Source organism: Apus apus, chromosome 12, assembly GCF_020740795.1.
Source record: "Apus apus isolate bApuApu2 chromosome 12, bApuApu2.pri.cur, whole genome shotgun sequence".
Lineage (NCBI taxonomy): Eukaryota > Metazoa > Chordata > Aves > Apodiformes > Apodidae > Apus > Apus apus.
In genome coordinates, this window is record NC_067293.1 from 17,745,489 (window position 1) to 18,013,152 (window position 267,664).

At 39.8% G+C, this 267,664-nt stretch overlaps 3 protein-coding genes and 1 long non-coding RNA gene across 5 annotated transcripts; all 4 read right to left on the reverse strand.

Moving 5' to 3' along the window:
- Positions 1-559: 559 nt before the first annotated feature.
- Positions 560-25,101, reverse strand: ZNF711 (zinc finger protein 711). 2 transcript variants are annotated; one of them, XM_051630410.1, is made up of 9 exons: positions 24,918-25,101; positions 18,390-18,494; positions 16,302-16,832; positions 9,678-9,836; positions 6,718-6,864; positions 5,990-6,127; positions 4,550-4,597; positions 3,952-3,987; positions 560-3,410 (listed from the first exon to the last, which is right to left on the reverse strand). In XM_051630410.1, the coding sequence occupies exons 2-9, from the start codon at positions 18,466-18,468 to the stop codon at positions 2,233-2,235; spliced, it is 2,316 nt and encodes a 771-aa protein (XP_051486370.1). In that variant the 5' UTR covers positions 18,469-18,494; positions 24,918-25,101; the 3' UTR covers positions 560-2,232. The 2 variants fall into 2 exon arrangements, with proteins under 2 accessions (XP_051486370.1, XP_051486369.1); XM_051630409.1 differs by having other exon boundaries at positions 3,844-3,987.
- A 2,388-nt stretch (positions 25,102-27,489) lies between these two features.
- LOC127389684 (uncharacterized) lies at positions 27,490-31,963 on the reverse strand. Its single transcript, XR_007890696.1, has 3 exons — positions 31,754-31,963; positions 29,754-29,892; positions 27,490-29,136 (listed from the first exon to the last, which is right to left on the reverse strand). It is a non-coding gene; the product is annotated as an uncharacterized LOC127389684 (long non-coding RNA).
- A 1,763-nt stretch (positions 31,964-33,726) lies between these two features.
- On the reverse strand, positions 33,727-51,000 carry APOOL (apolipoprotein O like). Its single transcript, XM_051630419.1, has 9 exons — positions 50,927-51,000; positions 47,247-47,351; positions 46,507-46,626; positions 44,936-44,990; positions 43,933-44,031; positions 42,751-42,842; positions 41,068-41,154; positions 39,248-39,404; positions 33,727-37,559 (listed from the first exon to the last, which is right to left on the reverse strand). Exons 1-9 carry the CDS (start codon positions 50,936-50,938, stop codon positions 37,462-37,464), a joined length of 825 nt encoding a protein of 274 aa, XP_051486379.1. The 5' UTR covers positions 50,939-51,000; the 3' UTR covers positions 33,727-37,461.
- A 7,798-nt stretch (positions 51,001-58,798) lies between these two features.
- On the reverse strand, positions 58,799-241,899 carry LOC127389682 (connector enhancer of kinase suppressor of ras 2-like). The gene is made up of 24 exons (XM_051630420.1): positions 241,826-241,899; positions 174,530-174,693; positions 153,630-153,832; positions 152,260-152,347; positions 145,137-145,178; positions 140,966-141,085; positions 132,964-133,023; positions 129,504-129,572; positions 119,775-119,921; positions 114,610-114,743; positions 113,842-114,047; positions 109,031-109,116; positions 107,743-107,997; positions 96,875-96,909; positions 90,283-90,331; positions 86,549-86,597; positions 85,194-85,369; positions 83,641-83,714; positions 76,520-76,591; positions 64,634-64,704; positions 63,808-63,911; positions 61,964-62,471; positions 61,304-61,503; positions 58,799-60,494 (listed from the first exon to the last, which is right to left on the reverse strand). Exons 1-24 carry the CDS (start codon positions 241,890-241,892, stop codon positions 60,279-60,281), a joined length of 3,195 nt encoding a protein of 1,064 aa, XP_051486380.1. The 5' UTR covers positions 241,893-241,899; the 3' UTR covers positions 58,799-60,278.
- Between the last annotated feature and the right edge of the window lie 25,765 nt (positions 241,900-267,664).

Genomic DNA, 267,664 nt, shown 5'->3' on the forward strand with positions numbered 1-267,664 from the left:
CATGAACAAAAACCAGATGAACAGGCTCATGTCTGTACAGCTTCTGTTCCTTAGTACAAACCCTAAGAGTTCACTGGCTAAAAGCCCACTGGAAATCCTCAGGGAAGAGTTCAGGGAATACCACACTCTCTTCTTAAGTTTTTAAACTATGATGTTGTAACTCAAGCACTCTAAAAGAGAGGAAAATTAAGAAATCAGTATTTTCAGTATTACATTTTGCAGACTGTTCTTATTACACAAGTAAAAAGATAAAACCTACCTGGCTTTTCCCAAAATATACGAGAAGTCTTACGTAATCTTTACTTAAAGGAAAAAAGGAGTCAGGATCAGACTTGAGAATTACTTCAGAAATCAGCACATTACCTGTAACTTTAAAGGGTTAGTCAAATCGAGCCCTGACAGTTCCCTCTCAACAGCCTGATCAATATGCCTCAAGCAACCTGTTTAGTTGAAATGTTACTGCATATTAATTACTAATGCCATTAAAAATATTAGGCAAATTTACACAGAAGGAGAACTTGCTAAAACCACCATAAATGAAAAGCAAACTCCAAAAAACTTGGAGTGCAAGAGATGCATTTTATTGTATGCCCGTTACGATGAGTAACACATTTAGAAATAATAATCCCACATAACAGTGACAATCTTATTTTACAGCGTGTACATCATTTTTTACAGCCACATATAACACGTATTTTTCTAAGAGATTTCCCAGATTGAACTTTCTGAAGTTTAGAAATATAAAAAAAATTTATTCTCAAGGAACTGATTCTCGTCTGGTGCAAAAAACAAAATATGAACATTATCTGAAACACAAAGCCACAATATAGCATGAAGTTACAAGTTATCATGTGAACAGCTGTGTGCAAACATGAAGCAACTAAAAAAGTAAAAAATACACATTATATGCATAACATTTATGAACAGGTTTTTCATTAAATAGCCCTAGACCAGCTTGTATATTAAGCGCCATTTGATTTGCAGCATGCTAACACAAAGCCTTGGTTAAAGGGATGCATATTTTAAATGTATACACTGTAAACTGAAGATCCACCTCCAAACTCTAGTGGCAGCATATTTTTTCTGGTTAAATACTGCATATATACTTTCTTACAGATTGAAAATGCACGTTTATAGTATGGTATAGGTTGGTTTGGTTTTTTAAATAATTGATTTAAAGGTGCAATTTTATGTCTATATTGAAAATTTTGTATCAGGAGGTAGGACAATCATTGTCATACCTGTTAAGAACACTGCCCTAAAGAACTTCTAAGTACTCTGAATGTTAATTAAAAAACCCATACGTTTTTCAACTCTTCTCTTTAGAGATTTTAAAGTAGTGAGGAGAAAAAAACCAATAGCGTTGTCACAACACTATGAGCTGCATCCATTTTATCCTTAAAAAAAAAATAAGTCAAATTCAAAGTTTATTTTGTTATATGTGCCATACTGAACAACATTCAACTGTAGTTTCAGATAAAAAAGGGAAATTATATACATACACATCTTTAGACCTAGCACCAGAACACCACCTTTGAGATCATAACATAATCCTGTATTTTAAACACCATATCCTGCAATAAAATAGGTTAGCAGCTTTGAAAATCATTAAAAAATTACCCATTGGACCTAAACTAATCAAGGAAACAGGTTTCCCAATGAAATGTTTTAAAAAAAACCCAACCAAACAAGTGACAATCCCCCCAAATTTGACCAGTTCTGGAATTTAATTTCCAGAGATGATTTTAAAATGTTATGATCAAGTGACTGACTCATACTCTCAAGACTGCACAAGAAGTTAGACTCCCCTGCCTTTGCAAACTAGTTGTAAATAATCTCACCATGTATCTGAACTGCTTTCATAGTGGAGACAAGTGCTGTTACTGACAAAATGGGTAACACGATCATCTTATTTTTTTTTGTCTTCCATAGCTTAACAATGTGTAATACTATCAATTTGAAGACATTCATCCATCTTATTGCAAATTTAAGACATTCATCCATCCTTCTGCATTCTATAGTGCTCTTTAGGTTCTGATAAGCAACAATCATAGGGCTATGAGATCCCCTGCCAACCCTAATACTTTTAAGACTTTTAATACAAAGAATGTAAAGTTATGATTTAATATCAAGCTTTGAAACCAGGAGAAACAGTTCATGAGATTTTTTTTTTTTTTTTTCCCCAATTAGCATCTCACAGTTTCTAAATCGCTTCCTTCTGGAGCTCACACATCAGATGATGGCCTCCTTGTGGTGCCTCATGATGTGCTGGTTTTTTTCCGAGGGCCTGCGGAATCCCTTTTTGCAATACTCACACCTGTGGGGATAGTCTTTTGTGTGGATGGATATCACGTGCCGTTTAAAGCCCGAGGCATCCGTAGTGCTATATTCACAATACTGGCATTGATAGACCTTCCTTCCACTGTGGGTCTTCATGTGCTTCTTCAGTTCATTTTGCTGCCTAAATCCTCTTTTACATCTTTTGCATTTAAAAGGCAGGTCCTTGGTGTGAACCGAGAGGATGTGCCCACTGAGTACAAAAGGATCTGAGGTTTTAAAGTCACAGTGTCTACACTGATGGATCTTTTTACCTTTATGGGTTTCACTATGCTTTTTGAGCTCCGAGGGCCGGTGGAAGCCTTTCTCACACACCTCACATTTGTGGGGAAAGTCCTTTGTGTGAACTGAAATGATGTGTCGCTTCAGGTCGCTCGAATTGGTGCTCTTGTGGTCACAGTGTGGACACTGATGAGTCTTATGCCCTTGAAATAATTCCATGTGCTGCTGCAGTTCCTTCTCCTCTGCGAAGGCCTGGGGACAGTGCTCACATTTAAAGGGCAGATCAGTCCCGTGTTTGGTTTTGATGTGAGTTTTCAGGTTGGACTGATCAGCACACCTGAAGACACAGTGCTGGCACTGGTATGGCTTCTCCCCAGTGTGGGTCCTCATATGCTTCTTCAGCTCCGACGGGTGCCGGAACCCCTTCCCGCACTCCACGCACACGTGAGGGAAGTTCTTGCTGTGAACTGCCAGCAGGTGCCTGTTGAGGAGACCCTGCTCTGCAGTTTCATAGTCACAATATTTGCACTTGTGCAGCTTGGGCTCCTTGTCCCTCAGGATTAGTTTATTGGAGCTCAACGGGCTGGCTTCTCTGTATCTTCTCGTGTACTCTGTAAACTCATGGGTTTTATCAACTTTGTTTATAAGTTTATGGCTCTCCAGGTGATTGTGGAAACTTACTTTTTTGTTCGTTGTGAAGTCACAGTCTGTGCACTGGTACTTCTTCTTGATCATATGATCTGGATGGTTCTTCATATGCCTTTTCAAGAATCCTCTGGATTTAAATTTTTTCCCACAAATATGACAAGGGTAAACTGTTAAGGGCTGTCCATCAGGACCTATTATAACAGCTGTTTTTAAACAAACAAAAACAAGTTATGAAGGAAACAAATTTACTGATGAAGTTTTAAATCAGCCAACTGCTGTTCAGATTCATGCACTTACACTTGCAGCAGAGAATGCTTCAGTAGTTTAAAAACAAGCAATCCACAGCACCTATACTTATATCATTTTGTTTAGAAACTGCTCAAACAGATCAAAATATCCAGGATTACTTTGCAAGAGCTTGCAAAGCTGCCATGATCTGCACCAGCCCTGGGTGAACTGCCTGAGCAGCACCAGTGACTACGTTGCCTATGCCCAGAATTGGAGGGGGGAAGGACACAGGAAATACGCAAAGCACCGTCTTGGCTTTTTCATTCTGCACCAGCTTAGAAAAACAAAAGGAATAGTAGAGGAGCAAGTGCCACTCCATGACAATAGGGATAACCATACAGTGTTTACCTGTTTGCCATTGCCTGGCCTCTCCTCTCCTCCTTTTCTTGGTTTTTTGTTTGAGCACTCTATTAGTGCTAACGCTATCACAAATCTGCAGGTACTGTGTTGCATTACCGTTTTTGTTTTCTAATCGTGTATCCAAGTTATTTCCTAGAAACAAAAATTAGACACCATAAAAAACCTTAAACAACCTCTTTCTTGGGGACTGATGATTGGAATTGCACAGCAGCATAACTACTCTTTCAAAAAAATACTGCCCACTTCTCTACAATGAACTTACATATAAAAGATGAGTGCCAACGTAAAGCACTATCTATCTTTGCTGCCAAGAGTCAGGACTAGAATTGCTTAATCACCGATTAATTTTCAAATATATTCCTTGATTTCTCATACTTCTCAAGACACTAATTTCTCACGAGTTATGCTGGTTGTTTCCTTTTATGTACCTTGGCTTTACTTCTTAACAACTGCATTTTCTTTTCTGACTACAAAACTACACTAAGAAACCTGGCAGACCCTCCCAGCTTCTCCACCCGCTCTGAAGGCCTAAAACACACCTAGAATATTGGTTTCATTTCTAAATAGTAGAGAAAGACTGTCAAGCCCTTCAAGTTATGCTTTATGGATAATGGTTTGCATTCACTGACACAGAAATGGACTTCATCTGACAGACAGCAAGTCAGTTTAATGCTGCACAGTTACAGGTCCTTACCTGCCGCTTGACCATCTTCGTATCTTCTGGGTAGTCGTCTTTCATCTCCTGCAGAAAATGGTATTTTAGTCATTAGAAATAAAAATTCTTTCTAGAGAGGATGGCTTTGAAAGTGTGATAATGAGAGAAAACTAATTTAGCTAATAAGTAACAGCTTCAATCGATCCAAAGGGAGACGTGCAGCTCACAATCAGTTCAGCATTCCGTAACTAGGAGCTTCAGGAAACCCCCAACACCTTTGTGCACAGTTAACATCCACTAAGGCTGTGTCTGCATGCTGACCCTGCTGCCTGCCCTTCCTGCTCCTCATGATTCACATGCTTGTTTCTGAAAACTTTTAACCTCACCTACAACCTCAGATACTAATCCAGAAATGAGGCTATCTGAAATCCACAAATTGTTCTTGAGATTCAAGCACTTTCTCTTTCTGGAGCAGAACTGGGCAGATCAGTCAACCTGTACCTTATCAGCTGCCCAGCACTCAGCTGCATGAGGCACTACAAAGTTCTGGGAGATGGAGAAGTAATATCTTAAGAGTAATACTTTAAGAGGATATTCCTCATTTATATTGAAAGTATTTACTGCTAGATGCCAAGGCTCTGTGGTTCTAAACCACTTTTATCAGGCCAACCACTGTGCTCAGAAATATTACACCAATGAATTTTACCTGTCTTACTTAATTATAGCATAAACCACGGATGACTTGATACCTCTTAATATACATGTGACATGTAAAAATCTGAGAAAAGGATATGAAATAGAAGAATATTCAGAATTCACAATATATCATGATGACACTTCTACTATTTGAAGCATGGCTGCAGAGAACAAACTACCTTTTTACTTCGTTTCTAACCTGAAGGACTAACAGGTTTAAAACAGGTATGTAAACTTAAATTATTAGGAACATGTTTGAACATTTCCTCCTACTATTCCCTATTTCAATTTACTTCCCCTTCTTCCTAGCTCATGCACCACACTGAAGCCTATTCTTGTTTTTCTAAGATCTTTAGCAGCCAACTTAAACTACCCTTAAGAGCCACCCATTCTGTGCCTCTGAGCTGGCAGGAGAAGCAGCATAAAAATTTTCCTACAGCTTCACACAACCCAACAAATAGCAATTCATTCATTATATGCAAGACAATTAACAACTGAAGTAATCTGTAACTGTCTGACAGGCCAGCTTTGGAAAAGAACCACCAACATAAACACAGAATTGATCTCTTGTTACTGAACTGCAAAAAGCCTAAGTGTGACAGGTCATGAGCGTTGTCAAAGGGATCATTTCATCAACTCCACTAACTGACAATCAGAAGGAGCTGTTTCCAAACCACTAGGCACAAGGGGAGAGGTCATCCCATTTGGACAGAGATGCTGGAAGCTAGACTGGGGAGAGAAGAATGGCAGGGACTGGGAGAGAATAAGCACACAGGTTCCTACCGTAAGCTGCAGCCCAAGCAACAGGGACAAACGTTTTATTCACGCCAGAGTCTTCAAGCTGTGTGTCTGGAAGTGATGTGGCTTCTTCTTCACCTACAATAACTTCCATATAAACTTCATCTGCTATTTCAGCACAACCTGGATTAAAGGAGAATAAATCTTTAATTTTATTCTGCTCATCCTTATTTTTTCTTCATTTAATCATTGCTCGGATTGACACCCGTTACAAACTACTTTGCTTCCTCTGGCATTTAGAACTACCCCTGCCCTTAGGTATCATTGTTTATTCAGACATTCCTTAAAGAGAGAAAACACATATAAATAAATACAAATCTAAAATACCAAAAGAAACTCAAACATATAAACTCGGAAACTTGTAACTAATGACATTCATTTGCCACATTGCCAGAAAGCTGATTAAACAAGGCAATTCACAGTAGAAATACAGAAAAATGAGAAAGGTGACTAACTTCATTAACTTCATCCATGGACATGTTAAATTTAATATAAATAATTAAATTATTGCATATAGTATGCACAAAGTGCATTTATCCACATCACTTTAAGATAATTATAGCCTGCTCTTTGTTTTTAGGGAAGATGAGCTTCGTTTTCTACTACTTCAGCCTGAAGAATCCTTCAGAAAAATTAAACAAGTCCTTGAGAATGACATTTATATTGTTGTACAAAACAGCATGAGAAACAAAAACGTTTCTTATTATGCTTACTAATATCTTCATCTTCCTGAGAAGAGTCCTTAACAGCCATGTAAACCATTTTTTCTCGCTGCATTCTACCAACACCTCCTTGTTCAATTACTCCAGCTACAGAATGTCCATTGTGGAAGTCACTCTCTGTGACAATTTCTGTCCCACCTTTAACAAAAAGAAGATAAACACATTAAGTACATGTTAAAAAGCCACTGTTAAGCTACATTTCAGATTCAGGGTTTTTTTTTCTTATTTACAAATCTACTTTATAAAACTCTGTTTTGACATCTTTATCTGTCATAAAATCATGCAAGTTTGATGCTCTGAGGCAGATAAGGAAAAAGTTCTCTCAGTGTCTCCTCATGAGGTCAAGCCAGAACAACCAGCACCCAAGAAGGACCAAGGGCCTTTTAAGCATGCTGGCTGGGATCTGGGTGTGACTGGCAACACACACCTGCACAGGCTCACCAAAACAATGACTGCAATTCTAATCTGCCCCAGAACACAGCCCTTAAATTCTCTTGAGATGTGAAGCTAATTCTTATCCCTGATCTTCTCCCCAGATCCTATTTACTCACTTTGTAAAAGACCCTAAAAGACCCCAGATCCTATTTACTCACCCTGTAGAAGACTCCCCCAGAAGACCTAATGTCTATGTCCCAGACTCATCACCAGGGACTGAGCAGTAACTTACACTGGGGTCACACTTCTCAAACCACAAGAGAGCAACTCTTGACTGCCAATTATTTCAACAAGCACGTTATTGAGAGAGGCTAGCAGGGATGTAAGGAGCAGCAGCAAATCTTTGGAGACAACAGAATCTGAAGAATGGCAACCAGAAAGAAGAAAATGAGAACAACTGCCCACATGGTCCTGCTCCAGGTGACTAAGAAGCTCTGGCCCACTGACTTACTTGAACAGAAGCAGAAGCTCCAGCCTGGAACTTGATACTTATGCTTGAGTCAGACAGGTGGCAGATAAATACTGATGCTTGGGTCTTCCATGCATCCCAGGGACTGAAGAATGAGTAAAGAAGCTGCAGACTATGGCAGAACAAGCCAACGCCTGGAATACCAAGAGTCCTTGTTTGCTACTATGACCAGGCCTGATGGAAAATGCTGAGGTAGGTGGTTGAGTCCAAGTCAAATACACTGACCCATCCTTCTCTGTGTTTTGTGAATGGCAGACTCTGGCAAACATCCTTGCTACCCAAGCCCATTTTTATATATTTTGCCAAAAGTGGCTTTGCCAGGACATTTATCCAAGTAAGTGAACTGCAATGGAAAGGGATGACACTTTAGAAGAGCCCTCCACCCTACCCCATGGACAGAAAGATCAAGAGACTTCTGCTAAGGGGTGAACTGGGATCTCAGCTGTCATCTCTCCTGTATTCCTTAATGCTGAGCAGCAAACACAGACACCATCAGCTCTTCCCCAGGGGCAGAGCTCACCAGTAATGAACTGGGTAATTTGCCAGGACTACCTCATGGCTACATCAGAATCACTGAGAGCAGCTCATAAGCACAGCCCTGCTGTACACTAGCTTTCAGCCACAGGCATGAGCAGTCTGTCCCTTGAGACTGACAACCTATCCCTGGAGGAAGAAACCACATTTCAAGGACAGGGCCTGGCAATTAATGTAGGAACTGGCAGATGAAGCAGATGTCACAATAGATACGGGATATTAAGAAGCTGCTTTCTCTAGATCCTTTCCTAAGCCCATGGTTTCAGAGAGCACATGGACTTCACCACCTCTTTCTCATACTTGAAAAGAATTAAGGATCAAATACTGAAAATCCCAGGGGCTTACAGAAATATTCACTAAGCTTCACCTGAATCAGATACTGCCTATTCCAAATAAGACAATGAAACATGTAAAGTTACTTCGGCAACCTTGTGAAGGACTTGATTATTTAATAGCCTCCAAAATCTACACTGTATCATCCTGCAAAAGATATCAAGAAACTCATAAGACAGTCTTAACTAATTCTGAACCTAGCCTGAGAGAGAAAAAACCAAAGACAACTGTTCTATTACTTAGAATTCTGATCATCCCTGGAACAATCCTCTCCTGCCATTAACTTGAGCTGAAGAGATGGCTTGTTTCTCAGAGAAGAAAAACAAAGGCATCACACAGACAAAAAATTCCTGAAGCAGCAGTTCATACTACTTGAAAAACAGTGCCAGGATTGTTACTAACAGGAGGACTTTGCTGATCTAATCCATAGTTTTGTCTCAGGGCTGAGACTTTCACAGCACAGCCAGGCCAGTGCTGCAGGTCTATTGGAGATGGAACCACCTTTTCCACTCCAGGAAGGAGTCAGGCTGATTTGCCCTGTGAATGGCTCTGGGACTCCTAGCCAAGGTACATTACAGTAAGGCAGAGTTTCAGTACCTAAACATAAAGGTTAAAGTGGAACAAGCCAGAGGTTTCAGCTCTGACAACTGTAAGGGGACTCTGCTTCTACAGCTTTGAAGAACAGAATGTGGGTTAGCAGCATGTTCACTTGCAGAGCACCTGGAAGTGCTGGATCTATCCTCTGCAAAAGAGAACTGCAGAGCAATGCTGAGTGTCTTGGGTAGGTGTGGAAATGGCTGTACACCTACAGCCCCAGGAATCTTCCCCTCTCTCTGTGTTAAGGCCACCAAAGACTGTTCTGGGACAGGCATCCACTCTAGAGGCTTTTCTGTGCTGACATGGAGCCTTGCAAGGTCAGAAAAAAGCAGCAGCTGAAAAAAAGCTGCAGACACCCAAATACTTCTACAATTGGGCTTTGGTTGCCTGAGAAGAAATATTGCTAATCAAAAAAGAAACTGAGACTAACAGACCCCTAACAGATACCCAGTATTTACTGCAGTGGGCAGCCTCCACAAATGTCTCACTCTATGAAATATTCCCATTGGTGGCTTATGTGAAATTAGAACAACAAACAAAAAGGCCTTGGATTGCTTAAGAATACACAGAATTTAAAAGGTACCTATTTCCACATCATCTTCAGCTTCAGCTTTAAATATGTACACTTTGATAACTTCTGAACCAAACCCATCATCTTTAGCAACATCATCAGTTGTCACCTCGGTACTGATTTTCAAGGGAGTGCTTCCTATGTGGTCCAGTTTTTCTCCAACATCATCCACTGTAAAGACAAGAGAATAATAATGAGGTTCAAACACATTTTTCAAAATTCAAAGTTATCAGTAGCATGATTCTTCTCCACTACTGTCCCCATGCATAGTAAAGTTCTGCATTCCTAAATGGCTTTTACAGAACAGTTCATCTCAAGATACAGAAGAGAGATTCCAAGAAGTTCAGGACTCTTTTTATGGCAACCCAGGAAACAAAGCAAGGAGGGAGCTCGTTGTCAAAGGGGAGTGTGGTGGATGGTAATGTCTGAAACTACTACACTTAGAAAGTAAAAATGCATCAACAAGTAAAACTAAACACCTATGCAAATATATTAAAACCTAACCCAAAATTGCCTGTTTTAATCAAAGAGGCACAAAAAGTTTCACTGCTCTAAGGTACTAGAGTCTGAAATGTAGTAGCTGATACTCTTATCAAGAGTGATGACTGTGTCCATTCCCAGGGGAAGAACTGTGCACCAAAGATTTGCCCACATCTTCACCATAAAAGAAATTATTATTTTAACCACTTTATCTCACGCAAACATACAAATTACCAAAGACTACTGTGTACTATACAGCTGATTAAAAGATACAGTGAGAATCTAAACAGTACTCTGTGAAACTAACTTCTCATTCTTCATGTCTATACCTTAGTGACTCTGGTTATTTGGGCTATCCATACAAAATGTTCATTTTATTTATACAACAAAAATCACACTCACACTATTAGAAGTGTAGGAGAAACATATTCTGCTAAGAAAGGTATTCACACAGATATCCATATATCCCAAATTGCCAATAGGGAGGCCACTGAACTAAGCACCCTTCTGGCACACGTGCTGCCATCATGCTGGTCCCAGTGGACAGAACCAGCTCCTGTGCAGATGGTCACCACAAAACTGCAGAACTGACCCACCAAAGCCCTCTAAGCAGATAACAATTCCACAAAACATAAACAAAGTATGAATTTAATGCATCCCAGGGAAGCTGTGGTTTACTGCAAACATAACAATCCAAATCTGTGCATACAAGACAAGCAAAACAAAACTTACAATTAACATTGAAGTGACTGTAGTGCTTCCTGACTGAGAATAGTCTGCTCAGTGCAGACCCTGGGGGCTCTGGGGAAAGGGGCTGACCTCGGGAAGGCTACAGTGCTTCCCAATCCCCCTGGCGGGGGGGGGGAGGGTGCAGTGCAGTGCTGAAACTCCTGCAAAGCCATCTCTGACTGGTCCAGACTCAAGACTGGTTCTGGGCTAACTGGAGCTGCTCTGAGTCTTAGTTCTCCAGGCAGCCAAGCAAAGGGGCTCAGAGACTGCTAGCAAAGGAGCAGGGGTGGGAATCCACCACAGCAATCCCAGACTAAGCTCTTCCCACTCACAGGAAGGATTCCACAGGATCATCCATCCAAGTCACACCAGCCTCACGCTAAGGAACCTTATTTCTATTCACAAATCTTGGATTGCAGAAGCAGAGTACAAGAGTTACAGAGAACAGAACTAGATATAATGAAGGTAAGTACAAGTATTTTAATTTTAGAACCTCTGGAAATTATAAATTGTCATGAAAATGAAACAGAAAACATGAAAAAGTGATATGGTTTAGCTGTTTTTTTTCAGTAAATAAGAGTTTAAGTGCATTGTTGAAAAAATATCAAACTTGGATCAGTAGAAAATAATTAAAATCTCCTTAGGAAAAGAGGCTTTGGTTTTTCATGAAAAACATTCTGAATCTCTATTAAAATGGGTGCCAGCAACATCAACATCCTAATCTGTTCAATTCTAACATGTCCTGCATGGTGTTCAGGTTACCTTGCAGGACCATGAAGAGAGGAAGAGCACGAACAGCACAGAGGAGGGAGCCACCACAGAGAACCTGGCATAGTCCTCTGGCACTGAACTTTGAATTTATTAAAGACCATTTTCTTCTCTGCATGGCTTTTAACATTCATAAAAGCTTCTTAACCAAATTCTTCAAAATTATGCACATACTTTTAATTTTAGTACAATGAACATTTCCACTGCATTTCTGAGTCTTTGAAGGACTGCAGGTAACAGTACAGCTATGCATACAACACTCCTGCCTTGGAGAGGACCTAACCCTAACCTAAGGAGAAGAAGGAATATTTAAAGGCTGGGTGGAAAAAAATCAACAATTTTAAGCTGCTACTGTCATTTTAGAATTGGTAGGTGCCAGTAAAGTTACTTTCAAATCTGCAACTCAACATCAGCTTTTCTAAACTCATGATAAACATAATGCATTATCAGCCTAACACAGAAAAGAAAGACATCTGCCTGGGAAGTTCTTTTAAAAAAGCAACTTCCTGCTGAGCAGTTCAGTAATCAATCCCAAATACACAGTAAGAAGTTTTCTTTATGGCAAATGTTTCAAATTATTTAACTGATATTGGGTCACAGCACACCACTATGCATCTGGTGAAATTAGAATAAACACACAATTTAAGATTAGTTGCTTGATCAGGACATCAATTTCAATGCAACAAAGACTGCATAAAGAAAAAAAAGAGAAGTTTTTCAAGTTTTTAAGAATTTTTCAGCCAAAACATAATGTAAAATACCTGAATACAGCATGTATGCTCACATGTTGTGTTTTATCATTTCAATGCTCCCAAATCTTTAGCATCCTTTAAAACATAGGGAGCCCTGTCCTAGAGGGGTGAAGTTAGGATGTTATTCTTAAAATTAGTGGTTAGTCCCACACCATCACCCATCCTGTGTTTTTTCATCAACCTTCAGTCTCTACTACTTAAGCTAAAGTAATGGGAACACAGCAGGAAGCCTGTGTATCATGGGCTTCTGGAATAAATTTTCTAAAAAAGCAACAGTGAAACGTAACAAAGTTTGGAAAATATAAACTAGACTGGGAAAATAATACTGATTTGGACTGTCATTTGGAAGATGTTGTTTTCAAATACCTCAACAACAAAAGACACTGAATCAGCAATTGCCATTGCTGGAACTGCTGTCTTACATGAAGTAAATTTCATGGTTTCAATCTGTCTTTTAAAAGCATCAGATAAGGGGAAAACAATCAACACAGCAGGAAACATCATCTTTGTCGAGTTCCAAGATATCAGGACTTTTTTTAAAAACAGAACATGAAAATATTCTATTGTCTAAATAAAATGACTTCAATCACAGACTGCTAAATCATCTGATGACATTTCCCAGTGACAGGTCTCAGGAACAGGAATGCTTGCTTTGTGTCAATGCAATATCAAAGTGTCTTCCAGATCTGACTCACCCACCAGAAGCACTATGTTTTATTACCTCCTCACTTAAACTGAAAAAACATAACAGAGAACCTTTATAAATATATGCTGGATCCTCCTGATTAAACACGGTTTAAAGGAAAAACTCAGCACACTTCCAACTTTGAACCTACCTTACTTTGCTGTTTTCAGGTGTGTGATGTCCAGATTCACCGTGGATTGCCAGCTCCCAGTTCATGTGATGCCTCAGCATGCACTATGCTGGTGATATCACACCCACCACAGGAGCCCAGAGGGATAACAGGAGGGCAGGATAAGTCCCGTGGTTTTTTACAATGATCCGTTATTTTTTCTAATGGCTGATATATTCCATAGGTTACAATAGAGGAGTATTAAAATGCTTAGCAAATGATGTCACACTGTACTGCAATACACTAAAAAGGAGGTGGTGGTGGAACAGTACCTTACCCCTACAGCCAGCTCCAGTGTTGCTCTGAGGTGGGTATGGGCTCACCAGCATAGTGCATGCAGGGCCAGCGCAGGGGGCAGGGGCTGGCAACCCGCTGTGCCTCTGAATATCGCAAACCTGAAAAACAAAAGAGGGGAAGCTTTCAGCTCCAGCTGGGCCAGCTCCTCCTGCTCACCTGGGAGGTACTGGGCAGCACTTGCCCATCTCGGGCTGAGATGGGCTGGGCTCACATCACACCCTTTGCAGTCATTCCGTATCCTCCTGAACACATCCCCTTTAAATGGGCACCGTGGGGATTTAAAACAAGGGAACAGGCATATCCATCCCCTGGGAGATGTTGTGAACATATCAGAAAAAGACTTTTCTCTCCTATAACCTTAAAAAGCTGAAATCATCTGCACTCAGCAGAGTGGTGATAACCTTCTCTAGTGAAACCTTCCAATTACAAAATCATCCACAGCTAATTTTCAGAACCATCCAGGCAAACCTGTTATTTTTCAAATAGTATTTCCACAAAAATACAATTACCAGTAGCATGTAAAATATCTACATGGGAATGCTGTCTTAAAATGGTGAAAAATCACCTTTCAACATATTTAAAATGTGACTCCAAACAAAAGAATAAGGTAACTTAAAATTCCAAGCTCAGCTCAGCTTCACACCCTAAAACATCATGGAAGCTCCTCAAATGTGTTCCACAGGACAGCTGGTGGCATTCCTTAAGGGAATTCCCTGTCCTTTCATGTCAAGTCCCCCCTTTCTAGATGCAACCTTTCACTAAAAGACAGCTAAGCCTTTTTAGAGTCTTCAAATCTATCATTTTAATGTGATTTAAGTTATTAAAAAGCTGAACAGCCCTACATACACACCCCAAAAGAGAGACTGTAAAATTGACATTCTGTAATATTTGCTGAATGTCTAATTTGACAATTTAAAAATAGGAGTGAATAAAAAGGGTTTTAAACTGCTTGATAAACTGGGGCATTTATCTGGTCTACACAATAGATTATCTTAATAAACATGAAAAATTCAAGGCTAATTTAAAGACATTACAAACAATTAACAACTCTGTAAGACTGACTCATTTTTGCTGAAAAAAAATCAATAGCAGACACTTTGTTGGGTCAAGCTGGCATAACCAGTACAATACAGCCTCAAAACTTGTCAGAGCCAAGAGATTGGTTTAATTATCTAAAAAGATTGCTTAAAGCAAAACCCCAGATTACTAATATAACTTCCAACTGTGCTGATTCAGGGATATCCTGATCATACATATATATAAACCTGACGTGCTGAAAACTGTGTCTCAAACTGGCTTTGAAGCATTGCCAAACCCACGGTAGGCTTGGGAGCACCTGACAAAACCATCAACCAGTGGGGTCATCAGGTAACTGCTCCTGAAAGGTCAAGATGCTCTGCTCTAAATGCAGAGATAATCATTATCCATCACACTTCTCCGCCTCAGAAGGAATTCCAAAGATAGCTTTACTTACAAGGGAGCAATTGGAAATACAGCAGCTACAGAATACAACCCATCCTAAGTACCCTGTCAGAAAGGAGGAATTTTTTCAGTGAAACAACTGACTGTAAAGATGGTGTTCCTTTACTTACAAACACAAAGATATGTTGCTGTTGTCATTCTAATTTGCTTTTAGACTGATGGTTTTTTGTTGATGGATTTTTTTTTTTCCAAAAAACCCTTTTTGACTTCTCTTAGTGACAAATGGCATTACAGTAATGATAGGATGATAAAAAATTCATTGCTGTCCATCCTATACTGAACAAAAAATAAATACCGAAAATGTATTCTGCATAAGGGACATAAATGCTATGAAACACTGAAACCTTTGTCATCAGTCATGTCCTCTTCTTGAAATTTAAAATAAATGCATCATGCTGTGAGCAGACTGACACTTTGACACACTTGGCATTGCTGGCTTTTTACCATATTGCTTCTGACTAAATAAAATCTGTTTTGACCTACACACATTTTAATAGCTAATGAGTAGACAAAAATCTAAAATGAACTGTCTTACATTTTATCAAATCTGTGTAACAACAACAAACTGGTACCTTGAGTATAATTCAACCACTGAAGAAACAGAACGTATCTAAGGGTCCTTTCATTAGCTCTCACTGAACAGCACCACACAGCCCCCTCAGAGCTGAATGCAGTGTGGAAACTGAAATGGGCAGCCCCTTCCCAGTGTCAGGGAGCCAATCCACTAGTGCACACAACCCCTTCATGTCAGTCCTCAACACCGTAACACACAACTAAATGCCTATAATTTTTAACACAGCTGAACAAACAATACTTTGTGGACATGTAAGAGAACACCTCATGAGTAAGGTATCTTCAAAACCTATTTCTTTGTTGGATTCTACTGATTAAACCCAACACTTTGTTTTTACACCAATCTACATAGCATGGTAATACACCCGTGTATTTTCTAAAAAAGTATTATACTCAAAATATGGGGAATGTTTAACTTTCCAATGTGTTTCCCTTCATTTTCAGGAATATCTGGTTTCAGAAAGACATACACAGTCATTCACTCAATAGCAAGAATGTAATTCTCTTTCTTGCTCTATTAGAGATAATGGATTTTTCACCATCAACACCCAGATCCAGACACAAAGAGTTAACAGGGCAATTGACTATATGTGAGAGTTCAGCACAGAACGCAGCAAGAGTCCAGCAACAGTAACTTCTCCCCACCAGACCACTCCTACTTCAGACAATCTCCTGTTTATATCTACCTTTGTTTAACTTACAAGATATCATTAAGTAGTCTTCAGATGTACTCTTGCCATCATCATCATCTTCTGTTTTTATAGTCACTGTGGAGCCAGGAACAGTACCAGCTGCTTGAATGACTGCTTCAGAATCTGAGTTTGTTACAAGAACTTCTTCTGAAACCATTGTAGGCGAGTTGGCTCCTGACACAGAGTCTTGGACCACATGCTCCAGCTGTCCCTCAGGACCCGTAACAAGGTCAGCCACAAAAACCTGGTCGGGAACTCTAACGGTCTCTGTTATCAGGTCAGAAGTCAAAACGTGATCAGTGGTATCTAAAGCTTCTTCAATAGCAACATCAGTTTCCAGGACAGAATCAGGAACAATCACACCTTCGGTGACAACATCCGTTTCAGTGATGATGTCAGGTCCTTGGACAACTTCAGCTGCTAAGCCATGATCAAGAGTTATTCCATCATCAGTGACAACATCAGAAACTAGGACAGCTTCGGGGACTGATACAACAATGTGGTCTCCATCAATATGAGCAGTGCCAGCCATTCCAGCCACTAGGGAACAATGATGAATGAGGAGAACAATGTTAGAATTGTTGCCTGAGCAATCGGTTAACCTAAGGAAAGGACTCATTGTATGGGTCAGTTAAACACAGACCTACCAACCTCTTGCTGTTCTCAAGACACATTTTGCATTCCACCCCACAAATACTATCCAAAAAGCCTGTATGCTTTAAATTAAGATAAACAAAACCTGCCACTTCCTCAAGACCTAATGCAGAATTTGCCCCAAATTTGGGTTTCACAACACAGAGATGTTAAGAAACACAGGCCAGTTTGCCACTTAATCTTTTTAAAAATCCCATTTATAGAATATTAATTACAGTAGCAATGTGAACCTTCACGGAATTCTTACATGATAACTGCAAATGTGGTAACACCACATTCATTGTGGTTACAATAAAAGAATTTTCATCCTCTAGACTACATGGGCCTTGATAAAAATAAATACTCAGTTATATGCAGTATTTATAGTGCAATTTCCAACAACTTGCATGTTACAGGGAATGGCTAGAAGCAGAAACCTGGTTTTCATCAGCAGACTTGACTGGCCAGTCATATTTGCAGACTACTTTTCCATACATTAAAAAATAATGTACTGGGAATTATTTTAACACACACAAAACCACAGTTTAAACTTAATGAAAAAAAAAAACAACCCCACACTTAAGAAAATGATTCTTACCAGAATGAATAAATAAATAATTTATTTATGCAGCATTGTACTGCAAATGCAATTATTTTGGTACACTCTGAGGGATATTAACTCATGTCAGAATGAAGACCATGGTCCTTCCCAATGCTTGGGAAAGTCATCTCCTCTCATATGGAGACCCACAAAGAAAAAAGTGGAGATTTCTTGCTGTCCTTTCTCTAAACTTTCAAAATTGCTGAGGTTACTTAGCACTGCCACCAAAAAAAACAATATTCATTAAAAAAATAAAATAAAAATCAATCTAGAAACAAGTGTCCTTGCACCAGTCTAGTCCCAGACTGATGTTCTTGACAGAAAACTTCTCAGCACATGTGAACATGCAGATTTGGTGAATCTGTAAATTGCTGTCTACACAGTAAATTACGTGTTGTCACACAAAGACATTATTTCTCACCACACTTGCTGGAATACCCTATAGGAAAACTGCAGACAGTAATCAAAGCAGGCACACAAAAGCTCAGATGCTGTCTGCATCCTGCCCTGGATGTTATTTAACAACCAGTCAATGAGATTGCAGGCAGAAGCCCATGAACCATAGAACTATTCCACTCCAGATGACATTTTCTGTCTCATCTACAGCACTCTGGCCCACAGACTTTGCTTGTTTTTTTAAGAATTACTTCCGTGCTTTGGAATAAATTACTGTTTCAAGGTCAGCAACCAAAGTATTCAAAGACATATTACATATCACCCAACATTTTTCATTTTCTCAAAAAAAGCATGCAAATAGCATTTAATTAGTTAATTCTACATCTTGATACCATGGATAAACACACAGCAATAACCTGAAAAACAGTCTTGATTTTATTCAGTATTTGAATAGTTAAAATGTTTACCGAAATCCTGCATAATCATAGTGTGAGGCATTTTGGATTCTTGTGTTTGCAAGCCAAGACTTCCACCACCTGGATCCATATTCAGCTAAGTTCATTCACAAATAACTGCAATAAAAGCAAAATTAGAATTTATGTTGAACAGCTTTATTGTGTTAAATAAAGTTTTTACTGGATTAACGTGTCACACTGAAAAATGCAAAAAAGTAGTTATCCAAAACTTCAAGAAAAAAGCATTCAGTATTTCATACCATTCACTCTATTCTTTTGGGTCTTGGTTCAGGTTTTGTTTTAAATCTAAAATCCTGAAAATGCTTCTGTCCAAAATTCTACAGTAATCAAAAGAATTACACAAGAGTATAACCAAACAAGTCAGTAATTTTTTGTCAGGACTTAAATTTTTTAACATTAGTCTTTGATTACTGCCTGGCCTAGAAAAATTCTGTTTGTACCCTGCAGAATTTAACTGGAAAGTTCCCAGTTACCTTCAGCATGCAGTACAGACTTCAATACTGTTTCTAGGAGCAGTAAGCACAAGAAATGCCTAAACCTTCCATTTCCCCACTGCACACTGAACATTAAAATAGATTTGCAATTTTATGAGACTGTCTCCACAGGGTAACAAGCTCACTGACCAACAGCAAAGACTTCTTCACCTGCAAAGCCAGTAGTACCAGGCCACAGGAACAGAACAATATAGCACATGCTAGTAAGCAACTGAACCTAGTTACAGGTAACTTGTTACCTAGAAGCAGAAACTTTGTCAAGAAGCAAATTAACTTTGCCTTAAAAATTGAGAGGACAAGGGGTAATGGAATAAAACTGGAGGAGGGGAGATTTAGGTTAGACATGAGGAGGAAATTCTTTAGTGTGAGGCTGGTGAGACACTGGCACAGGTTGCTGTAGCAGGGCGCTCCACCTCTCAATATGCCTGCCTCAGTTTCCCTCTATGATTCAGCTGCTTTCTGTCTCTCAGTTTTGCAGGCCCAGGCCTGGAGTGGAAAGATTCCCATGGGAAAGGAAAAGGTCTAGCAAGCTCTGAGCTGGTAACAACCCTGAAAGGAACAAAGAGAGGGCCAAGTTGTTCTTAAGACCAGCTGCCCTCTGGTGTTGAAGACCTCAGAGCCCAGCCCAGCCACAACTAGGCCCAAAACAGTGTAAGAACGAGCAGATAAACAAAAGAGCTTACTTGGTGAGAACTGGGCCTTCATGGGTTTTTCCACTATTTTCCTTTATTCTCCAGTGAGAGATTCTGGAGGTACAGCTAAATAGTTAAATGATGGCAGTCAATCAACTTTATTCTATAAAAGCCTGGTCCCATCTTTAACTGGGTGCCTCCCGTACACCTCCCCAGGAGGTTGCTGGACACTCCCCTCTGCAGCAAGGGTGAGAGATACTAACTCCTTTTTTGTCTTTCTTAGTAAACTTAACATTAAGTAATTTTCCATTGTTGAGTTTTAAGATTACAGGATCCTTTTAAAGTCAATAAATATAGTCTAGACCTAGTATAAAACTTGGTAATAAGTACATTTGCCAACATCTCCTTCGCTGGAGACATTCCAAACCCGCCTGGACACGTTCCTGTGTGATGTGCTCTGGGTGACCCTGCTCTGGCAGGGGGGCTGGACTGGATGATCTTTCAAGGTCCCTTCCAACCCCTAAGATTCTGTGATTTTAATGGTTTCCTTTATTGTTGATCTAACGACTAGTAGTACATTTTATTGTTAAGATGACTTTTGCATTCTAACCTTAGCTTCGGTTCCAGTCTCCCAATTTCCCCACAATTTGACTGCTTGTGCCTTCTACTTTAGAACAGTTAAGACCCTGGTTCTGTTTGCAATAGATCTTGTTCTGTGCATATACATCTCTTCTGTTATCTTGCCCTACTCAGGACAGTTGCCCAGGGAAGCTGTGGCTGCCCCATCCCTGGCAGTGTTGAAGGGCAGGTTGGATGGGGCTTGGAGCAACCTGGTCTAGTGGGAGGTGTCCCTGCCCATGCAGTGGGGCTGGAACTAGATGGGCTTTAAGGTCCCTTCCAACTCAGAAGTCAACAGAGCACACGTGCCATTACTAACTATGTGCCTTACAATAACATGTATTAATAACTATGCACAAAGAAGTCATCTTTGTTCCTTCCTTGTCTGTATATACTCTTTAACTAATTATCAAGGCTGGTGACTATAATGTATGGAGGTGAATCGAAGACAGTTGAGAACTGTATTGGGAGTACGAATTTTTCAGATTCTTTCACAATTTTGTATCTATTAGATATTCCAAAACAAATTTTAATGTGTAAATCTAATTGAACATTACATTTATCATAGGTGAGTTTTGAAAAAGCTGCACAGTGCACTACATTTATGAGAACATAAGTGACAAAGTTGATTTTCTCTTCCAGGGGCTGAGTGAACCCCTCTACATCATTAAAAAAGCCTGACAGAAAATTTAATCAGCCCTCAGTTAAATTTGCATGCATAGTGCAGAACTACCCATTGTGACAGGCAACAGCTAAGCATAAGAAAGGCCAACTTATTTCAGCATCTCCCTTGCCATGACATTACAGAAGAAACAACAGTGCTCAACAGACTTCTGTGCTGACACCTCTGTCCACCATTCCAGTGTTTGGATGACATTTTAATTGAAAACCGTCAGGTTCTTCTAGAAATCTTATCTTCCAACATTGTCCCTTCTGTGCTGCCTCATTTCTGCTGCCAGGGAAAAGCTGCTCCTATGCAGCTACTGCAACATCCCTCATAGAAAAGTGATGTTTTAAAGCTTCTGATGGAACAATCCCACCAGCTCTTTGTAAACTCCTGCCATTCTCCTTCACTGTCACATCTTTAGCTTGATTGTCTTTTCTTTTTGACAAATGGTCTCTACATCTTTAATACTAATTCTGGGGGCTGACAATGCCATAACATCCTTTTTGCAGAGCTACAAGAATTCCCCAGTGTGATTTCTTGATGGTGCCATAACAGAGCAAGTTAATTCCACAGTATTACAAAAACATAAGTCAAACGTTATCAATGGGGAAAGCAGTCAAGGATTTAACTAACCCAGCTCCACCCATTTCAATGTGGTTTTAGGTTTCAGCTCCAAAATCAGGTTGATTCACCACTGCAAGGATTACAAAGCAGCCCCAGGACCGTAATGCCAGGCTCTGTCCCAGCCATCTGAAACTCTTATGGCAGCTAACGAACACTTGCAATGACAAAGTGAGGTACAGCTCTAAACCATAAATGGCTAATTTAATACAGCAATTTCAGAATTAATGCAGTACTCCACAATTTCATGACCCCTGCCTTTACACTCAGATACTCCTTTTATCTTCAGATTATATAATTAGATGCCCAATACATTACATATTGTGTTATATATAAAGTTCAATACAAAGTATAATTATAATTTAAATTTCTGCAGGAAAAGCAAATGATCACAACAAGGAGTACTTTCCTAGAAGCTAAAAGGTCTATAAAAATCACCAGTTATGGATGGCACCTTCTGTGCATGTAGCACGAGTGCCTGAAACTTCCACCAAAACCACAGAAGGGTGACAACACACTAGCAGTGAACACTCAGAACCTGCACCTCAGCTGATGCAGCTGGTATCCAACCAGAAAGATACTCTTCTAAACCCTCAGTGCAAAGACCAAAGTTGCATTAACAATGCAATCACAGATTTATTTCTTTTGATATCTACTTCTGGGTCTTAAAAGGAATGCAGTGACATTAGGAAACCCCCCTTACTGCTCACATTGGAACAACTACCAACAGGTAAGGAACACAACTCTGGTACAACTAGCTGGTTTTGCCCTTAGATTTCTGCAGTGCGGATAATTTAGTTTCACACGCTACATATGCATGCAAATCTTATTACTGGAAACAGCAAAAAAATGTAGCACAGTTACTAGCTATGGTTCTTCACAGCTGCCTCCTGTCCCAGACACATCCCATCATAAAATAAATGGTCCAACCAGATGTTTTAAACACAGGCAGAAAGCCACAATTCTATACACTGTCATAATCCCAAACATAGCCTCTGGCCTTTAAATATTAAGATCTCAAGTTTTCCTCTGAATTCCCCTTCTCCTCTCTCTGTATTTCAAACAAAATCCTGTGAAAATGCTTAACTAGCATCAGCCAATAAAATAATATGACATTACAACATTCCACTACTATTTTAATTGATTTTTAAAAAATATTATAGCATGCTGTCTTGCACCAGGAAGGGGTACATTACCATCAAATACCAAAATGAAGACTTTCATTAAACCTAAACTGAGACTCCCAGGGCAGTGTCTCAAGGCTAAATTTTTAAAGCATGTATCTGACATTGTTTTGCTTTTGAAAGAAATATAGCTCTCTTTCTAACTAGCTTCAGGAGCAGGTTCATTTTAACCTCTTTCAGTTCTTTATGCCAAAGCTCTTCCTTGGACAGGGCTCAGCTGAGACTAGGCAGTGAATTTTAGAGTGGAAAAAAGGATATATATGACATTTGTGTACACAGGCAGGAAAACAACTACAAACTACTACTGTAAACTGTATTTTTAAAAAACAAAGATCTGGCAATTTAGAGCTACCTCAGAACACATACTTCTAACAGCAACACTCCATTGAAAAGATGACCAAGGCCCAGGCCCTTTTAAACACTGCTTTCATCATACACACTGATTAGACTTTCCATTAAAATGTCATAACATACCCAATAATATTTTAATTTTCTTTGAGAAACCTTTCATAAAACACCCTAAACTGAGAGATTTTCATCAAAGTATTTTAAGAAAGGGGAAAAAAAACAATGCATCAGCACTTCCCCCCTTTCTCAGGAAAAAAAGGGTGTCGTTCTTGCACCCAGAGGTACAATGAAGCTCCTAATCAACATACTGGCTTCCAGGCGTTGTTGCTGTAGTAAAAATAACATTAAGAATATTTACAGAAAATGCCAACTGCAAGATAGTAAGTCTACTTAAATAAAGAGTATGTATTTAGCACATTTCGTTACATCCTAAGCAGCGTGGTCCTGCAAACATGAAGCATCTCCCCAGTTCACACAAGCAATTACTCCCAGTATGTTCAAGTGACACATTTTCACACAAAGCACATTTGCACGGTCTGCCCTTCAGCACTCCTTTAAAACGCTTGACTTCTGCTAAATAATATTTAAGTTCTGTTTACACAGAATAAAAACACCGTACGTTCTCAGGAGTTGGAAATACTCGTCAGCTGCAGGTGACATTTTGCTCAGGCACGAAACAACGTAACACAATGGAGCCCTGAAAAACCCAAACCCGGTTATTTTCTGATTAGCTTATCGCTTCACGTTCAAATTCAGCAAGAATGCAGGAGAATTATCCTTCCCCTGAAGACAGTTCAGGGTTTAGGTTGGGTGGTTGTTTGGTTTGGTTTTGTTCGGGTTTTTTTTCCTCCTTTTTTTAAATTTTAAATGCAGCAACCAATAGAAACGCAACGAGAAACATCCTAGTTCCGCAGAAGGCGCTTCGCACCACCACGGGCAGCACACGCCAGCCCTTCGCAGAAGGGGACTGGGGATTAAAAACTAACATCTCCATTTTAAAGTCCTTTATTGTGGTCACCCGTCGAGCACCCACGCTCTAAACCAGTTTCGAACGACCAAGACCCGAAGCGGAGGACGCGATGCTGCCTCAACCGCCCGCGACGCGCGCGGCTCTTCAATAAATGAATTAATTAAGAGGGATTTACATCCACGCGTTACATCCGCGGCTGTAACCGCGCTCCCCGGCGTGACAACGGCAGGCGGAGACGGGCGACAGCCCCACGCCGGCCCGGCCGGGCTGCGGGCACCGCGGCGGGGCTGCGCGGCCGCGGAGGAGCGCGGAGGAGCGCGCGTGCCCGCGGGGCGGGAGCGCGGCGGGGCGGGCGAGCCGGGCGGCGGCACCGGGAGCCCCGTCGCCGGGGCTGGACCGACGCGTGCCGCCGAGAAGCGGCCCCGCCGTGCCGTGCCGTGCCGTGCCGGGGGAGGAGGGCGGGGAGACGGCGGCGGAGGGAGGAGCGGGCGCGGACGGACAAAGGAGCCCGCGCAGGACGCGGGGCGGCCGCCCGCAGCCAAGGGCGCGGTGGAAGGGGCCGCCGCAACCCCGCGGCTTCCCCGTCCGCCCGCCCCGGCCTCCTGCCCCGCCGCAGCCGGCTGTGCCGCGCCGGTGGCGGGACGGGGAGGGCGGGGATAACCCCTGTCCCGCCGCGGCCCGCGGAGCCGCAGCCTTCCCCGCCCCGCCGGCCGACATCTTGGTTTTCCGCCATTTTCTGGCCGCCCGAAAAAGGCCCTTCAGCCGCAGGAGCCGCCGCCGCCGCCCGCCCGCACCCCCCCGGCGCGGCAGCAGCCGGCAGCGGCCGCGCCTCACCGACCCGCCGCGGGGCGGCAGCGGCCGGAGCCCCCGGGGGGCCGCGGCGGCCCCGGCAGGCCCGGGGCGCGGCCTGCGGTGCGGCCTACCCCGCTCCATTGTCCCCCAGCCCCCCACCCCCCCGCCGGCCCGGTTATCCGCCCCGGCTCACCTGTGCGGGTCCCCGCGCCGCGGGCTGGGGCCCGGGGGGGCGGCTCGGGCCGCAGGTCTCCGCCGCCGCCGCCGCCGGGGCCGAGGCATTCGGGTCCGCCGGGGCCGGGCCCGCGCCAATCACAGGCTGGGCCGGGCCGGGCGGCGGGGCGCGAGCGCGCGCGGCCTGCTCCGCTCCCCTCCCCCCGCCGGCCCCGCGCGCCCGCCGCACGTCAGCGCGCGCGAGCCCGCGCAGCCGCCGCGAGAGGCCGCGGCCCGAGCGGGGGGGGGAACCGGGAACCGGGAGCGGGAACCGGGATCACCCCCTCACGGCACCTGAAACCGCCCCCCCCCGGGGGGGGGGAACCGAGATCGATTCCCGTTATTCCTCCGTAGTTGCCCCGATTCCCCCGGGAGCGGTGCCGGAGGGGCCCCAGCGGGACCCCTGTTCTGGCCTCCAGGACGGGGCGAGCCGCACAGAACCCCGACGGTGACCGTAAGGGGAGGAAAGTGCTGCTACAAACCACCCGCAACCTGCAGCATTTCACACACCTCTCACAAAAACCATCCACAAAGGCACCCAGCACCTGCGTTTGGGTACCCAGAGCCGGCCAGTCAATCTCCCTTTTGCACTACACAATCATAAACTGGGGATAAAACGCAGCGTTTTTCTTCTGAAATTCTTACAAGATTCTTAACTGCTGGACTTTCACATCCTTAGTGTGTAACTTGGGAGACCTCTCCTATGTTTGACCCCCTCTGCGACAGAACAGGGGGGTCAAGTTGTCCCGTAACACATCCCCTAGTAAATATGAAGAATATTCTAGCTGGTTCTTCCAGCTCTACCAAAGATCCAGCTCCTCATGTTCTAATGAGAAAATTATTTCACACATCAACACAACCAAGGAGTAGTACCTGAAAGAAGTCATCATAAAGCAGAATACTTGGGGAAATGGGTGAGAGGGAACCTCACAAGGTCTGAAAAGCAGAACTAGGGAGATTAATTATCCCTTTCTTCAACAAAAAAAATTCCATCTGGGCTGGATTCTGCCTTCTCAAGTACTATCAAGGGGAATCTCAAAAGCAAAGTGAGCATAAAATAGCAAGGAGCGACACAAAGGCTACTGCCAGCAGTGTGACACAACAGGCAACATCAGCCCCAACATGCACATTTGCAGAGCACAGCAGCAATTTACAAGGAAAATCAACCCAAAAAAATGGTCAAAAGCACAGAATGGAAAAAAAAAACACCAAACCCACCAAGACACCAGGATCACAGGAATCCAAACATCACAAAGCAGAGGATCACAAAGAATGCACAGAATGCACCAATTAACATATATATTTAAACTGTTCATACCTGACGGGGAAGTAACCACCACACCCTTCAGCTCAGAACACAGTTACAGAAGTTCTCTGCTCCCCAGGTGAGAGGCAAAGCACCAAAGCACAACGCTTTGCAGATGGCATCCTCAAAAAGGCATTCCTTAGTATTACTGGTGTTGGAAGGAGTGACTCCAGAGTTTTCCCAGCAGTTTCTTCCCAGCTCTCATTTACTGAGATTACCCTCAGCTGCCTGAGGTTAATCCTGATGACCCGACCATCAGTGGTTAAGTGTTTCAGGTGCAGTGCCTGCCCACACGGCTGACCTGCAACTCTGAGACTGAAGAGCCTGACAGCAAGAGTCTGATGAGGGAAGTTTCATTTTCTGTGAAAGTTTATTTCCATTTAAACAGCAGGAGTGCACACCTTCCAGATAGCTCTTCCCTTGCCAGCACCGTGTGTGTCTGACAGGATTGCCTCACCTCTTTCTGCTACCCCTTTTCAAAGCAATGGTGGGATACCTACTGAACACTCCCAAATCCTCTGATCACTTTCAGGTTGGTAATGGAGCTAGAGGCCAACAGCTCCAGAGTGTGTTAAATGATGGGACTACTGGAGGCTAAGAAGTGACAGAAAAAAAGGAATTAATTGACAACATTCACTCATACAATAAGATTTGACTTTCTGGGGCCAAAGTAGATTAGACTGATAGTCTAGGATCTAACCAGACGTGCCAACACCACTTCTGTATGTTTCTGAAGATAACAGGAGGAACCATTTTCACTTCTGATAGAAATGAAAAATAACTGGATGATAGAAGGATGCTTTTCCTGAACATGCCCATTACAAGAGCAGCAAGACAAATAAAAGCAATGGCATTCTCCCATGCTTCATCCTCTGGTGATGCTAGAACACGCTGCTTCTTCAAGCTGGCTGTGCAGATGTTGCTAGGATGAACATTCAGCTCCTTTGTGCTTTAATCAGCAACTAAATTCTTAACACTGGTAGATACCAGCATTGTTCTGGGCTGTCTTCAGTCAAGGAAGACATTGTGCTGCAGGTTTGCAAGCAGTCCCCATTCAGAACATCTTTGGATTCTTTTTAATGAATTTTGGTGCCTGTGATTTCAATGCAGAGACCATGAAAAACTGATTTAACAGTTGGCAAATCTGCCCTCAGTATGTGATAAGCCCAGACTTAAATGCCCAAGGGTTTCTTGCAGCTGTAGAGGCAACACCAGTGAAGCTTACCCTCTTGGGATATTTGTGACATTGGGGGAGAAACAAAAAAAGGCAATTGTGGCTGAAGATTAGAGAATGCCAGCTAGGATGGCAGCTAAGTTAGAGAGACAGGAAAACCTGCTAGCTTTGGAGCCACCCTTCCTTTATTCCCCAGCAGGAAGCTGTACCTATTCACAAAGTTTTTGCAAGGAACAGAAAGCAAAATGAAGGGAGATGAAAAGATTTCTGGCTTTGCTACTAATGTTCTTGGATAGGAAAGGCAACACAGTCTGGGCAGCAATGAAGTTGTGCAGAGCATGGGAATGCCAGAATGCAGTTAAGGTATGGAGCTGCTGCAAGGAAAGCACTCTGATTTACAGAAAATAAATGCCAATATTTTCACCTTTCTAAAAACCTTAAGATTCTGATCTTGTCTTATAGTGTTGCATATTACCTAGTAGTAAGGAAAAGAATAATTTAAGGTAAGTGTTAAAATAATGTGCTTAAGACTTTTTGGGAATGGGAAATATATCCAGGACTTCTAATTTGTTAGTTAGTGGCACAGTGGCCAATTTTCCATAGCTGCATTTATTTTCATCCTTTACAGAACAAGTTACAAAGAAGGCCACTGCATTTTTGAAGGCAAACCAGTTCAGCTGTTAGGGTCAATAAGACAACAAAGGAAGACAAAGTGAAAAGAAATAAGTGACAACAGAATGGACTCAAAAGGTGGCTACATGGGCAGTCCTTCAGTATTTGATAGACCTTGGCATAGTGGGAAGCCCAGTGCCTTGTTGCCTTTGTGCAGTGCTGCCAGGGTCAGGGAGACCAAGTGGCTCTGCCTGAGAACTGAGCCTTCCCTTTCACCTCATTCTGCACATAAGTGGTGTAACAAGAATGCAGATTCTTACTGCACAGTGCAAAACTGGATGCAATTTGTTGTTTTCTCTCTTTTGATTATTGGCTCTTTAAGGGGAAAAAACAAAGCAATGGCAGTTAAGGCACAACAGGCTCTACTTCTTGTGATGCCCTGAAGAATCTTCATCATTACAGCCAAGAGAAATTCATGGTCCTACCAGCAGCATTAGATTTGGAACCACAGCTCACCAGCATGAGGAGGGAGATCATGACAAAGTGCAGCAAACATCACAAATAACTGAGTGAGCCAAATGGACAATGAGAAGCAAGAACTACTTGGCAGAATCTGTCTTTGACAACCCTTGCTCAGAAATATGAAAAAATGCAGCCCCTTACCCCTCTTTTCCTTTGATACAGATTTAAACCATCCTGGGAAGCAAACAAGGAAGAATTTGTCATTTCCTTATGTGTTTCTTCTGAGGAAGGGAAGCTTTGTGTGATAGGAGCTTCTTGTCATTTAGGCACAGGACATATGGTTAATTACAACTCAAGCAACACTTGGAAGCAGCTCTGTAAACTGTAAAATCAGGTATTCACAAAAAGTTGTCATCAGTTACATAGCAAACAAATCAGATGCTAATACCATGTTTTGTTTCATAATCACCTTCTCTACCTTTTTTTTTTTTTTGCAATAACTTTTTGTGCTTTTTCATAGCTATGGCCATTTCCTGTGTGTCCCAGCCCACAAGGTCTTACTGATCTCTCAGCATTTGGATTGTCCATCAATCATGCAGCATTCCAAGACATTCCAGGTCCAGGAAGCACTGGTACTTAGTATTGCTGTAAAGAGATAAGAATTAAATTAGTAGCATGACACACAGTCCCCAGGATGCTGGCTATTAAAATAATTGGTATCTACTCAAACTACATTTATATATTTATTAGTATCTGAATATATGTGCTTTTAATGAATGTCTACTCAGCATCAGCTTTGGGAGACTAGTTTCAGGCAAATAACTGAATGTATTAAGATTTTGTGCACATATATGGAAGCAGGTTTTGAAATATCTAAAAACCTTTCAGCAAGGCCAGCTGGACAGCAGCAACAGCAGGACACTTTGTTGCTATTGAGGTGTTTGTAAAAAAAAACCTAACAAAAAACAGAAGGGAGTCTCTGTGGCCTAAACAGGAGGGCCAAAGAAGTCACAGGGCTATTGTGGAAGTCAAACCATGATGAAAACATTGCAAAATGTATCCAGTCTAGAATGGAAATGGCAGGTATGCAATATTCCTGAGGAAAACACTCCTCTAGTGAAACGGTGGGTTTAGGCTTCTTATTTGTTCACACCTTTACTGAGTGACATAACTACTACCAATATGAATTGTGGTAATTTGTTCCCAGTGCCAAGAAAGAAGAACATACAATATATATACATTGGTATGTCATTAATGCATACCTGACACTGTCTCTGCTCTGCATAACCTGCACAAGGCAAACTGTTGCTCCGAGAGCCAAACCTCTCCTACTGAGTTCCCTGCTTAGGAAAATGAGCTGTTGCTGCATCTGGTCTCCTTGAGGGCTGAGGAGGCATGGGACTGTGCAAAAGGAAAAAAAGAGGCTATAAAAAATATGCATGCTAATATACTGCAAATTACATGAAATGCTTAAGCTGAAGTCTAAAAATAATAAAGCTCACTACTGCATGGGTAGCACTGAGGCAGTAACAGTAAGACATCTGAATCTTCTAAGTTCATTTTACTGTCAAACCGCCACCCTTTAAACACAGATTAAAGTGAATTAAAAGAAGCAACATCTCTGAGCTTTTTTTTGTACACTGCTACACTAAACAGTGCCATATCTAATATCTGATTTTCTATATGACTGTGATTCTTTGAAAATGTTTTTAAATCCATGATAGGTATAACTTCAACATTGTCAATGTTCATCTTTTAAAAACTCAGACTTTCTTGATGAACCAGAATACCAGAAAGCTCCAGTCTGTCTCTGCAGTTGAACCCTGCTTAAGAGGAAAATGTTCTGCTGTTGTTTTGTTGCCTAATGGTAGATGAGCTCTCTGCAAAAGAGGGGTAGGAGCTGGGACATTGATGGTGCTAGTTAGGGGGATTCAAGTGGGGAAGCAGAACTAAGGAAACTGTATTTTTATACAGCAATGGAAAGGAATACTTTTGTAATTATTAGAGGAAAACCATACAAGCCTTTGGATAAATCAGTATTTTAGGATTTCACTTCAGAAACAAGAGAAATACATACTGCCTTTTTCCTTTTGGTGATACTTTAGGAAAACAGACTAAGTCTTGCTTGCAAGCTGGTAAATGTAATTTTGTGGGCTAGTTCATGTTTAGTAGCCATGTAAAAAATAGTCCCAGAATTCCTGAAGCTATGCTGTTGGAATTATGCAAGGTAGAGGAGAATTTTAAAAAAAAAAAAATTCAGAAAAATAACCTCTTTCTTTCAAAGACTCAAGCCACAAATCAGTAGAGAAATTCAGAATTAGTTAAAAATTAAACAGCACCATCTCCTGGTGAAGGAAGGCTGATGCCTCATTTTTTTCCCCCACTGCATTTCCAAGATCCATCATTTCCTGTTAAATATATTTGTAAGGTATTAGTATCAGAGTAGATTATTTTCTTTCTCTGCTTGGGTAGCCTACTGTGTCTTCTCAGACATTATACACTCTTTATAGATGTAAAATAATCACTTAAAGTCCCAAATGAGGAAACAATCCCCCACAAACACATTCCTGTTCAGATTTCTTTGTATTTTATTTCTGGTTGAGAAGAAATCCTGTAATCACAGGCATCTACTATCAAGCTGTGTTGGTTAACTGCTCTCTTTTGCAAGTGTTTCCTTTCTGAGAAAACAACAGAAAATACTCCTCTGGTAAGGATTAATGGTAATAACAACTGAACCTTAGCACACCCCTAAGGTGTCATCTTCCCCTTTTTTAAAATTTAAAGTCTTTTAAAAACTCCCAACATTCACTGTGCAACAAGACCCTGAAGCTGCAATGACCTCTGTGGGAATGCCTGACCATCCTGAAGAACTTTTTAAGAATAAATGGGGATATACCCAAAATTTGTCAAAGATGAACTGCACATAAGTTTCAGTTAGCACAGAAACTGCTTTTCAGGTTGGTGATCTCCAAATTTCTCCATAACTGGTGAAATCCCTACATGGATTTCATCTGACAGGAGCTGGCTGCTTGTGAAAACATGCCAAATGCAGTTCCACTAACAGCAAAAGGTAAACTTCAGCATTTACTTTTCAAAGGATAAAAGGTGATCTGTAAAAAGCAATGCCTAGAAATTTCTTCCAAGAACACTGCTGTGGCTGAAAGCCCAACAACTCAGAGCACAGAGTCTGACTGACTCTCAGCCCAGCCAGAAGACTGCTTTGCAAGAGAGCCAACAAATTAACAGAGAAATTAACACATACCTCATCATACAAATGGTGTGACCTTCCTCAGAGCTGAGGAGGAGTGTGAGGCACCAGTTCATAGAGCTGTCCCCTCTGGTTCCAGCTCACGGCTGCTGAGTGCTGCTCCTTCAGGTGTCCCACACACACCTTTCCCTAAGGCTTTTGAATGTGATTGAGACAGAGATGCAGAAATGTGATCTGCAGTTTTTACTTGGGTGAGTTGTTCAAATGAAGGGGATTGCAACCCCCAGACGACTGGCTTTGTGTCACATGCTGGTCTGTTACTGAACACAACAGGCCTGGACAAGGCCTCAGGGGCCATAAGCAGGTTCTTCTCCTTCTAGTGCCTACTCAGGTAACAACAAATAAACCCAATGACATTAAAGCTGTGTATGCTGTCAGCTCTAGACTTCCCAGCAAACCCATTTCCTTCTCTTACTGTCTTAGTTTTGAAACACAGCAAGATTTAGTGGAAAGCTACACACTCTTTAACTACAGTCCAGACAGACCACGCTGAGACTCATTTCATTTCCTCAAGCAGAAAGCTACAACTAAAGCAAAGTTACTGACCAAAATGAATGGTGGAAGCTGGTCAACTGCTCAGTAGCTTTAATCTGAACTTCAGATCTGCTGCAAGATGCCTTTGGAGAAAATCTTTCTACTACTGCTGTGCTGCAGAGGTTCCATGGGAGGTGCAAACAGAAGGCAAGCTACACATTCCTCAAATACTGGTATTAGGACTGCTACAAATAAAGCACAAAAAAGTTACCAACACTTAAAAACCAAGACAGGCTCAGTTTAGACCTATTATCTGATCACAGCAAGGCAAACACATGGAATTTCTTTCTGTTGTTTCACTAAAAGCATCTCCTACAGCTCATAAATGAAAGGGCAAAAAACTACTTGCACCTTGAGGAAAAGGGTGTTTGCTGCCCTGCAGTAACCTCAGCCCTCCCAAACACACCTCCCTTTCACCACTTCTGAGGCAGGGAGGAAACTTTCATGGCCCTCTTTCACTTCTCCTCCTCCAACTTCTTACCATGTACTGATAGACTCATTTTTTCCAACACAAAATACATCTGGCCACTAGACCTAAAAAGATAAAGAAGTTTCTTCCAATAAAAAAAAAAGACTGTAACAACATTTTCCAACTTTTTAGATTTCCTTCTCCTTAGCACTGCAGTTTGGTTTGTACACTGGTCTGCATGAAGACTGCCCCACTACTGTGCTAAAATAACTTCTAGAATGGTTTTGATTAGTCTTTCTTGACTGTAGCTTGTACTATCAGCACATACTTGAGCTTTGCATCTTAGAATCTAACATAAAATCTACACACAATCTAGTGTAGTCTTTGTAGAACCCCACTTTCTTCTTAGGTTTAAAATCCATTTTCTGTTTTTTTAATGTGATTCAGAAATACTCCAGACTTTCACTGTAGGATACCTATACTGATGCATTAAAAAAATGTTTACACTATTTCCTAATTTATTCAAGAACCTTAACAAAAATCTGCCATTAAAATAGCCATGTTAATTATTCACACCATTTTTCTTTTAAGTAGTTACTCTGTAGTTTACACCATGTATTACATTAATTATGACCCTTGGATTAGCAAATAACTTTACCTAGATTATCATGGAGCCACACTGAGGAATACACTTTTGCTATCTGCCTTGTTCTTTTAACAATGTTGTTCCTCCAGTGTAGATAAAAGCCTTCTTTTCTTCCCAAGCTCTGTGCTACAACATTCTTTCCAAGAAATGACCAGGAAAACAGAAGCACTTCTCCAAATTTAAGAATACTGAGCATTTTTACTTCAATGATTTCCTCCAGGAATGTATGTTTCAGTGCTTCAGGGGTGAAGTTTTTTTTCCCCAGTGTTGGTGAAACAGGCATGACTGTCATGTTTACCAAGTAACTTTTAAAGTGTACTTTAAAGAAACAGAGTTGACCATTTGCCCTACAGATAAGAAAACATACAAAAGTTAAACTTAATTTTTAAAAAGTATCTTATCACCCTTTATTTTCAGGTGCTTCACAACAATATAACAAAATAAAGTATCACAATCAGTTTTATGTAAATAAAAAAATTAATATCAACAAGTTCCAAATCTCTCTCTATTGAATGCAATCCATCATAAATAACAAAACATGCATTAAATAAAAACTATTTCTATATTATAAAATATAATCATGTGAGTCAGTTAAGACATTGGGTTTTTCACAAATATTTAACTTACATAATATAAAAATTACAGTATACATTCTTCTTTTCTTTTTGCATTATTTGTATTACTGCAGGATGAAATAAACTTTAAGTCACTATTAATGATACATTCAAGAGGCATTTTAAAGTGTTTCACAATATATGAATCAAAACATGTCTTGCAATGCTACTTTTCTGTGTATTTATGGTAATTTCTCATTGTTCAACACATTTGCATACTGGGTCTGAAATCTTCCAAGAGATAAAGTCAGGCACATATATTTAAAATGAGGTCTCACAACATGGCATAATGAAGATCTGACTTTGCTTTTTAAAAGCCATGGCATAGCACCTTTACTATAAACCATGAATACAGAGGTGTGGGTACAGCCCTTTGTAGTTATCTGGAACAAGCCACCTACAGAGTATCATCTGAAATCTGGAGGTTCAGATGCCTGAACTGGAGAGGGCAGGAAACTCCTTCAATTTGACAAAGAAACACTTCACAAAATGGCAGCTGAGTAATCAAGATTCACAGCCACCACTCCAGTATTTGTGCACGAGCAGATGAGTGATCTGATTTGGGCTGCCTTCATTTCAGCATGAACATTCCAAACTTCTCTCTATAACAACCTGCATCTTTTTGGTACCTCTAGAAATGTCTCCCAGCACGTGTCTCACACGGGTGGACAGGACGATGACTGACTCCAACAGAAATTCATGTTAGCAAACAACTATTATAGCACACTCAAGGTTTTACTAAAAAAATTCCTTCCTACTCCTTATAAATCTATGCTCCAGGACAGAGAAATACCGACTGAGAGATTACAATCTTTCTGAAAGCAGAGAACACACCTGGACAGGATACAAAGCTTCTCATACTAATTCTGTCCCATTTTCTTTGGCTGCATCTGTTTCAGGGCCAAAACCCAAGCCTCCAACTTTAGTCTCTGCTTTTCAACTGTATGGGGATATCAAACAAAAACTGCTGGTAGAAGACAAAAAAGAATTACCTTGTCTTATAGAGAAAGAGAAATCCCAGCAGATAAAGAAACTAAACCTGTGCTGGCTCACCCCTTTTGTCCACCAAGAATAAATAACACAGCAGAAGGACACCATTTTATGAGCTTCAGAACTGTTCACTCAGCAAAGGGGGTAGGAGAAATAATTTTAAGTTATGTCCCAGAAAATGCATCTAACAAATGTCTGTATGACAATTTAACTCTGACACAGTTTTATTAGTTTTACTCCCTATGGAGTAATTTGAGACTGAAATACAGCCTAGGAACAGCTTTGTGTATCATGTCCCTTTACAGCATCAAACTTCTGGTAAAATTAGGAGTTTTCATACAAATGCTTGCACGAACTATCTAATTCTTGACTGCCTAATCACCAAGGAGTCCAGTGGACCTTCTGCAGACCAGACACTTAAATTTATATCATGAGATCTGAGTGGCACTGCTCTTTAAGTATGGGAAGGACCAGATCACCTGTCAGCACTGGCTATCTTTAAGGCCCTCCCTTGCCTGGAAAGGGCAGATAGGTTTGTTCCTTATCAGCTCTCTAAAGGAGCTTCTCTCCCTGCTCCCAGAAGACTAATCCTCTATGTAGTTTTCCAGTACGTACTGAAAAATGTCACCACAATAAACCCCTATAAATTCCACACAAACCTGCATCATCTTACCTCTCTTGACGGCTTGTTGTGATGGTATCAGTCAAGGACATAAACTAGAACTTAGAATCTCAGAGTCGAGCAGATGGCTTTTCCTTTATGTTTTTTATCCAGAATCTGATCAAAGGGAGATAGATCAGATGATTTCTGCCATCCAGTCTTGCACTTGAAAATGATCATTTCTTCACCATTTTCACTTCCTGCCTTTTGCCTTCATCTGTTTCCCTGGCAATGGTGTATGAAGCCCAGCCATTTAATTTTCTACTCCTCTCTGTGATGGAACACTAAATGTGTCTTGTCCAGGAGCTCTGTGATGATTGATTATCAACCTCTGATTGCTGCCTGAATTCTGACAGCTTCCTGGGCCTTAAGAGATCATTAAAGAAACAAACACATTACATTCTAAGTCAGCTGTCCCAAGCAAGCTCAACTAATAGAATCCTTCTTTAAACTTCACATTTACTGATTCACCTTCCACTGGACCCTGTATAACAAAGTCCACCACTTCACCTGAAACTCAGATTCCAAAATATCAATACTTATCTGGTTCTGAGCCACCATGAAAGCCTTACTTGCTGTCTTGCTCAGCTTTCCAACAAAGCACCTATTTTCATTAATTGAAAGATAAGAGAGCTCAAGAGATCAAAGGAGAAAGTACCAGCATTGGGTCCTTTTGCAATTGATATATTAGGGAAGGGTCACGGAAGATACAGACATGAGAACCTCCAGGCAGGGGGCTGATTAGCATTGTGTACTGATCATCAGCTGCACTTGGCTCAAGGAAGCCCATCAGATCTATTCCAACCCTTGTAAGAGTGTTCTGAAGAGGAATGGAGGATGAAGAGGAGTGATGTACACAATGATAAAAGCAGTGTTTGAAAGTTTCATCTCAGGAAACAATCAATGTCTGATTTCATTCTTATGGAAAAAGAGAATTTCACAGAAATCCTGCTCAGACCAATGGGTATTGCATACAACCTTCTGGGAGGAAAAGCTGGCTGCCTATTACTGCTGAATTTTTAGTATTTGTCAGCACTTTAAACCTTTAAACTACAGGTTTCCCACTTCCTAAACATTGCTGATGCAGTCTATGTAAATTCCAACAGTATCAGTTTCCTAGATTAAGCAATTTGCATACAGTTCTTAAAAGTATTAGAAGTAGGTGAAAACTAATGCATAGTCTATAAAGGATGTTTTAGAGATTAGCTGTGTGTTTTTTCCCAACTTGAGTGACATTTAAATACACAAGCACACAGGGCAAGAATTTGTTTCCATTCACCTTTGTGAGAGAGGCAAACAACAACAAATGATTTGGCAATGCAAAAAAGATGAGTTCTTTATACAAGCATTAAAGATAATACTATTTGTAAGACACAACAACCACCCTTTTAAGGGTACTCAGACCAACAAGAAGCTGCACTTCTTTCTAGAGCTGAGAGAAAAAAGACAAAGGAGCCTCTGCAACCCCCATCCATCACATTCTTCTTTCAGATCAATGAACATCTGAGCCAAAGTACAGAGATATGTTTACATTTTCAAATATCCTGTGTGAAGTGACATTTATTAAGAAGCTTGGCACAGAGAAACCCCATCGTGAGAAGACACTGACAAGTATCATTTTCTCAGTGTCTCACAACACTGACAGTGAGTGAATTCTCACTGCTTATAGGTAGTGAGAAACAGAATATTCACTGAACACAATCATCGAAGTCAAGAATACAGATTGGGATATAAGAAAATACCTGATTAAATTATACCTCACAGCGTATGTATTGCAAGGATTATTCCTTCCCTTCTTCCCTCCCCCTTATCTGCAACTCTTTGCAGAGATTTGTGAGCAGATTTGTCTCAGCTTCTAGTACTGTACATATCCACATCTTCTGGGCTGGACTGACCATGGTCCATAAGTTTTGGATCAGGTTTAAATTTTGGTGTCTTCACTGTTCCTGTGAGAGATATTAAAGAAATTTAATTTAAAATATACATATATTTGAGCTGTAGGAAAATTGCCAAACACTTAGAAAAGATGGGAATACGTATGCTGAGGTTAAACCTGTGCAAGGTTGATGAAGCCATGTTGTAGTTATTAGCAGTGGATGAAGAGCAGGTCTTCCTCCTACTGTCCCTAAGACTACTTCCTGAACACAGCAGGGGCAGAGAACAAATAGTGATGCTTTACCCTACAGGAGGGGAAAGTGTGGGACTTTGGAAGGTGTACAGAAATCTCCAGTCTTTCTTCCCCCACAGGAGCAGAGCTGTCTGCTGAACCACCTGACTCAGTATCTTCCCTGAGGCTGCTGCCAGGTGGTCAGGATTCCAACTAAGACAAACACTCTTGCCCAGCTTCACTTCATGACTTTTAAAAACAATGAACTAAATTTACTAAACATTGAGCCCTCACACTCATCCTGAATGAGAAGGCACAAACACTCATATATTGAATGATACTGTAATTTCAGAGGATCTAAGTGGATAGAAAGGCAGGTTTTCTAGGACTGTGCCTCCTACTACTAGTCTGCTTTTTTGCCAGCTACATCAGTTGCTTTAACAAAGGGTGCTATGTTCCCTGAAAGCTTTGGGCCGTTTGGACTAGAGAAAATAAACATCTCTGACAACACAGATTAATTTAGGTCATGGACATTTTTGGCTGTATTATTATGAACTAATTTCATCCATGAAAGCAAAGACAGACAATCTGTATACATAAAACCATTACAGACAGTCTGGCCTGAAGCAAATGTGAAAATAGATCAAAGCATTCCACAAAGTACATCAGGAAAAATACAAGGGCAAAGCAAAGAAAGCTGTGCATGTATAATACAGTGAAAATAAAGGGAAAAAAAAATAACTAAAATTCCATCTAAATATGTTCTGCTTGCTAACCAGAACAAAAATGTGCTGCAAAGAACACAATCAAAAGAAAAAAGCAAGTGTAAGTGACGAGTGAAATTTGCAAATTGCCCCTACAAAAGGTAACAATATTTAAAAACAAATTTAATTCTCCTTTCATAGGTAGTTCTACTAGTTCTCTTAGCAGTTGGCCTATCAAAATATTTGTTTGTTAAACACACTGTTACACGATACAGTCAATTATCTCAACCACTTAAGATGCACACAGAATACCACTCCAAAAACCCTAGCAAAATAAAACCCAGTGCTTCATTTGTCAGCCACACATTCCTCTTTCCCCAGTGCCTGAAGGCAGGGAGCCTGTTCAGAGAAATGAACAGTAATTCACAAAAATCCAGCAGTAATCCTTTCAATTACATGGATGGAATTCTGACAACAGAAGGCTAATTTAAAGTAGGTATTTAACAGAAGTACTTGATGATATCATCTCATTGCTAATGATATGGGATATGGTCCACACCATATGGAAACATTACTGAGAAAGCACAACAAATATGTAAGAATTCTAATCCCATGACAGGGTCCACAGTGAGAAAATTATCACCTCCCTGAGGCTCTGAAGTATATATCAAATCAGAGTGTGCACCATATATTCTCAAGAATAATGTGCTATGACAGTCTGCTCCATTTTAAAGCAAGGGGAACTACAAAATTAAGTCAAGTAATTCAGTTTGCCTTGGATCTGTGAGTTTCTCTGAGATTATGGTTGACATTTTTAATTCACCTGATGAAGGCACTGGATCTTTATTACTCCAAGACTCTACTGGAGAAGATGCTGTTCTGTTAAATGATCTTGACTCAACAGCAGACTCAGGTTTTGTACTAGAAATTTCTTTTTTCTTCTTATCTTCTTGCGTAACTGATTTTGTCTCTTGCTGCAGCTGGAAAACAAAGATGAAAAAAATAACAACAATCACCATGGGTTTATGCTCAACACATGATTGCAAAATAAAGCCTTCAAGTCTGAAAGCTTATCTTTTTCAGATATGACATAATAGTAATGTTGCAGTCAATGGACACAGCTACCAAAAATAAAATGCAGGGAAGAACCCCAGAGTTCAAACACAGTAACTTCAAATTCACAGGTAAGGAAGTTTCCTTCATCAGGAGGGTGATTATTGCAGCCTGACACTGAGGGGACCCTGCAGTCTGACCTCAGAGCCTCAAAGTCCTTCACAAGGAAGTCATTACTCATTGACAGATGAGGAACCTAGAATCCTACACGACTGAAATGGCATGTAGTTTTTACAGAACACTTACTACTCTTAGTTAAGAGAGGATGGAAAGATAATCATGGTAACACCTTCATAATGAAAAATAGTATATTGCTTTGGGAACAGGCTTCATTCAGGGAGATAAATAAAGTTAACAGAAACTATCCTTACCACATCAGTTCTTGTTTTGCTGTCATTTTAATTACATTTACCTGAATCTCATTTTCAAAATTCAGAATTCCATTTGCACTCCTCAAGTGCAAAAAAAAAAGGTGAGGACTGCATACAAATGATGACCATAAATTTAAAGTAAAATGCTTCCAAATGGTATTATGACTGAGAAACTTCCATTTTCTTTAAAAAGAGAATGATAAAAACCAACTGTGCATGCATTACATTTTACTCAGGGAATTATTACTTTTGTCAGGGGTCTTCAAACTTCCACTGGAGAAAAACCCTTTCAGATTGCAGAAACAGTATGTTTAATTCTAGGATGTACTAACCCCAATTCCATGTGTGATTTACAGGAGGCTAATATTCCCCTCTACTTAGTACTGGCAAGGGCTCAGCTGGTTTACTATGTTCTATTATGAGCACCTCACAAAAAACCCACACTACAAACCACACACAAAACCCCCTACAAAGAAAGAAAGGAAAATCTAGAGAAAGCACAGAGGAGAACAAGAAGGATGTAAGGGTTAGAAAGCCTACTCTATAAGAAAAGGTTATATTAGGGAGAAGATAATGTCAAAAACCATGTTAAATTTTCCACATGTAACAGGTCAATCTAGAGAGGTTACTGACCGTTTATTCACTATGGCTGCAATGAGGACAAGACAAGAAAAAACAAACAAAACAAGAAAAAAAAAATCAGACACAGACAATTTTGTTTCTCAGAATAATTAGACTACCTGGAAGGATTGTGAAATTTCCTTCACTGGTAAGTTTAAGAATAAGCTAGTCATGCCTACTGTAATTCTGTGTCTGTACCTTAAATTCAGTGGTCTGCTTAGGACCAAAGCTTGAATCAGAAAGGATTATTTTTGTCAAGATAAAAAATGAGCTGTAAGAGACACTCAGTCTTCTCTTGTGCATCTCGTGTGCACTGTGGGGCTACACTGGGGGCTGCAACACCTGGTGGTCTGGAAGGTACCACAAGTATTACATTAATGAAACACTGAATTACGAAATATCAGAGGGGTTTGTGTCCCCCACTGTTAAGTAGTGATGAGAAAACTTACACAGTATCACCAGCACAGTGCCTGACCTTTTAATTTTGTTTTTCTCCCTTAGGGTTTCTGGGTTGCAGGGATGACTCCAGCCAGCCTACCTTGGGGACGCCCTCGCTGCTTGCCCACAGCGACCGCACAGCTCCGTAGGCTTCATGGCTTGCAGAAGAGAACTTTTTCGCCATTACCTGTTTTTGAGACACGTGTAATTTAATGGCAGCTTTAAAAACACTAAGATAAATAGACCATTCAAGTAAAACGTATTTTGTTTGCACGAGACCTTGACCTCATGCTAAGACATTTCAGTCACCCACTCTTCAAAATCTAGTGCGTAGTTCTAAAATACTGTTTAAACTGATACTAGAAATTCACAGGGAGCCTTCACCTCCTACATACAGCTACTCAAAATGACATCAAAACCTGATCAGCAAGCAGTGTTTTGGCAGTGTTAGCAAAAAACACTGGAGCAGCAATTCTAAAGGATCCAAACTTGCCTCACTATGTTGGAAATGACCAAAGACAGTAACACAAAAGGAAAAAGCCCCAGAAGATGACCTGGCCCATGGCAGTGAGCAGTGCTTTACTTTACAAATGGCCAAGTCCTTCAGTCTGTGTTCAAAAAGCAATTTTACAATGCTGCAGTAACCCCCTGCAGAAACAGAGTACTCCACAGCTGCAACTAGAGACCTGCAGAAGGTGATGCATCATGGAGGGGGGTAAGAAGAAAGGATTTAGCTTCCTGAGCCAGGTCGTCCCGTGCAGCGTAGCATTCCCAGTCATGCTGCTGCCAACCTGACACCTCAGCCTTATGATAATAAGCCAAGAAATCCCACTGCCTCTTGAGAAAGTTATCCTCAGTGATTTACATAAAAAAAGCAGATCAGTTTAGCAATATAAAGATTGTCCAAAGACTTCAACCACAGTATAGGTCTTTGTGATATCTTCCTAAGAACTGTGGAAATACAAAAATACCAAATAAAAACACCCCACTAAAACTAGTAGCAGTAACAATGATAGAATGTTAAAGATTCACCAGCAGTTTTTTCAGTCAGATTTCAGGATAATGTTCCATAAATCTTTCTGTCAACACTTAAATCTCATAATTTAATGAAAAGATTGGCAAGTCCTAGAAACAAGCACAACTAACTAAACCAAATTTCCTTATCTTATCAACTTGACAGAGAAGTGCAGTTTTGAATCTATAAATACCAAGTTTGTCAAGGAACTAAAAAGAATTCTTAGGAAGCAGCATGTGCTCTTCTAAATAGGGAAACACTAGACAACTACAGAGATGGAAGAGACTTTATATCCTGCTTGTTATTTCACCTTTTGTGTAGGAAAGTACTGCATGCAAAAAATTCCTGCCTGTGAAGTACTAGGTGTAGTTCTGCTTTCCTACGTAACAACCTAAGATATATTCTAATCAGGTAGATAATTGCAAGATGATGATAATTGGAAAACAACAAATTCTAACAAGAGATGTGATTGTACAGTATCTTACACTGCACATCTATCAACTTTGGCAAGGCTTTATTTCTTATTTACTTTTATTTTAGTAAGATGGAGTATTAAGATTAAAAACTGAGAGGCTATACAACTGCATTTTTAAAGTCAGATACTTTATTTTTTATAGTCATGCAATTAACACCTGCGATACATTATATGTTTTAATGAAGATGTATGACAATTCTGACTCCAAGACTCATGACACTTAATTCAAGTGAAATGGGAATGCTCTGACAAAATTCACTGTTAATTCAATATTAAAATACAAGTAGACTTACCTTAGCAAACACCACTGCTTGAGCTGGGTAACAAACAGAAATTCCTAAAGTAGTAAGTCCCAGTGGATAAGCAATTTTCTTAAATCTAGAACCTGTACAAAGCCAAATATTTCAAATAATTAGACACTAATGAAATTTAAAGCTAAGCAATTGTATCAATGAAATGCAATTGTTTAACCCCTAATCATTGTTATCCTCATAACAGCTGGAAGAAAAAATAAAGGGTGTGATCATAGCTCAGTCCAGGCGCTTTTGCAGGAGATCCTGATACTCTGGTTTCCTGAATGAGATATAATCCCAAGTTACATTTTCCAATATTGTGCAAGATGTGTCATTTAGGAGCTGCTGTGGTTCTTCATTAGCTCCATGCCCACTTCCTTGAGGACACACTGCAATATCTGGAGCAGCCAGGAGACTGGAAACTGGGGCCTTTCTGTCCCAGTGTGACAAGGGCTGGGCCAGGCTCGGGTCCCTGTTTGGTGACAAAAAGCCCTGATGACAGATTCTCAAGCCCAAGTCTTTTTTTTTTTTAACACCTGCCCACCAAAACCTAACAGAAATAGAAGAAGAATGCTTTTACTAATCTGCCAATATTTTGAATAACACATGTTCTCTGTGAAATATCCAGGTAAGACAGACTCAGGTATTACAGCTTAACATTTTCACAACAGTATTTCCTGGCAGGTTAAGTATTGTTCCTCTAATATTTATCTTGAAAGGAGAGGTGGCTCTATCTATTAAAATACCCTTTTGACTGCAAAGCTGCCAAAACCATGCCCTCTCGTGTGCATTCTCTTGTACCTGTGAGTCAAATGCCTACACTCTTTAGCACCTTCTCTCCAAGTTCCCTTAGTTTTCACTATATTCACTAACCTTAACTGTTAATTTTCCTACTTCCTCCCATGTGCACATTGTTTCTGAAAATCAGTCCTGAACAAACAAGGGTTCTACTTTGAATTTCTGTGGATTCTACCATTAAAAATGACTATATAGTCCTGCTCTATCTATTAGATGTTAGTCAGCTTTTAAAAGAAGTATTCAATAATACCCCATCTGTTTATCAGGAAGGATTTATTTTAACTAATAGGCTTTTGCCTATGTTTCAGAAAGTCTTTTGACTATCAAAATCCCTACATGCTACATATTCAACACACCAGGAATGAAAAGAAGCAAACCTCCTACCTTTTCTTGCCAGCACTATGCCAGCTAAGCCTGATATTGTGATGACACCAACTTTGGGAAGAAATTCTGGTGGTGGATTCTTCAGGTAAACGTAAGCATCTGGGAATTAAGGAGAAAAAGAAGGGAAAAAAAAGAAGCATAGGAGGTTCTAGATTAATACTTTTTTATTTCCCACTTCAGAAATAAAGATGGAAGTAGAATTATGAATATGCAAAACTGAAAACAGTCTGAGACTGGATTTTAATTAATGACTGAAGATGCCTTATTTTCCAGGTGCATACTCTGCAGTCTGTGACAGAACCAGAAGAATCACAGGCCTCTAAACACAGCAGCAAAGTTAAAAAGTTTCCTTTTTAGACACTTTTTTGTGTTTTGTAAAATGGTAGTCCTTAATAAAGGAAAAGGAAAGCATAGTTCCAGGTTTGGATTTTACTGTGAGTTGTTACAGCTCGAATGAGAAAACATCTTTTGTAATCTCCAAATGTACCATTTTAAAATAAAGTAACTTTTATCAATAGCTCCTGATCCTGAAAGTAAATACAGATACTGCTTGTCATTTGGCTAGAATTAAGAAGTCATCTTTATAATTAAGATAGGTTGTGGAATTCCCACAGGACCTGACTGGACAGAGAGCCAAGCAACCTGCTTTGGCCCAGCTTTAAGCAGGTGATTGGACTCCATGATCTGCAGGTGCTTCTCTAGAGAGAGCTGTGGATCTACAGAGATTCCTGCTTCAAGGAGTCTGTGACTCTTAGAATAAAGCTAAAATCAAAGGAATGAGAAATTTAGTTGGTAATGTCTCTCATTTGAGAACAGAAATGAAACTCCATAGTCAATTAACAGTGGTCCCACTTATTGTTGCCCACAGTTGAGATAAGTATTCCAGGGCACTCCCTTTCCCCCTCCTCCCCTTCTGACTAGAATTTGCCTTTTCAATCATCTTTCTCAGTTGCAAAGAGAAACAACACAAAATGCTCAAATCAAAAATATGTGACTTGCCTACCTTTCCCAAATTGAATGGAATCCATTATTCCATTTTTAACAAAGACAAAAGCATCCTACAAAAAAAGACAACAAAACAATAGAAACCCAAATAAAACAAAGTAAATGTAGAAACTTTGCAAAAGTAAATGTTTACAGTAAAAAATTACTTGGTTGATGCATATGGCTCAACACAATGAGACAAACATTATGTAACTTTAAAAAACCAAACCAGATCAGTAAACTTCTACAGAGGCTGTGCTGAGATCTATCTCCTTTTTGACTACCATATTCATATATTTAAAACCTCCATCCATGTTTAATTTTAAAAGATCACTTTAATATAGTATAATCACTTCCAAAATTGACATACGAGGAGCAAAACTGTATGGCAGCAAAACATCTGGATGCCAAGTGTTTAACACAAGAAAATTCAATTATAAATTTCAATCTCCTCTTCTTTAGAGAAACATACCCAGTAAAACTGACTTTGTCTTTTACTTTGTAAAAATGGTGCTCAGCTTTGCTAAAGATGAGCAATAATGATTTCTCTGGTCTACAGGTGTGTTCAAGTAGTTTGCATTACTCTCTTCAAATTGGTCAATTTATTTCATTACAAGTTTTTATTTATCCAGAAGATATTATTGTCATTGTCCTGAGACTGCTAAACAAGTTAAGTAAACACACAATCTTTAGGAGATTAATGAAAAATGCTGTCATCTTGATTTATTTCATTGAAATAGTTTGTTTTCAGTAACAATTTGTACCACCAGAGGTCACTGCTAGGCAAGCTCGGAAACACTTGATCATTAAGGGATGGAAAAGTTTGATGCACATTTATAACTAAATTATTTCAGTTATGCAGTCACTGAAGACATTTTCACAGACCAATGGAATAGAAACTTACAGAAAATATAGGAGACATTTTGGTTTCCTTGCTTTTTCCAAATAATAGGGTCCAGGTTTTTTGTAAGATAAAAACACATGGATACAACTTCACACTAACAGCAGCCAGGGTGAAGTTGTCACTTACTAGCAGTTAAGAGAACAGTGAGAGATCCCACATTTTCCTCTATGCCCAGAACACTCACTAGCAGTGTTGGGTGGTTTTTTTGATGACTAGTTGGCACTAGCCTGTTTTAACAGCCACACTGTTGCAACTCACTCAGTTTTGTCTTTCCTGTGCTCTGGAAGCAGCTCTCTCTGTCCTTGCACTGCACCTGGAATTTCAGACTCCTAAATACTTATCCAGTTCTGCCAGCAAGAATTTACCCAGGTAACTCCTGCTGTAGAAGGTAACCAAGAGATATCTCTGACCCTGACACTGTGGGTTGGCCTAGATCCAGTTCAGCACTGACTGAAGGGGACCTACTTATCTGGCTGCCTTTTGATTTGGAAAACAAGCAGAACGCACATGTTCCCTGTCACAAGCACATCAGATAAAAATGAACAGAAAGGTTAATTTTTGCATCTTAAAAGAAAAAAAAAAGGCACTGCAAAAAAAAACTCCAGCGTGAAGAACACTCTTTTTACAACATTTTAGTCAAGTGCTGTCAGGAACTGCAGCAAACTTGGGATGCAAGTATGTCTTACCCTGCACCAGCCAAGGTAGCGGCCGGTTGTCTGCCGGACTGAAGACAACTGCTTCTGCAGGTGTCCAGGCTGCTCCTCAATGTATTTTGACTTCAGAGGGGGTGGACAGTAAATTGGGAGCTGGAAAGAAAAGCATAACTGTACTGCAGGGAGATGGCTTTGTATACTGATGAGCACTTCCATTGAAAAGTGTTTTTCCAGGCTGCAAATCCTTAGTGTCCCCACTACAGCAAAAAAGCATTTCTGTTTCGGATTGTGCACTTTTGTATTGACAAACTGAGTTCACACAAGTGTGACTGCAGGTTCATTCCTGAGAAATGAAAACTGGAAGTACTGTAATAGATTCTAAGAAGTAGAATTACTGAGTGGGATAAAAATACTTTTTATTCAGAAAAAGCATGAGCAAGAATGGTTGGAAGATGCATGCAAGTATTACTAGAAATCATACAATAGAAAAAGACTTGTTATCAGTGACTATGATTATACTCTTACGTTTTCTGGCTTCAGTCTGGAAATAATGTCATAATAAAAATGACATAAAATTTTATTAGCTTCCTGCTGTAACAGTTGACATTTTATTTGTGCTACAGTGGCCAGTTAATCAGGAAGCAAGTTCTGTTATCACCTATTACTTATCTACATGTTGTATTTACTGAGTAACATAATTCAATGGGAAGAGATGACATTCTTCAGATTCTTCCAGTATTATTTTAGAGACTGACAAATACTAAGGGTCTTACCTGATTTGGCTTTACCAGGTGACCTTTTGCTTCCTTTTCTGTTGCTGCATACACAGTGATACATGCAAATGGCAGACCAGAAGAAACAGCTGCCAGCTTTGCCACCTGGGACAGACAGATGAAAAAGGGGAGTCTTAATGAAAAAATAGAGTAAAACCACTCCAGAAAAGTCTGGATTTGACTGTTGTGCTTGATCCAACATAGAATGAAACAAGACACTTTTAAAACAGTATGCCTTTTAGGAACCTCTTCTAGCACAGTGACTGGCTTTCTGGCAGTGCTGCTTAGAGCAAAATGCCCCAGTCTGAGCTGCAGAAGATTATCTATAAAGGGACACCCATCCTCAAGAAAAGTCTGTCTTTGTAAAGCATTATTAAAGGAAGCTGCTTCAAACACGTCATGATTCAGATAGCCTATTTCAGCACATGATGCTACCAAGACAACAAACCAATTCAGAAGATAGCAGAAGGAAAATACAATTTGCAAGTGAGAAAAACCATGAAGAAGTTTTATTTTTCACTGAATAAATTTGATTAACTCGCTTTAAAAAGTCACAACTGAGTTCTTTGTGCTCAGTGTAAAGCAGAAAGGCATACTGGGAATGATGAAGGCAGTCCAGTTCCTGACAGTAATTGCTTCACATCTAGATGCCTGAAGACAAATGCATAAATGTTTAAAAATCTAAGCAAACAGCTGTACTACCTAAAACGTAAAGCTGGCACAATTATTGCAAGGAAGTTTCACTCTTTTCTAGTGAAATCACAAAGAATCGAGGTGAAAAAAAAAAGCAACATCACTCTGACTACATAAAAGAGGCTTCACTACACTGAGGTGTCTGTCATTCTCCTTTATCTAATGACTAGATGTATTGAAAATACCTCAATTAGCTAAGTTGCTTCGTCTCATTATTTCATTAAAATTACCTCAAAGGATATTATGTGTTACACAAGGAAAATCACCTATTAAGATATGGCAGGATCATATTGTTATATCAAAGAATAGGAAAGAAGTACACAGTAAAATATATGCCATTTGAGCCACAAAAAGTGCTGGAATTACATGATCAATCAGTAGAATGACTCCAGAATATCAGTCGATAACAGATTCAAACAAAAAAACCCAACAGCTTTAATGAATTCAGGAAATATACATGTATTTTTTAAAAAATTGAAATAATTTAACTGAACATCTGCTCTGCACTTTAGTACTAGTTCTGTGTTTACCTGAATCAATGCTCTGACCTAAGCCCTGTGAAACTAACAGAAGGAAACAATTCAGTCCCTAATGGGCACAGATCTAAACACCAGCAGCTCCAGAAGTCATGAGCCCAGACCTCATCTTCTAGAGATGAACTCAACATAAACACAGATGGAAACATCACCCAGATTACAGACACTAGAAATTACCAGCCTGAATGCTCTGGATGCAGGGAAGGTCAATGGTGAGAGTCAGAAGATTTCCAGTAATACCACTGCCATCCAACTGCAACATGTACCACCAGAAGCTGGGTTTTCCCAGACATAAAAAGCACAGTGGTTATCTCAAAGCACTGAACAGAGCACACCAACAGACATGGCAGTGTTTTTACTGGTAAGGCCAAACAGCAATTATTTGCTGAATACATTTCTTATATGCTCTCCAGCAGAAAATTCTTACAGCTATGCCTTTTCTATAGTAGAACTAAAGTAAAACTAATGAAAATATAGTAACAAAACTGTCAAACGCTCCTGGATAATTTTGGCTCTAAGTCTTTGCATTTAAAACAATGTACTTCAAGCTGTTAGAATCTTACAAAGATCAAAACCACAGATGCTACAAGAAATAAAATTAAAAAGCTACACCACTACAAAGAATTCACTATCTTAAAAGATGCAGAATAGAACCTAAAGTGTAATAAAACCATATATGTAATTTATGCTGATCCCCAAGGCACCAAGTATGGTTTCTCACTAAAACTGCAAATTCTGAACACTCGCCTCAAGAACAAATATGGAAACTTGCCTGTAAGGTAGAAACAAGCCTCAAAACAAAAATGAGTAATTCAAGGACTATATACAAAACCTGATTTGTGTGTGTAATTATAGATATGTACCTTCTCTATCACAAATCAGAATCTACTTAGTCAGATAAAAGTAAGATTAAAAGTTCACCAGCCACTGCACATCCTATTTTCAGGGGAGAATTGTTATTGAAAGCATAAGAAGCACAGGCTTATGGTTTTCTGCTACCATTTAGATGTCTTGAGGTAGAACAGAAGTCTCCTCTCCTTTGATTTATATTTCTCAGAAGTTACACAAGACATAACAAGTGTCAGGAGTTCCCAGGCCAAATTCAGTATTTTGACTCGGATATGTATTTACAAGTCTCTAATGACAACTGCAAAAACCCCACATGAGTGGGAGAAGAGCATCTTTGCACTTCAGCTCGACTTCCTGGAACTCCATGGATTTGTTTGGAATCTCTGTCTGCCAGGTGGCAACCCCCAGAGTTAAAGAAGAATAAAACTCTATTTACATTTTTCATAGTCAATAATAAAGAACACACAGAAAGTTACACCAGTTCACCAAAGGCACTGAATCACTCAGATTCATGGACTAGCTTATGCTTCAAGGTCACCTCAGCACACAGCAAGGCCAGCTGCAGCTTATTTCAGGTATCTGCCTCCTGACCAAGGTAAAATGCTTCTCTTTCACTTCTTTGGCTGTCCTCATTTGCATAATATTTTTCTCTGCAGATACATGCATCCTTAAATGCTTTTCAAAAGCAAGTATGAAGATTCATGCCAGAGCAACCTGCTCCTCAATTTGACTATGAGAACTGGAAAGCCTGTGTAAGCATTTGAAAGCCCAGCTCTTTACAGGCATCTTTTTCCCTGTTTGTGGACACGGTATTTTCTCTAAAGACACTTCAGATACTTGTGATCTGGTTAAGTTGATATCGCTGTGATTTTAACACCTTTTTTAAAATGACTAGTATCTTAGTATTTCACCTCTCGAGTAGCGAGCAGAAGGCCTTTCAGGAGCTGTAAGTAGATGGAGAACACCAGAAGATAAACACTTCTGGGACTCCCTGCTGTACAGTTTAACCACTCTCTTCAACCAGCTCTTTCTACCTCAAGTTCTGACTGCAAACAGTTAGTTCCCTCTCACTTCCCCACGCCTCCAGCCGCTCCCTTGCTTACAGGCTGAAGCCACGTCCCCCACTTCGAGAAGCTACTTCATCCCCTCGTCTTGGAGCCGAGGTTGAGCAGCAGCCCGAGCTCACCCAGCCCTGGGGAAGGGCTGTGCGAGGTAACGTCGCCCCGCGGGCCGTTCAGGCCTCTCGCCTCCCGCCCAGGCCCGGGGCTCCTCCCGGGGCTCCTCCCGGGCTCAGCGACGCGCACAGCGGCCCGGCAGCTCCCGAGTGTGCCCAGCCGGCCGAGGCCGCCCCTGCCCCGCTCAGCTCCGCCGCCTGAGGTGCCTCCTTCCCCTCCCTCAGCCGCCCGGGGGGGCCTGGCGGGCCCGCTCTGACAGAAGGGGAGCGTGCGGGGCTGCCGGGGGGGGCCGAGGGAGCCGCAGGAGCGTGTCCTCCCCGGGGCAGCGGGCAGGGGAGCGGGCGGGCAGGGGAGCGGGCAGGGGAGCGGGCAGGGGAGCGGGCAGCCCGGGCCGAGGGGCCGGGCGGCAGCGCCGGGCAGCACTCACCTTGGCCGCCATCTTAGCCGCCAGGCCGCGGCGCCTACGGCGGCCGGGCCGGGCCGGGCGGGGCCGGGCGGGGCTGCGGGCAGGGCCGGGCGGGGCTGCGGGGCCGGGCGGGGCTGCGGGCAGGGCCGGGCGCTGTGCCCCGCGGGAGGCCCCGGCCGCGGGTCTGAGCCCCGGGGGTGCCCAGGGGCTGCCCCCGCAGGGGCCCCGCCTGCCCCGGGCCGCCCTCGGCCGCTGAGGGGAAGGAGCGGGAGGTGCCGAAGGCGCCAAGTTCTGCGGGTCCCTGCGCGCCGGGACGGGAGCGCAGCCCCCGCGGGTGCGGGTGTCCGGACGCAGCCCCAGCTGCCTCCCCTTCCCCCTGCGCTCCCGGGCTGCTGCCCGTTCGCGGAGCGGGTTCCCGGGGTCCTGGAGGCGGTGGATCCACAATCTGCGCCCGTCCTGCTTGTCTTGTCCTCCTTGGTTCCCGGCGAACATCCCGCTCCCAGGCACCGCCGGCCCGCGTCCTGCGGGAGAGCGCGGGAACTCGGAGCTTGCCGCCGAAAATAACGGCAGGGAGAGGGAAAACCCCGCGGGAGCTGCGTTCGCGACGGCCCAGGGAAGGGACAGAAGGATTTCCCGAGGGCGATTCCTGCCGAGGCGCCGGAGGAACGGCGGGGAAGCACCGCCGGGCCCGGGGACGGATCAGATCATCCTCTGGCTCCCGGCGCTGCCACATCTTCTTCTTGCTATCGGGGGACACACACACACCAGAACATCATCTAAGTGCAGATAATTGGTTTATTGAAGTCCCAATTTACAACCGAAGTTTACAAGTTTTTTTTTTTTTTAACCTTTTTTTTCTTTTTTTTCCCCAAAACCAAAGCTTTGTTTGAATTTAGGAAGAATAAATGTTCTTTTTTTTTTTTTTTTAAATAATGTACAGACTATATCTCTTAAATAAGTTAATATCTTTGAAAAAAGAGCAATATGTTCCTTTTTTTTTTTTTAATTTTCTTTAATGTTGCAGTGCAACTTACGACTTACACGTTCTGTGCAATGTACCATGAGGTATATGCCCAGTGAGCAACACACAGTGAAAGTTTCTCCATTCATAAGTTCTCATTGTAGACGCACCAAAAAGGTTAACAAGTTGATCAGTGACAGGAAAAACGCAGCTGATCACAGTAAATTCACACAGAACTCACCTGGGAAGAGGGGGGGGGGAAGAAATCTAACCTTTGCTGCCTATAGAAACTGTTGGTTCATCTCTCGACATAGACAAGTAGAAAATTAAAAATACTGTTGTGAAACTGAAGGAATACTGTATCATCCAGGGGTTGAAACCTGGTTTTTTTCCTGGTCTAGAGAGCAGTGAATTTTCTCTCTCTGTAGCATCCATGAGCTGAGGGGCTTTGCTGAGGGCACGGGCAGAGCGTCCGCGCACGGAAGCGCTGAAAAGCGAGATGGAGATGATCAAAAAAGGTACAGAATGCTGATAAAACTGTGATACCACTCAGACACTTTCCCTGGCATAGGCAGGTTGACCATCACCCCCCTCCGTTTATCTCACAGCTGATGAGAAAACCAAGGCTGAAACACGGGACGTTGCCAACGCGTGAAGCTTCGAGGCTTCAGACTTCTCAAGATGGCTCTAGAATACTTATTTTTCATCGTGACAGAAAACATGTATTTATTTTAGAAAGAACCAACCACAACATAAGTTTGTGATAAATAACAGTTCTGCCTCTAATACATATATACATACTGCTTGTAAACAAAACAAAAAAAATGCCCACAGGTCATGGAGTCTCCATGATTTTTATACAAGGCGCTATAGATTTATCTTTGTTATTGAAAACAGTCCTAGTGAAAGTTTGGTTTATAACCTCCTATTGCTACAGAAACAGTAAGAATGTCTATATTTACAAAGAAAACAAAGACCATGGAGACCCCACAGCTTTATTTGCTGAAGATTTTCAGTGGGTGGGGTTTTGAAAATACACATTGTCGGCATGTTCAGGTTGGAGGAACAGTGCAGGTTGAACACCAGCAGTAAGATACTCCAGTGCTTTGGTATTTCAACCCCTGAATATACAAAGACATTACTACAGCCTACTTCACAGTTTAATGCAAGTAAAGTGCAAGCCATAGTACAAGGGTGTCATACATTTTCATACATGTAAGCATTATCTAAAAAAGGCTCTCTATACAAGTTTTAGTAGCTACTTTAGTAAACTAGACAGAAGTCACCTATGGCCCAGCAATTAATGGTCTTACAAGGATATTTTTCTTTGTAATACAGTATGTGTCAAATGTAAAAAGTTTATTAATACTAGTGCATTTCTCTTCTAACCTGTTTTCAGATTTTTAAGCTGAAATCCTTGTTTCTCAGTAAAACAGAAGTCTTAACTGGTAACAGGGTCTTACTGGTATTTTGGCCAGTGAACACGACTTGTTAAGACATATTTTGTTTTGTGGTTGCTAGTGATAAAAATGCAATACAGTTAATATCTATAATGTGGTGTCCTTATTTAATCTGCAGCATTCAGACAGATGCATTTACAGTTAGTAAAAAGATCTGCATTGATACCCTCACCAAGGCCTGAGAATGAACAGCACTCTAGAAATGTGAGGACAGAAGCTAGAGGGTCTAGCTGGTCAAACAACAGTTGGTCAATGTATTTTATAATTTGTACGACACTGTTTTCTTTCAAACACTGCTCATACAGTGGCATTAATGCATAAAGGAAAAGTCTCTATTTGTCACTTTGAACACTTGTGTGTGCTTGATGAAAATAATGATGCACCTGTCTGGCCTGCCTTAAGAATGAATATGGTTCTTTTCCTGAAGATAATGACAGGCAGTATCTGTCTGAATTTTTAAAATACTTTCATTAAGAGTAGGTCCCAGCAGTAGATCAGCTATTTCAGAAACTGGTACAAACTTAATATTATTTTTAATCCTCCTTCTGAATGTGCAAGTGTGGTATAAACTGTAAAACATAGCAACTAAGCTTTTTTAAAAAAAGCTTCATCTATTATATCAAGAATATAAAGTCACCTGCCCACACATTAGTGAACTGATCAGAAGTACAACACTAGGCTTATATGGGATGGGAGTAAAATAAATAATTTTAAAAATACATGAAGAAAATATGACTTACAAGACTTTGAATAACGATGTACTTTCCGTTCATCAACTGACAGGGCTCAGGTTTGATTTTCAGGTGCTGCCCAGTTAATGTCCATGGAGCGCCTCAGTCACACAGTGGGAATTCCTCTGGGATAAGAGGAGATGGGGAACCTACACCCGCATTAGCTTGCCTGGAAAAGCTACTCTGAACTTTCACGAGGGAGACATTCTAGAAGAAAAATAACTTTTTATTACTTAATACAAATTAACTAGCTAATATTGCTTCTCTAGTCTTTCCTGTTATTAACCATTTTTCATACTAGTAGTAAATAATCCACGTCTGGCAACAGGGAAGTTGGCATATTGTCTAGGATGAGATTTTAAGCTCAGTGGTCTAAGGCATGTGGCACATGGAAAATCCACAGAGCTACAGGCAGAAAGGCATGGCTACAGCCTGCACCTGGCTGGCTGCCCTAGGGGTGCACAGCTTCCCTACTGTGAAAAAGAGAAACTAAAAACCCTTTAGGAAACCAAGTTCCCACTCACTCCTTTTACGTTAGGCCATGAGAGCCTGGGTGTGCTGACACAAGCAGACCTGTGCTCTCTTCCTGAAGGAGTCTCTCCAGGTCTGGGTCCAGGTCCGGTAGTCAGGCTCTCTGTAGAGATACAAGACTTGCTAATGCTGATTGAGTCTGTGTTTAAACTGTAAACACAACACGATGGGAGGCTCCTTTTACAGCTTTGGGGGTAGCTGACAGGCCTTGCAGATGGGGCTGAAGTGCTGTTGATCATGTGTGCTGCATCTCACCTTAGCCAAGGATTGTTTTAAACAACCCACTCGTGAAGCACTTTGGCTCCCACTGCATGGGGAGTTGGTCCAAACCACTGGGGAAATCTCCAGAAACAGCTCTGCTTGGCAGAGCTGTCCCACCCCAAGGGGCCAACAGCCAAGGTTTACCAGGATGTAAGCAGCCCCCAGCTAGATCACCTTGGTCAGAAGTACCACCATTTTTTTTGTGGAGAAGAATGCTTTTATTACTTTGGAAGACAAGTAAGATGATGTGCTGAAAGAACGTGGGGAATTAGCTATGGGCTAAGGACTGATTTGTATTGAGGTAAGAGAGACAAGAATTTTCTTCATTCTCTTCAGATTTGTGTTAAGTTAAACTATGTCTACCAGAGTCTTCATTTTTCTTCCAGGAGTCCTGTTAACATTCAAAGTGAAATCTTCTAAAGGTCCTTCACAAAACCTTGAGTCAGAGGGTAAGGATTTTGGCCTGGAAAGCTAGAACTGCTGAAGAGTAAAGTGGCCACATACATCTAGCAATTCTCTGCAGCACTCATTTCTTTTTCCTTGGAAAAAGCAAGAGACAGACCACAGTTCTAGCTTACAAGACAGTTCAGATCTGAATATTAATGGACATATTCAGAATTCCTTGCTTGGAAAAGATGGAAAACCTCATACTCCAAAATCCCTTAGTAGCAATTGATCAGTCTTTCCTCACGATGCTGAAGCAGCTCAAGAAGTGCTCGTGATGGGTTTGAGCAAGCAGAACTGGTTTTTGCCAATAAAATGAAGTAACCCCCCCTTACAGAAGGTGAAGGTTCTCTGTGAAGATCCCCAGCAGACAGAGTCTGGGAGGGCAAACGAAATCCTACTTGTGCTGGCCCAGTATTTCTGCAGTACTTGTATTAAAGAATGTGGACATGCAGAACCTCCTCCTCCTTTGATCCTTGTTCATGTTAATCAGAGTAAGCGCAGGAAAGTTTTCACTTACATTAATGAAACAGAGAAAAAGTCTCAGTTTTCTCAGGAAGTGCTGCTAGGATGGGCTGCCAAGGTCCAAGATCTCTGTCACTACAGAATAGTATTAAAAAAGGAGGCTTAGGGGGAGCACTAAATCAGTGATCATAAAAAATAGCCAGTAACAAAAAGACTAAGCTTGTGGAGCCAGAGACTCTGAACTCTGCTGGCTGAGAGCCACTTTGCCTGCAGGAATTGTGAATGAAGACACTCACTTGCATAAAAACCAGAGGAATAAACCAGATCCAAACAATCTCTTCACATGCTTGTGTATGTTAAGAACCATGTTTTATCTAAGCATCCAGGTGTGAAATCCAGGAAGTTAAAAAAATGTGTTGTACTGGTGTTGTTTATTTCCCTTGGGGTGAAGTCAGCAGCAATGAATTTTTTTTTCCCATTTAACAGTGTCTGATCTTCCCAGTGGTGGGATGAGAAGGGCTGTAGCGGGGAGTTGCGTACACGTGCAAGAAGCATGGCAAAATCCTTGCATAATGACTCAAATGCCAGCTGATGGTTGTGAAAGAATAAAGTCTTTTTATTGCTTAATTTCTTAATTAGATTTTGCTTGCTCAAAGGCATAAGCAATGTCAGACAAATCTTTCAGATTTTTCTCCCACTTAATCTTAACCCCATTATAGGAAATTCTCCAGTGTATCTCAGTTCACTCAGTGAATCTCTTGGATAAATTATCCTGACTATTCAGTGCAAATCATATTTGATGAGAACTGCTCCCGAAGAGCAGAGCACAGACTCATGGCTGAGAACTTCAGAAGAGATGAAAGACTTTAAAGATCAGCTTAGATCATAAGTGTGATCTCTCAACTTTTAATCTTACCTCGTATTTCAGATTTTTTTAACTTTCAGAAATGAAAATCAAGACTGTATCTTTTCCTTACTCTGTGTAATTTTGAGAAATACATCTTCCTAGTGATGTTTGTCATTTTCAGCATAAGTATGTATGCATAAGTAGCACTTTAGAAGAGAAACAGCTCTTTTATTGCCTCCTGTGGACTTCAGTGAATGTGCTCAGTGGAAAATTGTAATTTCTGTTTTGAGTTGCACCAGACATTTGAAATCTTTTTTGAAAGCTATTTTTAAATCATATAGATCTTTATATTATGAAAGCACAAACCTTCTTTTGGGTTGGAAAGAAAAGTAATGTTTACATTTCTTTATGAATACAGAAAGTTCAACCCATGTCCCTAACTCTTTGGCCATCTATCACTGCTTGCACAGACAGTTATGAACTGGTTTTTAAAGGCTTCTATAATTTACCCTGTTGCTTGCTTCACTGCATAATATTTCTCCCACATTATATGAGGGATAGTATTTAAAAATAGTGAAATCTATAACTTTCAGAGAACTATGAAAAGCTAGACAAATTTTCTCTACTTCACATTTTCTCTACCCTTCTGCTATCCAGTTGTCCAGTAACTACAATGTTCACATAGTAAATACATTTCAGTTAAGTTCTATGTTTTGCATGAATACTGCAACTCCAAAGCCCTGTTCTCTATTTCCTCTATCTTTTTATTACCTCAGGTGCTTAGACAGGGGTTGAAGTTTTGAATATTCAAGCAAAACCTACAGAATGTGATCTGCTCCTCTGATGTCACTGGAACTGGAGTTAAGCTCCAATGTGTGCATTTAAGGAGCTGTTGTCCTCAGTGATTAAGTACAGAGCTGATGACTTGGTTGAAGCAGGCAAATATGCCCTCATGTTCTATGTTCTACCCAAATGTTGTTCTGTATTTGTTGCACTGGTGCTGTGACTCAGCTGCTTGTGTGATGCAAAGGACTCAAAACAGCTTCCCTACTCATAACATCTGGGTTTATTGTACACTACTATTTGCCTACTATTATTTTTAATGACTGCATCTACTATGGTTCAAATAAATGCCAGTGCAAAAGAGAAGAAAAAGCAAATCTGAATTGTGTTTCTTCAGCTGCTGTACTGGGTCTACATGGCAAGGTTTTGGTAGCAGGGGGCTGCAGGGGTGGCCTCTCTGAGAGGCTGCTCCTGTGTTGGACACAGCCAGTTCTAGCTGGCTCCAAAAGAGACCTGCTGAGCCCATGGCAGAGAGGCTGGTGGTACCTCTGTGATCACTGACTTGAGGAAGGGTAAAACTGCTGCACAGCAGCTCTGAGAGAAAAGAGTGTGAAAAAATGAAGAGAAACAACTTAGTATAGATCAGTGTCAGTAAGGAGGAAAGGGGAGAAGGTACTCCAGGCCCTGCAGCAGATATTCCCCTGCAGCCTGTAGAGAGACCATGGTGAAGGAGCTTGTCCATGGAGGACAATGCCTGAGCAGGTGGTGATTCCTGAAGGGAACTGCAGCCTGTGGAGGGAGGCCCACACAGGAGGAGGTTTTCTAGCAGAAACTGTGGCCCCTTGAGGGGGGGGGGGGACACCCACACTGAAACAGTCTGTTCCTGAAGGATTACACCCCATGGAATGACCCATGCTGGAGCAGTTGGTGAAGAACTGCAACCCATGGGAGGGGCTCCATGCTGGAGCAGGAGCAGTGCTCCTCACAGAGCAGTGTGAGGAAGGAGCAGCAGAGACAACATGTTAAGATCTGACTGTGACCCCCATTCCCCATCTCCCTGTGCCACTGAGGGGGGAAGGAAGGAATGAAATTGAGCCTGGGAAGAAGGGGGGGAAAGTGAGGGAAAGGTGGTTTTAGTTTAGTCTTTGTTTTTTACTGTGCAACTGGATTTTTAATTGGCAATAAAATAAATCAGTTTACCCAAAGTCAAGTATGTTTTACCTGTGGTGGTTACTGGTAAGGGATCTCCCTGTCTTTTTCTCAACCCACGAGCTTTTCCATCATGTTTTCTCCAGCAGTCCTGTTGAGAAGGGAGAGGGAGTGCATCTTGGTGGGCATCTGGTGGGCAGCCACCATCAGCCCACCACAGCTGCTTTGTGGAGACTGAGCTAAACAAACAGGTTACCTTCACCCACTTCTGGCTCTGAATAATCACCTGTCTTCCTGGGTACTAGGACCTCCTTGAGATAACTTTTGTCCTCTATTATATTGAACTATATGAATCTTGCAGTTCATGGTGTATGACAGACAAAAAGGTTTATCTTGAGAAAAAAATTATCAGTGAATATCTAAGTGAAATGATGTCAGCTGTATTCATAACCCCTTTGTTCTGCTTTCTAGAAATATTCTAGCAAGCATAATCAAAGAAAATTATGAATAGGTGTTTTAAATTTATGTTCAGGACCATTCAGAGCAATCTTTTTTCTTTCCTCCAAGAATACAAGTATTTTCTCCAAAATCTGATTCTTAGAAGTCATTCCCATCCAGGCAAGGAAGTAAAATACACCCTGTGACTTGTGTGCCTTCCCAAACCAATCCACACAGATTGGTTTTCAAGTGACGTACTGAATAACTACCCACTTGCTAATGTAGTACTGATGGTTAAAAATTATTGCCAGACAGTATATGATTTGGAATAATTTACTCAGCTCTAGATGTCAGGAATTTTTTTCAACTTCATTTTCACTGGAGCATCAGAGCTTTTTTGAATCTTGTGACCCAGGCATGTGTCACTTCAATTCACAGTGAAGAAAGTATGAAAACCTGCAGAATGTACCATGTGCAGTGCAGATGTTTTTCTTTCACCATGAATACTTCAAATGGTATTAAAATCAGTTGAAGTTGCAGCATTAGTGAACAACCAACATTGTTCTACTCATATCTTAACCTCTGTGCCATACCTGCTTGCTTCTACTCATTCCTGTTGGAGGCAGGCACAGTTTGTTACAAACACAGTATCTAAATGGCATGTACAGTTTGCCCATAGGGCCAGGTTGGGATCTATTTGCTAGATGTACAGTGTACATTTTAAGGCACACTATAGGGATTGAGTTTACATTTTGATAACTCTGTCCTTTTATTTGCAAATATGGTCACTACTTGGAAATGTTGCAAAAATTAAACGTTCATCTCTAAGAGTGGCCAATGCTTTTCTGCTTTAATTTTTATCTTCTTTTTTTTTCTCAAGAACAAATGTGTGAAAATGTGAACTTTAGGGCATTTTAAAAGTAAATGTCAACTCCCGTGTTCCATTTTATATACATAGATATGTCTCTATATCTAAATATATAAAATGATTGTAGGAGCTCATACTATAAGCTTAGTTTTAGTACAGTACTTTAAGTATACTGGTATTTATTTTCAGTTACACTTCTGCACTGCTTCTTTCTAATGCAGAGCTTGATACGGACATCAGTTGATAATAGCAAACCAAAAAAATTCATCAGGAACATTATTGTCTTATCATGCAATGTAGTAGGCATCCTGTGGCACTATTCTCTTACCCAACCTATTTACAGTACTGCTGAGTACACGCTCAATAAATATTACAGTGTTTGTCTGAGTTGATTTTTTTCATGGCACCCAGCAATTGTTCAGGCTGTGAGTCCTGTCACACGTGAGTTTCAATGAATGAGTGTGTGTGTGTCAGCATTGGTGCTGAGCTGGCCAGTTCAGAGGCTCCATTTTGTGATTTCACAGCAGCACTGTACTCACAAATGTCCAGGAAAAACTCATAGTTCTTTAGTTTCCAATCTTTAAACTTCTTTGATGTTAAGTTGGGATCATCCAGAAGGCTGTTGATAACTGTGAGGTCCCCTTCTTTCGCCTGTCAAATTCCAGAAAGACACAGTACATGTCAAAATGGAACTTGGGCCACACTTTGCATTTCTGCACTTGATTTCTTCTTTCATTTTAATGCAAAGTGCCAGGGAAACTACTAAGGTCACTTAGAATCACAGAATGGTGAAGGCTGAAGGGATCTTAAAGACCATCAGGTTCCAACCTCCCTGCTATGAGCAGGGACACCTCCCACCAGACCAGGCTGCACAAGCCTCATCCAACCTGCCCTTGAACACCTCCAGGGATGGGGCAGCCACAGCTTCCCTGGGCAACCTATTCCAGCATCTTCCTACCCTCATGGGGAAGAATTTCTTCCTGATGTCTAACCTAAATCTCCCCTCTTTCAATTTAAACCCATCACCCCTTATCCTCTCCCTCCCTGCCCTTGTCCCAAGCCCCTCCCCAGCTTTCCTGGAGCCCCTTCAGGCACTGGAAGGTGCTCTAAGGTCTCCCTGGAGCCTTCTCTTCTCCAGGCTGAACACTCCAGGTCTCTCACCTGCCCTCATAGCAGAGCTGCTCCAGAAGACTTGAATCTTTTACCTATATTCAGGAACTATTACAGCTTAAACTGTTTGATAACTCAGTCTGTGGCACTTTCTACAACACACCTATAAGAAGTGTCAAATAATGTGTTTTTTTAAGTTTTCCTTAAGCTGGCACATGTTTTGCTTTCAAGTATTTTCGGTTTCTTTGGAACTTAAAGCTACAAAGAAGCCTCATCTGTGGAAAAGATGAAGAGATGATACTTTTCCTAGTTTATATTGCTTATACACAAAATTAATGATAAAGCCTTACTTTTAAAGTGCTCTTGAGGACTCTGATGTGGTGAAGCTTTTCATTGATCACTGGGTCATTACACCTCTTCACAAAAGACCTGCGGAACTCCTGCTTGGTGGAAGGTCGCTGCTCTCCAAAAGCTGACAAACTAGCTTCTTCCAGAGATTTGTACAGCTCTTGCAGACCATCTATGTTTTCTCCAATTTCTTTTATGTTTTCTGAAAGAAAAGGGACAAAGAGATCTAACCAAAAAAACCCTATTAATTCAGATGAAGTCTCTAAAACCAGCAAGCAATTCTGCAAATCCCTGTACGAAGGAACCCGACAACACAGTCTTCCACTTTTTGTTCTGATAAAATAAGAACATTTCCATCAGCCCTAAAGCTACATTCCTAGCACCACATCCAAGCATTTCAAGTACAAACTGCTGTGCAGTGAGACTGATGAATTTGGCAACACAGAACAATTCAACCACAGCAACCTTGCTGAGAATAATGGCAATATTGCTTTGGCTTTCAATAGCAGTAGAGAAGATCACAGAATGGTTCTGGTTGGAAAAGACCTTGAAGATCAACGAGTCCAACCATTAACCCATCTCCACCAACCACTGACCCATCTCCACCAAGTCCGGTGCTTAAACCATGTTCGTGAAAGATCAGAACTTCTCCAGAATCTTACCTTCTGCACAGAAACTATTATGCCTTCTAATAGGAATTGTCTCTTCCAGGCTGTCGTCTGTTCCTTCCAGGGACTTTCCATGTCCCTTACCCCTGACATCTCTGTTTCTGGGAAGGCTTTGGCTGCGCTGCTTCTGAGGCCTGCTGTGGGAGCTGTGTCCCCGCTGACATTCCACCAAAGGGAAAGGCCCATCCTGCTCATAATTGTGGCGTCTTTGTACCGGGAGCGTCGCTTGTCTTCGTTTGTCCGGTGACATTCCAGGCCGGCCACTCATGTACTCAGCATCAGGAGGAACAGTCTGAAGAAAATGGAGCCCTGAACTGGTCAGTGGAGTCTCTATCAGATCCTGCCAGGAGCGCCTTTCTCGGTAGGGAGGTCTGCATCCTGATGAGTGTGTGCTTCCTGCTGCTTCCTGGCGGGAATCCTCGGCAGAAGACTGAGAGTAGGTGGATTCACTTGAAAAGTGCCGGCCGTGCTGGGCTTCAGGGAATGGACTCGAAGAATTCACCTGAAAAACCAGAAAAGCACCTGACTCTCAGACGAGGTTCTGAGCAGACCCAAGAAAACGAGGGTAGTGTAGAACATTGTATGGTCTGCACTGACACGATGGGCTGATGTGTTTCAGTACGTCACGGCATGAACCTGTCAACAGAACAGATCTAGCAGTGAGTCCTTTTAGGCAAGTGCTGTTTTAACCACTCCCTATTGTTGTTTTCCACATTCTCTGCCCATGAGCAGCTCCTGCTGGGAAGAGCAGTCTCACACTGGCACGGGTTTGCTGTCCAGCTCACACTCAGTCCAGCAGTGTGCTGCAAAGACACGGAAGTCCCCAAAAGAAACCACAAGTGGATTTCTTTCCTTTTTTCTTTTTTTTTTCTTTTTTTTTTTTTAAGGGATAAGTATCCAGCCAAACAGACAATAAAACCATCAGCACCCAGGAAGATTTTTGAATTTGGGGGGGACTGCTGAACTTCTCAAATTATTTTAATTAATTCTGCTGGGTCTGCGTATAATTTTAATTCAAACACAAAGATAAAGGCAAAAAAAGTGAAAAAACAGAAAGGGAGAGGCTTAACCTGTATCCCAGTTGATAAAACAGCATCACATGGGTGAAAATCAGTCTGAACTTCACCCATGTGATGCTGTTGTTTCAGTCACTCTTTGGTTCTGGCTGTGTGAGGATCGTGTCATTCACGCTGAAGAAAAATCTGAAAGAAAAATAGAGAACAGTCCTATCTGTGCCTAGAAACATGGAATAATTATCACAGCCTGTTCATGCTCCTTAGAGTAGAGATGTTTTTATTTGCTACTAAAGCCTCTTCCTCGACAAAATGTTGGGTTTTTTTTTCCTTCAGTTATCAAAACCAGTCTGTACACAATGTATTAGAAGTATTTTTATGAGGCTAACAGAAGATCCTGTCACTACTCTGGAATTGCACACAATGCTTCATATTGTAAAAAGCAAAACAAATCCTTGCCTCTAAAGATATGTTCTTAAAACAAAGTGTTGGTACTAAAACATGATTACTGTTGTAAAGTCAGCATTGGAATAATCTATTAATGTTATTAGATGTAGAATCCCAAATCCTACAAAAAGCATCCTATTTGCAGTCTGGTGACATATCTGTGTAAGGAGACATTTCCCTCTCCTCCCTTTGTCATTCACCTGCTGCAGAAGGATTCAGGTCTCAGCTCATGAGGAACAAATAGTTCCATTCTTACATTGAGATCTGGCTTTGTTCTGCCTTTATGATAATTAAGGATTCCGAAACAAGGGAAATGCAAATCCAGGCACACATGTATTTCCTGGGCACCTAGTGTCAAATGCAGCATTCATAACTCACTGAGGGTGTTCGATGGTAGGTGTCACACAGTGCTGAAGAGCCTTCCTGCTTCAGGGTTAAGGAGCCATCCATGTCATCCTGGTCACTCTCACTCCAGTAATCTGCTAACAAAGCATTCCAGATTTCACTCATGGGCTTTTCCACAGGAAAGCAGGTCCCACATTTTCAAAATACCATTAGCAGGCAAAGGTAAACTTTTCAGTCACTAAGGAACAGACCTGTGACAATGTCTGGTTTCTAAGGGGCACACACATGGAAGAACCTTCACATATTTTCAGATAGCATTACAGAAAGCAGGTGAGGCACCTGGCTCCCACTGTACATCAAAACCAGGTTCTGGCCACACACTTTCAAAGAGAAACTTCACTCTACATGCCAAAGTAGAACTAAGTCTCAACAACTAATTTAGTTATGTTAGCTAAACTGGTTCCATCCATGAGAGATGGGGGACAAGGCAAGACTGGCATGGGAGCTCAGGAGATGCAAAACCAGTTCTAAAACACAGATGGGCCTGAGTTTGTGATGACCTCCCTTGCTCTAGGGTGACGGGCATACCCAATGGCTGTCATCTGGGAGATCATACCTCACCCTGAACCCTGCCTTCACTTTGTTGTTTGTTTTAAATGTTCCTTAAATTATTACTTCAGGATTATTATTGGCACCTGTATAGTTCTTCAAGGATGTGGATACTGAGAAAGTTATTTAAAAAATATATGGCACATCTGTTAACAAAGAAGTCAGTTATGACATCTCCAACTTTATTTAAATAATAAGCAGTTATTTATTCTCTGCTCTCTTCTCTGAATTACCATCTCTGAAGCATTACCTTCATCTGGGTGAATATCCTTGTCATCAGGTGTGTAGCCAATCGCTGCGAGACCCAAACGATTCATCCATCTGAGGCAACAATAAAACATGAGGAAGAGAGACACTTAACAGGCCATATAGGATCAGTGTGAGGGCTTACACGTGCTAAACATTTGGAAAAGTCAGAGACAAGCTGAGTCCAAAAACTAAATACTGTTCAGGCTGTTAAAATCAGGATCCAGATGCATGCAGTGGTTAACAAGCTGAGGTGAAGGATGTTCCAGGTGATGTACAATGCGTTTCTGGGCTGCTGTGCACATCTGCTGGAGGATGTTTGTGGCATTGGATTCTGCTCTCTAGGAAACGGAGGAATCATGGCATTGATCTTCCATATGTCATAAAAAGAGCATGTAACACACATATACTGAGTTTAGCAATGCCTAAACAAAGATTTTAGGATGCCCTGGGTAGAACAGAGAGTGTGCATCTCTGTCTCCACTTTAAGCAGAATCAAATCCTCTCTAAGCTGCATCTGCAAACTGTGTGAAATGGTTTCCAGAGACACAGCCTAAAGGAGCACGTTGCATTCATTCTGAGTGCTACTTCTCTTAAGAAGAATCTTATCAAGAACCTGCCTGAATTCCCCAATTGCTATAAACAAAAAAAGATAATAATTGTATGAAAATCTGGAGTAGGAATGTCCTACTAGTTGTATTAAATCCGTACACTCAGAAAGCTAAATCAGACTATGAGAGTATTCCACTGGCTATTTCTACTCTAGAGTCATGATTCTGGTGATATAAATGATTAGGTTTGTTGAGCTGTGATATTAACATTATTCCCCTTTCATTTTTATTTTTTTTTATATAGAATCTTAGGTTTCTGATATTTACATTTAATATTAGGTGTCCTGGTTTCTCTCTTTGTCCCAAAATAAATTAGTTTGGTCAAGAGTAAGATTCTTTGCTTCAACAGGAAAATACTATAGCTGATTTTGGGGAAAATACCTTTAGAGTTTTCTTTAAAATTATTGGATGTTTATACAGAATGTAATTGAAAGATGGGGGAAAAGGGAAATTACACATAGAGAGGAAAGTCACTTCTGAATGTTCAGCAAACAAAACCTCAGGAATCAGCTTATTTTCATCAACAAGGAAACATAACCAAAGAGAAAAGCCCTGTTAATAGACATCTGCAATGACTGGGATGCATTCCTAAGCATTCTCTTGCTCAGTGACTGAATTATTTTCTATGTCATTAATTTCCTAGTGTATTGCATGTCAGTGTTTTCTAGAAGCAGCTCCTTTTCCTTTTTTAACATTGCAACATAAAGCTTAATAATTGTTCTTAGTTAATGAATCATATAATGAGAAAAGCATCTTTCAAAGACTTCAAGAAAGACATAACAATTTAGATAACATGTCAGAAGGACAAGGTTTTTTGCAGACTAAACCAAGAAAAAAAACTATTCTGTGTACTTTTTACTCGTACTAGAACAGAATAAAGCTTCTAAGGACATCTGTGGCTGTGTTACTGGTCAATAGCAGAGTGTTGGGAAGATGGCATGCAGAGCAAGGAGGCAGCAAGTGAAGAAGGAGAGAACTCTCCACTAAAAATAGCCCAGAGCTCAGCAGCTATTGATCCAGTCTAAGCATCATGCTGTGGCTACACAGCCACAGCAGTGACCTGAACCTGTGACACTGGATGTACCACTGGCTCACTGGACAGGCTGCAGCAAACCCTTCTGCCTGTCTTAGGGCTTTCCTAAGTATCCCAAGGGGACAACTACATTTACTTCTTACAGGGAATTACGACAGGGTTCAATTTACCTGCAAAACTGTGGAAATAGAACAAGTTGGATGGTAATATTGCTTTGCCTTTCAGTGTTAAAAAAGAAGCAAGCAAATTGGAAAGATAAATGAAGCTTAGTTTTCACAAATGTCAGCTGCAGGGTTCAGAGACATTGTTTGCATCAGTGTGTTGAGAACTCATCTTTAGCATGAGGGAAGTGAAATTCAGGTGGATTTACAGGTTTGCTGACAATTCAGTCAAGACCTGGCATGCTGATCACTTGACATTCACTTTTCTCAAAAGGTGAATTTGTTATTGCAGTTACTGAAATTACATCAAACCCTTGCTCATCATTAACCATTTGTATTCACTGTTTTTTTTCAGTAGTCCCTGAATTTCTAAACTCACTAGCACCACAATAAAATAGTTTTAGTCATACTTTACCATAAGCCTTTGGCAATTAAGCAGAATGCCTCAACAGCTTCAACTAAGGTTCTGCTCAAGCACCACTGAGAAATTAGGACTCATTAGCATTTTCTAAGTTAAACCACACTCAGCTGTTTTGTTGGTCAGTGCACAGAAATGGATATTGGTTTAGGTGTCTTGCCAAATGTATCTTGTTGCTCATTGTTAATTTCAGGGTTTCAAATCTTGGGAGCATATACAGATAACAGCAAAGTGTTAATATTAACTTTCAAGAGAACACAGATATTCTTAGTGTACACAGAGTATCAACTTTACTCATGTGGCCTCAGTGTCCACACCTGGAATTAGCAGAAGGAAATGAATCTTCCTTCTCTAAGACTGCTCAGATTTTTTCTCTTCCAAAGGGCAAGAATATCCCCAGCTGTAGTTACACAAATACTTTCTTACCTCATCTGCCACAATTTAGAGTCACCCCTTTGTCAAGACAACATGTGCTATCTGGTGACATTCAGAGGCTTATAATGATTAAAAGCCCTTCTGAGAAAAGAAAAATAATTTCAGTTGTAGGTTTTGCATTTTTAAAAAAGCCTGAATTAGTGTTTTTGAAATTATTCAGGAGTTACAGAAGTGCTGAGATTACAGATCCTTGTCTTACAGTTAAAATTTTATTTTTTTTCCCAAGGAAATGTGAACTTGGTTCAAAAGGAACATTGTGTAAACTTGAGTAATTTACTTGATGAGCAAACCACTTTTCTCACTAAGAAACCAGGCAGTCAAGGTTATAAAAAGTTCTCTGTGGAAAGCTCGGAAACTCAGCCATTTGGTTCTGAACTCTGCACTGAATGCCTGGTAGGGACAGGTCAGGCTGCAGGAAGGCAGCGGGAGCGTGTGTCAGGATCAGACTCTCCAAGGGATGATGGTCTGGTTCACTGAAGGTCAGGCAGTGCAAGATGACATGCTACACCTGACAAGCAGCTAGAGGGACAAAACCCCAGGAGGTCATTTGTCTAATTTGGTTTTTATAGCTGGTCCCATAATAGCTCTTTGAGTCTCACGTGATTCACAAAAAAGACAGGAGATATTCTGGCAGGTACATGGGTGGCAATCTGACAGACATCTCCATATACCTTGGCCCCCTGAGGCAGGAAGTTGGGCTCCTTTTCCTCCCCCAAGCCCTACCTTTTTTCTTTAATAATTTTAACAGCTCTTTTCTTTTGAGAATTAAACAACACTCTTCACAAAGTTTGAGTCTAGGCCACTCAACAAACCACGGGGTTTGCAGTCTAGATAGAAATCAGCTGTGAGGCACATGGAGCAGCACTAAATATCCTGAGGATACTTGGCTGCAACGTATTACCTTCAATATTGTACAGCATCTCCATAAGATACAATATCCATCTCACTGGGGGGCACTGCAACAACTTACAAGGGACCAAGAAGTGTATTAATTATTTTTTATTGCCTGTCCCTCAAGTCAAGACATCTAAACACATAGATAATAATAAGTAAGTTTGGTACTTTGTCTCAATGGTTTAAATTCTAAATAAATCAGACCTGACTTTAATTAATTCTGTTGATCACAAACAGGCACTGTTGTCATTGCTTCGGGATAAAATAGAGCTGCATAGTAGGAAGTTCAGTTAAATTTACTGAGATAATTCTGGCTAGTAGCAGGGGATTACAGCCCAGGACCTCTCGTGAGAGCCTGATTCTACCCCCAGGCCTGGAAAGTGATGATTGCAAAGGTACTGAGGGCAGTGATGAACTAAGTAGTTGTGACAATTACTAACATGTGATCCTGAAGAGCGAGTCATGCTTGAAATGCCCTGAATGCTCAGGATTTTGGGGGCACATTCTCTTATTGATCATTTAATAAAAACACTGGAGAAATGTTACAGGGGACCAAACAACAGGGGACACTGTTTCATCTAACCTAACCCACTATGTTCAAAACAAGAACATGCCATTACTGATAAGTTCCTATTTGCTGACTGCCAGAATCAACTCCTGCCAAGTGTGGTGACGAGCCAAGGTCAGTGTGAGGTTCTGGGGTTGAAGGTGACAATAGCTCTCAGGGTGGCACCAGACTTCACCCACTTGGCTAGTCCTTTCTACTGTCCAGAGTATAATAGGAGTGAAAAAAACCTAAACACCCTGGAAAATCTCAGTTGTAACACATTTGATAGAACTGCAACCTTTAGTGTAGGAAAATAAAAGCCAAAAGCAGGATGGTAACCATTTAAAAGCAATAATAAAAAAATTTGCAAGGCTGTTATTGTTAGGGTTACAGTTAAAATCATTCAATAAATCCAGTGAGAACAGATCAGGGAGTAGGGAGTTTCCGTGACTCAAGTAAGTTTTATTTGCTGGATCCTAAAAGCTGGATTCACTTTTTGCATATATGAGTTGGCTGGTATGGAGAAGAAGCTCTTTAATTCAACCTGGCATTCAAACCAGGACAAGGTGAAAACGTAAATAATGGATATAGCCTGAAAAGATCTAAATTCAAGAAAGAGTCTATCCACTTCCACTATTTCTTTATTTTGAATATTCCCTTAAAAAAATGAAACCAATGGTATAACAAGGCATTAAAGGGTGGAATAAATAAATAGGTTTATTTTTCTGATCTTCATTGCATCTATTAATCAATTAATACCTGAACTTGTATGTCTTCTCAGGTTTGTATTATAAATGTTTCACAGCAGGAATGTATCTTTCTTCACCTCTGAGACTGCATTTACACTTGAGATTATTGAGTTAAAAGGAAAAAACAGAATGCAAGTGAAAGTTAAATTTGACTTCATCAAGTTATCTTTAAGTCTGTTAAAATACAGAGATTTATTTGAACTATTTATTTCAGACATAGAATTTATTCAGGGCAATTTATATTCTCTTTCTGATTAAAACCTCTGTATTATATCTATTTTTAATGTATATCAGGTAGATAATTGGATTCCAGAATTCACTGTAAAATTCTTTTCAATACAGAATTATATTTTCAAATTGATTTTTTTACTTGTTATGCTGGCTTCTCCCTGACTAGCCTTTCTTGCTGGACACCTAAAAAATCAATATGTTTCCAATTTTGGTTCCTAAGGTACATTATTTTCACTCTTTTCTAAGGTTATACAGGTAATATATTCATTTAACAGAATAAAGGTTCCTGTGATAGACATGGCTAAGGTGATGCCTTAATTTTTCTGAACACAAAAGAAGGCCAAAGAAGTAACTTGATGTCTCACATTGAAATATAATGCTGAGCAGAATCTTTCAATCAGCTCATCCCTCCAAATGTATCATCTCTCAGCAGCCTGTGTTGCTGTTACTTTGTTTGTCACAGTTGCTGGAATTTGTTAAGCAAAATAATTCCTGGGATGATCTGGAAGTACTCCCTGATTTGGTAATTTGAAATGACTCTCTTGATCTTGTTTCATGCATTGTCTTCTTAGGTTTGTCAGGCTGGAAAAAAGCCTCAGACAGCTTAAGAGTTGACAAGTGAGCCATGGCAATTTATGCCCATCTACTTGATGCACTTAATGGGAATTTTCATATTTATTTATTTTTTTTAACATCACTTTGTCAACCAAATGCACAACCTGGTTTGGTGTTTGATTTTTCCTGGTTGATGAGGGACAAAAAGTTGACTACTTCTGCAGCAAATCAATTCCCCTTCTGGTAAAAAGTCAAATAGTAGCTTCTCTTAGAAATATAATTGTGTACTACAGAGCATATACACACAATAACTTTATGAGAGACTATAATTGCAGTAAAACCAATAATCAATCCTAAAGGATCCATGTTCAACCACGTTCTGTTCTCCAGACAGGCTTCCTGCCATTCTTATCAAAGCACAAGGAAGGGATGAAAAGCTGTAGAAGTGAATCCAAGCCAGGATTTCTGAGCATTTAATGCATGCTGTAATTTTACTCAGTTATTCAAGTTTTTACCCTAGCTTTCACCAAATAATTGGCCCAAAAGAAAGCTTTGGAGAAATAAAACATTCTCTATGAGCAAGAGAACTGAGTTTAGTATGGCCTGAAAAGGTAAGGGTCTTTTTTTAGGGGTTTAGAAGAGAATGTATTATTTAAGAGATGGGATTATTTAGTTGTGAAATTATATCATTTTACTTCCACGTACTCTTAAAGAAAACAGATCAAATAGGCCAAATAATACCTTCAGTGACTGACTTTAATTATGTCTATTTTTTTGTTTCTACTACTAAAAGCTTCAGATTTTGCTGCATTCACTGAGTATCTCCAGGATAATAACATCCCAGCATGTGACTGTAATGCATGTGCATTCATCACTGTCATCACAAACCCTGCTCTATTAAATGCAGATGAACTGTTTGACTCCCAGAAGAATGGTATCAATTCACAGTGGTATTGTTTACAGCAGAATTTGATTAAGTTAATTCTGTAATTTGAACTAGTACAGAGAGACAACACAAATCCTTACCTCCGTGCATGAGGGATGCATTCACATCTGGATGCTAATTTGGATTGCTTATTGGATAATTGCAACTCTGCATTGTCAACTCCTTTGAACTCTAGTGTAATGCCATAAGCCAGTGGTTCTCCAACTGCATTAAGGGTAAATGGTTGTTCCCAAGTCTCTAGTAAGTAGTCCATAAATCCTAGAAAGGAGGAGTTAGGTGGCTAGCCAACAAAAAGAGCTTTTGAAGACTTACAGCTGATGACTAGTGCCTCCTGGAGCAGTATCTCTCCCAGCTGGAGCACTGTGGCTCTGCTGTTGCACTGCTAACCCCCACCTGCAGCATGGTTTCATCCAGTCTCTGGGGCCTGCAGCTAATTCTGATCACAGAATTGTTTTACTTGTGCTGCAATTTGTGAGCTTTTATGTGGGAACAATAGAAAAATAAAGTGGCCTCAGGCACAGACTATTCTTCCTGGATTTGAAACAAGTTTTATAGGAACATAAAGGAAAAAGAGGAAAACCTGCTTCTTACTTACAACACCATTGGGAAGCTCCATTTCAGGTATTTCTATTTGAAAGTACCTGTCATATTCTGCAGAATTATCTCCATGCTTTTCAGTGGGCAAGGGACTGGGGAGGAAGAGCTTTTCAGTAAGTTGCTCAGCTCTATTTCACAGAATCACAGAATCGTCAGAGTTGGAAGGGACCTCTTGAGATCATCCAGCCCAACCCCCCACTAAAGCAGGATCACCTGGAGCACATTACTCAGGACTGCATCCAGGTGGGTTGGGAATGTCTCCAGAGAAGGAGACTCCACAGCCTCCCTGGACAGCCTGTCCCAGGGCTCTGTCACCCTCATAGTAAAGAAGTTTCTCCTCATGTTTAACTGGAATTGCCCACGTTCCACCTTGTGCCCCTTGTCCTGTCACTGGGAACTACTGAACAGAGTCTGGCTCCACCCTCCCTGCATCCCTCAGACACTTACAGGCATTAATAAGGTCTCCCCTCAGCCTGCTCTTCTCCAGGCTAAAGAGTCCCAGCTCTCTCAGCCTTTCCTCATCAGGGAGATGCTCCAAGCCCCCAGTCATCTTTGTTGCCCTCCCCTGGACTCTCTCCAGCAGTTTCCTGTCTCTCTTGAGCTGGGGAGCCCAGAACTGGTCCCAGTTCTCCAGATGTGGCCTCACCAGGGCAGAGCAGAGGGGGAGGATGACCTCTCTCCACCTTCTGGCCACACACTTCCTTTTGCACCCCAGGATTCCATTGGCCCTGTTGGTGACAAGGGCACATTGCTGGCTCATGGATCATTTACTATCTACCAGGACTCCCAGATCCTTCTCCTTGGAACTGCTTTCCAGCAGGTCCACCCCTAACCTCTATTGGTGCATGGGGTTCTTCCTCCCCAGGTGCAGGACCCTGCACTTGCCCTTGTTGAACTTCATTAGGTTCCTCTCTGCCCAGCTCTCCAGCCTGTCCAGGTCACAATGGATGGCAGCACAGCCCTCTGGAGTGTCACCACCCCTCCCAGTTTGGTATCACCAGTGACCTTGCTGAGGACACACTCTGTCCCCTTGTCCAGGTCATTGATGAATATGTTGGACAAGACCAGACACAGTATTGACCCCTGGGGGTACCACTGGTTACAAGGCTCCAACTTGGCCCTGCTCCATCAGTCACAACCCTCTGAGCTCTGTCACACAGCCAGCTCTCCTTCCACCTCATTTGTTAAAGATCTGTTCAACTAGGACAGACAGCTCTGACATGGTTACTCTCCTGCTCACTTCTCCAGGAACTGTTGTCTGATAGGGGCCTATGGCTGAAATGTTTAGTTGCCAAGATCTTTTCCCAGGTGTGAGCTTATTCCTAAGTGGAGTTTGGAAGAAAATTAAAACTGTAAAAGATGCCTTAATACTGGTCCACCCTCTGAGTTGGCCAAGATAAAGCAAGGAGACTAACATGCCCAAAATCTAAGGAAGTGATCTGAATGGACTTCAGCAAGAAACAGGATTGTTTAGGGAAAACCCTGTGTATCTCACTTTGTTACATTCCATACATAAAAATGCAGGAGATGTTGTGGGAAACTTCTTTTCTTCCCCACTGGGTAGCCCCCCAGGACCGGCTTGCCACAGATGTGCACCCCAAAATTTGCTTGCAATCCATGGAGATTTAATTCAGAACAGTTCCATTTTCAAACAATTTCTTTTAAAAGAAATATTGTGTTAGAATCTTTCAGGTCTTTCCTTGGAAAATATTGGAAGTGAGCCCTACAAAATCAATCCTCACTCTGTTTCAGTGGGTAGCAGATATTTGTTATATTTTTTGAATGAATGCAGAAGATGGATGGGAGTTACTAAAATGGCAAAGTTAACCCTAGCTATTCCAATCAAATATGAGCAAATTATTCAGCCTAAAATAGGAACTCCTACATTTTAAATATTTGGAGTCCACGAGGAGCTTGTGGATGCACTGCATACTTCAATCACAGGGAAGTTTTAAATAGAGTAGATGTTATAAACCAACTGAATATTAAATTCAATGCTGACTTCCTTTGGAGTATTAAAGCCATAAACAGGTTATGCATGGTCTGGTAACAGATGAAGCAGTTCTGGGAGATAAGGCCTTGAAGAAGCTTGGAGAACTCCGTGACCGTGGCAAGCACAAGATGAGCTCATCAATTTCATTATTAATTCATTTCTAAGAACACAACTGTGCCCATGTAAGACCTGACAAAACAGCATGCACATTAATTTTGCAAACCAAAGGCTGCCTGCACCATGCAACACAGCAGGGAAAACTCAGCTACAACACAGGAACTCTATCTGCTACAGACAAATCAATTACTACCCATGGGCACACAATTCTTTCAACAGCAAGGAAGTATTAAAGGCAGATTAAAATATTCTGGAGAGGAAAAAAAAATCCATATGAAACAGTGAATCTGAAGAAAGAGACTGTAAAAACAGCTGTTAAAACAAAAGCTGCTGATAAATGCAGTTGAAGAAAGGGTGTATGCTCCCCACAAAGTGAAAACAGATGCTGTGTTCATTTTCCTGTTAGAACTCCTTTACTTTTCAGGGTAAAAGATCTACCCCTCTGTTAGCACAGAAAATCCAGCTAAATTTAATGGTGACAACAGGAGTGTGAGATACCACGCAGATTATTTGCCCTGTTGCCTCAGATGACATGGTTAGCAATTTGCTGGGAAGGCAGAGATTTGCAAAAGCAGTATTTTAAGTGCATTTTTTATCTAGGATTCTGGCTGGCCCATTTCAAATTTCACACAGGGCATCTGTAAGAAGGAATGCCAGGAAGTATGTAAAGGCTGCAGGGGATGCCCAGGGATTTGACAGAAGGAGCACAGTAATCCATCATTTGGGCTGAATGTGAATTAAAATTGCTCTACAGGAACAGCATTTCTGAAGGAAAGACACTGCAAAAAAAATTAAAATAATACTTCAAGGGGAAGTTCACCCTTTGCCAACTCTCATGGGAAGCAGGCTCAAAAAGTCAGGAAAAAGGGTCTCATAAATTCCAAACTAACATGGCAGTTTGATATGAAAATACATCCTGGCAACTTTCCAGTTGTTACTCTCCATGAAGGCTGTGAAACTGTCACAAAGACAGTGTCATTGGCTCCTCGGAGTAGAAAAATCAATGAATATTGTAAGAGCAGTTTATAGAATGTATGTCTAGACTTCCTGGTTCTCCTTGAGTCAGAACATTTTATGGACTAATAGAAAGACGTGATGAATGGCAGTTCAACAAATCATAGCCATCAAAGCAGCTGAAGTCCAGGGAGAAACCACATATTGTCAAAGCCAGCAGAAGATCCTCACATCAGTTTTGGACCAAAAAAATCTCAGCCACACCAAATAACTGAACACTGGAACACTATTAATATTGGACACATATTTTCAACAAATTGACATCCTAAAAATGGCATTTAGTCACAGAGAGATACTCCTGGGAACTGATCATCATCATCAGTGGATGATGAACTGGTCTGAACTCTTTCACTACAGCCAGCCTTGAACATCAATGCAGTATTCCTTGAAGGGCCATGTAAGCCACAGAATACAGGTGTTTAATTTTAAAATAATTTTTAGACATTAGTATTAAAGAAAGAAAACCAGCTGCATCATCAGGTAGTTGAGTCTGAGTCTGCAAACAGCAAGAGTCAGCATACCTCAGAGTTTCAGCAGTCTACACCAGGCAAGATTTAAGACTTCAAGGTATGAGAACATTGCCCCATGTGTCCTTGCTTTTTGCTTCAGCTGAGAATAAATAAATTACTGAAGTAACAGGAGGAGGTAGAACATTTGGCTCTGCCTTTGAGGATCAAAGGTGCCTCCCCACCTTTATCTAGCCTCTGCCTTCAGCACAGGATCACTAAACAGAAGGACAGGGTAGTTGAGGTGGGAAGAGCTCAGGAAGTGGGCTGTTCCCACCTGTCCACAGCAGGGCCAGCTTTACTGTGGGATCAGGTTGTCCAGGACCTTGTCCAGGCAAGTTCTGAGTGCCCTCCCAGCACCTCCAAGGACATTTAAAAACACACAGTAGGGTTAGCAGTTGAACTTTGCTAGCCTCTGCTCCTTGTTAGGACAGTGATGCAATGAACCAAATGAATTATTACTGGGTTTGTTGGGGGTTGGAGTTTTTGTTGCTTTTTTGGGTGGGGTTTTTTAGTGTTTATTTATTTATTTAAATTCTGGCATGAAAAATAAATGCATCTCTTTAGTTCAATCCCATTCCTGTTAAAATATGGCTTCAAATTGCTTTTCTCTGGTCATGCCACATCCCTGTGGATTATCAACAGAACTAACTGAAAACTGTCTTGTCCCATCATGTGGATACACACTGAAATACGAGCTTTGATTTAGGTGCATTGTTATTATGTACCAGAAGCTTTTATCCCATGTTAATATTTCTGTCCTAGATCAACACAAAATTAGAAACGTGATAAACTTTATGCACATTGACAAACAACAATTCTAATGAACACAGATGAGACTGACACAACTCACTTCCCTCACACACCTTGGCAAAACTATGCCATGTAATGTGGCAGAAAACAGCAGCAGAAATAAAATGAGCCCCACAAGGCAAAGCTTTACATCCTGAAATCAGCGGGGGCCTAGGGGACTGTGCTGAGGACACAGTCAGCATTATATCATGCTCCAAGAGGATATTTCTGTGTGAGATGAAATACTCTTTTCAATTCTTGGAGTACAGTGATGAAGGACACGTAACTTACCTGTTCATTTCTTCAAGGCAGTCTGTTGCAAAGTAAAAGCTCTTTATTTTGGGGTGGCATGCTTTGAAGGCACTATAAAATAAGCAGAAAAAAAAGAAAGGATACCTTTTATTTCAAACATTTTGTCTACAAATACAGAAGACTGACCTGCTGGGCATTTCCTCAGTGTGTTGCAGCTTTTGGAGGCATTTTGCATCCTCAGCCTGAATCTCTTGCTGGATAGAATTATAGATGGATTCCTACTGATCCGATTGCATTGACATTTGCAAACTAACTGGTACTTTGTACAAATTTCAGAAGCTTTTGGATGACTCAGAAATGTAAATCTTTTCGATAACCACATCTAAAAACTTCTTGGGTAAATATCAAAACCTCACCGAGTATATTTAAGTACAAATTAGATTCCTAAGTTCAACTATTGTAAAGGAATAAGAGTTTGATCCCACTGCCTCTTCTCACATATTTAGGTGTCTGTGGTTTGTGTCTTATTCAAAGAAAAACAGTGGACTGCCAATTTATGTGGCAAAACTGTCTCATATCTTTGTTGTAACTTTGATTCTAAAGACATACATTAATTTATCCAAAATTGTATTTTACATTCATAAGTGAGGAAGAGAAGGAATATAAAGATTAATAACCAGCCAGAAATTGCATTCAACTAGAGACGGCATTAAAAATACACGACTCTCAAATTGTCTTTACTTAGTCAAGAGAATTTAAGATCTCTAGAATGAGCTTAAATAAATGTTTCCTAAGTTTCACACAATATTTTTACATCCCTAATTATAGTCTTCATTGAATTTGAGCTTAATAGGAGCATATGGAATAATCTAGGCAATATAAGTAGTAGGCTTGCTTTGTTTGGAGGTAGATAATAATAAAGATCCTTAAATAGTCTTCAATTTAAGTAGTCACTTCAAATTCCAGGGATTGCTTTTGTCAAGTTGCTGTTAAAACCAGCCATATCCCAGGTACTTTTCTTCTTAATCTACTCATCTTTGCTCTACTGTTTCTGCAATCAACTAGTTAATTACTGGTTAATGCTTCTTCACGTGCCACCTATCAAATAACAGAGTTGCCAATATTTAGATTTAAACCTTGTATTATTGTTACATTATAGTTCATGGCCAGTTCTGTGCATCTCACCTTCTTGTATTGCCCAGCCTGTTCTCACTGACAGCTTTTGAGACAAGAAGTCACAGCTGTTGGGTTTTTTTTCCCTCCCCTTTGGTGATTTTAAATTTATGCTGGAGATTAATTTATAGAATGAAGTTCTGTGGAAAGTTCAAGTAAAATTAGAAATCACTGGAATAGTTCCCAAAGCATATCACAGCAGGTTTAACTTCACAGCCTGTACTGTTTAACTTGTGTCACCAGAACAATAATCAGATTTTTTTACAATTTTTGTGTGTGAATATAATTAAAAGAAGAATTGCTGTCAAGGAAACCAGAAACTCAGATCATTAAAGACTATTATTTTGTTTAATTGGCAAACGTTAACCCCCCCTCTATCATTCATAACATTTATGTTAAAATACTGACATTTATATGGTAATTACCAGATGTAAGAATTAGATTAGGAACCAGCACACATGGCATTATGAAAAACCTGTGATGCAACGTTTCTACTATTAATAGGTTCAATGCAAATGAGCATTTTAATAATTGCTCTGATTTATTGCTCTTCTCAGAGATGAAAAAGAAAGCTGAAGAAGCTTCACTTGCCCACACTGGTGTGCTTAGATAGATGGTTAATGCAAATGCAGACAGAAACAGGCTTTCCTAACAGAAGTTGTACAGAGGAATGAGGCAGCAGCAGAGTTGTGATCATGGGCAGTTTCCTTTTCATTAGATTACAAGTACATTAAGGGTAAGTTCACCTTCGCAGAGAGAGGCTTCATAAAACATCTTCATTCCATAAAACCAGAACTGAGAGGCATTTAATTATCATTTGGGCATCTGGACAGTGATAATTGCAACTCCAGATCCTCATCTCGCTTGCTACTTGTGTTTTGCCGGAGAAAATCCCGAGCACACGAGAAATCCCCACTAGGGAGGGAGCTTCTCTGATGCCCACTAGATGGCATCGGCTTGTTAATTATACCTGCTGGGTGGTGAGGTTTTAGTGCAAGAGATTTTGATGATCATATAAATACAGTTTTAAGCGTCCTCTGATCAAATGTATTAGCCGATTAGGATACTATGATTTTAGTGTCAAGTATTCTTATCTTTTTTCGTCTCCTGCTTCTTAATGTGGAACTTTTCACTCCCCTTATGCCAGTTGACTACCAGCAACTCCAATTCTTCCAGCAAACAGAGACCTGTCTGTCAGCAGGACATGTGGAATACTTTTGCAACTGTCTTTATGTACATAGACATGTATTAGAGTGGTACATTACACATGGTTAATTACTGTGGAATTAAATATAAAACCCAGTACCTCCTTACAGGACTTAATTTTTAACACTCAAACCAAGCCATTACTAAACCAATACTCCCAGATTGTGATGCTGTTTCAGCAGGGAAGGCTCTTACCACAGGTGTATTTTTCACTGCAATGTCAGCACACTGGTTGCAGTTGGTCTGAACTCTGTGCAACAAACTCCCCCTTCTGGTGCTCCTTTTGCCCAAGTGTCTTCCAGCTCTGAGCTGGAAGTATCAGCTCGAATTGGAGAGGATTATTCGGTGGATCTAAAGATCCTAATCCTCTTGATTAATCCTATTAGAATATCACATGATGGAGTTTCTGCTTGTAAATAGGATTATTTTCCTAGACAGGAAATTTACATACAAAAAAGCATTAAAATGCCAATATCGAGGCTTCAAAGTCAGTATTTTCAAAGTTAAAATATGTCAGAGTTAGTGTGATAAACAGTTTGGCTCCACTATGGTCTTGTGTTGTGATACAAGATGTTATTATGTATTTGAATTTTACATTCTCACAGGAGCCCCAGCTCAGTGAAGGCCCAGAGAGTGGTCATGCCAGACAGGTGAGTCAGGACTATGCAACAGATAAAGCTACTTTCTGAAGGCCTCCTGTCTCAGTTGCTATGGTTTTGTGATGTGTCATAAGAGGCAGAAAGAACAAGACTTTGTGTAAGGGTAAACCAATGAAATGCTGCAGGTCTTCCTGCTTATGCAAAGGAGTTCCCCTGTGCTGCAAAGCCACAGCAAACTTAATAATTGGCTACTACATGAATATATCTTAAAGTCTTTTTGCCTGATATTCTGATATTTTATTGAAATGGTGAGCATTTAGAGTTGCAAGAAGGTGTTATGCTGTTATATATTTACATACTCTGAGGATATGTTATGAAATGCTCATCGTTATGTTTTATTGTTATGAAGTGGAGATCCCAATTCTGTGGGAACTTTTTCTTTACACATCTTCCAGTTCTGTTTCTGGGCTGCAAAATGGGACAATAAATCCATTTAATCACCCAGAGTGTCACAAAGATTGCTATTAGAGAAGCATTTAGATACACTAGCATTAAGACCTGCAGTAAAGCCTCCAGGGAAATCACAGAATCATAGAACTGTTCATGTTGCACAAGACCTTTAAGACCATCAAGATCAACCATTAACCCAACTCTACCAAGGCCACCACTAACCCATGTCCCACATCTACATGGCTTTTAAACACATCCAGGGATGGGGACTCCACCCCTGCCCTGGGCAGCCTGGGCCAGGGCCTGACAACCCTTTCTGTAAAGAAATTTTTCCTAATATCCAGCTTAAACTTTCCCTGGTACAATTTGAGGCCATTTCCACTCATCCTATTGCTTATTCCTTGTCAGAAGAGACTGGCACTTGTCTCTCTACAACCTCCTTTGAGGCAGATGCAGAAAGCAATAGTTCTACATGTACAGAGAAATATGAATAATGCAGAAGAATGGTCCCTAGATTTTTACCTTTGGTTTGTTTCGGATGTGTGTCCTGAGTACCACGTAAAAGGGAACCATCACTTCCTTCCTCTATTGGCAGCACTTCAGCTAACACAGCCCAGGAAGCTGTGAGCCTCCTTTCCTCCCCAGTGGCTCAGGTTTGGTTTGCTGCCTACAAAGACCTTCCAGCCCATTTCAGAAGTAATAAAAATTACTGAAACTGTAGCAACTTTCAAGATACAACTTTGTGTCTATCTATACTGTATCAGGGACATTTTATATAGAATTCTGGCCATGAAGTCAGACTGTGAGGTACCAACAGTATAGCAAATGCTTTCAGAAATGTAAGACCTAGATTTGTATTAATTGTGCAATGAAAGTTTTCATTAGGTCTTTGGAAGTTCAGGCAAAGCACTAGTTAATGATTAATCATACATGTAGTTGCATTACTCTTTAGTCTTGTGGGTCAAGGTAATCATGGGGCATTATAATTATCAGTATGTTTGAAAATAACCTGATATTCATGTAATGCCACATCACACAAACTTAAATAACTAGGATTTCTAGTACAAGATGGTAATTTTTAACCATGAGGATGCAGTGGAAAGTTTTCCAGTGTCAATGCAAGAAACCTCCTCTCCCATGGACAAGGTCATTCTACACCCAAATATAGCCTGGAGAGATAAACCAGTCTGAGATAATGCCATGATTTGTATAATTTGTATAATGATCAGGGTACCTTCATTAAATGCATTAGTGAGGCAAATCATCAAACCATAGAGATTAATGCATTCAATTACTATATATTCTTGTGAAAGTTTTCTCAAGGCTGCTTCATGCAATGTGCAGCATGGGCACCAGTGATAGGCATTCTATAAAGCAGCATCCTCCATCTGACCCAACAGCTCTAAAGACAAATCTACTCATTATTCCAGTAGGATTTCAAATTCTTATAGTTCAATAAGGTTTGAGAATTTCACATTGATGGCTCTGAAAATAACAGAAATTTGAGGAGAGATCCAAGCTGAGCCTCAAAATGGTCTTTTGCTTTTAAGAGAGCTGAAAGAAAACTAACACTGGGATTTTAGCTGGACTTTTTTATGCTCTGAAATACCAAGCATACTTTTCAGGCAATTTTAATTTAAAACCAAATGAACCTAACAAAAATAAAATAATAATAATAATAATAATAAAAAAAATCTAGGTTTCTTTCCCTGTCCTTATTAAGAGTCAAGGAAATAGCTTTACTCCTTTTTGCATTAACATTTATAAGGACTCCATCATCTAGACATGAGTCAGAACACAGCCAGATTTATATTTGCAGATTTCAAGCTTGCAATGAATTTTAGGTTACATTCCAGCACCTATTTAAAACCCCCCTATTAAATAAGAGATATCCTAATGTGGAAAGAAGCCAGTACTGATCCTGTCAAATCTGTCTTCCCCTTGACCTCTGAAAAGGAGGAAAGAAAACCCTAGCAGTAATGTTTGCCTCTAGTGTAGCAGAGAGGATAACAACGTGTGACTTAGAACTTTTCCAGAATATGCTGGGTCAAAGTGAATCACCTTCACCTTGATTCTATTTGTAAAAGGAATGCTTTAAATGTGGGCTTATGGACTGTGGATTAGAGCTGGCTGCAACACAAGCAGGGCCCTCCATTCCCATGGGCTGGATACACTGAAACAGGCCTAACACTGGATTTGCTTTCCCTGCTGTTCTCTGAGGAGCAGGTGGCAGGGGCAAATGGAAGGTGCAGTTTTTATGATGGGGGAAATACATAAATGATAGTCCATGAAGGAAGAAATCAAAGGGAAACTCAGCTCAGTGAGGAAAGGGAATACTATTAACATCTTCATTATAGTTCTAGCCCTGGACCTACCTCTTTCTGAAAGGATTCAAAGCCTGAAGGTATTCAGCTTCCAGTAGTGTGCAAAATTCTAGTTAATCTGACTTTCTCCTGTGCACATACCCCACAGAAATTGTTCTCCAAGACGTGTTCTGAGGAAATGTGTTCTAATGCTTAGAGGAAAGCTCTGAAAGCCATTTCTAGCTGTGCACAATGACCTTCCGTTTGATCTTGGTTAATTCACTGAAATTTGTTAAGTGTTTTATGTTCTAACAAAAGGGTATTATTTTTTCCTGTATTTTTGGTCAATATCATTATTAATATCTACTCATTCCTCAGAGGGATTTCCAGTGCTCAGCTCACGTTTAATTTCTAGTGATACTCTCAGCTGAAAGGAGTAATGAAAGTATAAATTGCACTGTCTTCTACTTCTCAGACAGACACTAATAATAACTCCAGACAACAACAAGGGATTGAAGAGGTTTGATTTTCTGATGAGTCTCTATTGTAATTCATACCTTCAGTATTTTTATTATACACTTGTTCATAACTGTAGGACTTCTATTCCTCAGACCAAAACTGTGTTTAGTCATTGGAAAAGCACAACAAAAATGTATCTAAGTAGGTTAGTTTTAGTGAGACAGTATCTGTAATGCTATTCTCTGTAGCTCCCTGTGGCAGCACGTTTTGAGAGATCTAGATAAATACAGAAGACAGATGCAAACCACTCAGGAGATACCTCATCTCAAAGTGTGAGAATGGTTCTGTTGACCTGCTGGTTGGCAGTGAGGCACCCAGCTCCCAGCACTGCTGGAGTGGCTGGTGTTCACTTTGCCCCAAGTGTGGCAGAGCTCAGCATATGGGAGCATAACACTGCAGGAGCAGTATGCACAGAAGCAAGAGCACAGTGGTCATGAGGTATGGAACCTAAATATTTTAACAGTTGAGAATAACACAATATTGGGTGTGTAAGCTTCCTCTGCAGAGGAGAAAATGGAGATTATATTCACCATCCCGCACTATGATATTTTTAATGGTATTTCCTAGGGGGATTGTTTCTTGCATACTTCATTCTCACCAAGATGACCACACTGAACCTAAGAAAGTTTTATCTCTTGGCTAATGTGTTGTTTTTTTCTTTCCTTGTTGACTGTTTTAACTGGGCTATCTGGAAGGCTGCTCTTTGAAGGACATGTAATGCAATTTACCTTCAGTTGTATCTTTTATAATAAAGAGGAACACTAAAGCTGAAGAGGATCTACTACGTATTAGTTACACATTTCGAGGTTTTCTGTGTAACTTTTTGCACTTTGCAAACTTTCAGTACTATATATAGTTCACTTCCAAGAGTGATCCTTTGAGCTGTAAACATAATGGACACGTTACTTACTGTTTCCGTCTGCATTCAATTGCTCTATCTATCCTGAACTCAGGCAAACTAATGAATCCCTCTGCTTTTTCATCCTATCAAAAGAGAAGAAAAAGTGATGGTGAAGAAGATGATAGAGTTAGAGAAGAGAGAAAAGAGCAGTAGCCATTTGGGTCCTACACTAAGAATAACCAATCCAACCAGTTGAAATACTGAACGTATTTTCCCTGTATGTTTTTACTTTTCGAATGTATTTACTTCATCATACAATGTCAGAAAATTATATGAAGTAACAAAACTGACAGTTCCTTCAAGGAGCTGGAGTCATCCTAATTCCCCCTTGCCAAAGATGACAGAAAACCTTTCAGCACCAAAGGCAGCACCTAACATAGCATTACAGACATTCAGAGCTGCAGTTTCTTCACCACAGAGTCAACGTTTGACAGCCCTTCTGTAGATGCCTCCTCTGAAAGTCACGACTGTGCAGACCCTCTGCCCTGCTGATAACAACTGAGGAGGGACCCACAGTGAGCTCACCAGTGACCAAATGGAAAAGTAGCAACTAGAAAGTCTCTCTTGTCACTTTTTGCTTCTTTCGAGGTAATTTACCAGGAAAACCAAAGGAGACATTAACACCAGCCAGATTTTTGAAAAGTATTAGCAAGTGTCCAATGAATTATGGCTTGGCTGTCAGCAACAGACTGAAAAGCAGTGGGACACATACTGACTATCACCTTGCATGCAACAATGTCAAACAAAATGTACAACACACAGTCTGAAGGTCTTTATCATCCACAGTGTGAAGCAATGCTGTTTTGGGCTGACAAGAAAACACTAAAACTGAGAATAATTATGCTAATGAAATTGTCCTCTTGAAGAAAATGGAAAATACGTGCTAAAATATCCGTCATCAAAGCAGGCTGTATGCAGGCAGTTTAGATCAAGCACTGGACTCAATGCACACAAGTGGAAGAACAGCAGTCTAATGATTTTTGGCTTCCCCCCTCCATTATTTTTCCCTACATATATGCAGATTGCACAAACATAGGCCCAGTAGTTTTCAAAACAATTTTGCCAAGAACAGCATTTTACACATGAGAAACTGCAAACTCCAAACTGATTCAGCAAAAAGCAAGAGGAACATCTATACAAGAATAACTTCCAGATAAAGAGATCTACCAATTCAGATTTTCCCATCTGCTTCACATAATGCTTTACTAACATGGCTGGTTACACTGTGTACATCTCCCCACACCACTGAAGGTAAGGAGAGCTGAGGGAGAACACAGTGTTAGTCCAAATAAATACAGTATGTGGAAAAGTATTAACTACTGACATATTCATGGCTTTGAGTGCCATGAACATCTGCTGTTTTATTAAGCTTACATATGAACTTTGGAGAGTTTAAAAAATAAGTGCAATTGAAATATTTCCAGCTAGAGTGACCCAGACCTGGCAATTAAAGTGGCAGTTCACTAACATATCCTACCACATAGTAAAACCAGCCTTCATCCAAAAGAATGATAAAGCTTAAGGTTTAATTTTGCCTTTCTTCAAACACAGAGTTTACTTACATTCTGGTTCGTATACCAGTACAAGGATGAATCCTTCAGAATAAACCAGTACTTTTTCCATTTCTGTGTGAAGTAACCTTTGGCATCCTTCTTCTTCCATAGCCAGCCTTCACAATCTCCATGCCCCAGGTCTTTGCAGGAAATCCGTCTCCTGCTCCCACTTGTTAGAGAGCTCCCTGAGAACGTGACAACAGTGTGAGACACCTCACAGCATGGAAGAGTCAAAGAACCTGCCTCAGTATAAACACACTACTAATGTGTAACCATGATCCAGTTCCAAACCCTGCAAAAGCCCAGTCCCCTCCAGTTTCAGAGAGAGGAGAGTGAACCAGCCATTTCCAAATTCCACAGTGCTCTGCAGTCTTGGCTTCAGCATGAATACAAAATTAAAAGGGCCTGTTTTATGTAATGGTTTATTGAATCTCTAGAGGGTCCGTTCCTCATAGGGCTGCATTTTTATCTGATTAAGACAGCCATCATCATCCCAAAGTTAACATCTATTCATTTAGCACTCAATCTGACACTCGGGCTATGACATAATCTGTATGCAGATGTAGCCACTACTCCTGCATATTTTAGGTTACTACTTTTAGCAGCAGAAGGCCTGTAAAATCCTAGGCATTTTTAAAGTCAGTTTTTACAGTTGAAACAAAGATCATCAACTTCCATCAAAATGCACATGCTTACATTTCTTCCATCCTGAATTTAACTGAACAACAGTATTTTAACTTTACTGTTTACAGACACAGATCCAGGTCTTTCTTTTCTTGTTGTGAACAAGCAGATTCATATTGCTAGGAGAGCTATATTTGTGCTGCTGCTGTGGAACAGTGAGGAAAACTGTATAACATCAAAATACCATCCACAACCAACTTCTGAATATTTTCCTCATTTTAGAATAGCATACTGTACTCTGTCCTGGGCAGGCTCAGAAGTATTAAAAATGTAGAGTACAATAAAAGGAAAAATTTCTCAGAAAGGAGACTAAACCAACAAAGAGAATAAAAAGAGCTCACTGGACATATGCTTTCACATAAATTATTATGCTGGAGTTATTTTTTTAAGTTCATTGTTTTAACAGTCTCAAATAAGCCATGAATAGGTAAAGAAACAGAGCAGAAGGAAATGGCAAAATATACAAATAGTAGCTTTATTCTAGCTAAGTCAGGGGAAATGTTAGCAACAAGTCTAGCTATATTATGCCCTACAACACATTTATTAGGGATTATCTGGCATTTCACTTTGATGTTTACTATCAAATTGAGAAATACTTGCTTAACTTTGGCATTTGATCAAGACGACTTAGAGAAGCTGTCTCATTTTCTAGTCCCAAAATGTTATCTTAAATAACTTACCTTTTGACCATTTTCTGCTTTTTACCCTGAGGGAAGCGTAATGGAATGACTGTAAGAAAAAAAGAAAGTTATGAAAATAAAATGTAGCATGAAACAGCTGGAATTCACTGCCCTTCTCATGGCTATCTTAGGGTTAGTTACAGAGTGTTATCACAGGATCAGTCATCATAGGATCTCATTTTGGTCATTTTTCTCTTACTACTATTATAAAGATCATAAAGAAAACACCTCGGTGCTAAACCTACAAATTAAAATCCTATCTTTTCCTGGTTACCAATTAGAATGACAATCAAATCACTGAGGATTCTTTGCATGAATGGTTATGCAGCAGTTTGAAAACTAAGGATATAAGCTCATATGAACGACCTAAAAATGAATGATACTTGAAGTTTGTTGTACATATACATGAGATAGTTACACAAATATTCATTCAAAAAGAAATATCCACCACAGACATGATGTAGTTACTGTGTAAAATCATGTGTTCAATGACATGTTGAAGTCACATTCTTCAATTGTTTAAAACCATTGGAAACAATTACGTTTATTAGGTTGAGAGAATAACTTAGAGGAGAAAAAAAATGAAACCTTTCTTTTGAGGCTGCGTGATAAAATCATTACAGGTTCCTAAAACAAAAAAGCTAAAAGCATGTCATTATTTAAAACTTCTAAACAGAAGGATACTACTCAAAAGATGGTCAGGATTTCCCCTCAAACATGTAAATGCTAGGGGGAAAACTCCATGTCAACACAACAAAGCTGCCTGGGTGGTAACTGGTGCTGTCATTGCCAGCAGAAGGACCAGCAGGCATTCCCAGTGCCATAAAGCAGCAGGTCCAGGCAGAGGGCAGCACAGAATGGGCCATCTTTTTAACTCTCTGGAGTTCTCCTTGGGACAGATAACACTCAGCTCATCAGAGGGCCTAGAGGCAGGGCACCTCAATCACTGGCAGGGATATCTCCACGCTACTTTAACTAGTGGTGACTACAGTTAACTATCTTCTCCCAGGGGCCACCTGACTGCTTACCCTGCCTCCGAGCAGCTCCTCGCCACCCGGGCAAAAACAAACACGTGCTGCAAAAGTCCTTCTTAAAACTGTGGTATAACATATCAAGTAAGTGTTCAAATGTCACAATATTAACATTTAAAATAACTGAGGATTATCAATAAAATATTATTTAAGATAATATCAAGATAACAAAGGATTACAGCTTAATTACTATCAAAAACCAAGCAGCTGAAAACAGGACTCCAACTATTGGAGAGGCAATGTTTTATTTAAAAAAAAAGTGGAGGAGGAGGGAGTTGTTTTGCACATGCACAGGCCTATTTGTGACCCTTCTGCAGTGTAACGAGTTCACAGCACTGAACAGCATGAGCACTTGCAAGTGACCTGCAGAAATCAGTAATTCTTGACTCCTGGGAGAGCTGGCTCAGAGGACACCAGCTTTCTGTGTCCTGGTTATCTCAGACTGTTCTCCCAGGCAGTCAGAGCATATGAATGCTTCACAAAAATATTGTAATTCTGACAGGTGACAAGCTCTCCAAGTGTATGCACATTGTATCACTGTAAGACACTAAATATTCTCCATTTACTTGGTAGCTGCAAATTTATCTCTGTTTCAAGCCATAAAGAAGACAAAGATTGATGCTTGCTCCTGTGCTACAGGAAACACAGTAAAGAACAGTCAGAGAATTAAAAGAAAACAAGGGTAAGTCTGCAAGAAGGTATTAAAGACGTACAGCAAGATTGTTTTTTTTTAATTGATGTATTGCAAGCCCCAGCAGCAGTACTGGTCAGTCATGTAATGCCAACTGGAGTTCTATGCTGTGACTGGAACAATGTGTTCAATTCCTCTCTGTATAAAAAGACATGAGGACAGAGCAAGTATCTGTTTTGGAAAAAGAGATCACTAAATTTGTCCACAATTCAGGTTAAAAATGGTAGTGATTAAATAAAACCCTATCATTAAATTCTGGTTTAGATACATGGTTGAATTTAAAGAACTGCAAGAAAAATGGAAAACTGGAGGATATATAGACCAGGATAACCACCAGGAACTGCTGTGCATCATTCAATAGAAAAGTTCTAAAAATAATGAAGATGCAAGCATATCAAATCAAGGAGAGCAAGCATATCAAATCAAGGAGAGCTGACAATATTAGGTCTTCTAAAAACATAAGTTAATTAGTTTTACCCTGTTGTGTTTCTGTACACATGCAATGCATTCAAAGCAAGGAAACTAGAGAAAGTGAAAGGTTTGCAATACCTTGGGAATCAGGACTTCATTAGCACCACTAACTTACAAAATTCAAGCTTCATATGCTGAGAGATAAAGGGACTACTATATAATTAACTTTGTGGTAAACACTAAGAAAAGAGTCAGAACTTGCAACTTCAAAATGACTCAGAGTTGCTATGGGAAACAGAGAGATGATAGGAGAGCATACTGTGGTTGTCAGCATTTAAGTTCTCATCTTAAAACCACAACACAAAGTAGAATGTGAAACAAAATGCACACCCTCCCACCCCAACCCAAAAAGAAGCACACCATGGAAAAAACCCAAAGTGGCAGAACTGCATCTGTGCTACATGAAGCTAAATTAATGAGACCTCAACATAATCACAGTGTAGTAGTAGGGGTGCTGTCATAGTATCACCAAATGAAAAGTTATGCCACATGTAAAAAAATGCCCTGGAGACTAGAGGGTCTGTTACCCGTCAGGATGCAGGGAACCAGTTGCATAAAGGCAAACTTGGTTGCATGTATCTCTGCTGTTTTGAGCCTCAGCAGTTCTTAAGGAAAACCATTAATGAGTTCCAAACACAGCCATGGGTGCATTCATTGGCAAAGTAACTAAATCCTAGGGCACATGGTGCTGATTTCCTCACAGGATGTGTATTAGATTATTTGGAGGGTCAGGATGGCTGGAAACAGCCTTTGGTCCAAGTGTTTTCCAGCAGAGGCAGCAGGCAAGGTGGAGATTGGCAGAGAGGGCAGGCACACCAATAAAGACAACTGCAGCTTTGCACAAACTGCAGGAAATTGAGTCATGCACCTTCTGCTAATGTCACTGGTCTTTAGCTTCACTTGTAAATATTTGGGAAGCAGAATAACATCTGGTAACTTTCAAAAGTTATGGAGCACCTACTTTGTGAAAAAAGGGCTAAGCTGGAATGAAGAAACAGGCACTCTATGAATGAAGGTTCTCTTCTTTGTCCTTTGTATGAAATTTCTCATGTTTGTCCTTTGTATGAAATATTTGAAAAACACTAAACAATAAAATGTCTAGATGTTTTCTACCAAGGACCTTAAAAACTGCTACCACAGAAATCTTTAGAAGTCTTAATCCCATATCTCCCTATCATAGTATTCACAGTATTAAAAGAATTTAAGATTTTTAAAATTTTCTTGGCCTTCAGGGCAACATTCCCTCCCTTCTGATCTAGGCATTTTCTGTGCTTCTCCTTCCAAAGCTAGTATGTGTTCTTACATACTAAAGTTTCTACTAAACTTAACTAAAAGTACTGCACACACACGGACCTGCTGTGGGTGCTGTAGCCAATTTTCTGAAGGTGGAAATTATTCCTAGCTTTTTATGTTCATATCTCATAATACAGAAAAATTTCAGGGTTTCTGATATCTTCAGTGTCTTTTAAAAAGATGACAATGAATTGAACTGTTGGGAAGGTTTTGGTTTTTTTTTGTGAAGTACACTGATAGATCATTACCTTCCTCATGGATGTGCTTCCTTGTCGGTCGATGGCAGAACTTGCATATCTAGGGCAGAGAGGATGAAAGATGTCAAATAACTACAGAAAAAAAAAATTATCTGAATAAGTAGTGGATACACACACACATTCTATGCATTTCCAAATGTCTGCTTACAGATGTAATCAAAGTTATTCAAAATACAGCAGTTAAAGCAGGAAGCCTTTGGGAAATGTAACCATTGCTTGCAGTGGACAGTGTTACTGTTATTAAGAAACACAAACCAATTCTTAATATTGTCTCTTCAGAACAAATTTATCTGAGACTATCTGGTTTTGATTCAATCACTGGCCTAAAAATACCAAACCTTGACCAGCTATTACTGCTTTGGAACAAACTGCAGAATCTAGAAAAAGGAGGAGCAATTAGCTACTTACACCCATTAAAAAAAAAAAACACAACCCCCAACTCAATTATTTCAGGTTGTTTAAATAAAACATTCATTGCATTATATGACACTAAAAAGGCAAAATACTTAGCAAATAACTGCAATATTTTCTATTTAATTCTAAATAATTTAATTCTAAAATACTGAGTGTATCACACAGTTTTCCTAAAATGGATTTCTGAGGTATTCCTATTTGCCAGAAATATAAAGGACAGTGACTATTCTGAGTTCTGATACGCTGTCTATCACAGACTGGAGTTTGCCTCCCTCTTTCCTTATTCTTCAGAATTTTGACTAAACTCTATGTTACGGACAAACAAGCAAATATAAAAAGGGAAGAATTAGAGAAATGCAGGCACTAAGAAGCAAACACAGATGAAGGCTGAATACAACCTCTGCTCTCAGTCCTAGATGCACATGGGCTCAGTGTTCAATCAGAATGCTGATGCTAAAGTAGAAAGGTTGACAAGAATGAGCTAAAAAAAGATGGAATGACTTTCACCTAGGTGGAAGCACAACACACAGAATTGAAAGGACTCGAGGAGGCGTGGTACTTCTAATTTGCATCTTAAAGGACATGCAAATGAAGTGCAAGTCTAGTGATAAAATTTGTAATCAAGATTTCAAATGAGGAACAGTGTTGTATGATTAGAAAATAGTGATAATGAATCTCCAGAAAACAGAATAGAAAACCCTAGAAGTAGGGGGGGTAGCACAAGTACAGTACTCTGGTTTAATGTCTTTGATACAACCTGTGAGAAACAGATTATAAGACACACCTGGTAAAAGATGTCTAATGAATGCTGAGAATTGTCACCTACCAAACACTGTACATGTGCCATCAGCAGTGTTGCTGCACCCAGCCCTGCACTTCTGCTGCCAGAGCAGTTACATCCAGTTAACTCTGGGTATTCTGCATTTTCTGTTCAAACACAAATTCCTTTTACAGTGAACAGAAGTGACTCGCAGTTTCTCTGAGAAACAAGCGTCACTAATCAAGTGCAAATGTGAACACCACCTTCATGTTGACAGTCCTCTTTTCCTTTTGTGGAACATGGGAACATGTTTTCACCTGCTGCCATAGAAAGATAACACATCTTTAATTATCCCATAAAATGTAGTGAGGAGTAGTGTTTCAGTTTGTAAAATGTAGAGAGTATCTACTGAAAATAAGGACTGCATATACATTAGGGATCTCTTGATCACACAAGTAATGCTCAGAAAGATGAAATAAAGTGCTCTTAATATCACTGCTCTTAATTATAACATCTCAATTCCTTCTATTACCTTCAGGGTTATTAAATCCATCATTACATGAAAGTTATAACTGTATCAGAACCAACTGATATAGCTTATCAGATTGCTTTCATTTTGGCTTCTTCACAGGTGACAGAGATGAGAAATTCCAGTGAATGAATGAATACAATCCAGAAACAGGAATAATGATTTTGAGTGCTACTTCCCTTCCCCCTCATCTTTGGTATCTGTAATTGTTGCAATCTATATTGTTGACTTTTTTTCGAGCTCACACTCTGGCAGTAATGGATAGAAGTAACTCAGAATTATTCTAGTCATAAGAAACTGCTCATGTATATTTACTATTGATTAAACAATAATTTTACACTAATAATTTGTTTGATTTGTATTTATTTATTTGACCAAACAGAGCAATCCAAACGGTCCTTTTGACTATTCCAATTTGCAACAATTTTTTAATCTATAAAAGTTTGCAGTAGGTAAAAAGAAGATGACTGTCTGCCAGAATTTACTCCTGGAACTGGGTATAAATTACTGGGTAGTGTATTTTTTCTTCTGTCATGATACAACACTGTCAAGAGCTGATGCCAGGGGCCTAGACTTATGTGGGGAAGAAGAACTGTTTCCCACAAACATGCTCTGAGCATTCTGACTGGGGACCTATATAGAAAGTCCAAGTTGATGCACAGTCCATAAGCAGAGTATTTTGAGAGCTTTTCTTAGGATGGCTCCTGTTTCATAAGGTTACATGAATGTAGGAGCTCAAGTACACAACACAGGTGATCAAGAGATAATTCCAAAGCTGTTGGTTAAACATTAGGGACAACAGCAAAACCTGCATTTGAAAATATCCTGTGAGTCCCTGCTGCTACCTGGATGTTTAGAAGCATATGGTGATTGAAACACAGAGAGCTTGAGTAGCACCTCTGGTGATCCACAGCAGCCATCAACAACCAGAAAATGGCACCTATCATCCTGCTCTTTTTTCCTTGGCAAATACTTGGGAGGTGTAAATTTCTAGATACAAGGGGTATGCAAAGCTCTCTTCAACCTTCCTGCCTCATATTCTGAATTACTTCAAGTGCAATCCAGTAGCAGCTCAGGGTCAAGGCCACCATAATTAACTCCAGCAAAAAAAAAAAAAAAAGATAAATCCAGCATATTAGGAAATGCACTTGTGCAGAAAAGTATTGTAGGTACAATATGAAATTTGCTTATGGTTGGTTCAGAACACATACGTAGCAATTTGGATTTGTCTGGTCACAGGAATGCATTTATAATCAACTTGCCTGGATTCATGATTTGTATTTAGGTTATTAGAACCTCCAGAGCTTATGTAACATATTCCTGTCTCAACAAGTAATTTCTCACTGCAAATTAATTATTGAGTATTTTGTAGTGAGATCTGAAATCCCTTCTCAGTGTCACGTGGCTCAGCTACTGGCTGAAAACTATCACCTGATCCTTCAAGGACCATCCAGCTGCCTCAGCTGTACCTGTTCAGTTCTGCAGTCACCTCAATACAGGTCTGCACATGCAAAGCTGACAAAAATAGCAAGACTAAAATTTAATTTCAAAATATTTATCTCTTCTTACTTCTCCAGCATTAACCACAACTGAAAAAAAACACAACAAACAAACCACTTTCTGACGTATTTTAATCATGCCACTGTGGACATGATTTAAACAATTTTTAAGCATTAGTATTTACAAAGAAAAGACAAGTTATGATAAACAACCCAAGCAGCGTTTTCACTTGGAAATGGAGTGCAAATAGTCATAAAACCTGATTATTCAACTAGCAGTTGTGCTACACATGAAAGGTGTGATTCCCTTCTGCCTGGCCTGTGTGTTTAGCTAAGCAGAGAAAGAGCTTCAAGGCCAAGGTCTCTGGAATGATGGCCTGGTTACATTATGCACACATCTAGAATCCACAGATGTCAAGACTTCCTATTACCAGAAATTTCTTTTTCCTAAGGTAAAAGGAAGAGGAAAGAAGAGTGTGTGAACCCTGTGAAGCATTTGTTCAGAAGTCTGCAGAAAAGCTGCAGCAGGGACTGCATGTGGGACGCCTCTCACCTCCATCTCCTGGGTGACACAATGCCAAGCAGGGTGAATCGCTTCCGGTGAGAAGGAAAACAAATCAGCTGCTTCTCCAGGAAGCATTTAATTAAGTTTGCCTTCCTGGAACCTCAGAACACTCAGACATTCCGTGATCCCACCTCTGACTGCTCAGTGTAATTTCCTAAATCGTGACACCTGCTCAGAAAAGAAGAGTCACAACTTGCCTGTGGCTGCCCTACTTTCCCAGCCACAAGACTGCTGCAAAGAGCTCAGATTCTCTGCAGTGGTCAGAGGGGGGCAGAGTGTAATGGGTGAATGGACAGCATTTGATAAGGAGGGTTGAGGGTGCTCTGCAGGAAAGGTGAAAGTCTAGCCCTGCCTCTAGTGCTGGAGCAAACAGTGATGTAGATGTGCCAAAAGAATTTGGAAGAAACCCGAGTTGTAATGCAGGAATACCCAGCTTTTGTTCTGCTCAAGGCTAAACCCCCCCACATGCTAGGCTTGCTTTACATCCTACTTATTTGAAGATTTTAAAAGCTAGATATTCATAGTAACATTCCTCAGTCACATTTTTCTCACATAGCTGCTAGTGCTTTTGGTACACATCCCCTTTTTTGAAAAGGATGCAGTCATGTAACAGGAGCTTGACAGGCAACTATAGAGTTAATGAAGATAATGCTATTTCACCCAAACATGTGAATCTACTCACACTGTTTCTCTCCCACTCTCCAAAACCTATGTGGGATAAATATCTGAAATATTTCTATTTTGGTTTAAGCTCTTTAAAGCACCTAAAAGAAGGTTATTAGGAGTAAGAAGATGTAATTCTGCCTCTTTAAAAATATTTTTCAACGTGTTGAAAAGAGATAATACAGTCACGTTTGGACCTGAAATTGAAAATCTGTGGCAGAAGGATGAAGAAAGGGGGAGTCATTTTACAAAAATACAAAAGAATAGGCTTTTGCTATGAAAATTTGCCAAAATTTCATGAAGTCATATGTCCCTGGAAAATATCTTTAGGCAGATGTCCAGTAGAGACTTGTGTCCTGTCCACCAAGGATGTTCCATCTGGATGGTGATGTCCCTGCCAAACTGAGCATGTGCAATGCACTTGGAATAAAGAGGCATGCTTTGCTCTAGGAAGAACAAAATTCCTTTCTGCCTCTTCCCTGTGGCTGCAAAGAACTATGGGTGTGGAGAAGGAAGATAAATAAAGGAGTGAGAAATATGACTTTTTGGGGGAGGGGTCTGAGATTTTGCTCTGTTGCATAAAGTCAAGTAGGTAGGATGTGAGGGAGGGAGGGAACAGCTGTACTGGAGTGAAGGAGGGTGAGAAAAGGGAGCAACAAAAAGTGAGGAGAAACAAGTGAAGAACCAGACATCTGCAACGATAGGTTTGGGAGACTAAGTGAAAACAGTAAATACATAAGATTGACAGAAAACAGTGAGTTCTGAAAACTCCAGTGTAAGAGGTAAAGGCAAAAGGTGAAACCCAATTGTTGCTTATAAAGAGACATAGAATGACATTTTTATTCCCCCTGTGTAACCACTGCCTTAGACAAGATGGATGCTGCTTTGGCTCTGAACTGGGACTATATTCTAAGTGGGACTATACTGAATTTATTGTAAAAAAAATAATCTGTCTCTGGCTGAGGTAATGGATGATGAGGTAATGGACCACTACAATGGCAGCAATCGAGAGACAAGACTGTCTCTTAGGAGGTGAAGTAGAATTTTACCCTAGAAAGTCTTTTGAACTCCATCTTTAGCACAGTTCCATCTGAGATGGCAGTGCTACTCAATAGAGCTGAATGCCATTTTAAGCATTCCCAGCACCTGCAGCTGGGGAAACATCAACACATTCTGACCATTGTAACTGCCTTTGAAATGAACTACAGCATTTAATAGACATATAAAGAGGTAAAAATGCTGAGAGTCCTGAAAATCCAGCACGAGGTGACTTGTGACTTTGGTGATCAACAACTAAGGTTGTGGTACCTCAGACCTGTAGCTGTACCGTGGTGGTATTCATAGAACTGAAGAAAATAATCAGAAATTATAAATCCCTTACACTGGTGAGAACATTCTAAATGTAACTAATTATTTTATATACAGTGCATAGTTTAGCTTCTTAAATAGGTGTAGGCCATATACAGGATGGAAAGATGTAAAAAAGAATAATTATATGTATGAACAGATTCCAGTTAAACTTAATTATATAAATTATCTGTTATTTCAGACATCCTTTTAATATGGTTTATGGATGCAACCAGAATATGAACATACTTCACCAGATAAACTGCAAAGGAAAGAAATACAAAGTCACTATTTTATTCTTTAGATATAATTGATTAAATTCAATTTTAAGGGATGAACTGAAGCCTCCAATGTCAGTATTTAAGAGCCAAGAATATAATCAGTAACTTATGAACAGAGTTAGATGTTCATTGACAAATTCTGCCTGTTTTTGCCAAAAATTAAGCTAGACTTAATGCTTTTCATCCTCAGAGGGATTCTGAAATACTAAAGTTCAAAAGTAACAACAACAAAAAAAATAGATGGGGGAAGCAGGGAAACATCTGCTGCTTTGTAGCAGTATAATTTTTTGCTCAACTAAATAAACTTACATCTGAAGTATTTTTTCATCTTTTGTAATTTTTATAGTTGATGAAGTTAGCACATGAAAGCTGTGAGATTTACTAAATGATATTAATGCTTTTCTCACTCAACCCTGAACATTTATTCCTCAAATATTGCAATTCAATTTCTAAAAGTAAACACGGAACTATAATTTCCAGATAGATCACATATAGAGTTTAATACAGAATGACAGAAGTAATTACCTTTCAGTGTCTCCACTGACTGTGTCCCCTGCTCTCTGTGGAAGAAAAACAAAGAGCATTAAGCACAGCTAAAGACTGTACTTCCTTGGTGCACCCAACCCAGCAGTATCTGCAGTGAAAGAAGTCACAGAATAAACCACAGCAGTCATTCTGTAACTCTGAGGGAAAGGAAATGGAAAATATATTTCAATTTCTAACTAAACGTTATTTCACAATGAAAATCATGTTTTAAACAACTTGCATCTGCTCTTATAGTTTCAGCTGCCACGTAATTGCGATCAAAGCTCTTTAAAAGAAGGGAGTTAAAAATGTGTTAGAATGTCAGTGTTTGCAAACATGTTAATATTTGAAAGGAAGTTTAAGTGTAAAGGACAAATATTACAATATTGAGCAGAGAATTTCAAAAGAAAGAACTGTAAAAGTTTTTCAGAACAATAAGGAACCAGTCATCAGAACTTACTTTAATACCCTTCTTACACAGCTTTACATCACTTCATTTTTACTACACTGGTTACTCCTCTGAGGTTTGGAAATGAACATGTCTTTTAGTAGTAAGTGATTCAGGATTAAAAATAAAATCTCTTTCTATTACTTGAAACCAAGCTTTATGATGGAGAAGTGTTCATCTTGAGATCACAAAAATGTGTGTTTTCAAAGTAATGGCCATTTCTTTATCAATGCAGAAAATGGCAGTTGAAAAACCTTTTACTCAGGATGCTTTCTGAATAACCAAACAGGAAACAGGTTATTTTTTTGAAGCTTGTTTTTTAATGTCAGTGTTCCAGGCACACTGTGAGGTGTTGAATCCCACGTGACTTCAGAGAAGTGTCACCAGACTGAAGGAGTTGCCCCTGTAAAAGGCAGGAAGGTTGCTGGGTTCAGAGGGGATCGATGATCCTACAGTAATATTATCCAATAACTATGTTCATCACTTGCTTACATCTAGTAAGATCAGACTAGTTATCTAACCTAGGATCAGAAAGATATTTTCCCCTGAGCAGGCCCATGTAGAACTACACAACTACCTTCTCTTATTTTCTCTTAAAACATTCCTGTTATTCAAAGCATTCCTCATATCCAAAGGAGAGTCAGCCTGCCACAGGGACAGGGTGAACATACAAGAGGTTTATTAGTGGCGAAGATTTATTTCTATACTATCAAGCTTATGAAGGTACTGACAGCCAAAAGTGATCCCTAAATCAGTCCCTGAAGTTTCACACCTATCACTGCAATGATCATGGGGCTGACAATTAAGGAATGGTGATGGCTCTTCCTGGTTTTGCAGCTGGAACATTCTGGGACATGTTTGTGTTTTGAGTAAAATGCTGCCATAATTAACCCACACTTGAGCCAGAAAATGTGTCTTGGCAAAACTGTCTAAAATACAACATGAATTACATGGACTTGATAGTTTTACAGGTTCTCCTGTCTCTTACCTTCCACATATTTTACCAGTAACTCTTGTTGCTGCATTAAATATTATTTACTACTTTTAAAATTGCCTTTTACTTGTTCTGGTAACTCCTTCTGCTAAAATATCCTAGCAAAAGTGGGTATCCAAGATGGTTACTAGTCAAATAAGATTATCTTAGCTGATGAAAAGCAATTAAATGGTACCCTTACACCTAAAACCAGGGGGCTCTCCCATCTACCTTGCTGAAACCAGGCAAAGGCAGAGCTCCCCATCGAGCACATAAAAATGTAACAAGCTTTTGTAAGTGCTATAAACAACTTCATGCTGAAATCTAGTCTAAAGAACCTAGAAAAAAAGAAAATATACCAGATAGAGAGATTCCCATTTTCTTGAAGCTAACTGTAAGAGGTAACAGCACCCATCTACAGCCAAAATGTCTGTTTGGAGAGCTCCAGAAACATCCTGTACAATAAATGTCAGATTGCTGCCACTGCTGCTAATGCACTATTAAATATGAATGAACCAATCTGATCAACCCTGTAAATACTGTGGGCAGCCTAATATGATGTTGTGTGGCTAACAGAGTAGAAGAACTTTGACACGGGAGCACTAACCATGAAAAATAAAAGTAATACATACTAGAAGGTTCAAAGATTTTCTTCTCATACCCCTCTGCCTTCTAGTACTACTAATTTTAGCAACTGAAAGTGGGAAGAATAATTCAGTCAGTTTAAGTGTTTCCCATTCTATTTCTTAATTAGTAGAGGCCTTCCTTTTCTAAAACTGCTCCCAAAGTAAAAGCAAAGTGTTTTCCAAATCAGGGTACATCCATTTCTCTCCCAAATGGGATTCCTGCCACATTCCTTTCCCTGACAAAGCTAAGAAAATGCTCCTTGCTCAGGCTCAGCTTCTTTTTATCACGTGTATTACACACTTGCACTGCCACTACAGATTTAGCCCTGTTACTTATTGCCTTCCAAAAAATGCACAAAGAGCACCTCTATCACAGGTGATCACCTTGGATTGTGGTTCCCAGATTCCTTTTGATGGGATGTATTCCATTAGTACAGCTGTAAGCAATTGTTTGAATATTGTGAACTTGCAAAACAAACAAACAAAAATATGCTTCTCTTAATAAAAATGGGGGTTTTTTTACAGGTCATTTCAACACTAGGAATTTTTTTTAGCATTAGTGAGCATTAATTTTAAAAGATATTGAATAATCTAATCTAATTATTAAAGAATAGTCTGTAGTAAGGAAATTTTACAACGGGTCAATAATGGAGGGGAAAAAGAAAAAATACAACGTAACCATTTAACTACTCATAGATTATGCAAATTGTAACTGATTATTAGTTCAGTGCAATTTAGAAAAGAGCGAAAAAGTATACATTATATGTATAAATATGGAGGGGAAGAAAAAGTTCATAAGAGTACTTGGAAGTTATTTGTTTAAAATATAATTACAATGGTACCGATAGAAAACATGTATAAACTTTCCAATATTTATCAATAATTACTTTATTAGAAAAATAATCTCTGCTCCTGACTGACTCATTAATGACATACATACTTTTACCACTATTTAAGTATGGACTATGGATTACTGGAGGTTTACATACATATACATACATACAATCTTTGGTTTGGCTGAATTTTTACCCCCAAGCAGATATCATTGCAGCACAATCCAGTTGCTGCTTGAAATGCCAACCAACAAAAGAATTCCTGATAGCACATATGGAAAAAACCCCACACTGGCATTTCTCTTCATATGTACATATGGCTAGAATTAATTCCCTTGTCTAACAGGATTATGCTCCTGGTATTTGGAAAACAAATTGCCTTATCCTAGTTCCCAAACTAAAACTTTACTCAATCTTACACTAAAAGGCCACGTCCATGACTAGTAGACAAGTGGGAGGCTCAGGAGGCACAAGTCTTGTGATGCTGCCACAGACTATAGAGCACAAATTCTGTGAAATTCAGGTCACTGGCACCTCTCGGCCTTCTTTAGAGACAGCTCCACATTTATGTAGCCCTAGGGATTTTAGTGGATCTATTTTCTGACTTACACAAGTAGAAATGAAAGGAGAATAAAGCCTAGACAGTCTAACAAGCAGATCTGATGATCCTCTCCCAAAGGAAATCCTACAGAAACTCCTCTTTACCTGAAATTCCTATAAATACTTGAGAACAAAAAGAATCGTTTCCTTCAATCAGGATTTTATGATGTAAAGAAATATTTTCTCATAAGAAGTAAAGAAATCACATAAACACCAGAAAACAAAAGAACCCTGAACCGCAGAGATAGTGTGAAAACATCCAAAGGTTGTTCAGTTGCTGTTTCCCAGTGGAGCAGACTGGAGTAGGGGGTCATGAGACTAAAGCAGTTTGATAACAGGGGCTACTAATCTCAATGGTCAAATGCAATATATTAATTCCATCTAGATCTGTCTTTTATCCAGCTGCAAAATGGATTATTTCACCTTTACTATACATACTGTTATTATCCAGATACTGAATATTGTTATTTTACAGATATTGAATTCCCTACAAAAATCATTTCTTCTCCTGCCTCCTTAGCACAGATATTCATTATCCTAAGTATTTCTTTCCATCAGGTTAGTTCAAAAGTGAACCAGCAGCCTTGTTGCCAGGGGCTTCACTTATCTCTCCAGCTCAGTGAGCTGATGCTTAACCCATTGAATACACTTGCAAAATTACCATGTTCAGCTAAAAATGAAAGCTGCCCTTGAGGTTTTTCTTCCACTCCCTCTCACTGAGGGGAGGGATAAAAGAGAAGGAAATAGTCCCCGTGCAAGCTACATCCATGGACAGTCCAGAGGTGCTCAATTTTTATGCTGGGGAAGAAAGAAAAAAAAAAAGGATGACAGGTGACAAAATCAACCAAGGACAAAAGAAAAATATCCACTCAGGATTAGTAATTTTGCTGCACAGGATTCCATGGGAAAGGGAAGTGGAAGAAGAGGAGTGGCTGAAGCTGAAAGGAGGTAGCGTAGCTCAAGAAGTGACACAGCTGAGGGAAAAAGAGTCAGTTCCTGCCCCTTCCTTTGTCTTACATTCCCCATTGCTCTAGGTACAGGCCCACACAGGACTGACCTTTCCTGCCAGGCAAGGCCTTCTCTGCTCCTCCTCTTGCTGGGGAAGGTAAGAAGCCTGCTGGGAAGGTGAAGAAGGAAAGGACAGGGACCAAGGCCTGAGCCAGGGAGGAGAGAGGAAGACTCAGAGGAGAGTCTTTAGAATACTACAGCTGGCTTCCTGCATACTGATCCTTTTGTCAGCAACAGCAGCAGATGATATTTGTACAACAAGGAAGATGAGTTTGCATATTTGCATTTGGTACATTCTTCTGGATGACAATTATTGCCATTATGGTAGCAGTAACATCAGTTGTAGCTCACATTTAGGAACAAATGCTGAATCCTATCGATCCAAATGGCTGTTACATTTCTCTTCAGTCTACATATACAGAATCAGAAATAAATTTTTTCTTTTTTTTTTTTTTTAAATAGCCTGAATAAATAATAAAGCAATACCTTTATTTGCTAAAATAACCCAATAGAGTAATTCTTAGCTCTATTGTAACTTTTCTGTACTCCAGAATGCTTTGCAAACTGCAATTTATACATGAGGATGCAGCAGGTTAACGACTGCTTCATTTGCTGTCATTGGTTGTTCCTAGTGGATTGTTTGAAGACTGCAGAATAAACTAATTTAAATAAGCTCTAATACAGCTAAATTACTTATGAAAACATGGTGTATGTTTGGATAAAGACAGTCTCATATTTGCTTTGCTGCAAAGCTTCCTAATATAGCTATCAGTTTAAGGAATTCAAAACAAACAAGGTAGCCTAAACATTTGGAAGCAAGCAAGAAAACACAGCCTGTCTCTGGGTTGAATTGCTGAAGCAGGTATCACAGGACTCCAGTCCTAACCACTGCAGTGTGCTCCCTGCAAAATTCCTGGCCCTCTTCTGAAATACTGCACAAGTGGAGCCCAAGACAGGTCCACAACAGGCAATGGAAATGCTCAAACCTCAGCTAAGCTTCACAACTGCCCTTAAAAATGGATGGATATACCATGTCTGGATCCAGATGCAGTGTATTATCAAATGATTAAGCTCAATCATTGTTTTAAGTCACTTCTGGAAAAGGTCCATCTAAAACAAATGCTGATTTGCACCGTGCAGATACATGAGCTAAATTTGGTCTAATGTAGAGAATCTACACACTGTTTTCACTTTGCATTATGGACAGAGTATAAAGGGTACCAGAAGCTGAGATTCAGTGGTAATTTAACTTCCTTAGTGCAGTGGAACTTCTAAGCAAAACTTCCCAGCCTATGTAAGAACTTCCTTTATGGAACAAGTTGCTCAGGACTAAAATTGAACACAAATCCAACTGCCTTATTGCATCTCCTTACTACAAATTGTTGAGTTTTTAAATAGAAATCAAGGACAACCATAACTTATTTCCCTTTATTTTCCCTTGTACTGTAACTTGTCTTTTCCCTTTTGAACTGTTCACAGATGAAGAGTGCTGCTTAGAGAATTATGTCTAAACAGAACTGTACATAAATCTGTTCTTCAACATTGCTACTGAAGGATCCATCTTGCACTACTACTAGATACTTGTCAGCTCAAGCCTTCACCTACACAGTTATGGAACAGTAAAACGCAAAATCATCTTCTCTTACAATCAACACAACTTGGCAGAATCAGTTTGAAGCTACAGCAGCCAGAAATACTTATGTTAGCTTCTCTAAGCAGTTAGAGCCCACGTAACCATTCCCACAGTGACCTTTCATCATAACTGCAAGGTAGGGAAATATGTTTTCCCTATTATAGATACTTAAATATAAAGCAGAGATAGAATTTATTCAGCAATTCAGAACAGAAATAAAGCTTTAAAGAAAGTAATTCTCCTCCTTGACACTTAGAACAGTTTTGTTTCTTCCCAGAAAATCAGGAAGGAAGCAATAAAATATGAGCAATTTTCCTACAAAACTGGCAATAAAAGACTCCTCCTTCAGTCATATGGAACTGAATGTATATGATTGTCCCAGACTATCTCCATTCTTCTACTTATCACAGTAGCACTCAGACTGCCTATTATCCAGAAAAAGTGCCTGGAACATCTGGCACATCCCAGCATGCATGCATTACAGAAAAAAACAGCCCTCCACTGGTTTTGCACACATTTTAGTTCTCAGCATGTACCATTAAGCTTTATATCATCTGTCAAGCTGCCTTCTGCAGCTCCAAGACCAGTTAAACAGCATTTACATCATTCTGTGCTGAAAGGCATGCATTACCAACTTCCTGTGATCAGCAGGAAGGAAATAAAAAGGAAGTTAAGCAAGTGCTGTGAAACAATGAGTAACCCTAAGTGACCATAATGCTTCAAATTATCTTTAAAATAAAAAGTGACTACTGCCATAACATTCTCAACGACTACCCTAAAGCAGACATTATTTCTATTTTACTATGTAGGGAATATTGAAATGACAGGATCAGTCTTAGAATTCATTAAAAATTAAGTCTCTTCAACACACTGAATTCTAATTCACACACAAAAAATTAGAAGATTCAATAGTTTATAATAAAACTTCTTAATCTATGATCCTACAAAACAAACTATCCAATCACTTTGTAGATAACAGACCCAGAACATTTACCACCAAGTAAAACCAGATGACAGATCATGATCTTATTTGAGAATTTAATGTAGTAACTAGCAAAGTAAATTTCAGAGCTTCAAATCAGAGTACAAATCCGAGGCAGTAAAACCACCAAGGTGACCACCATGTGGACTTTCAGACTGGGTCTGGAATAAGAACTTCAGTATTTCTTTGAAACAGAAGCAGGTTCCCATGGTGCAAAATGCAACTGAGCAGCACAAAGTGTACAGTTAGCTCGAGTGTTTTAGAAGCCTGAACATCAGTTTGAGCATGGAGAGTGTTTTCCCTTCAAGACTTTTTGGTTTTGTTTTGTGGGGAAAAATGACAAACGAAAGATTTCTCATGTACATCTGATCTACTGTGCAGTAGTTCTACTTGGTAAGTTAATTTTCTTCAGAATAAACTCTGGTAACACAAAATGAGAACATATTCAGGTTTTAACTCTATTCCTTAAGCCCAGAGTCTGTTCCAATAGTGCATTTCAGCCATGCTATAATGGATGTACTTCTGTGATATTTACATATGCCTCACTCTTTAGCCTTAATCTGGTAAACAATGTCACTTCAGAAGTGAGGCATTAGTAAACATAGGAAGTCATGTTCTAAGAAATACTCTATTGATTAATAATTAATTATAACAGCCCTGTTAATTATAATTGACTCTTCCTTGGATTGTGTCACATGCATCACAGAATGGCATATTGATTAAATTAGAGTTATAAATATATCCTGAAAGGGCCAGTGTTTCTTGACAGCAATGGTTAATTGCAACACAGATTTCTGCCTCAGTTCATATCCTGGGCATGCTGCCAATATTGCATTACCTAAATATCCATTTCATATAGTAAATCTGCATCCTCACACCAACTTCTGAAATCAGTCTAATTGTTTAATTTTAGGTTCCAAATCAACATTCCATCCAAAGCATTAATCTAGTGGTGAATCTAGGCAATTATCAATTTTGCAAAACTTCTTCTGCCTGTGTCTGGTAATTTGAAGTAGTGGTGTCTTTTCCTTTTTTTTAATGTATTTATATAAGGGCTTAGAAAATAAAGCAATGGCTAAATGACACTGCATATCTTGATTTCTCCTTCCATCCATACTCGTTTGCTTACAAGGCACTATCACCTTCCCTTTACTAAAGATGATTAGATCCTATTTAACATCACAATTTCATTTTCCAAAGCACTTTTCTGGGTCAAAATTTTGATCTATATCCAAAAGTTGTTCTGGGTATGTGTTAAGTGTAGAGGAATTAATGGAAATTTGATTCTAACAGTTCTGCAGTTTTGGCTTCCATAACAAAAATACCAAACCAACAACAACAACAAAAAATGAAACTAGATTTGTCATCTGGTAGTCCTGCCTCCTGACAGCTGAGAAAAAAAAAAAAAATCAAACACAGACTGGAAGAGCTGATGTCAGACAAATATTTTTAAATTTATTTTAAATAAGGGGCAAAAGCTGTTTTATGATGATTTGGTTAAGTTTAGAAATATCTTCTTTTGATTAACCTTAATCTTGTTGTAGAATAAATTCTTGACAGAATAAAACCTCATTATCAAATAAGCAAATATATCAAAATGTTTATGAAAATACCTTGAGATATTAAGAAAAGGAGATGATGTACCTAAACCTACATTTCTATCTAGGAAGACAGCTATCATTTCTCTCCTCCTTTCAGGTATCAATGTGCTATTAAATGTTTTTCATATTTAACATTTTCACTCCAGGTAGCTATCTTTCAGGATAGATATGCCAAACAATTTTTTGCTTCACTTTCAGAATTCTTTCAGTATTTAAAGTGGAAAGATGATGTTAATCTGAATGATTTTGTACTGGCAAGAACCCATAAAACCTGTGTCAGCAACTCTTGTATATTTCTAGACTTGATTCCTCTTGTATATTTATAAGGGAGTTGACTAAGTGCCTGAGATAGTCTGATTTTATGGTGACAAAAGAATTCACACCACTCTGTCAGTGCATGAATAATCATTTTACATGCATCCTCCTCTGGAATTACTGCATATTATAACAGAGTTTATGAAACAGGTGCTGAACTGACTTTTTGGGTAGATCAACCACGACATGTAAGTTTATCTCCTCCCAGGATTCCACCTTCTTTCCAGCTTCCTGCATTTCCTTCCGACACTTTATAATTGACATATTATGCCATTAGGTTATTTTATTTTTTTATATATATATATTATGTTCTCACACAATCTCCTATTACTCACTTATCATATCTTCAAGTAATTCCATGTCTTTTCATAGAAAACAAAAGGCACAGAATGAAGAACTGCTCCTACTCCCTGTGACTTCCAAGCAGAAAGCCTGTTACAACATTGCAGACATTTAAGATAAAATATCTCTATAATGTGCAGCTTGGTTTTTTGTTTTTACAAACTGCTCTATAGAACACAAAGCTCATATCATGGTATGGAAATCATTCAAGGTAATATCTCTTCAGACAGAATAAACACCTCCTGATAAACAATCATGGGATTTCTAAACTGCTTGGCTTTCTCTCAAGTTTGGGGAAAAGACCTTCCACTTTTCCAAAAAGATTAACTTCGAGCAGTGTAGGAAAGGGAAACTTAAATTTCCTGAAGACAGATGAAAAGTATCTGATGTTCAGACTATCAAATGCTGACAGCTTTCAGCAACTGAGATGAATCACGGGCTGTATTTCACCCATCAGGTGACCCCTCTCAGACCTGGTGCCAACACAGGCATCTCCCAGGATTTTGCTGAGAAACCCAATCAGAACCTAGAATGCAAGGAAGCCTGAAGTAACTTGCTGCAAGTCTTTTTCACTTGTGTGTTTCTAGGAGGAAATTCACCACAAGTAGAAAATAAATACACCTTTGAAAGCTTCCATACCAAATGTGGGGAGGAAATATGCTTTTTTTTTTTCCCCAGCAAAAAACCTCCCTGAAGATACTGACTATTGAGCACAAAAGACTTGGAAGCTGCTACTCTCTGTCATGAGAACGGATCAGTCTGCTTCCAAATGGCAGGACCCTGAGCAGAACTGAAGAATGCCTCTATAAAAGGCAATATGCACACACAAAGCATGAACAGCACACTGATCTCTGAAAGGCTATTGAAGATTGCAGGACATCCAAACCAGCACAGTGAAACTCTACACTAGCCAGCAGTCATGAGAACCTAGTGCTTTTTCATGGTGGCTACAAGAACTGAGCAGCCCTTCATCCAGTGAATCATATCCTCTCCATAGTTTTTCAGTCCAAAATATTTCCTGCCATACCCATATGAACACATTCACATGACTAGACTGTGGCCATGGTATTGCAGTTTAAACAAACAGTAACTCCATTAAGCTTGTCTTTTTTTACAAGAGATAATGACTGAAGTGGAAATGTAAAAGCATAAACTAATTTATAATTAACTGTGATCAGAGGCTGAGTAGAGTATCCTTGTGAACCTTTGAAAAATTAATATGGTCAAATCAAACTCAACTCAGTGAGACTAAATAATCAAGAGCAGTATTTTACTGAAAGCATCTGATATAAAATGGTCCTTGCCTTGCATTTTTCAACTCTGTCTAGACCATTCTTACGTGAAAGCTATTGTGATACTGACATTAAACAACTTTCTTGGACTATAAAAGAAAACATTAAAACACAAGGTAGAACAATATGCCTTTAAACCTGTATCAGCCCTAAAAGGAAAACCTTTTAGTGCTTTCCATGTGCTTAATGTAAAAAGGTTTTTCAAATGTACTTACGTGATAAAGTGGAACTGTGTTGTTTTCTGCTAGTGAGAAATTCAAGACATCTTGCTGTCCAGGTTCAAGCCTAACATTCATAGTAGATGTCAACACAGGTGGACTAATAGGGTAGTTTGGACTGCTTGTATTTTTGCCCTTTTTTCTTGACCTACGACCTGTGTCTCTTTTGTTGTCTTTTTGTGTCAAAGGCTCTTCTTGGATAACCAGTATCTTGTCATCACTCAGGTACCGCAGGAGGGAATTCTCAGAGTCAGTTGTTGGAGGGGAAAAAGGAAAAAGAAACATTAGTAAGAGGAGGCAGAGAACCATTTTGGCTGCATCTGTATTGTCAGCTTGGTTAATTCCCCACTGCATCTGAAGCTCTCTCCTCTGCAAACAAAGTTATTTGTACCAAGGTTCTATTCAAGAGGAAACCAAGTAGTTGGCACAGATGAGGTGGTGGTGAACACCCAGGCCCGTGCATAACGGGTAGTATGAAGGTAGCCCATGTGAAATACAGACTAAACATAAGTCAACATATTTGGAACAAATCATAAAAGGTTTGTGCCTTAAATTAAATCTATTTTCTTTTGGAATGGAAGATTACTGAAAAAGGTTTAAATTCCTGTATTAATTTTTCAGGGTATCATTCATTTTTGTCACATTATAAGTAGACAACTTGAACTCCTCTCAGCTGCCCACACTGTGCCTAAAAGATTCTGACATATTAGTAACTATTTAAGAATCTTTAACATTTGGTATAACAATATACATATTTGCCTATTTGAAGATATCCTTTTGAATTATGTAAACGCTTTTTAGCTGAGGAAAAATAGGAAAAAAGGAATTTGCTATCACTGAGCTTCTTCCAAGTTGGATCCAGTGGGAATCAATAGATATTTATATGATAGGACTGCTGGTCTGAGCAGTACCAGTAACTGGCTGATGCCAGTTTCAAATGTTGATTCATACAAATCAAAATGTGTCTCAAAGGACATTGCCTTCCATCTATATCATCACTTACTGTTTTCTAGAACTGTGAAGATTAAGAACTGACAGTTATTAACATATATCCGAATCCTATAATTCCTTCTTCCTTTGATGCTTATTTTTTTTTCCTACTAGATTTAGATAGGGTAGATCTCTCCTACAGACACAAACTTTTTGATTTTCAGAAAGCAAAACCCCAGATGCTTTTACATTCTCTGTGGCACTCAAGCAAAATGGGTTTGTTTCCTTCATGCTTCTTAAGTAACAAAAAAACCCCATGGAGAACAGCAGAGAAAAGAAAAATAAAATACTCACCTCTGCTTCCTCTCTTGTACATGTTTTGTTCTTTTGACTCCCCTATCCAGCTGTACTCAGTAGGCATAGAAACAGGCCTCAAATCTCCTGGAAAAAATTCAAGATAAACCAATATAATTTTTGAAGTCTTAAAATAGAAGACTGTGGAGTAAGTAATGCCTAGAGATTACAGGCATGACATGACCCTTCAGAGCAAGCCTTTTGGTCAGTGTCTCTACATTATATATTGTAGCCTTCAGGATCAATGAAACATCATCTATGCTGGCTGCTGCTCTTCATTATATGGATTTGAAGGGAAGTACCCCTGGCTTGGGTGAAATTACTTGTAAGGGTAAGGCAGAATGCAAATTTGTTTTTGAACTCTGTTTTGTAAAAAACTCGCTCACTCGTTAAATAGATGGAAAAAAGAAAGGAATTTTTAATGGACTAATATGCTTAGTAAAACTAGAAAGAATATTAATGCAGATAAAACATTACATATGTATCAGTTAAACAGTGAAACCTCTTTGACCTGGAAAATCACATGGTGAGTAATGAGGGGAATCTCATTTCAAGGAACATTAATTTCAAGTGCCTTAAAGAAAAAACAGAGCACAGTTTGGTAACAACAAGAATGAAGAATCAGACATTAGGGTTTTAATTAATATGATTTCATGGCACTCTGGTTGTAAGATAAGTGCTGTGCATTGGTCATTCCCTGCTATGGTATGGGTAGAACATGGAAAGCAGGCCATTAATTGAGGAATACTACAAAGCTGACTGTAAGACATTAGCACTTTGGCCTTGTCAGCGTTCATTACCATCACAAAACACAGAAACACACCCTCCAGATTATGGGTTAAATTCTGTCTGACCCATAAAGCCAAAGACTCCTTCTTCCACTCACCAGCTGACTGAACTGTCTTTAGCACTCAAGCAAACTTTTAAAAAGGAGCTTGCTACTGTTTTCTTTCTAGGATTATTACAGGTTTTACATATGAGCAAGAGCTTCTTTATCAATTTCCCCAGGTTGGTTAGAGTGACAGAGTATTGTCTGTGAATTATTTGCATGCTAATGAAGTTTTTTATTCAGTATTCTTCCAAAATACAGCTTTTTTTGCTGCTAAAATCTTAGGCTGATTTAAAAACAAACGGGTATATAAAACACACATGCTTCTGGACAACATGACTATCTGACAACTGAAGGGATAACATATACCAAGAGTACTGAGATTTTCACATATTACATCTTTTGCTCATACCAGAAAAGGTAGTGCATAACTAACTGTTGTAAAACATACATAGCTTCCTTCTAATAGTTTAAACTAATTTTAACTACAAATGTATTATTCAACTTCTAATATTAAATTTGGTCTTAGAAGAACAATACTGATTAAGAAAACTCCAATAAATCAAACAAATAGAATAGTCAGTAATATGGAAAGGAATGAGAAACAAGATTATAAATTAAGAACCAAAAATCTGTAAATAAGAATTCACATAGCAAATGAGGATCAAAAGAATAAAACACGGCAGCGTTTATGCAAAGGGAAGACAGGTCTGAAGCTCTAAAGAGATTTGTAACAAAAAAGCCAGATGCCACCATAGAATTGACATAGAATCATAGAACTGCTCAGGTTGGAGAAGCCCCTCGGGATCACCCAGTCCAACCATCATCCCTGCTCTACAAAGGTCTTCCCTAAATCACATCCACCAACACCACATCCAAACCACTCTTCAGCACACCCAGGGATGGTGACTCCACCACCTCCCTGGGCAGCCTGTTCCAGTGTCTGACCACTCTTGCTGTGAAAAAAGTTGAAAACAGAAATTTAGGACAGGAAACACAGAAGCCAAACAAAGGAACTGATGACTTTGCATACTGCTTATTTTATTTCCAAGTTCTTGCCCAAAGAAATGGAAGCTATAAACTGTTTTAAAACATGGCAACTTTTGTATTTTTCTGAGGAGCAGAAAGTTATTGTGTACAAGTATAGCAGTACACATTGAAAAAAAAGAAACAGAAGAGATTTGATATGCATTGCCACAAGAACTCTAAACACTATAGCATGTAAGAATCAGACTAGTGTTAGTGTTTAACTCCTGGTTAAGAAAAAAAAAAACAACACTGCAGCACTGATAAATACAAGCTTAATCTTCTGAAATGGTTTGAGAAAATGGATTTGTTATTTGCCTCCTTGGATTTTGCATATATTATCAATACTGAGGGTCTTGACTGCCTGAGTATCCTTCTACCTACCAGCTGCAACAGAGACTGGTTTGTAGTAATCACTTTCGTTCTGGTAAATCCATGGTAAGAATTTATGAGCTGTGGTTTGTGTGGATCCTAGCAATAATGAGAGCATGTGCTCAACCATGAAAGAGCTCAGAGGTTTTATTTTCTTTACTTTGCCCATGGCTACCTGGTTGCAGCCTTAGATACATGTTATTTGCTCTACCATCAATCCTGTCTTTCCACCAAAGGCCATATCACCACTCTGATGGTTCAGAGGTACAGCTTTAAATTAAAAAAATAAGAAACATTCTACAAAAATTTGGGTTTAAAACCTGTAGTTTAGAAAAATGTCTGGCTTACAAATTGTTTTTGAACAAGGGCATATTCCTGAGACTTTAAAATAAATTTCCTTCTAGGTTTTCAAAGTCAGAGAAAATCAGAACTGTCCATCATAAACGAGACAGATCTTGTGTATCACTGGGCTCAGGCACAGAGCCCAACATTTTAAGTCAACGTGCAGCATCAGTTTATGAAAGCAAGCCAAATACATCCATCTGGCTCCAATTTTAATCACAGTTAAGATGTATCTTTCATTCTAATTTTATCATAAAATGATGTCACTTAACAGGGAGGTAAAGACTGAGCATTACTAGTCTTAAGATGGAGTCCTACTCTTTGGTGTCACAGCTTTTTCAAGCACCAACTCTAAGACTACAGAAGTTACTAAAAATATGCTACAGGTAACAAAGGTTTATTAAAATTGCCCTATTCCAGAAAGGTAGTGATACATACACACAATCCTGTCCTTTTTACAGTTGATCTTTTGCCATTTCTTACCATAGCTGTAGTCAACAAAACACAAAATCAGGAGAAAAGTTCCCTTTACTTGATTAACATAAGCTAAGATTCCTTTCAAACTATCAGAATGACAAATGACAACACCAGAACAACTCTTGGGAAGCTGTATGTCCTTCGCTGGAATAGCTGGAACCTTAACTAAGGTAAATGATGTGAACTGTGCCATAAATATCTCACATACAATAAGAAAACCTCAGCAAGCATTTATTAACAGAGGAAAGTGTCTGTACATCTTAACTACCAAAATCTGTCTTGGCATCTGGGGCCAGCAGACTTTGTCTCAGAATTCTAACATTTATGGTGGTAAGAACACTTCAGTCTGAGAGCAGGGAAGAGAATCTAAGAGCTTTGTCTCTTAAGTACAAAGAACTGAAAGCAGCTTGGGAAGCTACATTGAAAAACATCCATGATATCAAATTCTGTAGCAGAGACCAACCAGTTCCCTGGCAGACCAACAGCATCAGTGTCTGGAGTGCTTAAAAATGTGTCTTTTTTTCCCCCAACTCTGTTTCATTTCAGCTGTTATTGGATCTTCCACTATAACTGCCTCTGGTATTATCTCCATTGAGCTGCAGCATTTTTTTATTATCTGTGTTCTTCACAGACACACTGTTCTTTTCTACTCTGTAGTAAAGAGTAAAGCTTGGGAGAGGTTTTCCCTTTTCTAGGTATCAAAGACAAAAAAACGTAGGAACTTTTTTTACAAAATGAGAGAAAAGAAAAAGTCACAGTGTAAGTGAATGAAGTACTTATTGATGGCATTTCATATGTATGTGTATGTGTGTGTATGTATATATATATATTTATAAAGGTAGAACCTACCCATACAGAATGCTATGATCAGGAGGAGCCATTGCTGAGGCTCAGAAATAATGCCATTATAAAAATCAGATATGACAGTTTTTACAAAACCTTTTTTCATAACTCTGTAGACTTAACAAAAATAATTTACTGCCTTAAGAATAAAACCACTGAAATACGTGGAGAATACACTGCTGTATTTCAGTAGTACTCTTCTAAAGTGCACCAAACAAATCAGTTTTAGCAGATAAAAAAACCAATTAAAAATTTATCAATTCATTTTCAGCAATACCATTTCTACATATACTCACATACAAGCACATATGTTTCTATACCTGCACACTCATATGGATTTACATACACAAGAAATTTCTATGTAGAACCAGAGTTTACTATTGTTTTAATAGCATCTTACATATTTAAGCAGTTCCCATTCTAGGATTTTGAAGAATATTTCTAGTATTAACAAGTGCATTGTATGATACTGCCCATGTGTTCTGACACTGCTCCATTTAATACACCAGTGAATTTTGGAGGGCCTTACATCTTACAGATGCTTTCATACCACAAGTAAGTCTTTTCAGGCTTTCCTTTTCAGTTTACTAGCTCAGAACACTGCAACTAGAATAATCTCCAAGAGCTTAGGAATGAAAATGAGTAATTGAAGATGGTAGCTACCAAAATAATATGGACTTAAGTATCACTGGAAATTTTAATTACACACTGCAGAAGAAATCTTTCACTAACTTCCACACTCTTCATCCTGAATGTTAGCTTGCAATTATACTAATTATTCCTTCACAAAAACTTTTGTCCAGTACTCAGAGCCTACAGGTCATGATCCAATAAAGAATGATAGATAGTTGGGGATGTTGCAGTGTTTACAGCACCATTTGTCAGGCCCATCAGTTCAGACATGCAAAGGCACTCCAGCCTACCGTGAGTGGGTGTTTTCTCTCTCCTCCTCACTCCCGTAGCTCTGCTCCTCTCATAGTCAGAGCCCACAGGGTGGCCTTCACCTTCAATTAACGTGTAGTACTTCCCACTTTCATGCTCCAGAAAATAGCTTGGAGACTCAGAGCCTTTCATTCCAGACTTTCCAAATTTGCTGATGTCGTCACAAGACATTATTCCAATTTCATCCCTAAAAACAGTAGGCCAGAAGGTATTTGAGAAATTAACCATTTTCTGATAAAGCTGAAGTGTACAACTGTCTTTCCCAAGCCCTGCAAATAAAAAGTCCTGTAATTTAAATGCTATAAATGAGAACTTCCATGAAAGTAATTCAAATTCAACAAATGAATGAAATCACCATTAGGTTCCATTTTTACTGTAAGACAGAGTTATTCAGGAGTAGTCTAGTATTTGAAAGCGAGCAGGAAGGATTGGTATAACATGAGAAGATGAGGGTTTCCCTTGCAGAAGTGCATGCTTTACAATAAGATACAAGCAGTCACATAAAAGTCAATAAAACTAAAGGATAAAACATGTCTTTAAATGGTTTATTGGTTTTGCTCACCTTGTCTTTAGCTCAGAGAAAGTTAAGTCTCTCAAAATCATGATGTGCTGCTTAGTGTATTTCTGGCTCTTAATTTTACTAACATTTAGTTTTATTGTGAGGCTTTTGGTCTGTTTTTATTAATCTAGTGGAATTAAAGTGTAAAATGTAATTTTTCAAAAGTTCAGATTTACTATGATGTAAATACCTGGGGCCATAAAGTCCTGACATAGGAGACAGAATGAAAACATCCTGGAGTGCAGAGTTGTCCATTTTTGAGGATATGCCCATTGTACTTGTGGGTGTTGTAGAGCTGCTTGTTGGACTGGTTGGAATTACAGGCTGGAAAGAAAAGGGGAAAAAAGCACAGGAAGACTAAATTAATGTTTTCTGTGCTACAAGGAACAACAAAGTCCACATGCATCATCTTAGGAATCTTGACCTCTGGTTGGGATTAGTTATTTTTTTTAATTGCTAAAGTTTCTTCCCAAAGATACCTACTGAAACACTGTTTTATTGAAGAGTTCAAGACTAGTCATGAAAGAAACTGACAGAAGGACAGCAGTGAAATTTAAAAGCCATCTCATGGCTGAAACTCACCATCAAAAATGGGTTTTTAATCAGCTCAGAAAATAACTGTCACATTTACATAAAGAATGCTTTTCAACCAAGGTACAGTCTGTGTTTATATGCAAGAAATATAAAATGTTTTTATTTACTATTATTGTTTGAAAAAGTCTCATTCAAATACAAAATTGTGCTGAATTTGATAGAACTAGTTTTCTGCAGGTGGAAGGAAAACACAGCCAGGTATCCTAAGTACCAAAAAGCAAGTACCAAAACATAACATGCTTTGTCATGAGAGTATCAGCCTGCACGGGAGTCCAAATTATTTATTTTCTCTTGTTATTCATATTTCTCTTGTTATTGCCTCTTTGGAATTAGGGTCTCCAACCTTATACACAGTATCCCATCTAGCTCTTAACTCTGTCATACTTATGAGAAAAGATATTAATATCAGAGTAAGATGTACAGCTTCTTTCCTATCTATCAGGCTAGTTAACTGCTCACATAAGTGCATTAAATCTGTTTAATGATTTCTTCATAGTAAATTCATTTTGTTGCTACTCATCTGTTAGCTTCCAAATTCTTGATAACTGTGCATCCTAAGTGACTGAGTTATAATTCCCTGGCTCTTGCATTTCCCCTTTCTGAAGACAAGCATTATAGCTCTTGTTTTGCAAACCTTCATGTAATTCTTCCGTCTCTCACAACTGCATAATAAATGTTTGAAAAATAGTAGTCAAAGAGTACCCCCCCCAAACACCAGCATCTCTTCTTCCCTTTTCAAACAGCTCATCATTGAGTTTACAGAAACATGGGGTCTTGAATCTCACTTTCCCTATCTGAGGATGGTAAGTTTATAAAAACCCACCCTGCTTCATGATACTCTTCGATGAGCTGAGAGGCAGAAGGCAGGAAAAAGCTTTCTCTATGTTCTCCACCTTCTCTATGAAAAACACCTGCCTTCAGTGCTTTCCAAGAATTTGCCAGTCATTCTGTCTTTGGAACAATGTCTGTTTCCATCCCATGCTCAATGGATGCAACCAAGCCAAATAGATCCTACTGGGGAATTCTGCAAATGAAACCACCTCCACTACCTGACCTGGGAGTCTTTGAGGAAGAGAAGGGAGCACATGCCTCCTCCTCCTCTGTCAGTGCTCAGATCATTCCAGCAAATGCACTTCTTTGATGTGCACCTTCACTCTGAGCTCCAGATTGTGTCTGTCATATCAGACATGGAAATTCAGTGGCTTTAGGTATCTGCAAAATAGCACAGGGGTCTCTTCACATTATTAAAACATTAGCTTAATAAGAGTCCTTATGGTAAGATTTTAGTGTTACACCAAATCCAAACAGCTAATTTTAATAAATAGCAAATATCACCCCCAAATGAACAATTCTTTAAGCCTTACATCTCAATTCCAATACAATTACTTGAAGTGAGTACACTGACTTTGTGTGTACACAAATGAATGATTAACTCTGTGCAAATACATGCACAGGTGAATAAAATCCCCAGAAAAACATTTTTTAAAGAGGATTTCTGCCACTTTAGGTATCTGTTTCATGTCAAAGTTTTAAATGAGAATAGATAATTATCCATAAAATGATTAAGCAATGCTGACACACCAGAAGAAAAATGAAAGACAAATGGTAAATTCAACACTCATCAGAAATAAACATGAGTCAAACAGAAAAAAAGCAAACTGTTTCAGAAACAAAATACATTGCTGTAATTCTGAGTGTGTTTTGCAAATATTGGGGATAATTAAATATTGTACCTATTTTTAAAGTGCTGTTCAAAGCAACAAGCATATGACCTTGAACATGGACAGCCTTTGCCTTTTGGGAGGGAAATGGAGATTAAGGATAGGGCACTGAGTCTCTGCATTCTCCCTGGAAGGAATAAACTCAGTCTCCAGAATTCCCCTTATGTGTGAACACACAGAACACACACAGGCATCAATCACTCTTCTACATTGGTTGCCTTTGGTGAGAGAAAATGGGCCTTTGTAACTGTTGAGCACTCTAGAAATTCCTAGAGTCTGTAGCTTTTGTCAGGAGAGATCAACTCATGCCAGTGATAGAGGTGACTAATTGGACAAACTGCTGTTAGAAAAAAATGTTCAAAAAATGCAAATACCACTCACAATAAGAAACAGAACTCTCAACATGGTTGGGTAATTCTCACATACTGGAACAGCTGAGCTGTAAAACAGCAGCTACATTCACACTGTTTGAGCCCTTTGGGTTTGCACTTTTTTGTTAAGACTTGAAATAGATACATTTTTAATGTGTAAATAATAATTTTTGTCCTCAGAGCAGGAGGAGACAATGAAATTCAAATGAATAGAAGTAAACAAAAACCCAAGAGGCATTAAGATGAAAAGTAACTAAGTGTGCACCAGCTCCTCTAATACCAGACATTTAAGAGAAGGGAACACAACTTCTTTACTTGCTGCATTTTCTTTGTCTGAGGTGTTATAAGTCTTTCCTTGCCCAAGATGTTTCTCACTAAGATCATAAAGCAAATGCAGCACATAACTTCAGAGTACATCAGAGCAATTCTATTAAGGTGCAGCACCTAAACTACGAACTGTGAAATAACCTGGGTGGTGTACAAGAAGCAGCAGATACCAACTTGGTGTTTTCCCTTCTTAGCTCTACAGGCACTGTTCTCATAATGCTATGGATTTTCTCTTCTGTATAAGACAACATCTCTCCAAATCCCTATGCTGATTGTATTCTCTTATTTCTGACAATAGCCTCGGACAGTCTCTGTTCTGTGAGAGACAATTAGAATCATAGAATCATTTTGGTTGGAAAAGACCTTCAAGACCATTGAAGAAATACAACTACAGAAGTGCAACTGACTTCAGAATACAGACTGCACTCTCTATTGCAAGTCCACACTTGAAACTGGCCATGAAAATAACACTGGTAGCCAATAGTCGGAACTGTTTGTGGTAGAAAACTCCAGAAAAACAAATAAACAAACCCAGAAGCCTTCCTAGCAATTCAACGAATTAAACTGATCTAGAGAATCTAAAAAATGCCAAAGTCAAACAAAAGCAAAGACATTCTGCAGCCAAGAACAGGGAGAGGGAAGGAAGTGAGATCATTGCCTTCCAGCAGCACCAAGCTGTTATGTCAGCTGTCCGGGAAATATAACCTTAAAATTTAATCATGCTAGTTCCAAGTCATTAATGGCAATAATAAATAATACTAGGAAAGAGGAAAAACAAAAAACTGTGTCCTGAAATGTATCCAGGTCCTCATATTGAGCTTACCTCTGTGACTTAAAGACTAAAGAAGACTAAAGGTGCTGAAGAAGTTCCACAGTTGGCTTTCCACATCTTATTACAAAGCCTACAGTTAAAAAGTAACAATGGCAACACTCTTTTTTTCTTCCAAGATGATTTATATTTTTATTAAGTCCCTGACTTCACTACTCCCTGATACAGCAGAAACATTTACTAGTGAGAATGACACTTAAAGCAAGCTTTGTCATCACTCGATGGTTCACTTTCACTTGTCTAGTTACCATGACCAAGGTTGGCATGTTTTGTGGCAAATACCATACCATATACACTGTGCATTGCTTTCACACTGACAAAACTTCCAAAACTAGTGCTGCTTGTGAATTACGAGTCATTAATGGACTAATATAAAGAAAGGGTCTCTATGGAAGCCCTGGTGCAAATGCAGTTCCTGTTTTGCTGCCTCCAGAGCCTTCAGATGAAGTTCTCAAGTAGACACACAACCCTCTTGCTGGAGAGCAGAATGTTATTCTTGCACTCTTATGACAGAAAAATCAGGAGAGTTCTGAACCTCCTCTGGGTGTCCCAATGCCCTGTCCTCTCTCCACAGAGGCAGGAAAGATGACACTAAACCCCAGTGGCAACATTCCTGAGCTGCAAGAATTGCACAAACACCTTAAGTGAAGCATCTGTGTAGGATTTAGGCACTTTAAGGAATGAAAGATTTAGGAAGTGCCAGGCAGGAAGGAAATTTACCTGGAAAGGCTTGAGTGGTTTGATTTGTTTCTTTAATTAAAAAAATGCTCAGACACACATTCATGTATCATGTGATCCAAACAAAGCAACTCTGTGAAACTTCCATGTTATGAAGGTGCATCAACTCATTACAAAGTGTTACACAGTTATTAAAGATAAACATGCAGAGTTACTAACATACTCAAAAACCTTTCCCTTAATAGCAACATTTTGAATTCAATCTTTTTACAGTGAGTCAGTTTCCACTACATCCATTGCAGCTGTGACATTCACAATTGTTGTTTTATTTGTTTTTTTTCATATAAACAGGTTTTCAATGAATAAGTATGTGGAAAATATCAGAGGTTTTGCCAGCATTCCTACCAAAAACTGAGACTTCAGGAGAGATGTAAAATAGAAGCAGATTTCTCCTGAAATGTGAAAGGTCTGCCACGCTCCATGACAAACAGGTAGTTTTGACAGTGTGGGATAACGAAGCAGGGAGGCAATGCTGCCTCTGCCAGCCACAGCAAGCTGCTCAACCTCAGGCTGCTTTGTTCTTTGGTAACACTATTTGTGAATGTTCTTTCCTTCTGCAAATTCCCGTGGCTTCCAACTTCACAAGAAAAAAGTGAAGGAAACCAATCTTATTGACACGTGCAGTATTGCCAGACAAACTTATCTCAGCACCCGATTTCAGAGGAATTCAAGACTTTTTAGAGGCTCCTGTTCCTTTCTCCAGAAGGAAAAATTCTAATGTTTTGTCTTGAATAAATGATTTGCCACAACACCAGCTCTGTAGCAGCCTTCTTACCTGGAGTGCAAGAGGCTTCCACCTCACATTCTTCAGAAGGGCGGGAGCAGAAACCAGGGTATTCTGAGGACGTTTTTTCAAGGTTAAAATCACTCCGTTTGGGTCTTCCCGCAATGCATTTACTAGGTTCTTTAACTGCCAGCCAACCTAAGGAAAAATTCCATAATTGAATTTTGAAAGCTTTCCGTTGAAATGTGAAGGAAGTCTTTTGTTAACTGAAAAGGTCTGTTACAGTCTACTCTTCGCAAACATAAGCAGTTTTTATAAACTGTGCCTTGATTACTTCTGTTGGACTGAAATGATGCTGCTGAAGCTGGAAGGGTTTTTTTAGCTACGTTTCTCAACAACATAAGGCACAAGTGAACACTGTTTCCCTTTTAATAATTTGTTAGATCACTGTACATTTTAAATTAAATGATGAGGATGGTCATGAAACAATTTCAGTCTGGCTCCTGAGCTGAAATGCCCACTGCTGATGAAGAAAACAGACTATGCTACAGCAACATATGTTACAGCTTTAAGATCCTAACTGAAGAGAAATAATAATTTCCTTGATTTATCTCTACAGCCCCTGGATAGAGCTGAGTAATTTAAGTTACCATAAATTGTAAACATAACCATAAAAAAAGAATATAACTGGCACTGAAAGGATTTTATATGTGCTGCTCACAAAAAGCTACTTAGAGACATTTATTGATTATTTGAATATGAATTCATCATGAACTATTTATACATGAAAACAGAAAATGTATTTCTGAGACTTTTTTTAAATGAATGTTTACACTATTCTGTTATCCTGAATGGCTGAAGAGGTCTTAAAACTGAATAATAATATAAATGATAGTATAAAAAGATGTTTATAATAAAAGTAGCTTCATGCACATTTAAGAGCTGCTGAATTTCTATCCGTATTTCCACGAGCACATGAGAAATAAACAACAAAAAAGAGCATCGAAATGGTCAGATATGTAAATTCTAAACTGAAAGTACAACTTGGAAATAGTCACATTTTTCTAAACCTCAACCAATCTTTCTTCCATGTTACAACACTATACTCAGTGGAACGGTGCTAGTTTAAATAAGAGAAATAAATTTGGCTCCATTCAGCTGTCCTTCTGTCCTGCCTAAATGCGACTGATATATTAGCTTGTTCACCATGAGTAAAAAACCCAAATTCCTACCATTTAGCATTTCACAGTGAATTACCACAAAAGCTGGTTTGCCCTGTTTCCTGAGTATTGTGATTATTGAAGTTTCTCTACTATAACTGATGGTCCTGTTCTACCCCAGCTCTGCTAAGCAAAGCAGTACAGATCCAATCCTGCACAGGGTATTTTTTTTTCAAAAGTCAATTTCTGTGACAGAAAAGCTGATCCCCCAGCACCTCTAAAAGTGCCTGCATTAGACTCGTTCCTCCAATTTCTATTCCAAAGGTGGCAGATTTTTACAGCAGCAATAAATGGCCCTAGTAAAGACCTGTCATAACTGTTAGAACTACCACAAGTCTTAAGCCCTAGTGTCAGGCTGCTCTGCACTGAGCAGCAATTAGAATGCCAAGGCCGTACCGTGGGTCTCCATAGAATCATAGAACTATTCAGGTTGGAAAAGACCCTTGGGATCACCCAGTCCAACCATCATCCTTGCTCTACAAACGTCTCCTGACACAGGCTGACTGAGGCCAAGCTGCAGCAGCCTTGAAGTGAACACCTGGGAATGAAAAGCTTTAGGAATGCAAGAGCAGTAACTGCACAAGTACCTGCAATCATCAAGTACCTGCAATCAAAACTGCCTCTGACCAAAGTGTGTGTTGCCACTGCTAATAAAAAAATAAGGACAAAATTTGATAATTTATGTGTTCAGAATCAGAGCAACCTATGTATATCACCATGCTATATCAGGTACAGTTTATAATTACTTCCTCTTAGAGGAAGATAATGTCTGATTACAGATGGAGACAGAGGGAAAATATCAAAGGTGACCTTGAAGAGGTTTCAATCAGAACCCTGAAGAGAAGTTAAGATACAAACTGTAAGGGTCTAGCCTGTCTCCATAGCGGCCTGAAGCCAGGATCCCAAGTGTGAACACTGGGCTTGGAAAGAACTGCAATATGCGTCACGATTCTAAAAAGGATTTAAATAGCTTTTTAAAGTTTCAGTCTATTTTTAATGTTGTTGCTCTATTGAAAACTTTCTATAAATGTGCTGGCCACAGGAAACCAGCAAATGGCCCTGATTATAAACAGCTCACAGCCAAACACACACAAATGTGTCAACTTGCATTGCAAACAAACTCTTCTGTTTTGTGCTTTGTTTATAGGACAACAGAGGCTATAGAGGTTTTTTTACTCAAATCATAGAATTAAAAATGAAATATTTTTTATTTTTATAGATTGATGTAATTTTCAGAATGCTGAAACCTTTAGAGTTAAACAAGCCCTTTTTAGAAAAGAATGATAAATAATTAAGTTAGTGATAAATTATTCTGATGAGAACCTTAATGACAAAACCATTAAATACCAAGATCTATTAGAGAACAGTCTGCAGTCATTACTACTAGGCCATGATAAAATGCTCTTAGGAATTTGGACATGTTATTACAAATTGTATTGCTAAAAATATCTTTGAAAAAATAGAAGTCATTAAAGTGGATTAAAAATCTTAGTTGAAAACCAGTCCTTGAGACAGATTTTGACATTTATTCTCAAAGAACCAGTCTTTAATAGCAATTACTAGCTTCTCTCTATGGTGAGATGTATTCAGCAGAAGGATATTTTGCTGCTTTCAGATTTTTAGTGTATACATTCTGTTAATCAGATTTCACAATATGGGTTAAGATATTTCCCTCACTAATGAAAGCTAACATTCAAATTAGAAAAAAAAAGAAAAAAACAAATGAATGTGATAATTTTCTTATTTTCCTGAATAAACAAAATAGAAAAGCAATTAGGATACCCATTACATTCAAATTAACAAATTCAGAAGCTCTAGTCATGATACTTTTATATGGACATACACTGGATTATGATTTTCTCTCTTTATAAACTGGGCCTACAAAACCTGGAATGTGGAAAGCCAAGTGCCTGCTGTTTTCTCACTTTACAACTGAAAGGACAAACAAAACAGTCAAGATGCCAGCAATGAGAATTGCTACCAGAGTGAGACCCGCAGAGTTTGTGAAAAGGTCAGAACCACAGAAACTTTAATACTGCAAAATTATTGACTTGCCATTTTAGAAAAAAAAAAAAAGAGATATATATATATAATAAATATGGAAGAAACTTAGAAGAATGCAAAGCAAAATCACTGAAAATGGTAAGAGGCAGAAGTTTAAGATTTTTATGTTTTACTCTCAGGATTGCTCTAATCAATAATTTTTATTGGTTTGTACATCCTTGTTGTGGGAAGTGCTGCAGGGAAACAATTGTGTACTGCTGTCTATGTTACGGGAGATGTTAGTTTTCCAAAAAAACCACAAGCCAGATAAATAGTGGAAACTGCAAAATATAATGACTTTTAAAAGTAATAGTTGAAAAAATATTAATCCCTACGATAGTCAAGTTTTTACCAGAAAAGTATAACGATATCCACAATGTTGTAGTAATTTTGTGTACTTAACCCTGATAATTTTGCAGCTGGAACTTCATAACTGATATGTTCAGAAAACATAATTCAGCTTCATTAACCTACAGTCAACTACTTTGTTTTCTAGCTCTCTGATATCTTCTTTAGGGTCTCCCCATTAATTGACTTTGTTCCTTCTCATCTGGAAGATCTCAACTTTTATCGATGGGATTTGGAATGCATATTACCAGCAAGGTGGTTTTCTGCACTTTTAGAAACCCAAACCCTGTTTCATGCTGCACAAGCACCTTTTCTCCTGCTTTAAAATAAAGGCTACCTGGCCAGTGACAACTCACTGACCATCTTTAAGAAAAAGAAACTAAAAAAAAAGAAGTCTTTAGGTTTCAGGCACAAAACCAAGAAAGCTGAATGAAAACAAACTGGTGCACTTGTGGATGAGTGCACAGGCATCAAGAGAACAATATATTGATCTAGTAAAAGGAACTGAAAAAACACCTGGACTGTTCAACATGATTGTGCTTATCAGCGGATTCCAGTAGTCAAAATCATCACAACAGTTATTCATATTCACCTCCATGCCAGTTTCTTCAAAACATTACACTGATTTGTTATGGCACAAATTTAGAAGACAGCTCAGAGAGTGAGTAGGAGTGCCTAGTGGAGAGAGTATCTATACTGCTTGCTCTGAAAGTTCTGGGGAGAGAGCAGGACTGTGGTTCCTCAGTTCATTCAGTGCCTTACCAACCCCTTGAGCCTCAGTCAGGATTCTGACAAACAAGAAGTTCTAAGAAACACAAACCTACAGAGTGCACCTCACAGAAGGAAGGCAGGTCACCCCTTAATCTTTGTGGGACTTGTGAATGTCCCACTCACTGTATCATACTCAGCTTTGATCTTAGATAAGATGGAGATATGTAGGGCATTAACTAAACAGGAATTTCAGAACTGCCTTGTCAGGCATTTAGAGTGGAAATCAGCCGTACACAGTAGTATTTTCTAAATATTTAGAGCACACTAGACTGCAACAGCACCTGAAAACAAGCAATTCTGCTTTGACCGCAGTACCCCTTACATGAACCAGGACAGATGTTTCCCCTCAAGGCTCTTCAAATACATAAGTGAAGCCATCTGGATGCTTACTGGGACCTCAAGAGTATGACCTCTCTTCTTATTTGCATTAAATAATAATGATAATAATAATAAAAAGGCTTGTATAAACTCAACTTTTTGTTAAGAAAACAGACTATCATCCCTTTGTATTTTAGGTCTAATTCACTTCACCTTGTTAGGCAATTAATCATGTGAATTTGTCTTATCAACATGGAAACCAGAAATTATTATTATTATTACATAAAAATGTGCTGGAAGACTATAAGACTACTTTGTCACTGAATGAGAAGCTCATAATTAACACCTGTAGCCGATTAATTCTTCTTCTTAATATCCTGTTACCAACAGTAATTGATGATGGAAAAAATGTTCTCATTATTTTACATATTTACTTTCATTAACTAACAGAGAAATACAGCAAGATTCCAAGAAGATGCAGTCTGCTACCAGAAGACATCTATTACTAAGCCTTCTTGAAAGGCAGAATCCTGAGAATAAGTAAGAGGTGGCAGCTTGTTTGCAAAGAGAATGGCAACTTTAGGGAGAAGAAATAATTCTCTCGACATCTCCCCTTCATTTTGTATCTTTCCTTTTTCTACTGATATTTCCCAACACACAGTGTGCTGAAACACAGATGGTGTGACCTGGCACTCCATCCACAGAATTACCTCTGTCTAAAATGAAGTCTCATTAGAGCTCAAATTTACAATTCAGCATCACTTCAATAAATATCTGAACCTTAATAAGTTAGTGCTGAAATTATTTCATTGTGCCGTTTTGAAAAATCTGATGAACAGGATGAAAGGGTATTAGGCTGCTGACCATGTATTTCCATAGCATCCATCATTCCCAAGGATAACATCAAATGTGAAAATGCAGGCACATTAGTTAAAAACAACAGCTATTGAGAGATAACAGAGCAAACACCTTACACAGCAAAGCAAAGGTGTTAGAACTGAGGCAGCCCTTCTAGGCTGCTCTGCATCCATGAGTTTACCCTTCTACACAGCTGCAGGCACCTCCAGTGTGGTTGTTTTCATCAGCTCTTCAGCCACCACCCTAGGCAGACCTGTCAATGTTCTACCACAGATTTACTTACAAATGTTTGTACGGATGCTTGCTCTTGTTTTTTACCTTCAAGATTTCTCTTTCTTATTATAGCCTCTGTTAAGAAAGGGGCATTCTGTCTCAGACCTAACTGGCTGGGTTAACCAAACTGAAATCCTTAATCAAATTCTCTTTGAGACAGATGTCTCTATGAGACAGGTGATACATTTTCTTTTTTACCCATTCTATGTTTTAATGTTCACATGTAACTTCACACCTTTGATAACTGTAAATGACCCAAATACCACACAGTATTTCAGACAAGATACTACCAATGTCAAGACAATGGCATTAAAACTCTCTTTCTCCTGGAGACATATTCCTGATTAATTCCAAGTTCATCTTTGCCATTTTCAGTCACATCACCTCTACGGCGCTCAGTTGATTTGGGATTAATTACTATATTCTGACTTCTGGAGTCTTGCCAGTTGATTCTGAGTAATTTCAACAGGAGTTACTAAAAGCATTATTATTGCTCTCTGTCCTATTAAATGACCTTCAAATCCTGATGCTCAAAAAAAAAAAGATTTTTCAGTTTTCTGAAAAGTCAAGTTTATCAAGCACTTTCTGTACATAAGTAGATCAAATATTTTACAGATGGTCAGGCAGCTGGGTCAATACTACTTTGGATCTGACATATTTCTGTCATCTGAAAAGTCAAAGCTAAAACACGAACAAAACTTACTTTCCATATATTTATGTTGCTTTTCACCTAACATGCCATTTGCCTTCAGGTCTTTAGTTATCCTTTCTTCTCTAAATCACCTGCGAAGTTCTGCAGAGCCCTGACCAGTAATTTTGCCTTCTCACACTTCCCCAGCCCACAAAGTTAGCCCAAAGCAGACGTATCCTTGCTTAGGGACTTGCCATTGAAAGTTCCAGTCTCTTCAGTAAACTGAGATGTAGATGATTTGGCATTAAATTATCCAACTTAGTTTCCATCCTGAATATGTATATATATTTATTATGGCTGGTTTTGTTCTCTTTGCTCTATGCTCCATACTATCATTGTTATGGGAAACTGAACAGAACAAGTGTTTCTTGCCTAGTAACTCTCTTAGCTTTACTTTTATCCTATTTTCACTGCATGACCACCCTAATTCTCTGTAAAGGATCATGTCCCATATATAAAACAACTTCAAAAAAAGAAAATATGCAATTTCTTATTTCAACTAAGCAGCAGAAAATATTAGGGGAACCTAAGGTGCAATTAATAATTTTGCAAACAAATACATGTACAGTGGTATATTCAGCACTTCTGTATAATTTTATAAGAGATGAAGTAAAAATCTACAAGGTACTGGCAGAACTGGTGCCTGCTGCCACTGAAGGGAAAAATAAAAAGTTAGTGTGGAAGTAATTTAGCACGTATAACTCATTTCTAAAGTTTGTGCTGTTTTATTCAAATCTAATAAGCAAGAAGGACAAGCAGAAAAGCAAATAAGGAAATTGAATAATGATTAAATGATCTTAACAGCCAGTTGTGAATTGCCTGTTTTAATTAATTTCTTGCCTAAAGTACTATTATTTTTTCTTTGATCTTTATAATTGTGTTACAGAGTGTTTCTTGGTTAGACCAGATTCCATGAAGTCTTTTATTTCTCTTTCAATTGTTGCATTATATAATTTGTAAGCTGCTTTCCTTTGACACTTTCTCAACTCTTTTTCTATTTTAAAATTCCCAGCTATATTGAAAAATGGTTGGAAAAGTACAGGAAAACAAGTGGGTTTTTTTTATATTTTAAAATATTTGTTAATGTAACTGGTTTCAGGGGAAAAACTAACAGTGTAAATTTAGTTACTTCCTTGCTATCTGGTATTTTTTTCTTAGTACAGATAATGCTTTGTATAAAACCAGTGTATTAATTGTAGCTAATAAGAATATTTTTGAAAACATACAGCCAAAATATTCTAGCCATGCCAAGCCCCAAATGCTTAACTCCACACATCCAGCAATTCAAAGGCACTGCCATTGTCAGCATACTTAATCCTCTGCTCCAGCTACCCAGCCCCAGAGAAATGCCTCCAGGATTAGAAATGCTCTTATCTGCACTGGCTTCACTCAAAAGCAGGGACAGGACAATGATTTCCAAGTCTACATCCTCTTAAACCTCTTCAAAAGATTACTCCACTCACAGTATGGTAACAGATAATGATTATTTGTCTTTAAATGGATTTCTTGTTGGAAAGAGAAAAACTTGAAATTAGTTTTTGTTTTTAAAGGAAAAAATTGAAACTGTCCTGTTTCATTTTTGCCTGTTTCTCAATGAAAACCAAACAAAAGCCTTTCAAAAAGAGTGAACAGCCAGCTGGTAATGGCTTCAGTACTGGAGTCTCATTTGGGCTATTTTAGCACAGGAGCAGTGCCCTACCCATGGGTGAATGCTTTCACTGGACAGCTCTGGAACTCAGAGTTAAATATGCAGAGAAATACAGCTGGGAATTTAAAAAGGTTGTTCAGGAGGGTCATGCATTAGGATGAGAAACTGGAAGTGCTATCTTACATAAAAAAAAAAAAGTGAAGAGATTATTTGATTGCATCCTGAAAGTACCTAAATGAGAAACCAGCTCTTCAATCTAATAGATAAAAATATATCAAGATCAAAGGACTAGAAGCTTGTGCCAGACAAATGTAGACTACAAATAAATGTTGTTTTTTTTTTTTTTTTTTTTTTTCTCCTGCAATGAGAATAATTAACTACTGGAACAACTGAGTACAGGTTTTGGGAACACCAGTGAAAGTTTTAAAACTCAAATCATCTCACAAAATGAACAAATATGAATTTCTCTAGAAAATGCATTGGCTTAGTTTAGTCAAAATCAGATAAAATGATGCCAGGAGTCAGTTATAGGTTTGGAATCTCTCAAAAGAGATCCATGCATACTTTCTCTCATAGGGCAGCATTACTGGCAATACAAAATTACTAAGTCTAATCATCTGCAGACTAGATTCTTTCAAAACTTCTTGTGTTGAATGGACTGTATATTTGTTAGATCATCAAAATGTGACAGCAACTTCCTTCTTAAGAAAATGTCTTAAACGAAGAACAAAGATAACACATGTGGGATGCAAAATCTCTGAAGCATACAAATATCTGAAGAGAGTGTATTTCTGCATCTTCAAACTGTGTGTCTTAACTTGTGTATCTTGTGTTTACATTTTGGAAAGCATGGAGCCTCTCTTACCAAGGAACAGGTAGAAGAGGGGATGAGAAATAACACTAACAGCTATATATTTATCACCTGGGCTTTTAATGCTTTCAGCAGAGTCTCTATGGAAAACTAAACGTGAGACTGGAGATCATGGATTTCACCAGATGTGTTGTAAATAACATTTTAACTGTTTATCTTGGAAATTCTGTAACAACCCAGGGTTCTAGCAAGGACTCTGTGCAGGCACAAATCCATGCTCCTTTACTTGGTGAGCAACAGTTTACAGCTCTGGAAACCTGCAAAACCACTGCAGAGATGGAAGCCTTTTGTAAGGTTACTCAAATCAATTTCAAAATGGGTTACATCACATTGCTAGCATTAGAATATTGATTACATTGACTACAGTGGTTGTCTTTGAATTATTCTAGTCTGCTAATGGAAATAATGTTAATTATAAGCACGGTATTGATCATCACAAGTTGTGATAACTTGACTGAAGAGACACAGCTAAGTTTAAAAATGAAATATTCTGGAATCTCCCTATAGAATGAGTATGATGTTGAACAGCATCTGTGGAAATGAAATTTAGCTTAATCCTGCTGGGCTGGTTACTGACTCATTTGGTGACTTTTCTTATTAAGCATAACCAGAAGTTATGATATTCTAAAAGACATGAGTAATAATCTAGTTTGGCAAAAGTATCTTCTAAGAAGAACTATTAGGTTTTTAGCAGTGGGAATAGGCAAAGCCTGCAGAGTAGAATTTCCAAAATACTTACCACAGTTTGATGGTTCACCTGGATCACCTCATCACCAGCATGGATCTTCTTACACTGATCAGCAGGAGACTAAGGACAAGAGAAAATAATCAACTTGACATGGGGGGTATGGAGGAGGGAAGGGAAGAGCAGGAATTAAAATAATGAATGTTGAAGGAGGCAAGAAATCTGTGCCCAAAGAAGTATCACTGTTGTCAGGAACAAGAATTGGTCATATTTATGAAAACTGTGTTTATAAGGAAATAGGTTTTTTATGAATAGTGATTCAATGAAGCCATCTAGAATCCCACCTCCATTGGTGATGAGCAGCCTTTTTGACTGGTCGAACTATTCTAGCTTCTTCACCTCTCTCTGGGGAATATGAGCAGTCCCAATCTTACTGGGAACATACTGAGTGAATGTACATCACATACAAGTAAATCTCTTAACTTCACAAATACTGAGCTAACTGTGTGGGCAGGGCTGGACCAGCTGTGCATGTAACAGAAAAGCAGGGTCCTTCACACAGCAGTTCTACTGCTTAAGGGCACTGAAGATACCCTGCCAATACACTACAGCTCCAGCACTTCCATTACTAGATTGACAATTTGAGCTCAGAAAGTGGTAATTTACAGCTGGATAATGTCAGTGACAGACTAGCTGGCAGGAGATTTTGTGTACACACACACTATTCCACATATCACATGATTTTGCAATCAATGAGTTAAGAACTCCCTTATCCCAAGTGTAGCTTCTTCTGATCACATTAAAATGGACTAAATCCCACTGAAAAGCCACTTGAATGTAGCCAACTGCTGTTTAGCAAACTGGTTTTAAATGCTTCAATGAAATCAGATCTTTCATCTGAAAGAAAATCTGCAAGGCATGCAGGAGATCAGCAGTCATAGTCAGGAGCAGAGAACTGAGAACTCAAAGCAACTACTTGCATTACGCACTAGTTCACAAGAGTGAAAACTTGAAATTCAAGACAAAATACCAGAAAAGATTCAAAGATATAAGACATCACCACAATAAATAAATCAGTGTGGAAATCAGGTATTTAGGAAGTAGACCAGCCAGGGGACTTGAAGGTTAAATGTCTGCCCCTTAGATACAGAGTAGAGGACAGATTGGTCCACCTCAAACAATGAGCTAATTATTACCTTTTCAAATTAAGCACTGTCTCTGAGGTCAATTATCCCTTCTAAAGGAAAGAAAAATCAATTTGCTGAAATGCCAGAAACTAAAGGTCTTTGAAGCTGGTTTATCTGTACATGTGATTATACTTTTAGCAAAAAAAAAAAAAAAAAGCAACTTTTTATGGTGAAGTCTTATCAAAAAAGTTTGGACACCTGAAGTTTAGTCAAATGAAAAGTTTCAACGGCTGGCAATTTAGTAACTTCTCCTGTGAATGACAATTATAAATATATAAATATTTTCCCTACAAAGAGCATTATATTACTAAAAGTAATTAGAATTACAGTTAAAAAGTGGATTAATTATATCAGAAGTAATCCAGTCTATGAACAAAATCTGTTGCGACATAATCAAGATGAATCATTCACAAGTTTCAGGACCCCAGATACACATCCAGTTATTTTAAGACTTCTAAATACTGCCAGTGGTATCCATATAAATAAGCAAACAGATTTTAAGTTTAGCCTGCATTAGACTTGTCTTCACAAATCGTGACACACAAATCATGAGGCTTTCCATGGGTTTGCAGTTCCTAAACACTGAGGGACAAACCTGTGTCATGCAGTACTACTCAATATTTGAAATGTAAATAGAACAGTGTGTTCAAGCTCACCCAGGGGGCCAGTGCCACTGCTGCCTGCAAGCATTTGCATCTTGGGCTAGACACACACAGTGCTCATTTTGTGTTCCCTGGGTGTCAGCAGTATATAATTTCACTATTAGCTTTATGAAATCTGAACTTGCAGTTTATCCAGCTATATGCTGCTGAGCAGATCCAGGGCTGAAGGAACACAGTGTGACAACAGCACTTCGTGAAAACCAGAAGGGATGGGTTCCATGAGGAAGTTGGTCATAGTCATTTGCTGCAATCTAATTTATTTGTTTCAAATTTGTAATTATGAATTGCAAGTTAAGTAACAAAAAAGGTATTTAGGAACAACTTGGTTGTTCTTGTCATCCTGTTTATTTTTTGCAATGATCAGTCATACTGATTCATGTGCTGCAGCATTTCTGGGGGCTTTGGGGTTGGATTCTGGGACTGCAATCAACATTATAATTCATACATTTTTTTTGGTCTCATTTTTACTACAAAATGTGGAAAATATGAAAACACAATGGTGCTTACCTTGCTCTAATACAATTCTTTCAGGAATGGTTATTTTTATACACCCTCACGTAATAGCGATTTGGATTGTTAAGTAACTTGGTTTTTAACATTTTCAAATCATCCATTTCCTTCCATTTGGGAACCAAAAGCTGTTTGCATTTCCCATGATTTCTCCCTACTTAGTAATAGTCCTGGCAGTGATTACTGCTAGCTTTATATTTATCAAAGATTATACCATAGCCTGTTTGATACTGAATATAACATCTTCAGTTATCTTTCCCCATTACCCCTGTTTTTTACATCCACCCACACTGGTGATACTGTAACTATTTTTAAATGTATCATTTTACAATCCATTTTACTCAACTGCTTATACATACAGAAACTATTTATTTTCCATGAGTCAATCTTAGGACAGGCATCATCACCAAAATCTAATTTTTCTACCCTTCTTTCAAAATTCATTTGGTAGTTTAAACATATGAAAAATTACTGTCCATTCTAAGAAGAAAATGAGGAACTCTTAGCAAAAGAAGTACTTATTGTAGTATGAGAATATTTACTCACTGCATAAAGTTAGCTGATTGTATAAATTAAGGGCTGCTCAGAGGAAAGTTACAGTTATCAGGAACTCTGCAATTTTTGTGACTACTCTGGTCAATATAAAAAGTGTTTGGTTTTTTTTTCCCATTATATTAATTTTACTGTTCTCTTGACAGAGAAATTCCTCTGCTTTTATATGAAGCTGAACTGTCCCATGTCCTGAGAGATTTACTTAAAGTAGAGAACTAAAATTAAGTACAACAGATACTATTTTAGACTAATGATGATGCTCTTACATGAGAAAAATTTACTGAATATAAAGGAAAACACTTTTGTGCCAGAGAGAACATATACATGAACACTACTAACAGAAAGATATCTTTGAAGAAGTTTAATATTTTCATTTTATCAGATTGTTATTTATTATTCCCTTCAAAGATATTTTCCTATGTCCATTTTCAAGGGTTCCAAGTTTTCACAAAGGTAATATGTTACATGTACAGAAAAGATAAAGAAAAGCAGTATTAATAAAAAGTGGCTTGATGGATTAGTTTTCATACTGCAAAATGCACTGCAGAAATACAGAAACTACTTGTATGCAAGATAAAAGTCTTTTAGAATAAAGAAGCTTACATTTTCAGTTGTTCCTGTGATTACATGTAGTCCATCATATGTTGATTTGATATACATTCCCTGAAAAAAAGAAGGAAACAAATAAATGTTTGCATGATAAATAGAATAGTATGTTTACTCCAGTTTAAGGACCATAGTATTTGAGAGACTGGAAGGAACCATGGGCAATTAACATTTGCAAATCTAAGTTCAACAAATAGGCATCAAGACCCATTACAAAATGCACAGTTTTCCCACTTAATGCTTTTAATTCCAAACAAAGTTTTTTGGACAGAATTCAACACTGAGCAACAGCATAAAAGCTCATGCTTGTTCAGTATTTGAAATATTGAACACGAGCTCTTTTTATGACTAGTAGCAGAAAAGAACTATTGAAACTGAAAACCAGAAGAGTCTTGAAACTTGAATGCCCCACCTTCTGAATTTCTGGCTCAACAGAAATGTCACCACAGCCAAGACATGAGCCAGTCAGTGCTCATCTTGCCAATTAATGGAGCAAAACTAACTAACAGGAGTTCTGCAATTAGTCCAGCAGGAATTCTTCTTCAAGGAGGCAACTGAGAAGACACAGAGACAACCTAAATAGGGACCTATCTACCTGGACACACACCCAGCCTCAAACGTCAACAAGACTCAGTTGCTTGTATTCTTGCCTCTGAGGTGGCAAGTCAGAGCTTGACATCTCTCCATATAGTATCATTATCCATCAAATTTTGAAACCTAATTAATCTAATTGGTACATTGTACTGCTAAAGCATTATTCTCCCCATAATTTTGCATCACATTGTGCTGTCAAAATGGAAGTTTAGAGCTCCTAGCAATAAGAGAGAACATTTTGTTCAGAGAAACCAATTTCCAGATTCCTGAACACAAATTAAGATCTTCAGTTCCACAGGATGGAACTCAATTAAAAAATAATAATTTCCCCCTCCCCCAACCCCAGTTTCACCATGAGGATGATAAAACACTGGAACAGGTTGGCAAGACTGATCTCTGACCTGGAGATGATCAAAACTTGACTGGACAAGGCCCTGAATAACTTGCTCTAGCTGGATTTGGTTTGATTTACCATCATGAGAAAATGTGACTTCTACCTAAACATGAGCTGATTCCATTTCAGAAAGTTTTAACTTTATTTAGATTGTAAATGACTGGCTGAAACTGATGAAGTTGCTTAATTCTGCTGAATAAGAAGCTCAATTTTAGATTTTTCTCACCATGACTACTTGGTTCTCTTAAGTGAGGCTGCTTTATAACTTATTTCATTTAATATTTCAATATCAAATTTAATATCACAGTTATAACACTGCTTGTTTTGACAAGATTGATCCCCCACTCAACAGACTAAGATTATTTAAGGACAAAATACTACATAGAGCTAAACTTTTCACCAGATTTCATCACATATTTCTTCATGAAGCTCTTAGCCTCTTGTTAAGTTACATGTATTTTTGGAAAAAGATCAAATTACAATTTCACGTCTTAACATATGCCATCTGAGACCAAAACTGACTAATCACTAAAGAATTACCATACATTTTACTATATGCTCTTTCATCTTATGTATTAAACTCATAAGCTCTAAACTTTAAGAGAAACAATTTTAGTGATGACTCATAACCTTCAAATTCTCCTAGATAGAGCTTTCATCCTTGTTTTCCCAAAAGAAAATAATGAAAAGGCTTATTCCTTATTGACCATTAAATAGCACTTTATCTTGTTGACATATCTGTGTTACCTGAAAACCTTGAAAAATTAATATATGCATTTTAGATAAAATCTAAAAATTACTTTTTAATATTATTTTATATAGTTCAGAATGCAGGGCACTTTATATTATACGTGTTTTACAGATACATTTTTACATATCTATCACATAAAATAATAGCTCCAAAAACATTTTTCCACTTGGGAAAAGGTTTTGAGTATAGTACTCAAAAGAAAATTGAAAGCATTCCTAAGAAGCAGCCCCTAGAAAACATACACCAGTTCTGAAGATGGCTTCATTTCCTCCGTGTCATCTGTTCTAGAGGCCAGATCTGTTCCCTGCTTGAAAGACAGGGCTTCAAATTGCTGTTTCCAACCCTGTCAACATTTTTCCTTAAAAAAAGGCCTGTCCTTGATATGCTGTCAGCCCTTGCCTATCCTTTTCCAACAGATAATGCAGTGTGTAACACAGCACAGACAGTTCAAACCAGCTCTCTGTAGCTTTCTGGGGCAGGAAGATTTTTAAAGGAAATTTATCCTCCAACGTATAAAGACAGTAACAGAGAGATATTGTTTCTTTATAAACCCTGCTTTAGTGACTGGTGTGCTTCATCCCTGTCACCATCCTTATTTTCCTTTCTAAAATCAACATTTGTAAAGAGAATGACTAGACTCTCCAAGTGTAATGTAAGTACTACTGGCACAGGTTGGCAGAACCTCTCAAAAGTTTAAATTGCTCATATATATACACACAGAACAGTTTACTGATATAAACTCAACACTTCAGGGGATCACTTAGATCAAACTAGCAGTGAAAAATGAAAATGATCTACTCTGGCTTATGAGCAATGTCCAAAACTGCAACACTTAGTCATTCAGAGAGCTGTTTACTCTGTGAACCCAAGAAAAGCACTCAAGTACCCACAGTCCAAATCAGGCACAAGACCTGGACTTTGCTTTCAATTTAACAGGCTATCTTTTTGTTCATCATGGCATTCCATTTCTACTAATACAAACATTTTTATGGCTCATATGCCTAAAAAAAAAATAAAATGGAAATACACTCTGAAAAAAATTCTGTCAGATAAAATAAGGTGCAAGCAAGTACTGATTTGACACTGCAGCTGAAGAAGTGAAGCAGCCTCTGTCCCCAGGCCCAGATCCAAACAGCCAGTTTTATGAGACAATGAAGCACCAACAGCAAAGATGCAAGTTTGTAATGCTACAAACTCCCAGGGAACAGCTGTGCTCCTTGATCTTTTTGCCCCAAACATAAAATGCTTCTTTAACCTTGCTTTAACCACCAAATTTGGACAGAGGCATATACATTTATTTGCTACTACATAGCCTAATACACAGCTCTATGCATTTATCTGAACCATCTTACTCAGTAGAGAGTTTATTCTTCTTTCTTAAAGTCCTCTTACTAAACCTAACACAAGTAGAAACACATGGACAATAAAAAAAGTTAGGCTACCTTTCTATGTCAGTTATGACAGAACTTTATCAAGTTTCTGTAAACCTTTAAAGATAATCTGAAATTATTAGATTAACACCCATAACTGTTTTAAGAGCAGCCTTGTGTATTTCCATAAAAAAAGCTGCCTTCGTAATCCACTTCAATTCCTTTCTTGTAAAAATGGAAAAGATTGGCTTCCATCACCTTACATTACAAATTTCACATAAAGAGAAGTACTATTTGAAAGAGTAGCTGTACGTTAGATACATGAATAATCCTTCAGAAGAAGGGTCTTTGCATCTGACAGCTTGCCTGTTTCATTTATCTTTTCTCCATTGATACACAGCTGGTCTTGTAAAAATGTTCATTCCCACAATCTTTGCTTCCCTTAAATTCTTAAATGAAATAAGGGCCCTCTGCAGAAAAATTAACAAAGCTATGGATATAAACAGGGTATATCTCAATTGAAGTGTGACAGATTACACTGTTTCTATCAGCAGTAGGAAGCTCAGACACAAAAAAGAACAACAGGGAAAAAAAAAGGGGGGGGGAGGAAGGGAAGGAAGAGGAATAAAAGCGAAACTGCATTCCAGAAGCAAACGTTCCTCATACATCAGAAGATATAAAATCAAACAGTAAAACCCAACAGTGTGCCTACTTAGCATCTCCTGCTTAAGAGTAATCATTATTCTCATCAAAGAAGATTAAAGTTGCATGTTGTGCAGAAGTATCTTTAAATATATGTGCAGCACATCAAGTTTAGAGGATTAAAAGTGAGTTTAGTCTGAAATAACACTGGGTCTAATAATAATAAAAACTAATCTTCCACTACTGACAAGCGCTGATAATCCAAAATTAGTAGGAGGAAAAAAACCCCAAACCCTTCATGCTCCCATCTTGTAGACAGCCTCTATAACCACCATTTCCAATAAAACATTATTTCCCTTAGCCTACATTTGTTTATCTGACAGCAAAACCGCTCCAAAGGTGGCTCAGGAGGTAATTCATAGTAAGGTCTGCACAGCCTTTCACCCACCTGCCCTCCAGGATTTAGTAGTAGCTGCACCTCTCCCTCTGCACACAGTAACTGACTCTTGTCTCAAGAGCCTGTTGCTGGTGCCAGGTGCATCAGGCCCAGAAATATCAAGTGTGTGCTGCTGCCTCAGCTTTGGCTAATCATGGAGCTGGACTCCTGAATCCCAAACTTGCTCTATGGACGCTTGAAACATAATAAATTCCAGGACAGTAGAATTTTTTTTTTTTTGAAATATCACAGTTTTGAGACAAATCTTGCCTTGTACTGAGCAGTGATGTGCAGTGTCTGAAAACTAAAACACTAGAGTTTAATGTACCAGAAGTATCTGTAACTTCAAAAGGAAGTTTACTGTGCAATGCAATGGCATGGAAACCTATCTTGGTCTAAACAGATGGAAAAGTAACTTTTAAACAGCATTTTTAAGTATAAAAATTACCCAATTTCCTTTGTCATGCTACAACCCTTAAGAAATAACTCAAAAGAACTGAAAAACTAAAAGCCCAGGAAGGGAATTTTCTTAAATCATAAAGTTATTTTATTATCTTCTATTTCATAAAACCCTCTGTATTTATGTTCTCTTTCTGTCAGAGTTCACGGTGGTTCTCACAGTCTAATACTTTGTTAGCACAGGAATTTATTTCAAGTTTGTCAAACTGGCAGTTTGAAACAAAGCTCTTCATTCCAGACATCATATTCAGGCTGATCACGCAGCACACTTCAGATGTACATGGTGTAACCATACCCAGTCCTACTGTTCAGCAGAAAGTGTTTTACAGCCTTTAAAGTTACTTATAAATGAAATGGAAAAGATACGGAGGGTGTTTTATTACTTGTCACTGAAAATTCAGTGGCTAAAGAGGAAAAGGAGGAAGCAATTTAACTTGTATGTACAACTGATACAGCTTGGGAAGGAATGGAAAGAGAGGAAAAAGCCAGTATGTTTCTGCAGGCCAGCAAATGCTTGCAGAGATCAGGATGTGAACACAATCAGAGCTTGGAACAGAACCTAAAATCTGTCCTTCCTCATGCAAATGCTTTTGTCCAGCAAACTGCCATGAAACGACCAGCAGAGAGTATGTTCTGCAGAATGCATAAGATAAGACAATTCTGTAATAAAGCAGACTGAAAAAGCAGATACTTTGGGGAGGAAAAAAACCGATAAATATTATTAAGCTCATAAAAGCATGGGCAGAAAGTTAGAAAACAATAGAACAGAAGATGCACATTCAAATGCCTTAAAATCCCTTGGTGAAAATGCTTTATGATACAGAATTTATTTAAACAATTAAACAAGCAAACACTGCCCCACGGGAGTTCTGACCCTGTGTAGCAACTGTGTGGACTTGAACTTGGAAATTAATTCAGTTTCTGTGTAAGCTCCTGCAAAGTCTATAGGATTTCTGGCTCATTTGTTGAAGAAATTAGAAGGCGAATAATAAAAGCAGTTTTGAAAATAGAGAAAGACTCTTAATTAAAAGTCAACTGAAAAGCATTCCAGATAACTGAATTCTTATATACGTGTGACTAATTTACAACATATTTTTCACCAATGGCAAATAGCATTCATTTTCTAGGTGCCAACCCTGCACGAAGCTTGAGTTCTCAGTAGCTCTGGAAACCTCAGCTGCACTTAAAACCAAGAGAGACTGTATTCTGAACTTATGCTAACAGCTGCTCTGAAAAGTTCTATGATAAGCTTCTCCTGGAAAATAGATTTTTAGGGATTTTTACACAAATTGATCTGTGCATTGGATTCCTATCTACAAAACTAAACTAATGATATCGTTTTCACAAGTGTGTTGTGAGGATGAATTAACTGGTGTCTGTGAAGCACTCAGTAAGGCCAGAGAAAAAAAAAAAGCCTCACGATGAAATTAGCAACTCAAGGGAATGCAGAGCTTAGCTGGAGTGTGGTAAATAAGACCTCAACCCCTGCACTGAACGATAAGGATAAAAACGGAACTCTGAATACTTTCCATTCAGTGAATAGCACTCATTTGTCTCTTGAATGGAGCAGAGATCCTGTGGAAAAAATGCTATACAATCATGAGAAAGCCATTTGTAATTCATTACTCTGTTCTATAGTTGATTCTGATTAATGTTTTCTTCTCCTTTTCACATGATTTTTCTTTTATTCCCATTTATAGTCCTTTTTTTCCTGTATTTTTTTCTAACCAGAATACAGTGTCAGCAAAATTGACTGTAAGGAACTTCTCAACCTAACATGTTATAGAGCCTTCCCCCAGGAAGCTGTCATTCTCTGAGATTTCACTTAATCTAAACTAAATATATAAATTCTGGGCAATTTTGATTGCAGTATTTGTCTCTCTTGTGGAGAGCTACACCATGTTTTTCCACCCAGTAACAGAATCCAGTTTACAGCATTTTCACAGCACGGGCTCCGTCTGATGGATGTTCCATCAGAAAAGAGGGTGGCCTGGAGAAAAGCGTGGACCCCATGACCAGCCACAGCCATCCAGCCAACAGCTCTCATCTTGGTCACTCGTCCTTGAAGGTTTGAATTATACTCTGACACTTCATAACCTGCTCAGAAAGCATACTGTTCACACCCCCACCAACTCCTGAAAGCCACCTGCCTGGTGCTGCACACCGTGATATTTTCAGCTCACCGTAGGGCGTGCCGTTTTTGAAGCAGGCTGCACTCTTTCTGTTCCCCACCAGTCTACCCTCCTCTCCTAGTTCTAAAGATGTCACTGAATAGGAAGCACCAGCAATGCCAAGCCCTGCTTGGTATGTTCCATCACCCCTGAGGAAAATACATCCTATCTGTGTTTATGTCCTCTGCAGCAGTGATAGTGAACTTCTCCCCAAGCAGACCAGCAGAAATCCATTTCTAGACAGAAAAGAAAAAACTAGACAGAGCTCCAGACACTGCATGCAGGATGGAGGAGGCTTAATGCAAGTCAAAAGCCCTGACACTTTTTGTGATTTACAGCACATACAGCACACAGGCTGTAGATGTTACTGACCTGTTATTTCCTTGAAATCCCTGCATTAACCCAGAAAGCAGACCTAGATGGAAAACTGGGCCATGAATGGAGTACATTTGGCCACTGGGATGCAGCAGCACAGCAAGCAAATTGTGCCCATCTTGCTGATTACATACTGGGCTAAGCATCTGTAATGCCACAGAATTAAAGGTGGTTTATGTTGTTGTCATGTTTTGTTGAATAATTACTCTAAGAATAAAGTAAACTTACGTAGTCATACAAACCCCTCTCATGTCATTAAAATGCATCATCCTCAAATTAATATGCACACCTCAAAACAATTTTGCTTTTGTAACTTTGACAGGATTTGCATATGATGCTCATTTTCTATGAGCAAAGACTCAGATATTGAAATAATATAGAAATATTATTTTAATTTGTTAGTTTTGTAACTTCCACTAATAATTTTCAAAGCACATTAATTATATTTAGTTAATTTTATTTGTTTATGTATGTATTTGGGGATTACTTTGGTACCTTCCAAAATCTGCAATATGGCTCTCAAAGGACTATAACTTTTCTTGAGCTGCTCATACAGCTACCAGTTGCATGTGAAGTCCCAGTTGAAACAGGTTTTAATTTTTAAAAACAATTACACTCCCTTTATTTAGATAAATGTTAATTAAACCACTTCCAGAAATCCAGTTCAGCTTACCAAAAAAGTGGGACATCACATGAAATCACATTTTGATTTCTTCATAAGTTAAAAAGAGAAATCAACCTAAAAAACCTTGAGGCTTGTATTCCATATTCTAACAAAGTTAGACTTTAAACTGCTTTGCTACTTACCAAACCCTCACTGGGCATAATGCTGGTGAGATGAACTACCTCAAGATGTGCTGACTGTGACACCAGAGAATCAGATGAGAGAGAAATGATGTGGTCACAAATCCCAGACAAGGTTTTACACTGCAAAGAAAAACAAGTCAATATAATTCCTGATATTAAACTGAAACTGCTGGAGCAGAAGTTCTTATTCTGAGAATTAACTTAGAATAAACACATTCATTTTACTTCTTAGCATTGTAAATACTAGAGGTATATGAAATGCAGGTATTTAATAATACAGGTAATGTATAATTAATAATACACTACATGCAGAAATAATACAGGCATATGAAAGCCAAGAACAGAAGAGTATGGGCACATAAAATCCCCATGGATGTCCAGAAAATGTACCTGCATGTACACCTCTTCTGATCAGAAGATTTCACTGTGCACTGAGAACATCTGTATATCTAAAATATCTTCTCCACCCCTATATGCAATGTTGTGTTTTGTTGTGTTGTTTTCTTTAATTAAAAAAACTGATTAACTTCATGTTATATGTCATTATAATGTTTATTTATAAATACAATGGAAGTTGAGTGAAGTATGTAAAATTAAACGTCATACAGCAACTTAATAACCTAGTTTTGCTAGCAAATAATGAGAGCAACTTTATCAACAGTGATAATTAGGTGAATTCTGCATTGTGCAGCTTGGAAAGCCTTTCCTTTGTTAAAAATTACACTGGCAGAAAAGTGCCTTAGTTAATCCATTTCCTGAAGTAAAATTCTTATGCATCTTTGAACACATCCTTTAACTGATATTGTGGATCGATGCAACTAGGCAATAATTTTGTTATCCTGCCTTCCAGCTAAAGATCTCTAAATCTTAATGCCAATCCACATGAACACCCCACAGATGGTAACAGTGAGAGACTAAACCTCTCCACCAAGGGCTATGGATCAGAAAGGAGATGATCTGTGCTCTTAGAGAACCTTCATGTGAGAAGATTTATTCCCAACTTTGCAAGTGTTGCCCAAAGCATTCCTTTAAAAGGACTATGCCTAAAAATATTGGAAAGTAATCTGGTAGCATCCCTTTAGATGAATTTCAGAATGGTCTTCCAGTTGAAGTTGTGCTTTTTGCATCTATTTTCCTTTGGGGACAATCCTCTCATTTTCCCCAATTATAGCAAATTCTAGTGAAATCCCTTATGGGAAGTTTTATTTCAGGCAAAAAGCACGAGGATTTCTAATGTCTCATTGGACAACATACACATGAGCTAAACAAATAAAGTTGTCTCAGTGAATAACTGAACTGACTGAATTTGTAGATTGTATTTCCATTTAGTGTATAGTTGCTCATCTGGAAAACCAGGTACAGCTCTGGAGCACAGGATGTGGCATTTTATATCAGCTGAAAAATGCAAAGCCTCCCATTCAGGTTTGCCTGACAGCAGTGAAAGGTCACCAAAACCCAGAAATATTTCTAGCAGTTTCAGCTTTGGGCCAGAGCCGTTCAAAGAAACTCTAGGTCCTATCTTCTCCCACCAGAGATATAGGAACTGACTTGCTCAAAGAAAATAATTGTGCTGCTACATATGAACTGGTGGCTGGCCCTGTCTGTGAGTGTTTGCTTTCATTCTGCTTTTGGGTTACTGTCATAAAATATTACTATGATAGTTATCTAGTAGACTAACATTAATATTCAAACTGAGAAGGACCAAAGTTTTGTGTACTGATTCCTAAGCCACAGAGAAGCCAAGTGCCCACTCTCCAGATGGGGCAATACTACTGCACTTCAGAAAATCTGAAACAAACACAGGTGCTTCAAGAAATTCACTACCCATTGAAGAGGAATGTACATAGAGTTTTACAACCTGTCCAACACCTAATTTTTTTTAAATGTCTCTCAATGGTCCATGGCAAGAACATAATCTCTAGCAAACCACTTAGTCTTGAACAAGTCATACAAACTTACATGTCACAAGAAGCATTTTTAGTATGGCAGGCACTGTGGTCAGTACAATTAATATACGTTAATAATCTTAATTTACTGCCAAGAGAAAGAACAACTAGCATGTTGGGATTTTTAATTATCACAGGCATATTATATTAGTCTAAAAATTGACTCAGTCCTCACATTTTGCTGAACAGTTATCTGAAAAAAGGAAAACTGCCAGACACACAGCTCAGGTGATCCTGAAGATCCTTCACAATTTACTTTCTCTCATCATCCCTGAGCTGCAGAGCTGACGCAGTGTGGCCACAGGACTCATGAGAGAATGGCCACTGTGCCCCTCACACTGCCTTTGTGTGGAGGAACTGTTCCAAACACACCCACACATCAGTGGGTCTCTCCAGTGAGCAATGAAGAAAGTAAATCATGGATCATAATGTTATAAACCTGCCTTGACTCCTAAGTGTACATTTCTTACTATCTCTTGGAAGTAAAGCAAAAATCCCTATAATGTTTAAGAGTAATAGATATCACCTCTTATAAACGTAAAATTTTACTTTAGAGAATCACAATTTTTCTTGAGTATTTACATTTATTTTTTATTTTTAGAAATAAAATTACCATAATAGAAATTGAACATTTACAAAGTGTATTCTTGAATTCCTTGAAACATTTATTTATATATATTTTTTTAAGATGCTGTGAGAAAGATGGTGATTTTTCTCCTTCACCTGGAGTTACAATGATAAACGGGTTGATTCTCAGAGCCTGGATGCTCTGCAACAGGTTGTTTCACAGGTGATTTTGCTCAGGCTGAGATGAGTTCTCCTGCCTTGGAATCCAGGCTCTTTAAGGTTCATCACACTGTCACTGCTGAGCCCATGGAATACTTGAAACTTTTATCTTTTCTACCTTTTCAGGCTGCCATCCAGAACAGGTAGAAAAGTCAAAAGTAACATTCCTGCTAAATATATATTTCCAGAAGTCATATAAAGTTAGAATTGTGGGTTAAAAGATGTGTCTATATGTGTGTGTCTCTATATATACACACACTCCAAATCCCTGAAGATTCCCAGTGCTTTTAGAAGTTGTTTCCAGAACCAACTCTGTGATAGCAAGCTGTTTTCTAAAAGTCACTGCATGCTTTCTGAATTTAACAGCACATCAATGTTTTATGACAAATTTTAATCCCCACTGGAAGCACAGTATGTGTAAAAGGCTTTGAAAAAAAAAAAAGTCAGGCACTTGCTTGGAGCTTGTCAAAAGCTTATCTGAACTTGTAAATCCTTAGAGATTTCCCTTTCACCGTAGGCTTTATCTCAGTACCAGTACAAGTTTTCAGTGCCAGTACCAGAAAAACAAAGTATTTTGAACTTAAAGGCTAGTATCTAATGAATAACTCTGTATAAGATTCTCCCATTCCCCCATGCTGTTACATTTTTTGAGTGCTGAAGGCACAAAGTGCTCAGTCAGCGCAGCCAGAAATGCATCAGGTCTGATGGATTAATTGCTGCAACTCCATGCCAGCAACTCTAGTCAGAGTGTTGGGAAGCTTCTGAAACAGTCCGAGAACAATAATTATGTATTTGTAATTAACTGTAGGTATAACAGAGATCATTGCTCCAGGGAACTGTGTGGAAAGGGAGAGTGAGAGGGAGCATCTAAGCCTTGCCTGCTAAAATAAATGGGCATAAGTTAGGGAATAGCAGAAGAAAGCTGATTCTTAAGCCTTAAAGTCAAAAGACTTCCAATTTAGAAAAGAGTAGAAAGGCTTGGTAGGAATAACTCTTAAGTGAATAAGCCTCCAATCTTCAGAGAAGTTGGAAACTATCTTAGGTGAAAAAAATATTTTTATCAATATTGTTTGGGTAGAGTCTTTCAATTTCTTTCCATTGATGCAAAAAGAGACTTTTTGGAATGTTAAATCTGGAGCACTGGGGCAATCATTAAACTGTCTGGTAGGAGGCACAGCTAACTTGCATTAAATTGGTTGCAGGGGTCACAAAATATGTGAGCTGACTTCCTCTTGCTGGTCTTGAAGATTAAGTTTTTAACTGCTTGATCTAATTTATGAAAACTAACTTTTAGCAATTGATATAATTAATCAGGAGTTGTGTCAAGGTGTCAAGGAGTAAGGAAATTTTCATATGGTAGATTTTTTTTTTTTTTTAAATCAATTAAGTGGATAGGATAGGATTAGAGAATACCAGAGCAGAATACTGAGATTACTTACCACATGAAGAATTTTATTTTCTGTTTCGTACACTGTACAATCCTGTGGTAAAATAAAACAAAAACAATTAATGCACGTTATTTTCAGTTTCCTATTAAGAAAGCATGCTTTATGCTGATAAGTATCTCTTACAGATTTACCTATTGAGACAAGTGATCTTGAGTTTTGTCATATCCAAAAGGTTACTTTACAGTCTTAGGAAATTTGACTTCTCTGGTGGCTGGTTAACCTCAGGAATCTATTCTTCTTCAATACTAGCAACAATATAAATGTAAGGCAGAAGGAACAGATTCATGATGGTGAGAAGAGTAGTAATTTGAATTTCTGACATGTCAGATTAATTATACTAATGATGCACAGAGCAAGAGATACATTGCCTAGCCTTACATCAGGCAGACTGTTTGCCATTCTACAAGTTGTGTGGGGTGCAGACAGTTGTGTTATACCTACCAGTAGGTAGATTGTGTTATTATAAAGGAAGAGGAAACAGGATAATTGTAAAACAAGTACAATTCTAAAGATGTCAGCTGTGGTGTGTCCACGCTGCCCGCTTGGTTTGCTTCACCTCTTGCTTCAAGGCCCTGGTTATCTACACCATCCATGAGGGACAAGAAAGGGTAGTGGTCCCATTTCTTGAGAGGAATCATGTAGCTCCAGCTTTGGACTTTGGAAGGCAGAAGTCACACCAAAAAAAGAATGGGAGAGGACAGAGGACAGCTCGTGGTGAGCAGTGCTCCGGGGATATTCCAAGGATTTCACTGCCCTAAGGCCTTCCAAAGAGCAACCCTGTCCCAGCTTTCCACTACACAACATTGCTAGTGGCTAATTTAAAGTTGACCTGAACAACAATATTCCTGATTAATGTCTTCATTTACTTAAGACCTGTAACTTCTAGAGCAGTAATTTTCCTCTTTCAGTTATCCTTTTGCAGAAAAAGAAACCTTATCACTACGTAACTCGAGTCATTAATCTCTTAACTTGCATCTCAGTTTAGTGATATTAGAGAGGCTCAAATATTACTTCTCCTTCATGAAACGAAGCATACACATACCTAAAAGAGATCCATTGCCTCTACTGCTATTTAACATCTGAAGATTCCCTCAGTGCAACCCTTTATAGAGCACAAAAGAGTCACGACAAGGCGGCATTTAACCCTTTCCCTCAGGAGAGGGCCCAAGGGCGCCGAGGCAGCTCTTCCCGCCAGTCAGCCCTCCAAATCACCACCCTGGCTCTGTCAGCTGTATTTCACTACAACAGACAATGAAAAGGAATATAGAGAAAACACAATTTTGCTAGAAAGAATGAGGGTTAGAACAGACTCCCCACAAAAACCTGGTCACCCCTGAGGCGAGCAGCAGCCAGGGCTGCAGCCCCCAGCCCGGCCAGGCTCTCCTCAGCCCCACGGCTCCTGCTCCCTCCACCTCAGGCAGCCCCTCAGCAAATGGGTGCCTTTCTGCAACAGCATCTGAGGAGGAAGTGTTCCTGGGGTATCCCTGCACCTCCCCGTGTTCAGGGACCTACACGCTGGCCCTGGGGGGAGTCCCAAAGCCCGGTGAGGGCGGGAAGGAAGAGGCCACCACAAAATGCCCCCGGGATCAGGCAGGGTGGGATCCTCAGACCCAGAGGCCTCTGTTATCACAGGAGTCATGCCATAGTGGCACTGCTTATTTATGTTCAAGTGGATGAATGGTTAATGACAAAAAAAATTGTACTGGGAATTTGCAAAATACTCCTCCAAATGCTATGTCACTTCAGAGAGACCTTTCATCGATGCAAGTTAAGGAGGTCAGGAAATCCATTTAAATATGCAGATGGGACAGGTAAAAAAGTGAATTGCTTTAAACTTGCCATGAAGTAATTCCAACATCCTCACTCCATTTACTCCAGAGGTAGATTAGCTATATGAGCAGCTTATCCTGTGGTACAGCAGCTCAAATCCTCAGTTCTGTCCCATCTAGTGCTCAGCTCTAAAACCTTCCTCCCGGGGTGCAACTTGGAGGACCGCGTCCCTCAGCCTGTCTGAGGCTGCTGCAGAGCAGCTTTAGCCTGTCCCAGCCCTGGACAACAAGTACCTGTCACACCCTTACCTCTAAGGGTCACATTTGTTTTAGAGGATGGGCACCTTCGTAGAGAAAACAACGTCTAAGTGAATACAGTTTAAAGAACAAGAAAGTTAAAATCAGAAGATTGTGAGGAACACAGAAGAATTTATATTAGCAGTTCATGGTCAAGTATCCCTTTGATGTTTCTTTTGTATTCAATACTGCTATTTTCTACAGCACAAAAGAAGAATTCAATTAGTCAGTTTGGTTGGCAATGCCCAAGGCAGTCTTTCTGACAAGTTTTAGACACTTCAAACATCACATCCACCATCTCCTTTTAACCCCCCAAGTACCAAGAGAACAAAATTATCACAGCAGGGCTTGCAGCTTGACTTCAGAGCTAATGGTCCTTTTAAAATTATTCCTTTAATTTCTGTGCTAGAAATACAATATGAGCTTCATTCTGAACAAACTTAATTACTTCAGGTCAAAAAACAGAGGACTTATGAAATTTCACTGTTTTGTAGAGCAGAATTAATGTTAGCTATACTTATGTTGCACATTCAAGATTACATTAGCATTAAAAATGTTAATGGCTTTGGGATTCCTTCCAAAATAGATGCATATTGACTTTTTTCTTTTAAATACATCAGACTAGTTTAACCAAGAGGTTAAAAGCACTTATAATATTATACTAAAATATTAAGATATGTAGGTCATAATATGCTTCTGATTTATTTTTCTCTGATACATAGCAATGCACTAGGGATCTCATTAAAATAAAAGATCTTCCAGGACTGACATTTGTAGAATTTTGATCTATTTTTCTTAGAAAATAAACAACAGTTAAAGTGATATTCTTTCCTACATCCTCTGTAAAATAACATGTTAAAACTGTTCTCGGAGTTTAAAAAACTCTTTGAAAAATTAGGAGCTGTATTCTATTTCCCCTCTGTAAACTGGTAAAATACAGGAATTACCAAAAATAGTCAGAGTAGCAGTATTCATACAAGCCAGCTTCTGCACTATCCAGAACATCCTGCCTTCCAAAGGAGCCTTCACAACTCTGATAAGGTAAACCAGTGTTCTTTTGAATATTCATAAAGACAAAAGGTCAGGAGGGCTCGTCCTCACCCACGCTGCATTCATCATTTTAGTTCAGAATTCCAAAAGGAAAAAAAAAGCAAGTACCACATAAATTTGCAGATACCATCAAGAAAGCTTCATGGCAGATCTTGAGGACACTTAACTAACATACAAAAATACTAAAATATTTAGTTCATTAACTTAGTACCATAAAACAGCATGAGTTAAGTCAACTACTGAAAAGAAATAGATCCTATAAAAGAGGAGCTCAGAAGAGAACTTAAAACCTTGTTTTGTTTGCCAGTTGAATGTCATTCCCCAAAGTAACACTGCAGTGAAAACTGCCCCAGTCTTTGAATGGTGGATATGACAAAATGATCTTTAAAATATATTGCCTGCATACATAAACACTCTTCTGGAATTCATACATTGAAAAGAATGAGATTCTCTGAAATGAGGAAAATATACACCAGTAAATACACTAAAGTAACTTTTTTTACTTGGTTTAATTAAATTCTTGATCATAACCTATATTTAGAAAACTGAACAGATGTTTGATAACAAAATGTTCTTTAGAAAATGCAAGCAACCTAAGATTGAAAGGCTGAAAGCTGAAGTCTGCAAAGTTCAACCTTTAAATAACACCCACGTTTTTAATGACAGGTGCTGAATCACAGAATAATTCAGGTGGAAGGGACCTCTGGAGGTTGTCTGGTCTGACCACCAGCTCAGAGGGGGACTGATTTAGAAGTTAAATCAGGTACAGGCAACTACCAATGAACAATAATTTCTAACAATTGCAGTACAAACTAGAGAGTGTTTCATACACTTCATCCTAAACACAGTATTTGACTAAAACTAAGGTAAAAATCTGGGATATGGTCTCTGAATTTACCTCAGTGATGTTAATTAACAGAATTATAGGGGAGAACGAGCAAAAATGTGTTTGGCCTTTGTTGGAAAAAAAGTTAGCCTGACTTGTGGTGACATTCTCTGGTAAGACACAGACAAACTTTTTTGTCTGGAGAATGTTTGTTTGTGCCATTTAATGCATGTATCAAAAAGAGCTAGTACAGGTTTAAACATCTTTGACATTGTCAGGAAAACAACAAATCAGAAAACCATCTCCCACTAGAACAAGTAAATTCTTTTTATTCAATGAGAAATTAACCAATGGTGATATTTTATGAACAAAATCCCGGTGCTATTCTTCCACATAAATATGTTGTTCTTCCAGTTATCTTTCCCCAGGGCAGCCTTGACACACAACCAAATCAAAATTCAGTTCAGTTAGGCTGGTGGATTCATCTTCAGAGCAAAAATGAGAGCTCTTCTACCTTGAAGCTTGACTTCAAAATGAAGTCAATAGGTATTTGGAATACTCTGATCTAACGTGCTTTTTTTGCACGTAGTCAGCAAATGTTGATGGGACTCTGCACCTCAAAATTAGGATGTTTCTCCAGCTTTCTGCATAATGCTATTCTTTTATAGTATTTTAGTGAAGGTGAGATTGTGAGGGATGAGAAAACTAAGTAGAGTAAAGTACGTTCCCAAGCATAAACAGGCATGGATAAAGCTCTTCTAAAAGAAGGGGATAGGGATCAGTGTCCTTACAACCACTACAAGAAGATACTGTTCCCAGACAGACAAGTAACTGCTAATTTGTTGCAGCCTTTACATGGTATGTAAATAATAATATCCAACACTGCAGTTCATCTGTTCAGTTTAAATATTAAGATCTTCATACACAAAGAACAACATCTAAAAGCTAAAACATCTACTTCCCCGTTAGGTCTAAGAGTATGTCACTCAGACATAGGATGCAAAGAAGATGCACAAGCAGTGTCTCTATTAAACTCACATCACACAGTGCTGCCCCCAATTTAGAAGGAAGTTCACGTGGAGTGGGCAGCTGTAAGTTATGCATACAAAGCATGTTCAGTTTGCACAAAATAAATCTCCAGGTTGAAGACATTCCTCACTTAATGTGCCAAATGCAGAACCTCGACTGCTGCTTTTCACACTGACCATTTAAATATCTGAAATGTACATCATTCATAAAGCAAGGAGTATCTGAAAGGATCCAAGATCTGGGTTTCTATTAGTTATGCCTTTCAATTCATATTTTAGCCTACCACTAAGGCTGTAGTTCTGGTTTAGGAGAGATATTTCTGCTTTCACACATTAAGATCAATTTTCCTCAGATTTAGTAACAACAAAACTGTCTCCCTATGAATTATTCTGTTCTATCTGTTCTTTTTGGGGCTGAGTTTAATACACTATAAAAAGATCTAAATAGGTGACTATCAAACAACCCAGATCTGAGAACAAGATGAGGAAAAGACAAGCTTTAATTTGTAACTGACCCAAAGAATTACCTAAATATTTTTCAGCTTGGAATGTTTTGGAGTTTATGATAAAAGGTAGATGTTTTTTTAAGTTGTCAGAAGGAGGATAGCTTTGGGAGTGGAGCTGAAGAATTGAAAAAAAGGACAAATCTAGTGCTGGCAGAGGAGAACTGAATTACATCTGCCAAAAGCAGTGAAATGACCAGGAGAAGTGGATACAGCAATTAAAAATTATACTATTTTCACCTGGACTACAGGGAAGTCAGACTTACACAAACAAAGTGCAATATCAGCTGCAGGGTGGAAACAGAACCCAAATTTTTATACTGTAGAGAAGTTCATTTTGCTTAGTCTGTAAATCAAAAATAGCCTAATGCTACAAACACCATGTAAGAGAAAGCTTAATAAAGATACATAAATAATTAAATGCCTACATAGGGATTTTTAAACCAAGAAAACAGAAAAGGGATCTTTTGCTTTAGACTGCAAAAATGTATAAAGGACAACATTTCTAAAAGGAATAAAACTGAATATTATAAATTAAGAATAACCCTGTAAAATAAAAGACTGATATTTATCAGCTTTAGTCTTTTTCTCCAAGAGCTAAAATGAAATTAAAGAGGAAGAAAAAGAAAGTTTGCAGGATGCTACTACTCCAGGAAACCTTTTAAATTAAATTAGTTCTGTGATTGGCCTGCTGGGAGGTTACATGGAAAACAGCCCAGGACAGAGGCAGGTGATGGACCCTGCATCCTGAGGCAGGGCCAGTTGAAGGGAGTTACAAAACTAAGCTTTAGCTAAGGTTTCTTCTTGCTTCCCTCCTACAGTCCTTTTGTCTTTTGCTTCATTCCAAGACAGCCCCATCTGTTCTCTGGCCCCTCCACATGTTTCGATAATAATATTTTTTCTTATCAACATTTTTATCTACTCACAACAGGAGAAACTCTCTGTAAACATTTCCAAAACTAATTTCCACTCAGTCTTTCTGTAGCTGTGTCACCTTTTGGCTTAGTTCAGGTGCAAACACTGGCAGACACTCCTTATTATTCATATACTACGTAGCACAACAGACCAGATAAATTAATGTTAGGTACCTATGGATTGTACTATATCAATGTTACTTAATGAATGTCAGTAATGTTAATACTACTACCCTTACTTTTTTCCATATGTTATAATGTTATCAATATTTCATATTACTCACTAAGCAGCTGGCTCTCCTTTAAGGGAAGGAGCCACAGGTTCTGGATATATCTGTATGCATTTTGACAACTTTTCCCTGAAAGCTTTTTGATCATTCATATTTTAATCTCTAATACACTGTGAGCAGTAGTAATACTGTTCCCCACTGTGGCTTTGTTCTTTTGTTTAACACCTGCTTGGTGATATGTAACCTAACATTAAATTGCCTACTCAAAAGCCAAGTGGATTGTTTTTGACTTCACACTGTCCTTCAATCTATCCAGGTATATGAGGATAAACAACATCCAAAAATCTTTCTGTCACTCCTGGAGAAAGAGACTATGCAAAGAACAGAGAGGTAATACTAAACAGTTTTTCTGGCAAAGTAAAAGCTTAGCAATGTTTTTCCTATTGCAATTTTCAAGCAGCAGTATGAAGGGGGCTGCGAGTGGAAGACACCCCTACCTGTTGCACAATGGTGGTTAGTTCCAGGCACAGTTGAACAATGTTGTTTTTCAGCAGTGAATATTCTGTCACGCTGACAAACGGGGACCTGTGGCAAAGCAAGGACAGCTTTATACAGCAGCAAGGACTGTAACTCCTGTGTACAATGTGAGCAGATATATATGCAATACACGGATCAGCTCTGCACAGCAGAAGTGTGCAACACCCAGTCATGCCCATCTCCAGCAGCCAGCTCTGCAGCTTCTGTAAAACATGACTTTGAAACAAGAAACGACATAGGCAGGATGCAAACTGGATTTTGGCCAGAATATAAGAGGATACAGTTCTTGTGGAAAGTGGAAATAGAAGCTTCCAAGTAAGGATAAGTAGTTGAGATTTCCCTTATAGGGCTCATTAAAAAGAGGGCATGTCTAGTACAACAGCAGTCTGCAGCAGCAGTCAGCACCTTGATCCAGAGAGCAAAGCAATGCTTACTCAGTCATTAACAGCTTCCTGCACACTTGGATTTTCTTCAGGCTGAATCTGACCCCATTTGAATGTATAAGAACTGACAAGGTTGGAGCCCAGGAGAATATGACTGCTGGCACTAGGTTAGGAAGATGTCACCAGGATTATACAAATCCTGTGAAGGAGTGTGAGTCACTCTCACTGGGACTTCTAAGGTGCCATCTATGCATTCAGAAGGATTCTGATTCAGGATAAAGCTATCCCATGGTTATAACTCCAAAGAAAGGGAAACAAACTAAATGCTCTGATGCTTTTTCATGTTTTGGTTTCTGTCTTTCCACAATTCAAAAATTAAAAAAAACAAAACAAAGAGTGATTGATTGTTGAGCATTAACCAACACCACAACTGTACTTAACACATTAATCCTACTCTTGACAAAACTCTAATAAGAAAATTTAATTTTCAGGCTAAGCAAGTATTAAGATTTATTTAGAATATCCTTATTTTAATTGCTCAAGAACAGCCTTTTTATGTCTTTTTAAAGGCCAAAGAACGGTTCAAACGCCACAATTTTTCTTCCTTACCCTTATTTCTGTAATTACTGATGATGTCATCACTTCTGGCAGTAAGACATCAACTTGAAATAGTATAAAAGTGTTTCTTTCACATAAAATACTATCAGACTGAAAAGAATCTAAAAAAGTAACTGGAGAAAACTTTAACATACTCCTGACAGAGAAGGGTACTACATTTTGCCTCCAATATTTGAGAAATTTGCAAAACAAAATTTAAAGCTAGAATTCCAGAACTGTCTTTTTTTTTTTTTTTAGAATAAGAGAGTATATGAGAAGAAGAAAGAACAAATACAAAACAACCCAAAGAATTATACTCGTGCATGAAGAATCAAGGAATAGTAAATTACCTGTCCAGCCAGGCTAGTAAGTTCTTGGCAGCACCAATCAGGTCAACTACAGAGGTAAGAAAATCATTTGGCAGTCGTCTGGAGGCCCTGCCATCATAATGGCCACTCCTCCTTCTACCCGTTATAAAGTTCTGAAGATTTTTGGCTGAGGCATTCAGCTTGTGAGACAGAGTTCTCAGGTTTTCAGTCTCCAATCCATAATTCTGAGGAGAAAGAAGAAGGTACACAGTTAAGGGAAGCAGCACGTTGTCAGCTAGGTGACCAAAACTGTGAGGTTACACATTGTGAGTGGTACTGGCTGAAAGGATAGGTATGGGTGCCAGGTGTGACTGTGCACCCAGCCTGTCGGCATCACCTCCTCTGCTGTCATCAGCACTCAGTGCTGCAGCCCCCAAGCCCATGGCTCCACCTAAGTCACCGAGGGGAAGACAAAAAGATACCCCATGTGCTAAGTCTCAAGGCCTTTCCAGTGTTCCAAAGACACGATGAGTCAGTTCACTGTCCCCTACCTGCTGTGGTGCAGGGTTAACCAACCCTTTGGGTGTCTGCTACCTCTGAGAGCAGCTCTTGGCAGTCCTGCTGCACTGGATCTCACTCAGATTTGTGTTGGTCCCTCTGCTAATCTGTCATAATTTACCCTTAGCAGAACTTCCCTTTCACTTATGCTTTGAATAAGGGATAACACTTTATCCCTTGGTGACAGGCTTTTACAGGAAAATTCCTTCCTGAACCTGAAAATCAGCTTTCAAAGTATGAATTGATTGCCTGTTTTTAATTTCAACTATGCATAAGTTAGAGAATAACTGATCATGAATATAAACTTTAATTTTTCCACCTGATCTTCTTCCTCAGAAGAAAGAACCACAAACACAACACAATGATTTGACTAATAACAAGTTTACGAAACAGATTGTAAGGAAGTCAAACAAAATACAAACAGATATTTGGTAAAGTTGTTCAGACCACGTGTATCTGGTGCTTAGGACTATGCCTTTTTTGCCAGCCACAAAAGCTCACTCTGAAAAAAATAAATCAAGCCCCTGCCTCCAACTTAGAGGGCAACCTACAAGGAATGGAAACACTTTGCTATCTTAGTTATCTCACTGTAAAGAGCTTAGATTTTGAAATAATTTTAGATTCTAAGGACAGAATTAGCTTAATTGTCATATATATATATATCGTGCCTAAAGCACCACAACCAGTCAGGTTTGGAAGCATCCAGTTTAAAACTGGATAGTGAAATAAATGAAAGCCACATTGGTTTAGCTACAGACAACAATTCTCTTCATGGTTTTTTCCCCAAAACAAACACTGTACAGTCAGCACTAAAGTAAGTCCTTCTATTTTGGAAAAGTTTAAAGTAAAAAGCAAGTTGTATTTTATATTAGTACACCATCTGCTTCATATTTGCAGCTTTTCTTTCTTTTATTAAAACACTGAAGGAATTCCCTCCTCTCCTCTATTTTTCTCTCTGCTTTTACTCATGTCAAGGTGATGAGTAAATGGATGTACTGGGACACACTGACCAGCTAGCAACCAACTAGGCAAGGCTCAGCTTCCCCTCAGGAGGAGTTTGATGTTGCACACTCAACAGCACCTTGCAAGGATGATAAACCAGATCCTCCTCTTTTGATTTCCAAATCTAGCCTTGCTTATCCCTGTGGAAGAAAGCAGCAATGCTTCTTCCAATAATTCTTTACTGCATAAAAGCTCTGAAAACTTGTCAGTTTACTTTCAAGAAAAGCCAAGCAGGAAGGGAAACAGTTTGACCAGTGGATCTATAAAAGCCAGTACAATTTTACTAAAGACTAAGTGCTTGAATTCTGCAGAAAGTATGCTAGGTACTAGCAAGTGTAATCAACTACTCAAGTCATTGGAAAACAGAGAATTGAACAGAAAATTAAAATCCAACTAGAGAGGAAGTTCTTAATTTTATCTGAAAGTTTATTAATTAACACACTGGTGGCAACCTCAACTAATGTCAATATAAAATTTAAAATATAGCAAAGTAAAGACAAAAAGTGTCCATGAAGATAATCAGGAGATGAAAGGAAATGTTTCAGTGCAGCAAAAGTGCTGATTCAAGTTAGTGGTTTAGCTGAGACTTAGCAAGGGGAAAAGATGAAAATATTACAAGGATGACAGTGAATCAATTTCCCTAGAAGACAGAGGCTTTGTATTGCTCTCAATTTCAGCTTGTCTCAAATCCAAGATCTTAAGGTTTAAATGAAGCAACCATAACGAAATGGGGAAGAGAGTTGTTCAAAACAATCCTTTCAAGTACCCTCTCCCAGCACCTCACCCTAATGCCCAGCACCACAGCTACACACCCTTCCCTCTCCTGCACCATCTGATGCTACGAAGCCCCCCAAGCTCTACAGGCAGTGCATGAGAAAACTACTGCAAGAAGCTATGGCCCCTTTCAGGCTTCCCTGGGCAGCAGCCAAGGTGTTGGGATACAAAAGAGATTGCTTCAGAAAAGAACACAAAGGGGGGTGAAAACACATTAGAACTGTGTTGATTATGATTCTGTGAACACGCTCGAGAGCATGGATGGAGGAGTTGCAGCTGGTGACAGTGAGTGAGCAGGTGGGCAGTCTTGTCCTGTGCACATGACACTGCAAACACCCACATCTCTTCTAATTCCTGTAGGCATCTCATCTGGACAATACTAACAGAGAGAGTCTTAAAACTGCCAGACTAAATCATTATCACAGCTACCATATCAGACTTCAGTTTTCACACCACTATATTCCGCTCTCGCTGTGTTAAATACATGTTGTTATTTGGAGACACCACAGAAATTATGCCCCTGAGCCTGTAAAATTCTGTTTCCTGGCAGGTGATTTCCTTCTTGCACAGTAAATCCAAGATAGAATTTCTGGTTTAAAAAGAAAAAACCCCAAACCTCTCAAAGGGACAAGAGGGTGCCATTAGCACAGGCAGGATTATTATTCATATCAGGAGTGGGAGGGGAGGGAAATCAAACAAGCAAGGTTTGCTCCACTCCCTAATCTTGTTTCATGATGCTCAAGGTTGTTGCACAATCATGTTTTACCAAATTGTTAGTGGCAATGGACACAGAGGTTTAGAAAAGAAATACTATTAAAGCAACCCCAAATGTTGTCTGTCTAGGCGCACACAGCCAGAGTCTGATCATAGAATCTGGATCATGAACCTGCTCAGTGAGAACAGAAAGCAGACTAAAGCCAAGCTCAACCCATGGCAGCAGAATGGCCTGACAGGGACATTGCAGAAAGGGCGACTGCTGGAAGAGAGTTACAGCACATCCTGAACACAGAGAGATGTGACTGGTAAATCTATTCAATATTTACTTAAGCTTCCTCACATAAAAACGCTGTTCAAACACAGTAAGAAATTCTGTGTTTCTGCTGAGTGTAATATTATATATATATATGATATTAGTACCTTTCCACAAAACAGAGTTACCAGATTATTTCCTCTGCTCAGACTGATTCAGCAGCATATTTTAGGTTGGGGATCAGCAATTCCTGATGCCCTATTCAATGACAGGAGTTGGAAAGGATTCCAAGAGGTAAAACTTAAACACAAACGTGAGAGCAGAGCCAGACAAGCTTGTTATAGAAGAATATAATTAGTAGTAATAAAGCTGTGCTTAAAGTGACACTTGTTGGCGAGATGTACAACTGACTCAGGTCTAAGAATAAGTCTGCTTGCTGCCTGCAAAACACAGGTTCCAATTTTAGCGATTTCAGTCCCTAACTCTCCCATTTTCAAGCTATCAGTGAGGATTCCTGCCACCCCCTTCTCCCCCTCTCCTGTTCAGTTTGATGTCTGCTTCAGTGCTCCTGGTGCTGAGGGTTAGTGCAGGTGGCAAGAGCAAAGAGACAGGACAGATCACCTCCTGGGATTTTGCAGTTTATCTTCTTGGTTTTTTGCAAGTACAGAAAAAGCAGGTGGCTGCTGTCAGAAGTGCTAGAATTCAGGTGACAGTAGAGAAAACAAGGGCTTTTTTAACACCCTGAAAGACACTGCTGTTTTTACTAGAGCAGAGTGGAAGACACAATGCAAGAGAACAGTTGTTGAATATTCCCTATAGTTAAAAGCTGAAGCTGGAAATTGAAAAATAGGGAATCTGCCTCCAAACAGATATTTCTTCCTTTTTACCCCATAAATCTAAAATGCAGAAAAAGCTAAATACACTGTGACAATCAACCCTCCTGCTCTATGTCTGTACAATTCTGGTAGGAAGTTTTATTCTTAAAAGAGAAAGGGAAAATGGAGTAATTTTTAAAATCTGTCTGACAACATGACACCTGGGGGTTTTATATATTCGAATAAGTGGAATGAAATAAAATTCAGCTACAGGTTAGGGTGTTTTCATATCTTATTGCATGCATGTAATAACATCACAAATTGGTATTTTATGGTAATAAAACTATCTGGGACAATTTTAGCTTCTAAGATAAAACAGTTCAATGTAATTTAGCAAATAATGAGATAAAAAATAACAGGATAACAGGTACAGCAGAAAAATTGGTAAGTGTCAATACATTTTTTTTGTAAACACCTGAAGATCAAAAGCAAAGCAAGGAATAACTGCAATATGAGTCTGTTTCTTCTGTGGAAAAACCCCCAGAGTTATGTACTTAAAGGTACTAAAATAAAGAGATAGTTTTGCTATAATGTGACATACAGAGGTAAAAAGTGTATGTACATTGAAATTGATTTGCCACAGGATGTAATTTTAGCTAAATAGTTTATATTGCATAAGTAATTAAATTTAAAACATTTGGTTTTAATTAGTTTTTTCTTGATGTTGCCATTCCTGTAAGAAGTCAGTGTAATATGTGTATTAATATATTTCTTAATATCTATAAACATGTGGATGCATACACAGCTTTTTCTGTAGGAGATACTTTGAGAATGCTGGGATTGCCACTGAACTGTAAGGTTCAGAGAAACAAAAGGCAGAGCAGAAGACCTGACTGGGGAGAGCAAAGGAAACAATCCCACTGAAGTTCAAGCATTTTACAACAAGCTCACTGTGGTAAGGCACCTAAAATTCCCCCAGCCTAAATACTGGGCTCCCCTCCCACTTTCACGTTTCATGCATAAGCTTCAAGAGTCCCCACAGTTTTTCCATGCAGCCCAACTGTGGTGGCCTGAGCTGCAGGTCTGTGCTCCAGACAGCAGCAGGAAGAGCTGAGGACCAACTCCAAAGCCAGCCAGCAGCTGTGCCATGGCCCTGCCCGTGCCACCCTGCCCCAACAACCAGCATGCTGCTCCCCCCAGCTGGGAAGCAGCACCTCTGGACATGGCACACCCACCAAGCAGGGCTCAGGCTCCCAGCTGCTTTAACCTGCTGTGCCCTCTTCCTGAGTCCCAGCACCACTGTGTGATGGGCAGGATTAGGATCTTCAGGCACATCTTCCCCACGACAGTTTTTGACCCATTCTCAGACTAGAGGTAAATTGACTTAAAAGTTCTTGTGGACCTGCACCAGGTTCTGCAGCTCTGTGGGATGCCCTGCCCCTCCTGGGCTGGGGGAGGAGGGCTGGGCCCCACCAGCAGCTCATAGCTCTGAGCGTGGCAGCACCAGCCTGCTCCCCACCTGTCCCCCTGGGAACTGGGTGCAGCACAGAGCTCCGAGATGACTGGGAATGAAAATTCCCCAAAGCAGCTCTGGGCTTTTGGAACCTCCTTTGGGAAAACATGACAAACCAGATGGGATCTCAACTCCCCGCTGCCTGCACGGCTGTTTATGCTGCCCCTGCAAAGGCCACAGCTTCATAATGAAAGCTACAGTGTTTGTGACAGCACAGAGTCATTTACCACTTACTGAATAAAACCAGGCAAATACATGCTGCCTAATAAAAGCAAAAATCACACACCCTGATTTTACCATGAGCAATTATGAACTTGAATAGAATGGAAACCATCACAACACACTCTTTCATTTCCTTTCTGGAGCTATGTTTTTAAAAGTTAAGGACCCAACAGAAATCACAGTAGAAACCCTAATCCAAAGTACTTGTGTTTGTGAACATTCACTTCATCAGATAGATTTATTAAAGTTTTGTGATAATATTTTATGATACAACCTAAACTGAAGTTATAAAAATAATACGAAGCCAAAGCTTGTGAAGATTTTAAACTGCATTTTAGTCAGGTGTGTCCCTCTAGGATAGAGGGTGCAAACTAGGATAGAGGGATCTGCAAACTTCCTGAGGGTTTGCAGTCCCACTGGACTTGCTGCTCGAGGTCTTTTCCAGCCTAAATGATTCTAAGATTCTATTTCATTATTAAACAGTATTGGTCTCAGGACACACATCCTTAAAGGGCACCACTTGTTACTGGTTTCCAATGGGACACTGAACCACTGATTGTAACTACTTGGATTTGGCTACCCAGCCAATTCCTTACCCATCTAATAGTCCATCCATCAAATCCATCTCTCTCCAACCTTAACTTAAGAGCAGCCTTGTATGATGCCTAAAAATGTCTTCCAGCTAAAACCAGCTAACAAAATCCATTAGTGATTATATGAATCAATATACAAGTTCAGGTCTAGACACTGGAACCTAAAACTGAACACAGTTCCTGATTGCTAAAATTGGGACAATGACTATAACAAAGTTCAAGTTTTGACAACACTTAAGGAAACACTTAAGGAAAAGTTAAACAAATCAAAGAACCAGTATAAGTTTTACCAAGGAAAGCCTGAGTCAGAGATCACTCATCAGACTTGTCACTGCACAGTAGTGTTTTAATTGGGGACTGATGATAATCCCATAATCTGGGAGCAAAGGAGACAGACTAAGAGGCAGTTGAACCCAACATGACCTGATTCTCAGAGTGTCTTATCACAACCCCCCACTCTGAACAGTTTAATTTATCTGTCTGTAGGAAATGTCTAGTGGAATTACTATTACAATGGCTGCTCCTGTTGCTTTATTGCAAGGAGATGCTGTAATGCAAGGCAGAGTACAGTAACACACAAAATTATACCTATCTTGACAGTGATCAGGATCCATTTCCCAAATTACAGAAGCTGATGAAATAAATTTGCTTGCTCTGGATCAGGAAAAAATAGAGGGTGCATCTGGATCTGTGCTACTTAAAATACTCAATAATTTCCATATTTTAAAAACACAAATTCCTAGCTCCTATTGTTTTGCAAACTCTACATATATTAAGGAAATGCATTCCATCTTAGTGGCTGGGGACTGCAGTTCAAATGAAATATTGCCCACATTTGTTTCAGCATTTTCTTTAAAAACTCTCTCTAAATCAGCAAATCAGGAACACTATGTAACAAAAACAAACCTCACTATTTTTAATAACTTTTGCCTCTCAATTTATTCTAACAGCTAAACTGCAGCATTATAACCCACTTCCTGTGCACAGAACACAATGATGTTTCATAAAAATAATGGAGTTTACTAATAGCTATGGCAATGCTATGGAAATATGCAACTGGTTTGGATGAACAAGAATTAACTGCTCTTCTTATCACCTGCCTAAATATTTTTGAAGTCACTTTCACATTGCAGCTTTTGCTACAGATCTCTGAACAAACTGTGTAAACTTTTCTTGGTCTGCTTAATCCTAATGAGTCCACATGATTTAAATTCTGTAATATCCAAACACTCTGCAGTTGGGTAAGCTTGAGTAAGCTGGGACATCTTAATATTCCTGTACATGTACATACCTACCTACACACAGAGAGAGAGAATATATTGTTGCGGTACAAGTATCTAAAGCACAAAAAGGTGGGAGAAAATTAAATTGCATTTAGCACAGGCATTTAAAAGTGTCTTACAACATTAAACAAATCCAAGAGGCAATCTGTCAGGCTGATCACTGTGAGATGCATACATTTTTATAAATGCAGTTTTAATTTTTATCTTGCCAGACTGTGTTGTCACACAATATGATCCAGCAAATCATGACACAAAGTAATTTTTGATTAAGATTTGAAAAAAAAAAACAAACACAACAAACCCAACAAAATCTACAGCTCAATGATTCCCATGATAATGTTGAGTATAAAGAAACTGTACTTAGATGCAAATAAAATTGCATATAACATCACAACATCTGGTCCCAGTTGACTTGGGCCACTGGTCTGAAAGACTCAGAACATACAGAAGCTTCACTCTAACACATCCAAATACATTTTAAATGATCATCCCACTGTCACAGTGTCTCTGCTGGCCATGTTCAAGGACTATCTTAATGTCATTATTTTCCATATGCTTTTTTCAATTGGATTCCTTTCATTTTCTCTACCCCTTGAAGAGATTTTTATCTACTTATTTTTTATCTTTTAAAACTTTCTTCTATTCCTCTTCACAGTTTCAGATTACTTATTCAGCAAGTGCCTTCTCCTAAGCATGCTAACACAGTGCTGAGTGTACTGCACCATCCACACATTATTTATCCTCTGTCAAGCTGACTTCTGTGCATATTTAATAGCCTCAATGTCAACCCTCAAAAAGGAGGATGAAACAAGTTAGTCTGTTTTGTGGCTTTTCACATTAGAAGATAAATTGTTTCCCATTACTTCAGTTCAGTATTAAGGCTTAATATGCATATGGTTTCAATTAAAATAAAGAACCACAAACAAACACATGTAAGCCAGACATCTGTGATGGTTGACCTCTTCCATATGTGAATGGAAACAAGCTATGGGGAATATGCTGATTTGGGATTCTGGGATACATAAACAAGACCAAAGGATGACCTAGTAGATACTACCTCCAAACCCACACCAGAGCATGAGCTGCTCACTTTTAAAAGTGATTACCCAGCATTGCTTGCAGTGATGGTCACCACACTGCAGGCTACTGCCAGCACATTGTGTCTCTCCTCAAAATACTTCAGTTACACCTAAATTCTTCTTTAAAGTCTCTGTTGTCAATTCAGGGAACTTCACTGGCTTGATTTCAAGGACAGAACGTCTCAAGCCTTCACTGTACCTTCCCAGAACTCTGATCTGTATCATGTGCTGCATCCTTCTCAACAAGATCTGCTGAAGACTGTACATAAGCAGCACACTGCCAAATCACCAGAAACCTTTTATAATTGTTACTAAAACCTAATGACCAGTTAAACTTTGCTATTTATTTCATAATAACAGTTTTGTGTAAGAGCCAAAAAGTCACAAGAGGTCTCCTTTTCCACTTTTAAAAGCACCTCTTAAAATGAACTGTAAGACAGAAACACAAGATTGCAGAGGATACGAGTTGAGTTTGTTACACAAAAAATGAGAAATTTAAACAGTGGTGGATTATTTGACGTTCAGAGGATAAATGACAGGCTTGGTTTCAGAAATATAATGCTCACACTGACCATTTCACTTAGGTCAGACATTTAGCTCAGGTTCATGCAGAATTGGTAGCTCTCAGGAAGTCAGGCAGCTTACAGCAACTGACAGTGTCACAGAGCGGTATGAAAATTAACTCACTGGGGAATTTATGAAAGGATAAGAAAATAAGAAAAGCAATTTTTCAGGGTTTTTTCCATCATAGGGAAAAATGTCACCACTCTCAACCTACACTGATGTATTCCCTGTACTTCTTTGGCAGAGGGAATCTCCAGGGGATGAGCACTGCATTGCCTCATTCAGGACAGATCCCAAATCAGGATCCTAAAGAAAAAAAATAACTATTCCTTCCTGCAGGGAAAGGAAGATTTTGCTAATGAAATACATCAGCAATACATAAAATGTAATCCTTTCCAGCAAGTAAAAGCTACAGCCTTAGAAAAAACAAAAAGCTAATGTTAAATATTCATAATATTGTTTATACCTCATTATTCAAACTACCATATGAGTAGTAGTGCAATTACTTTTCATTAAAAGACTAAGAATTACCAATGTATTTCACATGGCCTATTACATAGACAACAACTTCTTTCATGTTTAAAAAATAGAATGCTGCAGCCCCTTCAACCTAATATGCCTTGCCTCTGCTTTTTAGTGTCATTCCCTGGGTCTGAGTCAATATTCCATTAGCTGGCTTCAGTCAATGAGCTGCCTTTCAGTGCCTGCACATCCGAGCTGTGAGGCTGGCAGTGCTGGCACACCATGGGCACAAGCTCCTGCACCACGGGCAGGGCTCATGCACAGATATTTATAAATGGTGCTTTAAAATGGCAGTGTGAGGACTAACAAATTGTTCAGTGAGCTGGATTTCAACAGCCTGTTCCCTCCTCATTCCCACATCCCCTTCCTTGCAGGACTCCCACACCATCTGCGCTGGGACAAAGGCTGGTGGCACAGGCTCAGTCAGGGAGAGCCACATCTCAGCTGGCTGCAGAGCCCCCGGGCACACACTGTCCCTGCCCACATGGCTGATGTCTCTAGGATACACCCCCCTGGCCACCTGCTGCCCTGCACAGCTCCTGCAGCCTCCCTGTGCTGCTGAGCTTGGTTGAGATCGGCTACAACCTTCCAAACTTCTTCGAGGTGCTACAGGGATGAAGTGCTGCAGACATGGCAGCACAAACACAAACCCCTCACCTGCCTTGATAATTAGTCTCACTTGCATGTCTTGCACAACCCAGCATGTATGGGAATCACAGAATCACAGAATCTTGGGGGTTGGAAGGGACCTCAAAAGATCACCCAGTCCAACCCCCCTGCCAGAGCAGGGGCACCCAGAGCACATCACACAGGAACGTGTCCAGGTGGGTTTGAATGTCTCCAGAGAAGGAGACTCCACAGCCTCTCTGGGCAGCCTGTCCCAGGGCTCTGGCACTCTCACAGCAAAGAAGTTCTTCCTGATATTCACATGGAACCTCCTCTGCTCCAGTTTGCACCCATTGCCCCTTGTCCTGTCACTGGACATCACTGAACAAAGCCTGGTCTGTCCTCCTGACACTGCCCTTTACATATTTGTAAACACTGATGAGGTCGCCCCTCAGTCTCCTTTTCTCCAAGCTCAAGAGCCCCAGCTCCCTCAGCCTTTCCTCATCAGGGAGATGTTCCACTCCCTTCAGCATCTCTGTGGCTCTGCCCTGGACTCTTTCCAGCAGTTCCCTGTCCTTCTGGAACTGAGGGGCCCAGAACTGGACACAATATTCCAGATGCAGCCTCACCAAGGCAGAATAGAGGGGGAGGAGAACCTCTCTTGCCCTACTAACCACCCCCTTTCTAATACACCCCAGGATGCCATTGGCCTTCTTAGCCACAAGGGCACACTGCTGGCTCATGGTCATCCTCCTGTCCACCAGGACCCCCAGGTCCCTTTCTCCTACCCTGCTCTCCAGCAGGTCAGCCCCCAACCTGTACTGGTACCTGGGGTTGTTCTTCCCCAGATGCAAGACTCTGCACTTGCCCTTGTTGAATGTCATGAAGTTTCTCCCTGCTCAACTCTCCAGCCTGTCCAGGTCTCACTGAATGGCAGCACAGCCTTCTGGTGTGTCAGCCACTCCTCCCAGTTTAGTATCATCAGCAAACTTGCTGAGGGCACACTCTGTTCCCTCATCCAGGTCCTTGATGAAAATGTTGAATAGTACTGGTCCCAGGACTGACCCCTGAGGGACTTGACTAGTCACAGGCCTCCAACTAGGTTCTGTCCCATTGACCACAGCTCTCTCTCAGGATTTTAGAAAAAGTGTTTTCCTTCCACAGACCCTGCTTGAAGTTTTATTTCTGTGTTTGCAATAAAAGATGAGAATGGCAGAGATACCACTGAACACTCCAGAATTCAGAACTTAAAAGGACTAAGTTGAACTCTCATACAAAAGGATGGTGCTTTAGCAGCATCTTTCTGAAATCATGTTATATTCTGCAAGGTCTTTATTTTTATGTTTTACTTAAGGGAGCACTAACTTCTCAAGATCTCACGATGAAAGCAGGCCAACTTAGACATACTTAGTGTGACAATGATTTGAAGTCACCAGGAAGAATTATTTAGCATGAAGCATGTGTCAGTAATGGTCTAATAAACATGTGTGTCATGCAAGACAACAGCAGATAAAACTGAGAAGCTACGAGTACTGAAACAGCCCTTTTTTTGCACTGCTAGTTTTCCCCTTCTTGTGCATCAAGAATTCAAAGGATAAAAACTACATAAGCCACTGTTATGAGTCTTGTTTCTACAAGTCAGTGCACACACGGATGTCTGAGCACAACAAATTGTTGTGGATTTGCATCAACCACCAGTAATTATGTTTGATGTCAGCCAGTACAGGAGCAAAACCCAATGAATTCCCACTGTCAGAGCTGCACCATATTCAACTAGAGGAAAGTTACCAGCTCCAGAATGTAATGCCTATACCAAAAATTAACAAAACCTTAAGTGCAGTCCACAGCCAATTCTCAAAACGTGTCTGACTATATTTATATATTTAGCCAGTGTTTCTGCACTGTCTGAAACCAGTGACATTTCCATAGTTCTCAAAAGCTGGGTACTCACCCAAATACACTTGGCCAAGATTCAGTTATCTAAGCCATTTTCCACAAAAGTTTCACTGTCCTTTATTCTGCTGTGTACGTTTACATGAATCAGGCATTCCAGCTACAAAGCTCTAGAAGTTCCAAATCACTGCCCCCTTTTACACAAATGAAGGCACAGTTGTTTACTGTCAAGCATTATAACATAATAATGCTGTCTGAAAAGCACATTTACTTGAGACACTATATTCTGCAGCATGTATATTTTATGGCATTCTATATAAAACCAGGACTCTTAAAAACAAGAGGCTGTGAGAGGTGGCCAGTTTTGTACCTATGGTTTTGTATGACAGCATTGCTGCTAGTACTATGACACAACAAATGCCACTGCAAAACCAGAGTGATCTAAAAAGTTTAACTTGACTTGCACCATTTCCCACACTCTAGCTTAGAGCTTCAGCCCTTCAAGGTGGTCAACACTTAACAGACTTGCAAAAAGTCAAATGCCCACTCTCCTCAAGGCCCCGTGAAAACATAAATGCATTCTCAGCTCCCACAAATATGATGCAGAAGAGGAAAAAGAAAGGTGTAAAGCACTACTTCACCTAAGAGAGTCATGTTTGTGGTAGCACTGATGGGAAGCTCTCAAGATTTTTGCGCAAAGTTTAATCCAATAGACACTAATGTTATCAAAAGCCACCCAGAAATCTAGCAGCTCATTTTGTCACAAGGTAAGAGATGACACAGGGCACATATTATAAGCATTATTTTTTTGCAATTCCTCTTGTGTAGAAAGAAAAAGAAATTAAAATGTGAGTCCTCTGCAGCACAGCCTGTTCATGTCTAACTAGCAGGCTATTCCATACACTTCACACTGAAATGCTAGGGAAAGCAGTAATTCATATAAATTCATATAAATTAATTGGATATGTGAATTCTAATTAGTCCACAAAGGCTAGGTAAGCATCCTTAGGAGACAAAACTGCTGCAGACAAATCAAGTATCCAAATTTTGGCTAGTCTGTGGCTTGGGACACAAGAGAGCTTACTCAGAAATTCAGCATATTGGAGCAAGGCAGTAGGGGAACAAGGTTATAAAACAGAAGCTGGCTCTCCTGCTTTGTGCTGCCCACTGATTTTTGGGAAACTAGACTGCAATGCAATACAGGAGGCCTTCTGAACCTAAGGGGTTTTTTTCTTCTATCACTATGCAGGGAAAACGTCCATCCTTTCATTGTGATCACTATCATCAGCCTTGAAGAGACTGAACAGAAGGGCTGAAATTACAAGCAAAATCATTGTCTTCCAGATCTAGAACTCAAAAGAAATCTGAATAATGCCAGAAGTGAATGTCCCATGAACATCTCCTAAACTAGGGGTAGAAGAATGCACACAAATTATAACTATAGCAATGCTATTTGCATCACATTTCAGCCAGCATTTTTCCTCCTGCCCTGTTCTCCACCCTCACACACATTTGGTTTTTCAGAACCATATCATTAGCCTATTCATTTGCATACATTTCTGCTACTAAACACAGAATCAGGCATAAAAATATAGTAATGGACTGTTATAAATAGATTATTTTATAAATGTATAAGTGGAAAGAAGTACATTTATTTTTCAGAAGCATCCAGTAGTTCCTGTAGTAGCCTATTCACTGCCCTCACCTGCAATGGATTAGGATCCTCATTCTCACTGGGACTTAAACATGCATTTTCAGAAGAAAATTACAGTTTAACACTTCTAATAGAACATGTTTCTCCCTATTTTGTGAAAAAGAATTCTTGTGTGACAAGAAGAAATCTTTCAACTATGTCAAAAGATGGGAAGAACAAAAGTCTGTTACCTCTTATTAAGTCTGTTAACACTGTCTTGAGGTACAGGCAACTGATGCACATAAATTCAAGGAGTTAAAATAGGAGTCAATGCAGAAAATTGGCATTTTACTTAAAATTTTGTTTAACATAAACTCAGCTTTGAGTAGGAAGGACACAGGAATACTTAGAGCCTCAGGTAATTTATCTGAAGTTTGACAGCCTGATGCCACAAAGACTGGCTGCTTTACTTGATGAAGAGAGTGAGATGTGGTCAGCTAGAACTCACCTGGCCCTCAGTGCACTCCCTGCCACTCCCTTCCCCATTTGCTCTGGATGCAGGTAGCTGGAAGTTGAGTCAAATGTGGCCATTCCTGCTCTGTACACCTTATGACAACAGTTCACGTGCACACTGGGAGATGTGAACAGGGGCATTTCCAGCCTGGGTTTGACTGCTTGCTGTGCAGACACCACTTAAGCAGCCTGTGCTGTGGCCCTGACTGCTGGCACAGCTGCTGCACAAGAATGACAAATTTACAGAGGATAAAGTTTTCAAAAGAGCTCAACCCCAAGTTGCTCGTGCAACTTAACCCACAAAACACAAATTCACAGGTCACTTGGGTTTTAAATTTCCTTTAAAATAATTCTGTGCCTGGGTACCTCTGAAAATTTTACTGACTTGACTCACACACTAGCATTGGTGGTACTGCTACAGTATTCCAAAATATTTTTATTGTGCAAACAACAGGAAATCTTGGAAGCCATATGCTACTCTAGAACAATTAGTGTGGAGGCAGTGGTCCTTGAAGAGAAAACTGAGAAGACATTAAGAAAAATGATCCTCTGCCTTGCTCTCTACTTACAACAACTCAGGTAGCTGCCTTTTCGTCTGGCAAGGGAACTCAGGGTCATTTCACACTGAGATAATTCCCTTTGTACCAAGTAGTCAACACAAATAACATGTCAACAAATAACATTCAAGGTTCTCCTTTTCCAGCATCCCAGCTTAGCAAGACCTTGGATTTCTTACTTTTTACCAGCAAGACAAACTTATAATTCATACACATGTAGAATCCCAGTGCACAAACATACTCTAGGCTATTGTGAACTCTTTTTACTAACTTATCTTCCTTCCATGTCCTGATCCTAAAATATTTTTTTAAATGCAACAGGTTTTAAAATGAGGGGAAAAAAAAAAAAGAAACAATCCTTAAAATAGTCTATTTGCCCAAATGGCATTATTTGAAAGGCTAAAAGAGAATGGAGCAGCCCATTGGACTAAGGATAATATGATTAATACTTTCTAATATGTAGAATAATTAATTAACCCATTCAACAGTATTAATTCAGTGGCTTGGCACAGTGTAATAAATAGCACTGGACTGCCAAAAGCTGAACTTCTTTTCCAATTGAGATTAATAAAGCTCTCTGGATGCATATTTGTTTGTACAGACAAAGATAATGTGTGGGGTTCCTTGTTAGGCTGAGAAGATGGAATATCTCTTCATATCTCACTAAGAGAGATGGCACTCCATTGCCAAGGAAGAAGACATATTTCCATCTATTTAAGCATCAATATATGTAAAAAATGAAGTTTCTAGTCTACAACAATTACCTTTGAATAACCTCTGAAATATGGGGGGGGGAATATGTATCTGACATACCCAATGACTTGTTAAAAAATCAAACTTGATTATACTTCAGGTGAAGAAAAAATACTTCCCAATATACTCACAGTATTGACAAACCAAAAAGTCTACCAGCAGAATGAAAGATGAGAAGCATCTCAAGAGAGATCACTGTGGGTCTGGCTATTTAAAAGTAGGATTAATTTAAGCAAAACTTGAATAATACTAATTGAGAAGACACAACCTTCCCAACAGTTAGAGAGACAGCTCTGAGAGACTGGCTGCTTCATCTTCAGCACAGCAGACTTCAAAATAAATTACTGCAAACTGCTTTCCATCTGACCAACCAATTAGTGTTGTGATTTTGGTAGAGAGGTGCCTAACAAAGAAATATGTTAGGAAAACCCCCAATGTATTAGTTTGGTAGCTGTGTCCCATACATTGTTTAGCCAAAACTAGTAAATATTCAAGCAAATTCAAGTTGTTATCAACACGCTGACCCAGAGGTGACTTCATTTTGCCTTCTAGCAGAAAACCTACCCTGCTTGGGTTGCCAGCTTTTGCAGGAACTGCAGAGAGAAATTTTCTCATCCTTATTTCTCCTTGAATGCTATCACAGCACAGAGCCTAATTTCACTAGCTGAATGCTTATGAATTAACAGTAGTTTTAATTACTTTTGATACCATCTATATTTGAGCATGCTTTTCATTTTACATTCATTTCTCTTCCATTCATTATCAAAGTCTTTCTCCCCACTAGACTGTTTATATTTTAATTTGTGCAGACTTGAACAATATACTGACTCCAATACTGTCCTAATTAAATTACATTTACTTGCATAGATCTGAGCAGCAACCCATGTTGACCTCAAAAATACTCCCTTTTTCTTCTTTCCAATATTTTTTCCTGTCTATCACAGAATTATTTTCCCCAGGCCCTACTACTTCTTCAGAGTCAGCCTTTGTACAACTAGTCTTCCAATGCATATCCAAATGAGTATTTCAACTTTAATAAAATTACAGTCCAAAACCCTAAATGGGCTGCACTTTTTAGTCCATTAATATTATTTAGGTCACTTCAGATAAATAATTGCAGAGCAGCTTCTGACCACACTAGTAAGAAAGGACTTTGATGTTGAAGATAGGACTTGTTCCCCACAGACATCATTCCCAATTTTCTTCATAATTAAGATACTATTCAAAGATGTCTTTCTAGAATGGTTAAAGAATCAAAGCTGAAAGTAAGACTCACCTATGACTTTTCACTTCAGAGCACATTAATTCAACCTGAGGGATCCCAAGAAAATGCCAGTGCTTTATTTCCTACACAGAAAGATACCATCACCTTCTGCACCTCAATTTTACCCTTTCAAAAACCAGGTTATTCTAACATTTTTAAACAGTTAACTTTTAAGGTAAAACATATCCTGTTACATCACCATATTGCCACTTCTGCTATGCACAGGTGTATCAAATTCTTTTTCCCTATTTGCATTTCTTAGATCTCCTCCTTCCCTACTGCAGGGTCATCTTCTTCCAGTGTGGACTCCTCTAGATTGTATTCCCCTTGTAATGCCTAGTTAAAGAAAGCTCTGAATTCAGCTTCATTCAAAGCAAAAATCACTGTCTGCACATGTTCATAGCAACTCTTCTGATTTTATTCAGAAATAATACGATGGCTTGAATCAATTAGCCAAGACATAATAGCAGTTGTTGGGTTTTTTTCATGTTTACCTGTGAAAAGTGGATATAAAAATCATACTGAAGGCAAAGATATAATAATAAACCTTCCCAGCCTTTAATAATTTGCATTTCAGAGTCTTGCTAATATGTCGTTTAGGACAGGGAAGAGAAAACTCAGAAAGTGCCTCTGATTTTTGTCTTGCACTTGGAGCCCTCATGATGGTGATGATGGTGAGCTCTGCCTGATGTGTGTGCTGTGCATGGTCTGCACGGCTGTGACAGAGGCAGAGGCTCTGCCCTCTGATGTGAGACCCACCAACCAACCTCTCCCCACCCCACCAACAGCCAGAGGGCTGGAGGCCAGGCCCTTTGGGAGCACATATGGGAAACGTGGCATCACAACTGGCACTTCCAGTCTGCTCCAAGAGCTTGAGCTGAGACAGCCACATTCCTCTTGGCTTCCTGAAGCAACAAGGCTGTTCTGCAGCTAAACCCATGACCAAAGTGCAGCTGAATACGTGATGCATCACTGAGCCTGGGCTCACCTGGGAGATTTCCACAGTACATTGGAGATGGTTCTGCTTCAAGTGTTACACAACCCAGCTAGCTAAGATGTGGTGGAACATCCTGCTAATGCTGCCTGGAAGAAATAGGTCATGGAACTCGGACACTGCCAATTGCCAAACTGAAATCAATTAAGAAATCCACATAGAGGAAAAATAAAAATCAATGCTGACTGCCATGGCCCAGCGAGTGGATGATTTGCAGAGCACAAAGCAGTCCTGACATCCACTGACAGACCCAGGGATGCAGCTGCCCCTGGTCCTGACAGGAAGAACAGTGTGCAGAGCCTTCTGGGTGCTCTGCCAGGGTGGGCCTGGGAGCACAGGCTAAGGGAGGGACAGATGGAGAGAACAAGCTATTGCTCCTTCTGTTACCACCTCTCCACACGTGGAATAGGGAACCAGGTTGTTAGGAATGATGTTTCCCCTCCATTTTTTTCACAAGTGTTGAAAAGTATACATACATACATACCAATCTACAGATATACTTTGTACATCCTGCCCATGGATACAAACACACTCAGTGCATGAATGTGTTGACACCTCACTGACTGGGGCTGTATTCCAGCTGCCCATACACTCTATCAAATTTGCTTATAATGTAACTCAGGAAGTCAGGGGGAAAATTACATGCTCCTTAAGCCACCAATTCAGTAATTTATCTGTTTGTTCTTGTTCAGAGGCATAAGCAAAACAGAGACTCCGATCCCCCCCCTCTTTTTAAAGTTACTTCTAAAATAAGGCCTTTCCTGTTTTGGTTTATTTTTTTTTTTTAGATTAGCTAGTCTAGAAATTCATTACTATTATGAACATTAATTGACAATTTCCACTCATCATGTAACCAGCAGTCAGATTTTAGTGTTTCAAGATTTTAGTGTCAAATTTTATGGTTCAAGACTTAGCAGAGAATAAGTATATAATTGCAGTGTTTCAGAAGCATATTTCTATTATTAAGAAATGCACCATTAGATCTCCTACTGTTCAAATATTGTAATTATTTAAAATGATTAAGAGAATCTCTTAATGATGCTTTCTGGTTACGTAAGTGAAAATTTTTGTAAAATACTACAAGATGTAAAATGATCTTAGTCTTAAGTTAGTCTTGTAAAACTTTCACTTGTGATCCTGGCCCAGTAAGAAGCTGCAAGAATTGAAGGATGTCTTGTGCAGAGCAGCGAGGCAGAAGTGTCAGAAGGAAGAGAATACCCCCAAGAGTAGAGCTGCAGGCAGCAGACTCACTCAGCAAAAAGCACATGGGTTGGGCAGGAAGATAAACATTTAGAAGCAGGGGTGAAAAAAAAAGGCATCTTAGAGACAGAGTGAGAAAGCAAGGGTAAAATCTTAAAGGCAGGAGACTAAATAAATGATGCCAGGAGCTAGAAAATCCCCATCCTGCTTTAAAAGAAAGAATAAGGTCATGAGAAGGCACAGCAAGAGCAGAGCTGCACTCCTGACCAGCAGCAGGGCCAGCATTTAAGAGGCACAGTTCTTCTGTTTGAAAAAGAAAAACTAATAATAAAACAAATCAGCAAGGGTCCCCCTAACGGGCACACTTGACTGAAGTGCCTTCTTTTCCCAGAGGAGACTTCTAGGATCTGCTATTTCTGACCAGTGTCAGGGCACAGCACTGTGTTGCCCTGTAGATACTGTAAGATGGAGCAGTATTTCTGTTCCTTTCACGTGGAAGACAACACTTCAGAGGGAAACACTTCAGCGTGATTTTAAATGTTTACACAACACAAAAGTCTGTTGGGTGAAGCAAGATGCACCAGTTTACATGTATGGCTGCAGCATGGCCAGAAACATTCCTGTGATCTGAGATCTAAGCTGTTTAGTCTGTAATGTAGCTTGAGAATCTACTCTTAAGTATATTTTGTAGTTAGAAGTACTTACAAGAAACACAGGCATCACAAAAGGTACTTCATACTGCTTTTTTCTAAGATCAAGTGTATTTTTTCCTCCTTGTTTTCTCTTTTACTCTTATGTGCCAGTTTTCTTACTGGAGACAATTTATCTTACCAAAATCCCATGTGATAGCCTGGTTGTGCCAAAGCAGAACTCCTGATATAGAATTAAAACACTGACACTGTCTTATGTAATTTACCTACATAATTTAAATATTGCCTCTTTTTTTTTGTACTTTTAACATCCTGTTCAGCTACACAGTTACTTTTCTTTAAAATTAGATGAATGAATTGCATTTTAGTAGCTGGTAGGAATTAAATAACAGAGAAGAAAAAATTTCTGAGATCAAATACTTTGTGAAGAGGCTAACTGAATGAATAACTGGTTCTATGAAAAAAGCAACGTTCCTCCAAATTTGGATGCTTGCATGTTGTTAAAACCCTTTCAACTGACACGTGTCTGTACTTTATTTAAAGTCAGTTTTATCCTTCCAATCTTGTCTTAAAGCTCATTTTAAACAATCTTCCAGTCTAATTAGCATTACCTTCTGGCTCCCTAGTACCACCCTTTAGTGTGCTGGCATGGTTAAAACACTCAGGTCTACTTGGTTTAGTGTAGTGTGGCAAATGTCAGTGAAATACAGGGGCATATGGCATGTAATTACAGAACCATATGGAGGCCAGTAGCAACAGTCAACAGGATTTGAATGCAAGAGCAAGAAAGTTAGAGGAAGAGCAATAAATCCATCATAAAATGGACCTATATAGCTTCTTTACAGCTGAATGAAGCCTGTATGTGTCTGTCCTTTAATGAAGTGAAATACAAACAGCTGTAAAGTGCATCTACATTCTTCTAGCTTTGGTTTGGAAACATATAAACCCAGACTATGAAGCTGAGTGAGGCAGGAAATCACTTACCAATGCACACAGCAGATCAACTGCTTCCAGGATCAGCTCTTGGTGGCCAATGCGAGTGACTCCCAGTTCCTCCAGCTCTTGATGGGTGATGTGCAGCAGCTGCTCACCGTTGATCTTTTCTCTTTCAAAATTTTTTATGTATTGTTGGAGACAATCATCAAGGCCTATGAAAGAAAAGCAGATTCAGAGAAGGGAGGCAAACAATCACAATTCTGTAATTCACAAATATAGACATTTCTGGGGAATACAAGTATGATTCCTTGTTTGGATCTATAGAAAATGTGCAAGAAAGTTATAATTTAACTTACACAATGTAGCATATACTACTAAGGGAAGAAATCTATGTTACTGACAATATTTTCCACTTCCTTAAACATTTTAATACTCATTTTAAACCTTTATGGTACTTATTATGGAAACAGGGAGAAGGACAAAGAAGTAGAGTGACAAGATAGAAAACCTTTTTCTTACAATGTCATGAAAGCCTAAATATAAGTTTTGCTTATGATTAGAAGAAAATTCTTCCTGGTATTCCTCTTGTAGGACTCTTCCAAATCATGCAGATAAACCTCTAACAGGACCACTAAGTGAGTTACAAGAGGTTGAAGGAAGTTCACCAAGAACATATTAGAAAACCAAATTACTATTGTTTTCCCAGTTTATAAGTATACCTTCTTAGATAATATTAAGTGATTTAATTCAACCAAATAAAATTAGTCTATTTAATTGTAGTAGAAAATATTAGCTAAGCACATGACTAGGCTGTAGCTCCTGAGCCTGACTGAATGCTGGGATTAGAAAGTGTCCAGAGATTAATTTGTAAAAGTTATAAGAGGGCTTGGTCAGAATAACCAAACCACCTGCCAGGGAAGTGAAAGCTTGTAGAAACTGAAGTCAGAAAATGTGAAATCTAAGAACTACCTCGTAGACAAAAAATAATCAATATTGTCCATGTTCTTCTACTTGCAGGTTTTCAAACAGTGTCTGAGGAAGAGAGATTTGACACCTTTTATCTGCCACACTGTATATAAGCACATTAAGTCTCAATTAAGCCAAAATAATTCAGCTGAGACACTGAGACTATGAAGGCCTAAGAACTGAATAAAAGAAAGCAACCTATTTGTTTTCTCTTCCATAAATACAGGGAGATATATTGCAGTTTCCTTCCATTACCTTATCTCCCAAATTTACACAACTATTTCATCTGTAAACTGTCCTAAATTATCTTATCATCCTCATTTATCATTTAACAAGTAATGTGAACAGCTCTATAGTCACTTGTACATAAATCCCATACAAAATTAATCATTAAAAATTTCATGTTTCATGTTGTTATTCATAACTATGAGGTAGTTTGGTTTGTTTGGTATTTAAACTCAGATCAGCAGCCTGTTTGAAGCTAATGCCTAAGCCTTTCCTCTGTTCTGGGATGGCCTGCAAACAGGATCCTGTTTCTCTGCATCTGTTCATGGTTTAAAATGATTTAATGAGTAATTTTATATTTTTGCTTAGATTGGTTGAAAACTGATCACTCCAAGTTCTGCATGAATTATCAAACATTCAAAATTCACATTTCTGTTCCCTGCTTGCTCAAGAACAACTCTTAGAAATAATCTCAAATTCCAAAACCCAGTTCCAGATTGATTTTGAGTGAATGTTTGCCTGAAACTCATCAGAAAAGGTCACTGAAACTGACACCAGAAGTTGAATTATTTTGAACAAAAATGAAAACTAATTTAAAGATGTAGTATCAGGGGCCACAAATAAATATTCACAGTATTCAGAGTTAGAAAATATCCAATGAATGTGACATCCTATGAAAACTGTGTAGTCAGATGTATTAAACCTGCCTTTGTGCCAGAGAGAATGTGTGACAGAAGAGCAAAATATGAAATTTGTATTATTCATACTGCTCTGTAATAGCTCCCCAGGGCATCTTTAGAAAACATTCACTTAATGGTGCAAACAGTGTGGCAGTTGACAAGAGAACACAGAAATGTATCACTGAAGGTCCAGGCTGGCTCCTAGCACGACAGCATCTAACAAACACACACCAAGACAAATTTGTCCATTGGTCTCTGCTTGTCTGTCAGTCCAGGAGCTGCTCCAATGTTCCTCCTCTTACCGTGTAAAACTCAGTGTCTGCTAGATGTGAAGTGTCAGAAAGCCAAAATTTAGCTATCAGCAGATTTTTGATTTTCTGTTTTTTAACGTGGCAATAATTGTTTGCAGCATGAAAACAGTAAAGATACAATCAGGAAGAGCACAGAAGGAGATAATTTTGACTCACCAAAGCCACTTAGGCCTCATTAGTGCTCTTAATGTAATTTTCTCAATATAATTTCTGTTTACAGGTAAGACTTAAATTAGCTAAGATTCAGAACTACAAAATAGTAAGGGGCATCATCTGGTTGATATGTAAAAAATAAAATTAAACCTCTATTCCCAAGTTACAGTGTCAGGCAAAAGAGACAGAAGCTTGCAGCTCTGTTTCTACACCTTCTGCCTTTTTTTGGGCACAGTTGGTAACTAACTTCATGGTAATCCTTCATGGTGCAATAAATTAATTCAAGGAAAAGGGTTATTGTAAATCTGAGACCTAACATCTGTGGTAAGAACAGCCTTATTCCAGCCACATGGACTAGGAAAACATTTTATCTGTGTTGGAAGAGTAGAGGAAAAGAAGCATCTCTGAAATGTTTATTTCAAAGTACGATTTTGGAAATAAGTCTGATCGTAAATTGCCTAAGTCAAGGAAACCTGAAAAAGAAAGGAGGCAGAAAAAAGATAAGGAGAAAGGATGGGAAAAGAAAAGCCATTTAGCTTAAAAACATGTATTTTCTGAACTGCATAATTAAGAAAAAAAAGGATCATTAAAACAATGAAGCAAACCAACGTGATAAGAAATTCCCTGCAGAGCTGGCAAAAATCAGATTTAAGCATTAACTCAGAGCCAGTGTTATGAAAGAGCTGCTACATATTGTGGGCAATAAGACCCACTGAGATTAAAATGAACCTTTCCATTGATGTCAACAAACATCAGGTCTGTCTTACATTAAAAGCACAAACATAGTTGCACGTTACATAAAGATCTGTCCCTTTCTCTCTGGCATTAGGGACATTGAAAAAATGCCTATAAAACCAAATGGAGGAAAAGAACAGGTTGTTGCTCTCTCTGTGGGAAGTCAAATGATGTGGACAGGGCAGGTCTCACAGGGGAGAATTGTGGTAACAATAACTCTGTGAAGGGTGATCCATCACAAAAGGAAAGTAATCTTTAAGTCAAAACACTGTCATTTCCAATTTTTCACAAATCCCTCCCTAAGTTACATTTGCTCTCTTCTCCTTTTTCAAATACTTCAGTGGGGTTTATTTTACTTCTTGTAAACTATGCTGGCTTTGTAATTTATCCCAGAAATTCCTGCCCCAATGATGGTTTTGTTCATGCTACATCGTTATTCCCAGAGGAAAATCTACAGCAGCTGGCTAGAACAACAGAACACTGGCTGTGAGATGGAGGGGTTACGGGGAGGGCAGACAGGAAAGGTCCTTGCCAGTTCAGCTGGTCACAACCATCACTGCTCTCACAAGGAGATCCTTATGACAGAAGAGGGTATACAAAATTATACACTCTGTTCCAAAAAATGCAACGTTGCTCATTCTGCTGTTAGGGTGAAAGAGAAGGAAAACACTTGAGTAGAAATTCATCTACCACTCCTGACTTCTGCAGTTTAACCCTGATGCAAGGAAGGGTCAGAGTCCACCTCTAGCCAGTTTGGCAAAGAAGTCAAAACCACTTTGATGAAGGATCTAAGAAAATATTTAACATATTTCCTCATTAAAATAATTTAAAAGATAAAAAGTACATAGCAGAATACTAAAAATCACAATTGCCCAAGGGTTTATACACACAACAGCAAATATAGGGTATAGATACAAGAGGCTGTGGAATCTGGGTCTAAAGAACAAAACCTGAAAGTCAACAGCATGTTCTCAGTTTGTCCAGGATGACACTTTGGTCTGCCAAGAGCAAATTAATATTCCTATTAATCTAGCTCATTTGACTAACACAAGCAATGCAACAATCATCTCTCTCTTGTTGCAGAATGGTGACCTGTGGAAAAAAAACAACACCTAAAATCAATAAATCAGTGTGAAATGGGAACAAAAATCAATTTTCAAATGTTGTTGTGCTCAATGCTGGAGGAAATGCACTAAAGCTGCTGTGTCCTTCAGTGGAGAGAAATGCCAGTGGTGACTGGGCAGGTTTGTGAGGGCAGAAATCTTGTACATCGTGGCCCCAGGGCACAGCAGGAACACACCAGCACCAGCACACACATCCCAGGAGGGTGAGCTGAGTCGTGAGCCACCAGGGTCACCTAACAATTCAAAAGAACACTGATTGCACTGAAACTACCTCTGTGTGACAAGAGGAAAAAGAGAAAGAAAAGGGATAAAAGGACAAAAACTCTGCAAAGAAGGCAAGAGAAAAGGTAAAGGCAACCAGAAACTGTGTGGAAAAAGGCATAGAGAGGAAGACTGCTGAAGTTGGTTTGGAACCTTAAGAAAAGAAACATTGATTCCTGCTGACTTCTGCAAGCAAATATAACCTTCCAGATAAACAAGACTGCACCAAGGAAGGGGCTTCTCATCCAAGGCAAAGGGACACACAAAGCCAGAAAATTAGCTTATTCACTAGTAGAAAAAATAAATTATCTAATTAACTGGGGAAGGCAGCAGGAACTTCTGCTGTCACAACCTCCAGTGTACAGATCCAGATCTGTTTCAATATAGCCAGTGTTTAACAGCATCAACAGGCGCAGTCCAAGCAGTAGTTGTTACAGAAAGCAAAAAAGCTGGAGGGTGGACTTCTTAAAAAACAAACAAAACCAAACAACAACAAAAACACACAGAAAAAACCAAACCAAACAACAAAATAGTGTTTCCCTATACAATAATATTGAGCCACTAGCTAGAAAAATCTGGAAAAGCAGCAGGTGGAGAATGGATGCCTTTTCCTAAATGGAATTTTATGGAATACCCATATCAATTCATGGGCATTCTTGATCAAAAACCCCTTTGATTTATTACACAGGGCTTAGGCACAGTGGATCTTTCCCAGTTCTTATATAACTTGTAACAATGAAAACCATGGGATGGATTGTTCTGGGGGTTTTTTTATCGATGACGTTAAAAGCTTTTTAAGAATTATTCAGTCTAAATAAAGAAAATGCATAATCCTCAGAACCATGTTCATACTAAGCTGACTGTCAAATATCAGCTACTTGTTCTTAAGCCCTTTTAGGAGGAAAAAAAAACCCAGACCTGTTTGGAGTGCCTGGAGTAAAAGATCTTCATACCTCTACAATTCAGAAAGAGACAAAAGAAATGTGTTTGAAAACACAAAGCTTGGGGCATTTCAGACCTGAACTTTCCTTAAGCTTGGAGTCTATCTAAAAACTAGCAAGTCTCATTACAAACCTGATCTATAGCAATGTAGCAGCCTGATTACAAGATTTCTTACAAAAATCTACCCTTAAAATTGGAAGCTGCAGCACGAATGCACAAACAAAAAAGAAAGAATTAAGATTATTCTGAAAAAAAAATAATCCCTCCATTCTGGCACTATCTGACCTTCAAATGCTTGACTGTGCAAGTATAATGTGTTTAAATGTTGCTTCCCAAAAGAGTTTCCTCTGTGTCACTTTACTATTCACACAGATACAGATGGATTTTTCAGATGCAAATACAGGCAGATTTCTGCTACTTGAATTTACAAATCCATCATCTGCAGGAGCAAGAAGTAGAACAGGATGAGTGCTTGGAATGAATGTTTCCCAGACACCGATTGACATCAAAAAAACTGACTTCCATCCCAGGCTTTGAAGCGGGTTGAAATTTACTGGACCTAGACTCTTCCACATGCCTCAGACCCCTCACTGAGTCTGTGCAGGTCCACAAGCAGGTCCCTCCCATCCTCATCCCTCAGCTACATCCCACACACCAGCCAGTGCCACTGGCTCAGCAGTCCCCATTTCAAGTATCTTCTCACCCTCCTAATTCTTATCACAACAATCTCAGTTTTTCCCTTAGCAAAATCCTGCACATCTTCAACTCCCTTCACTTAGTGCCAGCTTCCATTTCCAGATGTCACATTTTTTTCTCCTTCCACACTGTCCCTATTCTTGTCTTTTCTAAGCATGAATTATTTCTCTGTACCAGCAGGGAAGCAGTGTTATGAGAACACAAGCTGGAGGGAGATGGAAGCTTCCAACCTTGGTACTTCTTCTCTCCCCAGAGCAGGTCAGAACTTCACTCACAGTGACAGATCTCCTCAGCCACAAAAACTTTTTGGTAAAAGGAACATGATACTCAAGAATTTAAAAAATCCATAACATAAGCATATGAATATCCTTTTTTCCCCTCCTCTGAAGTGTCATCCTCTGTGAATATGGGCAAACATCACAGCCACTTCACCAAGAGTCTGTGTCCGAGAGGAAATTCTACTCCATATGGGAATATTACAGCATGACTGCAATGCTATTTAATTTTTATTTTTACTATGGCCAAGGCAACATGATTTCCTATAATCTCAGTATCTAGAACTACAAGCCCTTTTTAGGAGCATTTTACCAAGAAAAAAAGAAAAAAAAAAGCTGTTCTGAAATTATTTTTATTAATATTTTAAGAGTTCACAGCAACCAATAAGGTTTCATAAGAGGATGTGTCAAGCAATATAATAACAAATGAATAAATGGCTGCACTTATAAAATTTGATTTAATGATATGCCATCACCCTTAAACTGACATTTGCTTAAATGAAGTAAATGACTTAATGCACTTTTGCCCCCATTACCTGTGACTGCATAAGAGGAAGTGAAGACATTGCAACTGGTTCCTCACGAAGTGACAGGTGGTGTTGAGCTGTGGTATTGTCACAGAAGTAATAAATTACACTTTCAAGAAGCTTATTGGAACTGCACCTGGCCTTAAAGACTGGAAGAAAAGCATCACCCCCAGAGAACGTATCACATTTTCAGACACAAGAGCATGCTCCTTGCTGTCACACTGCACAACAATCTTCACCTCCAGATGTGGCACCGATTCATTTCCCATAAAAGTGGTAACACAGAGAGGTGTCTTTGTTGGCTCTCTGTGCTAATCAAATTTTAAGTCTTTCCTTAGCTTCATTAATTTTCTCCTTGATAAGGATATAGCAACAGCCACCAGTCCTTTGTGAAGCAGCATGGCTGAAGAATGACCTGGAAGTGTTACTAAGCTTCTACAAGCCAGCACATCCATACCTCCCATTATTTTGATTCTGTGCTCCCACTTTCCAGTGTGCCTCAGCAGAGAACACCTGGACCCTGAATCTGCCTCATTATGTTTGTTTTAAAAGATAAATGCTTTGGACAAGTACTTCTCTCTATTTCCTGCACTGGACTCATGTAACACAGTGCTTTACTTTGTCAAGGCAGCGTTTGATGAGAATCTCTTCTGGCAGAAGTGCTGGTTCCAACTCAGAGCAGCCCCTTGTGCCCCCTGCTCCTTGTGCTTCCTATGACTGTGTGGCCATGCAGTGAACTGGGTCAGAAACTGCACTGTGCTCACTTCCCTCCTCTTTGTTACCAGCTATTTTTAACTGGCACACTTGAGGGGGAATACACCAGTGGTTGAAAGAGCAGATGCTTAAGCTGGTGCCACTGCCAACATACACACTTAACAAGTTACACCATAAGAAAGCCACAGCTGATAAGTCTGTCCTTTGCTTTCACTTTTATCTGCTGAGCTGGCAAACTTATGATCACCATCCCACCCATTGTTCTAGACATCCTGAGACACACTTTTAAATAACATGCTGAATTAGTTAAAAAGACAATTCAAAATAAACTGGCAAGACCAAAAATAGGTTCATGATAGAAAAAGTTCCAGCCACTCTTTTGATCTGTACTCGAGCCAGAAGGCAGAACCAGTGTAATAATGAAACCCTCAAATCTCTTTTACCCAGTCATGGAAGAGCAAATGTCTCTGCATGAGAACAAATCTGGAGGTGACTGAACAACTCTAGGGTCAATATTAACAGTTAGAAGAAATAATAATATCCACCCTGCATGCATGAGGGGTAATGTGGCTTATAAGGGGAGAATTCTTTTGTATTCCTCTTCTTTGTACTAAGTGCCAAAGGTTGTATTCTGCTCTCCACGGGCTGGAGGCTGGTGGCAGAGAGGCTGCTCCAGTTCTGTTTCCAAGGTGGTATTTTTGCAGTGAGCATTAACCTGCTGCCACGGATGATGGGGCTGGGGGGAAACCACAACATGAATAAAAGAGAAAAACCAAACCAAAAGCTACCAAGAAAAAAGAACTCTTCTTAGGTGGAAAGAAAAATCTTAGGAAATCAAGTAGTATTTCCTTCACTAGACCCTGGGAGTATTGAGGTGAGTTTATTTCAGACCCCTGTTGTCTCCATTTCAGAAAGGTCAGAAATTCTAAGAAGGCAGGAGCAGCAGGAACCATGTTCTTGCACACAAGGACTGATCTTAAAAGCAAATAAGTACAACTGAAAGCTCCTGTCTCCAGCTTCCAAGGATTTACCCACCTTGCAGTCCCTGCAGTCGAGTCTTAATCACAGATTGACCTTCAATAAACTAGTTTGGCTTCATACAAAACCAAACAGAACTATGGTGCCAAACAAGCTTTTATACAAGTAAAGCAGAGTTATGCCTCATTTATCCTGTCTTACATGTGAAGAAATAGTGTAGAGATCAGTAACAAGTCTGTCTGAGCTAATCAACAGAGAGAAAAAGTAACTTGTCAGACAAAGTTTATGGAACGGTAAGAAGACATTTAAAACACATGGAAATAAGCTGGATTTTTCTGAGGCATAAATAGGGCTGCAAAACCTTCTCAGCCAAGTGAACTGATCACAGGACAGAACCCCCAGAGCACATCCTCTGTCAGCAAGTGCTAACGCTTGCAGAGCTGAGTGGTGGCGAGAGAGCTGACACGAAGAATCAAACAAAAAGTGCTACAGATGTTTCAGTGCCAAAATACATTAATTCTTGTTTCAACTTCAGTGACATATTTTACTAAAAAGCCTAAATATCAGAAGAACAGCCAAATTCAGGGTAGGCACTAAGAGTGAAAATCCCAAACAGGATTTCTGCTGAACACAGTTTCTCCAGCAAACACGAGTCCACAACATAACACACAAGTGATGGTTTAAACACCTGCAAGATACAGATCCTTGAAGGTGGCCTTGGCAATTCCTCAAACAATTCTTCATATAGTTGCCAAAAATCACTGGGAAGCCGCTTGTAAGTTTCAGAAATAAAGAAAAAGCTAGGATTTGAATTTTTTCAGGGATATTCAGAAGCTTTGGGGTCAGCTGGTGGTCAGCTACTTGGTAGAGGCTGTGGATCAGTTGGTCTGGGCTTTCACAGGCATCTCTCACTCCTTTTATTTCAAGGAACAAATGTGCAGCTCCACAGCCCTTCTTTCATCTTGTCCTGTTGTCTCTACAGATCTGGATGAGCTTAAAACAGGTTCTCTTCTTCAGCAGTTTGGAGGAATTAGCACAGCAATCTGTGATCACTTCAGTTATAAATCAGGCAGTTGTCAGGAAATGCAATTAATGGCCAGGGAATTCCCAAACTAGGAATTAATATTTTTGTTGCTATAAACTATGTGAAACTAGCAAAAGTAGGCAAAGAGGGAGAAATTACAGAAGAAAGAAGTCAAACTGTAAATCCTACTGAAAAAATAATCTTCTTTCCTTACATTTACTCATTTTCCTTACATTTACCAGATTTATTATAGTTGTTATTTAACAGAATGGGAGCTGGACATTTTTATTCACTACCACTTTTCATGTAGTATCAGATTAACGTAGACTAAGTCTCTGGCTTCAACCACATGATGAAAAATTTTCCTACAACTTAAATCACTGTTATTTTGTGTATTAATTCTGAACACTAAGTGTGTTGCTATTTGATCTGGCCATAGCTTATCCAAGATGAAATACTTCTACGACCTAACATAAAATCGGCAAATCAAGCGATCACAAAACATTTCAAAACCATAGGATGTCACTCACATCTTTGAAATATTACTGTTTAATATGATAATTACATTAATTTACAGCTTGCCCAGGGAAGCTGTGGCTGCCCCATCCCTGGCAGTGTTGAAGGGCAGGTTGGATGGGGCTTGGAGCAGCCTGGGCTGGTGGGAGGTGTCCCTGCCCATGCAGGGGGGTTGGAACTGGATGACCTTTAAGGTTCCTTCCAACCCAAACCAGTCTGTGATTCTATAAAACCTTTTACATGTCAGCCTACAAAAAAAAAAATAAAGGGACACAGGTGAGGACTAGCACCTGAAATCTGGATCTTTGACAAGGAAGCATCTGACTGGAAGTGCTACAGAGCCCATACTGCCAAAGGGAGACCTAAAAATTCTCAGACCATTCCTAGTTGTTTTTCTGACATCAAACAAGGAGTAAGAGACATGTAATCTGCCAGTAATAAAAGCTGTCTATAAAACCTTTAAATATTGCTGCTGGGGAAAAGGGAAATACATTAACTCACTGCCAATACAGACCCAACAACCCAGAGCAAAGAGCAGGATCAGTTAATGTCAGCACTGTCACCAGGGAGCAGGCTGCTGCACCCCTCAGCTCCCACTCCCAGTAAAGTCTCAAAAAAGAAGAGACTCTCCTGGTGTGCTCTTTTGAGAACTACCCCTGGGAAGACGTTTTGTCTTTAAATCATTATGTGATGAGCGTTTTCTGAATTGCCATTCTTCTGAACTTCTAAAATTATGACATGAAACAGACAATTTCTGATTCTCAGGGAAAATGCCTTGTGTCACCTATCACTCCAATTGTTTTGTCCTGTGGTATCACTTGCTAAGTTAATAGGTAAATCTGGATGCATCAATCTCTCTCAGCAAATAAGGAAAAAGCTCCATGAATCCTAGATCCAAGAGATTTTCTCTTTCCAACTTTTTAGTATTAGTAGAAACAGAAAGAAAACTTGACAAGCATTTCCATGAGTGCTGTAACACCTCATTTATAAATGAAATGCTGCCATTTTTAACCAAGGATTTCACCCACAACTAATGAGGAAGTGCTTACAAATAGAGGTGTTGCAGATTCAGAAGTGCTGGATGAGCAGGAGGAATTTGTTATACCACTGGCCCGTGGTAGATTCAATCAAAAGAGCAGGCAGAGAGCAAATGTAACCTGGTTGCTAATTCTACAGATCACAGCAGAAATTCAGGCTGCTTCATCCCTAAGAGGATTTAGCAAACAGTGCACCACAGTTTGCTTCTTCACTATCTGGAAAGGGAAGCCCCATGCACCTGTGTTAAGAGGATTGCACAGGTAAAGGGTGCAACCTGCAGCTTCACTGGAGCCAGCAGCACATGTGCATTTTTATGGCCTAAGAGGATTTGATGAGTAGGTTTAGATGCTGTTGAGCTGTAACTTTATGCTTTTCCAGCTGGCACACAACTGTGGCTTGGAATGGATCTACAAAAAACAACCCTACACACACACACAGCCCCTTGCCACCAAACCCTGACACCACCAGAACCACAAGTCCAGGCCTTTCAAAAATTGGTCCAAAAAGCAGAACAAGTACATGAAAAGAATAATGGAAATAGATGCAGTTGTGTAATCATTTCAGGTTGCATTATTCACATGGTGCTACTTTGGGGAAAAAACCCACAATCTTAACTTTTATCTTTTAAAAATTAAATGCTAATGGCATTATTTCCCAGAAGCAAGCACAAACTACTGATAGTTTTCACATTGAAAATGCATGCAATTATTTTATGTATTTTACATATAATTACGACTCTTGATGGTAAATGTTTTAAAGATATCTACTTTATATATAACATTCCTATCATTATATCCTTCCCTAGTTCATGGTCACTGTAATTAAAAAAGATAAAGCTTCAGAAACAAGAAGGTGTGACTTTGATCTCAAACACAGTAGCTGTTTAAGATTGAATTTGGATTTCTCCTTTTGTCAGATAAACATTTGAGAATGTAACTTTTTAAGGAACTTGATAATGTAGACAGATACTGCTATTCACCGTGTTTCTTTTCCCTAAAAATGTTTAAGTGGGACTGGAAAAATTCAAATTATGATGACCTTTGCTATTTGCTCACTATGACCAACCAGCAAATCCTAACTTAAAAACAAATCAGTAGCTGCAAACGTTCCAAAAGTTATTATAAAAATTGAATGTCCTTGACTTACTTTAGTCATTTTCAGGGACAGAATGAAAATTAGTATTTCCTCTAGAGGGCTTCAGGGTCTGTATTATTTTCCAAATCATCTAAGTTATATTGCACTAAGTGACTACACTACTATAGGTCAGAAGGCTCATTGCTATTCTGATTGCTCCTGCCTTGGAAAAAAGAACACCACAACTAGTTAATGCAGAGATAACACTCTGCTGATCTTACACGGCCCGTGTCTCAGTCTCCAATACCACTAAGAAAGCAAAAAATGAGAGGGAAACTAGTCATATTTTAACTAGAAATGAAGTTAATCAATTTTCTCTTCGTTTTCTTGGAATATTGCTACTGATGGAGAACCATCCCTTTCTTTACTGATTATTTTAATACTACAGTAATTTTAATTTAGAATTTAATAATATATTCTGAAGTCACGTGTACAGGAAATTCATATACTAAATAAAGTATTGTTTTCATTTTTCTCTAGGTCTGTATAGTGATAATCTTGCTAATGAAGCTCCTAATTAAATTAATTAAAAGGATTTGTACACTAAGAGAAAACTGAACTGAGGTTCAGGACTTCAAATTTAATCACCTTACTGTCTCAATGTTTTTCCATCTATCACCTGAAACCAAGTATCTGTCAGCCATGCTTCTAAAGATGATCTATTTCTTACTTTTTCAGATCTAAAAATGTCACCAAAGGTGCAGCTCCTTAATGGGCTGAAGCCAATTTCATGTCATGCTGCTGCCAGAAGAGGCAACAGCTTTCCCTCCCCACCCCACTTCGTACTGGCATCAGTAATTTCATGGAGGCACAGGAAATCAGATCAGCCTGTTTCAAACTGAAGGTGAAGCATGATGAAGGTGAAGAGAACCTCAACCTCTTTTGTCAACAGCCTGTGAAACAACTTTGACTTGAAAATCCAGCAGCTAAAGCAGTCATTTCTGCTCTTTGCCAATTGCCGTGTGCTGCTCCCTCCAGATGTCTGTGTGGCTGCACATGGAGCTGAAGTGGGGAACTGATCCATCTGAACAATAGCCCAGAAAAAAAAAAAACACAAAAGAAAAAAGGTTCTTATTTGTCAGGAGAATATTCTCCAATCCAGTTTACATAGAGGCACAGAATCCAGAGCCAGCATTCCCAGGACACAGGGCAAGGAGGAATAGCAGGGACCCAGGAACCATGGAGGTAGAAGCAAGTGGATGGAGCAAAAACCATTTAAACCAGGACTGCCACAAGAAGTTGCTTCATTGACTACATTCAGATAAAAAGCTTGGACAAGAAAGATGATGCTGATATACAAGACTGCTACAACTTATCACAGCAATATTTTGTAAAGGTATGACAAACAACACAACAAATTAGTCCTTTTTCAACAGGCAGAAATGGGCTTAGTCTCAGGTGTCTCTGGTGAGACTGGTGGTCCTCTTTATAGAAGTAGGATGAGGGAAAGGAGAAGGAAACTGAAGACTAAGTCAATGAAATTGGAAGATGGTAGAAAGTTAATTTTGATACTTTGCACTAGGAATTAAGAAATAATCAGTTAATCCTTGACAGTTACATGAAATCTTCTTAACGCGTACCCTGTGTTTCATTTCATAACGGAAACAGCAGTCAGACTGTGTAACTCCCCAAATCAAGCACATTGTCTTCTAAAATAGAAACCTAATTAGACTTGTCTCCGGTTTGATGACAGGTAATTGCAGTCAGTGGAAATCACAGTACTGAAATTTCCACTAGAAGATCTCCCCTTTCAAAAAAAGATAAATAAAATTAAATTACTGGGCACGCTGCTGTTTGAAAAATTATTTATGAATTATGGTCTGGTCATGGAGGTCTCCGTTGCTGGTGCCAGTCATTATTTAATATAGGATGCACTGCAGTCAGGATTTGTGGGAGTGTGGCCATGATCTAACAAAGAACTTAAGTGCCTGCCTCCTTTCCCTGTATATTGCCAATCCTCCAATTGCTGTGCACAGGAATATTCACACAATTCAAATCAAACTTAAGTGCATTGCTGGAGCAGAGCCAGAGTGCACTGAACACTGCATGACTGAGCCCACAAGGGCCAATGGTTTGGAGATGGTCCCATTCAATTTCCCAGATAAAAATTCATGTCTCTATGGAAGGACAGCACACAGAATATTTATATCCCCCACAGAGCTTCCTCTATTTTGAAAAATCCCCTGCAAGAATTAATGTCTCCTGTAATATTTATTGGTAGACATGTGTGCTAATTTCCTCAGTAAAGATGCATTTTGGTGTCATATTTACATTTTTCAGTACTTATAAGTGCACCATTCTTGATCTCTCTTCCACTCTAGGCTAGAGATTCTTCAGTGTGAGGGTGGTGAGACCCTGGCCCAGGTTGCCCAGGGAAGCTGTGGCTGCCCCATCCCTGGCAGTGTTGAAGGGCAGGTTGGATGGGGCTTGGAGCAGCCTGGGCTGGTGGGAGGTGTCCCTGCCAATGCAGGGGGGTGGGACTGGATGATCTTGAAGGTCCCTTCCAAACCATTCAGTGCCATGACTTAAGAGACTATAACACTTTCAATGCCAGTAAGTTGTTGGTTCCAGAAAAAGACAAAGCCTACACAAAATGTATCTTTCTGTCCCAGTCTACATGATGTTGTCTTCTATCATAACCATTTAGTAATACTTCAAGATATTTAAGACCCTTTAAAATTGTACATAAATACTAGTTTCATCAAGAAAATGCCATATAACTTGTTAGAGATGCAAAATCTTGGATTTTGAGTTGAGTAAGAAAAAAAAAATCAGGAGATAATAAACATGAGAACACTGGTCACATGCAACAAAACGAAGCTATTGGTCACAAGGTGATGAGTAGAAAGAATTCCCCCAGACCATGCCTGATGGGTTGGGTCAGTTCTGAAGAGCTACAGCCAGTGAAGAGCCAAGAGCATGGAAGTGGGCTGTTCTGCACTTCTCAGTGTTTACCAAGGTAAGTAGCCATCTGAATTGAAACCAAAGAGACTTGGCTCTACGTATAGGAAGGCAAAAAGTCAAACCAAAGCTGCTTTTTCAAGGACTGAAGGAAAAAACCTTAGAGGCCAGAGGGATAGTTGGTGGTACAGAAATGAATGCTGTCTCAATCAGCTTTATTAAGCACATTCAGACCTTGAAAAAACAGGTGTTCAGCTACATCCACCTCTCCTGTTAGAACCAGAAGGACATCATTTATAAAGTACCAGTGTTTATGGCCAAACACCTGTGTAAGTAGCACTATAGGAGTCTGGAATGTGAAGTTGTAGCACAGAACTCTCTCTTACAGAAACACCTACAAAATGCACAAAACCAGTCTTCCAGCTTCAGTCCTGGAGCATCAACGAATGCCATCATGTCAAGGTCACTGGCATTTTATGTGTAAGCTGAGATACAGAGTGCACTGAGCTATATACTCATGTTTTAGATGAGGAATGAGCACACCATGCAGATAGTGCTAGGGAAAAAGATGATCCACTTCTGCTTGTCTGTGACACACTGGTATCCACATCACAACAGACCCGAACAGTTTTTTATGCTACTCAGGGAAAGACAGAAAAAACAGTATCTGTTCACTGGGTTGGCAAAAAAGTTGTCCCACAATACTGACACATTTTCAAGAGCTCCTTGGGATCTGGTAGACCCTTTGAAGTGGTCAATCACACATTTGAAAACAGCAGTCGAGTGGTGTAGCTGATCAGGAGACAAGTTAAGGATTTTTCTCCCCAACTCTTCCAGCTGTAAGTGCCTAATCAAACTCTAAATTTTGATGGAATGATCTTGTAAGGACTATCTCTAAGCCACTAAGCTCTGTTTTAAAGAAATGTTTTTAAAAGGAGGTGGTCACTAGGCTGAAAGCAACATATGTTTATTTTGCATGTTGGGAAATGTTAATGTTTCATTCTGAAACACGTTGTTACATCTTGCTACTACAAACTTGGCAGCTGTGCTGTATTTTGGATATACTGTGAACACATTTTGATTTGGTTCTGGCAGGCTCCCAGTTAAGCAGCATTACAATGAATGCCAACACATTACAGTTTCTTCCAGCAAACACAAGCCACAGTTTCTGAGGCAAACACCCATATGCCATCTTCTTGCACTCATTTTTAACCCAAAGAGCTGAATTTAGCCAATGCTTATTAAGAAAAGAAGACAGTAAAGGGAACTCCTCCCGTACTTAAAAAAGCTGAATTTGTCTCAGTGCCAGAGAAAGATCTGTGTCAAACTGCACTGCACAGCTCTACCAACTGGGGAAAGGTAATCCCATTTCCAAGGACTAGAAGCAGAGGGGAGAACCCAAGGGTGATACCTCCCATTTTTTTTTTTATTTTATTTTATTTTTTTTTCCTGTGTTTTCTTGCTTCAAGAGGATTGAATATTAGCTTCTGTGGTCATGCCTGTGTTTCAAAGCAACTCCAAACCATCAACTGCTGCTGCCAGCTCAAGGAGTGTTTTCAGACTAAAGTAAATTCCTTTTGATTATCTTGAAATTAATTTTAAATAGAAACATAGAATTTTAGTTACAGACACATGAAGATGGACCAAGCTGGTAGGGGCACAGCCAGAATTCAGAGATCACTGCTTGTGAAGGATCTCATTTCTCACTGTGAATATGTGAAATGAACCTCCAGCCAACCAAATATGCAGCTCCATGAGCTTCTCAGAAAGTTGTTTCTCTCCAAAGTCTAGTATCGATCGAAATATTCCCAATGCTTCACCATTTTTTCAAGTCAGTTCTGACAAAACCCCTTGGATAAGTCAATGACAGGCAGAAGCACTTTAAGTGAAGAGCTCTTTTCTCATCTTTTTCAACCTAGCAGAAATGCCAACTCTCTTCTTGGAAGCCTTAACAAAAACCAATGGGAGAGCTCAAATCCACCTAAAGGAGACAAAAACAAACCAAAACCACACAACAAAACGGAAAAGAAAACTCTCTAGAGTAGAATGCATTTCCACCACAGTCAATCACCTTCCTGCTGAAGAAGGTGCTGGTCTCCAGCTCTTGCCTGCACATTCTGACACCCTTTCTTGCACCTGCCCAGCCAACTGCTGAGCTGTGCAGTGGGTTGTAAGAGCTCACTGATGTAGGAGTGAGAAGAGGGTTTGTAATCCTGTCACAGGGCAGCATGTTGCCAGGACAGTGACAGGGCCACTGCTACCTGTGACAGCAGTGTCAGAGCAGCTTGAACTACAGGGGAACCAGCACCACTGATGCCTGATGCAAAGATGCTAAATTTGCAAACTACTTTCCAGAGATACTCCAAGGTCAGCTTTGGCTTCTTAGGATGTAAATCCTTCAGGAGCACGGATATATAAACCTAAAATATCTATTATTACTATACATACTAGGTGTATTATTAATAATAATAATGCCTGATCCTTATGTAGCACCTTAGTGGCAAAGCTCAGAGCTCATTATAACTCCCTATTTCACAGGCACAAAAAACAAACCAAGCAGATGTAAAGCAATTTTCATGGAATCACACTGAAGAGCAGTGGGAGAACTAGAAATGGGCCCCCTGTCCTTTCACAGTTCTTGTGCATGGGCTTCATCAACTGGGAAAGATTTGAACCTTCTCTAGCCAGAAGGGAAAGGAAGTACACACACGACCTAATCCTCCACCAAATCTTCATCGTCTCAGAGAGAACAAAGAAAAATTTGTGACGTACACTTTGCCCTTTGTTTTTTGAAAAGATTTATTTTTTAATATTTGCAATAAGAACTGTTCAAACATTGTTCTCTGATCCATTTTAGTTCACAGGTGTTCATAATCAAAACAAATTCAACCAAGTATTGTACGTGAGACATAGAAAATTACACCCACTTAGTCTACCACCTCTTTATTGCATTCTTCATGCCAAATAATTCAAGTGACTATGTATTATCTATTCACACATGCTGTTGCTTGCTCTTTAACTCTGCTTGTTTTCCCACACATCTCTTGATTCATTCTGGAAATGCTCTCTTAACATCCTTGTCTTCTTTTATTTTAGTCCTCTGTACTCTCATTCCTTCACCTCAGTGCCTCTGTTTTCACAGCCTGCCTTTCTGTTTATGTGTTTGCATCCTGAAATGTCAGCTCCAACTCTTATTTCCTAACCTATGAGCTCTGTTACCGTTTCTACTAATGTGCAGCTGAGTGGCTGCTGAGAGTACAGTAATGATGTAGACATAAAATTTGCACTCTACAATTTTAATTCCACTCTGCAAGTGTGTGGCATGCCCATTTTTCTCCCTGCAAAACAGCATGCCAATGCTATGTCAAAGTTCATCCCCTTCAAAAGCTTTATTAACAAGTTAACAAAAAGAATAAGTTCTATTCCATATTGCTCCTAAATTTAGTTGTGCCCTAGTAAAAAATAAAAAAAAAGTATCAGTCCTTGTTTTTCAATTATTTTAGCCCAGAGAGTTTTCATGGTTCTGCCACAACCAGTTCTCTTGCTGCAGTAAATCTGCAGGACTCTGTGTGGTTTCAGTCCCTGATCACTAGAGGGTTCAACAGAAGAGTCAGCTTCCAACTACAGCAAAAGAACCTTTCAGGAGGAAGGACAGCTATGACCTCTGAAAAATATATGAAACATTCCATCATTGTTTCCATATCTGAACACCAAAATGAATTGCAACATGAGCAAACTCTGGTTTCTGTCTCATTTCAGCAAGCAGAAGAGATCCAAGCTGCTCTTCAGTTAAGAGTGCCTCCTTAACCATGCACCTTGATGAGAGATGGACAGCTCCCCCTCGATGAGAGACAGATCCTTTTCAAATTGCTACACCCACCTCTAGTGCAAGTTCACTCTCTTCATAAGTGCAAGCAAGAACACGACTGCAGATGTGGAAAGTCACTGCCATGTGCTGAAGAGCATCAGAGCTCAGCTGAAAGGCTCTGCATTCCACCTTGGCCTTCCAGGGAGATTTGAAAGATTTCATCCTGCTCGCCTCACAGACACCAGATGACAAACATGCCAGGGAGGGCTGCTTGGAACTTTCAAGACCTATTTTATTTATATGCTGCTGGATTTCCTGCTGTACCTTAAAGGTAGAAACTGATTAAAAATTCACCCCTATCTCCCAGTTCCATTTTGTAAAGTCTTGTTATCTCTCTCACACACAAATACCTTTTCTCTTTCACTCTTACTCTCATTATCCTTTAATTACTGTGTCCTTCTTGATCTTAAGCTCTCTTTGCTTCCCCTTCTCTTGAAAAACATCAAGTCTCTCTGGGTATCCACCTCCTAACTCTTTATAGCTCCTCCACTACTTTAACTTCTAAGTCTCTCAGCATATTTTCTTTTCCTCCTGCACACATTTCCTTCCTGCTGGCTTGTTAAAATTGGCTTCTTTCACATTCCATCAAAAGTGCTCCCTTTCATTTCCATAGTTGGAGCAGGCAGAGTGTGCTCATGAAACATGTTAACACTAAACTTAAAAGGCTGTGTCAATAAAAAGGCTGAAATATTGTCTGAACAGAACTGTGTGACTTCAACCAAGCCACTAGAAATGGAATGAAATACAGTAATACAACAGGTTGTGCCAACTGGGAACTATTAACAGATTAGTGCTACTGTGGGGAGAGTCATCAGGTAAAGGAGGGGAAAAGGGAAAGAAATAAAAAGGTGGAAAAGGGAAGAATGTGAGCACTTTAGTACTGAGGGGTAAATTCCTGCCAGCCATGAGATGGGGCTGTGAAGAAAGGAAATACAAATCTCAAGTGAATTGGGAGATAAATGCTCAATATTTTAATTTACTTATATTTAAATTAGGCAAAGATTTATGCTGATTTCCTGCTTTTCTACTGTAAATCTCTTTCCTTAATAATCAGCTTTATTACTGCTAAGCAAAACCATGACTTGAAGATGCTTTCTAAAAGCTGATTGTCTTAATATTTTATATTTGCTCTTTTTATCTTTCACGTCTAGAATACCCTACTCAATTCTTTTTAAGCCCAGAGCCTACAAGATGTATTACCCACCCACATTTTGTTTGCATATTCTAGTACCTCTTTCCCCCCAAAATGCCAGCATCTAGAGGGGGCAAACCAGAGACAGAGATGCACCTTACACTCCCATTCACTAACAGAATGGGTAGATTCAGGATCACAATGACTAATTTTTCTAAAAGAATGTGAAATTTTATTCTTTATTTGACAAACAAGCTCTAAGTTCAAAATCAAGCCATTAAAACAACTGTATCACAGTATCCCTCAGAAAAATTAGTTATTGCTTTGAGGTGTTTTATGCAGGGCATCCTGCTCTATCAACATTTTTCATGCTGTCATTTTCCAGAAAAACCTCACAACAATTAGATGATTGTATTGAGGGTGCTCTCATTTTCTGCTCAATTCATTGCCTGATTTCACTTCAAGACATATAAGAAACTTTTTGTTTTACAACTAAAACTTCTTAGGAAAAAAAATGAGAAGAATCATAGATTCATGAATGGTTTGAGTTGGAAGGGACCCTAAAGATCATCCAGTTCCAACTCCCCTGCATGGGCAGGGTCACCTCCCACCAAACCAGGTTGCCCAGAGCTCCAATCTGCCCTTCAACACTTCCAGGAATGGGGCAGCCACAGCTTCCCTGGGCAACCTGGAGCAGGGTCTCACCACCCTCACAGGGAAGAATTCCCTCTTAATGTCTAATCCTCCCCTCCTCCAGTTTTAATCCATCACCCCTTGTCCTCTCACTATAAGACCCCATAAAAAGTCCCTCTCCAGCTTTCCTGTAGCACCTTCAGGCACTGGAAGAAGGAACAGTAGCACTGAGGAGGCAAAAACAGACTCTCAAGTGTTCCTGATTAACAGGTTTTTTTTATGACAGCCCTACACACAGCAAAATAATACAGTGGAGTTGTATATAACAGGTGAGGTGTCCCATAGGGACTATTCTGTTTTCTGGCTACATCTGCTCACACAAGCTTTCATAAGAATTATTCTTTGCCTTGACAGGCTTCAAGTGCCTTTGGAGATATTTAATTCACTGCCACTGAACTTAGCATATATGCAACTACCAGTGGCAGTCACTAGCATGATTTCTGGGTTAACCAGGCACTTTTCACAACACATTATAGAAGTTGTGTAAAACTGAGCATTGTCACATGTATCAGCTTTATCAGATCACCAAAGTTACCACATTTTTCTAACAAGTTTGCAGTGCTTCTTGTATAACACAAAAGGATCCTCTAAAACCTCACACTTTATTTCTTTTATATACTTTTTTCAGGCCTGGCAGACTTTGTAAAGTTCATAGTCTTAATCATTGTGCACAATTGTATTAGTAGAGCTGAAAGTGCAAAACCCCTTGGCTCAAGTGTGCAGTTTTTGCCATGGAAGGAAAAACATAAAGTTTCAGAGTATAAAGAATTGGAGAAAGCAATCAAATATTTATATTAATAATTAGAAGGTTGGGTTTCCTTGTTTTGGTTTGGTTTTTCAACAGTAAAAGTTAAGAGTTATTGTAAAGATTATTGCAAGATTCAGGATAAATTTTAATGTATTTTTTAAGACCTGAGGATCAACAGACCCTCAGGGTATTACACACAAAAAATAATTAGTACACTAACTCCTGTAGATTTGGCTGCTGGACTGTTGAACTTCGGCTGCTTGTGGGGTTTTTTTCCACCTACACATGATTAATAAATTTACAGTTGATATTTATAGCTGTACCATTAAGACCGAATGCCCAGAAGAAGTTTGGAAAGAGTGAATTAAAGGATTATACTGTTGAGAAGATTAAAAAGCACTGTTTGTAGAAACCCAGCCATCACACATTGAAGATGCTCTGCTGTTACAAAGAGGGAATATTCATGAATACTCATCTGTTATTACAGCAGTCATGTCAGATTAATTTCATCTGTAATACTGTCTTCATAGCAATCTCCTATCAGATGTGTCAAAGAGGATAAAATGTTTTTACTACACACATCCTGAATGCTTTCATTTTCTTCTAATCCCCACCAAAGTCATCCAGAGGCACAAGCAACAGCCCAGTACCAGCTAACCAAATTGGAGAACTCAGTCAGGTGTACAAGAAACAAACAGCTTTCCCCCTTTAAGTATTTTCAAAACCAAATCAATTCCCAGAAACTGCTTCAGATCACGACCACTGCAGCTGCAGAAGAGTCAATGTTGTTAAGTCTAGCATGGGTGTTCTCCTGTAAATCTGCCCATACAATAGGAACTATTTCCATCAATGAACACATTTTTTTACCCATCAAAACCATGACAAATCATGCCTAAAAAAAAAATCTCAAACACACATATAACTTGAGGAGTAAAGTTTGAATATAAGGCTTACTGTTTTCAGGTGGAAGAGCTGTAAAAGAAGGGAAATGCAAAATTAAAATTTCAGACTGTTTTCAAAAGGAAGTGTCTCCTTTTGCATTTCCCATTACTGAGGCAGGGAATCAAATTTATGTCCTTTTCTTAGTGGAAGGGAATTCTATCAGCCTTCAGCTGCAATTATACTTGGTCTATAAAAATTCCTAAGAGAATTATTCTGTGCTATTAAACTTAGAAGTCCATCTTAGTCCAGTAGTCAGTCTTTCTCCTGGTGGCCAGTAGAAGCTGTTCACCAACATACCACAAAACCCAGGAAATTGTGCTGGTTATAGTCCATAAATCTGAAACTTCACAATTTATTCCTAGCCTTCATGTTGGATTTTTAGTGAGTACTCATTCACCAAAGGATTTTTTCCTTTCCCCTCCCCAATCTTTTGTTAATGTATGTCCAATACCATCAACCAGATCAAAAATGCCTTTATCTGCATGCTCACCAACCCCCACAAAGAGCTCTGATAGATTTAAGAGGCATGAGTCCATTTATAAAAGCCATATTGATTCTTCCCATTGCATCCTATTTTTTTCATCTCACTCTTAACTCTAAACAGTAGTTTCTACCAAACTTGCCTAGCAGGGAAATCAGATTTATGACTCCAATGTACCACAGTCACATGAGAATTGCTTTTAAAGATTTACATCTCATTTGCAATCTTCTATCCCTCTGGCACTAGGACTTATTTAAATAAAAGATTATAGATCAGTTATCTCACATTTGAAGTGTTGTGGTTTGTGGGCGTTTTGTTTGGCTTGTGTTTAGAACTTTTAAGATTATTTTAATAAAACAACTCGTAACCACTTCTTATTGTCCACCAATTTTTACACAAACTGCCTACTAACACTTCCATTTCAGGCAATGCTCCAGGCATATTCCCTGTAAGGAATATCCTCCTCATCTCCTCTATTAATGACTTCTTTATTTGCCATTAGATTTGCAACTCAGCAGGTGAAAGACAAACGATGTTATGTATAACACAGTTTAACAAAGGAGCATATAATGCTGAAATTAGGTAATTATTTGTAGAACAGTTGTGATGAATACTGCACTTCAACTCAATCATGCTCTTTTTTTGCAATACTTTTCCTGTACCCTGTATGGGCCAAAGCTTCCTAAATGGTTGTAGATATCCAAGCACTGAAATGAGTCATTAGCAGACAAATTAAACTTGTGATCAAAATGCAGCTGTATTGTTAGCAGATGAAAAATGAGTGGATAAAATGACTGCAGCAGGAAAATCTAATAACAGCTCATCTGTGACCCGTTGTCTCTTGCCACAGCACTTAATTCATAGCATCATATCTTCACCAATTATTTTGTACCTGCATGTACTTTTTCTATCTCTAAAGTAATTTCAGAGTTCAGCTATGCAACTTAATTTCTGAATTAGGGGGTTCCAGGGAAGGTGCTATCAAGAGTAACAGGCTGAGGAGAAAGGGAGAAAAGGGAAGCTGGGAACCTTCTTGGCAAAGCATGAATAGGTACTTTAAAGGTCTGAACATGAAAAGACAGGGAAAAAAGGAAAGCCTAAAATTCAGCCAAGATGTTCCCACCTCTACACTGAGCCTATTTCTTCCATTAGAACAATTCTTTGTTCTAAATACAGGACCAAGAGAGAGGGAAGAGACACAGGGACCAAAGCAATAGCACACAGGTTCTCAATTTTATCAGCTTCCTCCATATTCCTCATATTCGTCCATTCACCAATCTCAGCCATTGAAAGGCTTCTAAATTTTGCTTTAAATATTAAGAGACATGTATGCCTCATACCAATGCTTGAGAGAGGGCAAGTCCATCTCCAATGAACACATACAGGAAGGTTCTTACTAACTGAGTTCTGGTTTTCAGCAGTCTCTTGAAATTTGACTTTTCCAGCAAGCAAGGAGAAAATTCTACTTTTAAACAGAAATGTTGCGAACCAAAGTGTTTGGCTTATTTGCTCACTAGCTGTTAAAGGTTTTATAGGTAATATTCTGAAGTAATATGAAATGTAATTGAATGTGGAAACTGTGAGTCTAAGGGCAATGTGTGGGGCATAGGCTTGGGAGCTTTGTGCCTTTGCTGTTAGCCCAGTTAACATTTGAGAAGTAAAAGATCTGTGCAGATGCAGAAATGCCTCGAACTCTGCATATGTATGAAGATGCAATCATCACAGAACCACAAACATGATTTAAAGTTACATCTCCCACAGAGATTTTATGTGTGATTTCCCTATACAGGCTACTCAGCTTTTCTGAGGCAGATGTTCCATCTGCATGACGTGACAAGCAAAACAGGAGAGGGTGACACAGGTGGGGGGTTGTATGATGACTGTGTAACCCAGCACCACATCACACAATAGAGGTACCACAGCAGATGCTAAGGCACTGTGGTGTATGGGGCTTGGAAAGAGGGTGAAATAAATCTCTACCCCAAGATTCTTCCTTCTGCAAGTTAAATAGGAAGATTAGACAGAAGCAACATCATTCAATTCAGGGCGCAGGACAGGAAAGTGAAACTTCAGAGGGAACTGCTGAGACGAACCTGGAATGATCCTTCAAATGTTGGTTTTCAAAACGGGAGAAAGCACCTAAAAAGCCCTTTTACTTCTTGACTGGCAGTTACATGAATCACAGCACTGTGAAGGAAACATGGATTTGTCAGTTGTATGCATTACTTTTCTGCTACGTTGTGATGACTCTAAATGGCTCATCTGAAATATCAGTCATCCTGTAACCTTCAAGCCTTTACAGTATAGCTATCCAAGTGCTACAAAGCTGTAGCTTCCTCCTGACTCACATCTGCTCTTCAGTGTGATTTTTACTTTTCCCAGGGACCAGCAAGAGCCAGTTTCTCCCTCAGGGAAGGTCAGCTGGGAGCCAAGGGTGATCCCAGCACCAGCAGAGCACTCACTGAGAAGGAGCATGCCCCAACATCCAAACACAAGGGACAGGACTGGGTGTCAGTAACAAGGTCCATCAACAGTCACAAACAAGACAAGTCATGGAGCAGTCCTGGGAGGCCAGCTGAGAATAAAAGTAGACAGGATGTGATGTATATCATCCAGGGAGTCCAGCCAGGAGACAAGATACCTACAGGACAGGTCCAAGGCCCATCCAGGGTGCAGGGCTGAAGACCAGCACACCAACAGCACAGACTGGGCTTCCACCAGGCTCCTGGGCAGTGTGTAGGTGGAAGCTCCCAGTGAGGCTGGTCAGGGCAGTGAAAGTTTATTATCACCTCTGGGCACTGATATTAGGGGGCAGTGGTCAAGGCTTGCACTTCTGGTTGCATGTTGGCTATGCCTGCTTTAACCTGGGAAGGCTAAATCTGAGCTGTCAACCAATGCCAATGTAACCAATTATTAAGCAAAAGGCACATGTTGTCTGGGGAAGAAGGAACACTAGCTGTCTGCAGTCCAGTACACACTGAGCACTGAAAGCAATAAAGTGTCTGAGATGGGGATTATATTGTGATGTCTAAAGATCATCTAAATACTCTTTCCTAGAAACTTTATATTTGCCAAGCAACTGCTGGTATCAAAACAAATCAGTAATATGCAAATTTATGCCACCACGAGGAGAAACACTCTCTCTCTTTGAAAATACATGCATACATAAAAAGGATTTCTGATAACATACAAATAAACATCACTGTGTTGAGCCAGAGCCAAGAGCTGCTTTATGAAAGGAAGGAACTGACAAATTGAAAGAGAATCTCCACACAGTGGAAAAGAAAATCTACAGGTATCAATGGGGTAATAAATTCTCTGATAGCATCTGGGAGAGCCCAGCAGCCATCACACCAGCATTCAAAGTATTATTAATGTGAGTGAAATCATAGGAAGATTAGCCTCATCTTTCTGTAAAATACACAGCATTCTGTAAGGAAAGCTCCAAGGTCTTCTGTGTTCAGCTTTCCATCACAACCTTCTGTTGGTAACTTCTGCAAGTCAGAGCTACCCCATAGTCTAAAAAGTCTTTAGCTTGGGCTTTCACAGATGGAAAGAGAGGAAATTGCAAACACCTTCCTGTTCATTCATGGTTCATTTTAATCCTGAATTTGTTCTTTTTTATGGGAATCAAAATACACGAGCTACAATGCAGTGCTTGCCTCAGAATGAAAGGGCACAAAAAACTTCACAGAAAGTCTGTCCCCAAGTACAGATCCTAAAGGCAGTGTCTCCAAAACATGTTCTGGCAAAAATATGGAAGAACACAAAAGTCAACGTTTCTTTGTGTATATTATTCTCCTAATGTTAAGCAAAGTATTTATTCAAATGACATTTCACAGCTTTAAATTTATTGTAACAATACCAGCCAGTAATTGCTTTTACCAACAGAAGCCATTAGTATGATTTCAGTTCTGTAATCAACACACTCTCCCAGCCACACGATTCAGTCTGACTCATTCCCTGCAGACTCTAATTAACTTCCCAAGGAAAGCCAGGGGATTCCTGCTCGAGCAAGAATGCTATTGAGACATTATGCAAAACCTCACCTCTAGGAAACAATCTTGTCTAACCATGATTGCATCCCAACAACAATGTAGAAAGCTTCTCACTTGGTCGTGGAGAGAAAGTCATCAGCCTGTTAGCAAGAGGGAGGGGAGATTTTTCTTTCTTTTAATATTAAAGTATATGTGGAAAAATTATTATTCAGAAAATATCATAGACAAAACTGGGTCCTATATTATACACTTTGAACCTACACAATAGATGCTATGATATTTGGTATGTGATTTGTGATAAGATATTCACACTCCAAGCTTCTGAGAGCCAGCACCACTGAGGCTGCCACCACCACAGCTTCCTCCATTAACAGAGGGGAAAAAATAATCTTGCATAACTTCCACATCATCACTAAAATAGCACATGACTGAAAAACCCAAACTATGATCCCTGAAGAATGGGCTTGTGTGTGTCTGGAGTATTTTAAATTTCTATGAAAATATATGCTAAGGTGGCACCAAGATTAATTTTTAGAAGAGAATGATGTCCTATTCCAGTTATTAATTATTTTTATTCTATTTTTTTCTCTCAACTATGCAAGAGACTCTGCAGTCCCTTGTTCCTTTCCTGTCCAGGAATTTACATGCTGTCTGCTTCTGAAAGAGTAAAACTCCTCATTTTCACATTGCAAGCCATTCTTGAACCCCATTCAATTTCTTTCTTGTATCATTATAATCTTATCAATCTTCTTTTTTCATTGCTTCCTTTGAATCAAGTTTTTATATATCTTCATTACTCTTACCCACTGGCAGGTGATTAATTTTTAACATGCAATTACCACAATTCCATTCTGCCCTTCATTAAAAAAAAATCTCAGCTGCTATTAAATAAGATTACTGCAAATAAAATGGACAGATTACAGCAAGACTGGTAAAAATGTAAATACTGATGATGTCAGGACAATTGTACAGCACAATCTGGCTCATTTAATAAGTTTGACCTGTTCAAAAAAGTGCATTTTTTAAATGGCCAAATAAATCTTACACATTGAGGAAAGAAGGCTGAAGGGCATGCTTTCAGAACAGGGGCACACATCAGGGTAAGCAGATACTCTGAAAAAGACTTGAGATGGTCCAGTAACTTAATATGAGCCCCAGGATATAATTCTCTGGTGAAAGACATAAGTTGATCCTTAGATAAATATGTAAGAATGTACTAACAGAAAAAGGGGAATCATTTTACCTCTGGATGTACCACAGGGGAAGTGGTACTTCAATACTGCACCCAGTTTTGATGCATACAATTTCAGGATGTTAAAAAAAAAAAACAACAAACCCAAACCAGAGAGGATTTAGAGGAACATCATGAGATAAACCCCTCAATTCACTTAACTCAAAATATACAGCTAGAATTTCTTAGTGCCTGTGCTACTAAACAGAAGAACAAACACCCTGGAGAACTGATGGATATTCTGTTTCTTCACATTTTCAGATGTACCTTTCTGGGAAATTCTGCTTTAGTAAAATAAGTTACTAGGCACAGTACTTTGCAAATGGGTACCAGGTTTGATGTAGCACAAACCTTACTGGTCACCTCAGAATACCATTACTAGAGTTGCTTTCCCATCAGCAGTACGTTTCATAATTTATCACTTAATTTTTCTTTTATTACCATTATTACTATTGTTAAATACTATCTGTAGTCACCACTTTCAGTTTCTCCCTGCAAGAAGATAAAAAGGCAACTGCTGCAGCCTTTGAAATAAATACTAGAAAACAAAGTGGGAAAAACCAAAAGATGGAGAATATATCAAGAGAAAGGAGCCAAACAGCAACTGCTGTGTTCTCACTAATGCTCCATGGTTTCCAGTGGGTTCTGATTTTATTTTTATGAACATAACCTTGCTCAACCAAGAATCTTCCCTTTTTCTTCCCTGACTTCAGATTCAATCTTTGTTGATCCTAATCTACACTTCTAGGAATGCTATTCCATATAAATGAAATTGTTCTTGGGTAGCAGACTCTGAACTATGCAAAGCACAGTACACCAAGGCAGTTAGGTAAACCCTGCAGGAGTCCTAAATGTCACAAAGCAGCTTTCTGGCTTGAAAAGAGGGACTTTATTACTGCACCATATTTATCACTTCCAATTCAGACAATTTTCAAATGTCAGAATAAGTCTGTGGACTCTGAGCAATGTGGTTTTGCTGTTTACACACAGCCAGGCCACGGGGTTGGGTGGCCATGTGGTTATGCTCCCATTCAGCCTATTTTATAAGGTTATATAGATTAGTAATATGAACTATCTGGCTTCTATTCCAGATACTCTGTGATTCATTTTTTACATGAAAGAGGGGGTGGAAAGAAAAACAATAATAAAAGAATGAGGTTTTATAAATCATCAGTGTTAAAGGGTGTGTGTGGAGTTAAGGTTCCCTCAGTATTACAATAATAATACTCTTCATTGCCTTCCAGTATAAACTGGATTTATTCAGAGATCCTTAGAACACTTTTTCCTCCCACTTAAACAAGAGTATATTATAGATTTCTGTTATTGAGACTGAAATTATGAAGCATCCAGAATGGTGAACCAGGTATTTTAGAGGGAGAGAGTTGGTTTTGGTTTAGGTTTTTTGTGTGTTTGTTTGTTTTCTGGCTTTTAAAAATGAAGAAGGGATCCCTATAAATCCAGTATTTGCTTAAAGTCGTGCAGTTTTAGGGCAGTCTGAAAGAAAGTTTTCTATCAAGTTAGGGCTGGAGCTTGATTTTTAAAAACAGAATAACTTGAATTTTCATTGCTGATAAAGCACAATATTTCACAGAATTCAGTTCTTAAAACTATACTGTCTTTGCTCTAATTAGGGCTGCAGGTCTGCTGCAGAAATCAAGCTGACAAGCAGCACTGAGCAAGGCAGCTCCCACTTTTGGCAAAACCAGCCAACCTTACAGTGGGGTATGAGACCAAGGCAAGTTCTGCTGCACTTCAAGCCTTCAGAGATGTGGACAGACCATAGGAATCCAGCCACACAGGAAGCTTAGAATTAAAAAATCCCACTTAGATATTTTATCATTTGAGTCAGTTCTCTCCTTACAGGTTCATGCTCTATTAACCATTCACCTCAACAGCTGGGGATCTGTACCAGCCCATAGCTATCATGCCACCATTCAAACACAGAATAAAACATTAACTTTTGGTTTTTTCTAACTAGTCTTGTCAAACCACAAACTGAAATGCTCAGAGGTTTTTCCTCCAAGAGATTCGATACAACTTCTTCCCCCTCCATCAGCAAAATCGTTCCAAAAAGGCTCCTGCCCTGTTTGCAGGACTCAGGGCTCAGCTGTTGAGAGTACATGCAGAACTGTGTTGCAAACAGGATTAATGACATTTTAGCTTGAAATTGAACTTGTAGAAAGAAGAGGAAGGGAAAGAAACAGCTTTAGCACAGTGATGCCTCTCACAGCAAACCCTACATCCAGTTACCAGTAGCACAGTCAGGGAGATGGGGACCTATGGAATTGCATTAATCTGAATTTAATTAAACTAACTTAAATAAGATTAATCTAAACACATATGAAACTGTATTTTATTGAGTTTTTTATTGAGCAGTAAAATTATGATCTCTGCTCTTCAGCAGATTTGTTTTTACACATGCTAAAAATCTATGCCTTACAGTACTAGCTAGGACAGAAATGGCTACACTTTTGTTACTGAGAGGGATAATGATTTTTGTTCCACAGCTAAATTTTGAGTTTTGAATTATGAAACTTGTTATTCCACTTAATTAATACCTATTAAAGTTTAATATTGTGCGAACACGAGTGACTAATTTTTATATGTGAGAAAATTATTTACTATCCAAGTTCCTTAATTAAAGCATCAAAAAAAAAAAAAAATCACAGTCTCCACCTGCAATAACGTAATCTGTAAAAAAGCACTATTATGGCATAAGTAAGATGCAGAAAAGCATACAAAGACATGCAGTGCTAGCATTATTTAGGCTGCAATACAAGAAAAAATTACAAAACCAAACTTCCTTCACTGGCAGATATTAAATAAATCCAAAGTGTTTAGATGAAAGACAAGAAGCTGGAAAAGGTGCTTGCTCATGCTCTGAATTCTTTGACTGTCTCTGGCTATAACCACAGGTTCCTCACTATAACCTTCTTTGTTCATCCACTTAATTTCAGTAACCTTGGTGCTAAAAACATACATTGTGCATGTTTGCCACCAAGGTAAAAATGCAATAATGAACAGGAAAAGCCAGTACAAAAAAAAAAAACAAACCCAAACCAAACCAAATTAAGTACACATTTGCAGGCAGCTTTGTTTGGGATCAAATACTGTATCCAATGTCTGCATCTGCTGCATTTGGCCCCACAGAGGTTAGAAAGAATCTCTCTTACCAACTAAAACTTGCATCAGATTAAGCACCAAAACCACAGCAGCAGAAAATATGAGGCCATCTCACTTTTCAGACATCATACATAACCATGAAATCCTAGAAGTACGCCTACTGTCTATGAAAAAGGATTTTTTGCTGTCTGCACTTCAGATGATCATCTTACACACCGATTCCTCCTTCACGGGTTTCTGTTCTCTTTACCACATTGTTTTACCTTTGAAATAATTAACAGTTTTATTCCAAGGTAACAAACTAGTTAATTACCAAAAAATACCCCACTGAAAACCAGTCAGTAAAAAACAAATTAAACTTTTCTGCTCTGAAGTAGCTGACACTTTCAGATATTTTTTCAGAAGGCTAATAAATGGTAAAGACTAAGGTTGTATTAAATCACTACAGAACCAGTATGACCAGTTGCACACAGTGTCACAGTCAGACGCACAAGGCTCCAGCCAAGGTGTCCCTAGATACAAGGTGCACAAGGATATTCAGACCACACTACAGGGAAGTTGGTATTAGGTTCCAAATCTTCAAGAGGGATTTCCCCAAATAATGAAGCCCATGAAAGAGCTGTGGTGTTCTAGTCAGACCATGCATCAGCTACAGGACTGCATTAGATTAGTGAGATATTTAGATATGACCTTTGATAGTAATGAATCAGAGCTTTAATCCCCTTTCAACCCACACACAAAATCCAGGCTTAATCCAAACGTAAAAAGAAAAAGAAAAATAAACCTACAAGAAAACTGCCATTATGCAATCTAAACCAATAATGGTAGATATCTGAGAAAGGCAGTAGCTGAACGTTTCATCCTTCAACCAACATTTACGAACCTCTTTCTTGCTACTACCTGTGATACAAACCAGGAAACTCCTGAGTTAAGAGACTTCAACTGTTGGCAACGCTGTGTTATCAAAGGAAAAACAAAAACCCAAACCAGAAAGCCCCTACACAGAATGGGAGGCTGAACAGGTTATTGAGCCAGTAAGGGCATCCTGGTGCAAGTGATATATATCTCCCAGGGTAAAATGAAGTCTCTATTTTTAATTAAATCAGCAGTCACTCTCCTTTGAAAACCAGCATTTCCGATAGAACTGATATTTATAAGTTGTTATTTAAAATACCTTCTCTACAAACACTCAAGTTTCAGTAACGTCATATGATCAAAAGAATGGAGCTTGCAAACCCATACTTAGTAGTGATGAGTCAAAATTAATATGACATGCTGTCACTGAAGTACAAAGCAGCAGTGAAGTTTATTTAGACAGCAAACTATTTATTATTAAAGCTACTTTCTTACTTCAGGATACTACTGGATAATGCATATGAAACTCACATATACAAGTCAAAAACATAGTGACCAGGAACATTGATCCATTTCACACCTCAAAAATTACGGAACAGATTTTTCTATCTTGATAATGCTACAGCAAAAATATGTGGAATTATGTATATTGAAAAAAGCACCTTTGAAACTGAAGAGATAGAAAATAACTGTGAGGAATAATAAATTATCTATTATTTACATGCATTAAAAGAATCAAAATCCATCCAGGCTCTGCAGAAGTACCCCACTCTGATGTTGTGATTAGGCAAAAACAAACCAATACTGTCACATTTTTCTAAAGTATTTCATGGAATTACTTTACCCTATTAATCAGCTGGGACAATGAAACATAACTGAAAGCCTTTGAAATTGAAAGTTCTAGTGAACATCTCATGTAAGACTTGACATGACATACCTGTTTTCTTGCTTTAAACTTCACAAGAAATCTGTCTGCTTCTGCTCAGAGGACATGTAGCGCAGGTCTCTTGTTTAGGAACTCATCTGAGCATCCACTGAAAGCAAAATCCATTCCCCAGTGCCCTCAAACTAACTGGCAAAATCCTCATGGCCACATACATGAATTGCTCTACTAGAAATGAAACAGGTACTTTAAAAAGTATTACATTAAAAGAAATAACCTCTGGAATCAGTTTACGAAGTATCTTTTTTAGCACCACGAGTAGTTTTGTGCTTAAACCAGCTTGAAAATAAAAATATCTAGAATATAAACGTTTAGGGCATGATACTCCAAGCCCCTGGATACTCCAATGTAATTCCAGCTAAGCAACCACTTAGAGGTTTAAAAGGGAACACCTGGGCAGCTCCACAGAATAACCACCCCCTCCCCACCTTTGGGGACCAGCTGCCTTCATTTATCCCCTCAGAAAAGGAGATGAGGTAGAACCACATAATGGAACAGGAGCCTGCACCTGAGAAAGGTCAGTCCTCTAGTCCTACTGCATCTGCAACGTCTCCAGCTGATCTGATGGAAGGATTTCGTAATTAACACATCATTTTTCATAATTATACAGGATTTCAAAAATTAGATTCAAACTTTTAATGGAGGGGGGTGTATCAACCTGAGATTCAGCTTCCTGTTACACTAATAGCAAGCTCGTTATTTACACTTCCTGAATAGATTTTCTTGTTAACAGAGAGATCTAAAGCTGGCTTATTGCATTCATCTGAAATACAGCCACATCCCTAAAGCTAACTTCATGCTAGCTTCTTAAAAATAAAATAAAAATAATAACTCAGCAGGAAAATGAAAGAGTTGCCTGCATTCAAAACAGATGAAGGCTCAGTTCCATGTCTGAATAAGCATAGAATAGAGTAATATATCTAATGAGGCACGTGGTAAATTATACATAGTGCTCCTTATTTTGGAGGGAAATGTTGCATAAACATAATCATAATCATGGAATGCTCCAAAGTGTAATGTTTTACAGCTTGTGCATTAAAACTAATGTCCAGCAGAATTCCTCAGATATGGGACACAAATGTCGGTTGAATTTGCCAAAATTGTCTGCAGATGTCTGCTGGCCATGCAATCAGGCAGCAAGTCAGATCCAAAATGGTTTTAATACAGCCATGAAAAAGAAATTACACGGGACCCCTGTCTTGCTCTGGGTGGGAAAAGATGCTGAAGTGCCCTACATTGTTTTGATATTTCTCTCACAGCTTCTTGCTAGCCTTGTAAAAAGCTGCTTCTCCCTAAATTCTTTCATTATATCTGACTGCAATTCCACACTCCTACCTTCATCTGATTCTTTGTGTAGATCCCACAAATCCTCTGAAATTATCACATTGTCCAGAACCTTCACACTATCCCAGTGATTTCAATTTCTTTTCTACATGCTGGGTTCTAAAAAACTCCAAGGCTGGAAGGTGAATTAAGGCATATTGACTTGGCTTGCTTTTCTTTTAAAAGGAGCACCTGAAGTCAGCCTTCCTGTTCACAGACCCCTTCAGAAGGGCTCCAACTCTGAACATTGCATTGTCAATTAATCTATTAATTATTACGATTTTCTGCATCTTAGTAGAATTAATATAAATGCTTGGATCACCTCTTCTATGGTGTGAATTATTTTTTTGAAAATTATTCACCTTTCTGTTCTTACCTCTTGACCAGAATGTAAGGACCATAAATGCCAAGCACTGCTATGTGTTAATTCTTAGTAAATTAACCTCTTTTGCCCTGTGAAAATACAGCATTGTATCACTTCCACACTGTGAAAACCTAACAGAAACTTTTCCTTAAGGTAATACTTCTTTTTGCAACAGTTTTTTTCTGCTTTTTAAGTCAAAGTAGATAATTCAAAACAATAAAAATAACATTTTTTTTCTGTTTCCACAAGGTACTCAATTATTTCCATGAATCAGGCCAATTATAATCATCTGCAGAGAAAAACTTTCTATCCAAAAATGTTATTTTACAATGAAAATGTATAGCAAATGAGTCTACAAGCAACTCAAAGACTGTTCTATTTATAGAGTGAGAATGTTTCTATCCCAGCTTCCAAAGCATCTTTAAACATATGTTTTTAACTAGCAACACTTCCAAACTGGGAACAGGCTAACCTGATGGCTACAATTAAAAGTGTTACCAGCAAAAGAACCCGTGGTTGCTTCCAGTAGCAATAAACACACAATCCAGCCCTGACAAATGTGATCTATGTGTTTTACAGATAAACAGTCTGATAAAACTGGGCACCTTATCAGCAGGCAGGAGAAACAAGCAAAGTGTAGCACGAATACTAGTTCATATGGCTTAAAATATGTTATAGGCATGTGGAAAAAAAGGTGGCAAATAAAGGTGGTTCTGTAATATTTTCTCCTTTGGAGGCAAAAACATATAATAGAGGCTAGGTTTATTTTCCTGTATTGTCATTCAAGAACTCATATAATAATGAAAATACATTAATCTATCTTAACTAAAAGCATAAGAAAGTCTTATTCAGCCAATAATACTTTCAGCAAGACTGATTTTTAACACTATAAAACCTGTTTTTAAACAGTATAAATTGCTATTTGTTTTTCCTTCAACAACTGCCCAAGTAATTTGCTTTGCTTAACAAAGCTCAGCAGTTTTCCTTAGCTTTGCTAGAAATGGTTTGAATTAAAGTAAAGAAGCAGAACTATTCTGCTTGATATTCTGCATATCTTAGTACATTTTTAAATTCATATTTTATGTTCTGGGTAAGTCCACTTAACAGAAAATGCATTAAAATGATCAAGTATCTGCTGATTCCCCTTTCTAACCTTTCAGATTCAAGCCAACACATATCTGAAGAGGTCTGCAGTGTGCTTTAAAGTGTACATTTTTTTGGCTTGGTTTCAAGCTATTTTAACAGCCTGAAAATTTGCTCAAATAAGAAGCTGAAACAAAAAGACAAGATTAGGGAAAAGTTACATTTCGTTTTGAATTTCTCTGTAATTATCTCGATCAAAATACCAACTGGAACAATTGCATAACTACTCAAAACACAACCCCTCCCCTTACTACTTTAATATATTTGTAGAGAAAAATACCATAATCCCTGAAAATGGAAGTTAAATTTTGGGTTCACTCTGTTTATATCCATTGAGAAACTAAAGAACTCAGTGAAGATTACATCTTTCCTCCTGTTTAAGGTCTTGTAATAAAGCTCTGCTTCAAACCCAGCTACATTTATATGAATTTTGTTGTTCAAAATGCCCTTCAGAGAATACTAGTGCTACACTGCTGGCATGAGCACAGAGGGAAAAACTGGAGCATGAATAACTCCTCGAATCACAAAGCCATTAGGGCATCACCAGCAAGTTTTAGACTTTTAGAAGATATATAGGTCAGCATCTGTCATTCAGAGTCCTGCTTGACAAAGCTTCTAACTATCAGTTAATGTTTTACAACAGGTTTGTCACCTGGGTCAGTTGCTTGTCTGTATCAAGCAGCACCACGTAGGTATTTGCATTCAACTGAATGATCCTTCTCTGTGTGCATGGCAGATTATTCTCCTTCTTCCTTCCCCCAAAACAGTGCTCCCCCAATCACTGCATGCATTTGGTTAATTAATACTGGGAAAAATAATAATAATAAAAAAAAATCTTAGGCTTCCAAACCTACATTTGATTGAGTCTCTTAGAATTCACTGAAGCTCTTGAATAATTAAAATGTTTTTTTGCACTGTTAGATGTGACTGCAAAAAAGTAAGATGAAGATGCCAAGCAAATAAGAAAGAACAACTTGTTACCAAAAAGTAGCCATGGAGAATGCAATGACTTCCTGACTACAAACAGTGAAATTACTCCTAACAGATAATCCACAGGGAAGATGTAAAATTACTACCAGTGTAAATTAATAAAACTTTCCTCTAGTTTAAGTGGTAGAAAACTGTGCTTCAGGACTAAAGAAATTAAGGCTACAGCCTTCATTTCCTACACCTGTATGTTCATAATTAATGTCTTTCTGGATATTGTTGCACTGATGTCTGTAATGCAGCCTAGAAATAAAAGGAGTGAGCTTAAAAACTGTCTAAAGCAACAGAACCAGCCTAGTTGTTGTGGCTCAGATAATGTCACTGGCTGATGATTTACTGAAGTTATTTGGGATTTGTGTGCACTGTGCTACAGTGTTCATTACAGGCATTTCTTACACTGATTCCTTCCTGAATGCTAAAAAACAAATCTCGAACACCTTTTAAAATAACTAAAAAAAGACAAAAGCAATCTCTCTTGCCAAGACCAGTCTTGGAAAAACAGCATGTTCAGCCTCAAATGATCAGAAGTAGATATTGTCAGTAACACTCTTTAAAGTGTTAAATATGTCTGGTTTAGCTTTACAGTTTGTACACCATTTCAGATTGATTTGTAAGAGCTATTTCTCTGAGCAGCATGGTTAGTGATTCAGCAACAGAGTACTGCCTTATGTTGCATTTGGAAGATTTTCCCCACAGTAAATCTGGAAATACTTGGAGGAAGATTTAAATCCTCATTCAGACCTATGATCAGTCAATATTTGCTGACAAAATCTGACCAGCTATTTGTTATACACTTTCCCCAGTGAAAAATAGCCCAATAGAAATGTTGGCAGGGCTGCAAGCACGTGCTCCATACAGACACAGCTTCAGCAAAGAGCATGAATTTATTCTGACAACACTTCTGCTGGTGTAAGCCCATGAGTAGGTTATTTTCTTGTAAAAGTGATCCCACTTGAGTTCCCTGTTTCTCTCTCTGTATGTAGCAGAATAACAAACAAATTACATCCAGTTAATGTTGTCCCTATAAAAAGGAGTAACTTCCAGCTCCAACCAGGATGTAAACTGGGCCAATGTGATGTGCTCCTTTGAAATTCCAAGGCACAGGGTAAAATAGCCCTTTTCCCCCCATATGAATATCAAATTAATAGCTTGCCTATCAGGCTTCCACCTCACTGATGTTGACCATTACATGTTTGTTTACCTAGAGAAGTAGAATCTTTTTACTTCCACAGAAAAATAACGTGTATAATAGCATTATTTAAAAATTGCTCTATTTATGCCCTGGAAGCTCCTATTTTAACAATATACAGTCAGGCCTTTGTTTGATCTGATTTCCCTTTTTTTTTTTCCTATCCCAAGACTCCTTTCAAGTGTTAGACAAATCTCCTCCAGTCTAACATCAAAACATACTGACAGGAATAAGACTGCAAGGCTGCTGGCTCCTCTCAAGCAATGCCACCCATTGATCCATGAATAAATGTTCCAGCTTCAAGGCACATCTCTGCTGTAAAGCTATCTCCTTTGAGATTCAAAGAAGAGTTCCTTGTCTGGTGCCTGGAGATCTGAAAACCTGCTGTAGTAACTGTGGGAGTCAGAAACTGCCATCATGGTTTGCAGCATTCAGTAGGATTTACCATCTCATTATCTTAGGAAATAACAAGAGAATTTTAGAAGAAGAATTACACAGAAGATTCAAACACTTCATCTTCACATGCTGGCATTCTGTTGCCATTTTTTTTACATTTCATAATTGCCTAAAATAAAACCACATCTTGTTTTCAAACTACACAAAATCCATATATTATAAGTATGACCTGAAATTACAAAGGTCTTGCTTTAATTTTGTGAACAAATACTTTGTAGTGATACTGTACCAATAATTTGCCTAACCAATTAGCAGAGCACTGTATTGCCTACAATATGCTAGGCCTGTTGGACCTGTAACTGGTCTTTTAGGAATTCTGAATTTAGAAACTATTATTAGAAATTCTCTAACAATAAAATCCTTCAGATATGTGGATTTGGTTTTACTTCCATGTAATGAATAGAACTTAAAATATGTAACTTCATTCCTTTTGCCCCAAAAGCCTCTGTGAAGCTGCAGCCTAGCTTCTTACTCAGACCTTGTTTTAAATCCCACCCGTGTTAGCTCCTGGAAACCAAGTGCATCTAAGAATAGCAGCACAAGTGCTCCTGAATTATCTTCTGGGTCTTAAATATGAAGTAAATTTATTTTCAATCTCTATGGCATTATCAGCTTCAAAAATTCACTACTACTGAGGTACATAAACTGAAAAAAAAGGCTAAAGCATGGACACTGTAAGTGGATATCTGTAACAACATATTCCTGAAATTTCACAGCACTGTTTTATTTCACGTCAGGTCCTCCAGTTTGTAAACAAAGCTGAATGAGACAGACTGAAAAAAATGGAAGAAAATGCAGACAAATAGAACAGGACTCCTGACTGAACCTTATCTGATGAGTACTGCTATAATATATCAAATGCCAGTTAACAATAGTCTACTGAAAAAGAGCTGGCTTTGGGATTTATTTACTCACGTCATTCTTGGCAAGCATACAAAGTATGAGTCAGTCCTGGAACATTTATACTACTTGTTACAGTTAAAAAGAGATTCAGGTCTGACTATTAATACCCAACTTGCTTTAAAAAAAAAAAATATATATATATAATGTTTTTCTACATGACTGTTTCCTAAATTCTGATGTTTAAAGTATATTTAATTTCTCTTTAAGGAAAACATTACTGCCCTGGAAGCAGAAACCTAGTTGGGGAACTAAAAATGGCAATGGGCTTTGACTGAACCTGACTCCTGAGCTAAGCAGTGAAAATGAAATACAGGATGAAACCAAGGTGCCAACCTGTTTCTGACAACAGGTTCTAGCTCAGTTGCCTCAAGCCTTCTGCAACAGCTCCTGTGTTTGCAAGAACTGTCCTTAGTTTTCCAGAGGAAAACGACTGTTCCAAAAACCATACCAAGTTGCCAGAACACTAAACACATTCACCTTTCAATTACTCAAAGCAACCGAGATTTGTCACAACACAAATGAAGCAAAAAATAAACAGTTACACAAACACAGACAAATTAAACGGCAGAGAGCCCAGAAGAACTGGGAAGGCAGAGATCCCAGAGCCAGCCCTGACCCCAGTCACGACAGCCACGGATCCCAGCACTGCATCCAGCACGGCCACTGCGCTCGCACGCCCACGCAGCTCCAGGGGAACCAGCTCCGTGTTCCTGCACCTGCAGCCTGAGTAACTGTGAGGTGATTGCAGATGAAATCAAAGAAAATGAGCAAGCTTTTACTCTCTGCAGAGCTATTCATCACAAAAGCCTAACTGCAGTGCATATAGATTGTAAGGAACTGGAAAAGGCATGGGAAATAATGGACTAGTGCTTTCCCCAACAGCTAAAAATAATATGATTTTAACTTCAATGTATCTCATTATTTTCTAGAAAATTACATACACACACATTTACAACAAATATGAAATTTAAAATGTGATTTGGGTTTTATTGCATTATGTTCTCTTAGGACATCAGGTAATTGTGGAGTTATTCGTACTTGAGACATTAACAAAGAAGCACATGCCTAATATACTAGGGCTGAACATAGGTATATTTTCAGTCAATAATACCCAAGAGAGAAGCTACAAGTACTTCAGTGAGCTGCTCCTTTTGGGAGAAGGTGTATAAAACTATTGGGAAGAAGATTATAGTAGGAAATCAAGGTGTGGATGGGGTTAGAAATGACTGTGGGTTTTGTTTTTGTTTAACAGCCAGTACTTACTCAATCTGTGCTCAATTTCAGAAACGAAAGAGACAAAGTGATGTGACTGACTACTATGATTTTAGCAGCTCATCATCAATATTTGGAAAACAACAGCAGTATCTTGCTCACACATATTTGCACAAATACCGTGCTCAGTCTCGGCGCACTGCATGTTTGTCCTCCGCACACCCACTCACGTCACTGAGCGCTCATCCCACCTAAACACTTGTTGGAATTCTTTCATCCGAAGCAGACTCCATCATAAACCTATTTAGCACAGTATACGAATAGACAGGCATGTCTATAGACATTATTTGCAGCATCAGCTCATCCTCCTGCTCCAGGCCCACGTCCAAGCCTCCGCCACACGACCATGCATTAATGCTGCTCTCCCCGCTTGTCTCGTGCACAGTTTGGGCCCTTCCACTTTGCTGGCATTCTTTCTGCTTGTATATATACGTACAATGTGTAGATACAGACATCCCCTTCCTCCTGAAGGGAGGGACACCAACCTGAATTTCCTCCCTCAAACCTCAACCCCACTCCACGAGGAACGCCTCAGGGAAGCTCAGCCGGAGCAGCGGGGACTCTCTTGCCCTCAGGCCCTGCCATTTTACTCACATTCCTGTTCCTCCCCGCTGTCCTGCCACCCTCTCTCCGGGTTGCTCAGTGGGCCATCGCCAGGAACGTGCCCTCCTCCCTCAGTCCTGTTCCCACTCCAGCATCCAGCACCCTTCCTGAGGGCACAGCCCTCCTCCCCACCCTGCCTACCTTGGGCAGCGGGTCTGACCCTCCGGGGACCCCCAGTCTGGGAGCCCCAGGGGCCACTCTGAGGGGCTTCCCTTCCTCATCCTCCTTCCCCGTCAGGGAGGGCAGAGCCGGTGCTCAAAACTGAGGCGGGAAGCAGGGCTGGGTGCTCCTCTCCAAGTCCCTGTGGGGACTGGGGCCATCCTGCCGCTCCTTTGAGCCCCAAATTTCACCTCTGCCCATGAGCAGCTGGGCAGGTAAACCTGCAGGCCCCCATTTCCCCACCTCCCAGGAGGGACATATCCCTGCATTCCAAAGACAGGCCTCCTGGAATTGGGTTTGTTGGTCCCTTCTCTCCAAACAGGGAAATGAAATTAACTGTGGAAGGCAGGAATTGATTATGGAGTGATCCAGTTTCCAAACAGCACCACATTTTCTCAAAAAGCACAGCAAAATACATAGAGGTTGTTCACATTAATAGTTAATTTAGGAGTGGAAATCTTAAGGAAAAGCATGCTGAGGCCATAGGGATTCCTATTAGATTTATGTATTGACAGTTTCGTTTCTTGACATATTTTTTTTTTAAAAATGTGATTTCATGAAAAATATGCTTTATATACACACAAAAGTTTCATTAGCATATAACTGACATCCATTTAAAAATCAGGAGCAAGTTTAACTCAAGGCATTTTGTTTACCTAGACAATTAACTAAATGTCCAGCTGTGTTATTTAATCAGTGATGAGTGCTGCTGCTTTTGCAAAAAGAGCTGGAGGTGGCAGTGAAAAAACAGAGTTTTACTGTACCCTCACAGGTTGCTCCAAGTATTGGAGATCAAAGAGACTTTTGAGTCTTTTTCAGACCAGCTTTCTGGAGGAGGCAGGGAGAACTGGTTCACAACCTTCAGGCTCTCTTCTGCTCTGAAACGTTTCTGTGTGCTTAGGATATTGGATTTTTAAAGCACGTACACCCTAACAGCAGATTGCTCTTATTTCCTGAGTGCAGCTGAGGGTAAGTCTGGGACCTATTGTGCAACATAATCATTACATATGGTTCCTTGCAGCCAAGCAGTTTTGCTTGTCTATTTAAAATAGTACTTTTTGCACACAGACATATCCTTTACAAAATCTGGAGAGAATAAAACCAAAATCTATTTATGAGAAGAAAATAAACACCAAATAAATAAACAAGCTTTTTTGATTAGAAGTTGTCCAATGTTAACATTTACAACATGCTGGGTAGATATTATGGACAGATTTATGGAAATGTAATGGCTGATAGGTGATCACCATTCAGCAACCTACTTCAGTCTGATGCAGAAGCCTCTGGCCATGGACTTTCTTTTCCTTGTATTTTTAAAATACTGTTTAAAAATTAAAAAATTTACAAGACAGATAGAAAATAGTGCTATGCAAATAAGATAGAGACCTACACGCTGTTTCCATGTATGTCTTGCTTTGGTTTAATTTGCTTTCAGCTAGTGCTGGGAGAAGGAAGCCCAGGAAAAAGGAAAATAGAAGAGACAAAGCATCTCATCTCTCTTATGTGGAAGAACTGTACTGGAGAGAGGTAAAAACTGCAAATTGTTATTGCTCCTGTGCACTAAAGATGGTGGAGGGAAACTTGGACAAATACAAATGTATTTGCCTTTGGATCAGTTGAGATTGTGCTAGCATGTCTGTAATTGAACCTGCCTCGTTTAAAAGCAAGAAGATAAAACGTGACATTATCAAAGCAGCACAAAGATGTATGACACTGATGAGATATAAGAATGCACACACCCATATATGTGTATCCTTGCAGGAATCCAAGAAACAGGTCCTTTGGTTTTGCAACTCTAAGGATATTAATTCAGTTTCTGAAATGGGTATGACTATGCAAGTTATCAATAAGGCACAGCTGTGTTATCAGACTGAATTAGGTTTATTGTAAGACTTTTTCCAAAGACTGAGTAGCTTAATGCCCAACACTCACTTATATATTTATGTTGGTCTTTCTCTCCAGACAACTTGCCTTTTGAGTGCTATCAAATATTTATATGCTGTCAGGAGCAACAAGATGGAATAGTAACTGACATTATAAAAAATAGTAAAGACATATTTAATCTTTCTTCTCCACTAGTTTTATGAAAAAAAGGACATCATCTGCTAAATAATTTGGATGGTTTTTCCATGGCCAAGGACTTTGCAGAAAGCAGAGAAGTTCAGGATAATAGTGTCTTACAAGGAGAGAGAGAATTTCTCAGCTGTTTTATTTTTCTGTGGAGCACTTCGTAGAGCCACTGCCACATCACCCTTGTGTGTCCTCACTGCCACACTCCTCAGGTCGTAACTGAGGACCTAAAATTTGAAGTTCACAGTTTTAGAGCCTAGTAAAAAAGAATCAGTTTTTACTAAACAGTAATTTTATTTTTCTTTGTGGCCATTTTGTGCCTATTTGGCACCAAAAAAGACTCCATCTGTTTACCAAAACCTATTCTACTAAATTACACTATTATATAAAATCAAATTTAAGTTTGTAGAGGAAAATTGTATTTTTAAAAGCCTGTCTGATTTTAAACTACAGTATCAATACTATGCTTGTGTTGAATGAACACAATACTCTCAAACAGTATTTATTTTAGGAGCTACTCAGCTGTATTGTAGAATACTTTTTGGTTTCATAGGGATAGAAGACAATGGCTTTTTAATTTATTAAGCAATTATCTAGCTATCCCTTACTTTTGTGGCATCTTCATGAAATCAAATTGATCTTTTGTCACTTTTGCCTCAGCTTTACAAAAATAGTCTGTATAAAACTGTCCACATATGCATGTGAATTTACATTTCATAGCAGCTACACCAGTCCATTAATTGCTTTTAAAACAAAGAGAAACACGGTTGAAGCCTAAAAAGTATGGGAAAAAAATTAAATAATTGACCCATTTATTTCCACTAGACTTAATTTTTTAAAGTTAGTTTGAATAACCTGATAACTTGAGAAATCGTGAAGATCTGTTGGTAGGAATGAACAAGAACGGTCATACAACCTGTGAGACACATTTCAGGCATAACTGCTGAAGTTACTGGCTGCTACCTCATTGTGAGACTGGCTGCTGAGCCCCTGGGATGTGACAGGGCTGTTGCAAGCAATTTTCTTGTGTAACCCATTGGGCCAAATTTAAATAACCTGTGCAACCCATCCACACTGACTTTATTGAGTCAGACAGAAGGATCCAAATGAAGTTTAGGGGGGATGTCTTCATATAATTCGTGCATAGCATCTCTGGTGGAAATATGTTTGAAAAGTCAGCCTGCGTGCTTTTCTTTTTGCAGTCTGAAGAGAAGACAGAGCAATGAGTCATTTCTCTGCTGAGCTGGAGACTGTTCAGAATTCATTAACTCACTCTACCTGGAAAACTGACAAAAAAGATCAAGGTAGACACCATCAACTCCCCCTCCTCCCTTCCTCCTTTTGTGGGTTTCCACTTCTCCTCCCCATGGTATTTTATGTAAATATTACAGTTGTAATAGCCCTCACTTTTGTGTCAGTGGTTGCAGTAATTCCCTGTCTCCACTGATGTACAAATGAACCCAAAGCTCATATTGTTTTCTAGGGACTCTCCTGGGCAGATTTCAAACTTCCACCACCAGGATCAGCTACCCTCAGTGTTAGCATCAATAGCAGAAAGGTGTAAATAGCTTTCAAACCTAAAGATTCCTTTGAAGAACAAAGTAAAGTCCAAAACCATGTAAATGAGTTAAGAACCAAGTCCAGAATCAGATATGGAATTGTGGCTGTTTCAATGACATGAAGAAGTGCCCACTCCACTCCCATGTGGGTGGGTCATCTTGTTCTGCTTTGCCCTCTTTCAGAGGTCATTCATCCTTCCCCCAGCAGATCTCTGGGTGGAGGCAAACGTGGTTTTTTTTTTTCCTTAACTAGACTGTCCAAGTACCCCAGGTTTAAACCCCTACCATTAAGAGTCTTTAAACTAATCCAGATAATTTCCCAGGGCCTGATGCTGCAGATACACAGCTGCTTGTGAAAACTGTAGTCCTCTGTAGTGGGTGTAAACCAGCATCTATCCAAAATCGGTGGCATGTAAATCCCTGAAGTATTAATGTGTTTTTTAACATGCTGCCTCTCATTTTAAAGGTTTTGTATTAATGATTCTGCCTGCTGGAAATCAAATATATAAATAGTATTTTTCCTTAGGGATTTCACTTCAGTTCTTCAGCTCATTCCCAAGTGTTAAGGGTTCCTGCATCAGGGTAGCTTCTCCTGATGGCTCTGTGTTCATTCTAAGAAGTGCTGGAAAGTTGTTGCTGTGAATTCTGTCTTGATAGAGGTTACCAATCTATGCAGGCAGATCTTGTCAGCAGTTATTATTGCTTTATTAAATACACTTGTCTCTTTGATTGCCTTTGGTATTATGCATCTCATTCTTTTCTCCCTTCAGAGGCTGACAACTTAGGCATTAACTGCATAACCTTATGTGTGTTCTTTTCCAGTTGCAAATATGATCCTGTTTGAATCTCCTGGGTGCACTGCCAAGATCTTGCCCTCATGATGTAATCCTGCTTTTTTTGTCCTTTACAGCCAACTCTTTCAATATCTTATTGATTACTGTTCCACTGTTTAAGCTTACCATGTTTCACTGGCATGAATTATGCATCTGCTTCTCTTACTTTTAATGTTCTTAATGCTTATCTAATTTTATCTTTTCTCTTTTTTGGGGGGGGAAATTTTACTGGTTTTTGCTAACTTCTTTCTTCTGGAAAAATGCCAGATGTGTCTGCCTTCTGTACTGACTATTTTTCCCCCCTTACACATGCAGGCACACAGTCTGGAGGGTTTGCTTGCTGCAGTGATCATCACATGAACTGATTGTCCTTCATTAACTACACTCACTCTGGCTTCCAGCTTGAAAGTGAACGGTGTTCACTTGGTGTGTCATTCAGGCTGCTGGGAACCTGACCTGAAGTTCCTGTTTTCTGTGTAAGCAAAATCCTGAACTCCACTAAGTTTCAGGGGACTAATACATCTTCAAACTATTTACAGCTTTTCTTATCCACGGATGGAAATACTACCTACCTCTCTGGGCTCTTGGAGTAGAAACGTTTTAAAGAAAACTGTTGGAAGGGATATGAGCTAAAGCCTTTTTTTTTTCCCCCCATGTAATTCAAATTTATGCTCTACCCTGACTGTAATTCCTGATGTCACTGACACTCATGGGCAAACCCATGGGGTCTCCTCTGCACATGCCATGAGGTTTTTCTTTAAATGTTGTAGGATAATAGAACTCTGTGGCAGCTGTAGATGCCCATTATAAGGAGAGAGATGATTTGCTGACTGTTCCTACATGTGGAGGGAGGTTTTCAAGTGGAAGTGATTTCCATAGCATGTGCTGATGTGCAGTTTGCTGTCTCAGGGAATGATACTTTGTAGATGGAGGAACACAGCTGAAAGGAGCAGCGAAGGCTGCAGTGTGCTGTGGCTGAGTGACTTCCAAGTACACGGCAGGAATAATCCCCTGCCTTTTGGAATAGTAAATCAACTCCCTTTTGGTTTGTTTTAATCAATAAATCAATATATTTTTACAAACTTACTGTGAAGACCCAGTCCCTTCATGTCATCCTTCCTCTGTTGTCACAAGCTCCATGACGTGTCTGGACTTGAGTCACTCTACTTATTATTTGCTTCATTTTACAAAGAGCTGTGATGTCAGAAGATGCTGTCTCCATGCACCTCTTTTCCAAAGACCTTCTATGACTTCACTGGGTTTCAATACTTTTTAGAGAGCAAGCACAACACCTTCTGCCTACACAAATTGAAACTCAATTGCTATTAGTCCCTGTGGTTTCTGATTTTCTTTGTCTCAATGTCCTCCAATGCTGGCACATCATAATTTTAGGCAAATTGAGCCCTCCCTGTATAGATGTTCCAATAACTATAATGTAAATATTGATATGAAAAGATTTGAGACTGGTTATAAAGTAAAGGAAGATGCATTCCTTCTTTAAGGGTGCAATAACATCAGAAGTTGTCAGCATTTGGTTTGTTCATTGCTCATTTTGTCCATTAAGGGATCTTTCAGGCAACACTTAACAGAAGTATATATTTTCCATTTTATTTAATCTATTTCTCAGGATTCTTATGATTTTGAAGTTATCTACCAAAAACATGGCAATAAAAGGCAAGCAGATGAGACAAATGCCTTTTTTGCTCTTACAGAACAAGGCACCTATGGGGATAAACTAAATGTGACCCTGAGAGCTGTCATGACAAATTAACCCAAACAAATTCAAATTTAAACTGGGCAAAACTAAAAGGAGACGTGTCTCAGCTGTCATACTGAACATTTAGACCTACAGTGTTTAAAGAATGAGATGTACCTTCAGATTTTTTTTTCCTGGAGAACAAACTTATTTAAAAAACAAACAGTAATGTCTGAAGCATTATTGAATTCTTGCCAGCAGCCAGAATGAGCTACAACAGTCAGGAGAAAATACTTGTTTTTTGAGATGGAAATTAATACAGTAAAACATATCATGACTGCCAAACTGGTAAAGTGATGACTGGGAATTTAAGTTGTAAGCACAACCAGTCTTAATTTTCCAGGCAGGTGAGCCAAGTGCCACAAGAGAGTGTTAAAACACAAGTATTTCCTTGGAGTCAAGTCCTTGTGGTGAAAAAGGTATTTTCTCCTGCAAAAACAGAAAGTCTATATTCTGCATACTGGCTAAATCATAATCATGAAATTAAATGTGAACAAGAAATATGGAAAGGCTGTAAAATGCTCAAGTTAGCTGCTAGAGAGAAACAGTTTTGGTGGTTGTTGCTAGTTACAGGATGGTCGGACAGAGATACTCATGCAAATTCTGATACTGTTCTTGACCACACCCACTGCATAATACCAAGGCAATTAAAGATCCAGTTTGCATTAAACCTGCAGTCATGGAAGTTTCTGCAATGTATTTCTCTTAGATTGTCCCAACCTCTTTTGAGGTTTCATACATTGAGATTTCACCTTTCATATCCTGTAGTAAATGTATTACTAAATAATAACCATGCTCATTCAGCACAACTGCTGAAAAGATGGTGGTAACCAGATGCTCCAAATTCAAGCTGGCAAGCCAGCCTGGGCTGCTCTGAAACTCCAGTGGAGTACTTTTTTAAATTCTAAGTGTTGCTCATTGAGCCAAATGAATTCAAGAATGAACACCCCAGTGAAGATGTTGTAGATACACAGTAAGAGCTACTGACCACAGCAGTTCAGCAGATGGATCTGAAATATAGCAATACTGTTTTTCCAGGCAGTGTTTCACAGAAAAGCATACAACTGGATTATAATTGTACTGAAGGTTGCCTTTAAATCTGTTGAGTTTCTTCTGGAATTGATAAATGATACGGTCAGTTGGGAGAATTTCAGATTTAGGAAAATACATATATGTAAGTCTTATATAGAAAAGTATGTTCTGTCCTTTTTTTCACTAATCTTCCGTGTAGTCAGAAGGGACAACCACAAGTGTCTGAAAGACCTGCCAGAGAAGTCCCACTCCAATATGCCAGACACTCTGCTATTCCTAAGAGTTGTTGTTCTCTTATACCCAAAATTCACTTTTCTTTCTGAATCTCAGTACCAATAAGTGATTTTGTACAGCACTCCTTTGGCTGTGCCTCCCCTCATGTTCCTTCTGTCACTTCTTTTAGCAGCTTTGCTCATAAAAACCCACTTGCTGCATCTATTGATTCCTGCTGCAGTTGCTCCGTAGAGCTTTGTGACATCACTTTGATGATGCTTATAATAGAAATCTGCTTTTGGAAAGTGAAGGTCCCATTTATAATTTGTGTATTTACCTATCAGAGCAACCAGACATTTTTATTTAGTTCTGTTCTCACGCAGAACTTGCCTTTGTTGACATTCTTGCCTTGGTCCAAGAAAATGACAAAAACTGTGTGACTTTGACTGGACTTTTGGGCATTTCTGAAGACCTCCACGAGCTGGTGATTACACGAGTTGATTCAGCTTCAGCTGAACTCCTGTAGGAGACTGAAGGCAGCTACTGACTTCAGGGTCAGCAAGATCAGACATCTTAGGAAGAGAACATAAACATCACTCTGCACTCGGGCAGTATTCTGGGAAGTTGCCCCCCTGTGTTTGGAGCACTCAGTCTTCTGAGACCAAAAGTACTGGGAAATGAGCCCTAGCAACTCTATTTGTGTAAAATAAACAAAAATAATGTCTTATGGAGTCAAATTTGTTGTAATTTTCTTCCTTCCTCCTCCCCCCCTTAATTTCTTACTATCATTTTCTCCTACTACCTTACTAGTTGGATACAAATTCAAAACCGAAGTGAAAATGGTGTAACTCAGATGCCATGTGTTTGTGTTCCACATTCTAACCACGCCTTTTAATTTTCTAAGAACCATTACTGGAAAGGCTGACAAATGATAACAACCTGAAAAAAAGTTACAGCATAATTTCCTGCTCTTCTTTTCCTTTTCCCCTGCTCTCAACAAAGAGAGAAGGAAGCATCTGAGATTACATCAGCCAGAAATAAATAGTCAAGACTGAGAGATGTGATAGCAAGTCCTATAAAATCTCTTCTGTGATTAGAAGTATCATAAAGCCTATGAAGAAGGCAGGGGATTGCCTGGAGTTTTCTTATGTCTCAGAAGCATCATCTCATGACAGGGGAGACAGCTGCAGTCTGGGTGCAACAGGAGTCTTTTCCAATATATTTATTACAGCAAAAGGAAAACAAAATATATGCAGTTCTTCAATTAAAAAAAGAGGCAGGCTGTTTTGCACTGGAACACAAAAAGTGCCTTTTCTAGATTCATAAATGTATTAAAATCTCTAATGCAGAGAGTGCCAAGAGAGAAATGAGCAAACTTTACATACTCAGTTAATGCCTCACTCGGTAGGTGTTTTTGTCTTAAAGGTCTGTGCAGTGCAGAGCTGAAAATAAATCAAGCATAGGATTTTTACTCCATTCAATTGCTAAAACAAATATTTTGGGGGTAGGGCTCATTATGAAGAGACAGTTCTCCACTTCCATGTTTTAAGCTGGGAAATAAGAGAATGAGAAAAGTGGCAGATTTTAAGCAACGTACCCATGATGCCATTAGGGCTTTGGACACAGCTTTAGCTCTGCAAGTTCCACACTCATTATTGATGCACAAAGAAAGCATTATTTTCACCTTCTCGATAGTGATAAACTGGAATGATGAAAATAAGCTGATATCCTTGCCCTGAGAACAAGGTTTCCTGGCTCTGCTTTACCTCCAGCATCACTGGGTCACTACAAACACACATTGCAGCTCCCATGTGTCTCCTTCCCTCCTCCATGTGGCCTGGGGGCTGCAGCCACTGCTGTGATCTCAAGGGTCACACCCCAGGAAAAACGTATGAAAGTCTGTAATAAATACCTGGTTAGACTTCCAAGTTCAAGGTTGGAACCTGGGATAAATAATTACATTCTCAAGGTAGAAAGGGAGACTGGAAGTTTAGCTGAGAAGATGTGCTGTCCTCTTAGAATAATTTTTCTGCCTAACAAATTAAGTATTTCCTCTCTAAAAAAAGGAATATGAAAAAAGATTGAAGAGTTTTGACAAAGATGATGACAGTAAGAGCTTTTGGATGGACTAGGGAGTTCTGTGGCAGAAGATGTTTCATTCTGCTGTAATTCCCCTATTCTGGTGCCTAAATTTCTCAGCTCAGTGCACGTGCTGGTTGAGGAAAGACTTTCTGTTTTGCTTTGGAGGTGGTTTTTTTTGATCTTTGCATCTTCTGCTTTTGAAAATGACCAACATTCTGGGCCAACACTTTCTACAGGATGACAAAATACCTTGCAAAGACCCGGCTATATCTTTCCAAAAGAGTTGGCTGTTCAAACACAGTGTTGCAGAGTTGTCCATCTTTTGATGTCTTCCTCAGCCTGCTCCTCCTCCTCTCTGAATTTGGTGCTGATGGAAAATCTTTTTTTAAGGCTAACATCAAAGGAGCCTGTGTGGTGTCAATCCCACAGCGACACTTAGCACATTGCAGGCGTTTATGTTATGTAAATGTAAGGGAATCGCTAAAGAGAGAAAAGCTGCTACAGAGCAGGTAGAGCTTTAATGAAAAGCACCAGGACTGAAAGGAGTTTATAGAGCCCTGTGTGAGGTGAATGTTAACAAGCCCATTCACGTCATCTATCCTCCCTCCTTTTTCAAGCCAGCTTGAAAACACTTCGACCTGCACGCTGAGGAAAACATTCAACTAAGTGTGTCATCAGCCCAGCCACAATCAATGCAGCATAGTTAATAATGTTTTATTAACTGAATTTGTTTCTCATTTTTGCTGTGTCTGCATCTCTTTTGAGACTGGAGGACTGGAGGACATATTCAGGATGTAGTTACTTTTGGAAAAGTCCAGTGACATACTCAAAAGAAAACAACAACAACAACAACAAAAAGGTTATTCTTCCTAAGAGAAATGTTCAGATAGCACATATTTAAATAACGAAAGCAGAGCTCAACATGCAAGTTGAGCTCTGAGCATCTGACTCTTGAAGAAGTCAAAATGTGAACCAATGCAGCTGAAAAAAAAAAATTAGTAACCCTGTAAGGCCACTACTAAAGGAGAGCTTGCTGGAGCCAAGGAATTTCTGCTCGAATCAGTTGTGGGATTACAGCCAAGCTAAGCCTATAGGTGTCTGGAGCTGCACAGGAACAGACAAATGATCACCACAAGAGCTTTTTAGGCTCACAGAGCCGACATGGCTTTTGGCTCAGCAAGTCTACAAATCTTACCTGAACTCTTGTTACAAAGATAAGGAAGTGCTTTTGCCATCAGGGCATTTCAGTGGCACCAAACTCTGCCAATTTCTCAAGTTTGTTGGTTTCTAGACACAAAAATATATGAAACAGACACAAAAAATATATGAAACAGAACCACAGTCTGGAAGCAGCCCCATTGATTCAAGTGGACTACTCAGTGCACATCACCTGTGAGTGAATAAAGTAGTTTTAATAATCTGAGATGAAAAATTGAAGTGGACTTTATACTTAATAAGGGAGAATTCCTTTTGTTTCTAAACTAGATGGGTTTTGTAAGCAGATTTTTTTAAAGCAATGCAGCATAAACCCATTAACAGTTGGACACAGTGATTCATAGTGAGAATGTACCAGTGATTTACAGAATGAGGCATCATACCCTATAAGTGGGGGTTATTTTCATATTTATTTAGTTTTATATATATATATATATATATATATATACTGTCATTACTAAAAAGTCCATTTAAGTGCTGCAAAGCAAAATCATCTAACCTATTGCAGCCTTCAAAATAAAGGAACTATCAAAGCCAAGCATTTAACACTAGAAAAAGTAGACTGGCTAGTAAAATATTTCATTTTCTTAAAATTTGTTTTGGCACCATGTGATATAGGAAATTAATGTTTTCATAGAATTTTCCGAGTTTTTAATCTAGCAGTGTTTCTTTAACAGAAGTAAATAGACTGTGGTATTTTAATGCCTTGGAGTTCCAAGGGATTTGACACCCCCAAGTGTAATTTAAGCCTTTTAAATTTAATAAATATTTGATTTAAAATATATTACAGAATAGATAATAGCATAACTACTTAGGATTTCTTGCCTGGTGTCTGAGAAGTTTTCTGTGTTTCATATCAACTTTCCTTGTGGAAAAACTTCATGATCTCAAGGAGGGTGTCTGCCCATATACTTTTGCTCTTATTCACATCTTCCTGTTTTCCTCCTCATCCTTCTCAGCCTCAGCTCAATGCAAATCAAGGAGCTAATTTTCACACATCACTTTAAGTCTGGCAAGGTTACATTGTTCAATACTGGCAGTTTTTACCCAGAGATTCTTTTCCAGCCACATATTTCTGCAGTGGCAACTTGCAGCTAAGTTCAATGGACACTGATCTCTGACTGCTATCCAGGACTTCAAATTTCTTCCTCACTGACCTGCTTCAAATAATTAGCTGTTTCCTTCTGCTGAACTGACAGCTACCTGAGGAGCAGCAGGCATCCTCAATGTTAATAATGCTATGCAGCCCAAGGCTTTTCTTCTTAAATTACTAGCATAAAGAAGACTGCAGCGAGTCATATTTGTTGAATGAATTCTGAAGATGTTTCAGCTTAACAGAATCAAAGATGAAATCAAAATTCACCAAAGAAAGGAACAGAGAATTAATATTGTATTTTCCCATAGGCTCTGGCTCACAGAGTACTTGGCTTATGAGGACTGGAGTTGGGGATTTTATTTCCATATATGATTCCCAGTTAATCATGGTTAATTCCTGGTTAATTCCTTGTTAATATGTTTTTCTTGGTCATGACTTGGCATGTGACCTATCAAAGCTATCTGTAGGGGTCGTTTGGCCTTCCAGAAGAAGAAGGTTCTCCATCATGGCTTGGGGATAACCCAACACAGTCTCATCAGGTGAAAAATCACCAGAGGTGTAGGACTGAATCAGCAGTAACTGTGTTCATGCTGCACACATTTGTAGGAAGAGTTAGTCCCCCCAGCAACACAGGTGGCTCTCTGAGTGCCCAAGGAGTGGAAAGCCACAGGAGTGACTCTCTACAAGCTACAGGGGCTGTACATTATGTCCTGTACCCACTTCCACCTTCTCAAGACCCACCTGAGCATCTGCACCAGCCTGAACCCGCACGTTCCTACTGAGCACACTCCTAGCCAGCCTTGCCCTTGCAGTGCCATGTGCATCCACACATCCACACGTGTGGAAGAGAGACAATTCACCACCTACCAATCAATGCAACATCAAACATTTTCTAAAAACTAGTTTGGATAGTAGACGTGGAAGTTATCTTCTACTTTGAACATGTTTCAAAATCAGTAAAACTCAGTCACTTAAGGAGCACTGGGTGTGTGTTTGGAGAGCTGTGTGGCACAGCTGGGACAGTAAGGAGCTTTATTCAAGAGGAAAGCACACAGAACAGTCCTCCTGAAGGCCTCCATTCCATCATTAAAAAGACATCTTTGTTGTATTTCTATAACAGTTAGCTAATGATTCCCAACCCATATGCTTGTACCAGCTGTCTGAACCTTCACAGGCCCACTCGTATTTATTCCTTCAGATGAACCATTTAATATTACTAGTCAAGACCATTATTTTAATTCATCTCACTTCAAAATCCCAACACAGCAAATATGATGAATAAATTTGCCCCTTAATTAAAGGGCTATAAGTGTACCCAGAAATGCTTCAGTTGTGAAGCTGTGATTTCTTCAGTGAAGCCACTGCGAGCCAGATCTTTCCTGGAGCAGTTTCCCTGCGCTGTGATTTTAAAGTGCAAGCACCCAAAATGAAACTTATATGTGCCACAGATGCTAAAGGTAATAACTGCCATTTGTCTGCATTTCACTGTGTCTCCCTGTCACTATTAGGAGTTCTTGCTCTTGAAATACTTACTACCCGTGAAGCTCAGGACCTTCATCTGCATCACACTTGGTTTGAACTTCTCATACCTCTTGCAGTCCCTAACAACTCTGCCTGTAACTCTGGGCATTCTTTTTAGCAAGCCAAAAATGCCTTGAACCAGCCAACAGCAGAGTTTTGAGCTTAAATACTGCTACATGGGAGACACCAGAGCCTAAAAAAAAAGTTAACAGTCCACAAGGTGTATGTTTGCCATTGCTCCTTGCTAGTCAATATTGCCTTGTCCAAGTCACCTGATCTAAAAAAAGAAAGGGCAGCAGGATGCTGATAATGATCCTACATTTCCTTCATGCCCTTCATCTCAGAAGTTTTAAATTCTGTTTTAAAAGCTGTGCAAGGACAGTGTTACCCTTAACTGCTATGCCAGCTGTGGACTGAAGTGTGAATGCTCTTTAAAACTGAAGTGAACCATGCAGTACAGTGGGGACAGTTGCTACCTACCTTCTAGCTTTCCATAGGGGAGGATGAGGGTTCAGGTTTTAACACTGATTTTCCAAGCATTTTGACTGCTCTCTATCAGCTCAGTCTGCTAGAATCTCAGTTTAGATCACATTAGCATGGATTTCATCACGATAAAAATGGGAATGCCACCATGATGACTTGGTTTGATATAGATTCAGAAAAATGATCATTTTTCTGAAACATAAGCATCATATTTACCTTCGCATTGCTTTATGCATTTCCACTCTGATGTATCTGCAAACCACTGCCCCTGCCTCTGTATATAAGCAATACTTTAACAATTTCACATCAGTGACTGCTCATGCATTTTTTATCAAGTCACACCTACACTTGCCCATAGCCGCGCTAGACCACTGTGTCTTCTTTCAATGGATTCCTAGGTAGGGGTTTTTTTTTCAACTCCTGTTAGTATCCTCCTTGTCTGTAGCATTTATTGATTTTTAGAGTCAAACCAATGAGCTAAATCACAGGAGTGGGAAGCAGAAACTGCACAGAGGCAGGATGGAAGATAATTAACATCGGAAGTGAGCACGGCTTTAATAAACGCTGCCTCTCTGCTGGTCGCTGGCTGGTTCTATCAACTCCTGGTAGATCATTATACATTTTAAATCAAAAAAATGAGAATATACCAGTGCGTGGCTCTACTGTGATCTAAAGTGTCCCTCAAGAACATTTCCTAACTGTACTGCTTGATCAGTTTTATGACCTTACCCAGGACAGCCAGTCTGCAAGATGTTCTGACACCTCTATCTACAGAACGCTGTGCTGTACTCATGGATTTATTTTGACACAGTTGTCTCTCCTTCCTTCCTGGACTGACCTGTGGGCCAGGTTTCTCTGTATGCAAAGCCCACAAATACGAGCTGAACTTCAGTTAGCTTTAGGATAACTATTGCAGAAAGCTTGATCACAAAAAATGCTCTTATTCTGTTGTACTGTGCAAGTGGCATGGACAGCTATTTGGACTGAAAGCAACACAGATGATAGTGCATCCATAGTCTAGAAATAGTATTGAATTTCTAATATTTGAGTAAAAATCTCAGATAATGGCCTTTTCCTAAGATTCAAACTCCTCTGTATTTCTTGGACATAATTGAGAAACCTTGTTCATGTTTAACTCTCCAAAGAATAACAGTTCCTATTTCAAAATGTACTTGCCAATATTATAACATATACAGAAAATGGTTCTTTTTTTAAAATTTATTTTTTTGTAAGTCTTCTGTGTTTTTTCTCTGCACCAAAACTAAAAACTGTAAATCCTGTTATAATTTAGGGAATGCTTAGTCATCGAGCTTCACCATCATGTTTTGGGGATGCTAGCTGTGGAGTAAGGAAAGCCAAAAGAATTCCTGATGGGCTGACACAAAATTCATTCTGGTGTATCTTGAACTGCTACAAAATTCTAATAATTATCCTAGTTGTTTATGTAATTCATTCTTTTTTTTATGTAACTATGGCCTTTTTTTGATCATCTTCTTGAGACTTTGTTAACAGAATGAAGACAGCAGTCCTTGGAGTGGCTTGCACAGAAAATGTTGGCTCAAGCTTGCATGGCTTCTTACTAGGCTTAACCACAGCTACAGTTTATTTGCTTCTGCTCTTTCACCATTGTTGTTTGCTTCATTATGAGAACAAACACAGGCAGTTCCAGGATGGCATTAACAGGGCTTAACAGTGTGCTAGAACATTTACTGTTGCTGGTGACGTTGTCCTTTTATGTGACAGATCACCAGTTTGCAAGCAAAAAACTGCAAGATGGTCTGTCATTTCCCCTCGAAAGGTGGGATATTAGTGAGATTTGGAAGAATAAATGTTATGAGAATGTCAGCAATTCAAGTCAAGTATGACATCAGATGGTAAAAGATTTTTTAAAAAACACTGGGGTGAAAGCATTTTGTATGCCCTGCAATGAGCAGGCCAGGCTGGCATTGCACAGAAGGACCAGACATCTTTGGTTCACATGGAATTTCTGCCTGGACCTATGACATGGAAGCTGGAGACCTATCAAAGGCATTAATAAGATGCTTAAATACCTTTGAAAACCAATGCCTTGGAAAAAATGCCAAAGGTTATGTGGAATTAATCCGTTCCAAATGCCACATTTCCTGATCTACCAACATCTTTTCATTGAAGAAGTGATTCACTTAAAAAATATGGAAATATACTAAATCTTTTCAGAATAAAGCATGCTATTTTGGCACTAGAGGACCTCATAAAGGAGACCTAATTGATTAAGGACCTCCAGAACTACCTTTAGAGATGTGAAAATGATGGAACTTCCCTGGTGGAGAGAACATGCAAGGAGCAGCCCCCAATAAACAAGGAATAGGGAATCTCTTTTTCCTCATTCTAAGTGATACTGATGGCTTTTGAAATTACTTAGAGATTGAATTAAAACACTTTCATTGAATGATCATTTGAGCAATTTGGTTTCTCGTTACAGTGTTTCCTCCTTGCTGATATGCAAATAAAGTTTTCTGCTGCTACACAAAAGCTATTGATAACTTATTCTGAGAATTATCAGATGAATAAGAAATAGCTAACAAGAAGCCCCAGTGTGTCAATCTTTCAGTGTTTATTGGTTTCCTTAGCACATTCCCTAGTGTTTATAAGTTCAAAGTCTCAGAAAGTGTTTTCCTCCACTTTTTAAAGTAAATTATAATTATTTAAACTTATCCTTTCACTGTATCTGCCTTTTTATTTCCTATGTGGAAATTCCTTGTCTCTATTTATTGTTATAATTTCTGTTTTATTACTTAGATAATTATTTATTGCACTTTTGATGGATTATTCATTAGCTCTCATGGTTCTCCCAGGTTTATTTTAGAGCTACTGCACTAAGTGGATCCATTGCTTTTAATATGACATTTAAGTAGTGAACATTCTAAACTTCTCTCTTAGTTTTGAACTTCTTTTATAGTCCTCTGCCTGTTTGCTCCAACTACATGATTACAATGCAAGTTTCAAAGTGTTTTTTCTCTGCTTTGAATGTCTTTTTCCTCTGTAAACCATAAAGTTGTTTTCTCTATAACTAAGGAAAATTCTGGGTGTGGCTTGGCAATGAAAAATTAACATCTCTTGACAATGGGCAATTAAAATCCCTCTTTGGTGTTCTGTAATTTAGGACATTTTCATGATGAGCTCATTGTTCCCACTGAGTGATCAATAACAGATGCCTGCGTATGTCTTGCCTGGTTTTAGGAATGTGCCCACTGCAGCACATTCCTGCCTGGTACATGTTCCTATCCATTGCAAGGAATGTCACAAACAGACACCATTACTGAGCCACCTTCCCAGGTGGCTTCCAGAGAAGAACATTCCATGCTCTGAAAGAGAAGTTAGAAGCATCCTTGCTTTTCACAGTGGATTTTAATGTAAGAATCAATGAAACATCAATAGATGCCCTGTTCCAGCTGCACGTTAAAGCTACCAGAGGCTGTGCTTGGGCTCTTCAGGCAGGTGGTTTTCAACCTCCTTTAATTCGTCTGAGACTGTTGAAATGGTAGCCCCTTATTTATGAAACAGTTTTCTGCTTGAAGTGCACACGATTGCAACACAGAGAAGCACTCCCAGCTCACCATGCTTAAAATAAAACTTGCTGGTTTCTGTCACTTGGCTTCTGTTATTTGTAATGGTTAGTATGGACACATGTTTTTATTTTGAAAAAGTGGAAATATTGGCCTGTCAGGACAGCCAACATGGCAGAGCAGCTGAGCTTTCTGTTGTTTAGCCTGTCGCCTGAACTCTGTCCTACAGGACAGGCAAAACTCCCACGCAGGACCCACATGGACCAGAGAACACTGGAATACTGGAAAAGGAATTTCTCATCCCCACATTGGTTCTTCCATTCTCCTCTCCCATTGCTCTGCCTTTGTTACTTCCTCCTGGATTTGGAATGCAGTTCACCTCCACATCACTGCAAGTCTCTCTAAGATATATAAGGCCAGAGCTAGAATTGTTTTAAGATGACACAAACAAATTCCTTCACAATCTGGTGCTTGCTATCCATCTGCTTATGAAAAAGGCAAGAAACAATGTGGTAGAGAATAATATGAATAAAGAAGAGGAGAGAGACAAAAAGAGAACCGGGGAAGCTGGTGGAGAGAGAGAACTGTGACACGCTCTGCATTCAAGTGGTAATTGCTGTCTCTGACATGTCAGGCTGATGACACTCCTGTCTGTCTGCACTCAAACACAGGTAGTTTCCATGTAAGCCAAAAAGCAGATGCAAAAACCAAAATTCATCCTTCCTCTAGCTGTAGTAGTTTCAGTACAGGTAGAGAAGACAGTTTCTGCCTTAACAACTCCTGAAGTCCATTGTGTTTTCCTGGGCTTTGCATGTTGTCTAAAATGAAAAAGGTGGACACATTTATAGGGAATAAAGCTGGAGGTATTTTGTAAAACTACTGTCTGTTACATTTTTCTTTTAATGATGTCACTAATGTTATAACTAAAATGCACCACAGCCTTTTCATAATTCATTTTACTGGAAAAGAGTTGGTGAAGAATTTGAATGGGAAAACCCAAACATTTCATTGTTCATGAATCCTTCAGAGTACATCACTGTAGAAGGTCAACAAGGACACTTGTTGGAAGCCATTTCAGTATGAGTTAATCAGAAATAATTTCTTTTTGATTCACCACTAGAGCTCTTCACAACTACAACCTTGTAATCTTTTCCTCTCTCTGAACCCTATAATGACAACTCACGAAGCTCCATCTTTCCAACTTTCCTGTCCTCACTACAGTGGCATCAGGGAAAAGGGGAAAGGTTCATGTTTATTAAAAAACTGAACTACCAAAGTAGCATTTAGAAGATATCCACAACATTAGTCTGGGGGGAGAGGATGACTGTGTGTTATTGCTGAGCAATAATCTGTACTGTTGCAATACTTATCGAGTACAATGCTTCATTTAATATCAACAGTGTCTCCAATTTCACCAGCAGAACTGCAGCCTCTGTTTCTGTCAGCAAGGCAGGACAGCTGTTCTCAGGAAGAATGGCATTAAAAAGGAGAAGTCATTTCCTTTTTAGCTTTTAAACCTTTGGAGTTGATAAAACAATTTTACAAAACACCTCAGGATGAACGCTATCATACTTTTGACTTCCCTGGCATATTGCAAGCATTGGCATAATCACACATTTTTTCCCTTCATTACAAACAGAAATGCAAGGCATTACATCTGTCCTGTATGGAAATTTCATGAGGTAGGAATATGGTTGTACTCAGGCACATGGAGCATCCATCTGACCCACAGTGAAGGAGACTGTGTTCAGGACAGACTCAGAAAGCAGGCAACTGCCTTCCCCCTGGATTTGAGACACAGGAACTGGAACAGAACTTGGCCTGATGCTCCACCATCTAGTGAGTGTCTCTCTGGCATGCAGTGAAATGCTGTTCTTCACATATTTTTCTGCAAAGTGTCAAGTTTCTAAAACTGCTTTCCAACTTAGGGAGCCAGAAATGCTGCAACGCTGAGATGTTCTGCTGTTTTTTTCTAAGGAACAGGCACTTTATAAACTTGTAATAGTATGGAGAGTTGCACACAGAGTTCTCAGTGCTATGGTACGTGTATTGGTGTCATTCCTGACAAAGCAAGGGAAAATTTAGAATCCAGAGTTAGTGGGGCAAAAAACTGTTGCCAGAATTATGCCTGGAAAGAAACCAGGAAAGGATCTTATTGGTCAGGAGGATCCAGTATCTGCAGTTTCTTGACATATAGCGGCTCATTTCATGTGATCTGAAAGTTTCATCCCTGGGTCCCAAATTATTCTGAATTTTGCTTCCTAATATGATAACTGTGAAATCCTGGAGATCTGGAGGAGGTTGATCTCTTCTGGATTTCCACTGCTACTCTGTTCTCCCCATCATGGTCAGAATTTAAAGAAAGTTGGGGATTTTGCATGATGTGTCTTAAGAACATATGGTAAAGTCAGAAGACACAGCAAAGTGTGACCATTGTATCTGGCTGCCTATATTAAGGTTCAAGACAATAACATTAATTTCTTTATATAATGACCCAGGAGATTAGTTAGGCTTGATAAATGAGTCTTGAGAGACATCCACTGAGCTCTGACTTTTCCTGCAAGTAGAACTACATTTATCTAAACAGTCTGAATGTATCTGTTTTATAGATAGGGAAATTTGAGAATACATCCTTAAACCTCCAGATAATAAATAGAGACCATTAAATTGCTCTGTGTTGCTGAAACCTTTTATGGAGATACTGTAAATCCAGTCAGTTCTTGGAAGAGACTTAGACCAGTTTCTGACAGGTGATCACAAAAGCATGACATGTTTGCCAGGTCTTCTAGCTAGTAACTTCTACAAAGACTAATTCTTAGTGTTATGCAAACATTTTGGAAGAAAATTGGAATTAAAAAGAATTTAAAGAAAGTCCAGACAATTGAAGATAAATTTAAAAATTAAAGAGAAAGTAAAAAATTAAAGGAAATAGAATAATGAAAATTCCATTGTATCCTCATAGCATATTTACTCATCTTGAGACAGCTACTCACCTGAGCTAAGTTCCTTTCCAAGAGACAGTGAGCTGAGATCCCAAACTTTTTGCTTATAGTTTGTGTGTGAATTTTTCATATTCTCTCCTAACCAAGTTGCAGCCACCTCCCTAATCCAACCTTCCCATTGACACGAGTTCTCAGGATAACTGAAATGCAGATTCATCCCAGGCATCTACCTCTGTCTGCAGCTAGGATAGCCTTCTCACCCAGGCATCCTGGAAAATATAAATCAAGAAGTCTCCACAAGGAAACTAGAGCTATAATCCCGTTGGGACCATTTGTTTCACATATTTAAAAGATAAGGGTCATACACTTGCAAGAAAGCATTCCAAGATCTTGTCTGAGTTGGCAGCAGCCTTGAGAAGACGTTGGGCTGTTCTGCTGTGGACAGGCTGGGCACGTAAACCATTCCAGAGAGATGTTTGTCTGAGCTCTTCTTAATAGTCTTTGAAACTTCCTATAAAGGAAATGGCCAAACCTGCCCAGCCAGCTTATCCCAACACTTAACTGTACCTAACACTGGGAACCTGCTTCTTGAAATCTGATCTTTACCACTTACACTGCAAGGCTCTGAGGTGTGCTGTGCTGAGCCTTTCAAAGCACACTGTTTACAACACTCAGCAGAGCAGCTGTTGCCAAATTTTCTTGCTAAAAAGTCTGACAGTCTGAAACTTGTCAGAGGCATCAGAAAGGAACTGCAGACGATTCTGATTCAGGGACTTCCTAGTGACAGCTGGAAACATGGTACTGGTGGAACACAGTGATCCAAGACGAGCCCCAACAGTCACTTTGCTTCAGTGCTGAAATTGGTGAGAGTAGAAGGAAGATGATGAAACCTTTACTTTAGAACTGCTTGAACATGCAGTGCTAATTATGAGGGCATCTCTACTTGTGGCTTTCAGTTCTCTTCCAAACCTATTTGTCTTCAGAAAGCACTGAAAAGCTGTTCTAAGCACTACATTTTTCTAAATAAGGGATGACCCAGGTTGTTTCCTCCAGTTTCAAATTGCATCTTGTAAAGTCGAGTTCCTGCATTATGTGTTTCTGAGGTCATGAGCAAGCCCAGGATCACCCAGCTCAGCACCTATAAGGCTGCTTTTGAAATCAATCATCATATTTAGCTGTGTCTCCAGTTCACTCAAAGATTTTATGCCTTGTGTTCTGTAAGGAGAGGAGACTCCCTGGCTACGCCATACTGCTACAGCCCAGGTAGTGATCTAATGAAAAGCAAAAGGAGCCTGAGAAGGGGTTTGCCAGAGCCCTGCGTGACAGGAATGCTAACAAGTCCACTCACGTCATCAGCTTCCCTGCTCCCAGCTCCCCCCTCCCTCCCTTCCTTTCTCTTTTATGAGCCAGCTTGAAATCAGGGAATTACATGCTAAGGAAAACCCTTCAGCTAAACATATAATTATTCTGCACATGATCAGTGCAGCACAGTTAATCAGTTTACCAACTGAATTCATTTTTATTTTTGCGTGTCTGCGTCTCCTGTTGAGAGTGGAGAAATTCTAGATCTGAAGGGGAGAAACGGGTTGCAGTTGTGAAAGGAGTATCTGAAGCTGAGCATTCATTAGGAGAGAAGCCTCCACTGCAGGCTCTTTCGTCAGACAAACCTCCCTGTCACTCCCCAAGACTTTGAATCCCTGACTCCATGTGGAGTTATTACTTACAGGTGCTTAAGAAATAACTGTCTTCCTATTTTAATTTTCAGCTGTTTAATAGCATTCCGTTCTCTGAAAGTCATGGCTCTGTTTCATTGCATCCTATTTAATTTCATTTCATTGGGCTGTTTTGACAAGTCATTATTTGTTTGGACAGGGGTGTCACATCACTGTAAATGAGTTCACGTTTTAAGTGACCTCCTTGTAAACTGCTTCACTTAGGAAGTACAAAATCTGACATGCTGTTATTTGTAAAAGTACAGAGAATACCTTTTGGATTCTATTTACAATGAAAATACAAGCTATGATGCTTTTATTCATTCTAAGTGCAAATAAGACAGGAGTAAGACACCACACCTCCCCTCCGCCCCTGCAAAGTCTCCAGGTAGAAGCATTATGAATATTGAAGTATAGTTTGTCACTTCGTCATGCTAATATGTACAAATTAACCAAAGGAAAAGATGACCGAGTTTGAAAACTACTCTGATTCTTCATGTGCTTGCAAGTTTTATGGGTAATATTTGTTTTCCAGCAGTGCCACAATGGAATTTGACCAAGGCAAAGCTCTTCCTCTTCAAGCACCTTTTTGGGTCCATAGTGCATATCCCCAGAAAACATTCTATTATGGAAGAAATGGGTACACACCAGGAGAAATAGTTGCTCATTTTCTGAAGTGAAAACTACTCGGACAAATCTCCAGTTTTGGGAAATTGGGGAAAAAAAAAAGAACAGTGAGTGAAAACTGTTGTTAAAAATATCTTCACAATTAATGTGTTCTGCTCTTTGAACGTTTTCCTTTCAAGCACAGTGCTTCCTGCTACGGATCTGCTAAACTTTACAAAATATTTCTGTGTCAAGACAATTTCTTTAACCCAAAGGTATGTAGAGTCTTAACTTCTAGATCCTCTGTAAGCCTCAAAAATCAATTTCTAAAGACCTGTGTGGCCTTTTCAGGTTGTCCACGCCATCAGAGGCAGTTCCCAAGTTGAATTCCAGTTGAATGCATTCCCAGAAAGGAACTGTGGATAGATACAAGATGCCACCTTGTCATAAAAATGTTCCTTAAAGCTTACCAATTTTTACTCTTTTGGCAAGTAATATTTCCCTAAGGAAAGGAAGAGAAAGGTGTCCCCTCTTGGTTGGGGCTTATGCTACAACTTCTGATAACAGCACCCTGGAACCAGGACACTTGCTGGGTAGCCAGGTCTCAAAACTATTCACATCATTTTTGTGCCTTTCTTCCATCTTCTCTTCAACTATTTCATGTTGCTGCTACTTACTGCTGGTTAATTTCAAAACCTGTGCTTGGCTAATGGTTTTTAGAAGTAAGCTATGAAAGTTTCATCAACTATAAATTCAAGTAAAAAAAGATATATTCCTATAATTTCCCTCTGAAATATGTTATAATGTACAACCTTTACAAAGAAAGCTGATTGACTACATATTTTTAAGCCAAAAAAATGTCTATTACACTTACAGTATTTGTTCCATTGTTTATTAACATGTTGCTTTCTATAGCAAAGATACTATTCCACATTCATAGGGGGGTAATTCTTCTAAAATGCCTTTACTAGATCTTTTAATGCTGCCAAGTGTACTGTTAAGTACAGAAGACACCTGTAAAAGCTGCCTCTTCCCTTGAATATCTTTACAATTCAGACCCCTCTAAAGCAATAGTTGCTGTTCAGCAGAATAACTGCAGCTACAGGAGCTGATGTACCTAATATCTGTGAGTTACAGGTAAACAGTGGCCACAATTGGGCAATTTTTATAAAGTAAGGGCTTCACAAGGAGTTTTAAACTAATTCTGGTATGGTTCCATTTGTGTGTGCCAGGGCTTTTCTTGGAGTATGCATTTCTAAAGGTAAATACCAGGATAAAAAAGGGGCTTCTAATATTAGCAAGGCAAAAATGGACAAATGTGCAACTTTCTGTAGCACTCCTGTTACCAAGGCAAATACCTTTCTTATGAATGCTTCAGTGTTCATTGCATTGTAGCTATTTATGCTTAAGCCCAGAGGCACACAACTGGCAATACTGTCTACTCCAGACGTCCCTCTGGATGCTGGATGCAGTCTTTGTAGAGAAATGTAGCTCTCAGGCAACTCCATATACTCAAAAACCTTTTGCTTGTATGACCTTCTTGGTTACCAGGGCTTGTACTGCACAAGTTATGGATTAATGTGACCCAAGATGTCATTAGCAAATGGATAAAATAGTAGCAGGAAGTATTTTTAAATTTAGCAACAAGTATTATACACACTGTGACATTTCATTTACACGAGGATTCAAGTCATGAGTTAAAATAGCATAATGATCTGTCCACTTTTTAAATCTTTTATGCTCTGGAGATAAAGGTGTGGATCAGAAAAGTCTCCTCTGCACGTACGTTAAGAACTGATTTCAAGTACTGACCCTGGAGTATGGGAATCAGTCCTGGATCTAAAGGTTTCAGGATCCATCCCAATGACCTGCTTAAGATTTCCTAATTAACCTGAGCTCACAAAAACCTCAGAAAGAAACTACACATGTTCCCTTAGATGCCATTAGCTTCACTGCACTGTGTGCTCTTGAAAGAATAGTTTGCTCATCACTGTAATGTGTCTGAGGAGCACCTACACAGCCCAGCTTCAGTGACGGGTGGAGACGTAGCCCAGCAAAATGGGATCAAACCCTTCCCTCATTAGTGCTAACACCTGGAAAGCTGTAAGGGTATGATAGTGGGCAGCAAATTCAACCCTTCAGCAAGTTCAGAAATCACATTGTGGAAATTATTTCCACCAGTAAGGCGCAAACAAAATTTGCAGCTCTTCTCCTTATATAACGGAGATCCCTTGTAGCAGAGATGATGTGTCTCGAAGACAGGCAGCTCATCAGGAGCAAAGCACAGCACCACTAAGGCATCCTGCTCTGGAAACGCATTTTCCCCCACGCTGGAGAAATTTAAAACACTCCTCATCACGAGCAGTTCTTCAGCCTCCCTCCCATCCAGCCCAATCTGTTTGCAGCAGAGCTGAGCATTGTCAGGCAAAACATGTCACAGCTTCAGGCTGTGTCGGGAAACTGCGAATGTGCAGGGAAATCATCCTGCCTGTCAAGTTGTGGGGAAGAGTTTCCCCGGCGCCGCGGTGCTCAGCCCTGCACCCCCCGCGGGCACGGCAGGGCCATGGGGTGCTGGGCACAACGGCAGCACCAGCAGGAGCCTGGACAGACCAGGACGTGTCAGCAAAGGAGCAGAATTCCTCAGTCCTGTCACCGGCACCTTATGCTCCTTGTGGTACCCTAAACTACACACAAGTGCTGCGCAGCCACTGCATCAGATCACCTGATCCGAGCCAAACAGACCTAATCAGGGCAAATTTAAAGCAAGCAAACATCCTAACGTGACACTGTGCAGTGCATAACGGAGCCGTGAGACACAATCACTTTATGTCTGCAGTTCCCAACAAATGCATTTGATCCCTCCTCGGCTCTCGGCAGAAATTCCAACAACATGCTGCACAGCTTAAGCAGCCTCTCTCTTCAGTCCTGTCTCATAAACTACTGTGCAAAGCAGCAGATGCAATATTAAAACTGAATAAACTCTTTCCTAAACAAAGAATACCAGAGCAGATACGTACATTGCAAGAACCCAAAGTACAGACAATACATGGCAATAAACGACCATACCTTTCATCCAATCCACTACTTGCTTGGGCGTCCACTTGCTAATAGGTTCCATAACGAGAGCCATCATCAGATCACTTTATCATTCACACCAAAATCAGAAAAAGGAGAGGAAAAAAAAACAACGTATCAGAGCATGGCTGGGCTAAGAGAGCTGTAGGATTTTACAGTGCAGTCCAAAGAGAAGATGATGCTTTGTCCCTCCAGGTTTCTCCTGCACTGATTCAGTAATGTATAAAATTACACTGCTTGATCAGCTCTGGCACCTCCCCCACTGCACACAGCCTGCAACATACTGGAGCACAGAGCCAGGAAATGGTGCAGTACGTATAGACTTACTTACAAAAGCCTCTACCCACTGATCTACTTATTAGACTGGCACAAATATAAAATTATATTACACAGAGAGCAATTCACGCTGGAGCTATTCCAGACGCGGAGTTTTATTCCAACAAGCTCTGGGATCTTCATCGGGGAAAATATCACTACTGTAACTTGATAGCAGATTGTCTTGGCTTCATTGTGAATATGCTGACTGTCACTCAGTTTAAAGAGGAGATGGAAATATCAGAATATCACTTGGCATCTGGCAAAACGCTGAGCATCTCCATCTTTACAATACAAAATATTGCTGGAGTCATACTATATAATCATGCAATTCAGCATGTCAAACACAGGATAAAAAGTCTTAGCCAGGAAAAAAAACCACAAAAAAAAACTGTTGAAAGAAAACTCTTTTTCCTTGCCACATTCAAAGCTAAGATATTTCCTCCTATGAGCTGCTCAGTTTCTAAGGAAAGAATGACGGCAGCAGAGCCAATTGTTACTACTACAGCACTTTCATGTAGACAAGGGTACCAAGTGTTTTGATTCGAAGCACTGGGACCACCAGTCAACCTCTCGCTTTTGCAAGGGAGGGGGAAAAATGTCAATATCCCTAATACTGCAGTTTTACTACCCTTCCCGAAGATGAAGGTGAAACATTTTAATCAGATGTGCCAAACAGTGCTTTTTGGACCCTTTTGTGGCTCCCTGCCCCTCATGCAGCACGTGTTCTGCATCATGTGGTTGGAGGTGTGTGTGCTTGCTGTTTGATCCATTGAGCCACTGTCTGAGCCCCACTGTTTGATCCCTGGGGGGGAAAGCTCAGATTCCAGAAAAAAAAGAAAAAACAAAGGAGTTCCACCTTTCTTTTCAGTCATCTTTCCTCTGTGCCTTTTCTTCCTGAGCTGCTCCAAGTTGTACCAGCACATTAGTGACAGAAGATGATATTGTTCCCATGTCTTCATCACTCCACTAGAGCTGTGCTAATTTACCCAGGCAGAGACCTGTCTTCCCTTTCCCGTATGGAAGAGCAAAACATACACATGGAATATTTATGCCATGCTATTTCAGGGTTCTTCTATAAGTCTATATAGATAAGGATGCAAAGAGGCATCCCTTTTCCCCCCCCTGAAATGCCTCCAAAGAGATGTACCCTGTTGCCTTCAGTGATGCACTTGATCATTCTTTATTTTTCTTTTGCTTTGGGAAGTAGTGTGATTAGTATTCCATGATGTTTTTTGAGTGCTCAGAGAACAGATCTGCTTTACAAAAGGCTTCACATCAATTCTCCTCCAAGAAGGCTGTTTCCAGTTGAGCAGCATGTGAGCTTCATCTCTGAGTTTTGGGAGACCACTTTCAGTAGCTTTAGTTCTGTCTAAATAGCTGTTTAGAATGGACAGAAAACTGACAAATATTTCAAGGACAAAACACTTCTCTTTTTAGGCAATAGTGGACTAGGATTGAGATCATTGGGATATTTCTGTTAGCTCTTGGAACCTGTACAAGGTGTTTGGTTTAAGGCTATGCTTTCTGAAAATTATTTTCACAAAATGATCACTGCTCTTAAATTCTTTTAAGTTCAGTACAAGCATGGAAGAATTTTAAATAAGAATTTAGTATTTGGACACAATTTCATGAAATAACCTTCATTCATTATTATTTGGACTATTTCCCTAATTCCTGTAATTTGACAGATGTTCAGTCAATGTCCTTTTGTCTCACGTTTCTTACCCGTGCTTGACTGAGCAGATTTTTTCTTTTTGTTTATTTTGACACATTTTTGGAAGAGGATGGAGGCTGAATTCAGAGCCCACAGAAGTCAGTGGGCATCATTCCATTCTTTTTAATTGTCTCTGGATGACAAAAGAAGCCCCAAATCATTATTTTGGAATCAGTACTTCCATTTTCCAGAATGAGAACCTTTAAGAACTTTTTCATGTCCTGTTACAAAGGCTCCTCTCCACAAAGATGGTTTGCATTTTCATTTATTCCTGCTGCTATTCACCACCATGGTGCAAGTTCAGGCAGTGACCGTAATTTGTCACTGAAGGATCTTGGTTATTTGATCATCTCCTGTGCTTTTGCTTTGTTGTCACTAGTTGCAGTTTGTCTGTATTTTGGGATTCTCCAACCTTTTGGACAGCAGCCTACTTTTTGTGCTACTTCTTACAATGAAATATTTAAAGCTGTTAAAAATGGTAACTCTGTTTCTCTCATTCCTGAGCAGATGATTTCCTGAGCCTCATTGCACAGATCCGTGTGTACAGCCATGGCTTGTCACCCTTCACTCTAAACCCAGACCAACGCTCCTGTGACTTATATTCATTGTGGCAGCCCATGGAAAACTGTAGCTGGGTGATGCCTCTGCTCCTTGCTTTGTTATTTCCAAAAAGACACATTTCTCATATGGGAAGAGCACAGAAGCGTGGGAAGCCTTGCCTAGATGAGAAAGGAACCCGCAGCTGACTACAGCAATGGATAGAACCCAGCAAGAGCTGAGGCCAGATGGGGTCAAGATGCACCCAGACTACTTCTGCAAGCCCAGTTCAGGTCAGTTCATGGCACTTGCTAACACAGGCTGCCCTGTGTGCCAGCTGAGGTAACGACTCTGCAGTGAGGACTCATGGAATAAGCCACCCACTGCACTGAGCTGTGGTCCTTATTGCTGATAGGGTTCTAACTATCTGCTGGTGTTAAAGAACCTGGCTTAGACATTGTCAGCTACAGGTCAGTGCAGGAAAATCAAGTTTGGAAAGTCAATGAATAAGGAACTTCTTTAAAACATAGACAAACCTGTGTAATCCCTAAAGCTATCCCGTGTGTTTTCCTGTCCATGTACCGCAAGGCTTCTGCCCAGACCTGTCCCTCAGTGTCCCTTGCATTCCTTCCTGATACTGACATAAAAGAAACAATGCATTCCCATGATTATGTTTTTCTTCCAGGCTGAATACAGCAAATAAACAGAAAAAGAGATCAAGGAGCATCTTTCTCACTATTATTCTATCTAGGTCATGTAAATGAGAAATACGTTCTGACTGAAGTCTGCACAGGCATTTGGAACAGAGAAAAGAACCAGACCTTTCACTACATGAAGCAGTGATGTTCTCAAAGGCCTATGAAAAAATCATCTGGTAATTTCAGGCCATAATCACTGCTGTCATCTTTGACAGCAAAGGCCTAAGGCAGAATAGACTGGTTGAAGGGTTTCGAGCCCCTCCTTCTTCACAGCAATAATACTGGTACTTCTGTAGCTTTTGAGCACTGCCTGGTATCTCTGGGATTACTAATTAAACCATAATTCTCTGTGTTTTCATGGTCACCATGGGAGGCAGTTAAATGTTCTTCTCCTTTTCATGGCCAGTGATAACTTTCCAATTAATGATTATGCTTAAACCTGGTAACACAGTTAGTATAATTATTCAGGCAAGCACATATTTCTTGCAGTTTTCATTCGGTAACAATTATTCTCATACTTTTTGATGAAGAAATAACTGTAAGTTGGGAACTAAGTCCTTTACAAGCAGGTTAGTTTAAGAAGATCTCAACATTGTATTTGATAGCCCTCATGGAAAACATAAGCATGCAGTTTCAGATTAAATAAGTAATGAATCCCCTGGAAAAGTGGTTCATAATGCTTTAACTTCAGACATTCATAATTTATATTGTGAATGGAAATATAAGCAAAATCTCCAAGGAAATTGCTGTTGAACTCGTGGTTATCACTGAAGTGTTTTTTTATCATGTAATATTAGCATATTACACACCTGCTTTTTGTGGAAAAGAACTTTTAAGAAACTCAAAATGTAGCTAAATTACTGGTTTTGATAAGCTGCTCTGAGGCAGGTTCTGCCTGATGCTCTTTTTACCCAATCTCTTCTTTGCATCGTAACCCTCGAGGCTCTTGTGTTTCAAACCTGAAGGGCAAGAAAACTGCCTGGGGAGAATTTGTATGAGCAGTAAGGTTTGTGCTACGAGGAGCAGAACCCTCGTGACAGGGACCAACAGACATTCCTGCTTCATTGCAAACCTTTGCCTTGCCTAGCCCTGAGTGTGCAAGCTGAAGGGCTGCATTTTGGCTGTCCTGAAGTTCAGAAGAGCAGGAGGAGCCTTCCCGTGCCTCCAGCAGCCCCCACCCGAGGCTGGGAGGGAGGGCTAAGACCAGCCCCAGCTCCCAAGAAGCGTCAACAAGTGCTGCAGGGCACATCCATCCGACTGCTTGGGACGTGCCATCTCCAACAGGCTCCGCACGCCGTCAGCAGGCGTTGTACCCTCTCCGCCACCCGCACCAGCTGTTGGGACGGCTTTCCGCCCTTCTGGAGCCTTTCTCCCTGGATTCCCCCTCTCTCCAAGCATCTCCCGAGCCAGGCCAGCCGAGCCCGCTGCCGGTGTCCCCGTTCTGGGGCTGCCACCTGCTGGCCCCGCGCTCCCGGCTCAGCGCGGCGGCGGCACCTGCCCCCGCATCCTGCCTCCCGGCCACCCCCCCGCTGCCAGAGCCCCCCATCACCACCCACCCGCCTTAGAAATCTGTCTCCTTTCTTTCTGACCTCTGTCCAAACCGCCCCCAGGCTTGACAGGAACGGTCAACGCGGCACCCAAACCGTGACACGTGTCTCAGTGGCCTCTTCAAGCTACTTTTCCATAACTCCTCTCTTTGGCCCTCAAACTTTTGCATTTATGAATGGTAAAATTTGAGCAGCTGTGAGCTCCAGCTTCCTTTCAGAAAACAAAATATTAGGATATTTAGCACTACAATATGTTTCATTCCATACATTTTTTCCATGCTGCATTAAGTGATAGGACTTGTTAATACCTGCTAGTGATGACAGGGGGTACATTAATCTGGTATTAAAGCACCCTCAACAAATGGTTTGGAAATCAGGGCTAACATCTCAAAACTGCAAGAAATGTTCCATTTCTTCAGGGCTGTAGAGAAATTATTTCCTCATCACTTGCTAAAAATGTCTTGACACTGCTGAGATGTTTTTTTGTGCAGTGCTTTTTTTTCTTGGGACATTTTCGCACTCACAAAAGCTCCTGTGCTGACATCTCTTGAGATTGAAGTCCTCTCTTCAGCCACAAAACACACACAGGATGGACAGAGGTAGTGTTGATTTCGTACCATCACCTTTAGAATATCATAATTTATTTCTTTTTTTCAGGAAAAGTTGCCCTTTAGGGATGTTTCAATTACTTGACATGAGTGGTGGTTTCTATCAAATGAATTCTCTAGATTAAATATCTCTGGGAAAAAACTCATCACTTTTTGCAGACACATTCAGAATTTTAAATGTACCCTCAGTGTCTTCATACCAAAGGTATCTAAAACCTTACAGAAAAATTAGAATAAATAATATCTTTCTTCTCTAACATAAATTAAATTGCTTTGGCAACAGCTGGAAGTTACAAGAGGAATAAAGTTGCCCCCAGAAGATGAACTATGTGTTGCTTTGACTGGGACTGCAAGTGTTTACTCTGAGCAAGAGAACACGGAAATGTTTTCATTTTAATGGGAACAGGATTGTCTGTTTTTAGTCTGCTTGCTAATATCACCAACATGTTCACAGGCTGCCAAACAGCTCCCAGTGAGAGGGAGGGCACGATCCAACCTGACAAGCTTCAAAGCAGAGACACAGGAAGAAAGCACCTTGAAGAAGCGCCTGTCACGTACGTTTCTACCTTACCAAGGAGAAGGATGCTTTGATACACAGACTTGTACCCCCAGAACTAGTCACAGCTTCCTCCCTGCAGAGGAGTAAACTTTGTGGTGATGCAGATGTCTAGATGGGAACTAACTCTGGAAAACAGGGAAGGTTGGGGATACACCTGCACAATGTATCTCTTCAGTTTGCCACTACCCCTTTAGTACACAGGGAAAAACTGCAGAAGGATCTCTTTGTTATCATTTTCCTGCACAGAAATCCTCCAGGAGCAACCACGAAGTTCTGCTAAATTCAGAATTGACTGGATAGTGTAGCTAAATGAAGGAGAAACAGGAAAATATCTTGCAATAAGTCTGAGTCTCACATGCACCCGTTCCCTTCAGAGGGAATCCTGTTGCACTGGGCAGACACTCCTGTGCTCAGGATGGAGTCACCCTCTTGTCCAGTTTTCCAGAACAGAGGGCTGTTCGTACCAACAGTCACAGGGCCAACATGAGCATTTCTGAAGGCAAAACTGGACAATCTCTTTCCAAAATCTGGTCCAGCTTAATTTACCAATTTTAAAGTTTAAGCAGCTGTTAACTCCAGGTGTTGTTTTGTTTTGTTTTGTTTTGTTTTAAGAAAACAAAATATGAGAATATTTATGACTAAAATATGTTTCATTTCCAGTCAATATATCCACACTTGTTTGTGTACAATATAATTTATATTTGCCTTTCTCCTTCTTCCAGCAAATAAATGGAAAATATGTATTTGATAAAAACAGAAAAAGTGTTCAATATACTTCTCCTGCAAGAATCATGTAACGACTTACAAGCAATAAACCATCTGCTTCTCACTACATTAGGTAAACCATATTACTTTGGAAAAAACAGTAATAAAACTTTCAAAGTATTGATACCAGATTCCTTGTTATTCATTATTTCCTGGATGGAAAGTAAACTTTGAAACAAAATTGCCCGTTGATTTTCCTAATGTGATCAGGGAACCTGGTCTGTGTATTCTGTGAAACACCAATTGTTTGAAGAAAACAGTCCAAGTATCACTGCAAATGGGACTTGTTTTGCATGGAGAGACACTCACTCTGCTGGAAGAAGACAGACAAGCTCAAGTTCAAGCGTGCAGGAGAGCACTGGAGTGGAGAAATATTCTACTCAGAAAAGAGATTTTATTCTTTGGTTCTTCAACATCATCTTCTCCACCATCTCATGGTAAAATTTGCCTTATATAAATACTTGAACAGGGACTTAAAGGAGTCATTTTGCCTTGCAGAGAGATCTGACAGGGTCGCTCAGGGTGTGCTGGTGAGGAGAATGTCAGACTCATAAAATTATAACCACGATGATTATGCCATCTCCATTTTTTTGTGTGTGATTCTCAGTCCAAGCTTGTCTTTCATGTTGCCAAGTGACTGGTGGCAGGCAAAGCTATTCTTGAAGGCATTCTCATGATGGCTTTTCCTTTATCTTAGTATCTCTGCAAAGCCCTGCTATTATTAGATCTTTCTAATGCCTTGGCTAAAACCTCAGAGATTATGCTCCTACTTTATACTCCAACAGCCTCTTCATTCACAATGTTTAGTTAGACTAAATATTTGCTTGGAGGACTGGCTGTGCAGTGACTACAGAGACATTCCCAGCGTGTGACTGGAGCCAAATTCTTTGTTGCCTTAATATTGTGAACAGAAAAAGAGATATAATAATCTGAAAGCTAGAAAAAGAAAATCCATGTAGGCTGCTAATACCTGCCAGACTAGCCGAACATCAAAACATTCTCTGCAGCCTTCACCATGTTTACTTCAGAGAATTCAGTACTTGAAGCCTCCTGTAGTGCCCTTGGTAAGTCTGTGAATGACTGGTGGATGAAACGTTGGGTTTAAATGCAGAGCTGGGAGTTTTTCATCCTCTCTGTAGTAACACACTGAACACGAGGAAAACACCGAGAAAAAAGAAGGATGCGGAATAAAAAGGTCTCTTCCCTGTCTCCCCACATTAACTTGCTGTAGCATTTAAAGCCACCAAGCTGGTGGTGCTGTGTCCTGCCATGTGTGCCATTGCATCCCAGAAGCATGTTTTTTGCTCTGAACCAGGAGCCTTTGCAAGAGCAACCAGCTTTCCTCCAGTCATTCATCTGTCAGGGCTCTTCCCTTGCCCTTTCCACCCCACACAGCTCTGCTCTCTCTGGCACGCAACGGTAGCTTTGTTTTTGAAGAGCCTGAGAAGCAAACAAAAGCATGTTTGGCTTTTCTCTTAAAAATGCACTTGGACAACCTGAAACCATTTTAGAGGGTGACAATACGTGCTCCGATCGAGCAGAGGAAGGTATTAAACTAATTACCAAGAGCTGGAATGCTCTGTGGCTGTTTCAGGGTCAGCTTGCATTTCTCTCTCCCTCTCCTGCAGTCACAAATTGCTTGAGCTCAGCTCCAAAATAAAGACCTGCCATTCAAAAGCCTTGTTTATCCCAACAGCTGCCAGAAACCCCCTGCCATCTGCACCTCCTCCTCACCTTCCTCCTCCCAACCCCTGCTTTCTGCCGGGTGTCTCTGCAGCTCTGAAGCCAGACATCGTCCTTTTGCTCCTGGTGAGACAAGGACAGTCTTGACAATATGTTCCTCAGCCAATAAGGACCTGCCACTGAAATCTGGGAATAGTCATCATCTCCCCTTGATTCAAGGGTTTTCAACAGTTATACCAATTTTTTTAATACTCTCTGATTTCTGATGATAGTCCAACTACTGAGAATTTCGTGTCCTCCCAGTCCTTTTAACGACTATTTTCTTTCCAGATCTCCATGAGGAGTCCGAGTTCATCTTTTTCCCAGCCTCTTCAGAGTGAGACAAACCTGTATTTTTTATCTCTTCTCCAAACAGGGCTTATGTTTTTGCCTATGAGAATGACTAGAAATGCTCCCTGGTGACCCAATCCCAAAAAAGGAGCCAAGGCTCTTTTAACACAGATATGACCATGACTGACTGAGCTTTGCCCTTGGAGTCCCACTACAGGTCCATCAGCAATTCCCCATGTCACTGAGTTTTACTGGTTTTGTTCCTCAAGCATCTGTTAGTTTCCCAGTCGAATTTAGCCCACCAGCTGCAGGACAAAGGTTTTCTTTGAAGGGAAACATCTCCTGCAGTTTGAGGTTTGGTGGTTTTATTTTTAAGCTCAGCGCAGTAGCAGCAGCAATTTTTGGCTATAATACCTCTCTGTAGGTGGTTGACACTGTGAGCCAGCACTGTGAAAAGGTGAGACAGACAAGAAATCTGTTAAGAACTTGACCCTTATTTCACAGTCCCTGTAGACAGGGCCCTGTGCCTTCTGTCTGGAAGAGCTCGATGATTTTAGTGACTACTTCATCCTATTTCCAGAGTGGATTCATCTTCCAGTCCTCAAGCCTTCCTAGGGCTGCTTTTTATTATTAGGGAGATTAAAATAAAACATCATCAATGCAGCTCAAAAACATTTCCCTAGGCTTAGGCTTAGCTGAGCCCAGGGCTCCTGCTGCTTGACTCAGCTCACATTCCACCTCCTCACTGACTTGGAACTCCGTGCCAACTTCCTCTCTTATTTGGGCTGGGTGGTGTGAGGATGGAGCAGTGAGGAGCAGGAGATGCTGGCTGAAGGCACTGTGGCTCATATCTGCAGCACCCAGCTCAAGATTAAATAAAAATCTAAGCTGTATATTCCAATATTCTCTCACTCATAGCTCCCCCAAGGCTAACCTCATGTTAACTTTTCACCAGATAATCCACTCATTTAACATTTAAGGGGAGTGACTCTGCTGCTGTCTGACATCCATTTGAAAGAGTTAAAAACAAGAGTCATTTCATTCATCTGTCTGTATAACCACTAGAACTAGTTCCATCTATTATTTATCAATTGATTTTGCACTCCAAACTGAAACCCACACAGCTGCTGATGTTTAATGCTGCCTGCACCTTTTCCTAATGAAACGTCACCTTCTCAACATTCCTGTGTCCTGCTTTTTCATAAATACGTTTCTACAATCATGTGTCTTTCTAAGAAAGCTCTGACACCTTTTGCAGAGCTCACCAGGATCGTTGTGTCACTGCTTCCTCACACCACATCATCATGAAACTTAGCGGAGTGTTTTTCCTCTTAACTGAATGTTCTCCCCATATAGACAGATATTTATAATCCCCTGGGGGAGAAGTTGTTTTAGTGTTTTTTTCACAGGACAATTCATTTTTGTATTTTTACTTATTCACCGAAAATGCCAGGATTAAAAATAGTTTAGGCTCAAAGCTTTGCTGAAAGCTTTTTTTCCCCTAAAATTCTAAATAACATGATTTCATGCTTAAGTAAAAATATATTTCATTTTGAGCCATGAAAAAGTGTCAGAAAAAAAGGCTGATTTTGAAAGATATTATTTTCTTGTGAATTTAAATGGGTTGGTAATAAATGTGTGATGAACATTTCTAGTAGGACATTGTCCTGTTTAGAATTCCAGTATATGTACTAGACTGTAAAAGTTCATTCCTTTGCTCCTGAATTACCTCTGGCATCCCAACTTTGCAAGAACTGTGACTCACATTTTTGCTATCTTTGCAGTTTTAATCTTAAGCAAAAGGGATCCTTTGGTGATTTGATCATTTCCTAGTTTCCCATTTGCTCTGCTTTTGTCTTCATAAGGCTCAGAGTTTCTTTAAAAATCTTGCTTTATTCAAGTGCTTTATTCAAGTTAACTGGAGGATTTTTAGCCTGGGCTTCTTCCACATTGATTCAGATGCTTAAATAAATTTAGTGGAAAGAGCTATCAGGGACAGTTTTTAGAAGTAACTCCAACTCTCCAAATAAAACACAATTAAAATGTCCAAGAAGAACTCTTGAGATTAAAACTTATTTTCCAGTCAACATATATGCAAGAGTTAGGTGATTTTTGGAGGGGCTCCTTGGCAATACTTCAGTCCATGGTCTCAATAACTAAAGTTACCCTGTCACAAAGAGAAAAAAAAGCTTTGAGAGCTGGTACTAGGAGTTACCTAGTGAAAAGGAAAACTTCGTATGTCAATCAATTTTGTCAGTGCAATTATTTTTGTAAATGCACTGAATGTTACCTACATATTTGATCTAAATGCTGTGCAAGTATTTTAAATAGATAATTTTGGGAGCTGGAAGCATGGGTTTCAATCTAAATTTTGTAAAGTTGTTTTTTTGTGAGTCATAGATACAAGTTTGAAGTGGCTACTGAGGACATTTTTAACACCAACAGCAAGGCAAAGATACTGGAATATTTTGGCTTTGGACACGATGCTGTAGGATACAGCACGTGCCTTGAAGCATCTGAAAAGACCACTGGCTTGGCCACCCAGCAGTGCCTGGTTTTCCAGGCACATAATCTGACTTTAACCTCAAGTTTTCACAGGATTTGTCATGGGAAAGATTTTGAAAATAGAGTACTGTGTCCTAGCAAAATAACTTTTTCTAAAAATATCAAGCTGGACTTGTTTTCCAAAGACTTGCTGATCTCCACTCACTCTTGCTTTGCCAGCACAAGCAAGATGCATTTTCTTGTTATTTAAAGAGCAAGCCCTTGGGTTCAACTCCTGCATTAAAGAACAATTTGAAACTTATCAACACATACATTTCAACATGAATACATTTTGTAAGTATAAAATGAGGTTGTAAATACTTGTATGCACAAGTGGTGTGGCTTATAGGAACAGTCTTGTGATACCTTTCCTAGACTTGAAGGGGTCTTTTGGCAGCCAGCAATGATCCAGCCAGAATCTTGACTGACAGATGAATTTTGCCTTTTTACATCAAATCCAGACTATTAATCTGGATGGTATTGAGGATGGGTCCCTGCAGGCATAGGCTGTGGCCCTGTTTGTTGAGACAGCATTTCCAAATTCTTTACCTTATCCCAAATATATGTCTTTGACAGGAAGATGTTCCCCAGGCACATAAAGCATTCCCCTTTGTACAGCTTCAGCCATATCAAGTTCGTAGCTCTAAAATATGCCTGGATTTTAAACTTCTGTTCTGTGCACCACTTTGCCAGTGCAGCACCTATAAAGTGATGCAAAATCAGGGCAAGCTTTCATGGCACAGACGTGCTTACACACTGCCTGAGTTTAGTCAGTCTGCGAAGTCCCCACTTCAGGACCTGAGAGAAAAGTGTTCCAACTGGAGCACAAGGCTCAACGTTTACTGGGGACATCTCTGCAGCATTCAGATGTGAAGGGGAGAGGAGCAACATCAGAAAACAATAAAGAATTAAATTTTCATTTTTTAGAACTCAGGTCATCACTTTTTATGGGCTTGTACTGCCAGCCTTGTCATTAAAAAACAGTAACTACTATTAGAGGATTCCTTCCTAATCCATTGTGTCCCTTCTCTTACGGTCATGTTTCCTGGTTGGCTTAGGAAAATAATGTAATTCTGTGTTAAAAATTATCATAGTCAAGTTACATTTATGTACACGAAGAATTTTGTTGCCTGGAGTAAAAAATTGTTTGGGCTCATAAATTCCCTTTTTCTTCTTACAGGAATAAAATGATGGGCTGTGTCAGTCACAATGCACTCATGTGGTAACACTACTTCAGCAAAGCATAAGGGCCTCGTTTGACTTGGAAAGTGAGTATGCTCATTAGCTTAAATTTGCAAGAATTTGACTCAACAGGAACAACTTGACATTTAGTTTGAAACGTCTAAATGTTTCTGTAGAGTTCAGATAACAATACTGCTGGTAGGACACTTTTTTTTTTTTTTCCCCCCAAATGACACTACAAATACAAGAAGTTCACTTGCAAATTTTCACCTGAAATAAAATGCTTTACATGAAGGGAAATAAAATGCTTTACATGAATCAATGCAGCCAACACAGATTCTGATTGAATGGAATCCCTGGCAATGGAGTCTGCTGCAGAAGTTGGGCTGTTTGCTTTTCTTGAATTCTCCCTGGCTTTGGAAGCCTTCAAATCTTTTCTAATCCTTGCTGAAGGGCAGAGCTAATTAACCTGGGAGGGGAGCTAGGCTGCTGCTCCTGCAAACTCCTGTATCATCCCTGCACACCAGCAACCACCTCTGGAGATGCCCAGGGAAAAATCTGTTTGCAGAACAGCACAAAAGCCACCTTGCCCTTCCCTTCCAGAGACACACAAAGGCTGTCCCTCCTCCTGCAAAGCACCAGAGACTTGCTGTGTGCTGGGCTGTGCCTCCACCATCTGATGGATGACAACAATATTAATTTATTTCCATGCATTGTACTTCCAAAGCAACTTAGTTCTTCAAGATATTTATCACCCTGTTTCATTGCCCTGTTTTCCCTGGGCAAACAAAGTGATATTTGGCATCTCCTTTGTAGTCCCTTTTTCACCTTGCTGTCAAAAACCTGTGCTTTGAAGCACTGCTTCCTCTGAAACTGTTTAAGTGGGATATTGTGTTCACCACTGTTTTAGTCTCCGTTTTTTTAATTCCCAGAGATGGCAATTGATTAGTTAATGGAGTTTAAGCTCCATGGCTTGCAGCACACAGCACCCTTTCGTGAGCTGTGTATCCAAGATAAACACAGTGATTCAGGACCACTGAGCAAATCCATCAGCTCTATAGCATGACAGGTCACTGCTGCTCTTGCTTTTGGACTTTTATTGAAATAGACTGCTTACAGCTACTATTTTTTCCCTCCATAGTATATCAAAAAGCTTGTTTTACTCTTTACATTACATGTTCAGGCACAGTGGAGGCAGCTGTGCCCTGGGGCCAGGAGTAATGGGTGTTTCCATGGGGCACGGTCTCACAGCCAGGACCCAGGGGAGCTGGCAGGGGCTCTGGTCTTGAACACTTCCAGGGCTGGAGCAGCCGTAGCTTCTCTGGACAACCTGGGCCAGTGTTTCACCACCCTCCCTGCAAAGAATTTCCTCCTCATGTCTAATAAAAATCTCCCCTCTTCCAGTTTTGATCCATACCCCCTCGTCTTCTCTCTACGAGCCCTTGTAAGAAGTCCCTACCCAGCTTTCCTGTAGCCCCCTCAGGTACTGGGAGGCTGCTTTAGATCTCCAATATATCTGATATTCAATTATATTTACTATATGTTTACTATACCTTAATCAAAATGTCCACGAGTGTGAAATACATTATTATTTTGTAATAAAATGGATTAAGCATAATGAAATAGAGATTTTTCATTGCATATACAGACATCAAAATAAGGAATGGATACTAACAAGGATGATTATCATTAACTAAGGCTTCATAGCTGGAAGTTCCCAGGTTAGCAATACATTGATCCTGTCAGGAAACTCAAATTCCCACAGCTCATGTCTGGAGCCTTAAAACATGATAAATACAGTGTTTCTATTGTCTGAAATACTGATTACTCGAATTCCAAACGAGGGTATCACTCTGTGTGTGAGCTACTCCTGTTCTTCAACACAAAACATCCTGGCCAGCCCTTGCCAGGGACAGGATATTAGGCTAAATGGGCTTTTGATACGATCCAACACATTTGTCCTGGATTCCTGGATTCTTATCTTGCTTTCAAAAGGAGACAACTCTATTTCTGCACCAAATGCTGGTTTCAAGTGCATCCCACAGCAGTGTAGCCTTACGATAACAAGCATAGGTGACAGCAGCCAGGCCTGTATCTAAAAAAGATTTGGCATCCTGTCTTAACTCCAAGGAGATAAAAGGGCATTTTCCAGATACAGTTGTTCAAGAAGAAGCATCCGTTAGGAACGCAACAGCACAAAATACATTGCCAGGAGACAGGTGGGAAATAGTTTGATAATAAAACAATTATTATCAGATTAAAATGATTGGGAAAAGCATATAACCTTCCCACTCCCCTCTTAAAAAAATCTTCCCTTTAATGTTACATCATTCCCTTTTATCTGGACTGAGATTAAACAAGATTATATGTAGGGAGGAAGTAAAACAGATTGGAAACAATGCAGTCCTACCACAAGTAGGATTCCTTGTAAAGAAACTGTTCAAACAAATAGTGATTCAGACAAACATGTCTGCAAAGCTTTGAAATGACTGACTTCTTTCATGAAACAAGTAATTTGCATTTAAACAAATTCCTCTGTATGTAGATAAAATAAAATGACAGGGTTGGTAGAGTGGGAAAATGATTTGGCATCAAACCATCAATACTTCAGTTTTATTGTTATCTCAAAGACAGGGATGGAAGATTACTTTGTAAACATATTTCTTAATAGGATAATTTTCTAATGAGCGATAGCAGTTCCTGATAAGATTAATCTCTTACACAGTCTTTTTGCAAAACATATTTGATGCTACAGGACTGAACAAAGTAGGATATTTTATCTACAAAAGACCATGACTCTCTCCCAGGGAGGAGAATTCACCTGATAGACTTGGTCTCACCAAACATCAGGAATAATGCTGTGCTTTTAGAAATATTCACTAGAATTGTATTATTATTTTTTTGTTGTTAAATAGTTCAGGATGAAAATGTGGTTTACTACAGGTCAGGAAAAATAAAAATAAACCCACCCAAAAAAAGCCCCACACAACCCTTGTGGGAAAAAAAAACCAACCCAGACCCTTGCTACTCTCTCACACACACACAAAGAAGTAACCTGAGGAACTGACGGTTCAGGAATGCAGCTGATTTTCCACTTCCAAAAATGTCAAGAGGCATGTAAGTGTGACATCCTGCCAGCCTTTTGAAGGTGGCAGAGGGTGGAGTTAGTTTGTGATACCGAATGAAAGGGGAGGAAGAATTTAAACACTTTGATTTTGAAGCCTACAACTTTTAAGCCAGACGTGCTCGTCCGTAGCGTGGAACGGGTGCTTCCAATGTGCCAACTCAACATTTTTCCAGAAATCATGGGAAATAAGAATTGCTTGTACATCACCTTTAGGTGAATCACCTAACCAGTTGAATTGGGGCTTGTAGTGGGATATTAAATTATGGAAAGAGGGGCCCTATGGATTTGCCAGGCATTTATACTGATACTTGCTATCACAAATAGACATCTGCACAAGGAGATGAGAGCTGTACCCATCTCACTTTGTTCCATGTCTGTCCAGACTGGACTTGTGATACTTCAGGTGGTAGAAGGAAAATTGTGAAATGATAATGGAGGCAAACTGGAGTGGAGCAAGTTTCTGTAACGTTCTGAAAAGCAATAAAACTCTGGAGACTTGGCTCAAACTGAAAACATGGAGCTGCATCCTGGCCCACACAGTCAAGAAATGGAGGCATCCAGAGGAAACAAAATCACTTTGAAGAGATTTACTGGTTATGGGGTATAAGTTTTTGTTGCTTTAGAAAAGAAATACCCCTCCTTTCAGGAAGTCTGTAATAGTGAAGTCTGACACCATGGACTGGTGGACTCTGTACAAGAAGCATCACAACCCAGAAGAATTTGTGATTCATTTCTAAGAACAGGTCAGTTTCACAGGCAGGAACAAAATGACAGGTTCCCTCCCCAGCCCTTTGCTTCCTGTTTACTGGTTTTGTTTTGAAAATCTTTTAACTTTTTCTTTGTACTATAAAACTCTCTATGCTAGGAGCACTAATGGCTGGAAATAAATATTCAATAAGTATCTCCTTTTTTATTTCATTTTTGGTGTATAGGATTTTTGTATGTTCCTCAAGTTCATAATTTTCCCAGCTCACTGTAGGAAAAATCATCAGTGGTAATAAAAATAAGAGGCAACAGCATTCCTGATTCTCATAAAAATATCCCAGGTAATAAGAAAGCGGAACAGTCAGGCTCTCTTGCACTTTTTTCCCCCCACAAACACCAACTGTTTTTTGCACACTAGCATAAGGGACGTATTTGCAGACTCTGTTTATGAGAGCTTTGTTTATGCACTGAGTGAGGATTAACAACTAATTTTAATTAATGTGGCAAAACCAAGTTCAAAGAAGAAGGAAAATGTGTCAGTCTCGTCAGGCCACTAATTCTGGCTGTGCTCTTAGATGCAGAAAAGGTGCTGCAAGTAATTTTCTATATTAAGATTTTTGCTAAGGTTTACACAGTAATCCTTTCTCCATCACTATTTCACAAGGAAGCTCCTGGTTTAGCAGATCTTTAGTGACACCCTCCTGCCTCCCAATCTTTGATGTGTCATTACAACCTTTCTGTCCAACAGACAAATACCATCGTTGTCATTTCAAGTGTTCATCAAGCTGGAGATCCATGGAAGAGGAGGCAACTTAACCAAAGGTCTTGCTCTTTGGAGCAACTGACACCTCTGCAATGCCCACAGCATCAATGCAAGAACGACACACATATTTTGATGGAATCAAGTCAGTAACAGGCAACTTGGATTGGACAGGAGCAAATCCTGTCAAACCCATCTAATGTTCCTCCATGACAGAATAATGAGCTTTGTGGAGACATGAAGCAGGAAATGCTGGGTGTCTGGACCTCTGTCAAGGCTTTTGGCATGGTCAGACATGGGGTTCCTGTAGCGAAGGGGGGGAAAAAAGCCTCAAAATGGGCTGAGGAATTCTGCTCAGAAAACCTTTATTCCAGTTTTTCTGACAAAATGAGAGGAGCAAGGAGGGTTTTGCTGTGGTCAGTCTGGAGTTTGAAGTTTAATAAACCTCTTCTGAGGGTTTAACTTATCAAAGATTCAGCAGGAATGTTAGCAAAAATTTCCTACTGGGAGGTCAAGTGCTAGGATAGCTGTGGGGATTTCAATATTGGATTCTCCTGTACATTTTCCCCACACAAATTAGACACTGTTCGTCTTCAGGACAAGGGGACAAATTCAATTACAAGATGAGGTCTGTTCTTGCCTGATGCTGTGTAACTACATGATTTAATGCCTTACAGCAATGTAGTGGGCAAATCACTCTTTTGAGAGCTCCACACCAAATTGCAACACCAACTGCTGGTGAAATATTCTTGTGTTCCTTCCCACCCTGCTTCCACCCTTCCCTGAGACACCTCTGACTCTGCCAGGTTAACCTCAGGTCTGGCTTTGAGATTTTGTACTTTAAGGCATCACCAGAATAACAGCAGAATGAACTGGGTGAAGCTGTGCTCAGAAAAGTTTCTGTTAAGTGGGCTGGTTTTGCCTCATTGGCTTTCTTAGTGGTTTCTAGACTCAACAGAAAGCCAAGAAATGGATGTAGCAGCTGCTGCTCTAAACTGTACAGCCAAAACGGTTCAGGTTCATCACCTGGGGTTGCACACCAGGTTCTCTCTGGGATGCTTCTGGGGCACCTTCACAGAGACCTCTCATACCTGCACCATCTGCTAGAAATCTGGCCATGGTATGAACGTCTGGAAAAGGGAGAAGGTCTTGGCACGGGGGAAGAGAAGAACTGTGTGATTTCACAGCTGGGTTCCTGACCGTGGAACACATAGTAAGGCTCCTGACCCAGTGCATCCCCCATGTGGTATGGCAGCTCCCCAGGGCTGCTCCCTGCGGCCGCCCATGGAGCAGGGAATGCCGAGCTCCGCGCTTGGAAACCCACACACGGATTCCTGAGGAATGCAGCCTCTGCCACGCAGGAACTGCTACCCATCCTGAGCTAAGTAACTACTAGTAAGCTCAGCTAATTAGTTTAATGAGCTAATACAAAGTAGCTACATCAGAAGGTCTCGCTTTGATGCTAATTCCCTCATGTAAGGAGTCCTTTTATGTCCTCGGCTAGTGTTTAAACCACTGGACCAATTTGCCAGCCCCTGTTAATTTAAATCTCTTATTAACGAATAAGAAAGCATGTGGATCTGGTTGCAGTAGAAGAATATTTGTTTTATTTCATCCTGCCATAGTTTTCCCCTCAAGGCTTGTCTCACTGAGAGGCAATATCAGGGAAGGAGGTAAACAGTGTGAAGATCTTTCTGCAAAGAGCAGCAGCTTTTTTAACCTGTACCTTCAGTTTACTCTTCTAGATTGTAAAGTCCGTATTGTTGAATGTGCCTCTTCCTCCCTGCTCCTACCACTAACATGGATAGATTTTTTCACATTTCCTTTCCCTCTTTCTTCTCTTATTCTCCTTGCTCAACTCAGACTTTTCCGCTTAAGCTCTTAGTCTTAACCTTTTGTACTGAGACAAATTTCTGTTACTGTGATCTAGAAATCTTCTCTGTGGTCACAACTCTGCATATTAGTTTCTTTGATAACTTAAATACACATCTGATGTCTTCTTTAAGAACAATTCTATGACTTTTTGATATAAACTATAGAAAACCCACCTGTGAGTCCATTGGTAGTCAGGAGAGAGCCCTTGAAATATTACTTTCTATTATTCAGCATTTAAAAAGACTTTAATAAGCTGCATTTTATCAAACAGCACTGTGTGTTTTTCAAAGGATTTTAGAGAGACTGTTTCACTGTTTTTGTTTCCCCAGCCCCAGATAATGTGGGAACAAAACATCCCAAATTTCTCTGGGGTCATTCCATAGCGAGTTCCAAAACAGTGTTTTCTATAAGTGGTGTAGGGGTTTCATGGTTGCTCTACTTAATTTTTACGAGGTGAGTGTTGATAGCACACAGAGAAAGGGAAGGTATGTAGGGGAAGATGAAGCATAATACAAGACTGAGGGTTTAACATCCATGGACTAGCTGTAAGATCTGTCATTCAATTCTAGGTGTTTACTGCTATGTCTAATCCTATACAATGGGGGGCTCCTACCCAAAGAGAGGTCCCCTCCTCTTCCTCCTCCTCAGCTTCTTCCTCACGCTGGGTTTCTGCAGTGGATCGAGCAACTTTGCTGCAGCAGGAGAGTTGTATCAAGGAGCTGGAGCCAATGCCACACAGAAAAACACCTTCTTCTCAGCTGGCCCACCTCATTCATCCAGTTCCCTCTGCACCACATGGTTCTGGGGTGTGATACCAAAGAAATATCCCATCAAGATATCTGATGTATTGTCCTTGTGTGTTGGAAGTATGCAGAGCTCTCAACACCAGCTTCACCACAAGAGAGATGTGGTTTGGTCCATCCCCTGCTAGATAAAGCAGGAAAGCTGAAGTAAAAACTGGCACGTTACTGAAACAATTCAAGTAATCCAAGATCTTTAGTTCAATTCAGCCTTATTAAATTCATTGACTTTCCAGAGTGGTGAAGGAAGTATAATTTCAACCTGGATTTGTGCAAGGCGTTTGACACTGTCCCACATGACATCCTGGTCTCCAAATTGACAAGGCATGGATTTGACAGATGGAGCACTCAGTGAAGAAGAGATTGGCTGGATGGCTGCACCCAGAGAGTTGTGGTCAATGGCTCCATGTCCAAATGGAGGCAGGTGACGAGTGGAGTCCCTCAGGGGTCAGCACTGGGACCAGTGCTGTTTAGTATCTTTGTTGGAGACATGGATTGAGCGTATCCTCAGCAAGTTTGCTGATGATCCCAAGCTGTGTGGTGTGGTTGACACCCTAGAGGGAAGGGCTGCCATCCAGAGGGACCTGGACAGGCTGGAGAGATGGGCTAGTGCCAGCCTCATGAAGTTCAACAAGGCCAAGCGCAGGGTCCTGCACCTGGGTCAGCACAACCCTAGGCACAAATACAGGCTGGGGGGAGAATCGCTAGAGAACAGTCCTGAGGAGAAGGACTTGGGAGTGGTAGTTGATGAGAAGCTTGACATGAGCCACCAGTGAGTGCTGGAGCCCAGAGAGCAACTGCATCCTGGGCTGCATCAAAAGAAGTGTGGCCAGCAGGGCCAGGGAAGGGATTCTGCCCCTCTGCTCTGTTCTGGTCAGACCCCACCTCGAATACTGCGTACAGTTCTGGTGCCCTCAGCACAAGAAAGATATAGACCTGTTGGAGAGGGACCAGAGAAGGGCCACCAGGATGATCAGAGGGCTGGAGCAGCTCTGCTATGAAGACGGGCTGAGAGAGTTGGGGTGTTCAGCCTGGAGAAGGCTCCAGGGAGACCTTAGAGCACCTTCCAGTACTTGAAAGGGACCTACAGGAAAGCTGGGGAGGGGCTTTCCATCAGAGAAGATAGTGATAGGAGAAGGGTAATGGTTTGAAACAGAGAGGGGAGATTTAGGTGAGATATTAGGAAGAAATTCTTCACTATCAGGGTGGTGAGGAACTGGGATGGGTTGCCCAGGGAGGTTGTTGATGCCCCATCCCTGGAGGTTTTTAAGGCCAGGTTGGAGGAGGTTTTGTGCAACCTGGTCTAGTGGGAGGGTTCCCTGCTCATGGGCAGTGGGGGTTGGAACTTCATGGTCTTTAAGGTCCCTTCCAAACCTTAATGATTCTGTTATTCTAATGTGGACAGAACGTGATCTGCTATTCAACTATTAAAAGATGCTCTAGAAGGAGGTATTTTATTTGTGGATGAGAGAACAGGCAGCACCTCTTGCTGCTGCACGGAAAACCACAGACAGCACCTTAGGTGGCCAGAAACAGAGCTAAATATGTCAGCGGCCAGTGCTGAAATTTTCAAACAATATAAATAACTTACTGTAATTTTAAAAAGAAACAGACATATTGATCACTTTTCCCTTCCTACAAGAAATGAGTAGCAATTCTCTTATTTCAGTCCTGTAGAAACGTTTCCCAATAGTTCTGATTGAAGTCATTGCACAAAATTAATCGCCTGTTTTAAAGCTTGAACGTTATGAGCTTCAGTGTACTCAGGACAGGGACACGGCCTGTCTCGAGGCTTTGTCATTAACACAAGGCCTCAAATCTGATTCAGACTTCTTAGTGCTCCCACAGCCAAGCCAATAATGACTTTACACGATTTCTATCACATAATCCGCCGGCAGGGATGAGCAGTGGAGAAATTCCCCCCTTGTTCATTGACTAGGTTTCCTTTGGGATGGGAGAGAGCCCGAAGGAGGGTTGTTCTGTGGACTCCTGCAGTAACAGCGTTGTGTGTGGTGGTTTGTGTAGTGGTTTTTGTGGTGTTCCTCCAACCACCAACTCCGGCCAAGCAACGGTGGATGTGCCCACTCGGCTCTGTCCTGAGGAGACAGACATTTCCTCTCCTCACAAACCGTAAGCATTCGCCACCAGCAATAAAAAGTTTACTTCTTGGCTGCCTCAACATCCACCTCACTGAAACCCCGACCCTCGGGCCGCGCTTTCACCAGACGCACCTCCTCGCCCGCCCACAGCAGCGCAACCAAACGCGGCCAGTCGGGTTTAGCCTCCCGGGCACCGTTTCCTTCGCTCCGAGAGCGCTGCCACCGCTGCGGGACCCGGCGGGGCGGCGGGAGAGACAGGGGGGCGGCGGCGGGCGGGGGTGAGGCAGCCCAGCCGAGACCCCAGCGCTGCGGGGATCGCGCTGGGTCTGAGGTGATCTCCTCACAGCGCTGCGGGGATCGCGCTGGGTCTGAGGTGATCTCCTCACAGCGCTGAGGGGATCGCGCTGGGGTCTGAGGCGATCTCCCTCGGGCTCTGGGGCGATCTCCCCCCATGGCTAAGGCGATCACTCTGAGGCGATCTCCCCCGGGCCCTGAGGCGATCACTCTGGGGCTCTGGCGATCTCCCCCGGTCTCTGAGGCGATCGCTCTCGGGCTCTGAGGCGATCTCCCCCCATGGCTAAGGCGATCACTCTGTGGCGATCTCCCCGGTCTGTGAGGCGATCTCCCCGGTGTATGAGGCGATCTCCCCGGTCTGTGAGGCGATCTCCCCGGGCCGGTCCCCCCGGTCCCCGCGCCGCCCGTTCCCAGCCCCCCGGAGCCGGCACCGCGCTCCCCCCCGGGCGGGGGGCGGGGGCGCGCACTGTCCCGACCGGCGCTGATCTCCCGCCGCCATTGGCCGCTGTCTGCGGCTGACGTCACGATCATGATGAGAATTAATGATCGGAGGCGCTGATTTCATTGTGTGACGCCGGGACCGACCCAGCCGAAACCGGCTGAATCCGGGAGACCCGAGCCCCCCGCACCCAGCCCCCCGCACAGCACGGTAAGCCCGCCGCGTTGTGCGGGGCGGGGAGGGGGGGTGTGTGTGTGTGTGTGTGTGCGGTGGGCGGCTGCGTAGTGCGTCCCCGGGGAGGGGGGGTAAGCGGGGGTCCCCGCCCGGGAGGGGCGCGGCGGGCGGGGAGGAGGCTGATGGCACCGCTGGTGATGATGATGATGATGATGATGATGGCGATGATGGCGATGATGCCCCCGGGCCTGGCGGTGGGGGAGGGCGGCCGCTCGGGGTCGCGCGCGCAGAGCCGCCCGGGGCGCGCATGCGCACTGCGCCGCCCCGGCCGCCCCGCGGGGGCAGGCGCGCGCCACCCGCCGCTGGGGAGGGGGGCAGTGCGCATGCGCGCAGCCCTCGGGTTTAAAGGCGGGGGGGGGGGGTGTGGGTGTGTGTGACGGTTGCGCATGCGCCCTGCGGGGCAGAGCCCCCCGCCATGAGGGGCCGGGCCGGGGGGCTGCGGTGTGTCCTTCCCCCTCCTGTTCTCACTGCCCCCCAGCCCGGCTCTCACCCCTCGGGCAGCTCCTTGAGGCCGGGCTGGTGCAGCTGGAGGCTCTGCGGGGGGGGCTGGATGGGGAGGGGGTGAGAGGAAAGCTTGTCATTGTGGGGTGGGGCGGGTGGGTCGTCGAGGGGCAGCTCAAGCCTCGTGTCCCCTCAGGAGCTGTGCCTCTGAAAAGGGCCCTGTTGGCCCTGCTTTGGTGCCAGCCGTGGTGGTGGCGTTGACACAGGGTGTGCTGCTGCTGTCAGGTTTTAGCCCTGGGGTGTTTGATGTGGGGGAAGAGATGTGCTGGCTGCGGGGCCTGCAGGGTCTGGGGGGGTGATGATACCAGGGGAGCTCAGCTCTGAAACTGCTCGTATTGCACCTCTCAAAGTGCTTGCAGGCCTGCCCCACTGGGCAACAGCAAGCAATCCTCAGCCCTGTGCCCCTCATTCTGTTAGCCCAGGGCTTCTGAACCTATAGGTGAGGTTGTGTGTAACTAACCAGCAGCAGTTCTGCTTCCCTTCAGTGTCTTGAAGCAGCTCAGGTCTTTAGAGCAAATCTGCATTTTAGTATTCCTTTTTTTTTTTTTTTTTTCTCACACAGGTCTTAAGAATAAGTTTGTTGACTTGCTTAATCTAAAGCACGTGGCTAGTTGAAGTCAGAAGTCTCATTTGCACGACTGAAGTGGGATGGGATGCATAAACCTGCAGTTCTGTGGTCATAGGTTATTATGTTATTAAGTTACTGAGACCTGTCTAATGTGTCCCTAATAAAGGGCTGAATTTTATAGGCAGAGCTGTAATACAGTATTACAAATGCAGAACTTACTAGAGAGGGAAGCAGTTGAGCTGTCAGTCATGGATCTTTGAAAGTAGTTTCATGAGCTGCTCTGTATATTGCACTTACCCAACCATAAGCATAATCCACTGTGTTTACAGTTGTGTAGTTGTAACCATTTTGGCCTGTGTAGGAAAGAGGCAGGAAGCTACAAATGCACTTTATTAAACATTCTTGCTGGGTGTGCATCCAGTATATCCACACATAGTGTGTAAATTGGGGGGGTTGTTGGTTGTTTGTTTTTTTTTTTCTTTTTCCCTTGGATTATGCAAAAAATAATGAGTTTTTGGCAGACATAGAAAGTGAATTAGGTGATCACTGGTACAGTTCAGGTTTCTACAGCTGCAGTAACAGTGTCAGTGTTGCAGTTTCATTTATGTATATGGTAGCTTTCTTATAGTTGCAGTTCTTTCTCAGTTTTATACTGGTGATGAGTCTTGTTACTTTGTACCACTGGTGATCTGCAAAGGGTAAGAAAAAAGAAATTGAGGAGTGTGCTTATTTTCTTACTGTACCTGTTGTGAATGGACAGACTAAAAAAGTAATAGACATACAGGCAAACAAATGCTTGTTTAGTGCTCAGGATAAAAAAAACAACCCAGCCTTTTCAGAAAATGCTTGTTCCCTTTTATCACTATGTGTTAATCCCTGACAGTTTTATAGTTTTATGCAATAAAGACACTTTTTTATACCATAAAGGCATTTTTACACTTAGTTACTTTGTCATGGCTTGTGCTCTGAGTGATATTTCTTAATTAATTATAATTTCACATGCAAGACTAGTTTTGGTTACTGTTGAGAGAAGTATTGTTAAGTTTTTATTTCCTGTTTTTCAAATTAATTAGTATTAATGTAGCATTCTATAAAGACTTACTTTGTAAATAAGTTTACTTAGTTCAGTAATCTTAATATTCAGAGACTTTTTGATTCTAAGACTATAAGGCTATACTCTCTAGACAGACTTTAGAACAAAACATTTTTTTCCTTTTTACACTGCTGCTTTTTTTTTTTCCCTCCACATCTTTCAAGTGGTCATTGCAGAACAGCAAAGTAATTCTTGAATTTAGGGTTTTTTTTCAAACCAGGAAGTCACTAAGACATTATTATTTGCATTTTCTTATTGTTGCTCTTTCTTTCTTTCTGTTTATTCTTTTGTGATGCTCCTTGACACCAAGTTGTTTTCATTCGTTTCTAACACCTGAGCTTCACCAGGTCTCCTTGGAGAGAGTCTTAACTTTGGATGTTGAGTATAGTAAGTGGAGTGGAAGGAGAACTAGGCATTTGTGGGAAACTGTGGGCGATAATTGTACATTAAGTACCTGTTTCATGGAGCAAATGCACAACTGCTTGAGAAGCAAACTTGGCTTTAGTTCTGCTCTTCCCACTTGTGCTGGTTCCTGCCACAGAAGGGGAAGGAAGGTGGCTACTGTGGCAAAAGTTGCTCGAGCAGCTGAAGAGTTGCTCAGCTGTAAGAATAACCTTAATCTCACCTGATGAGGAACCGGTGTGACAGGTCACAGTGGGTTATTAAGGAGAGTTGTCCTTTGTGAGGCTCTAACTGAAGAGCATGAAGTTCCCTCCTTTGTTCTTATTACTAACCAGCCTTAGATCTCCGTGTCCCCAGGGCCTGAATTAGCACTTGGACCACTTTCCTGTCTCCTGAACCACTGTGTATACAGAAGAGGTTCTTTTGCTACTATGTTACATTTGTTTAA

Coding starts and splice junctions, on each gene's coding strand:
- ZNF711 (XM_051630409.1), bottom strand. CDS start 18,468: ATGGATCCAGGTGGTGGAAGTCTTGGCTTGCAAACACAAGAATCCAAA. Junction 16,833..18,389: donor TATGATTATGCAGGATTTCG/GTAAACATTTTA, acceptor ATTGTTCCCTAG/TGGCTGGAATGGCTGGCACT. Junction 4,598..5,989: donor TGCTTGGGCTGCAGCTTACG/GTAGGAACCTGT, acceptor CATTTTCTGCAG/GAGATGAAAGACGACTACCC.
- APOOL (XM_051630419.1), bottom strand. Junction 46,627..47,246: donor ACCTGGTAAAGCCAAATCAG/GTAAGACCCTTA, acceptor TTTTCTTTCCAG/CTCCCAATTTACTGTCCACC. Junction 37,560..39,247: donor AGATCCAGTGCCTTCATCAG/GTGAATTAAAAA, acceptor TATCTCTCACAG/GAACAGTGAAGACACCAAAA.
- LOC127389682 (XM_051630420.1), bottom strand. CDS start 241,892: ATGATGGCTCTCGTTATGGAACCTATTAGCAAGTGGACGCCCAAGCAA. Junction 141,086..145,136: donor AAAATAAAATTCTTCATGTG/GTAAGTAATCTC, acceptor TTTTCTTTGCAG/TGTAAAACCTTGTCTGGGAT. Junction 109,117..113,841: donor AGAGAAAACACCCACTCACG/GTAGGCTGGAGT, acceptor AATTTTTTCCAG/GAGATTTGAGGCCTGTTTCT.